At 40.4% G+C, this 288,358-nt stretch overlaps 10 protein-coding genes and 1 long non-coding RNA gene across 23 annotated transcripts; 6 read left to right on the forward strand and 5 right to left on the reverse strand.

The window, feature by feature from the left end:
- Nucleotides 1-84,817: 84,817 nt before the first annotated feature.
- cdcp2 (CUB domain containing protein 2) lies at nucleotides 84,818-87,962 on the forward strand. Its single transcript, XM_056421548.1, has 6 exons — nucleotides 84,818-84,884; nucleotides 85,090-85,437; nucleotides 85,648-85,989; nucleotides 86,825-87,178; nucleotides 87,338-87,516; nucleotides 87,657-87,962. Exons 1-6 carry the CDS (start codon nucleotides 84,818-84,820, stop codon nucleotides 87,960-87,962), a joined length of 1,596 nt encoding a protein of 531 aa, XP_056277523.1.
- A 58-nt stretch (nucleotides 87,963-88,020) lies between these two features.
- Nucleotides 88,021-90,829, reverse strand: tceanc2 (transcription elongation factor A (SII) N-terminal and central domain containing 2). Its single transcript, XM_056421229.1, has 4 exons — nucleotides 89,560-90,829; nucleotides 89,329-89,470; nucleotides 88,765-88,958; nucleotides 88,021-88,509 (listed from the first exon to the last, which is right to left on the reverse strand). Exons 1-4 carry the CDS (start codon nucleotides 89,656-89,658, stop codon nucleotides 88,321-88,323), a joined length of 624 nt encoding a protein of 207 aa, XP_056277204.1. The 5' UTR covers nucleotides 89,659-90,829; the 3' UTR covers nucleotides 88,021-88,320.
- Nucleotides 90,830-90,924: 95 nt separating this feature from the next.
- Nucleotides 90,925-93,842, forward strand: tmem59 (transmembrane protein 59). Of its 2 annotated transcripts, none has more exons than XM_056421227.1 (8): nucleotides 90,925-91,132; nucleotides 91,358-91,463; nucleotides 91,566-91,660; nucleotides 91,807-91,959; nucleotides 92,077-92,149; nucleotides 92,648-92,768; nucleotides 92,867-92,984; nucleotides 93,130-93,842. In XM_056421227.1, exons 1-8 carry the CDS (start codon nucleotides 90,977-90,979, stop codon nucleotides 93,280-93,282), a joined length of 975 nt encoding a protein of 324 aa, XP_056277202.1. In that variant the 5' UTR covers nucleotides 90,925-90,976; the 3' UTR covers nucleotides 93,283-93,842. The 2 variants fall into 2 exon arrangements, with proteins under 2 accessions (XP_056277202.1, XP_056277203.1); XM_056421228.1 differs by having other exon boundaries at nucleotides 92,107-92,149.
- A 1,140-nt stretch (nucleotides 93,843-94,982) lies between these two features.
- lrrc42 (leucine rich repeat containing 42) lies at nucleotides 94,983-97,202 on the reverse strand. The gene is made up of 7 exons (XM_056421226.1): nucleotides 96,516-97,202; nucleotides 96,311-96,442; nucleotides 96,101-96,222; nucleotides 95,908-95,993; nucleotides 95,713-95,826; nucleotides 95,493-95,577; nucleotides 94,983-95,416 (listed from the first exon to the last, which is right to left on the reverse strand). The coding sequence occupies exons 1-7, from the start codon at nucleotides 96,902-96,904 to the stop codon at nucleotides 95,133-95,135; spliced, it is 1,212 nt and encodes a 403-aa protein (XP_056277201.1). The 5' UTR covers nucleotides 96,905-97,202; the 3' UTR covers nucleotides 94,983-95,132.
- A 1,167-nt stretch (nucleotides 97,203-98,369) lies between these two features.
- On the forward strand, nucleotides 98,370-102,824 carry yipf1 (Yip1 domain family, member 1). Its single transcript, XM_056420858.1, has 10 exons — nucleotides 98,370-98,479; nucleotides 98,783-98,895; nucleotides 99,074-99,231; nucleotides 99,340-99,420; nucleotides 99,555-99,642; nucleotides 99,852-99,968; nucleotides 100,074-100,240; nucleotides 100,862-101,044; nucleotides 101,694-101,799; nucleotides 102,108-102,824. Exons 2-10 carry the CDS (start codon nucleotides 98,862-98,864, stop codon nucleotides 102,125-102,127), a joined length of 954 nt encoding a protein of 317 aa, XP_056276833.1. The 5' UTR covers nucleotides 98,370-98,479; nucleotides 98,783-98,861; the 3' UTR covers nucleotides 102,128-102,824.
- Nucleotides 102,825-103,366: 542 nt separating this feature from the next.
- zgc:113691 (uncharacterized protein LOC503529 homolog) lies at nucleotides 103,367-104,866 on the forward strand. The gene has a single exon (XM_056421426.1). The coding sequence runs from the start codon at nucleotides 103,696-103,698 to the stop codon at nucleotides 104,452-104,454; it is 759 nt and encodes a 252-aa protein (XP_056277401.1). The 5' UTR covers nucleotides 103,367-103,695; the 3' UTR covers nucleotides 104,455-104,866.
- Nucleotides 104,865-112,704, forward strand: ndc1 (NDC1 transmembrane nucleoporin). 3 transcript variants are annotated; one of them, XM_056421423.1, is made up of 18 exons: nucleotides 104,865-104,986; nucleotides 106,125-106,245; nucleotides 106,332-106,433; nucleotides 106,870-107,044; nucleotides 107,126-107,261; nucleotides 107,628-107,736; nucleotides 107,905-107,956; nucleotides 108,056-108,188; nucleotides 108,598-108,690; nucleotides 108,777-108,858; nucleotides 108,938-109,099; nucleotides 109,180-109,440; nucleotides 109,744-109,856; nucleotides 110,345-110,395; nucleotides 110,966-111,029; nucleotides 111,128-111,228; nucleotides 111,648-111,808; nucleotides 111,913-112,704. In XM_056421423.1, exons 1-18 carry the CDS (start codon nucleotides 104,948-104,950, stop codon nucleotides 111,974-111,976), a joined length of 2,019 nt encoding a protein of 672 aa, XP_056277398.1. In that variant the 5' UTR covers nucleotides 104,865-104,947; the 3' UTR covers nucleotides 111,977-112,704. The 3 variants fall into 3 exon arrangements, with proteins under 3 accessions (XP_056277398.1, XP_056277399.1, XP_056277400.1); XM_056421424.1 differs by lacking the exon at nucleotides 110,345-110,395; XM_056421425.1 differs by lacking the exons at nucleotides 110,345-110,395; nucleotides 111,913-112,704 and having other exon boundaries at nucleotides 109,725-109,856; nucleotides 111,648-111,786.
- A 1,674-nt stretch (nucleotides 112,705-114,378) lies between these two features.
- LOC130198301 (uncharacterized) lies at nucleotides 114,379-116,066 on the reverse strand. The gene is made up of 2 exons (XR_008832618.1): nucleotides 115,824-116,066; nucleotides 114,379-114,966 (listed from the first exon to the last, which is right to left on the reverse strand). It is a non-coding gene; the product is annotated as an uncharacterized LOC130198301 (long non-coding RNA).
- An 84-nt stretch (nucleotides 116,067-116,150) lies between these two features.
- Nucleotides 116,151-125,185, reverse strand: dcaf8 (DDB1 and CUL4 associated factor 8). 4 transcript variants are annotated; one of them, XM_056421460.1, is made up of 13 exons: nucleotides 125,024-125,185; nucleotides 124,385-124,459; nucleotides 124,184-124,279; nucleotides 122,524-123,167; nucleotides 122,222-122,362; nucleotides 121,563-121,657; nucleotides 121,182-121,292; nucleotides 120,918-121,048; nucleotides 120,406-120,513; nucleotides 120,018-120,148; nucleotides 119,607-119,726; nucleotides 119,308-119,424; nucleotides 116,151-118,018 (listed from the first exon to the last, which is right to left on the reverse strand). In XM_056421460.1, the coding sequence occupies exons 2-13, from the start codon at nucleotides 124,419-124,421 to the stop codon at nucleotides 117,911-117,913; spliced, it is 1,839 nt and encodes a 612-aa protein (XP_056277435.1). In that variant the 5' UTR covers nucleotides 124,422-124,459; nucleotides 125,024-125,185; the 3' UTR covers nucleotides 116,151-117,910. The 4 variants fall into 4 exon arrangements, with proteins under 4 accessions (XP_056277435.1, XP_056277434.1, XP_056277436.1 ...); XM_056421459.1 differs by having other exon boundaries at nucleotides 124,184-124,282; XM_056421461.1 differs by lacking the exon at nucleotides 125,024-125,185 and adding an exon at nucleotides 124,951-124,976.
- Nucleotides 125,186-127,634: 2,449 nt separating this feature from the next.
- LOC130198187 (guanine nucleotide exchange factor VAV3-like) lies at nucleotides 127,635-170,500 on the forward strand. 6 transcript variants are annotated; one of them, XM_056421323.1, is made up of 28 exons: nucleotides 127,635-127,956; nucleotides 131,122-131,238; nucleotides 135,564-135,622; nucleotides 136,052-136,117; nucleotides 136,696-136,813; nucleotides 137,615-137,704; nucleotides 138,021-138,089; nucleotides 138,179-138,282; nucleotides 138,832-138,931; nucleotides 139,277-139,372; nucleotides 141,332-141,400; nucleotides 143,416-143,502; nucleotides 144,038-144,123; nucleotides 144,400-144,532; nucleotides 146,679-146,788; nucleotides 148,486-148,587; nucleotides 149,044-149,135; nucleotides 149,923-149,945; nucleotides 151,166-151,190; nucleotides 153,794-153,924; nucleotides 156,500-156,565; nucleotides 156,815-156,849; nucleotides 156,997-157,113; nucleotides 161,201-161,288; nucleotides 161,764-161,893; nucleotides 167,256-167,309; nucleotides 168,861-169,009; nucleotides 169,540-170,500. In XM_056421323.1, the coding sequence occupies exons 1-28, from the start codon at nucleotides 127,753-127,755 to the stop codon at nucleotides 169,579-169,581; spliced, it is 2,562 nt and encodes an 853-aa protein (XP_056277298.1). In that variant the 5' UTR covers nucleotides 127,635-127,752; the 3' UTR covers nucleotides 169,582-170,500. The 6 variants fall into 6 exon arrangements, 5 of the variants coding, with proteins under 5 accessions (XP_056277298.1, XP_056277299.1, XP_056277300.1 ...); XM_056421324.1 differs by having other exon boundaries at nucleotides 137,618-137,704; XM_056421326.1 differs by lacking the exon at nucleotides 127,635-127,956 and adding an exon at nucleotides 130,285-130,345.
- Nucleotides 170,501-189,161: 18,661 nt separating this feature from the next.
- LOC130198648 (netrin-G1-like) lies at nucleotides 189,162-239,647 on the reverse strand. Of its 2 annotated transcripts, XM_056421882.1 has the most exons (6): nucleotides 239,393-239,647; nucleotides 217,046-217,689; nucleotides 202,535-202,707; nucleotides 198,209-198,235; nucleotides 196,974-197,018; nucleotides 189,162-191,033 (listed from the first exon to the last, which is right to left on the reverse strand). In XM_056421882.1, exons 1-6 carry the CDS (start codon nucleotides 239,636-239,638, stop codon nucleotides 190,795-190,797), a joined length of 1,374 nt encoding a protein of 457 aa, XP_056277857.1. In that variant the 5' UTR covers nucleotides 239,639-239,647; the 3' UTR covers nucleotides 189,162-190,794. The 2 variants fall into 2 exon arrangements, with proteins under 2 accessions (XP_056277857.1, XP_056277856.1); XM_056421881.1 differs by lacking the exon at nucleotides 196,974-197,018 and having other exon boundaries at nucleotides 239,393-239,643.
- Nucleotides 239,648-288,358: the final 48,711 nt, after the last annotated feature.

Consider the following 288,358-nt stretch of genomic DNA (forward strand, 5'->3'; position numbering starts at 1 on the left):
CACAGGGCAGGATTCCCTCTTAAGGATACCCACTCCTCTTTTATTGAACACTGAGTAGCGTTGACTCTACTATGCCTTTAATCATGATATGTTCCTTCTTTTTTGAGATGTAACTTTATCGTCTTCAACGAGAGTACAGTGTCAGGTTTTTGTGACGGTCTGAGGCTGGACGCAATATAAATAACAAAAAAAGCACTCTTTAATGAGGCAAAACAGTTCACAAACAAACAAGGTCCAAAAGGGGCAGGCAGAGGATCGTCGGTCGAAGCAGGCAGGATCAGATACGACAGGAAAAAGACACGGAACTAGAGACGACAATCCAACAGCAGACAAGGGAAAGACTGACACAATATATAGGGGGGGAAACACAGGTGTACGACATCAGACAGTAACGAGACAAGAGTGGCTGAGGGCAGGTGCAGGGAATTAAACAATTAAGACAGAGAAGACACAGAGGAGACACAGGAGAAACAGAACCGGGTGTTACATACAGGGGATGTACGTGTATATATCTGGGGAGTTTCAGCGTTTCATCTTAATCCCGATGAAATGTACCCAACAGGATCATTTTTCCCCAGTGTGTATGTCTGTGTGTGTGTGTGGGGGGGTCGTGGCTGTGCAGTTTAACTGAGATATGCGACAGTAGCACTGGTTATGGTGGACCATTAGATAAGTGTCCTTGTGCTCCTGGGCTCCTCTCATCACTCTGGTGTGGCTGGCGGTGGCCGTCTGTCCCTGGGCAGTGTGGGAGGTGCAGGTCCCTGCTTGGTTCCATTACTTATGGCTCTGTCAGTCTGACATCAGGTTCCTCCACCTGTGCTATTCTGCCCGCTACGCTGAATGTCAGTAAAATGTGCGGCAAAAGATAACAACAGTCGTTGACAGAAAAATACTGTGTTGCGTCAGGATGATTTGACGCCTATGAGCGGAGACACCGACGTGATGGCAAACGCCGCAACCTTTCCAGTCAAAACAATTATGATTTGGAAACTGTATTTGACTTTTTAAAGATGTCCTAACAACACAAGAGCATTCATATAGCTTTTATTTGATTTGGGGAAGCCTTAAGTGGGTCAACACGCTGACCCAAACAGGCCAGGACCAAGAGGATGATGTGACTAATGGATCGTGATCTGGGGGGTCTCAGGCCTTTGACAAGCGCAGGACTAAGTTTGAGTGATTGTTCTGACCCGCCCATCCATCAGTCACAATGTGACAAGGCAGGGGCTCGCTCTACGGATAGACAACACTGACCTAGAAGGAGGCCGCTATCCCCTCTGGCCTCAGAAGGCATGCAGTCTCAACTCCACCGCTGCCGAGTGAAGTCGTGCTGAGCTCAGGGAATAGGTGTCCCAGCTGGATTGTAATTTGATATTTTTCGAGGGGCTTTGGATGAACGATGCACTCACAACTGAGAGCACATCTTGTATAAAGAATGACACAGGCAGGTAATTTGACAAGCCCAGTGCAAACAAAAGTGACACTGTAAGTTCAGTTAATGTATTCATGTTATAAATGTCTTCTATGAAAACAGCTTTTTAATGTTGACGCATTTATTTACATGATGAATCATGCCACCATCGACTCAGAGAGCTCAGGAAAAGACCCAGTAGTCTGCATTCAAATGAAACAAGGGTTATTAATCAATACCGTATTTTCCCCCCACTAAGTGAAGCGTTAACTACTGCACTATTTCAGGAACAAGGCATTTGAATGAATATTTGATCAAGCTGAAAAAGAATACATGCATGTTTGACAAGTAAAATCCATCACAATTGTGGGTTAATGCAAATGGCATTCATTCTGCTATTAATGAGGGAGGCTTTTCTGTGTGCCAGCAGAGCAATTTTCCACCGAGAATCACATTAACGCGTTGTTTTTTGATACGACGGTGCAACACGCCTTTTGACGTGAACATGTGATTGGAAGAACACCAGGGGACTCGACAGTGTTTCGAGAAAGGGTGTGATGAAAGATAAATGATGAAATAAAGACCCAAATGAAAGCCAGGAAATACTTCAGACTGTGGAGGAACTCCAAGCCCAATTTGCGTTGGCCTGCCATGTTGCCATGGTGATCTTAACATGTGGAGTAGCCGTTCTGTCAATACGCTGGGCATTTATAACTTGGTAATTGTTTGTAGAAAGAGATTGAAGGAGAATGGGTGAATGTTAAATGAGTTGGCTGTGGGTTGTAAGGACCCAGATGGCTGGTGTTTATTAATAAAGGATCAACTGCCAGAGCACATCAAGAGCCCCATCCCTTGAATGGGGAACGACACATAAAGTAGTTTTAAAGGAACTAAAGATGCATTTTCATGTGCCACATACAATATGTGTATTCTATCTTGCCGATTGACTGGGAATATGATTATTGAAAGAACATACATCCGTCTATCCTCAAAGTTTCATTTCATATCATTAGGTTTTTCATGTGTGTTAATTAAGACTGGACATTGAGTTTAAAACGTCCCCAGCGTTTTCTTGCCCTGCCGTTAGATAGTGGTTGTTAGTTTATGACCTTCTATGGACCTAGTGGAGCTGAATGTGGTTATATCTTAACCCTCCTGTTACCTTTCGGGTCAATTTGACCCCATTCAATGTTTAATGTCGGTGTTCTTTGGGGTCAATTTGACCCCAGGCTGTTTTTCACTGTGTCAAACATATAAGAAATATCAACTTTTTAATATATTTAAAGGGCTATTTAGGTAGTCAATAAACAAACATAAAGTACCTCACACTTAAACTTGGGAAACAATATTAATTCTAATAATTTTCTGGAGGTTTTAATTGCTGGGGTCAAATTGACCCCGAGGGTAAAATATGTCAGCAAATGTAAAGGTAACAGGAGGGTTAAAGATGTATGTTAAGTCAGTGCGAAAAGGCAGTTAATTTAACATGTCACTTTAACACACATTACACTTTAACACACACGTACAGTACCCTGTCTACAGCACTGTTATCTGTTTGTGCACTTTATTTGATCTTATACCACTATAAATGTGGTATCTGTTCGCACTATGTTGACTGTTGATTGTTGTTGATTGTTGTTGTTTATTGTCTGTCTAATGTACACACCAGCCGCCAAGTTAAATTCTTTATGTGTCTAACACACATAGAAAATAAATGTTTCTGATTCTGATTAAATAGTGGAAATGCTTAATTTTTTTCAAACTGTAAGGCACAAATGACCATATGTTGATGTGTGTAAATAACAACCCAATTAGACAACACATTTTCAAGAGATATAAATAGTACAAAGAAGGAGTCTTTTATGGAAATACAGTATAAAATACTACCATCGAGTCAGTTTAATTCCTGATCAAATGAAAAAAGTCATGTTTAAAGGCCTGTATGGCAGTTGTTATTTATGTTATGATTCATTCAATATGTATGAGGTGATGAAAATGAAAATGCCAGACTTAGACACACGCCTCTGTGTATGAAGGTAATAGAGCTCTTAGTAAAACCTCCAGTTATTTGTATGAATACGATTGTGTGGGAGTGTGTGTGTGTGTGTTGCGCACACACACTTCACAACACTGATCCAATTGTTTACAGAACATGTTAGAGTTACAAATCATGTCAATGAGTGTAGCCATAATGTGTGATGATGTCATTCCAAAGCCCAGTGAAGTGCAGCGAGTGAACGTGTTTCTTTGACGTGTGCATTCTGTGGTTACGTAGAATAAGACAGCAGATTAGGAATATTATTACATGTGTAGACTGTAATACAACATATGAAATGGAGTCTGGACTTTTTGATGTCTGGAGTTAGGGTTTACTGCTAATCGGCCTTTTCAAGCTGTTAAAGTTGGGGCAATTAGATCGTGCTGAAGAGGACACGCTATGAGAGACGCTATTGTGGATGAGTATTAAAACCGGAGAGGCCTTTTTATTAAGAAACAAACCGCACCTTGAAACATGCCCCTTAAAAGCTTCACAGTCCTCAAGACACATGAAGAGGAGAAATTAGCTGATCGACATTGAATTCACAAGCATTTGTTAGACACTCCCACAATTATACGATACCTTTGAAATAATGTCTGAGATGGATTCAAGCAACTGTCTTTTTAGAAAACAGAATCGTAATATGTAATATTATAATCTATGGTAATATTGCCCAACCAGCACTCAGTCCCCGCAGCCACTTTATCAAATATCATACCACACACCGTGTTTATGAGTGGAACCTTGCCTGTAAACTTCAGGGAAATTAGTGTTCAGAACACCACTAATCTGAATGCATCTTCCCCACAATGAAAGATTTGACTCAGATATTAAGTTAGTGCATAAAGTACTCATGAATCCCAAACACAGGGCACTCAGAAATATTGAAGACACAAAGTTACGCTTGTAACCTGGATTCAACATTCAGCCATATTCTCCCCTCCTGCTCAGTTAGCTTAATCAGGCTTGATGGTACAGTACAGTGGGTCTAAATGTAGTCTCTCCAGGAACATTCCTCTCCTCGTTGTTGCTGTGGGGCGAAGCTTAGGTTTTCAGATCCTCCACGGTCACACGCACACGATGGGAGGCAGTGGAGCTGAAATGCACTCCGATGTCACACTCCTCTTACCGCCTCCCCACCAAACCCTCAGTGCCACACTCCCCGTTTCTTTTTCTCTCCCCCTTTCCTTTATCTCTCCATGGACTGGGATTTTGTGGATCAATTACTCGGGGAAAACCCCGGAGGAAACAAGATTCTGTGTTCAGAGGTTCAATTTCTAAAGTCCACTCTCATACGGATCAGGCACACACATCTCAAATTCAAACTGGATCATTAATGGCAGAAACTTGCAAATTCTCCTTTTTTGACACAGATATAAAAAAAAAACATTTTCAACATGGGTTTTTCACACTGCACTCTGGGGAGGTGTTCTCCTTTTTAATTTGTATCTGTGCCTCTATGAAAATTGCAAAAATATAAAAAGACACTCAAAGGACCCTCAGGCAAACCATTATTATATTTGCCATGATTTGATTTTTAGGCAGAACAAGTAGAAAAGCCATCTCACTACAATACATATTTTATATTTTTAAATATGCCTCTGGGCTATCGACTAACGAGCAGCAGTGGCAGTTGTCATTGTACCTTTAAATTAAATACTTAATAAACAATAACTTGTCTGTTTTCAAAGGAGAATTTTGAGAATTATAATAAATTCTCATTCCTAATAACTCAATAGGTACATTGAACTTCCTGATGATGACAAGTTACTTTTACTTTACGCAGACCAATACTATCCATATGTCTAAAATCTGTGTGGATCTGAGCAGACTGCATTAAGCAGACAATGCACGATGATAGATACTTTCTCAGTAGTGTGAGGCATGTCAAACACCATTATGGATATGTTTGTTTGGCATACACAAGAGGATTAGAAGCTGCTTCTGCAAAAGTAATAGTTTCTGCCTCAAATAAAGATGAGAGAAACACCAAGGACCTTCTCGTCTGAAAGATGTGCGTTGACAGAGGAGAGTGAATGGCGAGTTTTCCCAAGAGGAATACAAAGTACAGCGGGACAAGTCGTGGCCCTTTAGTTGTCATGGTTACATAAGCAAAACTCAATCCCAGTCCCATCACAATGGGTCATAATTCAACAAAGTGATGAACAAATATAATCAAGGGAGGAAGAAATATTCTGATGTCAACGGTACCCAGAGTACCTGGAGATGTAAATTAAGGAGACCAAAGATACATTTCAAACCTTACATCAGATGAAAATACTCACACCAAACTGAAAGGCTGAAACTAGTCTATACAATGGAAATGACACATACGGTATGACAGCTGTGAAGATGGAGGGTTTTCAACACAGAATAGTTGACTACCTGATGAACATTTTGGAATAAACTTGGCGTACTTCAAAATCAAAGAAAAGGCTTACATTTATTAATCAGAGCACTTAGAGAACACATCTGAGATCAGAGCACTAGATATGCAATCAGCCAATAACGGTAGTCTTTATACTATTTGTCAACCTACGTGGATCAATGAGTCAGAAGTCGGTCGACGTGGTCAATCCAATTTGACTTTGTGAATACTTAGTACAACAACACTGTAATCCATCTGTTAGGCGTGTCTCGGACTGATATTGTAAGCCTTAATTAAATGACATGCACAAGTACAAGTAAAGATTTATATGGTAAAAATATATGTACATTTTTAAATCAAATGCATTTTGAGAGTCAAATGAAAAGGTGAGAATGTATCTATTAAGAATAGACAACAATAAGGGGATCCTCCCACAACAAGCAGCCATCCCTGACCCACCATCTTAATGTCCGGTACCCTGTTCATGTTACACCTTTTTGCTGTCTGCAAAGGGAAGAAATATCAGATGCCATTGCCGGAAATTTGCTGTAATAGTCTTTTTCCCAGAGAGGAAAATAAGAAGAAGTAGCAGTATTCTTTGAGCTTTAACGACGAATAAAAGGTATTTTGGTGAGGAATCTTTCATGTAAATAAAATGGTGTTTGTTTACAATGAGAACTGCACAGGGTACCTTTACAGATCCCTTTGAAAAATGTGACACTTGAGTGGTATGATTACAAATAAATCCAAATTCTGTTGTTTTTATAAGCTGGGGTATTATCATTATTTGTTTTTCATTTCGAAAAAATAACCAAGAAGGGGGACTGATTATTTTGCTTTCCAAGCAAACCTCACGAGGTTTTATAATTTATATAGAGAGGTTATTCATTATAATGAGGTTCTTGAAATATTAAATCAGGTTTGTTTTTTCCCAAAGACTCAATATGCCGTCAGCATGGAGTTTTGGTATGAAAACATTTAATTATACGCTTTTTAAAATTCTATTTCGCAACCAATTAGGCTAACCTACTACTCTTGAATGCAAATTTGAAACAATGTGTCATTAAACAGTTTAATTATAATTTTTAGGGGGTCAAAAGGCCAACGCTCGTGATCTCACAGTGAATATAAATACCAACAAAGGCGCTTATCAATGATAAATGTATGCATGAATGACTTAATTGCTAATTTCCTCTCTGGAAACTACATTTCATCCTGGTGTACTGAATGTTTTTGACAGAAAACAATTGATTATTTACAAAAACATGCTCCCAACCTAACCCTCCCACACACACCCATGTGGTTTCGTCTCGGGATGTTTCTCTGCTATTAGACCAAATAAGTTATGTTCTATTGTATGATACAGCCTCCGGCAGGCTGCTAGTCATGGTTATTGATCAACACTCACCTCCATAATTGCTTTACCGTCTATTTAATTTGCCGTTAAGCTCCTCATTAATTACCATGTTTTTCATGTGGGCATAGCTATTAATCTCTTACTATTTGATCGGTTTAATATGCCTCATGGAGTAGTCTTGACGTCTTCTAAAGTTATCAGAACACATTTGGAAGTCCACTGACTTGTTCTTTAAATGACAATGGACAAGAGGAGGAGGCAAAAATAAAAAAAGTTGTTTATATTTGGAGAAAAACGAGAGAATACTTTCAATTAAGAGAAAATCCTGGAAAAAAATGCTTCAATGTTTTTCTGTGAAATGTAATTTACAGAGTCACAAGCATCTAAAATGTAGATTTTCTTTGAGATGTTTGACACTTGAAGGAAGAGGAATATTTACAAAAATGAGTCTGGTCTCTGTCCAACCTTTCTCTTGCCAAATCTGAAAGCATCTACACACCCTTTTGAAAACTAATCTTGAGTGCCACGGTGAAAATTGACTTTCATACTCAATCTCCCCAGCAATCAATCTTACCGTGGCCGGGTGGAGCCGTTACTATGAAGAAAGAAACATTTCAATTTCTCTCTTCGACTCTTAGTGGCACCCAGCCATGTGGTAGCCTTGGCACTGGATGGAACCATTATGAATGGGCGACAGGGTCTTGTAGAAATAGAGGAATACAATAATTCATCTGAGCCCCCTCAAACAAGCAGATGAGAAAACAGATCTTTGGGGTGGCCGTGGCCGTGGGAGGACAAACGATGTTTGTCCTTGAACTGCTTTTTGTTACCGGGAACTGTTTAGGAAATAATTTAAAATGTTGCCGGTTTGAATGAATGACTCTGTATACTGCATATTATGCATGTGGTGTTATTGCATTTCTTGCTTTATAACAAATAATACCTCACTGTTAAGCATCTCTCATTTCTGATTTGTGATGCCTCCAAGCACCAGAACCCACCACCGCCAAAAGAAAATCAACAAATGTGATGAGAAAGTCATGCTAACCTGAGCGCTGACAGCAGCTTTTGTGATAAGTTACTCAGTTAATATTTTCTGCAAAAGGAAGAGATATGTTTATCAGAGGAAAAGGCTGGAATATTTTACAGATGCAATTCACTTTGAGACTCACTGTTATGTTTCAGAGCGTTCCACTTATTTTCATTTAAAGCATGTCAGCTCACAGAGGGAGATAAATGGATATTTTTTAGTAATAGCGGGGTGCCAAATGAAAAGAAATGGTGCTAGATAGCCTGCCCTCTAAATACAGATGACAGTTTTTTATGTAAATCATATTAATTTACCTCAAGCAAAAACAGCAAACAATTAGCTGGTTCCAGTTTCTTAAATATGATAATTGTTCTCAGTTGTGTCGCATGATTGAGTTGTTGACTGTTGGTCTGACAGAATACTAAGTCTAAATGGACTCAAGGACAATTTTTGAAACCTTTGTCATTTCATGGATAAAATGAGCCATCAATCGACCATTAATTGCATCATAAAGTTATTTCATAATAGTAAAAATATTCCGTACTGGAAATATTCCAAATCAACAATGATAATGTGCACCAGAGGCTTTAACAAGGAATTGCTGTTTAAGTCCAAACTGTCAGCTATACTGTCGGCTATCGTTGGTGATAGGCAAAATGTCAATAAAAGAGAGAGAGAGAGAGAGAAAACTGCTTCCAGTAGATCCATCTCAGAGGAGTGACACAAATCAATGGGTGAGATGCTTATCACGAGTGTGTTAATAATTCATTGCCAGTACATGGCAGGTGTATAATTGATCAAGGGGCGATAAGTTGTGGTGATAAATATTTCAATGGGAGGCTAAAAGTGAAAGAAAGAGCCCTCAACTGTCAACAGACCCCGAGCGTTCTCAACACGAGACACTGGTCTCATTGGGGCGCCCCAATTGGGCGGTCATTTTCTCTGAATGCCTGTGTGCTGATAGCGGTCCCAGAGATGATGGAGACGGCTCCCATGGTGAAGATCAGAGGGCTGGAACATGCACAGGCTAGCTAACAGCGCATTGTTCAGGTCTATGGATCAACTCTGACATCACAAGGGCCAGACCCTTGGAATTGGTTTGGCTGGGGGGGGGGGGGGGGGGGGGGACACAATCAGGTAAGAGATATAGCAGTCACTTGTGAGGTAATGACGGATTGTGACTCTCTACTACTCACTGAATGTATTGTCTGTTCTGTGGAGGGAATTAAAAACATGTAACGTACGGGCATCCAACCTCTGGGATCTAACGAGGCCATACTGAGGTAGAAACCCAAATACTGAAGCCACTTGCAAATGTTGCAGTGCCATGCTGTCTCCTATCTCCTCCAGTCTTGCAACATTATCACGGTACTATAAAAGGCCACTTTTCCTCGACATTTATGAGCACAGTCACCTTAGTCAATCCAACACCAGATTGTCAGCCCTGGATTTAATATGGATAATAGTTATTCCCAAAGGTTGAAAGCTTCTATCCTCTTTCATTTATTACTGATGGAATGATTGTTTGTGGTCAGCAGGAGTGCGCTTGGTTGCACCCTAACCACACAAAACAATTATGTCAGAGAGTACCGGAGTCGCTGAAACAAGGTGAGGAGCTCCAGCAAACACAAGATCGTCAGGGGGCTTCAGTTAAAATGTATAAACTGCGCTGCATCAAATAGCATAACAAGGGACAAGGGACCTATATTCAGTATGGAACTATCAAATCACAGCTGATACATGATCCTATTAATAAAATCAGTATCAGCAGATTCTGCACCAATAGCAGAGCGGAACACATTGTCTCGTTAAGCTTTAATATATCGTTTTAAGCAAGACCTTCATTATTTAGATCAGGCTCAAATATTAAGGAGCATCTGTTCTATACAAATATTGACTAAATAGCAATCTCTTCCTAAATTACTGCTGTTTTTTATTAAAGTTGTACAAATACATCTCAAAGCAAAGTCAGATGGTGCTTTGAACAGAGTAAATGGGAGCAATAAATACAGTTTACAAGAAGCTGAACCACTGAATTGAACACAATGTAAAATGTATCAAACAGTTAACGCATAAACGATCTTTTCAGCACAGGACTTGCACAACATCTCTATTTGTTGGTTTTGACTGTACTTCATTGTTACTAATTAAATTAAATACATGGAACAACTCATTATAGGTAATTATTTGTCATTAAACAGGGAACTGTGCGAGAAACAAATGAAAAAATAGTCTTTGAAAGCCTGTGTTTTATGTGGTAGTACATAAATATGCATTTGATTGAATTCAATATTACACTTTTATACATCGCTGAAAGCCATCAACAACTCGTGAATATTCCTCAGAGTACATCACCAATGAACAGAATTTAATTAATAAAGTTGTTTCTGAAGTTTCCAATGTGATTAATTCACACTTAACGCAACAGGGGAAATTGTAGCAATGCAACTCCAGATGAAATATTTTACTGAGGCAAGAAAGAGAAACAAAACAGTCAATTTGTAAGTAAGTCTTCATTTTGTAAAATAAATTGTATTTTTCTTTTTCCCCAAATGAAACTAAACTCTTCATATTAGCCTTGATGTGAGACCTAATATACAGAACCATGCTGAAACTAATCCTTCATTGTTACTGGATTTACAAAGAAGCTGCTTTTGTTATGCTATGAGCGTTGTGGAGGACCCAAACGCACGCAACACAGTAGCTTCAGTATTCAATTCAGGATCTTATTAACCTGAAGTCACAAAACCAAAAAAACAACAAACAAACAAATCTCAACACGGGGGAACTGGCAGTCTCACTCCAACGTCGGGAGGGCAACTCCACCGAGCCTGTGGAGTCGGGAGGAAACTCAACCGAGCCTGTACGCTGCTGATGAACAACTGGTCTTGCACGACCTGACAGTGAGCCAGAGAAAGACATGGTCCCTATAACCACTGCTGGTGATTGCGAACTCAACACAGCTGGTCCAATGGAAGCGGGCGTGGCAGTGGGCGGAAACCGGGGGTGGATACTATAGACAGACAACACCACACAGACAGAAGGGAAACAAGACAGGGAATCACACACTAGGAGCAGACAGGAACCCTAACAGTACCCCCCCCTCAACGGGAGCCTCTTGGCGAACTACCAGGTCTAACGGGGTTCCGGTGATAGGCAGTTATGAGGCCTGGATCTAAGATTCGGGAACGGGGAACCCAGCACCGCTCCTCCGGACCATAACCCTCCCAGTCAACCAGGTACTGATACCCCCTACCACGGCGACGGACCTCCAGGAGGCGATTGACCAGAGAGAGGTATCCCCTCGATGAGCCGGGGGGGTGGAGGGGGGTCTGGCGGTGGATTAAGGGGGCTAGAGACAACGGGCTTGAGGATGGAAACATGAAAAACGGGGTGAACCCTCATGGAACGTGGCAATTGAAGTTTCACCGAGACAGGGTTGATGATGGAGATGATGGGAAAAGGGCCGACATATCTGGGGGAGAGCTTCTTGCACTCAGTGCGAAGGGAATGTCCATGGTCGAAAGCCAAACCGATTGCCCGACCTGGTAGGTGGGAGCTGGAACTCGATGTCGATCCGCCACTCTCTTATTTTGCTCAGCTGTGCGAAGCAGGCGGCCCGAGCCACTTTCCACATGCGCCTACAGGCGGGCATTGCTCAAAACGGATGGGACCGCAACCTCGACCTCCTGGCTCGGGAACAGGGGGGGCTGATAGCCTAAAGAGGCCTCGAAAGGGGATAGCCCGGTGGCGGTGGAGGAGTGGGAATTGTGGGCGACGACCCAAGGGAGATGACGACTCCATGAGGAGGGACTGGTGGCGATCACGCACCTAAGGATGGCCTCGAGCTCCTGGTTCATCCTCTCCGTCTGGCCATTAGTCTGGGGATGGAATCCTGAAGAGAGACTGGCCGTGGCGCGAGAGTGTGGCAGAAAGCCTTCCAAAGCTGGGAAGAGAACTGCGGTCCGCGGTCCGAAACTATGTCCGCCGGGATGCCATGAAGTCTGACTACATGCTGGACCAGTAAATCGGCGGTCTCGCAGGCTGAAGGAAGCTTGGGCAGGGGAATGAAATGAGCCGCTTTCGAAAACCGATCCACCACCGTCAGGATGACCGTATTCCCATCAGACGGGGGGAAACCAGTAACAAAATCTACCGCGATGTGCGACCACGGTCGATGAGGCACAGGAAGTGGTCGTAGTAACCCCACGGGTGGTCGATGTGAAGTCTTGTTGCGGGCGCACGTCGTGCATGCCAGCACGTATGCACGGGCGTCCCCCTCGAGAGACGGCCACCAAAATGAACGGCGGAGCCAACTTATCATCCGACGGATGCCAGGGTGACCAGAGAGACGGGACTCGTGGGCCCACCGCAGGACTTGGGACCGGACAGCCAGAGGAACAAACAGGCGGTTCAGGGGGCCCCCTCCGGGGTCAGGTTGAGTGTGCTGAGCCTCGCGTACCACCCTCTCGATCTCCCAGGTAACCGCACCAAGCATGCATGAGGCGGGTAAGATGGTGTCGGGAGTGGATTCCCCCTCCTCCGGGGCAAACTGACGGGAGAGTGCGTCTGGCTTGGTGTTCTTGTGCCCTGGCCGGAAGGTGATAGTGAATTTAAACGGTGAAGAACAACGCCCAGGGCCTGGCGGAATTGAGGCGTCTCCGACTGGATATACTCAGGTTCCGTGATCGGTCCAGACTATGAAGGAAGCACCGATCCTCCAGCCAGTGCCTCCACTCCTCCAAGGCCAACTTGACTGCCAACAGTTCACGGTTGCCACGTCATAATTCCTCTCCGCCGGGACAGTCTACGAAAAAAGCACAAGGATGGAGCTTGGGTCGGAAGCTGACCGCTGGGAAAGTACAGCTCCGACTCCGGTGTCGGCGTCCACCTCGACGACAAATTGGCGAGTCTCGTCCGGTGGACCAGGATCGGGCCAGACGAACCGCTCCTTGAGGCCACGAAAAGCCCTGTCGGCCTCTGGGGTCCACGAAAACGGCACCTTGGAGGAGGTGAGTCGTGTCAATGGTTCTGCCGCTCGGCTGTAGTCCCGGATGAAACGCCGGTAAAAATTTGCGAACCCCAGAAACTGCTGGAGCTTCTTTCTGGAGGCAGGCACCGGCCAATCCGTTACTGCCTTAACCTTCGCGGGGTCCTTCCTAACTTGACCCTCCTCAATGAAGATTCCCAGGAACTGTACAGAAGTGACGTGGAACTCACATTTCTCCGCCTTAACGAAGAGTTTATTCTCCAACAGTCGTTGCAGGACCAGGCGGACATGGTTAGTGTGCTCCTGGGGATTCGGGGAGAAAATGAGAATGTCGTCAATGTACACAAACACAAAACGGTTAAGGAAATCGCGGAGGACGTCGTTCACCAGGGTCTGGAAAACGGCAGGAGCGTTAGTCAACCCGAACGGCATTACCAGGTATTCAAAGTGTCCCAGGGGTGTATTAAAGGCCGTCTTCCATTCATCACCCTCACGAATTCGGACCAGGTGATACGCTACGTGGAGGTCCAGCTTAGTGAAAACCTTGGCACCTGCTAAGGACTCACAAACAGAGGAGATTAGTGGTAAAGGATATTTATTCCTGATGGTGATCTGATTCAGACCTCGGTAATCAATGCAGGGACGGAGGCTCTTATCCTTCTTGGAAACAAAAAAGAAACCCGCTCCCACAGGTGAAGATGAAGGGCGTATGATTCCCGCAGCAACTGACTCTGTAATGTACCTCTCCATAGACTCACGTTCTGGCCGGGAGAGATTAAATAGCCGGCTAGTGGGAAGTGGAGCACCCGGGAGCAGGTTGATGGCACAATCATAGGGACGATGAGGAGGAAGTGAAAGGGCCTCCTTGCTGAATGCCTCTCCCAAATCTGCATATTCTCGGGGCACTGCCGCGTCTCTTGAAACGGTGTCCGGTCTGCTGGGCGAAGAAACCTGATGAGGCACAGCAGATCTGAGGCAGCGTGAGTGACAGGCGGAACTCCAGCCGGTGATCCTGCCCCGAGCCCAGTCGATCTGAGGATTATGGGCCCTGAGCCAGGGAAGTCCCAGGACCAAAGGTGTCAGGGGGGACGGAAACACGCAAAAACGGGTCGTCTCACTGTGATTGCCGGACACGTGCAGGGTAATTGGCTGAGTCCAGTGCGTTATCTCCGCCAGTGAACTACCAGCCAGTGCGTTCACCCGCAAAGTGCACTCTAGTGCCTCGACAGGAATTCCTTGGCTCTTAATAAACCCAGTGTCCAAAAAGTTCTGTTCAGCCCCAGAATCAATCAGAGCCAACAGTTGCACTGGCCCAGATGACAAATGCAGGGTGACGGGAAACAGTGCTTGAGGCCCAGAATGGGGAATTCTCCTGGTGTTATCGCTCGCCAGCACCCCCACTCTTACTGGCGAGCTCTCTCCTTTGGCCGAAACGAGCAAACGGTCATGCGGTGACCCGTGGTTCCTCTCCCGACGGCGTTCCCGCATACGGTTATCCAACCTGACTGTGAGGGTGATGAGCTCCTCGAAAGAGTCTGGCTCCTCCCGGACGGCGAGTTCATCCTCAGAAGATCCGACAGACTGCAGCGGTATATTCCCTTCAGCGCCTCACTGTCCCAGCCTGACTCCGTGGCCAGAATCTGGAACTCCACGGAATATTCCGCTACACTGGAGGAACCCTGGCGAAGACTGAGAAGTCGCTGAACAACGTCCCGGGTGTACACCGGGTGATCAAATACCCTCTTGAATTCCTCCACGAAGCGCTCGTAGGCGACCCGAGCTGAGCGTCTGTGGAGCCATGCCTCAGCCCAGACCAGCGCCCTGTCGCGAAGTAACGCCACCATATACGCCACCTTCGCATTGTCCGATGCGTACATGCGGGGCTGCTGACCGAAAACAAATCCACACTGGAGCATGAACCCTCTGCAACCTCCGGATGCTCCACCATAGGGCACGGGTGAAGGAACAAAAGACTCATGGGTGCTGGACAACTCCCCGTCATCCGAGATCGGCTCTGCTCGAGGTGAACGGCGCCGTGTGAACTCCTGTAACAGGCCTCCTATCTCCGTCATCTGGGTCCCGAAAGTTCGCTGGGACGTCAGTAGGTCCTCCAATACCTGGTGGTGTCGGCCGAGGAGGACACCTTGAGAGCTAACCGCCCTCTGCAGATGATCCGCAGAAAGTGAAGCTGCTGCTGCGGCTGGGTCCGTCATTATGGTCAGGTCGTTCTGTTATGCTATGAGCGTTGTGGAGGACCCAAACGCACGCAACACAGTAGCTTCAGTATTCAATTCAGGATCTTATTAACCTGAAGTCACAAAACCAAAAAAACAACAAACAAACAAATCTCAACACGGGGGAACTGGCAGTCTCACTCCAACGTCGGGAGGGCAACTCCACCGAGCCTGTGGAGTCGGGAGGGAAACTCAACCGAGCCTGTACGCTGCTGATGAACAACTGGTCTTACCGGAACGACCTGACAGTGAGCCAGAGAAAGACATGGTCCCTATAACCACTGCTGGTGATTACCCGAACTCAACACAGCTGGTCCAATGGAAGCGGGCGTGGCAGTGGGCGGAAACCGGGGGTGGATACTATAGACAGACAACACCACACAGACAGAAGGGAAACAAGACAGGGAATCACACACTAGGAGCAGACAGGAACCCTAACAGCTTTACCCTTTAACAGGAGCATTCATCATCGTATGCATCATCCTTCATGAATTAAACAAACATAATACAAACACCCCTAATTAGGACCCAGAATAACCATAGATTGAACCTTAACGTCTACTTATGCTCTTTTTTTAACAGAATACATTAACAATATTCAGCTTTATTTAGCTTTAATTCTCTTAAGCAGATGGGACGTCACATGAAAGAGCAGAGGGGATTCTTTTCACTGGGAGACAAACAAAGCTTGAGAAATAATAAAAGATGCTACACAAGCAGAGTTACCTTATTCAGTTCATGCTTTGTCAAAAAGAAAATCTGGCTGGTTATAAAAGCACAGGAAGAGAAAAAGCTGTTTTTACAAACAAAATATATATCTCGTCTGCACAGGCTTTTTTAATGGTTGCTGGGACTCTTGCATCATCTTTTTTGTGAGGTTTTGGATTTCTTCCGAAAAGTCAAGGTCACCTACATATGATAAACACAAAACTCCTTTAAATTGTGAGAGGAAAATGTTCATCTTTTACTGACACATCTGTTATATTTAGACTGTACCCTATGAAGTCTGTATTACCCGGTGACGTCAACAAAGTCTCGTTATCCAAATGACATATCAAGAGTGTAAAATGCCTCGAAATACATCGGCTAGAGGATGACTGCGGAAGAAGAGGAAAACCGTGGGAATCAACGACAGTATATAATCCTTTCTGAAACATTGCCTCAAATAAAACTTGATGGCAAACAATTAAAATGAAGATGTGATCACTTCCATATATTCCTAGCTCTCAATGCGTGATCATCGTTTGGATAAAAGGGAACCCTGCACAGCTCTCAGATACCACAGGATGCATTTAATATTCTAATCTGTGGAGTTGAGCAACAAGGCTGAAGATATTTGACTGTCCTTCTTTCTCTGCTCACATTTTAATGCCTCCCCCCCCCCCCCCCCACACACACACACACACTGCGTCATAGAGGATTAAACTATAATGTGAATTCTTTATTCTCCCTTTCGTAAATTCCACTCAATTATCCCTAACCTGGGCAAATCTTTTATGTTATCATATAATTGAGTGATCATAACTCAGCTGGAAGACACAGATGGAGATTGGGAAGTCCCTGACCTTAGCTGATGCCTATTGACATAGCTCCCTTTTTAAGATTGAATTATGGCTTTGCCATATGTGCCTTGAATCCTATTTTCTAGAGCCATGGGCCATATGTTAATTGAGGATTTTAATTAAATATCTCCAACTTTATAAAGACTTTAAATGACGACTTGCTGTGCAGCTACAGGCAGAGTAATACTTATTTGACTGCTGTTGGTTGGATATCTGAACCACTGGTATCCCTCTGGGCTGGAGAATCAATATCGATCTAATGGGGGCACGTAACATGAGAATATTGGGCAATTATCAGTGAAGGGATATGATTAGTATCATCGTTTTTTAACCTATCAGCTTTCAGCAGAAGCAAATCTGGCATCTTCTTGAATATTAAATAGAAAAATTAATTTGACTCAGGGACCATATCTCACCCTCTCTGCCTCTGGATTTGATGTTGTTATTAAAATGTGAGAGCATGGCATCTCACGCAGCTCTCATATTAAAGTGTAACATCCGAACATTGTTATCATTGTCACGCCGGTTAAATAAATACATATTGGAACTAGAACGGGCACTCGGTAGCGCGCATACCTTCACATATCACAAGATTGGGCATTGAATTATGAACATGTTGGCATTAGTTGCATGCCAATTGGATAAAAATTGACCGTGCTATGGTAAAAAGAAGATGTTGACCTTTTCATGACCTTGACCATGACCTTTGACCCGGTCGATCCCAAAATCTAATCAAATGGTCCCCGGATAATAACCAATCATCCCACCAAATGACATGCGATTCGGTTTAATACTTTTTTACTTATGCGAATAACACGCATACAAATAAATAAATAAATACACGGCGATCAAAACATTACCTTCCGCATTTTCAATAACATCTCTCTATTTTTTCAACATGAATACATAAAAGAAACTAGAAAAGTGCACTCAATAGACTACAGATCTCCCCAGGTGTGTCGGCAGCGGCCGCTGCTGGACTGCGTGCTAAAGGAAAACAACCAGTGCTGCAAAGCGCCGTCAAGAAGACTTCATTCAGATATTTAAAAAAAAAACAAGCGGTGATATTACGCTACAAAAGCAATAGGCTAGTAGTTGTCATACAATACACTTTATGTGACTGTGCCAAACACACTGGTGAACTCACCAAGCCTGCTTAGCGAGGCTCAGTCGTGTGTGCACTGCTCGATCTGTTAGCTGTTAGCCAAACACACTGTTTCCGCCCTACTTTGTCTCTGGCAGCAGCGGCTATGGAGGTCAGCGATGCACTCGGCTGTGTGATCAGCAGCAGCCCCTACTGGCCAAGGGCCGCGTCAGGGTGGCGGGTGAAGAGTCAGCAGGCAGTCAATGGCCGTATGAAACAGGCACATAAAAGGTGTTGTGAGAAAATGTGTATACACCACGAGAGGGCATGCAGCCATAACTGGAGGCCCAAAATATGACGCGGTTTGCTGCAGCAGAAGGAGAGATTAGCCGTGGACAGACACAGAGGTCACGCATAACCTCTCCCCAGCCTTATATTACAAACATATAGTGGCATGACAACAACAATACATTTTACAGTTGGTGAAAGTTAATACAAGACACATGTATTGTGTACACAGAAACCATACAAGCTATTGTAATGTAAATGATGCTCATAATGAGAAAAAACATGTTAATACTATACTTTGAATTTTATATAAACATCTTGGAAAACATAAGTGGAAAGCATTCCCAAGCCAGGTTACCCTGAAGCATGTTCCAGAAGCATCAACTCGACGACATGGTCTTCTTTCATGGATACCGTTTGCTCGTCATGGATGTGTTGACGCGAGCTTGGAAGCTGTTATGGTATCTTCCATTTTAGAACTTCTCATTCATGTTAGCGTTAAGCGTTTAAGTACATTGTATTCTTTACATCGGAAATACTCGTTTGACAAACCAAACTATTAGGATTTTTGATACAGTTGAAAGCTTAGAACAAGCTATTACAGGAAATTGAGTTGGGATTGTTTCATCAAACTGAGTATAACTTCAAACCAAATGGAGATCAAATAAAATGCAACCAATTAAACACTTACGAATGCAGATTATGGGCACATAATTTATTTTGAAATGAATGCAAATACACATGCAGTTACAGTTATAGCATTAGCTGTAGTCGCTTATGTGTCTGCCGGGCTCTGAAACTGGATTAACTAGAACGGGCACTCGGTAGAGCGCATACCTTCGCATATCACAAGATTGGGCATTGAATTATGAACATGTTGGCATTAGTTGCATGCCAATTGGATAAAAATTGACCGTGCTATGGTAAAAATAAGATTTTGACCTTTCCATGACCTTGACCTTGACCTTTGACCCGATTGATCTCAAAATCGAATCAAATGGTCCCCGGATAATAACCAATCATCCCACCAGATTTCATGCGATTCAAGAAGATTTTGACCTTTTCATGACCTTGACCTTTGACCCGATCGATCCCAAAATCTAATCAAATGGTCCCCGGATAATAGATAGATAGATAGATAGATAGATAGATGTATACTTTATTACCTATGTTATTAATTACGTTATTAATAACCAATCATCCCACCAAATTTCATGCGATTCGGTTTAAAACTTTTTTTGTTATGCGAGGAACACGCATACAAATAAATAAATACACGGCGATCAAAACATAACCTTCCGCATTTTCAATGCGAAGGTAATGAGGCTAACAGTCAGTCGGAATGCAATACATACATGTCAAAAACAACATGACCTTGCAGACGACCAACATTATAGTGCACCGATGAAATAAAAAGAAGCGGGGGTATCCATAAACCTTGCACTCGCCTTCGCAATGCGGTTGGCTACCTAAACATATAAAGGGCCACCTATTTTGTGTGCTCTCATAAACCTCTCGCTGACATTCCCCTCGTGGATGACATCCAAGCAGACAATCTCACTCGGTGCCTCTGGATCCTGTTGGGCTAAGATGACTGATAACTATCTCCAATTTCCACAGGCCTTCTCAGATCTTTCCTGAGATTGGCCATGATTGGATAAGTGGTGGAGAATATGATCAACAGTCTCTCTTTACCAATAATGCTTTTCAGTGAAATAAAGGTATCGTAGGTATTACCTATCCACTGTGATAAACCTTGGCCATAAAAGGTTCTCTCATCGGGTAATTAATCTTGCAGAGGGTGGTTACATTTCATACCGGGCAGAACCCACTGCGATTACCGACATCAGCAGTTTGGCAGAGGCTCTTTTGCTGTCTTTGTCAAATATGGGAGCTGAGTCCGGTGAAATAAAAAAAGGAAACTGACAATGTCCAATGGAGGAATATAGATAATCCATTGTTTTTGCTGACCCAGAGGCTTCGACTGTTTTCAACAGAAGAACAAACACATTTTCACTATTTTCCTCTCAGACAGTCATTGAACATCATGCTGGAAATGAAGCTGTGCTCTGCTCCAGAGATCTTTGCAGTTGCCTTTCATTCATTATTCACTGTGGTTATAAAAGTGTAAACTGACTGCTCTTTGCCAAAAACAATCTCCTCACCAGCTTTCACACACTCGCACTTATTCCTTCACCTCTCTCTTTCACCTCTTCAACTGTTTACTCTGAGGAAGCTTCTGCACCACACAGTGTTCGAAGTGACAGGTTTTCTATGTGTCATATCTCTGGAGGTGTCTGGTGCCACTTGAACGTTCACACCCTCTCTCAATGTCACAGCTTCCAGCTACGGGACGAGCCAACAGGCCACAGCAAATATTGTCCTTGTGTTTATTTATTTTTTGTGTCACCCCCATGCCGCCCTGAACCGCGGGGCGCACTGTTGAGCTACGGGGAAAAACAAAGTCACGTCTCTGACCTACCTACTACCATACCTACTACTGTATGAAAGACATGAAAAATATCACTATTTCACCGTTAGATCATCCAATTAGAGTCGAGACTTTGTTACATGATATTCATAGTTTTATTTCTTTGTGTTTTTTTTGTATTATTATGCTAGGCTGTACATTTATTTTTTCTTCTCGGATGTATGTGTGAAGCACTTTGTGAGTATTATTTAGAAAATTGCTGTATAAAGAAATATTATTTACATTTTCCAATTTATTTTAATTTATTTAATTTAATTTATTTAACCAGGAAATGCCTCATTGAGATTAAAAATCTCCTTTACAAGAGTGTCCTGGCCAAGACAGCAGCAGTAGCACGTCACACAAAGTTCCATACAATACAACATAAAACAGTGACAGACAACATATAAAACGAAAAACAAAATCACAGCATGAATAAAACCAAAACTAAGACTCAAGTCAACACGACCCAGCTTACACAGGAGCACATACCTCCGTCATATAAAACATCTACAGCTAGATGAATTTCCCTCCAATATTTTCAATCTATTTTTAAAAACACCTAAGGAGACCGGTTCCCGGAGACCCAGGTCTGTCTGCAATATTGATATACACAACAATATGGCATCTCGCATGCAAAAATATGGAAACTGATTTGCATACAGGTCAAATTCGGGGGTCGGCTGTAGCTCATGGGGGAGAGCGGTCGTTCCGTAAGCACAAGGTACCCGCGTCGAACCCCGCCCCCCCCCCCATAGTTGCATGTCCATATCTTTAAAAAAAAAATGAAATCCCCATCCAGCCAATGTGTTTATGTTTTGTCAACAATCTACCAATATTTCATCATCGATCAGATATATTGATCTGTATCTAGATATATTTCGACAGTGTGCCAATACCAAGCACTAGACACTGACCGCATGATGGGTTATTTTGCCATGATGTGACAAATCCACATTATTTATAGGTTATTTCGAATAGTAATGATACATTTCTGTGTTTCTGCTATCTGTTGGATTCATTCGGTCACTCAAGGCTGCCGACCATTAACCCTTGTGTTGCCTTAGGGTCATTTTGACCCGAATCAATATTACACCCTCCCCCCTTTAGGATTAATTTGACCCCATTCAATGTTTAATGTCGGTGTTCTTTCGGTAGTCAACAAACAAACATAAAGTGCCTCACACTTAAACTTGGAAAACAATATTAATTATAATAATTTTCTGGAGGTTTTAATTGCTGGCGTCAAATTGAACCCAAAGGGTAAAATATGTTAGTAAATATAAAGGTAACAGGAGGGTGAAACATTGAATCGGGTCAAAATGACCCATAGGCGGGGGGAGGGTGTAATATTGATTCGGGTCAAAATGACCCTAAGGCAACACAAGGGTTAACGGCCTCATGGTTACCGAACATAACAATGAATTTAAATACTTCCATGCTATAAAGTAATTTGGGGGAAAAAAGTGAACACTCGTACAAACGAGCTGAAGACATAGAATCCATATCCAGAGAGGGAAAGTCGGGGTGTATATCATTATCATCAAAAATCCAGTTATAGCCAGGCTGTTCCACTTTTCTGCAGTACATCAGAAAAAAACTATTTGCAAATAACTTGATTAACTAGTTTTGTTTGAGATTGTTTTATATCCAGTCCACTCTTACCTAACATAATGAATAATTGTGTTCAGGCATTAAAGAACAAAAAGCAGTTGTGGACTCAAGTGAGTGATGGTAAAGTGAGGAAAAGGGAAAGATAACAAATAGAGGAAACTAATTGTAGCGACAGCGCTAAAAGGGTGGCAACAAAGCTTATGGTGGGGTTGGAGATAATGCACAGCGGACCCCTCATTCCAGATAATACAACACACCATTGGACCGGCTTTCCACAGAGGGGAATCCATCAATCCCCCTCCATCAATTATTAATTTCGCTCACCCTCTCTCTCCAGTAGTTACAAGACAAAAGCTTTCAGCTGGAATTGCAGCTGAAATAGGAGAAAAGCTCTTCCGCTCAGTCAGACAGAAGGTGTAGACGTTCCCCAGTAACACGCTCAATATAGAGAGATTTTACCCGAATAGACAACTGTTTATGAAGTTCATAACATGAAATTAAAATATATGCAACTTTAACAAATTGCATACAATAACTGAAAGATCAATATACCCTGTAGCTTTACATCAGCAAGAGAAGCCAAGAGCTTAGAATTGTAAAGCCCATGCAAATCTCTCAGAACAGATCATTAGATAAAGCCCACAGTGGGCAATGGGGTGGATACTATTCATGAGTGATGACTTCTTATGCCTATTATGAGAAGTCTGAAAAGCATAGATTTATGTTACTGTATGCGTCACACCAATCAACAGTAGATCAAGATCCACATCCCTATGTAAGCGTTGCATGTCAAATATATACAATATGCTCATATTTGATTTCCCTTCATTCTCAGCTGGGGTCGTTTATGGAGACTCGATGGGTGGGGTTGATCCCGTTACTGTAGATGTAATTAAGACAGTCTTGCTGGATCTGTAATCCTTAATTATTTGCCAGTGAACGAGATGATACTCGTTTATGGGAGAGCTGTTGAGTCCAATCAGAGGATAAAGAAATCGCTAATAATCAGTTCGGGAACATATAGTTCATTCCTAATTAAATTGGCATTTCAGACAAAAATAAATTAATCCATATAAACTTATTTCATATGGGAGAACTTTCTGGAGGTTATTCAAGGTCAGTGTCTTCCAGGAATGTGCCATGCCTTTAATTGCTTTCATGGGCTTAACTGGCCTTTGAATTAAGACCCCCTCATTAAAGCTGATAGAAGATCTTTGAAAGGACTGTTTACTCTGCAGCAGGTACAACAAGCCATGGTGGCTTCCTGCTGACTGGACAATAAGGAAAAAGGGCAAAGGTTGAAATCCAAAGCAATAACAGATAAATCAATATCGCATCAGCCCGCCATAACTGTCCAGTAATACAACCTTATCACCAGTAAAGACCATCAATACTGGACCGTTCAGCAAAACTGAGGAGGAACTATGACGGCAAGGCAACGATTATTTTCATAATCAATTAATCTACCCGTAATTTTGCAATCATTTTGTCCAAACCCCGATGATATTCAGTTTACTTTCATGAACGACAAAGTAATTGATCAAAATGTTCACATTTGAGAAGCTGGACCCAGTTTTCTAAGGAGGCCTACCAAAGCAAGGCTAGAATGAAAAGACCAGACAAAATGCTTTTCTATCTCAATGTGAGAATCCTAGCAACAAGTTCTGCACTTAAGCCGCCTCTCTGCGGACGGGAGGCTGTTAATTCTGCCGTTTACATTCGTTGAGGAACATTAATCCCCGTAGATGTACAAGCAGTAGCCTTCACTTGTGGTTTGTCCTTTATGTGACAATAAATGTACCCACCATACACATTACGTATCGCCCTTGATGGGACATAAAGAAAAAACTGAACGATTTGTAATTTTCTTTTTTATTTAATGTAGTTTGGATTTTAAAATGGCTTAACCAGCTCTGGATGGACAGATCTCTTCTCTACAGCCTGACCTTGTGGATACAAGGTTTAAAAATGTACTGTACACTCGCCTCAGATGTACGAAGGGTGGATTTCAAGACTCAACAACACATCTTCTGGATCCAGGTTAGAGGATCACACTTTCCTTAGACCCCCACACACTTCAATTAGGGACCTCCACAGGCTTCTCCGAGCAGAGTGCTGAGTTTCTCTTCAAATCCACATGATCAAAATGTATGATTAATGCTTGCTGTCTATCCCAGCTAAGGCTAATCATCCAAAGATTCAAGAAGCCATTAATACCTCTCCGACTGCAGGATTGGAAGGCTGCTTTAAGCACCAATTTATGAGACCTGATACAGCGATCTTTGCACTCCATTGCAGCACGGAAAGGATTCTATTAGAGATGCACCGATACCGATACCCGTCTGATACGGACTTAAACGGCTGGATTGAGTAACAGGGACTATATGCCGATCTGGTATGAAATACCATTATTTTAATGAACAATTTGTTTTTCACTACATTCATATATACACATTTTGGTTGGTTAGATTTCAAGTTACAAAGTTAGAAACGCAATTTTTCAGTCAAGATTGACAGAAAATAATGATCCTCCTCACTTCCGCCCTGTGAGGCGTACAGCCCATTAATTAAACGCCGTTATCGGATTGGTACTTGATCTCGGCCGATACCAAATCCAAGGTATCGGTATCTGGACTGAAAAAGTGATTTATTATGAACACAGCCAGCGACATTAAAGGTAATGGACCCTACAGCATCTTTGAAGCTATATGAATACATCAATGGCAAATCGTCATACGTGTATCTGACTGAAATGTGACGTTTTGGAAGCATCACCATCTCCCAACAGTGGCCACATTTGGCACAGAAAATTATGAAGTAAAAAGATGCTGTTCGTTAGTGTTGAGTTACAGCTCTGAAGGATCTGTGATTACAGTCCTCATTTTGCACTGGGGGCCTCAAGCTTCATATCAATTGGTGGAAGAACAGCATGGCCTTCGGAACACTTCAACGAATCACCCATCTGTGGCCATTGTCTACCAGAACCATATGTGACTGTGATGTCTGTGTCTTATAATGAGGATGAAGATAAGTAGCATTTGATTACTTCCTCACAAACTGCACAGTGTGAAGTACTGTATGTGCCCGAGCACTTGCAGATCATTTCTGTGGAAAGATCCATAAATTAAAGCCCCACTCAACAGAAAATATTCAGAAACTGAAATTGTGAATTTTGATGCCGGGAATTCATTACTGCGATCTTTGTTCCATCGTGTATCTGGAATACTGACACAGACAGAACAAGAAATTCCCTTCCACAATCTACAGAAGCGATTAGATCACTTGATATCGTCGTTCCTCTGCTTCTATTTTCTCCACCTTCCCCCAGGGAATACAAAACCGTAATGGTTTTCAAGAAATATTATCGACCTGGCCTGATGCCTTTGCCGTGTAGATGAGGCACAACTTAAAAACGTTAAAGTGCTGTATTTGACAGCAGTTTGGGGTTTTATATATATTTCAGACACAACCCCGCAAAACATATTTTCTAAGGAGCTTTCTGATGACTAGTGTCATACAATTTCCTTTATTGATTCTATATTTGGAGTTCATAGATAACTGTGATTTGATACTTTAAAGGCATTACTATAAACTTAAACTAGAATGAAAAATAGGTGATATATGGTACATAATGGAATTAAATGGGTGAGTGGAAACTACCTTAAAAGTAACCTAAAACACTTTAAAGTCGGATTACTATGATGCTTTGTGATACTTCAGAGTGTTGGGGAACAATGAGTATAACTGGTACATTTCCACCATTTAAAATGTGTTACACTCGTTTTTAATTAAATGACAAAATGGCAATTATCACCCTGCATCTTTACAGCTTTTTAGGCTCACTTAGCATAGTGTGGGTTTAAAAGCCTGTGAATGCACATGGATAGTCTCAACAACGTTGTGTCTGGTTACAGAAATCAAAGCTCAGGACTTGCTTGTGAGGAACATCGAGCATTCATCAAGCTGAAGAACACATGGAGGCTACCAAACACAGCTTAACTGTTGCACTTAACATTTGTAAAATGGGCAAAAATACAACTTAATACAAATAAAAGAAGACAACTACAGTATATTTCAATAGGTTACTAAAAGATCAAATGTGTGTCTGCCAGCTTATTGATTGGTTTGTTTTGGTTCCAAGTGGAACATAACTACAGCAACATAAATGTATGCATCTTAATATATCTAAAGATAGTGATGTGATTTTAAATGAGATGTCACTAATCCTGTTACACGCTGATACTAAATGGTCTAAAATATGGAGACAAATTTTGGGCTATATGTAATCAAGCAGTTACAACTTTAAGACATTTTAAAATATATGTATGAATAGATTTAAAAAAGAAACATCATCAACAAATTGTTCAGCTGGATTATACTTTTATACAATTCTAGATGACACTAATTTCCCCTAGTTTACCAGCGTCTCTTGACCTCACGACTAGGATACTGAAATTGTTATGAGTAAGACTTGATCATGGAGCTCTTTGTTATATCTCTTGTGTCAGTGGTTACTGAGCTTGATTAACATTGGGAAGTGTACTTGAAGACATTCTGATGTGATTTGTACTCCACTTAGCGCCCTGCTACATAAAGAGGTCTGTGCACTTGGATCGCCTGTTGGGGCCGAGAGAGACAATTACATCAAAAGGAATCAAGATGTTACTGTACTTCCTACATGTTAGACGTCTCTAGCATTATGAACTCCATTCACACGCTTGCATGATGTCCAACTAAATATGATGTACATTGCATTTTCTCAAACATAATTCCTATTGAAAGCATTATAAGGCGGGCCTGCAACAAACAATGGATGTGACTGAGAGCTAAAAGGCTTTTCTTCATCACTGGAAGCCCTACTGATGGAACAAATCTCCATTTTCTTCTCAATCTGATGATAGAAAAATCTCCTGTTGTCACTGTCAAGCTCAGAGGATACCCATTAGGGATATCCATTATGGCCTGTTTTCATTTATTTTAGACGATGCTTTTATCTGGAGAGACCTAACAGTCCGGGCACAAAGAGCGATGTCATTGAAAGGCTCACAAGACACTAAGTATAGGGGCAAAAGTGACATGTACTCTTAAAGTATCATAAATGCATTACTTATCTACAATCAGTTTGAGCACACACTGCCATCAATCGCATTGTTCTTCTTCCATGGAAATGGCCAATGAATTGATTTCCATGGAGCAATCAAACATTGGTCTTTTCAGCAGCCACAAAGGTGACACGATGGCAGATTAGTCTTTGTTTAGGACCATCACAGTGTGAAATTAAGTGCTGTTATTGCATGCTACAGCATATATTGTTGTTTATGCCTGTTAACCTCTGTTAGCTTATCAGGGCATCATAAATAATTACATTTTCAACAGATGCTTTAATAGTATAGTAGCATGAATATTCAAGAACTGAAATTGCACACTGTAATTAGTTAGTGCAACATATTACAAATGAGCACTGACTGACCAGATGATCTGTAGAAAACAGAACAAGATATGTTTTCTACCTTATGGTAATGACATACTGTATGCAGCAATAAACAACATTCAAAGTGTGCTTTACTTTGTTCTGTGAGCTGTGATCAATGACAGAAAAAAGAAAGAAGTTGAGATAATTTTGAGATGAAAAAACTGGATCAAAGCAGGCGCTGCAGATCTTTTGGAAACTTCACACTCTCATTATGTTGTAAATAATCACAGCAGCAGCTAAAGAGGCAGTTTGTGTCCATGCAAGCCTGGCACATCACATCCTTTTCATCTGGGGACTTCATAACGTCTCCTGCAATGATGAAGAAGGATACAAGATGGTTTGTGAGTGCACATTGAGGCCTCTTTAGCTCAGCTGGTGAAGCTGTATTCATCAAATAAAGCTGTCATAGCAAAAGAAAAAAATTCAAATGAATTGAAAAAGAAAGGTGCACCATATGCTGCACGGGGATGGCAAAATAGACTCCAAAATCTCGCCCTTCAACCATTGCCAGTGTCACTCCTCCCGTTACACATATGGGTACAAAATGTATGTTTTTTGGAGTATAAAGGGACATTTCTTATCCATGAACACTTCATCAAAGAAGGCGTTAAAGCCTTGAGACTAAAATCAATGAGATTCTTGGAAATGTTCATGTAAAAGCAACAGTTTTAATCAAATAAACGTCTCTTATTTTAACGACTCAAGCTTGAGGTATAATGTTAGAATGTGCTCACCTTTGATTTTCTTGCTTTCGTGGTCCTCGAATGTAAGAGCGAACTGAGCGAACTGAGTTTTCATCTCACACCGACACTACTTGAAAAGGTCTGCAGTCGAATAGAGGGGATAATTACGATCTATTGGGCTGTGAACACTGGGAGAAAAGACAACTCTTTAGGTCCTCAAGATATATGTGTGTGTGTGCATATATACACTGTATATATAAATACATACATATTCACACATACATGTACACATACATACATATACATATACATACACACACATATATCAACTTGGGCCAGTTGATGCAGAGATTGAACCGCTGATCCTGATTGAAAGACAGACCTGATAATCACTGACCCATATATATATATATATATATGTATATATATACACACTTATATGTGTGTATATATATATATATATGTATATACGCACACGAGTATATAATGTATAGCCACACACATATATACAGTATACTGTATATATTATATATATATATATGTATACACACATATATATATACATACAAATACATACAAATACATACATATATACAGGACTGTCTCAGAAAATTAGAATATTGTGATGAAGTTCTTTATTTTCTGTAATGCAATTAAAAAAACAAAAATGTCATGCATTCTGGATTCATTACAAATCAACTGAAATATTGCAAGCCTTTTATTCTGATTTATTGCTGATTATGGTTTACAGCTTAAGAAAACTCAAATATCCTATCTCTAAATATTAGAATATCATGAAAAAGTATACTAGTAGGGTATTAAACAAATCACTTGAATTGTCTAATTAACTCGAAACACCTGCAAGGGTTTCCTGAGCCTTGACAAACACTCAGCTGTTATAAATCTTTTTTTTTACTTGGTCTGAGGAAATATTAAAATTTTATGAGATAGGATTTTAGAGTTTTCTTAAGCTGTAAGCCATAATCAGCAATATTAAAAGAATAAAAGGCTTGCAATATTTCAGTTGATTTGTAATGAATCCAGAATGCATGACATTTTTGTTTTTTTAATTGCATTACAGAAAATAAAGAACTGTATCACAATATTCTAATTTTCTGAGACAGTCCTGTACATACACATACATACATGTATATATGTACAATATATATAATGTGACAAATAGAGTACATATTGTGCATATTGGGTATGTTTAGTCAACGAAACAACAATAACCCACAATGGTCTTATCCCAAAAGTAGCGTTACACACATGTTCGCACACATAAGAATGGTGTTACAAATAGTTTTTCTAAGCTGCATGAGCATACATGTTCCACAATGAGAACATGTTGCACAGTCACAGCTCCTTTCAAAGCAATTCCGTATGTTCCAGGGTCTTAAAACACAAATACAAAAAGATAACTCATATTCTAAAGTATGTTGTGGGGTCAGTGAATGTCTTGTTGAAATATAAGTTTCAGACACCCCTTCTGTGAACCCGTTGCAGGTTTGTTCCAATCCCATCATAAAAAGCCTTGTTTGTATTTGTCGACGGCTTCTGCCACTACTGATTGGCCAGAGCCACAGAAACCTCACTGAGTGCACTGTGCGACTCGTCGGCAACAACACGGTGAGACTCACTCAGTCAGAAAAGGCACCTGAAAATGAGATGCGAGACACTCAAGTAGAAGGCACTACAAGTAAAAGGATCAGTGTTGTGGAGACAACAGAGCTGCCTCACATCGAGAAAAAGGAAAGAAAAACACACTGAAATGGATAAAGAAACATGGAGGAGAAAACCTCACAGCCCTCTGAAGACTTTTGGCAACCCACAGAGAAATAATACATCAAAATGAAAATAATGTCCATATATATATATATATATATATATATATATACACATACAGCACACATCCAGACACACATTAAAATGTGAATGTGTGTAAGATGAATTCTGCAGTCTTGACGAGTACCATTCCCCATAAATCAAACATACATCAATGCTTAGGTCTATGTGTAATGTTTAGTTCATGCTTTATTTCATGCAGTTGCATGTTTTACTAGTGTCAGGCACGTGGCAGGGTGGAGAACCAATATCTGTGACAGAGATGTCTGTCATAACTGTCACAGTCGTACACACATGCACACTCAGTCCAAATAGAAATACCCAAAATATCATCTAGGCGTGGTTACATCTCACAGTAGAAAGTCTATGTATTCATTTTTCAAAGAGACACTCTAATGTGACTGGCCATTCAAGCATTGATAACATTTTAATGGACGCTCCAGCTTGAAGCAGTGAAGTGCAAAATGTCAGCGGCCCGAACTTAACGACATATTCTATTTCAAAGGTCTAAAGGTACAATACTGAGTCACAACTTGAGGAGTAAAGTAAACTAAAGCTTTCAAGGACCATTGAGGTAAGAAAAGAAAAATGAAAAGACAAATGAACATCTAATCACCAAGCTTAAATTTCTGTACGCCCATGATGTTGACCCGAAGCCAGACCTTTGTACAATGCGATACATCTAGCCATTTGAAAAGCATTGTTACCTTCGCATTGAAAATGCGGAAGGTTATGTTTTGATCGCCGTGTATTTATTTATTTATTTGTATGCGTGTTCCTCGCATAACAAAAAAAGTTTTTAACCGAATCGCATGAAATTTTGGTGGAAAGGTCAACATCTTCTTTTTACCATAGCACGGTCAATTTGTATTCAATTGGCATGCAACTAATGCCAACATGTTCATAATTCAATACCCAATCTTGTGATATGCGAAGGTATGCGCTCTACCGAGTGCCCATTCTAGTTTTAAATTGTCCAACAAAAACTTGCAAGCACTGGGGTACTTACAGCAATTAAAAATAATAAACCAATGGGGGAAAAAACTAAATTCTCAAGAATATAGCAGGAATATTCATATTTGCATTGACATTAACGCGTTATGAGAATAATCAGCTCTCACAGACTACAGTCACTCTAACTTAAAGTGTGCATGTGTAAAAGAAGATAGGTATGACTTTAGGAAAGACTGGCCGTCAGTGCATTAGCACTTAATACACTTAGGGTCACTTACTTGATTAGCCCCGCCCACTTTACAACCAGCCTAACAGAGGTTACTGTAAATTGAAGTGGGGAAATACAGTATTTCTAAAAAACAAACCAATTGCGCTCCTCTATCTATAGAAAGTTTCACAGTTTAAAGATAATGTCCAGAGAGCATAGGATAGTGTTTGTGAGCACACAATCAAGGAAAGAACAAAGCTGGGGGGAAAAAACATTAACAGAAAATCAAATAAAAGTCAATAGTCTTTGTCGTGTGGGCTTAAGTGTCTTTAAGTCATTAAAAAGACAAGGCAGATAACTCTATAAATGCAACCCCATCAAAGTTAACTTTTCAGAAGGAATTTACACCCACGCGGCAGCTCTCCTTTTTTCAGCCATCCATCTTTTCTTCTTTCCCAGTTGTGATATATTTCAACATGATGCGCACACAGCTGACACACGAGCTGTAGCTGGAAGATTAACATCAAAGGGTTCTATACATCTTCAAGGATCCCTTTTTGTTTGGGAGGAGAAAACAAAAACAGCCGGCTCGTCCCACTGTTACCAGCAAGTGTCCGTTCCACAACATGCAGAGTCTATGTCTTCAATGAATTCTTCCCGGTAGCGGCGGCGTCTGGTCTCCACGCAGCGCCGACACCGTGTCTAGATGAAAGATGTGTTTTGATGAGGGCTGCGTGAGAATTTAATGAAGCAAGATGGCAGTGAGCGCGAAGCTCTGGACGCCTATTGATATGAGATGTTTTAAGGGGATTCCTCTTTCTTTACTTTGAAGTATTGGGTGCCTTTTGTACATGTATAGCAAACAGTAGTTCAAGATTTGTTTTTCAAAGAACTGCAGTGTTGTGGAGGTGCCTGCGACCATGACTTCCACCATTTCAGAGCCATCATTTGACCTAAAAAAACACACCACATATAACAATGACATAAAAAAAATTCTTTGTCAGATAACACCGTCGCACCTCAGCGAAATCCCCCGATTCATCTTCGGTTGAAAAGCGAGCCGGATTCAAAGGCACGCCTCGGGCAGCACACATCTGAAGGCAAAGAAAATGAGCTTCTCCAGCTCTCGCCTTTGATAATGGGACACCCCACTTTAAGCCTTGGTTCCTTACTATCCTATTTATTAGTTGCTTTATAAGATCCTGCAAAGAGCAAGAATCCTCCTCAGGGGTGAATATGTGTGTTGAATGGAGTAATATCTTTTTCTAATGTGCTTTCCATTCAGTTTCCCGCAGTCTTCTCGACATCCCCTCTAAATGTTTCTGTCTGTACGCAGGCATCCTCTCTAGCATTCCAGTAACAGGTCTCTGAGAGGTCAATCAACAGTAATGAGGCAATAATGTGGTTTACTCCAACCCTAATTAGATTTCATTTAGCCAATGGGCTCTCACATGTCCCATATAAGAGGCTAAACTATGCATATCTTTTACTGTGTGTTTCTCTTCACTTGGACTCAAAGTGGTTCTCACAGAGGCCGCAGTAACACCCACCCATCAAAGATACAATCGCTTGCCTTTTCAGTCTGCATCAGCGTGTTCAAGTTACTGTGAATGTTCACAAATCCCTCTGGTCGATACTCTCGAACATCCAATTACATGCCTCCTCCTGGTTTTTACTCGGAAATCAGATGTTAACAGTCAGATATTGAATATTAAATGAATACAAATGACGGCTACAGGAAGATGTTGACGTCGTCACAAATTCCATAAAGATTAGTGTTGATGCAGTGGCTTTAAAACATTTATATTTGTACAGAATTTGCAAGCTATACTGACCCAAACTGTGTGTAAGGAAGAAGCACAAAAGTAATTAATATTAAGACAAAAGGTGTGAATCCCATTTATAACTGGAGCATTGTTCCAACCGGAACCAAAAGCCCCGTTCTGGTGGTTTGATTCAAATAAATGAAGAAGTAGGGAGAGAAGTGGTGCTTTAATAGCAAACTCAATCAGATGAAATATTACACACTCAAATCTTAAGTGGCCTTTGAGGTCAATTGACTGGCTGCTGAGTCGAAACCTGGCAGGGGGGGGGGGGGGGTCCATATTTCACACGCCATTCCACCACACGGAGCTAATAAGTTATCACACGCGGGGAGAATCGCTTAGCGCCGACCCTGTAGCCCTCAGAGGCGCCGTAGCACAGCCTGCATCCGTCACGTAACAGAGCAGGAAGGAGGACGTTTTCATGGCAATTTGTACCACACAAACTCAGTTATAGGGAATTATGTGGGGACTTGGGGGATTTTTTTTTTTTTTTTTAAGGAATACAGATATTTAACCAATTTCAATCCGATCTTAATATCTCATTTGGGGCTCATAGCATTAGCAGGAAATGACATGGTTTGGGTTCATAAAGTGAACATTTCACCAAAAGTCGATGCTGCAGATCAACCATTTCCTTTATTGTTGATAAGTTGAGACTTAACTCTCTTGGCGTGATTCCCTCCTAACAGATGAAAGGGCAATTTCCATGTTAAGTGGATTGGTTTCCACAATTGTGTCTGCAGAGGCAGAATATCTATATGTGCACACATGTGAGCGAGGGGCTTTTCGACAACTCAGATTTGATAAGGTTCTGCAGCAGCTTCCATCGATTGGATTTCCCTCTCTCCTATTGCAATTCTTTTCACTGCACTGTGTTTAAACATAGATCCAACAATTGCATTATTCTAACCGCATTACGAGATAATAGAAGACTGTGATCCATATGTATTGTTCATTAAAATACATATGTATGTTTTGTTCAGAATATCCTCTGGAAGAAAACTGATTTCTTGGCACATCTGTGCATAATTGGATTCTTGTCATACGAAAAATGTTCAGATGAATGCCACATCCTCTCCATGCTCTCCACGGTGACAGGAAAACGAAGAATATCAATTAATTTCCTATTAAGGTTTTCCATCTGCTCTTGCAAAGTCATAAAAGTATTAACATTCCTGGATGTGGCAAGTGGAAAAAAGAAAAGGCTCTTAGTTTTGGCGGAAGTACAAAGGAGAGGAGGCGAGAGGAGCTAAGAATGAGACGTTTGCAGCATTAAAAAGATCCACTGTTAAACGCAAGGGCCACGTTTTGTCTTTTTTTCGACTCACGAAGCATCTCCCGTTGAGAACCAGAGGGCTGTTTTTTCTTTTACTCATTACAGAAACATTCAAAGGTGAAGAAGGGTTGGCCTTAATCTTAAACTTGGACTTTATCCTATTTCGCAGTGATGCAAGTTAGTCTGCTTGCTGCCCAGCTCTTCCTAAGGGACGCTGAGTTTTCTTTCTCTCCTACTCTGGATCCGGTGAGAATAGCTGTAATCCCAACTGTGCGGCCGATATTCTCCGTAACCATCCCATGGGGCCGTAACGAACAGCACCAGCCTCCCAAATCCCATAACAGATGTCAGGGGAAACAAACTATTCACTCACACTGACAGGTTTATCTTTCTTGATCGCAACCTGTCAAAAAAAGCCAATACTTCATGGTTCGAGCATGAGTTGTTGTCTAACTGCTCTCCAAGTTAAATTTGTAATGATGATGGAATTCCCTTAAGGCAGTGAGTCAGCATCCCAAATGGACAGGCTCCTAATTAATGTGTATATGGTGTTTAAATGGTTTCTTTTATAGAGCAATATAACATTATTATCATTATTTATGATGTTTTTTTCATCTCGAAATGATCTTCGTGTTCATAATTAGAGGTATGCATCAGAATATGGCACATTTCGAAGTGAACGCAGTCTCACTTTTGACCTTTGAACTTTGGGCTCAGGAGGCCCTTGTTGACAAAGTCTTTCGTCTCTCGAGCTTCTGACACAAAGAGCATAATTCATACACCGTGAGCCTCCAGCCATCCAATCAGTGTTCAGAGCCGATGCTACTCTGCTTCATACACACTGCCTTACTGGACTATTACAGGAATATTGTTATAGAGCAGAAACAGATGAATCTGAAGGGCAGATATATCCCGTTCATTTGTTTGTCAATGTAGAAATCACCCTTTGGGAAGCATTAGTTACGACAGCATGAGCTTGGCTTGCTCCGACTTTTTATCTCTTACGCGTTGATATCAGGAAGTTGGTAATATATTCCAGAGCTTTCCTGGTGCTCCTCATTTGCATTCTGCATTTAATTAGAAAGAAGTCATCACTCAATACAGGCCGCTCTGCTGATCCAGACTCATAACAAGCAACGTGTTGAGCATAAAACATGATTATTGTGGCTCGTCATGAATGTGCTCCTCCAGTTTATTCCATGCACTCAATTAACTTCAGCACTTCAGGCATGAGCATTCTGTAAATAATACTTTTTTAAATTGTTCGACTGACATGAATTTTCAGAGACTGCATATCAAGATTAACAGGAGGCAGATGTGTTTTCTTGTTTAGGGTGTGGGTTGAAACAAACACAGTATAATTGCATTAGATGTAGCAAATTCGGACGTGCAGCAGCATTAATATGCATCGTTGGTCATGTAGCCGGGATGGAAAGCTCATAAATGTTGATTGTTAAGATGGAAGTTCTTAACAAAACAATAAAATAAGAAAAGGAAATGAGGACTTCTAAGAGCATCTTAAGAACCACGCTTAAGATTACTCGATCAGCCATTTGTGTTGATGTGAGGCACAGTTCAACTATTCCATGTAGAAACAAGTTTTTTGTTGTTTCTCTGCACAGTAGAAGACAACGATTGTTCAGTCTCAGATTTAGTTCAACCTAGTTTTGACCTGAAACAAACTGCACTGTTCTGAGCCTTTTGCTTTGTCAAATGATGGAATATTCTAAAGACAATAAGAAGATTGAGTTGTGCGATAGAATCATAACTGGTACCAAAACCAGGACAGATGTGAAGATAAAACAAAAGAACCGCTAAGAATCAGAGCTACATAAAACTAGAGAAAAAAAGCTGGTAAACTGTGCAAAGATTTATCAGATAACTGTTAAGGAGTCGGAACAGCCTCAGTAAATGGATAGTTCAAACTCAATTCCCCATCATCATATTGCCACAGGTACAAATAAATATCCTGCTTCTGAAAAGAATGTGCAGGATATGAGCTTAACCCTTGTGTTGCCTTTGGGTCATTTTGACCCGATTCAATATTTAACCCTCCTGTTGCCTTCGGGTCAATTTGACCCGATTCAATGTTTAATGTCGGTGTTCTTTCGGGAGTCAACAAACAAACATAAAGTACCTCACACTTAAACTTGGAAAACAATATTAATTCTAATAATTTTCTGGAGATTTTAATAGCTGGGGTCATATTGACCTCAAGGGTAAAATATGTTAGAAAATATAAAGGTAACAGGAGGGTTAAACATTGAATCGGGTCAAAATGACCCGAAGGCAACAGGAGGGTTAAACATTGAATCGGGTCAAAATGACCCGAAGGCAACAGGAGGGTTAAACAGAAGCACTCTGGTGAGTAGAATAAAACTAAATGTAATCAATGTTTTTACAAAGGCTCAGCAGAGTATTAAAGACAGTCGTTGCATTCTTCTTAATACAGATATCTCTGTCGTGCAAAAAAATAAGCTTCTGTGCGTTGTTGACTGCGAAAATCTGGTCGAGTTGAACACACCCTGAGCACAGAATAACAAAGATAAAGTGGCCATCAGAAGCTGTGGCATATAATTGTCAGGTGATGGACGGCCACTGGAGACGGCCGTCAGATGAAGCATGAATCTCACCTCAAACAACCTGTCAACAACTTCTCCACCCTGCGAGTGAGTCACTCTAATGCACTGTTGACATTCTAACACACTCTGTATGGGGTGTGCTGAGCTTTCTGTTCAAAATTGATATCAGTATTTAATCCATGATTTAAGGATTGTTAATCTTCATTAATGTTGCTCTTGCTGGATTTACAGGTCGAGCACACCAGTTGGACAACAACCTGCAAATGTGTTTTCGGCTGGTATTATCCATCTGCTGCATTTATATACGGGGACATTTAATGGTGCTTGACATTCATTTCAGCATGCTTGCAAAAGTTTGACAGATGCTATTTATCTATGCAAAATAAAATCTCCCCCAGTGTTAAGGGAGAAAACAAAAGTCTGTAATACATGTGATTTAAAAGAAGGAGGCTATTTACTGTCGGTCCAATAACCTTAAGTGAAGAACACGACTGTTGTATATGTCATAGTTCAAGAGTTTCCACTTTGAGGGCAATGAACTGTGTCACGACGGGATTAGGGTGGACACAAATGCTCAGGAGACAGATAATTCAAATAAATCTTCTTTCCTGAAAGTGTCTTCAAGATCGGAACAGACAGAACAATCAAACTATGGAATGCTGGAGGGCTTGGTCGGAAAAACACAAGACAATCTGACAGAGGACAAGTGGAAGTGAGGGAGCTAAATAGTGAGGGACTAATGAGGGGATGGGCTGCAGGTGAGAAGGGCGTGAGGACCAGGTGAAGGGAATGAGGGACTAACGAGATGGGAAGCAGGATCTGGAATGACATGATAGTTCGTGAGAGGATGAAAACAACTACTACAAAAAGAAAGGTGTGGAGCTAAACTGTTACAGAACTGCATGTTTAACACATTGGTGTGAGAATGTTTTGTCGTATGCAATCACCCTAGAGACAAAAACACACCTGTATCCTAAGAATTACATTTAAATATAATGTGGGATGTTTTTGCCTATAATGTGTTTGGGAGACCATATTTTCTGCATGGATTCTGTGAAATCTGTTCTGGCTAAAGTATTTTGTTGTCTTGTATTGTTCCAATGTTTCTGTCCTCTACCTTGTATGTGTTTATTCAGTTAGAGAAAGGAAATATTATAGTTTAGAATATGCATGTTAAAAACATTCACTTCAAAAAAACATTATCCAGGGTGGCATTACCACCATACAACTTAGTATAATATAAATCATATTTTATGACAACATGGGAATTTATTATCCAGTAGGATGAATGTTATTTGTTTCCTGGAGACTGTTGGATTACAACTAAAATATGTTAAACTGAATACTCTGCTCATATATCCCTCATTTCACCGGATAGCTGGATAAGCCACCACAGCCCATTATTTTTAATTGGCCCCACTGTCTTAGTGCGTTGGACATACAGAAGAGGTTCTGTAGAGTTGTCTCTAACTCGTGGACCAACCTCCAACTCTGCAGAGAGAAATGAATGTTTACTGTCCTAAATTAATGCAAATGTGTTGGAGTAGCACTGTTCTGCTATCCAAAACATCAGATGTGCCTTGAATGCACTTTGGAGAATAATTATCTTGGAAGAAAAACATTTCTCCACCAATAGTGGCCTCGCTAGACTAGAAGCCACACGACACAAAGCACATGCAGCAAAGAAAATGCCGTAAAAAAACTCATGTTGTTACGTTCTTATCATTCTCCAATTACAAATAAAACCAACATCTAAAAAAGTAGCATCTCTCTCTCTCTCTCTTGCATACGGATGCATTAGTTATTTTTCCATTACGGTTGCATTTGCATGTTAAACTAAACTCTTCGCTGCAGGCAAAGAGGACACTAAAAATTATTCTTGAATTTTGTGGGCGGGTAGTCCAGAAAACTGTACTCACAGTGCCACATAGATCAGATCCTATTTAACAGTAATTTCGACATAGTGCAGTTTTTATTTAATGCATATACTGTCACGACTCAAAAACAGGACCCAAAAGCACAACTCCAAAGTTCAGGGCAATCAAAAGAGTTTATAAAAACAGAAAATCACAGCTATGCTGGAAAAAGACGAACAAAGTACAAAACAAAATCACAACTATGCTGGAAAAGTAAACCAGGACAAAAGACTACACTATCAATCAAGAGCGATCAGGACGAGACAAGAGACAAGACGATCTGACACAAGACACAGGTAGACACAGGCTTAAAATACATGAGGAAATGGGGAACAGGTGGACACAATCAGGGGTGGAGCAGACAATCACACTAACGAGGAAACACCGGGGAAGGAAATAAAGTTTCTGAAATGAGAGAGGACAGTTACTACAAAATAAAAGCGGACATGGAAAACAGGACTTAAACCTAAAACTTAACACAACCGACGAGACATGACATACAGGACTGTCTCAGAAAATTAGAATATTGTGATAAAATTCTTTATTTTCTGTAATGCAATTAAAAAAACAAAAATGTCATGCATTCTAGATTCATTACAAATCAACTGAAATATTGCAAGCCTTTTATTCTTTTAATATTGCTGATTATGGCTTACAGCTTAAGAAAACTCTAAAATCCTATCTCATACAATTTGAATATTTCCTCAGACCAAGTAAAAAAAAAGATTTATAACAGCAAAACAAAATCAAACATTTGAAAATGTGTTTCCAGGTGTTTCGAGTTAATTAGACGATTCAAGTGATTTGTTTAATACCCTACTAGTATACTTTTTCATGATATTCTAATATTTAGAGATAGGATATTTGAGTTTTCTTAAGCTGTAAGCCATAATCAGCAATATTAAAAGAATAAAAGGCTTGCAATATTTCAGTTGATTTGTAATGAATCCAGAATGCATGACATTTTTGTTTTTTTAATTGCATTACAGAAAATAAAGAACTTTATCACTATATTCTAATTTTCTGAGACAGTCCTGTATACTTGTTTCAATATTTTCAACCCCATACATAATAAGGGGCTTTTTACAATGATTATATATTTTTTTCTCCCAGTCCATAAAATCGTATTGGAGAATTCCTCATTCCTTCCATTATTAGCATCACTGCATTTGCTCAGATTATACGGATCCTCATATGAGTGTTTAAAGTCTTCTTGGTTTTTCATTTTCATAAAAATGACCCTCCCTTTCCGTGAAGACAGCCGTCTAAATTGGAAAGCGCCTCATTCTGGTTTCAAACTTCCATTCAGCTGAAAAGGAACGGGAAGGGAATTAATTTGCGGGGAGTGAATGGGTTTTGACAGGAGGCCATTCTACCCGTCAGTGTCAGTGTTATCCTGGCTGAGCAATAATGCAATAGGGAAAACAATCAAACGGCGAGCTGCAAAACATCTGACCTAAGATTCTCATTTGATATAGAATATAATTGCTTTGTTCAGACGACTTACACTGGCCTCTGTGTTCTGCAGATTTCTTAAAATCGGTTAAAGCCAGAAGCATGGTTATTTTAATGCTGCCTTTCTTCTGCGAGATCAGTCGGGATGTCTCCTACATTGAGTGATGGTCTCTTTGAAACACCCGGATAAACCTTCATCCCCAGATTGTTTCCCACTTCTCTCTGGCTTCACTCTTTCACGGTAACCCGAGCATTTTATAGAAGCGGAGGAACGGAGTGCATGCCATTTAGTTTCTGCAGTGAGTGTTCATGTTGTTTTCCACTTTCTTCATGGAACAACCCAACTAATTGCCATAATAATGCTGCATCAGCACATCCGTTGATGGGTTGATCACACGGTACAGAGACGTCTGCATTATGATGTAACATGGTGATGTGTCTTTCCACTCTTTGACAGTGCAGTAAGTGGCTTAACATGAATTAGCGACAGCTATAATTTACCGGCAGTGACATTGGTCCTTTTATGCAACAGTCAACGGCAACTATGAACGAGAATACTGCTAATAATATTCATATTTCAAGATTGCTAATAGAAAATAATGAGGAGGGATATATGTTTATTATGAGATTGATTGGCAGGATATGTACCAGGAACCAGATCCATATTTAACCGGCTAATGGAGCCTAACCCAACTGCAGTATGTTTACTCCTTATTTTAGCTATTTATCGCTAAAATATATTCTTTCTCAAACATTACAGAAATGTGAGCATGTATTTTCTTCGTATGCTTTTCTAAAATATACATTATGTATGCATATATTGGATTGGATTCGATGTATTGTCATTGCTAGAGTACGGGTACAGATATATACAGGTATATAAAATATACATGGATAAAAAATACATACATTATGTATTAGTGACTTCTCAACTTCTTTATAATTGACACCCTTGAAACAATTACGTTTTCACTGTGTTTAGTTTTCATTAAACACGCACATTTAATGCAACATACATTTCCATGGATCAAAAGCACAGCAGAAACAGTCGGTCTAAAAGTGGATTATATATATTCAGTACCGCACCAGTCTCTCTCGGACCCCAGCATTTCCTCTCTTAATCCAATCATGTTACAATTACAAAAAACAAAGATGAAGTTAGGGAGCGACAGAAAAAGAGCACTCTAAATACAAACTTAGTTTTATGGCGCCATTTTTGATGGAAGAGTTGATGAGCTTTGTTATTTAAGCATTTACAGGAGCCAAGACAATTTGGTCAGGGCTGAGTGAAGTACATGGAAACTATCATGAATGTGTGTATGACCATCCCCCAGAAGAGATGAACAAAATCACTAAAAGATGCAAAAGCACAAGGACTGGCTAATTATAAAATTGAAAGTAAACTGAATTATTTCACAATGTTTGAATTGCCAGATGGCTCTGAGCACCCCTGATGGAAAACAAAGCTTTATCTTCGAGGATGCAGAGATCATTTACTGCTTCACATTGTTGTCTTAACGGCAGTCGAAACCATTAACTTCTACTTAATTTAATTATTTTCAAGGAAAGGTTATATTACATTCTTTAAAAAATTAATCGTTACCTTTTTATGGGACCCCGTAGACGCTAGATAGATGCTTTGGTCACAGGAAATGTTCTTTGACAGAATAACTGAGAATTAATTCAAATGAGTTTTTAGTGGACATTTCTGCTGGAGGCCAAAATATTTCTAGTCCAGGTGCTCATCGGTGTATATAATGTAATCCTGACTATCCAATAACTTAGTGAGACAGCCTCATCTGACGTCGGCGTGGAAACATTTAGGGTCAAGGGTCATCATTAAGTTAAGGTGAGGCCAGCGTGAGGGTGGCTTGTTCAGCTACGAAAAACACGTCGCTATAATTAGGGTAAGACTGTGGTTTTGGATGAATATTGAAAAAGCCAACATATCTTATGTTGTGCTTAAATCCGCATTGACTTTTTCAATATTTAAGCATAACCAAGTGCCTAAAGTTGTCTAAATGTAACCACAAAGACATCGATATTGCAGATGAAATGAATGAATAACCTGAGAGTTCATATTTTTGATACATACATTCTTGACGTAAATGTTGAGATATAAATGTTGACAAAATAATTTATTTTACATAACACACTTGCTGACAAAAATTACTTTTTAAAAATCATTTCATGAAGAAAAAAAAAAAAGGAAGTCTTAACAACGGAGCAATCAATTTTTTATCACAAATATTTGCTAATCCATTACCTGCTAATCAACTAATTGTATTAGTGCAACATAATTGAATACTCAATGATTATAATAAAGATATATCTTCCAGATGATAATTTAAATGTGCACTGTAAGTGAGGTTATATTACAGTGAACATGAATAATATGCATCCTTGTATTGTGTAACAACATAAGTTGTGTATTAATATTTGGAACAATGGCGCCGAGCAAAGTTCGTTGATTGTTATTGTACTTGACAAATAGAGTTATACTGACGCTAATTATTCTGGATGGGAGCCCAGTTTTTGAGGCTGATATATTTTGCCAAAACGTGTGAAGGTCTACGGCCCGGTTGTACAACTGTGAGCCATTATTCCTCACAAATTAAGTCTCGAAAGACAGGAAGACTGGTTTATGTGCCCGAGGCCTCTCGTTGACCTGAATCATCAAATCACCCTGCTACAACAACAACAACGATACACCGTGTGTGTCTTTGTGTGTCTCTGTGTGTGTGTGTGTGTGTGTTGCTTAAAAAGGAGCCTTGGGTTGAACCGAATGTAGGTCAGTAATCACGGTGAGCTCAGTTGAGCAACACTGTTAATCTGTATGTCGCTGTTTATCTGCTGTTGTCTATATATGGACGTCGCTTCATCGCACCTGAAGGCACAACAATTACTCTTCTGCTTTTTAAATTGGGTCATTAAGCAGAACAGGATAGTGTGTAATATTTCTCCAGATTTACATGCAACTGTCATCATAGCAGTGACAGACGTCGTCACATTACTGTACAATTTAAAAACAGGCACATCCGGAGGTGTATCCGTTGCTAGTTTTGACAGCAGCATCACTAATTAGACAAATTATATGACTTCATTAGTTTTATATGACAGCACCTTTCAAAAGCGACAATGGCTAATCAGGTTTAGATCACATCTCTGACAGTTCACCGTTCACTCACCTACCCTCCTCCCGCCCCCTTTTGTCTTTGACATCACCTCTTTAAAGATTCATAAACCGGGGCAATTTACATCAAAGTTAAAGCATCTGATTAGCCGTATTACAACCCACTCTGACCGACGTGAGCCCTGCAGTGAGCATCGGCCAAGGTTACATCCGAGGCATGTGCTCAACAGTACGCGATGGGGCCCTCCGTGACGCCAGGCGGAGAAGAGATTAGGAGTTTCTTTGAGGACAAAGCCATTTTACACTATTTTAAAGTCTCTTTGACCTTTGCGACTTCCTTAATTATTGAGTATATGAGGGCCGTTTCATAGCAATATTATGGTGACACGCATAACACAGAACTAATCGATTTGAGTACTTCTATTCATGACAGTCAGCATGAATAATGACATATTGTGGTCATGCTCTCCACAATACACACAAAAGCTATTTTGTTCTTTTGGTTTGCTTGTTTACTTAAATAAGTGACCATGATGCAATGCTGGCGCAACTCAAATGTTTTCATGCACATAACAAGACAAACATATTGCAATTCACTCTGGGTTATGAAGTCAAAATGTGCATTTACATAATAACATTCAAATGTTACATAGCATTGCTGAATAATGTGCTCGTATAAGGACATTATAATGAATGTGTGTTTCCAAGGAAACTTAATTGCTCACAGAGTGGTCTCATTATAGCAGCAACAGCACTTTGCACAAGTCGACCGGAGCACGTGAACTGAAGGTGGCTGCAAGGAATGCAATGAAAATCTAAATCTCTTTAAGTTTTATAGTCATTTTCCATTTCTCCATTCTCTGTGAAAGTCACGTCATACAGTCCCTTCGCACGGTGCAGGCTCGTCTGTCATTTTCAAAAATACTTTAAACGTGAGGTGTGTGCTGATGAATTTCGCAGAGGACCCCGAAGCCAACTCCTGCCCAGGCAACATCCCCAAGGCTAGGCAGACGTGCATCAAGACTTATAATAACTGCCTCAGCTTGTTTCCCCAGACATGCCAGCAGCGGTGCACACCATGTTCTACTTGGTTTAAGAGAAAGAAAGCCTCTGCAGGCCAATACAGACCTCTTTCATAAAAGACACAGAAATATCTCTCAGGTAAGGCAAGGCCCTGAGGCATTCCTGCGTGGATGTGCTGAGAAGGGAAATAGCCATGTTTGACTGTAGGTTACGCATTTAACAGCTTTATCAGGGCAACACAAGAATTTTTTGTGGGTGATGCAATAAAACTCTTACATGAAATAATATAAATCACTCGGGACAGCAACTGAATAAAACTTTTATTTTTAAACCCTGGTTTAAAATGATATGACATTTACAACTAATATTGCATTTTCAAGCCACCGGACTTCAACAAGGGCAAATCAAGCACCAATGTGTCCGTCATCTCCATTACCTACACTAATGCGGGCTATTATGTGCAAGGGGGGTACATTGGAAGGGAGGTGTGCTTATGGGAGACCTAGGTGGCACCATTGCAGTAACGGTGACATTTTGTTGTTTGCTTTGCAGGATGGAGCAAGAGGTGAAGAAGAAAGCCATATGGTGGGTATTTATCAGCCGATGGCTGCCAGAGTGATTGAATGTGAGCTGAAGGTGAAGCTGCAGACAGCTGAGAGGGTGAGCATGGCCTGAAGCCTGGGTCTAGTACCAGGTTGTTCATCATCTCCCTTAAAGGAAGGTCAACAGTCCAATGAATCACACTCACCACCAAACTTACAGCTTGTTCTCCGTCAGCTTTACTGCATTTCGCTGCAGTTTTGAGTGTTCACCTAAAACCAAATGCACTCCCTGTGTGTCTGCATGAGATTTTGTTGAAAGAGATATGAGAAAAGAAAAAAGATAGCAAGCATTTTTTATTCTAATGAGAATTCTCAAACGTGATCAGCTGCTGACGTTACTGAATCCATATTGAGCAATTGCTTAATTGGTGTTATGAAATAGACATAATGGAAAGGACAATAGCCATTCATATCAGATCAGCTGCAGAACCATAAAGCCTGTTCTAGGGTTTGCCCTGATGTTACCAGAACATGTGGTTCAATGGAGTTGTACTCTTCATCATGGCCAAAGGGCTACAACCCATTCAGCTGGGCGCTCCACTGGGAAACCTGCAAATCCCAAGGAGCATTACTTTTTTATACACTTACTTTTTCCCCAATCACTAAAACCTCCCAAAACACATGGGAACAACATACACTAGAGACAGGGATTTGGCACGCACGGTCTACTTGGTGAAAAAAAATGTGGCAACGACACTTGTGTTTAAAAAGTAATCCTCCTCTCTGAAATCAGAGCACGTGAAAGGAGAAATATTTGTTTTGAAACGTTTTCTCTCAGGCAGACACGAGCATCTTCCACCTTGGTTCAAATTATGAAAAATACGGAAGATAATTTCCATTTTGACTGACTCATCCTATTGTTGAGAGCACCCCGGGCAGATCTAAGCATCCCTGGGGGTCCGTGTATGAAGTGCATCCCGTAAGTTGCTGCAGAGCCAGCAGTTTCACACCAACAAAAGGTTTAGAGCTGGACAGATTCCACAAAGACAAGTGAGGAGCATGTACAACACTAACACAAGGGGAAATCACCCAATCTAGTTGAAATAATTGAGTTTTTCCAAAAATAAATCTCCACAAGACCCTAGTCTCCAGTTAGCGGGAAGAAAAAAAAAGTAAAGAAATTCAATACAAAAAAACCCCACTAAAGCGAACCTTAGCAGAAAACTTCCTTCCAATCACGTCGTTGTAAACGACGTTGGCTTTTGATATGAAGAGACATACTTTAAAGAACAAAATAGCTCCGATTGTGTTCCCATAAAGGCATGTTGAAACACGGATACTAGTTTAGTGTGTTTGTCCAGGATGGAAATGTCCAAGGGAGCAAAAAGCTTGTCAAACAGAAATGAACATGACAATTGTTGCCTGTCAAACCCACCTCAACCCCTATTGTTGCTTCTCCACTCACCATTTGTACGCAATCCAGTAAACGTAGGATTGTCATGAAATGAAAATATTATTCTAAAAACAGGACGCGTTGATATGGAGCGCCATCATTTTCATTTCACTTGGTATGATCACATACTATCACAGTTCCACTAAAGGCTGGTTTCATAGCAGGTGGTAAATACTTCAGCACCCCTCTCGAGCAGCTCAGCCGTCGACCCCTGAGGGGGCAACAAGACGACTCACACTTTTTAAGTATCGCACATATACACTGCACTTTATCTGGCACGCCTCGTGGTGTTGACACCAACATAGCTCCTCCGCTTCCTCTGTGACTAAAGTACAAATAATGCAGGGATAAAATATGCGGTTACTGTTCAAGTAAATGTTAGAAGTGGCAATACGTGTCGTTCAAGGGACCTTGAATATGGTAGGCCCTATGCATCATCTCCTGCAAATCAGAAGCATTCAGCCAATAATACGAGGAGTGGTACGGTAGGGGAGGAGAATAAGGCCTGATAATCACAGTAAATATTGGAATACTCGTAGCAGGGTTGGCTTGCAGCGTTAACAACATGACTCTGTGTTTCCACTGGGTAACAGAAGGAACGGGATCAGGAAGGCGAGCAACGGTAGTCGCGAATGGATTCTTGCAGACATGAAGGGAGAAGAAGAAGACGGAGAGAAGACAGGCGCCTTTGTAGCAGCGTATCCGTGTGCTGGTGCGAAGCTCCGGACATCCAACGCTTCAGTGTCAGCATCCTCGCTATACTTTGTCAAGAAATCAAACTCGGAACACGAGCAACACGTAAACGTGACTGCCGACAAAAAAAAAGACGACATTGCATCCATGAAAACGGGAAGCTCTTCCCACAGCTTGCTGTCAAGTTTGGTCGGTCGGAGGTGCGCAGCAGATGAACGCACTCCAGCACAAGTGTCAGCTGCGCTCACACAGAAGCCTGCAGCGGACTTTCTAAACCCGAATCTGAGAAGGCATGCAAAGAGTACTGTGTGGCGCTTGAACGTCTTCATCCAGTGAAAGATGCCAAGGAGAGGAAGCCGAGAATGAATCCTTCTGTAGCTCAGAGCTGAGCGGCATCAGGAGGTGGGAGTTAACAGACTTAAAGAGAGCAAAGGAAAGCAAAGTGCGAAATAGGGCCAATAAGTGGCATATTCAGCTCTGGGTCCGGGTGTCTCTCCAGATGTCTGTCTCTTGTGTTTCTACAGCCGTTGGATCTGGAAATAAATGTTTTACCCACAGTGGAGATTAGGATATTGTGAAGGTTCTGGGTGTTTTTTTTTACTTTTTTGGGGGCACTCAGATAGACATGGTGCAAACAACGGCAGAAGATATTTTAGGAAAATTACTTGTGGCTGTGTTCAATCAACAAAGAATTGAATTGATAGCCAATTAAGTCAATTCAAATGCAAAACGATGCTAGTTTCAGCTTTGCACATGTTATGAACTGTTTCTTTGTCTCTGTTTTGTATTTTTGGAATGATAGTTGGACAAAAAAGGCAATTTAAAGTGTTGTTTTTCTGATGTTCAAGATCTATTGAATAGTTCTATTAATAATTGATGAATACCAGACTACTGTTTACACCTTTTTACATTATGACCTTGTCTTTTTTCCAAGCCTGGGATGTGTTGAGTTTTGCCCAGAATACATTTTTAAATGCTGCGAGGCCTTGACAGAAAATGTGTTTCGCCCTTTGCAACAGAAAAACTGTCAAAGTAAATGTAAAAGTAAGTAAAAGTAAAACTTGTAAGATCACCATCTTCCCTTCAAAAATATACAAACAGATGATTTTGTTTTCTATGTTCTAAGATGACGATCAGCCCCCATATCTCTTCCCAAACATGTACCTTTGAGATAACATCAAATGAAAAAAAGTTATGTCACAGTTGACCAAGGTCCTGGTGCAATGTTTTTACCACTTTGCAGAGTCAATGATTCAAAGTATTCAGACAGTTTTGGTGACCTATTAGATGCTGGTAAGTTGTCCTCAATACAGAGGCTATGGAGTGTAACATGTTTGGTGCTTCCTGCCTAAATACTGAGCGATGTTCTAGGGATCAGTGCTTTGTTCCACAGAAAGGAAATCACTCTCTTCACTCGGTTGGTTATATGCAGAGTCTCTGTCTCTCCTCCTCACACAGGCTCCCACAGGCTAACTGGCAGGTTATTGATTCCCAACCTCCTATTGTGTAACATAGTGAAACTGACATCTAACTCACAGCACAGAACATGCAGAAGTTGCTGTTAATCGTAAGAGAAAGTGATGAGGGTGAGCTCTTCGTCCCTGCACTGATTACCAGGAACAATACAGTACAGTTTGTTACGTTTCTTCTATCTGTTTGTAAAAAGCACTGCATGTGCTAGCACCAGATCTACGGACCAATCTCTGCACTTAAGTCTGACTGAGCATGTTCCACAGCAGAACAGTATGCTGAGTGTATCTGTCAAATCTTACCCATCCACTGATAATTTCATTATTTTTGTGTATCTCGAATGACTAATCATTTATCTGGAGATTTTTTAATATTATTGTTTTGACTTTTATTTGACATGAACATCACAGTGGCATTACAATTGTCACATACATGTATGCACAAGCACTAGAAGCACTGTTAAGTGTTTAGTTTTTTACTTTTATCGTAAATGGTTTTCTATTTGACATGCATATTAGAGCTAGACTGTTAAATTGGCTAGATATGCCGAATAATTAAATAATACATTGTCACCATTACATAGTTTGTAAGAGCACTTTGAAATTCAATTTTCTGTACACAACAAGGTCACAGTTCTCAAAAGCGAGGATCCTCTTCTATGTTTGTTATGTGATTATGAAGAGAGAGAAAAGTATCATTATCAAGCTCGAAAATATTGCTTGCCTCAAACACAGAATTGGAAGGGCTATAAGGCATGCTGAACTTTTACATGCTTTTTAAATGATTTATTTCCTTTTTGGGCAATTGTTTTATTTATCCGATCGCATTTTTCCTTCTTTAAAATTCTCTGTAAAAGCACTTTGGCCAACATGTCTGCTCAATGGCAAGACATTTAAAGTGAAATGTGCCTGTGTTTACTGACCAGCTTATGGTTGGTTTAAATGGACGTGCTACCAAGATAGACAGGAGGACTGAATCGCATGATGAAGGGTACGACCCAGACAACACTGGATTATACAACCAGAATCAGGTGCAATGAACGAGCCGTGTGCTGCTGTATGGGCCATCCACGCTATGGGCAGCGGCTACCAGCCACATCAAACACAATGTGGTATAATTCAAGCAGAAGTGAAAATAGAAAAATATTCAAGGAGGACTCAGTGTTCCTGTGCCAGGATAATGTCAGGTACACAGTGGATACCTTTTCATGCCATACGTTCTTTCACTCATTCGAATAAGCATAGAGACGCTTAAGGGTGACAGCATGCATATTTAAGTTGCAGTCGGAAATGTCACCCTTGGCAGCCCGCCCTGTATATATATACAGTATATATATATATATATATATATTCACACGGGGAAGGCACGCTTCCACACGTCTGTATTTTTGTTTCATGCTTGGATCAGCCGGCACCAGCATAGCAGTACAATGGTGAATGTTAGAGGAACATTGCATCGCGGATTTTACATGCAGGGTCACCCGTGGTTGTTGGAACGGCACACTTGCTTGAAAGCATTTAAATAGCCGTGCATTTATGTATAGAAAAAGAAGAGTCGGTGCCCGTTTGAAGAAGAAAAAGGCAGTGGAGAAGTAATTCAGCTACTACATCAGACCGCTTATAAAAACGCAGCCTTAAAATAAGCCAAGCATCCATTGGTTCACGAGCAGGGCAGATTTATAGGGCGCAGTTGAAGAGATTTATTTTGAAAAGGTAAATATTCAACTTTTAGAAGAAAAAAAAAATGTTGGTGAGACAGTAAATCACATTATGAGTTACTGATGAAGTTGAGCACAATCCATCCTTAGCTTCAAGAATAGTAAATGTTTCTGACTAAAATCATCTGGGTTTCTAATCGCAACATTTCTTTTCCAAAATGTTGCATTTCAAAGTGACAACACTTGATTTCCCTCAGTTCTACTCGGTAGTGAGGCCTAAATAAGGACTGTGAGAGTCCAAAAAGAATCATCTCCCTCATGCATGTGTGGGTGAATTAGTTGATTATCGGTCTAAGCATTTAAATTTCCGCCTGTCGGAAATTTAACCTGGCCTCAGGGTCTATGCCTACAATTACCCAACACACATAGGGTGGCTACAAGAACACATGGGTCACAGAGCACAGACACAGTGTAGACAACTGGAGCCTACCACTGAAACCAGTCCTGGAGTGGAATGGGACTGCAGGTGATATATTGCCCCCTAGTGGTTTGTTTGCTCATAGCAGGGACTTCCAAGATGAATCAAGTTGAGCTGAAAGGCAAAAAGCATTCAACAATTAAGGACTAAAGCACACCACGACAGATCATCTGCATTTCATTGAATAACTGTTAATTTAGTATCACTACCAATGCATTTACACTAAATAGCCAACACAACACACCTCATAAACGCACACTCCGAACATGATTGCTTTCTATGCAGGGCAACCGAGACAAAAAAGGAACATGACAATTGATAATAAATCCAATTAGATGCAAATGAAACACATGAAACCATACGCACAGGAGGAGGTAGAGGAGTTTCTCCTTCTGTGCAGCTGTTCAGGTGCTGTGTCAACAGCATGCTAAGGCTGAATCCCTTCCAGAAGCGACTCTGCAGAAATATCCAGAGACGAGTGGGGAGTCACCGGCACTGGGGCTGACTGGCACACTGGGATGATTTCATTATGAGATCTTAATAATGGTTTGTAGACGGAAAGATGAAACGTATCCTTCACTCTCGTCCTGTGGTATCAAGTTGACGATGGTACAACGAGGGTATGTTTTTCTTTCTATACCCTGAATATTCTGACTAGATTTTAAGATGTCAGTTGTATCGGTGGCATTTATTTCAGCACACATTCTTTTTGTTCAAACGGCATGGGAAAAGACCAACAAAAATAGAGTTCAATGGATGTGTGTCTGGGGGAGATGAAGCTGAGTGGCATGTGCAAAGTCCTCCCAAAATATAACAATGAAATAAAGGGTATTCATACAAATTTGACAACAAAATAAAGCAAACAAAAATAACAAACACAGTTAACGGATACAAAAAGGAACAAACACATCGATTCAGTCTCTTTAATAGAAGAAGCTGTAGAAAATAAAAACTACATGGATCTATTGTCTAATTTGTTGTTGTTGTTGTTGTTGCTGCTTAAGTCATTTAAAAAAGCGATTCGGTGTATTAGTCACTTTTTATTTATAAAAAAGCAATAACAAAAAACAGAACATTGTTAAGGCGGACGTACTTGTCCAATCTAATTAGAGTGTAGCAGGAAACCAACCCAGTGTATCACAGTCCCGTGAAGCCATCCATTGTGTTGCTAAGTTACATTTCTCATCATCTGAGCATCAACACAATTACAAGTGACAATTGTCGCGATCCCCTGGAAACTCTAAGATCGGCTGATAATTTGATGCTTCTTTTCAAGCGAAGAACGAACGCCATGGTAACATCGGGTATAATTGCTCTGTGTCTCATGTTGAGGATCCATTAATGCTGGCTGCCTCTGCTGTCACTGCGTTGATGGGTTCACTCTGTCATCACACGGCCGTTTCCCATTCAGTACCGAGACCAGCCACACAGGCAGTAATTGGAAACACAAGCGGTCCTTGTGGCACCGTTAGCGGTTTCATTGGCAAACACAAAAAACTCGGTCTGAAGACTCGGGCGACACAATGCGAGGCTTCACGCTTTAAGCATCCTTTGCTTATCAAGTATCGAAACCTGAAGTGAAATAGTTCACAGGAACCTCTGGTACCAGAAATTATGAGGCTTCCTCAGTATAGAGGGAGCAATTGAATAAAAATAGGTTCTTCAGAGTCCTTTAGTTTAACGGCTGTTTGTGTAATGTAGCATGAATAGTACAAATTGCTACAGAGGCCTGTCGCTTATCCTCTTTGTATTCTGCTGGTGCTCCTCTGAGCACTCAATGTCCTTTAACACATATTCTCTTACACAGTAAATGGTGAACAACCTCACTCTCATGTCCCCTATTCATTCTCCAAATAAATTCACTTTACATTTGGCTTCAAAATGGCTGTTTTTTGTGTGTGTCAAATATCAGCCCCAGCAGAACCAATTAAGCTTGTTTGAAGCTCAAATACATGTCGGCTCTGGACCGGCGAGACACATTGTTACGTGGAACAAGAAAAACATGGTTGAAACATTTTTATGAAGAGTGAATCCGATTAATGACAAAAATTGACAGGAACACATACAGTACACGTACAATGAGAGAGAGAGAGAGGGGGGGGGAGAGGGGGAGAGAGAGAGAGAGAGAGAGGCTGAGCAGGAGGCAAATAAAGGAATGTAGCCGTTAAGTGGCAGCCAGGTGAAAGGTCACACTGACATGCTTGGCATGCTGAAACAAGCGTGAAAAGTGATAGATGGCTTCTATTCACAGTTCTTTGCTTCGTGACTTCAACACTTTCCATTCGTTTACACAAACAGGGTCACGTCTTCTTTTCTCGAAGCACAAATGCTATTAAATGAAAAGCTGTATGTTTCTTATCGACAACGAATCCCATGAAAAGACCGAAACCAACGATGAGTAACTATGTGTAGCTTGTTATTCCTCCGTGCCACGGACCTCCACTGTTGCCAAAAAAGACGAAGAGTAACAAGTACAACGTAAACCAACTCTGGTAACTACACACAAAGTACAGCTGAGGTATAAACCAAAAGGATCACACAAATAGGCTTGACCTGAGGAGTCTGAAGTTATTTAGATTCATCCGGAGCTGAACATGATGAATGTCGGGACAATCATGGCAATCCATCAGAGGAGTTGATACCGGTGTGGCTAAATACTATATCAAGCCAAACTGCTAACTGGGTTGTTCCTATATTATGAAGATGAACATGGGCACTAAAGTTTATTTTACACGGTCCAGCTGCTGTAAATAATCGCCATAAAGCATCAAATAAATGAATGCACAGTTGAAAATGGTCCTCAAAAATGTACTTTTACTGGTGATCTGGAGGGCCCCGGGGACTTATGAAGTACCTGAGCCTACAATATATTTACAACCCGGTTTTAAAGATTTATGACTTGTGTTACATTAATGTGGAACATCTTCGTTCATTTTCGATTTCTAGGGGGAGTTATCAAGGGTCAAAAGCAAAAATTCCTCTGGATGCTATAAGCTGGAACCTACAACCAATTAGAGCCATGAAACCCGTGACATTTCTGCTGACTGACCGAGCGTGCAGAGATGAGCTGTGTTGGAGCAGCATCACTATTTGTGTGAATGAGTGTTGGTTGCTCCAAGGAGTGTTCCCCCCCCCCCCCCCCTTCAGAATGTGAGGATAAACGGTGTTTTTACCTTCCTGGGACCTGGACCAATCTGCAAGCTCGTGTTTTATTTGCTCAGGCGGATGCATTTGCGACTTGGTCTGGCTACACGATTGCAGCTTCAACAGAATTCCATATCAGCTGCTGTCATCTTGTTTTTTGTTTTTTTTTAATGCTCTCTAGTCATTGATTTAGTCATTGTCTCGAACACATATTAGATTAACAATTCTGATCATATCTCAAGTTGCTGGAAATCATGACGAGATGTTTTATTGACACATCTGCCAGCGCAAATAAAACCTGAACTGGTTCCCAGGCCAGAGCAGAACAGGCTCGGTAGGAAAGTAAAAATAAACCACAACTAACACAATGTTGCAATGTTCCTTAACCCTCCTGTTACCTTAGGGACACATTGACCCCATTCAATGTTGTTACCTTTATATTTACTGACATATTTTACCCGTGGGGTCAATTTGACTTTATGTTTGTTTGTTGACTACCTAAATAGCGCTTTAAATATATAAAAAAGTTGATATTTCTTATATGTTTGACACAGTGAAAAACAGCCTGGGGTCAAATTGACCCCAAAGAACACCGACATTAAACATTGAATGGGGTCAAATTGACCCTAAAGGTAACAGGAGGGTTAAACATTGAATGGGGTCAAATTGACCCGTAGGTAACGAGAGGGTTAAAGAATAACACAAGCCGTATAACTAGAAATATTCAACGTAAAACATGTTATCTTTGATAATCCTGAATGCTGAGTAAGAATTTAATCAGAGATAAAGACCCTTTTTAAATTCTTCCAGGAAATATGCTGAGGTTGTGTGTTCTTTTTCAGCTATGCTTAAAGCTTTACTTTGAATAACACCCACACAGAGACTCGAATACTTAATTTTCCTATCTGCCAGTATAACGAGAGTCGGAATCGAAAAAACATTGAGAGCACAGAAGTGCCTCTGTGCTCTCAATGTATATCAATATTAGAGAAAACCCCAAAACGTGCACAACATAAAACAGCTGTCCGGCAGGATCAAGTGGAATTACATGATGTGCTCAACAGAATGCATCTCCTGTGGATACAAATCTGCTGCTGTGAAAATGTGCAGGGGAAAGGAAAAACAATCCAATTTCTGCGAGCTGTTTAGGATAACCTCTGATTCTGTGATCCCCTCAATATCCAGAATGAAAAAAATGCAAATGAAAAAAGAAAGAATAATAAATAGAGCACGATAAGCAGGTAAAATTGCTGATAAAGAGAAAATGCTTACAGAGACTAATGTGCTTGGCTGCCGGCCAGTTGTTTTGTACGGCGCCGTCTCATCCCTTCGGATGACCATTTGCTCCTGTGATTGATGCGTGAGAGCATCGGCAGCCGGAGTTTACTCTGAATGTTGAAGGAAAGAAGAATGGAAGCAGTGAAACAGGGCAGCAGCTGGACAAAAGTATGATTCACAATTCCCAGCTCCTCCCGGAAAGCCTGGGCTGATGGACTGCTGACGAGTGGTGGATGTTGTGGCGGATGAGTGGAGGACTGAGAGAACCCACTGAGAGGTCAATGGTTCTGCGCTGACCTGTGAAGAACTCCATTAAACCTCGATCACATCTCTGACTCGCTCCTTTATTCCAACTGGTGCAGGCGGCCAATACTGAGCAGTAACACAATCGTTGTTGCCAACTGGACGACAGTCCTGATTCAATCGCAAGCCTGCACCAAAATATATAACGCGGTCGTCTCTTGCTTCCAGCAAAGGTTTGCAAGCACTTTGACTGCAATATTGCTCAAAATGTGATGGCATGTCGGCCAATAATTCTCCACTCCATAGCATCCCAAAACGTAAAAAATACAACGCCTCAGTCAGAAAAACCCTTTGACAGCAGATCCACTCGAGTGTCGGCTGATTTATATGGCTGCCTCGTCACTTTGGATGAAACGAGAAAAGGGGAGAACATAGTTGATTGTACTCACTTTCATAACACCTTTGTCTGATGTTGAGAGGAGCAATCTGTTTTTGCTGAAGCTTCGCTTTCGTCGCCGCCATTACCGTCAAACAATTACATGCCTGATTGTCTTTGCTTTGCTCTTACACAGAAGACCCACTGCAATTCTTTAAGATCTTACACCTGACTGAAATGCTTTCCAGAATATAGCTGCTAATTTCCATTCTTCCATTTAGATGAAGGAAGACTATATAAAAACCTGCAGGGAATGCAAAATATTTTAAGTGAAACAGCTTTTATTTCCTTTTGAGGTACAGAGTGTGTCCTCACACTGGGGCAGAGATGAAAGAAGTGTGTGTCGATCCTTGAAAGAAAAAAATAACAATACAGCACTTCAAAGATGTGTAGGTAAAAGTATTGACATTCTTACTTTAGTTAAATTTACTTCAGAATCAGTTGCGGAAGTATTCTTCACACAGAGATGTATCACAATGTGGGAATACTATTGTTGATCAATTAGAAATGTATTTATATACTCAAAAAAGAAAAAGGTCAGGATTACTCGGAAGTTCAAATAAGTGTAATGAAGGTTATTTTCGGTTAAAAGTTCAAAAAAATAATAATAATATGAAAGCGACTATTCTAGCAAAAAAGTACAAAATACTTTTTATTGGATGTCTTTTCCATGGTGAGTTTCTAAATGCGCGTACAATGCTTGTACATGTTAAGATAGAGTTGGGCGACCGCCTACAGTGGTGGCCTCCTTCAGGACGCCGATTTTATAAATCCTGAGTCATTTAAATACAACAATGCATCATGTTTTATTAATCTTAAATCTCAAAACACAAGTATCCTGCAAAGTAAGCTGCACAATATTCCTCCAATGTTGACGTGTGTGTCGTATATACAAACACATACATGTACGTGTGTCATCATATTGTATATATGATCAATATCTTGAGAAAGCAAATGTATGTAAAAATCATATCAACTATGTTCTACTACTATGCATTACTTTAGGAAAATCTGTTGTGAATTAAACGGTTACAATTTTCTTAGAATCCTTTCACGGTATGCAATATTTTCATGAAAATCTATGCCGAATATTATCCCATTATTGCCCAGCCCTTTCCAATCCCCAAAATATAATTCTGTGATATCATAATCCCATTTAGACGTGGAAGCCCTCAGGCCAATGTGACCAATGTCTGTTTAAAAGCTATGAGCCACACAACAACAACAACAACAACAACGACAACAACAGGTATTGATCCTTTTCTGGCATGGTAAGAACACAGACTCCTCTTGAGAATAAAGCCATACAACACAGGGCAACTCTAACTGTACTCACAAATCACCATTCGCCACGAGCATCTCTTTCTCAACCTTTCCCAATAGGAAATTAATGAAAGTGAAAGTATCAGAGTCTCTCCAGCTTCCCGGTGTGACATAACAGTGATTCATGGCGTTTTATTTGGTCATAGGGAGATGAGCCCGTAGTAAGGAATGAGCCTAAGGAGAGCTTGGTCCTCATCATTAATCTCATGAAACTGAGCCACAGAGATACGCAGAGTTAGCCTATCAACAACTCAAAAGAAGACATCCATTCTGTTACACTTTGTGGAGCTCACCTAAGAAAAATGCAGATTGCTTCAAAGTAATTATACGGTTCCAGCATGCTATTATCTGGTCCTCTAGGAACAAATGAGAAAACACAACTACCATAACAAATAAAAACTTGAAAGATGGATAACGGGCGGAGGACATATCAGATTTAATTAGGATTCAGAGCATTTAATGAAAATATGGATGACGGTAAATAGTGCCACGACTGAAAGGGATGAGGCAGTGAGCTGTCGTATAGCTGCCGCAGAAATGGTGCTCGTGGTTTATTTCACGAGGCAATGGATACCACCATCATTACACACCGTATAGCTTCTTTTGGTGAAACAGCTATCGAAGGAAATCATGAGAAATCACACACAAGACTGTGACAACTTTCTTAAAGCTATCAGACAAGAGCATCAGTCGCGGGTTTCCCCTCATTCATTTTCAGTGAGCGAGACTCGAAACCTTTGAAGAACTTTTGAAGAATTCTCGAGGTGGTGCATAGGAGGTTTCAGTCTCAGGAAAGTCTGCATTTCTGGCATAACTCCCAATCCACCCTGACAGCTGTTATCAGTTGTTTCAATTCATTCATTTCTATTTGTTGTCTCGGTACAACCCCGTTATAGGTCTTGGACTGTGCAGCTCAATAAAAGTTACCCTTCGAGTGTTTTGATTTGATGTTTTCAAAGTGGGACCTGTTGGAAATTGTTACTTTACTTTTCAAATGTGAAATATAATATCTGAGACTTCCTTGTGATAATCACAGGCATAATATAGTGCTTACTTTATTCAATAGCAGCCCTTGTGAATTATGCCTTAAAGTGAGAAAAGCAATCATTTTTCATGCAAACGTTATCTTTTGATGGCTGCTAAGTTGCATTTATGATATGTGAACCATTTTCTACAGGCACTGTAGCTTATAGTGTTGCCCACAGCAGTTAATGGCTTAAAAATATCCAATTTACAATCGCAGTATTACATGGCCCTATGTTTAAAAAAAAGATGTGAACTGTAATTTCGCTTTTTATGCTCCCATAGCCGTGGCATGTATTTGCATTTCGGAATTACCGTTATATAACAGTTTTCTGATGGAGCATAAGGGATTCCCAGGAGAAGTGCATGCATATACTCAAGGTGGTGTGGTGGACACGCACCAGTGACAGTACACATGAACATTTCCTGTTCAAATAAAAGCTTATTGAAAGTAACAGAAACAAAGGATTAAGGATAGAGGAGAGGAAATATACGCAATATGATGGTAAACACTGGATATTGTTTTTTCTTAAGGAACAATTCAGCTCGACTGGCAGCCAGCAACGGCTAAATTATAGGAATTAGAAATGATAAGCCTTTTAGCAGAGCAGAATTTTACCGTCATTTATCTTATCAGCCCTGTAGCTTGATATATTGACTGAAAAACGTTGGGAAAAACTGAGGCATAGATAGTAGAATAAAGACTAACTAGAACAGGGGTGGGAGTGGGACGAAAGCTCAAGTTGGTAATTGACAATATCAAATATGTCTTAAACGTTACTGCTCTTCAATTTATTCCAGTACCAAGTTGTTTCTAGAAAAGTGACATTGTCCAAAAATCATTAATAATCACCGAAACGTCTCTTGTAATTCAACAACTGGAAACATGTAGTAACTGTAGTTGAACCAAATGTCATTCTAATTGTTAGGATGAGAAGAAAATACCATGGACTCGTATCTGCACCACGGCTGGTGAAGATGAGGCATTTGCTGGGCTCAGATTGTCTAAACTATATTCAAGGTGTTTTTGCAGGAACCTCTAAACACGCAGGTTGATGTTCTGAAAGGCGCTAATGCTCGTACGCACGTGGTGTCGGATGCACGGAGAAATCAACAACGTTTTGTTTTCTTAAATAAATCCCAGGATCATTTGCCCGTAATTACTGTTTCACAACACTGAATGATTGCTTGAGTTTAATTTATTTCAAAGCATTCTAGCTTCAGTGCCTTCAGTTTTCATTTCCCCCTGAACAGAGCTACAGTGCATCTGTCACGAGTTTTGTTTTCGTCCACTTTGGTCTGCATTGGGGATTAACAGGGAATTAAGGTGGAGAAAGATGAGCTCAGGGTGGAAATTGGTACAATTACGTTCATCTTTTCAGAGGATGCCCTCAGTGAAACTTTCTCCATGGGGAATGAATGTGATGTTTGAGCATCTTACCTGTTTAATAAGCAATTTAATCACTTCCTCCCAAGTTTCAACACTCCTAAAAAGATACAAGCGGTTGATTTATATTAACACGCTGTGCTTCCATTGCAGACTGAATAGGAGCCATGAGCCGTTGTGTGTGTCTGCTTTAATTCATTTGTTGTAAATAAAATGAGACAGGGCTATTGACAGTACCTCAATAAAGCTTTACTCAGACTATCAGTATCATATATTAAAATAGCTGACACGTAAAAACAAGGTGAATCAACTTTTTAATCCATGGTATCAATATGAATCCATCATGTTTTTATTCATTAATTTCTTCAGTTGTATTTGTGATTCACAAACTTTTTATATAAGTGGCTTGAAAAGCTTAACATTCAAACCAGGATCCAACAAAAATAAATAAAATCCCCTCTCAAGGTCAATGGTGCATTTTCAAAAAGCCTAATTGAGAATTTGATCGAGGCGCTCTAAGGGTTGGACAAAGTGCTCCTGTGAATATTAAAGATGAGCTATCAGGATTTGATCAGAAGTAATGAAAAACGGTGGCCTACTTTGAGGTCACTTCCTTCTTTACCACCAAACCGTGCAGCAGACACGCTTCTCTGGAAAGGTTTGTATTCTATACAACCGCCAGATTTGTTTTTAACCCTTGTGTTGCCTTAGGGTCATTTTGACCCGAATCAACATTACACCCTCCCCCCTTTATTAATTTTTTCCCCCCAATGTTTTTTAATGTGTGTTCTTTCGGTACAAACACAAAAACAACAAGTGCCTCACACACTTAAACTTGGAAAACAATATTAATCTATTAATTTTTCTTTGGCATCAAATTGAACCCAAAGGGTAAAATATGTTAGTAAATATAAAGGTAACAGGAGGGTGAAACATTGAATCGGTCAAAAATGACCAAAAAAAGGGGAGGGTGTAATATTGATTCGGGTCAAAATGACCCTAAGGCAACACAAGGGTTAAGCACAGCAAACACATCGGGAGCTTCCATATCAGCAGAGATGAAAATACATTAAATATATGTATATATATATATATATATATATAATTAATACATTAATATCACCATTTATAAATAACTTTTTGTGAGCACAAAGGCATTCGGAGTTTGTTGCTTCGTCAAAAGCAGTAGATTTCTTGCGATATGACTAGTACATGACTTTTACATTTAGGCAAACAGTGACAACTTTGACCAGCAGAAGCTATATTACAGATACGATACGAGAGCAACGATGCTGCAGCGCGGCACGGCAGCCTGTTTTCAGGGAAACCAACGCTTTGCTACTCGGCTCTGATTCAAGGCAGACGCCATTGAATATTTCATTGCAGCTTCGAAATGAACTTGCGTTGTGAGTGGCTTTGATGTCAAAGTGGCGTTTCAGCCGGTGGGGGCTTGTTTGACAGGCAGCAATCACACGGAGACGAAAAACAACCTAAAGTCGAGCGGGAGAAATGTGCCCCCCCCCCCCCCCACTCCCCCTCCACAAGCTGAGTGTAATGATTAGCTTTCTAGCAGGATTCTCCCAAGGCAAGTGATTACGACACGCTCTGCAAACTATGACACCTCTTACCTGGAGCCCAAACAAAGACAGCATCCCAAAATATTTCTCGAGACGAGTTTGAGCAGAATTTTTTTTTGGGCCCTCTGCCTGCAAGAGTTTGTTTATTATTCAGGTTGAGAACTTGGGGGCGAAATCGGTTTTGCTAATGAAAATGACTTCCTGCCACAAAGAGTTGCTGTTTTGTTTTCTCCTGCTCGGTGTTCGAGTTGGAGGAGAGAGGTGCTGAGCATGAATCATTTTTCTCAGTGTTCCGTTCTGTTTTGCTCCTTCCCCAAGTTGTGAACAGCGCTAAGCTTGAGAGGAATAACCTAAAATGGAGGAACACTTCAATGTCGCCCGTTCCTCCTCTCCTCCACGAGTGATTATACAATTGATTTTTTTTTCCCACCAGTGGTTCACGCTACAGGAGCAGTAATAACAATTTATCTTGGCTCCTTGTTCCATTACAGCAGAGCTGCAGTGAAACCAGAGGGAGAGTGCAATGTTGTATGATTTATGGAGGCTATTTGACCTGTGCTTATTAGAGGGATCGACCCAACGTGATGCAGACTTCGGAAATAGACTATGAGCTTTGCAGTGTGATGGGAGCAGGGCTTTTGGACGAGATGGAATGTGTGTCCCAGCTGATTGAAAAAAACACAACACCAAGTGTGAACAGAGATGTTGAAATATATACAAGTTCTGCTGCCACATTTCAACACTCTACGTGTTACCGTCTGATTTGAATCCACTTTGGAGGTCAACAGGGAGAAAGACTCAGCCTCAATCCCTTCAGACTGCCATTCATAGGATTTAAGAATATAACTTCTACAGCATCACCAGTGTCTCACACTTTACAGCCCCAGTTGTCGGGTATAATTTAGCGTGGATGAAGATGAATAGGTGAGTGATAAGTGAGATGATTACCACTATGTGTCCTCACCCTGCTCCTTTCTTTGGTTCGAGTGATGCCTGCTGTGGCTCTGAGGGGCCCCTGGTTCCTCCTCATTTATTGGCGTTCATGGAGCAGTTTAGGCACGGTGGCTACCTCCCTGCCTCCCTCCACCGGACCCTCCATGTCTCTCTCTTGTGGCTCGTGATAATATTTAACTGCTGACCTTATCTTCTACCACCCCCACCCCCCTCATCTTCTCTCCGCCAGCTGAAGGGGAGCATATTAATGTCTAACACAGCTCTACATGTAGCATGCTAATCCATCTGTGGCCTTGGCTGATTAAAGATGAATATCGGTGGGATCGTAAACAGACATGCCCCGGGCAGCTTCACCGATGACTCCATCTGCACAGGATCATGTAAACGGTTGCACTCCAAGCAGCAATAACACAGATCCCGGGGCAAGATTAATAAATCAAAAGGGCCCCCACTTCAGAGCAAGCAAAGAATCTGACAACTTTTATGGTTAAGTATGTAAACCATCGACTTCTCATGTGTACATGAAAATAAATCTCCCACGCCACCACAATTTGACACAATGTTCCTGAATGAAGTAGCACATGTTTTGCTGTTTACATGTCACACCCAACCGATCAATCAGAAATGAACGGAAGAGGTCAAAAAGGCAACAAAGACGGAATCATGTATTGTCATAAATAACTCAACTTTGAGAAATGGGATGTCTGATGGGAGAGCTCAATATAGGAGCACAGCATATAGCAGTTATGTGAGAGTAAATTTGAAAAGAAAACAAGCAATAAATCTCCTATTCAATTTAATCTCATAGCAACATGTACTATGATTATAACCTGAGCAAACCATTGCAGCTAGCTGGTCAATATAATGTAGCTAAAAGCGGAACCCTTATCCCTCAATATTATAATCATAATTGTGTGTATGTTATCCTTAAAAGAAGTGCTATAATTATGTCGAGAAAAGCCTTATATTTTTTTTTCCAGAGCAGTCGTATAGGTGTTTCTTTCTATGCTGTTACAAGTGTCTTCTTCAGCTGACTGAGATCAAATGTTCATGCCGCCTTCAGCTGATCGATAGTGGACCCCATGAGAGTTGAGTCCTTTCTCTGTAGGCAGAGTTGTCACCGTCAGCTGGACGAGGAGCACACCCTTGAAAAAGAAACGATAATGTTCGTCGTCATGCTGCACAAAATACCTTGAAAAACAACAGAAGTGGGTGAACACTTAACAACGTTGGATAAGTGGTGGTTTACTTTACTTTGTAAATATCATCAGAGGCAATCATAATCTGTGTAGTGCCAGGAGGGAGAGCACAGTGCTCTGCTAGCATCATATCTGGTGTAGTTCTCTTTTCAGATGAGCCTCGGGTTGACTACGCAGGAGAACCGTTTACTCAGCGAGACTGCTGATGAATCTGGGGAGTGATTTTCCATCACCCATATCACTAGTTTTGGCCCACGCCTTCCCAACCAATCGCGAAGCACAATGAACCTGAGGAGCAAACCTCAGTCGTCATGCTCTGAATACTGTGCCTAATAATTAAATACTGCATGGCATTGATGTAGTTGTTTCAGTGGTGTAAAGCAAGCAAGATACACCACGAACATGAGTCATGCTTATTAAACAAGGATGCCTGTGTAAAAAGTCTTTAGGCTCGACATTTGCTTTCAAAATATGTTTTTTTTTCTCTACAAATTTTGCAAATAATCTGTAAGGAGTAGTTACTTAAACAAGGGTGAAACATTTTGACTGACATCTCAAAGCAAGCACAGATGCTGCAGTTTGGGATTTCTCTCAAAGAAACTCATAAGCAGTTTCTCACCACAAACTGCAATTGCTGATTTTGGAGAGATCGAATGGTAAAGAAACGAGAATGTCCCTGATGAAGTCCTGACCCTTTTGTTTCTTCTTTTTTTCTTCTTTTTACAGCTAGCCATAACATACACATGTATGATCCTCACATCATGTTTCTGTGTGCAGTAACATTCACAAGATTGACTTTATCTGCCAAAGGATAATACATAACTTGTCATTTTTAATTTCTGTAGGAACACTGCACATGTATCAACCTTGGAAAGCACTGTACATGTGGTAAAGTTTTTCCAACATGTGTTCATTGTCATCAGCAGTTTCTTTCCAGAATGTTAAAATGAGTCTACCTGCAAGGATGACGAGTCTCACATTTTAATTGCCGTAAAATGAGCAGATAGGGATGCAGAATTTCACTCAAAGGCCAGTCAAGTAAGCAACATTTGTAAGCTTTACTTTTTAAACAAAATGGTAGTTTAGCTTACTTCAAGTTATACTTGCTTGATCTTCTACTTTAAATTAAAGTAGAAGATTAAAGTCTTTAATCTACATGTACCATCATTTAATGAATAACATCGTGCTGTATGTATGAGAGATGACTTGGAACTTCAGCGATTGAGACCAAAAATCCATGTTGACTGATAGATGCAAGGTCGTTTTCTAATAGATTTCTCGTGAACTTCTTTTTGTGAGCAGAGAAGTCGCCCCCTGCTGTGACTGTCATGTTGTCTCATCTGTGATTGGTGCATTCTTATTGAGGAAGATGGCTTTGTGGCTCCCCATCTCGTGTACAGACGAACTGTGCGCCTCCAAAACGGTACTTCCACTCCTTTACTATGTCGTCTCCATTAATCTAAAAGCAGTTCCCCTCCAGATACCAGCTGGCATCTGGAACATGCCCTTCTGTTGATGTTGGCAACCAAACCAGCAGGCTTTTGCTGGTAATTAGCCTCTCCACCACTAGGCCAATGAGCAGCATCTATGGCACAGCATTTACAAACTCAGATTAACAGATCACACTGGGCCATTTACATTTTATATTTCAGACCCTTCATTGCCACACACACACACACACGTAAAAACACCAGATGCCAATATCTTCAGCCTCAGTTTGAGAGAAAAGTAAAGGGAGCATCACATCAGCATAAATCGGGTTTAATATGCATGACTGTCACTTCAAAGATTATCAAACAAATTAGAAAATTCTTCAAGTGTTCACAACTGTTGGAATGAGTCACAGATAATCCACTTTGCTGTTTATATTTTTCTTAGCCACTCAACAGCATTTCTCATGCTTATGTAACTTGAATGGGGTGATTATACAGGGCAGAAGCTGCAAGACGCACAAGGACAGGAACATATATAGAAATTAAAAGAGAGGAGACGAGCAAAAAGTGAACACAGACAAAAGTCTAGACATCTTTGGTCAAAGGCCAATAATCAAAACACTTTCCCAGCCAAAAAAATCATTATTATCGCCTTAGGGTTGAAAATAGTTTCTTGAGACATCTTGTTGTTTGCCCCTCGATCAGTCGCCACAAGTGATCTAGTTAAAGGTCAATTCAATGCTGTGACACCTGTCAGGGCACAAACACTGAGCACTGAAGCAATACGTTGGTTAATCTTCAAATCCATTGTTGTTTCTGACAAACCATATTAAATGTTTATGTTATTTACATTAATAAAATACAGAGAAAGGCTTCAACACCTCTTCACATTTAAGAAACTGGAACGAGCAAATGATTGGGTCCTGAGACAAAGGATGTGTTATAGATTGTAAAGCCCTCTGGGGGAAATTTGGGTTTAGTGGTTTTGGGCTGTAAAAAATAAATTGAATTGAAATGCCATTTTTACTTCATAAAAATAAACAATCATATTTGGCAATGGACTAATTGTTTCAGCATTATATGAAAATGAAACAATAAAGAAAACAAAAAAGCCAAATATTCACATTCTTCATCTTCTCAAATGTTCCAATTTGGTGTATTTTTATGTTTTATTTTATTGTAATTTTTAGATTTGTTTGAGTTTTTTTACATTTTAATGACAAAACAATGAACCAGTGAATAAAAAACAACGACTGATCATCATCATTAGTTGAGCTAAATAGAACTAATCCATTACAGGCAGTGGGAGTCCGAAGAGCAGAAAGCCTTTGAAAGATGGGTTCCCATGAACATGTGTAGCTGGGAATATAACGGAGTGGGAGAAGTAATTGCTGATCCCTTAATCAATAACCGTTAACCTCTTACCCTGATGCTCCAATAAAGCCTCTCACTCTACTGTACAACACAGACCTGCAGGAATGGTTGTGGGTGCACATGATTTTAACCACTTTCCCCTCGCTGCTCCTGTGGCCAACTTCCCTGATTAAATGTGTACTGTATGAACATGAAGATTAGTTAACACCGTTAACTAATGATCTATCTAAGAACCGTAGGCCCCATCAAGCAGTCATAAAGTTAAATAAATCACAATGAAATGAGATTTTAACATGTTGCCATTCATTTCCATAAGCCATGCCTTTACTCCCCTCCCATGCCGCCTCAGTGTCTCAGTGGGGTTGTAGAAAGTGGGGCTCGCGCAGGACTGGAACACATTCACAGCTCCATTTTCATTTAGTATCATTAGAAATTCAATTCCCAGCAAATTACTTTTTAGAATTTTTCACAGCAGTCCCTTAAGATGTTCTCGCATGACCCATTTTAGTCTCAGGCAGCACAGGCTTCTCTTCATCACTAACGTTCACAATGCACGCATGCACATGTCTAAAATCCCCCGGTCCCCTTGTTCTTGTTGAAGTGTGGGGGTTTTCAGGCCGCTTGCTTGGACTGCTGGGGGTCACTGCAGGGCAAACTGGCCATTTGTTCTAAAGGTCCCAGGGTGCTTCGGAGTATTGTCGCAGAAGGGTATTTTCAGCTTGTACATAATGGCGTCCGCTACCTGTGTAACTGTTGCAAATATGCCTCCATGCTCCGACATAAAAAGAGAATATTAACAATGACACTGCAGACATTTTCTTGCAGTCCAGGTGATACCCATTGCACTGTGATTTTACATTTCTCTGAAATAGCGTAATCCGGTTTATACTGAGGTTCATTCATCGGGATCACAGGGTGATTTTCATCGGTGTATCACTATAAATTCCTTTCTGGTTCTGTTGATCGCCGACTTCAGGTGCAAACACACCGTATATCAACAGCTAAGCACAGCGAGAGTATGCTCTGTGATCAGCCCCATCTGTTAGAAGGCCAATGACGATCACAGCAGATCTGTCTCGGCTCCCCTTCGGAGATAAGTAGAAAGTGGGTACAGCTGACACTTGTAACTTTAAGCGTGAAATGAACACACTTACTTCTCTGTCTGTGCAAACAAGGCTTAATAAAAGTGATGGGCTTTCGATCTTTTTTTAATTTCCTGCTTCATTGAGCATCCTATGGACGCAAGAGACCACCTATCTGCTGGAAATGCCCCTACAAAGTGACATCACATGTCCAGTGAAATGTGTAGAAATAGTGATTTCGCACAAGAGGATTTGGAACACTGACCGAAAGCAAATTAAATCATACCATAAAAGCAGAAATGGGCTATCAGCTAAAAGGAAAGTTGACTAGTAGGACCTCTGAGGAAAGATCGAACACTACAGGACATTAAGTGAGTGATGATTCCAACTGAAATCGCTCTGTTCAGGTCAATGGCACTATCACCCTTTGAAAGTTTAGGCCTAATGGAGCTAATAAATGCTCCACTATAGAGTTTATGAGGCGTACATCCTTGAAGTGAAGTCCACTGCCCCCAAGTTGATCCTAAACATCATCAGTTGAGCGCCTGCTGACTCTGACAGGTGGTCCTGTGTTGGTGACCCCTCCTGCTCTTCCCTCGACGCCGTCAGTCACAGTGACAAAGGTGACATTAGGAGCAGATCCTGCCACGATAGAAAGGACATCTGCACAGCATGAACATCTCTGAATCGCCTCTCCCTAAAACAGACGGCCAGATACACACTTTGAGTGAGTACACACACGTATCTCTCTCGTTGGAAAACACACACAGCATTAATTTATGAGAACAATGTGCCCTCAGGAGATAATAGTTTGTACTTGATGAAGTAATAAAAACGTACCACAAGTGGGAAACCGCAACCGCCTCAAATAATCCTTTGTGACTTGAAAAATAATTCCAGTTTATTGCAACTGACCTTTTGTCTTGTAGATTTGGCTCACATTTCTATCAGTGATAATAACATTGCACTCAATAAAATGTGTAATGAGTAAGGCCCAGGCGTTATCGCTGAGGCTGCAATTAACGACCAGTTTAATTTCTCCGTAAATTTTGTCGTGATCTCTTGAAATATCTTTTCGATTAATCGTCTCTAAAATGCTGGCTCATCTTCAAATAATTTCTTTAATCCAACAAACAATGCAAAACCAAAACATCATTAATTGCTATGAAGTAAGATTAACAAATGGCAGGAATTGTTTTTGCTTAAAACGGAAAAAAATAGCTGCGTATGATTCTTTTCATTGATCTATTAAACATCTCTAAGATCCGACAGGGCAAGACACATGAACAGTCGAATGACCAGCCAGGCTGTAACCACGGGAAGGTTTCGACATATTATAGAAACCACAGTTAGCGTCGCTTGTTACTGCTAGCCTTGTTTTTCCTTTTGTATACATTTGTTATGACCTGGGGATTTTTCTTTAAACAAAAACTAGCCCCATCTGCTGACATGTGTATGTTTCTTACTCTCTCAAACTGCTTCCCAGCGGTGTGATCGTGTTCCTACATCTCGGACACTACGTTGAGAAATGATGGCAAAAAACTGCAAAAACTACAAAAATAAACACCCACAATGTAATAAACCTGAAATGATCCATTAAAGTCTGAGGAGCGCTGCAGCCACGGAGAAACAGAAATAGTGCACTCCCGTCAAGATGGATTGTGAACATGGTGAATCTTTTCACAGCCTCGCTCTGAAAATAACGGCGTGCTTTGAGGAGAAGTGAATCGGCTGATGTGTCGGAACGCTCAACAAGAGATACTGAGCGAGTCTGCGCCACAGAACAATATGGTCTCCCCAGAGTGACACTGCAGACAAGACAACAGCAATCACTTCCTCCCTCTTGTTCATCCCGTCAGCTCAAGATTTGAAAACATGCGGTGGGCTGTAATGGATGTCTTGTCATCGTTGTCTGTGCTAATTGATACAGAATCTGTGGGTAGATAAGTCCATTTGGTCTGGCGGGGCTTTTAGCTCCCGTTAATGCACCAAGCTATTTGTCTGAGCAATGCGCTCGTCGAAATATAGCCTCTCACTCAAGAGAGAAAGTGTGTTGCTTCAGTCGTGGTCCGCGAAGAAGATTCTCCTTGAAAACACCTCACGGCTTCCTCGCTTTGGGGATTTCGTGACACGTGTTGTCCCCACATTGCCAGAGGGGATACAAACCCAGAACAGTTCTGGTGGGTTTTTGCCCCAGGTCAGAAATGCCAGATTTTGTAGTTGTTTCATCTTCAAAGGACAAATGGGTCCCATTAAATAGTGCTCAGCCTGACGGTAATGTTACATTTTTCAACATATTTCATCAAAGCATTTGATTGATACAGCTAGACTCATTTCGGCAGTTCAGATTAGAGATGATGGGAAGCAATGAGTGGAGTCCTAAAGGGAATTATTCCCCCATCATGTAGAAAAACACCACAATTAATAAATAATAGATGGTGTCATGCATAAAAGATAATAATAGTTAGAATATTCCAGACGTCCGATGTTTGTCGAGCACAAATAATAAAATCCGGCTGATTCTTTTCTATGAATATTTTATAAGACTTGAGTGTCAATTATTCATGTTTATTGTAATGACGTTTTGACACAACAGACTGGACACAGTGTCTGGAGTTCTTTCAGGGTTTCATGAAGTTAAAAACAAAGACATTAAAACGAATATCTTCAGAGCCGTGGGGACATTGCCCAAAACCTCTATGATAATGTCAAGATGTAGCATATTTTAATGTATTTCATGGAATATATGATATGATATTCCTTTTTTCGTCCCACAGTGGGGAAAATTTCGTCAACATGCAATAGCCACATTCATTTGTATACTCGTGTGATTTAAATACTCATTATTATTGAGTATTTCATGAGTATTTAGAACTTAAATTGTAGAAGTTTCCATGTGCTTGTTATTATACATTTAGATATTGTAACTGTGTTGCACAGTATCTAAATGTATGATTCCATAGAAAGACAATATATTAATTATTAACATTACATAATATCCTCGGTAGAAACAAATTGCTGGGTTTGAGCTGAGTGCCACAAAATGAGGAAAGTCTGGAAACATTGAAAGAACTAATATGACATTGATGGTTTTGTTTTTTCCCTTGGATTTGTTGACATTAACAAATAGAGAATAAAGCCAGTCTTACCCCTTAAGGACCTGCACATCAACTCCTAAACCCAGATGATCAGAACAAATCACATACTAAAAAGGCAAATGCTGTCATTAGAAAGGGGCTGACAAATAGGAATGGGGTTCATGACACCCTTATTGTCACGTTTTATTCACCAATACATACAATTCTGCCATTTTATGTCACAATGTAGCAACAAAGAATCAGCTGAGAATACGCTGGCAAACCGAGGATATCCAGACAAGTTGTCCTGGTGGGGAGTCAATGAAATGTATATGTATAATATAGAGAAACGTCATCCACACATAAGCGAAAATACATTTCCATATTCCATTTCTGGGGGAAAACCACATTTGAATGAGGAAGGGACATGTGGAGCATAAGATGTCGAGCAGGGAATGGAATAATCTAAGATCAGTGACCAAACAACCTTTCGAAAATAATAAAGTGACTGGAGTTGTAGGTAGGCAGGGAGGGAGAGAGACACGCCAGATTTTATCACACACGGGCAAAGGCATATTAATCATAGTCCGGGAACACATGAGCACAACGGTAAGGAAAGAACTCGGGAAAGGTTAATGTGTGGAAACGGGTGTAATAATGTGCGGCTTTGGAATACTAAAATGGTACATTCAATATGCAGCAAAGCAATCACTGCCGTTTCTGACATGTCATTGTACATCATGCAATGCCACGCATATACTGCTGCCAAAAAATATATATATAAAGAAAAAAATGTACACCATCTGCCAAACGGCATGAATTTAACAATAAAAAAAGAATTGTTTATGCGTCGGAAGCTCAGCCGGTTAAGGCTGTCAGTTTGAATCTGAGTGAGCCGCTCCTGCATGTCATCTGGTTTCTCTCATATTTCCTGCATCTCATGTATAGAAAATAATCTCAAACACTTGATCATCAATAACCCACACTTAAATAATAAGTAATAATCCCGCACAAAAATCTCCTTCGGAACAGAGAGAAGACAACGCGTTAACTATTTCCATTCCTATTTCTGACTCAGTTATGACCTTGTAATGACAATAAAGAGCCACAGTGGAAGTAACAAAGCAACGCTGGCGCAAAGTAAATCCAAACTTGAATGATTTGGCGCAGCTTCTTTTTGACAGTCCAGTGGGCTGCAAGCTTAACATCTCCGTTTCAAATGCAAAATCAAAGAGACGGTGGAGTCATCAGCAGGCTTCAGAGCCGGCGATCTTCCTCATTGTCTCGCGGCGTGGCGGTTCTGGCAGCTGGCCCTGGTGCTCACGGAGCCATTGCTTCCCGCTAATGAATGCAGACAACAATTCAAAGGCTATATTGAGATATAGCAACATTCTTCAAGCATACACTTTTCAAGCTGTCTAATTTCGCTGACACACACACACAGCATTAAAAAGAGACGGAGACAGGTGACACAGTGAAACCAAAGCAGTGTCTGATCTCATAATCGAACCAATTTTCCGCTTTTCCTTTTAATAGCAACTTCTATTTAATTTCCATGTCATAAAGGATGTTTCACACATTGGAGCTCCATTCAGGCTGATCAGTGGGCTTTCTTATTTCATTTGAAATATTAAAACTAGATTCACTTTGATGTTGTTTAAGTTTGGATCATAAGGGGACTGGACTGCGACTGCCACCGTTCATACAATGGCTGCTTAAATCTTTGCAATCAAGCAGCACGGTTGCAGCATTTCAACCGACACACGGAGATCAAATGTAACCACTTAGCAGCTCTGAAGCATCTCAATCAGGGAAGCTTGTGAAGTCTGTCAGTCAGGGAGCAGAACCGTTCTGCATGAAATAACTTAGACTTCACATTCATTCAAGAAACACAGCATTATCGAAACCGGTTTGTTTTCCAAAACACATCATACAGAGTCATGGTACATTTGCAAACAAGTTCCTGAAAATTAAATCATTTGAGAAACATTTGCTGAGCTCACCATCAGTGCAGACCTGAGCCTCACAAGATCAGCATTGCAATGTCCCGTTTCTTCAGTGACAATCTGTTGTAATAAGCGTGTCGCTGGATCAGAACAACAATCCTAGCCTTCCAACACAGTATTGCGCAACATCAATCAGGACTGTGGATTCTAATGGAGCTTCAGAGGTCATCAGAGAAGGGCAGCGGACTGATAGATGAGGGAACATGGCACAAACAACTCTGTGTACACACAGAAATACACAAACAGACTCCCATCAGTCTGCATGGAACAACGATAATGTCTTATGAGCGGCATTGAAAATCTACCCGCAAGCACTGAGATCCAGAGATATGGACAGCACAGGAGTAATACAATGTGAGATAGAACATGCAATATCTTCTCGCTGTTTTATTAGACTGAAAACATTCTTTCGGAGTGAGACTTTTTAATTAGACCCCTATTAATCACAGTAATTGACCATTTTGCATCCCAGGAGCGTCACTGGGCAATAGCTGTTAACCTTCTGTCTCTATCGCTGCTGTCGTCCCCCGAACTATTAATATACTTATGGGCATCATTTCCAAATGACTCCTGGGAAGAATATCCATTGGTTCTCTGTACGGGGTTGATTAGCTCCAACTTCTCATTCATGCGAGGTGGATTATTCCGAGTGTACTTTGAATTGGTTTCTCCGACAAACACACTCTTTGTTTTGCCGTGCATGCAAAGCAAGTATCTCATCGTGGCGGTTGGGGCTTGATTACGCTCAGCTGTGGAGGGGTGTGGGGGAAGTGGCTCAGGGAACAGGTGCTGGGAAGAGGCCTAATTGGCCTCAGCTGTAAGGATTAGGGGTGAATGTGTCTATGCACTATGAATGGGACCGGCAGAGCAGAGGATAAAGAAAGTATCTTTCCAAACGTTACACTACATGTGCTCGTTCCTTGGTGTTGGTCAGAGATGTCAGGACTCGTCCTGGAGAGGCTTCGGTTGTGACGTCACATCAGCAGAGTCCTCGATCACCGCCGCTCCGCCCGCCGTCTCCCTCCTCGGACTTAGTAAAGAGTAAGCGAGTAAAGAGTAAGCGAGTAAAGAGTCCCGCTCGGTGTCGGCGATGCTGACGTCGACATCCAGCAACGGCGGTTTGATTTATATGTGTTGTTGATTTATTGGACAAATGGCCACGACACTAGTGATGTGTCCTTTCGTGTCGAGGCTTCGAAGCGTGTGTCGAGTAATCAAGGACGATTATACAGAGAATAAATAAAGAGAAGCCGTGAGCTGACCGACACGTCTGATCTCCCGACTCGGTTTGTTAACATGTTATAAGTGCACACACAAATCCAGAACGCTTGGTTCCTTATGTGTGTGTGGTGTGTGTGTTTATATATATATATATATACATATATATGTGTGTGTGTGTGTATATATATATATACACCACATCTAATATCAAAGGCAGAAATGTCAGAAATAATGAGCTTGCTCTGTGTTTGTACCACATTGTTTTGTCAGGATACTGCAGCATTATGTAAACTGTTCCGATGTCACACCCCCGGCATGGCCTATGTCAAGTACTGGTGAAATTGGTTTTCATATTGTTGTGCAATGCAAGACTTCACATGATTTGCAACTACATATCGTGTGAATGTTGAATGAGAGGTGCACTGTGGTTGTAATGCGTGCATACAGCTGGTGCCTCCAACAGACCAGGAAATGACCGGTACACTCGGCCATCTGTGGGGAAGTAACGAGCCGCTTCAGACCCAAAAGGGTCAACAGCGTGGAGGAAATGGATTTCATACAGAAAGAATGCAATACGCTGAAAGACCATGTTGCACACGGACCGTGTTGGTTATGTGCCTTCAGGGTAGCTTCAAAGAAGAAAATGTCATGTCACTTCTGTTGACATGGCAACGACATATTGAATATTTGACCTTGAGTCACAGGTTTCCAGTATGCTGCATTGTACCTGCTAACTCGGCAGGATCCTGGCAATTATCAAGCAGAAAACACACCTTGGTCATGGCCCTTATAAGCAGTGCCCTAAGGATATGGGTTGTTCATGGACACTATTTCCTTCTTTGCTCCTGATAGACAAGCGACATAACCCATACGGCCGCGAGAGTACTTCCTCACTTATACGTGAACATATTTTGTTTTTGTACATCTGCTGAAATGACCAGTGCTTCAGTTTTTCTTGGAGGACAGTCTCAGTATGTTAAACTGACAGATTCCAAGATTCACTTCAAAAGATCTTTTAAATGTGACAAGTGATATAACAAGTCTTTTTTTCTTGTTATTCACCGTCATCCTATTTGTCATCGAGTAGCTGAGCAGCTTGTGTCACTGATTATTGTCCTCATCTACTTCTTCATTCCATCCCTTTAATTACCGTGTGAATATTGATGTAAGATCATAGCCAGAGCAATGCTCTGACATAGCTGATGTATTATGAGTCAGATGTTTAGTACCCAGTGAGCAAAGGGTACTAAAACAGCCTAATCAAGGACTCTTGCTAAGGGCCATAATTGTTCTCTGCTTATGTGCGAGGGTGCTCTCCCCCACCCCCTGCCTTGATTTTCCGTTATCTGGAGTATTTACACGACGCGAGTGATTAATTAAAATGCTGTCTCATTTTGCTCAAATCAACCCCGCCATCTAGACCCCTCAGTTGGAATTGATTTATAGAGCTCAGCTTTTGATTCTATACATTTGTGTGTTTGTTCTATGAAAGGCTGAGATATAGAAAATATATTATCGTGAAGCACAAACACTTCATTTGTCACGGATTGAAGTACATCTCAAACTGTGCCTTTTAAAATTAATTTGCACAATTAGCAAAGCTATACAGCATCAGCAAATACTAGAACTGTGTTGAGTGTGTGTGGCTATTAAAAGGCTTTTAAATTAATTTGAGCAGGGTATCGGACTCCGACCTTGTGGTTTTTTTGGGGGGTTGAACACCTCTCATTTCCTTTACAACAGATTATGCCTCAAAGAAAAACTAGTTTCAGACAGAGCCAGTTGCAAAGTTTAATCCATCACTCCCCATACATGCACACCAGCAGCAGAGATTTAGGAAGTGATGATAATAAACAAAAAAATGCTTTAGATACAATGTTGAGTCACAAGGCATTTACAGCAAAGGAAATGAGTAAAAACAATGGCAGCAACCTTTCTCAACGGATATATAAATGTTAATATACAATAGAAGGCTGTTGTGTTAACACAGTAAAGAAAACGCAGCCCCTTCATGTCCTTCGCTGAGAACACTGCATTGACAGAGGCCACATGCAAAATGCTTCAGCAGAAAAACATAACGTCGCCTTGAAAAAATAAAGTGCCATCATCTGGCAACTCTCGGCCAAGCTACACTCCTGGTGAACTACTTTGAAATCTGCATTGGGTAATTCTAATGTTTATCATGCAGTAGATGCAACAGAAGGGATCCAGCGACTGTCACCAGGACAAATTTTCGAGTTACAAAATCTTTCCACATCGTCGCACAAACTGCTGTGCTGTGGGGTTTTTTTTGCATCTAAGCCTCACAAATCTATTACTCAGACGAACCTTCCTGGATCATATTTCATCGTCTCACAGCTACCTGCAGCAACATGCTGCTTTCCCTCTGAACGTCCATCACTTCCACTCTGCGGCAGAACTATCATCTTGGACATGTCACACAAATTCAGAGATGGGAGGAAACTATGTCTTCTATGAAAGGTTACGTAGCATTGATAAGCAGCATGATCAAAATTGTGACAACCCAGCCTATGTGTGTTACAAAAGCTTCCCATGAAGCCAATATGAGAGGGAAGTAGTTATTTGAAGAGGCCGTGTTAAAGGCATCAATAATGTTTGCATTCCAACAGCCTCTATTCCTATGGACGCAGGTGTATAATATAGCAATAGGACAACAACTTGCACAACCTATTCAAGTTATTCTTCATCTCCTCACAACACTTCATGACACATGCCAGACCAAAAAAAACAAAAAAGCGTAGCCACTGGAAGGAAAGTTGGCAACGTTGCAGGCTGCACTCAACAACAACAACACTTTATGACTCAAGATGTATTTGTAAGCGTCAAGCTCTTACCTTTGCTTGATAGACGACCATCAATTATTTCTTCACAAAGCTGTCTGAAAAGGACATTATTGAAGAGTTAGCACATGAGTAGCTCAATCACTAAAGTAGGATTTAGTAAACAATAGCAGGCAGTGTTTTGACAACTCGACCCTTCAATAAAAAATGTTGGCCACTTGAGGGCAACAGAAACAAGTTGAAATATCACCTTTGTTTCATTGGACGCGTCCTGCAGGTGTGGAAAAAAACATTAATGTGGGTCTTGCTTCTGTCTAGCTGGCGAATACAAGACCAACTCCTGAGGGACATGCATAGCTCTTTATAGCTGCTATGTTACGTGCTCCACGTTATTAACGAGCTTGGCTAGCGGCTTTGCTCGCCCGGTCTTCGAGGCAACATTCCGGCCGGGAAGGAAACCGAAACCATTAAAGTTACAGGTGAGGCAGCTAAACAGTCGGCTGGAACTCTGTGAGAGAGTTCCTCTTTATATCGTAATGGTTTGCAAAGACCTGCGTGACGGTTTGCATTTCGCTCGCGCGTTATGCATGTAACCGCGTGTCTTATTTTCTATAATTTCGCGTGTGACAGACCACATGTGCTAGCTTTAAGCGCTGCCAATTCCCAGGCGACCTAAACTCACAACTGTACCTGAACACACCATGTCTCGATAATTAAAGTCTAGATAAGCGATGCAGAGTGACCAATTCCACTTTAATACTCGTTTTTCCCCATTGTCATTTAATGCTTGTATTGTAAATAATATATACAACATATGTTTGAACTATTATTGCTCTTAAAGAACCCACTCGTCGCAAAAGATGTGTTACATTTATGTTGTGGAGAGTAAGTCACGTGAAGGCAGCAGCACAGGAATTCAGGCCTAAAGTGAGACAGATCATTTGGCTCAGCTCAGCTGTAAAACGTCTCTTTATTTGTTTTTTATAATTCCACGACATTGTATTTAATGTAATTATAGTCTACTCATCCTTATAATTTTCAGAATACCATCATTTCACATGATGCATATACATAGATGAGTCATTCCTAGCATTAATGAGATAAGATGCACAGTATAATGCAAAATAAACCAAGAATTTTTCCTAATTTTCTTCTATTTAATCTGAATGATGGCTTGTTAAAGTATAAGAAAAAGTTTTGTCAAGCTCAGGATATTATGTTTAAATAATTGTGACCATGAATTTAAATGCAAGATGACAAATGGAATATTTGAGTGGTGTTATCAACAGACATTGTTCAAGAGTTAGATGAAAAGTGTCCGCACCACGGAGACAGCTCTTTGGCTTGGCATCAAGAGACTCCAGGATGTGCGCTGCTCTGCTGAATGAATACATCGCCTACACACAAATTATACTAATTACATGTTATATGTTGCTTTTTGGCAGATGAAATATACTTGCTTATTTACCACGGTGTCACACAACCAATGTGTCATATTAATATTTAACAAAATATTTTTTTAAATGCATTATTTCGATAAAATACTACTATTGAGAGGCACAATGTGACAGCCCATAAAGTTCAACCAGTATTTGTTGTAAGTAATATCATTGTTTAATTGGAATGTGGCCGCATGTTTTAGTAAATTAATTTTGTCAAATCATTCCCTGCAAAGGACTACAAAGACATGGGTCATATTTGTTCATTTCATTTAATTATTATAAAAAGAAACACAGGTAAGAAGTGGAATACAACAACATATTTAATTAAGAACAAATCCTTAATTAGGGTTCATTTAATTAATGGTGTCAAAATGTTATATTATATATTATTTAATTACATTTCATTTTACCAAGAATACTAACAAGAATTATTATAATTAACAATAACAGCCCACCCGCCCCGCATCCCCCAGGCCCTGACAAATACGTATACTCCAAACTTCAACCATAAAAGTCCACCCAATACAATATTCATGAACATATTCAACAGTTAATACATATGTAGTACCAACATTCTCCATCTATACATCAACCGATCTATTCCATTAGCCAGCAACCCAGTTGCTTCTCTAAGAAACTCCAAATAGAATGCTTTTACTTTTGCTTTGCATTCAGCAGGTAATCTGTTGCTCACTTTTCTTTCAAATGTCAACAGCGCTCCATCTGGTCTTTGACCTCGCTTTTTTGAAAAGCCAAGAATTTTCTGTGCATCCCTCTGCAGCCTGTATTTCTCGATAATCTTTCCTATTGTTGTTTTAGCAATTATTTGTTTCTCTCGTTCCTTCCGGGTGTTTTTGTATTTATTTCTGATGTCTTCAATTATGGCTTCCTGCAATAACAATCTTTTTCTAATTGTGTCCTTAACTATTTGATTGCAAGCAGGTAATTCACCCTAGACCGAGGATTTGTTCTCCCAGCCAAACGCTGGTCTCTCTTTTGTATTTGTACATTTTTCTAATTCTCTCTTCAATGTGGCCTCCAGTTTTTCAATCTGGTTCTGGAGCCTCCTTCTCCCCTTCTGACATTGTTCCGTCCAACAACGTATTGCCTATAACACAAAAAAAAGTTTATTGTCACAATTTACAATCACTGAAACACAAAATGGTTTGCTTTATCATGTAAGATAATTCAAATCCAGATACACACAATCTGCAAATCATTTAACCCATAACTTTATTCTAACCTTGAGGGCCCTTGTTGTGCTGCATTGTCTCGACTTGAGGTGGAGTGGTCATTACGCTGGCTCTTGCTTTATCCCTAAGCTTTTTCTTCTTTTCTTGCCACTTCTTTCTCTGTTCTCTCCTTTCTCTTTCACTGAGGTCTGACACTTTCTTTTTTTTCCCTTCTTCTCTGTCTTTCTTCCACTTTGCCTTCTCTTTATCCAGGTACTGCTTCCTTCTTTCATTGTCTGAATCCCTTCGTGCCCTGTAGCGTCGCTGCTTTTCTGCATTAGACAACGCTGCCATTTCCTGATAAATACATTCATACCATTAGATATCATATAATTTAATATATATATATATATATATATATATAATGTAATATATATATATATATATATATAACATATATGCATATTAAACAAACAATACATAACAGCACATGCTGGAAATAGTTAATCATCTAGCCTTTTAACAACCCCTTACTGTATGTCCACCCTGTTACTGTGAAACATAGTAACAGGGTGGACGGTAACAGGGTGGACATTGTATGCTAAACTTGGCTATTGCTACATGTCTGATGATGATCAAGCTAGCACTTGTGACATCAGAGAAAGATATTTGATAGCTTTATTCACATTTTTTCTAAATGTAAACATTTTGATCAGTTTCACAAAAATGAGCATAACAGGGTGGACATGTTATGCTTTACCGCAACAGTTAAGTTAGTAAAAAACATTAAAAAATTGTTGAAGGAAGAGTGCATACTTACTCTGCTTCTTGAAGATGATTTTCCCGCCTAAAATGTATCCTTCTTCTTGAGTCATACAAATAGTAGCATAGTAAAGGGCGTGTCCAGAGGGATTCAAATCACAGTAACAGGGGGACATTAAAACAGGGACACACACTTTTTAAAAACTTTAATCAATAAAATGAATTACCATTTTATTCTGTATTTTGTGATGAATATCAATAAAAGGGTTACATAACAGTGACACAAATGTAGAATTTGTTTGTATTTGTTTGATTTCTTTGTTTATATCCGTTAGAGAAGTTGAGCAAACATGATTTGGGACACAGCAATTTGGCCTACTTGTGCTAAAATCAGAGTAATTATTTAGCATTTTGAATATCCTGGGAAAATAACATTGATGTTTTATAGTAGAGGGGAATAAACATGTAAAACCAAGCTTTTAAAAATAAGCATTTGACCTTTTACATGCAAAATATATGATATAATGTGTTGGGGACCTAAATGGCACTGAATGCTAGGAATGACCCAGATGTCATATTAATGAGATAAGATGCACAGTATAATGCAAACGTGTAGATAAACCAAGATGGAGGGTCCTATTTTCTCCTACTTAAAGTCAAGCTGCAGGTGTGAACCTCAGCGGTAACAAACAGTCGTGACAGGAGCCATTTCTCACTGTGGGTACTCTTATTTTTTATTACATTAAAATGCAAATACTGTAACTCTTTTACATGAATTTAAATGCAAGATGACAAATGGAATATTTGAGTGGTGTTGATACTCAAAGGATCAACAGGAGATACATTGTTCAAGAGTTAGATGAGAAGGTCCGTACCACGGGAGACAGCTCTTTTGGCTTGGCATCAAGAGACTCCAGGATGTCGCTGCTCCTGCTGAATGAATACATCGCCTACCCGAACACAAATTATACTAATTACATGTTATATGTTGCTTTTTGGCTTTTTGAGATTGGAAATATACTTGCTTATTTACCACGGTTGGCACACAACCAATGTGTCATATTAATCATATTTCTGACTCATCTGATACCTTTTACAAGGGGCGTCGTTAGGCCTATTTTAGGGGGCTTCAAAATAGTTATAGTTTTCCTATTTGTAAAATGTTTAATGATTTCGATAAAATAGGCCAAACTTCATTGAGAGAATATCTTTGCTCCAGCTGTGACAGCCCATAAAGTTTACATGCAGTATATGTTGTAAGTAATATCATTGTATACAGTGCAATGTTGTTAAAAAAAAGAAGTTCCAATTAAGAGCTAAATCCTGTTACGCCGCCGAGCTCTGACTTCAGTGTCTCATTATTTGCATTTTACTTGGTTTCTGTGGTCATTTTCTGTGCTGCTTTTCGTACATTTTCACATTATATGCAATTACATTTTTGTAATAGCAAAAACAGCCAGCAACATAACACATTTCATCTCATTTCATGTAATTTAGCAGAATGAAGGTATAGAAGTGGAGGTGTTCATGGGAAGTTGATTCTTTCTCCCTTCTGTCGCATAACCCAGATAACAGATTTTATTGCCCTCGTAACTATAGAGGGAGGCTTACCTCATTATGGTCCATAATCCAATCTGTGAGCTCCCTGAATTGGAGGTGCAATGGCATATCAATAGTGTCCTTGGTAGAAAGAGAGAGGGTGGAAATGTAACAAAGTGGTGCTGAGAAAACGTTTGTAAATTCAATGTGAGGGAGAGAAAAAAAGTCAACATTTCTGGCTGTAAATGAGCCCCAGCTGGGAATACAAGGTACAACCTTGTAGCAATGTTTCCTCTGTATACATTCAGTTGGGATGGTCCACTTCGGCATACATATTGCCACCGATGCTCGAGAAATTAAATCGTGATGTTGAATGCTGTGTTTAATTTAGCCTTTAGTTCAAACTGCTCTCAAAGGCGGAGGAAACTGCTCGAAAAAATATGGAGCAAACACCATCATACATCTAAACAGCGTAAATTGATTGAGGGTTATCCTTAGGCTCTATCTGCAGAAGCACACCACCCATTAAACAATATTAAATGACAAATCATGCTAATTAGGACACTGTATCACCCTGAATTCATGGAGATGCTCTGCCCTGCTGCAAGTTGTCAGAAACAATAACTTGTTATTTTCCTGTGACATATATGTTGATGTGTTCATCTCATTTCCCCCTGACAGTCAAGAGCTTGAGGGAGCATTCACCAGAGTGAGCCGTGGCCCACAGTTCCTCTGTAGCCGTAGAAGAATAACAGTCACACAATCGGCCTTGAGCTAAAAAAAAGATGTTTTGTAAACGGATTAAGTTTTATAAAAATGTCTCCAACTAAACACAAATATCAAGATTTGTTTCATCTGTGTTCTTGCTATTTGCATCGAAATATGCCAAAAGTCATTGCTGTCAAGTGCCCCGCCCACAACAACACTCACAGATAGAAACACTCCTCTGCCAACCACACGTTGGTAATATTATATAACTAGAACAAAACCACATGTTGGTAATATTATTATATAGACGAAAACCACACATTGGTAATATTATATAACTTGAACAAAACCACATGTTGGTAATATTATTATATAGACGAACACCACACGTTGGTAATATTATATAACTTGAACAAAACCACATGTTGGTAATATAATTATATAGACGAAAACCACACGTTGGTAATATTATTATATATCTGGACCAAAACATTCAATTCAGCTGGAATTTTCAAACTTATTTGTTTACATTTTGTTTTCATTTTTGTTTAATATTTACTTGCTAATAGGTGATTTAATTGCTCTAAACAAACGATATCTTTGTGAATCACATTTCAGCACCACACAATTGAACGATGACAAGCTTTCACAGAGGACAGAACTCAAATCCAAAGGCAAGGCGGTTACCGACTTTAGTTCCATGAACTGCTGAGTGAAGAACACTTGACTGATTGTGATCATATTCTTATTTATTTCAGCATAGAGCTCTGCGTGCCTTTTCAAAGCCAGTGGTGATTCTCAGTGTGTTTCCATAGTGTAACAGCACCATCTCCAGGTCTCTGTGGGTACCGGAGCCGTCAGAAATACACTCCATGAACCGTCACAGCATCGCTGGAATAGCAAACATTTATTGGCAGAACAGGATTTTATGAGGGTGCTTCATCTCCCTGTCTGTTGTACGCCGAGTGAGGATTGCTTACATGTGTCTGCACTGTTCAGTTGTAAGACCAAGCCAAACCAGGAGGAATGAGTCGGAGGGGCTTCAACAGAAATTGAAGGGTAAACAAAATGTGCATTAAAAAAGCTTGCATCTTTGAGAGGGATGACCTTGCGATGAACAGTGACTTATACTGTATATTATTCAATTAGTTTGTAATAAAAAACTTGAAATAAGGAATGAATCATGACGTATTGCTTTTTTAGATAAAATAACAAAACAGTGTAGTGGGCACAATTCTGTAAGACTATATTTAAAGTCAACTTTATTTCATAAAACCTTTTGCTTGACTACATTTATTGCAAGTAGGTACTTTACAGACAAAAAGAATATGTGTGTGTGTGCAAAACTTATTACGGGCTAATTAGATGCACTGTTAGAAACGTCTCCGCGGTAACAGAAACAGCAGTGACGGGAAGGATTTCTTTGAGCAGGTGTTTTTTATTTTTTTAATTACATTAGAATGCAAATGATGTAACACTTGTAAACATTTAAATGTAAGAGGACTAATTATGATTGAATATTAGAAGGGTGTTGATACTTAGAGGAGCAGTGTGAGCAGTGTGTTCTAGGCATATACCCACGATCTTAGGTCCAATAAATGTCTAGACTTTACGGTGCCACCTGAGCGAACTCAGAGGTGAAAAAGGAGTCTATTTTATTTTAGTCCATATCGTCCTGTGATGGTTTTCAGGCTAGACTCAATCAAGAGTCCCTCATCTCTTCAACCACTTAAAACTAAAAGTTAACAGAGCATTAAACTACAAACTCTTTCTACAACAACACTTTACAATTTTGTCATGTCTTCTGTTAATTCGAGGAATTACACTTTTACTCTAATTTGTTGCTGCTTTTGTGTTGTACATAATAAACAACTCACTTGGCCTTTATCCGCATTGGTTGTACCTGGTTAACTTAAAGGATTCATTAAAATGAGATATTTTCCTTTAGTTTCTCTTATTAATCTAGACACATCGAACAAAACATTACATTTCTTCATAGACTTACATTCCTTTTCAAAGTTAAGATGTGGATGTCTTTGTTTTGTGCTTAAGCTGCTTTCACACAAGAGAAGCAAAGTCTGCCCAGTCTCCCTTAGTCCACGACATCATAGTTCTGGCTTCTTTTCTCCCTCACATCGCTCTAAAGAAGCCATTTATATGAGTGACAAATGTGATACTCGTCCTCTCTTTCTTCCCGTCTCTTTTATCAACTCCCCTTGCAGCTGGTGGTCAGTATGTGCGTGGGACCGTCATTAAAAATGTATGCGATCTCTCCAAACAGTGTCCTGACATGCCACTCATGCTCATTGGATATCAGACATTAAAATTTAGCGAAGAGGGCTCAGCGTGGCCGGCGTAGGTATCGGGTTCCTCATTCAGGCAGTGAATGAATTTTTCAAAGTCCTTTTACCTCTCCGGGTATCACTGCTGATGTCTCGAGGCTGTGCACTCTGACACTGCCGTTGTTTGTCTCTGCTGGTATGGTCGCTATGGCGTGACAGAGGCCGAATCAACAATAACAACATGAGTCTCAGGGTGGCTATACTGACTCATTTACTACTGCTTGTTGACGAGGCGGATTCTAAAAAAGGTGAGTTGCTATGATCTTGATGGAGCAATGTTTATATTGGATGGAATTACCTCGCAGGGTAATATATATGCAGAAAGGTTGGGCCACAATTTTTCAATGTCAGCTTGTGATGCACTTCTAAGGGGGTTTATCAGGTTGCGAGAAATAAAAGTCAAATAAATAAGTAAGCATGGAAAGAGTCATGAATCTTTATTGTCATTGCAAGGTGTCAAATGTGGAGGAATCCTCTCTGCGCCATCTGGCAATATCTCCAGTCCAAACTTCCCGGGCCGGTATCCCTACGACATTGACTGCTCCTGGCTTATTGTTGTGGCCGAGGGCTCCTCCGTCCTCCTGACCTTTCACCACTTTGAGCTGGAGTACCATGCCCACTGTGCTTACGACTACATCAAGATCTACAATGGCGTACCGGAGGATGAGGGGAACCTCCTTGGGACATTTTGTGGTGACATCTCCCCTCCACAGTTCACCTCTTCCTGGAATGTCATGTCCATCCTCTTCCATTCAGACCACCATGTGGCCTACAGGGGCTTCAGTGTTGGCTACAGGAAAGGTAACTCGTGATATTTCATGCAATATGACGGGGATCAGTGGGATTTATTTCTGATAATACCCTAATTCCTGGCTTTTAGAAACATCCCTTAAATGTTGACCTTAACTAGCAAGAAGGCGTGGCATACCAAAACAATAAACAGAGGCTAAATGATCCCATCAGCAAATGATCATGCTCACATTGACAAAGTTCTGCTTCTGTTCTTTCTAGATATGTGCGGTGGAGTCTTAACTGGCCTATCGGGTGTAATCTCCAGTCCAGGCTACCCTCAGGAGTACAGCAACAATGCTGACTGCTCTTGGGCCATCCACGTGTCTGACACCAGCGTGGTCACTTTGGTCTTCTTGGACTTTCAACTGGAAAACAACGAGGGATGTAATTTTGACTTTGTTGCCCTATTCGATGGCCCGACAGTCACCCATCGCCACTTGGGTAAATACTGCGGGGCAGACAAACCCCCCAACGTCGTCACCACATCCAACCAACTTCTGGTGATCTTCAAGTCCGACTTCAACATTGGTGGACGTGGGTTCAAGGCCTACTATTACTCAGGTTGGAAAGTTTGATGTGACCGGTTGCATTACAAATGTATACTTCTCACACCAGTATGCAAAAGTCCTTTTAAGGAATATCAGTATTTGACCCCCACTGTCTTGTTTTTTGGTTTAATTGTAAATGAAAAAAGGACAACGTGATTTCCTATTACTGTGCCAGGCACTCTGCTTTGCAGAAAGCAACATTCACAGAAATCCTATTTATTTGCCCTTTCAGAAGAAAAGAGGGCGAGAAACACATAACACATAACAGGGGATGTTTTAAACAAGGCAGACCTAAAGACCTCGAACATGACCTGGAAAAGATCCTGACATCCGATTAAATAAAAATGAACCACACCTCTGCTACAATATAAAGCATTATCTCTGAATAGAGCAGAGTTCATCAGTGCAACAGTCTCACACCCTCCCCAGCATGAACGAGTAAAAGTCCTTGGGTGTTCTTGCCCAGACGTAAATCAAATCGAAACACGACAGACAGTTGATCACAGACTGTCCCCATTTCACCTTGTCCAGCAAAAAACAATTGGCAAGGGGGGGGATGCTTCTTTTTTGCAAAGAGTTCCATGAGTTATACCCTCACAATTTAGAGTGGTATTGATAAAACTCTCAGGCAGAAAATAAATGAGCATTTCTTTCCTAAATTGGGGAACTATTTCTTAAAGTTGAAAGAAGTAATCTTGTTTTGGCAACAATAATACATCTATATACAGAAACTTCAATTTTTTTTGGAGAGTCACTCATATCAAACGAATGCAACATCCTAAAGCGATACTCACTCACTGAATCTAATATAAATAAAGTTGACACGCATATCAACTGTACTTTGACAGGTGAATGCCAGCAGGTCCTGTCAGCTGTGAGCGATAACTTCACCAGCCCTTTTTTCCCAAACATCTACCCAAACAACGTCAACTGCCACTGGAGCATCACTCTCGCAGACGGGTACCGCATCAAACTGTTTTTCCCCGTCATGGACTTGGAAGAGCGCAACAGTCTGTCGGACCAGTGTGAGTACGACTCTGTTGCAGTTTATGACGGGGACAGTCAGACAGACACCCTGCTGGGCCGATGGTGTGGCAGCGAGCAATCTCCCTTTCTCGTCTCAAAGGGCAACGCGTTGCTGGTGGTCCTCAGCACAGACAGAAATGAGGCTCATAGAGGGTTCTCTGCTTCTTATCTTGGAGGTAAATGTTCCCTGTGCTGTTACTTCTACTGTTGGTGCTGTAGGTTCAACTCATTCACCCCTTTTTAAAAATGCTCCACATTTATCTCGACAAACTCTTTCCCACGTCATAAAAATAAATAATATGTGTGCTGTGTCCTCCTCCCCCCTTCAATCCAAGTGGTACCTGTAAACGTGAGCTGCACGAGATCAGAATTCACCATCTTGATACCACAGAAGTCCTTACCTCAGCTGGGCCGTGAGAGCATCTACCTGGGAGACCCGACCTGCGCAGCCCAGTTGACAGCCACCTCATATAAGATACTTGCTCAGTTCCTCAACTGTGGTACTGCTGGCCAGGTGACTATCAGTCTCAGAGCACTTACTGGCCCATCATACAAGTCCATGACTCACCATACTTTAGCTGTCAAACGAGTTGATTTGTGACGGACATTTGCGACTTGCTTCTATTTATACTGTTTACATCTGCTCCCTTGCAGAAACACGGGAACATCACAGTGCTGGTAAACAAGCTCTACATTGATTTCTCTGACGGGAAGCAGCAAAACGTGCAGGAATATAGAGTGCAGTGTGACGCCCTGCGGAAGATAGCATCGGTGTCCATCGTTTCGGCAGAGGAGCGACGCCTCGAGGAGCAGGCCAAGCAAACGGACAGTGGCAGCATTGACGACGCAGAGCGTCCGGAAGCTGTGCCTCATGACCTGAGTGACATCGTCTTCATTAGCATCTGTGTTTTGGCTGTTATTCTCATGGTGGTAGCTATTGTTTGGCTGGTGCTTCTTTAGAAATATATGGACACTTATACATATGGTCTGAACAAAGGATTCGAAAGCTTACGCCGTCTTATTTTCAATCATATTTTATATAAAAATGTTCACCAACAGTATAAAAACACATCAACAAACAAAAAACTGATTGATTCCAGTACAAAAGGGATGACATGATCATTACCACCAACAATAAAGTACTTCTTTATCCATGCATGTATAAATAAATTGTGAGGCTGCTAATGTGCCACAAAGTGTAACACATATTTTATATCTCCTTTACAGAAAATAAAGAAAACGTTTTCTAAAATATGGAATGTGTCTGGATCAAGAGAACCATGACAGATTTAAATTAAAACAACCAGAAGTCTACCAGTTATTTCTTGTATTTAGAAACCAGCTGGTTGACTGATATGGTGTTGTCCTTCACTTGAGTTCGAGTATCAGGGTTGTGTCTGAAGGCAAACACCAGCGCTCGAACAGTTCGTCTGTATGAAATGCTGACGAGTCGGGAGCTCTGGTGAAACACTTCTCTCTCAATGTTGTCGATAAGAACACAATCCTCCTGGAGGGTGGATAAGAACAGAACAAGAACACATACATAAGCAAACAGTTATAGAAAAAGATGTCGGGAATAGCAGCAAACATACTGTATCTTGTAGTAACAAGTGACAGGAGTAACAATATCTTTACTAGTTGAATGTATGTAGGATTCTCCATTTTATAGTTCCAAAATATCCCATCCAAGGTTATGTCACATCTAAATTAGAGTTGGGATAAACATAATGAGACATTACATCTCTGAGACGCTCGTTCTCACCTTGACCTCCAGGGTCTCAGACATTAGTCTTCTTGCGTTGCTCCGGATTCCTTCAGATTTTTTGTCGGAGCGCACTTCAATAGCCGGCTTATTGGAATTCTCCTCAATGAATGTCCTCCAGTCAGTGTAAACCTTTGCAGCCGTTGAACTCACCTTAGGGTCCAGATGCTTCCGCATTTTGTTGACCATGTGACCTTAGAAGAGAGGGATGTTTTCATAATGCAATAAAATAATTTGAGTAGTGTGAATCTGATGAAGGGCCTGTCATTGACAAGGTTTATTTGTATAGCTGTTTGCTCTTTTGAGTAATAATGCTGCTGTAACAATACAGTGAAAGACAACTCAGGACTTGACACCATGATGCGTGTTCAACCTACAAACTGTCCATTAAACTGGATTGAGTTACAGCCTAAGCAGAGACTTAAAATTAAAACAAATATATATCAGGTTGTATGACGTCACAGCACGTTTCTGCTTTCCACATCTGCAGGGCAGTCTACACAGCGATATGCATAAGCATTGCATTTAAAATGCCATCTAAACATGAGGTTTTCCTCACTGTACCTATTTTCGTGGACTTGAGCACCTCCCTGGATGGGATCTTCTTGCTCAGCTCCGTCAAGGCGGTCAGCAGGTTGTCCTCGCTCTGTCCTGGCAGCTCCAGGATGGACTTGTAGCGCATGATGTCCTCAATCACAACCACCCTCTGGAACCAACCAAACACCACAGGCCGACTTCAGGACACGTGTCACAGAATAACGCGCACATTGCCTGTCTTGATGTGTGCCAGCTCACCCGCAAAGATTCAATAGTTGCTTGTTTGTAAACCTTTTCGGTGCTTTTTGGTTTCACAGGTGTTTCCCTCTTGGGAAGCCGCACTACAAACGTGTCCATCCTCAAACACAGAGCAGCAAGCTACTGAACTATAGCTCGTGATTACACGGTTAACACTGGGTTCAATAAAAGGGAAATTGTTTGCTAATAACGAAGTTCAGATCAGAAGGTGCAGTGACCATCAGTGCTAAGTTAGCTTGCTGGTTAACTCTAGCTAGATAATATGACCTCCGTATAAAATACTAAGTATTAAAGTCATTGCTAGCTTGGTTCCAATCATCCGTCCATCCTCCGCTGCCCACGAGTTGATTGATAGCTGCCTTTATGATCACAACGGTGACAAATCTGTTTGGTAAAGCCAATGGCTATCGTAAACAGTAGGGACTGATGTTGCCTTTAGGTGCTGTCGGAAATAACAGTGCCGAACGAACAAGGTGGGAAATAAATAAATTGTTAGGAGCGGTGTACATATACTGTAGTGACGTAAATTAGCATTAATCAAAACAATAAATACAGCAACATTAATACAAAATAATACATTACGGAATGATTCACCACCCCTTTATTATGATAACATTGTATTATTCTTACCGTGAAAGACATTATTTATATGAGTTTATTTTGGACATGAATTAAATCGGTCGATCTCCTCATTCTTTTCTAAAAGTCTGTCTTTAATTAACTGTGCAATTTTTAACCTGTGACGCTATTTGTTGATGTCCCTTCTTAAAACAATGTTATTGAGTAAAATAATGACACACTTCTGGAGAGTAAACCAGTGGAATAGAATTGTGTCAGTATCCGATTTGAGAAATGATGGATTTCTAATTAAAATGCAGTAGTTTGTATTTATGTATACTTAAACTGTTAGTGTCTTACCTATCTTTCGTTAGTCAGTGACAAGCACACATATAGTGTACTCAACCAAGTACAATTATATTATGCATTGTCCTGCAGCAGAACGTATTTCTGTACGGCTTGACAAATCACAGCGTAATTAAACAAGCATAAGACTAAATAATAAATGAACTATAAATACCATGTAACTCAAATGACTATGCATAATATTGAAGTGAGGCAACTTAAGAAACTAAAAAGGACCCTAAACGTGATCACAACTTATTTTCAAGCGGGTCTAACCTGCTCAACATAATGTCTAACAAAAACAGTTTCCTTCCAAGAAAACAAAAATATATTTCTACACTGGTTATCCTTTGCCTGTCTAACACATTTTAATCCAATAGTTTACGAGGAGTACTTAAATGCATCAACTTTATGATAACGACAGTCTCGCGTGAGTCAAAGTTCCCGCGAGATAACAGCCCGATTAAAGAGGAGGAAGAAGAGCTTGTTGTTTGTTTAGGTTTTCGCTGACAAAATGGGTTCCCGGTTCCTCTTTGTCTGTACGTGGGGACTGTGCGTCCTCTTCGCGGCCACATCGGCATCTGGAGATGTGTTCGACAGCGTCTTGGGAAACACACAATCTTGCCACAAGTCATGTGAAATGACATACAGTTTGCACACGTACCCACGGGTGAGTAACGCAGTGACTCCTCTCGACGAGCAAAGTGATGTTTGCTAGCGTCGGCTAACGTGTTGGTGTCCTGGCGAAGCAAACGTGGCAACGTCTTAGTACAATGACATGTTGTTTGGGAAGGAGAGCATGCATGTTGAACGCGAGTCGTATTTAACTGTTGCTGTTGTTGTTGTTGTTGTTGTCTGTCGAGGCGATCAATTGGTCCTGTGGTTTGTTTTGTAGGAGGAGGAACTCTATGCATGTCAGCGAGGCTGTCGTCTATTCTCCATTTGCCAGTTTGTCCGTGACAGCGACGATCTGAATCAGACGAAATCCGAGTGTGAATCCAGTAAGCTGCGCACCGAGCCGTCGACCTGTTTACTCTGCGCACGTTATCTGTGTGATCCAGTGTTAACCTACGTTATCTCTCTCCACCTCCACACTTCCGCAGCCTGCCGTGAAGCCTATTCCCACTCCGATGAGCAGTATGCCTGCAACCTGGGCTGCCAGAATCAGCTCCCATTTGCTGAGCATCGGCTTGAGCAGGTAATACCACCTGGTTGGTACACACTCGGGCCTTAACGGCCACGTAAAGTATGTAACAATGACTCAGCAGTTTGTGTACACATCTCAAATAAAGAACCGTGCACTGACTCGGTATTGCTCGTTGTTGTTGTTGTTTTCTCTCTCAGTTGGAGGCCATGATGCCGAGGATTCACCTGCTGCACCCGCTGACTCTGGTCAGAGGCTTATGGGAGGATGTGATGAGTCAGGCCCACAGCTTCATCACCTCCACGTGGACGTTCTACCTCCAGGCTGATGATGGCAAAGTTGTCATTTTCCAGGTATTTTACTGAGTAGGGCGGAGGAAAACCAGGCGATCTGAGCCCACATGCAAACATCCTGTTACTGTCCTAATGTAGAACAATGTAAACAATATGGCTCTGTCTTCTGTTTATAAGACTGAACCACAAGTCAGGTTTTTCTCTCAGTTTGAAGTGGAAAAGGATGTTGCAGAGGAGCCGCAGAAGAGCTGTAAGTCCTCCACTCAGTTTTCTTCCAATACAACAATTAAAGTGTATTTACAAGTGTTGCCTGTATAGTCGGAAACTAGATTTTTTTGTGTTCCTCTGTGCAATAGACCTCTGTAGTCGTCCCATAAAATACATCAGTACTGGAACAAGAAGGGTAAAGCTGGTAGTCCTATTGAGACAAAATGTCTTTTAACGACAGGGATAACAGAGGCACATTTTTTAATCTGAAAAGGCGAGCTTGAGAAATGAGTGCAAAACCCCGGCTGACTAATCTCGGCGTGAAGTGGGACACGGCCCTGATCCAACATGGGAACGGTTGTGCGGGGAGGGGGATTCCTCTGGTCCCTGAAGTGCCACACAGAGGACAGTGCAAGAGACGGTTTTAAGGAAAAAATAGATGGATTCCAGCTTCTTTTTTTAATTTTTATCAAAAGGAAAATAATATAATAATATTGCATCCGTGTGCATGTCAATAACATTTTCATTTCTCATTTTGAAGTTCCCGGATTGAGCCCAGTTTACAAAGAATATCATCGCACTTTGATCCAGGAGAGGGACAGAGACATGACCGGGGACCGTAGCTATGCCGATGATTACAATCTCTTCAACTGTCTCTCCAGGTTGGCAACGCCTTCATCCGCATTGTCAACTCGATTCGCAGAGCGTACCGTGAACAGAACCAGTCCAGCAGGTCTTATAATTGCACAATCCTTCTCAGGAACCCTTGGCTCCCAGGGTGGATCCTCACCACAACTCTGATCCTGTCTGTGCTGGTCCTGATCTGGATCTGCTGTGCCACGGTGGCAACGGCTGTCGACCAGTATGTACCTGCTGAGGTATGTTCTGTGCTCCTCCCCATAAAGTTGATTATTATAGTTGTATTCAAGGTTATTATCTTTACTTTTGAGTATTTATGTTGACAATATCAAAGACAGAAACATATTGAAATAACTTCCTCTTTTCTCCCCTTCCCTCATTCAGAAATTGAGCATCTATGGAGACAGGGAGAACGTGAAGGACCAGAAACTGACTCCGTACCCAGCATCCTCCCTGCTGATCATTACCTCCAAAGGGTCAGAGGAAGAGGCCGGGCCACTCCCTTCCAAAGTCAGCCTGAGCCAGTCCGACATCTAGAAGCCAAAGCCGTAGCAGAGGAGGGATTTCCTCTTTTATGAATCCGATGTTGGTTGATTTTTATCCTCTTGCACAACACCTGGGCTTCTCTTTAGCTAAACAGGAGTAACTACTTGCAGAAGATTTTGTATAACTGATGTAATGTCTCGTCTTCCTTTGACGCTTTTAGAATTTGGATTGATGAAAAGGATTTATTTCCTGTATAATTGAGGCATTAAAGTAATTGGCAGTGTAATGTTTTGGGATTTTTCTTCACTTTCAATGTGTGCATTAGCTCTGTGTGCTTATATAATTGAATAATGGTTAAATGAAATGTTTATGATTTGCAGTGATTTTTTTTCTTCTTTTCCTTAACCAAGCTCTCTTTTGTGTGTCAGATTGTGCTAATACTGCAGACTCTGTACATTCTCATGTTTCTACTGCAGTGATTTACATGTTGAATTTTACAATAAAATCTGACGTTCCTTATCTCAGTTAATATTGACAGGACACGCAGTAGTTTTTTTTTTTGCTTCACTATTGTCTGTTCATCAGAAATAAATACAATGGAGTGCAGTTGGTTTTGTATTGTTGGTGTCATTTTCTTTCACAATATACTGTAGTAACGTGAAGTCTGTCTGTAAAAACATTTTCAATTAGAATGTCGCTGTTGAGTTTCAGTAACCAGTGCAACTGTTTTCATAGGCAGAACTTAAACAGGATATTGTGTTTCCTGTGACGATGCTGTGAAAGTCTTAATTCCCCAATATTGCATTTGTGGGCATAGCACTTCCTCATCAAAAACAAGTTCTGCAGGATTTTTAAAGCTATATTGTTCACATTATTTAAACTAAAGGCAGCCAATTGTTTATGCACGACTGCAGACAATAGCAACAGTTTTCCTATGATGAAAGTGACTTCTCTCATCTTTGTATAAAGGGGAATTGTGTCAAAAGGATTGCATGTTCAGAAATCAATCACAACTTGCTTCATATTAGAATTGGAAAAAGGATTGTGTAATCTGTAGAAACGGCTTCCCCTGAGCTTGTTTATTGCGACTGTGCGATGACCTTAATGAGTGCTGCTGTGAGGGGACATGTCGGAGAGGCAGAAATTACCAAAAAGTAAGAAAAATGAAATGGCTGAAATATCTTTTCCTCACACTCTGTGCTATGTACAGCGTTCTCGCACTGGAGTGCTCCCCGGCCTCCAGGTTTGCTGTGTACTAATTTGATTTGCAGCAGAACTGCTCAGCAATACACATCAAAGTCTGTTTACAGGGCTTGGGGAACGCTATTGCATATGAAAAACAAGCGTCTGCCTTTTGTGGCTTTAGAGGGAGGAGTGCAAAGTGTGATAAATCGCCTCGAGTTATAACACTTGCGTCAGCGGAATATAAATTTGAAAACAAAAAATTACAAATCTGGTCATGTGAGGGCGAGAACTGAACTTAACCAGCCCTCTGGCAAATGACTCGCATGAATCTCTCCTCAAAGCGCTATAGTTGCATTGTGGGTAAGATTGGTGTCAAGTTTTGCCGTGAAAAAAAAGAAAGTGGAATAAAAGATCAAAAAACTTTAACTACCCATTGTGTGTTCAACAATAACATGAATTATATTAACAGTAATGTAGAAGTATGAAACACATAAAAACAAAACGTACTACAAATCATTGATTGAATCTCAAAACAGTAAAATGTCAGGCAAAGAAGTAGTCATATAAATAATACTAAACTTTATTCATAAAAATGTACGCCACCTGTGCATAAGGTGTTTGCAGTTCACCAGCGTGAATCAGCAACCATTGTTCTTTTGAGGCGGAATGTTTCCGGCTAAACACGCTCCGCTCGGCGTGCTGCGCGGCCGGGTTCATCAATAGCTGTTCATCAAGTCAATGTCCTCCGCAGAAAGAGTTGATGAGGACAAACGTTTTGTTGGAGGACTTCGATTTGCACCGTCACACTTTTCCGACCGATGCTGCCTTTTCTTGATATTGTGCAGGGAAGGCGTCTCTTGATGAATTATCGTGGAAGGATTCTGTTTCTCTGGTCTGTGATCTTTGTCTGCGGGTCTGAAGAAATGCAGTCTCTCCGGCTCGCTCTCACAAACCAAAGGGGCTGCATTCAGGACTTCTCTGACAAACTTCTGCCTGCCAACTGGAGAACAAAAACACGTTTAAGATCCATCTGCCATAATATAGCATCTTAAAATGTGAACGCGAAATGATCTTACAAAAGTGAAGGGCTGATGTTTTGGATTCATCCATTTTCCTCTGCTTGGGCATTTGTGAGCTATTTGTTTCCCACTGGTTCACAACCTGGAGAATGAAACAGTGCATTTATTTATGGGATGTAAAACAGCACTATATCTGCAACATTTAGCCCAAATTAAATTACATCGCTTGTATTAAAGAAACATATGTCTGCTATTATAATAGTCTAAAAACATGTACCTGCTCGGCCCAACCTTCTGTTTTACATCTTGAGTGATCAAAGTTGTCCAGAGGGATCTCAGAATAAATGAGCCCCAACAGGTCCCATATGGTCGTCTTCAATGCAGAGCCAAGCTGGGAGATATGAAATGCATTTAAACGTCACCACCACAATAAACTGCAGCCAAGTGTTACACACAACCATTAGCCTTCTACCTTCAAACTGGTCCCAGATGCATCCAGATGTTGAAGTTTGGGGAGGCATGCGAGGTATCGTAGAGCCCTCACTGAGATGGGGTTATCTGTACAAGAAACAGAATATTGGATGTCCATTTCGATATTCTATAATTTGGAGGTGGCGATACTTTGCACTGCCACTAAAATATGACAGCTGATATTGATCACGAACGGGAAATGTCAAGTAACTGGAGACGGTCCAGTCCTTTCCTCAGCATCCGGATAGGTGAGGTCAATCTTTGTAGGCCGACGTCCGACAGGCCGTTACCACCAATAAAAAGCTGGATTAGGTTGCTGGACGAGAACGGCAGATGCGTTAGTAACATTGGTCTTTATAACACTCCACATCACGCCATTGAGACTCCGAAATCAGTTATATTACCTGGACAACGAGCTGGACGTTAGATGCTGGAATATCTCATGGTCGTCGCCCAGTCTGCAGCCAAACAGGTCTAAAGACTTCAAACTGTGAAATGTTTTAATTTCCTCCATCCTCTCGTGCAAGAGTGGAAACCTGCAGAAATGAAGGGACACGAGAATGCCATTGCTCGTCTCTGGCAGGTAAAACAAGGGAGGCTGTAACTCACCTGTTTCTCAGACAGAGGGAGCCGAGCACCATCTCCCCGTAGGCGTCGCCGAACAGCTGCAGGGCTTTTGGAGAAACGTCTGCGTTTAAAAACACACGGTTCTCCTCCGCTGCTGCAAACAGCCGGTCTCCTATCTGCTCGGGGAAGCCCACCAGAGAGTCCACGTGGTGGATGTTGTCGGCCACGAACAGCAGCGTGGTGTCAAAGAGAGATTTGGTGGTGTATCGCAGACTTCCCTCGGCGTTGTAGGTGAATATGAAGTGCTCTTTCCGCAGCACAAACGGATTCGTCCTTCTGCACGAGGACACTGGCTTCGGCTGTGCCAGGACGATGTCACTGACACGACGGAGGTTGCCTCTTTCTCGGACATAAATGGCGCTATTGTCCATGGTCAGCACTTTGTTCTTCCCCCGTGAGAAGGACGCAACTCTTTAGACGGCTGAAGCGTTCACCAAAACAAACTCACAAGAACGTTAGCTCGCTCGTTAGCTAATCCATGGTCGTTGACTGAGCTCAAGACGAAAGGACTCCTAAATAAAATACTTAAAATATATATATATTTTTGCTGTTATCGTTTCTCATTTTAATTCACTTATGACGCAATATTATGAATCACTTGCGCGTTTGTAGAAGTTGTCCTTGTTGTAGCCAGAGCCGTCTCATCGCTTCACTAATTCTTCTTCCACTCCTGTTTCACTGCCTCTTCTTCTGTGAGGTTTATTGGCGGTTGGCAAACAACTATGTGGTGCATTACCGCCACCTACTGGTATGGAGTGTGAATCAGAATGTCTTGTTCTTGCATTATTAAAACAACAAAATAAAACAATATAAATAAAAATATTTAAAAATAATAATATATATATGTATGTATTTGTATGGATAATATATATATACATATAATACATATATATAATACTATATTATTATAATATATGAATGTTTGTATATATATATATATATAAATTCAAAAAAATAGACGAAGAAAAGAAAATCGTCTATTTCTGTCTTTCCTCCATTGCTTCTGTCACTTTTCCTTTAACCTCTTTTTAATAACGCTTTTGGTTTCTGATTTACTGAAATTGACTGCAACATTTGTGCAAAATTAAAAAGAGTTATTTTTGACTCACGGTTAACATGAGCGAACCACATCAGGGAAATAGAGAACACATGCAAAAAGGTAATAAATGTGATGCCATTTGTTCACTATTAAAAACAATAGATGTGGCCTTGGAAAAAAGCTAGACAGACTAAACTTAGCCTCCTCATTCTTTCTCTCTTTCTTTCTTTCTTTCTTTCTTTCAATCAAGTTATTTCAAGTTACACCAGACAAAACAACAATGAATAAATAAAAATTACATAACAGCATAACAACCAACTATACCAACAATCAGATAAGTATACAATAATAATAATAATAATAATAATAAAATAATTTTAAAAACACAAAAATAAATCGAACATAAATTATCATCCTCCATACTCACTATAGCCATTCCTTCACAGAGTCACTTGGGTCCCAATATTGCAACGCCTCTTCGTATGGTTTCGGCATAGTCCTCGCCAATAAAATAAAGACAGATCGGAGAGGGAAATATTATGAATGGACTGAAGAAAAACTTTAGTGATGAATGCTGGAAGATAGTGTTGGAATATTTATAGGCGACACGATTAATGAGTAGAATCTGAGAGATTAATTTTGCTTTTATTGTTATGTTTGTTTTTCGTTTAAAAAAAAAAAAGATTTATTTTCAATATATATTATACATATTATATATAGTATACACTCCAGATTAGAGGGTGGCGGTAATGCACCCGAAAGCTGTTTGCCAACCGCCATAAAAAGCAACAGAAGAAGAAAAAGAAGATGACGCGACTCTTCTTATTATACGGCTCAGGCTGGTATGTCCTGTTCCAACAACCAGACTGCAATGACATGATTTGTATGGGTTTTGGTATATTATTTGGTAAGTATGCATTGTTTAATATTTTTTAAACTCTGCCCTGCCTTTTAAATGGCACTGCGACTCTCAGTCCTTAAGTTACGTCAGGCAGTCAGCTAACGTTAGTGAATGCACCATTAGACAGCTAAGCTAATGTTTGTTGTTGATGAGTTGTCAAGTAGTTATGCTAGCTAGTTGGGCTTGGCTAACTTGAGCTAACATTTTCCTGTATTGCTCATCATTTACTACGTATTCGTTTAAAACTAAAATAAGGGGAGGTAATAATCATCCCTAGAATTGTAACATGTTGATTTATGTCCTTATTAGCTTACCCAAAGTAAGTTGTCATTAACTTGGCCATACGTCACTGTGAGGCGGTACCCGGAGAGTGAATCCGTGTCAACAAATGGCGTCGACAAATGACCCATTCCAATTTCAAGGTGAGTGTCCTCCACAGTTTTTTTGGTTTGGTAATGGAATAAAGCTGCTCCATTGGTGTTTTGCTTCAATTTGACTAAACGCACACATTCTGCAATTCTTGGTAGAATAAATGCAAAGTTCAACTATAAAAACTATCAAAGTTTTGGATTCATGTTTTCAATTTATCCATCCTATTAGAATTTGAAGAAGCTGGCAATCTGTTGGAAGCCAACAGAAATGCGACCACCATTACGATTGAAGATGACATTACCAAACCTGAGAAGCAGAGACAAGCTGCTGGTTTCTTATCTGATCGCGATGACGAGGACATACTTGCCAGTGATGACAAGACAGAGGTCAGCACAGGACTAACACTATACCCTTTTTTCACGCATTTCCGTTTGCAATTAAATGTTGTTTTCTTTGATTCATTTGACCTTTCTCTATGTTTTCTTCATCTCAAGCTTCTCTCTGGGCAAAAGAAAAGTGTCCCCTTCTGGACATTTGAGTACTACCAAAGACTTTTTGACGTCGAGACCCATCACGTAATATATATACAACTTATTTTAAGCACTTTTTAACAATTGCTACATTTTGTCTTGTAATATGAAGGGACGTCACAACAAATGTAGCTTTGATTACCTTAACACGTGAAACGATTATCAACATTTCTTTTCAGGTGAAGGAAAGAATCATCGGTTCAGTGCTGCCATGGCCTGGAAAGAATTTCATTCATCTCTACCTTCGTAGAAATCCTGATCTTTATGGTACGAACACAAACATGAGTGTCCTAATAAGAGGTGTCAGACATTTTTTGGGAACATATTTTAGAAAATTGTTTCCTTGTTCTGTAGCTTAAGTTCAAATATTTTCAAACTATATTTTACAAATACAGTTTTAATATTTTTAACGGATTGTGTTTTTAAAAAATTTTTGTAACAAACTGAAGTCCAAATGTCTTTATGTGTGCTTTCAGGACCATTCTGGATTTGCACAACCCTCGTGTTTGCTATTGCCATTAGTGGAAACATATCCAACTTTCTGGTGCACTTGGGCAAACCAAACTACAAGTACACCCCAGAGTTTCAAAAAGGTAAGCTCTGTTATTGCTTGTTGTTTATTGCTCACTTGTGCATGTTGAATGTAAGAGGAGACTTAAAATGTTGCTTGAATACTCTTATTTTGCTGTGTTTCCCAGTGACGATAGCTGCAACAGCGATCTTCAGCTATGCGTGGTTTGTGCCCCTTGCCCTGTGGGGTTTCCTGCTGTGGAGAAACAACAAGATCATGAACTTAGTGTCATACTCCTTCATGGAGATCGTCTGTGTCTATGGATATTCCCTTTCAATTTACATTCCAGCAGTGGTAAGTCCTACAATATATATGTCAGCCCATTGGTTCCAATTGAAGACGTCAAATAAAAAAAGATGGCCAACATAATTATAGTTTAATTTTTCAAAAGGTTCAGTAATTCTCTAGAGCAAACAATACATTTATTGATTAATATTTTCATTTATGGATAAATACACATTTGGTGCACTAATTAATACTTAATGACAGCACGACAGTGTGTGTGTGTGTGTGTGATTGTGTACAATGACAATAGTACTCAGTAGGATCAATTATTTGTTGGATTTCATCTTCTCGTATTTTTTTATATCAAAATATATATAATATAACCAAACTTATCTACAACATGGTTATAACATTCACCTCTGTAAATTGTAATATTTGTATCTTTAATATCTTTTGCACACAGCATGTGATACAGTTCAGAATGTACCTTTTTACATTGTTAATAGAACCCTTATAATGATTACATAGAGCCGAAGACAAAACGTTGTGACCTTTCATTACAAATCTTTACAGTTGATTAATACTTATTTCCCCTACTATCACAAATCATTTTGAGCATTCAATGTGTCTTAATAACTCTCATAAAATGAAACCCATATTATTTAATGCCCTGTTGTTTCCTTCCATAAGGTTCTATGGATTCTCCCGTATGAATGGCTGAGGTGGTGCACCATAGTGGTGGCTCTCTGCCTCTCTGGCTCAGTTCTGGTGATGACTTTCTGGCCTGCAGTCAGGGAGGACCACCCTAAAGTTATTATAGGAATCATGTCGGCCATTGTTGTGCTCAACGCCCTGCTTGCGGTTGGCTGTAAGGTAATTGTGCTCTATGATGTTGCTTTTTCATAACTTTACTCTGAGGATTCATTCAAGATTTGGGAGGTTTGGAAAATAAATCAGTTTGAAGAAATAAGATTGAACCGGCTTTGGCAAACTACATCTTTGTTAATCCATTTGATTCCAGCTGCCTGTCCATCTTAGTGTAGATATGATTGACCCACCCTTTTCCCTCAAAGATCTCAGTAGCATGACTAAGCTTTGACACAACTTGTCTGTCAATCACTTAACACAGCACAGACTTTTGTTTATTTTTTTTGTCTCTCCATGACTTTATTTGATCGTGTCAAGTTAACTTTCTCTGGGTAGACTCTACATTGGAAACAGTGACTGCATTGCCTCACTGGTGTGAGAGCGGTCTGTTTGTGGAATACTGTCAGACTCACGTAGGTATCATATGTCTGGTCACATTCATGTAATTAGTAATTAAGTAAGCCGGATGGTTTAACGGTTGGCCAAGAGGAATGGATGTCAAGAATGTGTATTCTCCAGAGAACATTTCTTGCACTCTTACTAATAGACATATCAACTGTAGTTCTTAAAGGCTCAGTAGTCTCTCTTAATATTGTATATATATTTTTTGCTAGGTTGTTTTACTCTCCTTTTCTTTTTTTTCTTTTTTTTCTAGACTTATTTCTTCAGCAAACCCGAAAAGGAACCACAAGTGGACAATTCTGTTGCAAGAGAGATAACAAAGCACCCTCTACGACATGAACACCTTTCTTTTACTAAAGGTAACCAAGAGTGACCCAGGCGCTTTTTAAGCCATTTCCCATTGTACACATGCACAAATAACCTGATACACACAAGTCTTATTCCTCAACCCTGTACATTCTCTGAACTGGTTTAAATCTGCATTCTCTTGTAGCAGGAATAGTGACCTCCTACCTCAGTAGCAGCTCTACATTGTTGGCCTATTTTTATGGGCTTACGTTTTGTTTATTTGTGTCCTGCTACAACAGAACACTTGACACCGGACTTCCTTTACCGTATTTCAACTTCCCAAAGCAAGTGTTATTCTTTTTTTATTTTTTTATTGCAGGTTCTCCGGTTGCCTTATGAGAGGGAATTGGGTTGCTGTGGTAATGAAGTCACGGGCCGTCTGGATTTCACCTGCACTCGGACATTCTGGCTCAAGACCGTGGAACCCAGTGTGCGCTCTTGGTACAACTTCATGACCTCTGAAAATGAACACTGGTACCAACTATATTATTTCTAATGGGATGGATTCTAAGTTTCCTGAAAGATTAAAGAGGTATGGTTTACACAGCTGATGTGATCTTTTGTAGTATAGTAGCTTTCTGCTTTATGGTTCTAATTGTTGAAATGTTTAGACAAACAGTCTGTGGAGAAATGTTTGTAGCATCAAAGGCATTTTGTATATGCATTTCTTTTCTATTCAGTTAATGGGGACTTCTTAGTGTACAAAATATTCCATATGAACGGCACAACAATTATCTGTGTTGTTAACATTTTTAAGGTTCAGACTTATGTATAAGTAAAGTCATTGTATTTTCCTCTAACTGATTTAACCGCAAGTGCCCACAACTAATGCCAAAGACCCATTTTAAATGTCCAAGGTATTTACAACTTGGGAAACTTTTTTTAATGAATAATTACCAAGTAGTTGATCAAATGTATAAAATTGAATATATGTTAGTTCTCAATGAGTGTTTCATTGGAAGAAAATAAAAAATGGTCTTTGTGAGACCCACATTTATTAATGAAACCATCAATAATAAAGGTGTTATCACAATGATTTAAAGTCAATCCAGAGCCTATGTTCAAGCACAAAGGAAACTATGAACAGATAAGTTGCATACTGTCTTTACACATTAAAGAAGTAAGTAGCTAAGTGCGGCTAATTGTTTATAATGCAGCCCTGAGGTGTGTTTATCTTTATATGTTTCTTACATGTTCTTGATTCAGAGTCAAGTGTCTTGATAGTCACATCATATAAATGCTTAATATGTAATTTATTTCAGTAAACTCAATGTTTTTAGGTAGGACGACCTTAAACCACCCAGCTCCCAGACGTGTCTGCAACGTGATTTTTTTTTTTCTCAACCAGCTCAAATTTTTCAACATTTTAAATATTTATTAGAGCTCATTTGGACTTTCAAAGATAGCATCTAACTTTTAGAGTGGACATTTGGCTGGTGGTTTGGTTTTTTCCGGCTCATCCATCTTGACTGGTTGAGCCAACTGATAGAATCTACTGTGTCACTGTTGGGATGCACGGCTCAACTGTAGCTTATGAGTGTAAAGCCTCTTTCTACAGGCACACAGTGTGGTCAGCACCGTACACACAGGGCTCCTCTGTTAAGTGTGTTTCATAACAGCATTGATTCACAAGGGCAAGTTCTCAGATGATTTAACAAAATAGAAGGAAACAAAATTGTCACTTGAAACGGTGTCACAGGGATGGTGGCGCCCTAATTAATGGTCATTCTAGCCCCAGCTTTGAGTTACACAGGCGCTGCCTGTCAAACAGATAGCCCTGTTGGAGGAATGTCTCTGGCCTCAGTCCGAGGCATGTGGCTGCTTGTGGGGTGGATTTACCGACATAATGCTCAAGGACTATTTGAATAACTTGTGAGTAAAAATATTTAAGAAACTCTTACCTTAGGATGGCCACTTCAAATGGGAAAGGTGAAAAGGTGTCCAAATTTGAGACATTGAAACTTTTGGAGAAATGCAGTAAGGAAAGAGATGATGCCATGCACAGAGAAAGTGTTCTAAGAGAGAAACTCAGACAGAATGAGTCGAAGATCCGTGCCACGGACGCTGTAAGACAGAAACTGAAGTCCTTGACTTTGGAAAACAAGGAGCTGAGGAAACAAGTGAAGGCTCTTCGTACTGAGATTGGACTTGAACGCAGCCCTGACTTCAGTGGAAAGACCACAAAGGACATAATCGATGACCTGCAAGAAAAGGACCGTGAGTGCAGGTCCCTGGTGGAGAAGACTGGGCAACTGAATCTGACCATTGATGTTTTGACTTCAGAGGTGACAAATATGGTCACCTCTAAAACACTTTTAGAGGATAAGTTGCAATCACTGCAGCAAAATCTCAAGGATATGACACATAATCAACGCCGCTTGCTGAAGTTGTGGGACGACAAGAAGGTCCAAAGGGAGCAGCTTGCCCTCCCTGCAATTGCCATGAAACCTGTACAGAAACCATTCGTCCACAAAGCGGTTCAAACTGAGATGTCTGTCAATTCATCCCAAAAGCTTCCAGTCAATGCTTTTGAGACCAAGCCATTCTCTCGGGACCAAGACAAACCCGTTTTGGATAGTTTTCCAACCTATGGAAATGGCTATCATGACAAGAAAGCATTCATGCACGATGAAACAAAAGGAATAAATAAATACTCGACTCATTGACTGATATTGACTAACAATCTGCATTCAGAAAGTAAAGCTGAGATATAGCTAATAAATGTGTAAATAACAACAAGATGAGATACTATTCAATTAATGTTACTTCTGGCTTTTTGGTTCGTTGTGTAATTTGATTCTCTGACATTATTTCATTATTTGTGTCAATCTAACTTTATAGATCAACATTGAACTGAAGCAGCTTTTTGAAAGTTATTGTTTTGTGAGCTTATTCGGTTTAATCAAGCGTGCATTGATTGACTGGACTGCCTGACTGATATTTATACAAATATTTGTGTTGTTGTTAAAGTTCATTAACCATAATTCGGTTGGATGTGATACTGCCACCTGGCAGGAACACGGGCAACTTTTTATCGGGGTCCTTCAAGGGTCCTTTGAATGCATGTGGCGCGATATGGAAAACGGTGGAAAATAGTTTGACAGCAGGAGAGCCGAAGAGATTATTGTCGCTGTTTGGTTCTCCGTTTATCCAAGCAAGATGTTTTCTACTGAGCAAAGTTGTTGGTTTATCCGCAAGGTAAGTCTTTACACTGAATTCTTCTGTTTGTTTTAAAGAATACGTTTTGCTAGCGTAGCGTGCTCAAGTAGCCTCACTAGTTCAACGGTCAGTTAGCGTCGCTAATATATCTTTAAAATACAAAACAACAAGCTAAAGAACCCGACATATGCAATTTAGAAATAAAGGTGTGCACAATGTATGAGCAAATGACGTTGCTACCTTTTATACAGGAACAAATAACCTGAGCAAGGAAAAACTAAAAAGGATTATCAAGAGCGGATTAATTATAAATAAATAAATATACACTTTTTTTTTACGTTAACGTTAGGTTTTTAAAAATATGAGTTGGTTAACAAGAGGCGATTAAAATATGTATACACTTGTACATTACTGTATATTTGTTTACATTACTATTTGAAATAATTGTGAGGCTTGTTTAGAAAGAAATGAGCCAAATCGAGAATAAAACAATATAAGTAGTGGTGTCTGTTCGTCTTTCGTTACTTAGCGCAATGATCAAATTAATAAAACCAAACAAGTCAACATGCAGTCATTTTTGTCAATACATCTTGTGCATTTTCACCATACCTGAGTCTGGGTGACAAAAATGCAGCTTATCAATAGTTTATATTTCAGAAGAACAGAACAATAACATTTAACAAAACCTCCCGGGCCACAGATAATAATTACTTTCATTAGGACACACTCGGCCTCTACTTTCTTGATTAGTTAAGCATGTTACATGTCGGGAAATGGTAACTGTCCTTCGCTTACATGTAAACATTTACTTATTGGATACACAAATATAATCGGGTCAAAAAATGTTTTTAGACTTTCAGAAACAGGATATTTTGACAAATAATGTTTTAGTTTCCCTTCATGATTGAGTGTTGAACATTAACTAATCATGATAGATTAAACTTCCTTTTTTCCCCATTTCATTTCACCCAAGCTTACATCTCAGAGCTTTTGAATAATCAATGTTGGAACATGATTTTAAAGATAAAAGAGATCATCAATCTTCTAAAAATCAAGAGACTTTTGGAATTCCCTAATATATATAAAGCTGTTTTACAACATATTGACAACTAAGAATCAGAATATGTTGTCGTTTAGCCCCTGCTCTGTAATAATAATGACTTACTGCTCGTTTCAGGTTGTTTGCTGGAGAGCGGTGGCCAGTATTGCTTGGGCTGTTCTGTTGTTGCTACCCATCACAGCAATTTTTGTAATCCTCAGCAGGTTCAGTCTGCTCCACCCCATTCAGACGTCATCAGGTCAGTCACCACGTTCAATGTGAATTTTGACTCGTAGTCAATCTGAAGTTGTGTGAATCTCACTGTGGACTGTTTTGTCCATGCAGAATGCCTGTCCTTCTTAACATGTGCAAGTGCCATCTTCTCATTGATCCTGATGTGTGGAGTGATCATCATGGTGGGGTTCCTGAACTTGGAGTATTATACAGGTGGGTGGCAGATAACTGCAGATGTAAATTTATTAGGTTTTCACTTGATCTAAGCAAAGATGCATTAGATCATCAGTTCAGACTCAGAGTTTATGTATGTATATGATGATGCATCATATTATGTATGACGTATTTCGCAATACAATCTGGAAGCACAAACGGCAAAAAGGCGGACATGCCCCCCAATTCTTCATAACCCAGCAAATACGGAATGGTATGCTTGATGATGGTAAATTAAAGGTATTTATTATAATGAAGTAAAGAAATAGCTACAATTGGGAAGTGTGTCAGTCAGTAACATCATAAATGTGTGAGCGTGATGAAGATTGGGGTGTCAGCTAAAACAAAAGAAGATCAAAACAAGTCAAAAGCAGGCAGACTCTGGCAGGGATGAACCTTGGTTGTAACTTTTTTTTTCTTTTCTTTGTCTCTTCAGTCATCCCAACTATTGCATGCTCAAAAATGGCCCTGTTGGGTCAGCTGCTCCACCCTCGTCAGTTTGTGAACTCCCTGGCCCACTGCATCATGGGAATAATCGTTGCTTGGTGCTGTGCCGGCACTATCGGGGGCAGATATGAGACGATCGGCTCCCCTTGCACACAGGGTGATGGGTAAGCAGCTATCATGTACAACTCATCATGTTGAGCGTTACGTACTTCATCCACAGTCTAATGCCCTCTATTTGTTTTCAGCACTGACAGTTCCCCTCAGATGTGTCTGAATGAATATCACCTCATCCTTCTGTTGGCTGGAGCCTTTGTTGGATTCTCTCACAGTCTGCTTGGTGTTATCTCCAACATTAACTATGTCTCTTTTCACACTGTTCAGGTATGTGACACGAGTTTGCTCATTTATCTGACTGATGATGATGCAACAATTTAAGTTCTGTTTTTGCCTGAATGGCTCAAACAACGACTTTCTTGCATACATCCGTGCTTACTTTTGAGTTTAAATAAAGTGTGTTATGCGATGACCTTACACCTATTGGTGTCTGGTGAGGGGGGGGGGGGGTCTAGCCAATTGTGAGTTGTAACAATTCAATAAAATAATACATCAGTTGCAGACAAACATTGTTTAAAGACTGCCTTTCGGTTTCATTTAGGATTTTTTTAAAAACCAACAATGCAATAACCGCCGTCTTTTTTTTAATGGTTGATGATACGTGTTGATCTTAATACTGTTATTTCCCCCCAGCAATACAAATACCTTCGTTTTAAAGGATCCCTATCTTTTGTGGTGAAGTGCAGCGCTGCTCAAGCACTTTACTCGGTCAGGAACTACATTGTTGTGTATTTCTTTTTGGGTAAGTGATCTTTGTCTATAAATTAAACTTTAATATCACAGAGCTCTCATAAGAAACTGCGATAGGAGTTGAAACTTGCATGATTTCTCTCAAAGTATCTTTCTCAACATGCTTTTATTTGTTGTACCTGAGCTCTTTTTTTATTTAGTTCTTTCAATTTATTAACAGGATATATTCCAAAAGCATGGATTTGTAAAACACTAAATCTTCATTTGAACAGGTTAGTGATCAAGTAAATTTTATTTGTATAGCGTAAAATCATATATGGCCTTATAATATGGCCTGAATTACTGTATTCATGTCTGATCTCCACCTCCAGCTCTGTTCACCCTCTGGACAGCATAGCTGGACTGCTGGACCTCTCCCTGCTTTACCACCAGTGGATCAGTGCCGGCTTCCTTCTCTTCACATGGAACATCACACTGCTGCTTTTTAGGATATTTGTCACTGAGGTATGTGAATCAATAACAGACTAAATGTATACAATACCTAATATTGCAAAACCTAAGGTCTCACTGTGCTGCTGAAGTGTTTTGTTGATCAACATTTTATTTCCCATTCTTGAGCACATCCAAAGGCCAGCTGGCTGTGCTGATCACCAAATGATTGTTTGGACTGGGCCCAGTTCTGACGATCTCATTTTACTTTAATTTGACCAGTTTCTGAATCTAATTGGTTTAAAAGTATAGTGTTTTGTTGCAGAGAGATGACTTATGAATTATTTAGAGACACTAGGGGGCAATGTTGTCATTACTTTGAGTTCTCACGTCTCCGAAGAGCACCAGACCAGTTAAATGTACACTAAAAGGAGAGTGACTTTTAAGGTAATATGGCATCTAATGCGTTTCCTATTCTATGCAGGTGTACAGTTTTCCTGTGCAGTCATCTTTTACGGAGGAAGCCCATCAGTGTCTCCCTAAAGTTCTTACAGACAAGCAACCAATGATACTGAAGGTGGATAACATGCATGATTTCCCTCGTCATTGTGCTTCCTGCTAATCGCACATGGGTGTTGTAACATGTTGTTCCCCAAATGTTAGTTCCTCGCTCTGCAGGACGTTGCTCTGCTGTCTCAACAGTCCCCATCAAGACGCTGTGAGGTCTTCAGTCTGAGTCAGCCAGGTCTGTTTTGTTGTCTACATAGACAAGTGGTCCTACACTTGACACAATAAGCTTACAACAAAATATATTTTTTTCCCAGGTGGCCATCCTCACAACTGGAATGCCATCAGTAAGGAGTGTCTGTCTCTGCTGACTGATCTGACCCAGAGACTCGTAGCATACCATGACACTGTAGCAACCAATGGCAGGGCCAAGTCGCTGTCTACTGGGAGTGATAGGAAGACTTCCTCTGAGACGTCATGTATGCTGCTATAAAACATAAAATCATGTCATTTCTTTTGCACGGTTTCCTTTATCTTTTCATATTTTTCTATCTTAAAGTTACCTCAACCCCAGAAGATCTGATGAGCCCGAGGCCCACTTTACTGCTGAGAACTCCAGCTTCTGTCTTTGCACGCTCCTTTGTTGGCAACCCGCACAGCCCTCTGACGGCCCCATTCACTCCTGACCTGGACAGCCCTTTTTCTTCTCCTGCCCTGCGCCGTCTCACTGCCCCTTTAGACCAATGCTCGCCGTGGTTTGGAATGGTGCAAAGCCCACACATCATGAGGAGAGCCCCAAAGCTCTGGTCCACCCCCACAGGTGAGAGGACGAATGGAAGACTTCGGGTCACTACGATCAAACAGACACTTAAAGGTCCATTTTTAGCCAGTAAATGACAAGTTTACTATATGATCTGGGTTTTTTTCTAGAGCTCTAAAAATAATTTAAAGTTAATTGTGAGGTGTATTTTGTACCTTTTCTATATTCTGTATGTATTTCCCTCAAATGATTGAACATTGCTGACATGATGTCAACTTATAGGTCAGGGTATCATTGCGTAAATTTAGTAGCAGAGTTTTTTTTGCCTATTCCCACTTTTTTAGTGACCATCTCTCTGTGCAGATTCAGAGGTCAACGGCAGTCCCCCGGCATCCCCAGCCTCAGTTCCCAGTCCCAAGCAGGAGTCGTTCAAACCAAGTCGCCTGGCGCTGTTCCTTCAGAACAGAAAAGAACAGGTACGTCAGTCTTGTTGTAACAACACAGGATGACAATATACAATAGATTGACTTCAGGCTTTTTATACTTGACATTTATTAACATTGGACAAACAATACTTGACTTACAGCCGTCTTGTCAGATCTTTTATTTTTTTAATTTCCAAAACCAATCTGACGTGATTTCTGCAGTGATTGGCCAGCAAGTGCACAGATTTTAAAATCGACAAAGCCAATCACCTCTGTGCTGACAGAGGGATGAGACGGAAGGAGTATGAACAAAATGAAGAACCTAACTAACCTACTTACTGATGAGTACCTCTGCTCTATACTGTAGCCGCCACATCATCGGCTTTGGTTCTGATGGTGTGTTCCTCCGTCTGTGTCATAGTTTGTTTGCCCACTGTTAAGTCTATAAAGTCTGTAAAGTAAATATATCTAGATTTGTGTTCCATTTCTTTATGTAGTTTTGAAAGCAAAACAACTTTTTACTTAATTGTCCCATTCAGGTTAAAAATTTCTTGGCAAAACGCGTGCTGATAATGTATTTGTTTAACAAGGTAAGGGTGTGTGGCATGTGCATGCTGTCTTGGTGAGAGACCGAGGGGCTCCCTGCATGCTCCCATCTGACACAGGAGACTTTCATTTAGTTTTAGTAGATCTAACAACCTCACCCTCAAATAATCACTAATTTAACTTCTTGTGCACACATTACTAATATAGCTCTTTTCCAGTCACCTAGTGTTTACCATATAATGTTACTAATTACTTAAAGTTTGATTTAAGGAGTTGGGTAACCCACTTGTCTTGCAAGTCACTTGAGGACTATAAAACCAGTGTTTGTACCAATCAAATGTTGAATAATCATGTCCTAGTTCTATCAGGACAGGAGTGTGAGCTGCTGGTGAGTTTTCTGACTGACGTTGCACTATTTCCTATTAGTAGAAACTAGTTTAGTCTGCTTTGCTTCCTGAGGTGCACATATCTTCTTTTGATGATCACACATGCATGTTGCAATGTAGTCTCATTAAAACCTGCCCAATCTAACAACTTCCTGATTCACCCGTCTACTATATATGCATTTGTCTGTTCAGTAGAAAGCTCGTATAAGTTAACGTTGTCTCTTGCAGCTTCCAGAAGCCTCCAGTCAAGCTCTGTTTGCAGACAGCCAGGCTCACATCTGGGCTTTAGAAGGTGGGAAGAGATGTTGGACTTTATTTTCATTTGATATGGGTGTCACCTGTTCTTTTTAATCCAACATGTATATTATTATGTTGTCTAATCTCCTCCAGGGCTGTCTTACCTTGTGCAAGCCTCCTTCTCAGAAGACCAGTTTGGTGTTGTACAGACTACATTACCCAGTATTCTCGGTTGCATGCTGGTCTTACAAGAGGTACCGGAGCCACCCTGAGACCACACATCGGCATAGCAACAATGACTTACAAACAATTACCTGCCATCACATTTGCTAGCCCAGCCGTATTGTACCGAGTGTGGGGAAAGACTTTAGTACAAACCTCGTGATGAACGTTGTGCCTTAAAGACACGCACACATTTGTGGAGTGCTTTGTGCTTGCTAAGAAGGAAAATGAGAAAAGTTAAAGGGGCGATTTCATCTGAATTCATCTTTCCTTTATCTACATGGCATAAACTGAGTCAGCCAGATAAGTGAGAATTTCTCTATCTTTGCTAAATGTCTTGTTTTTTAACATTCACTCTGTTGATGCAAGTCAGGCTCAATTTAAAAGTGCTACATTTTTGTGTACATATTGACCCCTGACAGCAGTTGCTTCCTGTCCTACTTGTTTTCAGGCAGTAGATCGACACTTCAAGCTGCCTCACGCCTCCAGTAAACCCGTCCGGTCGGCCAGCGGCATGGGAGACTCCGCCTACAAGACACTGCGCTTTGCTCTCAGGGCCACTCTCAAGACTGCCATCTACAGGATAACAACCACTTTTGGAAATCACTTAAAGTAAGACCTGTCATTCAATTGTACTATCTTCATTGTCCTAAAAATAATATAATGCGTATTGGTCATCTAAAAAAAAAAAAATCTATCTTTTTTTAAATCCTCAGTGCTGTTCAGATGTCTGCAGAGCACCGGAAAAGATTGCAGCAGTTTCTGGAGTACAAGGAATAACACCACTGACGCTCTTGTGTTGTCAGATTCTTCTCGTGATGTGTGTGTGTGTGCGTGCATATTAGCAGAATTGAGGCAACAAGTGAAAGCCCATGACAGTGCCTCTTTTAATATGTATGTCTGCACCATGTCAGTGCGGATTGTATCCGATAGGCTAGATCACATCTCCACCATGCGCGCGGCGCGGGCTTCCTGCCCACCTGACGCACTGAAACAGGTTGGAAGCCCAACTGTGTTTGAGAGATTTAAACTAGCTCACTGTATCGATGAGCAACTCGTCCCAAAGACATTTGCTTTATTTGTATTACCATGAAGTCGTATCGAGTCATAATAATTATCATATAATAATAATCATATTTTACTTTCATAAATTGGGATGAGTTGTAAAGGGTTATTTGCGCTACATTGGTTCTAAATCATGTACATGTTCTTTTGGTCTCACACTCCATCGGCTGTCTTATGGAATCGCCATCGTTGCGATTTCAAAGCATTTAGTATTTTTGCGTGAGGAGTAAGACGGATGAGATGTCAGTGATGAGAAAGAAGCCGTGTCCTCGAGTGTCACAAAGTGTCTGAAATGTGTTCTGGAAATACATATATTTTTTTTTACAACTGGTTTTGTTCTAAACACCAGCCTGGAGAACGAGTTTACTGTTATCTGTGCGAATCAGTTCAGGTTCTCCAACTATAAAATGCACCAGTCAGACGCGACTGTTTGTACATGTCAACTATTTGTGTTCGTCAGTTTTGTTCATGTTAAAAAAAGGTCTCTTTCACGTCAGATCAAGGATGGAGATTTGGTGTGACTGATAACAAGTGTGGGGAATATGCTTTGATTGTCACCGCCAACGAGTACCGAGTTTAAATTCCCACTCAAGAGACCTGTTGAATATAAACATTGTCAAGATCATGGCAGGTTTCTTTTCTTGCCTGAAACGAGCTGGTCTTGACTTCTGTAGACGGATCAAGTTTTAATGGGGAAGAACATGAGAAGCTCTTGTCGAGAGGTACTGAAGTGGTCCCTGGTTGCACACTGGGAACAGCTCGAAGAAAAAAGGTGCTTGAAACATCCATTAATACAAAAAGCCTTTTCTTCCACAGACTTGAATCTTTGATGGAATGGCACAGGTGCTATTTTATTCAGATGTCCCCGGGGGCTTTGACAGTGAGCCAGCATGCACAGCACCAGAAGTACCTCCAGGAAATTCAGCCATCATTAATTGTATTTTTCGACAACTGTTTTCCTGCCAAAACATCCTGCCAAAATAATTATTTTATATGTTGCATATGTTTGACAAATGTATTATAGGGCAAATTAATTTGAAAGCAAAGTTGTCCATTGACGTTAGTATAACAGGAGGTATCGCCATAATGCCATTTACAGAAAAGTCCTAATTGTAGCCAAGATTTGGGCTAGTCGTGCGTTTGAGCTTTAACTACACAGGGATGGTCCGACGAAAGATGCTAGTAAGTTGCATCATGGGAAACGTAGGATCTGGTGTTTTTGGGGTTGAGGTTATTTTAGACTGCTGCACAGATGTTGACTTTTCTGAAGTGCAGTAATAAATCACTTTCATTATCCCTTATGCTGTCAAACTGGTGATCAGTCTCCACAGATAACAGCATAAGACCTCTTCTGAGAATCAATATGGCTGTGTCTACTACCGCGCACTTCACGAAGTACACTGCAATGCAGTGCACTGAATTGCTGATAAGTGCTGTCTCAAATGGAACACTTACGTTAACCACTTGGCGGAAGTGACGGACGCAAATCTGTTCACGGCACCCGCGAAATTAAGCCGGGAGTGACGTATGCAAATCTGCTTGCGATACCCTAACCCTTAAACTGACAAAATTAATGTACTTCTTGCCCTCTTGTTGTCCCTTGTTTACCCCTCTCTCCACCCCATGTGGAAACTGCGATACCTCCACAATCGCGGCAGGAGCCTCCGCCTTCTGGCTGAAGTCGAGATGGTATATGTAAATTTAATTGTGTGATTTTGCCTTACCTTCACAGCATAGCTTCATGTAGTAGTTGCAATTAAATTCTCCTAGCTAGGTATGCTAAATTCTCAATTATCTTTGTCAGAAGTAGCCTTCTTCTTTGCAATCCACATACACACCATATGGAAATAAAACATGACAAATCTGTACATGCTTGTCCCTAGATTCCAATTAGTTTTAAGAATTATCCACTGAAATGATAGGCATCATCTGCTTGAATTCACACAGTAATAGGCCTACTTTGACTGACTGTACTTTTATACACATCTCTGATGTAGTTAAGTTGACCCTGATACAGGAATCAATGAGCAATTGAACACACAGGCATATTAATTATTGTTACAAACATGCATCAATTCTAATATAAATCAGAAAACGCAATAAAAGACTACAAAACCTCAATGACAACATTTTATTGAAAAAATGACATATTAATATAATCTTCCCTTCCCCTCCCCACACACTACAGCAGCCACCCAGTCGGCGCTGCCGTATCAATGTTGCAATGCCACTGCTGGCGTTGTATTGTGATGGCCACAGTGACATGAGGGTGGACTTCAGGCTCACCGAGAGTCATTCAACGCCCTCATGGCTGTGCTGGGCACTGACTGTGACCACGGTTGGGGCCCGAGATCTCCTGTCTAGTTTTTATTTTTTGACTTGCCAGCACCACCTCCTATCGGGTGGTGGCCAGGGCCTTCGACAGGCCCCGGGCCACCGTTCACCGGCTGGTGCACAGGATGAGTGGGCAGATCGCTGCGCTCCTGTCCACTGTTGTCCGCCACCCTCCAGGAGAGGAACTCCCACGGCTAGGTGCCCGCTTCACCCGTCTAGCTGGGTCGGCAGCCTTCAGCAGAGTGGTGGGGGCTATTGATGGCGGTCCATCTTCTTAAAGGCCCTGGAGGTGGATGTGAGGTGCCAGAGGTCATTGGAGCCAGATGTCGGGAGGGCAGCAGAGGACCAGCCAGCACCTCCAGGAAACGTCTCTGGGGCAGAAAACAGAAATAGGATAGCCATTCAGTGCTCTGTCCCAGACCACGATTACATTTAAAATAATACATACATACACGACATTAAAAAAACAACACACAACGATGATTGAAAGCTACAATTATTTCTAGAAGGACAAGCTTAGATAGCTATCGTAACGGTATTAATTATCGGGCGGCGTGTGGGCAAACGTTCGCGGTGTCATGTTAACCCGTTATTAAACTGAGCATATCCATTGTTAATCCATTATTAAAATTGCTATTTCGATTGTTTAACAGAACAGCCGTTGTTTAACACTGTCCGATGACTGACATAGCTATCTGTCGTCGGACTTGCCGCTGGCTGGAGCAAGCGCCTGGAGCCGACCTGCCCCCGCTCGTCAAGCGAAGAGTGTCTGATAAAAGTGCACCTTCGTCGGACTGGCAAGAGGACCGGGTGGTGGATTACCCAGATAGTTTATCATAACTGCCATGCAGATCCAATGGCATCTAATGCTACCTAATTAATCTTTTCTTCTTCTTTTGTATTACTGTACTGTCATGTGTGAAGTGATGTGTGCTTTCCATTTCACTCTGCTTGCATTCTTAAATTACATCAACCTGCCAAGGGACTACAGATGGAAACTAGCCTCCCGGCTATAATCTGGCATATTTACATGTACATTGTACTGTCAATCAATATGCACTGTCCCTTATTCTCTAAATAAATAAAATAAAATAAAAATAACTGTCGGTATATATCATATACATCGTTAACTCCACCAACTACTCATGTCGCTGGCTTTAATCTGAGAATGGCACGTTAGTGGTACATCGTAATACCAGTACAATGTGTAATTACCGCTGATACTTACATGTACTGTAGCTTCGTGGTCTACCGCTTGTGCTGTCCGCCATTGTTTTAGAAATAAAATGAAAAGCTGGCGAAAGGGCTCCTCCTCTTCCGCTACGTCGCCAAGATGGCGGCCGCTTAGGGCGAGTAGTGTCCATCGTTTTACACTACATTTTTTGCCCGTTTGCAGTGCACCATCCGGGTACTTTCAGTGCACTGAATTCTGCTGGTTTTGTCAGTGTGGCGCACTTGAGCACTTCGAGCACTGAAAGTCAGTGCTCGAAGTGCTCAAGTGCGCGGTAGTAGACACAGCCTATGTTACATCAAAACACAGAATGAGACCATGAAATCACATCAAGAGCACTGTCTTTGTTTATTGCACAAATTGTACATATTTCCAACTTAACTGGTATTATGCAATATTTAGGCAGTGGTGGACAAAACAAATAGTTCAATGCCTTATGTGTACAAGATGCCAAAAACTGCCAGTGGGAAAATCTGGATATAACTGTCTCAAATGACTGAAGATCTAGAAAGGAAACCTTTTCTTTTCTTGAACAAGAAAGCGAATAACTACTTTAATACTCGACAGCTATTCAGCTCATACCAGAAGGATGTCGTCCTTAAAAAGGAAAACCTGAAGAAAAGTGGTGCCTCAAGTACTTTGTCCTCATATAGAATATAAACCTCTGCATCAATACCAATTAAATGTTTTGACATCTTAGTTTTTTTTCTTATTGAAGTCAAACCGCATTTGCTAAAGTTGTTTTTACAGTTTTAATATATATATATGTACATATAAATTCAACTAACTAGAGTTCTCATAGAAAATGAGAAAAGCTGGATTTTATCGCTCTCACAACAAATGACTGGCAAGCATATTGACCTCCCCCTCATTCCTCCTCTGAGTTGTGGAGTTCAAATGTTTGTTTGAAAGACCTCCTTCAGCAATTGATTTAAGACCGTTGACATCATAGAAGCATTTTCAGGAACCACATGGTTATTACTCCAATCTCAATGAGCACATCGGCAGTGTTAACATTGGATTGGGTGTTCCCCACCAGGCCCCCACCTCATTCATTATCCTATGCACATGCTGAACACCAGTCAAGACTTCCTGTCAAAGATGGAGAATCGGGGAAGAGGAAGGAGGAGGGAGAGGAAAAGCTGCTGCAAGCAAAAATCCCTCTTTTTCTCTCAGTCAAAGAAATGCTTAAGTGCAAAATATCTCCCCCCTCCACCAAAAAAAAATAAAATCAATAACAATTAACTAAACTTCACTGAGGTCTCCAATGAAGGATACAACAGCTCTTCCCCCAAAATCACACACCCAGTGCACATTTTGTCCGTCTCAAACTAAAGCGTCCCTGATTCAAAGTGCACTCAGTAGTGAGGGGGAGGGTGATGGAAAGAAGAGGGGCGGGACTAGCTTGAGGGCAGCGTGTCGGGTGATGCAGCATGTAGGGATTTAGTAGTCTTCGGAGAGAAAACGTGTGAAAAATGCAACTAGCTGCACAAGTTCAGGCCAAGAAATAAGTATGAGACTGGGGCGATGCAGGGAGGGGACACGGGTTTCCCTCTGCGAGTTCAAATCTTAAAGGAAGTCACATTGAGGGGATGGTATGATGGTGTGATTCTAAGCCCTTACTCCCTATATCAACACAGAGAGCTCAAGAGGTGCGTCACTAAGAGAGGGGAATAGTGTGCTGGTGATGTGTAGCGTCCTACAGGGTGCTGGTTGCCATACACAGACACACACAGTCCATTGTTCTGGGGCTAGACAGCGCATCGAGATAATGTACGCACAAGCACTCACTAAACCTCTTTGTACAATCGAAGGGGAAAAAAATCTGGATTCTGGAAGTGTGTATGCAGTGTGTAGTCGTCATTTGCACACACGCAACTGATGGAAAACCAGCCGTAAAGCTCCGTCACTGCTTCAGAAGTATGTGTCATTTAGTGTGAGTTTGTATGCGTGTAAAAAGAAAACAAAAACAAGTCTGTGGCTCGTCAGTGTTTGAGTTTGCCAGTGTGTCAATTGTGCATATGTGCATCAATTCAAGGGCAATACAATGTATGTATGTGTGTGTATGTATGTATGTGTGTTGCTCAAGAGGACATGCACTGAACGTGGTCTGGACCTCCTTCCTCTTCTTCAGAGGAATCTGGAGAGCTCCAGGAATCGTCCGTGTCCGTGTCTGCTCCCTCTCGGCGGGCCTGCATCGAGACACAGAAGGAGAGTTAGAATGAGACTCTTTTTGGGCCGAAAGGGTCGTCCCAAAAGACCCAATAATAGACTGTAATCCAAGAGTAATACCAACTGCATCCTACAGTACATACTATTTAACCCTCCTGTGCCCTTTCGTCAATTTGACCCATTCAAATGTGGTGTTCTTTCTTCAACACAAACAAACACAAAGTAAGTACCTCAAACAAAAAAAAAATTAAATTTTAATTCTTTCTTCTTTTTTTTAAATTTTGGGGGGTCATATTGACCTCAAAAAAAAAATATGTTAGTAAATATAAAGGTAACAGGCGGGTTAAACATTGAATCGGGTCAAATTGACCCGAAGGCAACACAAGGGTTAAGGGGCATTCCATCAATATAGTACTTCCTTTCCAAAAAATCAGAGGACTCGCAAAACGCAGATAAAAACATAAAAGAAAAATAATCAAACATATTTTGATCTTTAGACAAACTCTGGATCCTAACATTTCCTATGTTTAACAAATATGATATATACACTACTGTTCAAAAGTTTGGAGTCACCCAGACAATGTTGTGTTTTCCATGAAAACTCACTTTTATTCTTCAAATCAATTGTAAAATGAATAGAAAATATAGTCAAGACATTGACATGCTTAGAAATCATATTTTTTATTTAAAATAAGAATTTTGTTCTTCGAACTTCTAGCTCGAAGGAAGGCCAGATTTATAGCTTCTCTCAACGGCATAACTGTTTTCAGCTGTGCTAACGTAATTGCACCATAATAACCCTACATTAGTCTTCCCAGGCAAACAATGTAGATGGGCCTCTATACACCTATGTAGAGATTTCATTTAAAATAAGACGTTTCCACCTACAATAGTAATTTACCACATTAACAATGTATAGAGTGTATTTCTAATTAATTTATTGTTATCTTGATTTTAAAAAAACAATGCTTTTCTTTGAAAAATAAGGACATTTCTAATAGTTTTCTTTTTTTTAAGTGACCCCAAACTTTTGAACAGTAATATATATAGATATATATATATATAGTTTTGGTTTGTTACCATCTGTTAGGTAAATGCTCACTTCTTCTTTTAAACTCCAAACCCAAAAGCATTCAATTCAGTTTATTTTGTATAGCCCATTCTCACAAATGATAAATTTGCCTCAGAGGGCTTTACAATCCGTACACATTGACATCCCTGTCCCAGGACCTCACGTCGGATCAGGAAAAACTCAAAACTCAAAGCATAATGAACCAACGTCTGTTTGTTGAAGGGTTTGAGAGCTCACCCTCTGCGGCCGCCTGTTCCTCATGTGTCTCATCAGGAACCACAGCAGCTGGGTGTCGTACTGGTCACCGTGGCGCACACTGTCTTTATCGCGCTCCCGCTTGTTTTTCTTCATCACCTTGACAAACACAACACACAGGTGTGAATATGGCGAACAAGAGCACGCACACAGAAGCAAACATATGTCCTTGATACATATTCCAGTACTTTTTAAGACTTCTCATTAAACTGGATTGGTTATATATCTGTCAGGCGACCTTTACTGGTAACCAAACCTAACAATAAAAGTGAACAGACTACCTCTTTAAGGCCCTTGAGCCCCGTGGGGCTTTCAGCCGTGGGGGCCCACAGTTTGATGTCGTGGTCCAACCCACTGGTGGCCAGACCTGGAAGGTGGGGATGTGGCTCCAAACAGTTCACCTGGAGTCGTCGACGGTAGAGAAAATTACGGAGATGACACATTGAAGATGGCCGACGATTTAAAAAGAATATTGTGAAGACCGATGTCTCGAGAGCAACAAGCAAAACTCGACTGTGAAAGAAAAACACAAACGGTACAGAGTCAAAGTTGATCTTATCTAAACCAAATATCAAAACTATTTTTCCACAACGGAATACAAACAGAGAAATAAACACGACGGCAAAGAGATTACAGAAGCACTAATGATCAATAAATGCAGCCCATCCTATCTGAAGTCATCTTTGACTCACCACTCCTCCCCGGTCTCCCTCCATAAACTGGACGATGCGAGCAGAGTACTTGTCCCACAGATAGATGTGTCCGCAGTCACTTCCACTGACCACGAACTCACTGCACGGCCCATAGAAGTTCACCCCCTTCACTGTGACAAAGAGGTGAAGATGAGGGTCCATGATACAGCGTCAGTATGTGTGAGAACCACGATCTCTTTGCCCTCCGACTGGATACTTTAAGAAAAAAGAACTCCACTGACTTATATAGTTATATGACAACAGCAAAATGACCCGTCATCATCCGATACGGTGCTCGTGAAGCTGGGCGATGGCTGATACGTTATATTTATAAAACTGTGGGTACATGCAAAGTGCACTACTTCATTACTGTAATAAATAAAAACACCTGTTGCATTATTGCGGTGTCCCTTGTATCTCCTGCGGTAGTCTGCCCCGTCACTGTGGTTGGAGTCGAACAGGTAGATGTCCTCATCGTTGTAAGTGACCAGGAGCTCTGAGGACAAACGGGTCAAACAGGCTGTTGTTCATTCTCTTTAGTGCCAGCAAGGCAGAAGATGGTCTGAAGAAATATGCAGGCAGTTCAGCTGAGTTTTCTAAGTCATTAAACGAGATTTGATTGGACCTTAGTTAAGTTCTGAAATTGGCTCTAAATCCGACCCGACTGGTGTTCTGCAAAGATGAGAGCACACGCATGCTTTTTGGGATAGACTGCCCTCTGTGTGCCTGGTATTGCTTTGTGGTTGCATCAGGAAGGCGAACTAGGGCAAACGTTTCGGTGTTTTAAGACATTGAAACAAGCATGTAGGATTCAGAATTGTCCATAATTCTCAAATCGGTTCATAACAAAAAGTGTAAATGTCAAATGGAAAGTTTTCAGTACTTTTAAACGTGTTTTACCTGTGCCATTGTGGCTGTACACGAGGCAGGTGATGTTGGTTTTGGACTCGCTGGACACCAGATGTGAGGGACAAAACTTTTTCAGCACACCATTGTTATCGTTCTCATTGATCTTCCTCTGGTCATAAATCCTAAAGAAGGCGAGGAAGTGAGTCCAGAAAAGAAAAAGGGATTCAGAAGTGACATCTCAAAGATTGTGAGCAACAATTTCCATTATTACGAGACTATTTTCATTGGATGCATGAATAACAACTTGCTTCGTACCTCACATACTGGTCTCTTCCGCCCACAGCAAAGTGTTGTGTCTTTGCTGGGTTGACAAAGATGGTGTACAGGCCCACTTTTTTATCACCCTCCTTTACTACCACCAGTTTACTGCCACACAAATTTAAAAAAAGACAGAAAAACAGGAATATTTATAATTAATAACATGATTTTAAAATCATTACGGTGTATGGCAAACGCAGGAAAACTGGCAAAAGGGAAGGTATTAAAAAGTGAACGTCAACAACACTGAACTAAAGACAGGGTATTGCACAACAACACTACAAACTACTGCCTAAACAGGACAGAGTTGCATCAACACCCGCGTATCGTCTTGTAGTTTCTGATAGTTGATTGAACTTTAATAATAGTATCACTCACTTGGCCGGACGGTCCAGACGCAGGTCAATACCAAACACCACGGCATCCTCTCCAGCAGACAGGAAGGAGCAGGGGGAATCTGGCTCCAGGGCAAGCTACAACAAAAATAGGTAGAAAGTAAAATCATAGCCGAGCGATTGCTTGCCTCAACCATCCAGTCAAGGAGCAGTGTACTTCCAGTTCTGACAACTTCATTATTTTTATCATATTAGACGTTTGTGTGAAAGTGGGATCACTTGTATAGAAATTCCTTAGTTATGGCCCAAAAAATGTTTTGTGAGGTTACAGTAACCTTTGAACACCACATTATAATGAGTTCCTCCTGGAGTCAGAGTGGAGGTGTGTGCCAGATGAAATCAAATTCCTTTCAGGGCAAATTCTCAAAAATGCATCATCTCTTCATGAGATGATGCATTTATGAGACTGGGACAGATGTTAGGTCACAGTGACCTTGACCGACACAATCTAATCAGTTCATTCTTCGGTCCAAGTCGAGGTTTGAGCAAAATTGGAAAAACATCTCATTCACAAGAACGGGACAGGCAAACCCCAAAAACAATCGCCCCATAAAAACACACATGTGAGAGACTGTACTTCATAATAAATAAATAAATGTAATAAGCACAGCTGCAACGTACACACACAGTCCAGACACTCACCTTGTGTGCCGCCCCTTTGTGCTGCGCGACCCGCTTGGTGTTCTTGCATCGCTGTGTGGCCGACAGCTCAGCCACTCGGATCTGACCGTCTCGAGCGCACATGGCCAGCGTGGAGTCTCCGCTGTGAGGCAGGAACTTTGCCTGTGTACATTACGGGCAGGGAGAAGCGAAGAAGTCTCTGACCACAATAATCACTTTGATTAGCCACTGACTCCCTTTCAAAGTTGAGAATTGACGATAGATCAGTATGACGCTATCGCTGAACCTTATTGTTCCAACGAAGGTGTTTTACTTCCCCTTACCTGAAAGACGTTGCTCTTGTGGCCGCTGTCAAACTCCATCTCGACGCGGCGGACAGCCCAGTCCCAGATCACCACTCGCAGGTCATCGCTGCCTGAAGCCAGGCGGGTGCCCGAGGGGTTGAAGTGCAACGTGTTGACGCAGCCCTTGTGCTTCTCGAGCCGGCCCTGGAGCTCCAGCCGCTGCACGAGGCCACGGGATCCACACACACGCTTCACAAACTGGTGAGAGTCCCTGCCGAGCTCCCGGGAGCGCAGTGACGGGATCGCCTGCCACGGGGGCCCACGGAGGTCAGAGAGCTCTGCTCCCAGCCAGGCCTCAATCTCCTCACCATCGTCGTCTTCATCATCATCATCTTTCTGTTCTTCTTCTTCGTCGTCGTCTTCATCCGAGCTGGTGGAGTGATTGGTGCCGCCGCCAGGTCTGTTTCTCTTTCTAGCAGCCCTTTTCCCGCCATCTTTAACCTTTGCTCTCTCCTGTCTGCCTCCCTCACTCTCTCTTTCACCATCCTCAGTCAGTGAGTAATGCCCGCTGCCATCCATGCTGTCTGTGTCCTCTTCCTCCTCTCCCTCCTGGTTTCGACCAATCTCTCCATCCACATCTGGCATTGGCTTGTCTCCAGATGCCTCTCCTGTGTCTTTGGGAGCTACAGAAGTTCAGTAAAACAGAGTCATGGAGAATGTTTACACACGGCTGTCTCACTGGGAGATCAACTACTACTGTAAACTGTACCAACGTTTCCTTGTGTATGTATATACATATATATATATGTATATACATACATATAGATATTGTATTGTGTATTTTATTCAGTCAATCAAATCAAATACAATACAATATTATCCTATATAATATACAAAAGAGAAAGACTGAAAAGGTATAGGTAGAAGCAAAAAATGCTTATAAATTCCTATCCTAAATTGAAATCAAAATAAATCAGAAAATTAATATAAAATAAAGAAGAAAATAAAACAACAAAAAACAATAAAAATATAAAACAAAATATATTTATATATACTACCACATACATCTTCCATATTAATACATTTTTAATTAAATTTATAACTCTCAAGAATTGTTTTATAAATAATTCCCGTGAAAACCAAAAAGGAGTTCACCATTCTTACATCCATTTCAACATTATTCCATAATTGGACTCCTACAACAGAAATACATCTTCTTTCAATCCCTTTTTTAGCCTTTTGTACCGTGAACTTACAAACAACTCTCAAATCATATTTACACTCATGTATTGAAAATAAACTTTGTACACAGTCTGGCAGTGACTTCGCTTTAGCTCTGTACATTGTCTGCATTATTTTAAAATAAACCAAATCATTAAATTTCATAACACGTGATCTGTAAAATAAAGGGGTTGTGTGCTCATAGTAGCCGACATTATTCATGATGCGTATCGCACGTTTTTGTAACACAACTGTTGAATTTAAAAATGTTTTATAGGTCGAACCCCACACTTCCACACAATAAGTTAGATATGGATATATATATATATATATATATATACAAATACACATACATATATATATACACACATACATATATATATAGTTTTAAATTTGAACATTAAAATGCAGATTATAAGTTTGTTTTTACCAAATCAAAGTTAGCAGCATGCGATTTTGAAGAAATTAAAGGGGTTACCATCTTGAGAAGAAGACTGTGTTTGTCCCTCTTTGCTGCCAGAGGCATCTGTCTCCTTGTGTTGATCTTCTTCTGTCTCTTTTTCTTCAGAGCCACCTGCTAAAATCGAACATGCCTACTCGTTAACTGTACGTTGAGCAGGAAAGTTCGACAGTTATGGTCAGCATTAATACATCCAGCTATGTTTTATTTCCACTTTACCGTCAAGCGCAGTGGATTTCTCATCGGTCTCAGCCATTACGTCTCCTTTGTCCTTCGTCGACCTGAGGGGAGAGCCTTGGAACAGGAGAAAAACCAAAACATTTAGCTTGTTTATTGAGCAAAACAATTACAAAACAAGGGCTCGAATTGAGATGACAGAAAACGCGTGTGTGCATCAGTAACCGACAACATCGGGTGCACTCAACTCACTGAGCGCCGCACTGAGCGCCGCGGGGCACTCGTTAGCCCCGTAGCCCCCAAACTAACAGCTCACAGTTAATGTTACCCTCCGTCGGTCGTGAGATAAACTATCTTAACTTACTCGCCCGGTCGCGGTCTCACAGGCCCGACTAATGCCGTGTTTTGCTTTGTGAAGCTTGAGCGCGTCGTGTGCGGTGCTCGACTAGCCGACACTGTTGCCCCTGTGAGCTCAACGTTAGCCAGCCTGCGGAAGGCGAACCGACATTGAAGCTGAATATGTTTTGCTCAACAAGCGAACAGTTGGTCACACCGCCGACAGGCAGCTAGCGTCGCTTGTCGTGGCTAACTAGCATAGCTCGCGTTACCTCTACTCGAAGGCCCGACGAGGCGTACTTCTTAGTTTAGTCCTGATCTATAGTGCAGATTTATTTTCTCCACCTGTCTACTTTGCAGTTGAGTTAACTTGGATGCCTCGGCTCGGAGTTGTTTGGCCGTCGATACACGACATTAGGAATGCGTGCTTACAGCGGTGTTGTTGTTGTAAAATACAGTCAGTAAAGAAAGCTAACTGCGTTCACACAAGGTTGACTGCTCTGTTTATGTTTTGACGGTTCGCTTTATTTTTTGGGGGCTCCATTTCCGGTGTCGTGCTCGATTCGTTTTTTCCCTACCGGAAGTTGATAAAGAAGACGCGCAAGGCAAAAATAATAATAAAGATAATATTACTACTACTAGCGTTACTACTACTACTACTACTACTACTACTAATAATAATAATAATAGATATCAATAAATACAATAGATCACCTAATTGTTTAACGCTAACTCTATGTATCAAGTGTGGAGTTTAAATTGTGACAAATTTAAATTAACTGAAAAAATTCCCCATTAATTAATATTTTAATTCGTCATTTTTTATTTTATTTTTCTTAATGAATCATTTTCATCATTTTTTTCTTCTTGAATATGGCTCAGCAGCCTGGGGGACTTTGTCCCATTCTCTGATCAATAGTGTAAATAATTATGTTCTTTAAAGTGACGATGCCTTCTCATCGTCTTCAGGACAGGGCAGTGTGATTATGCAATACAATCGGCTTTGTTAAGACAACCTGCTTTAGATTTCTTAGCCACTTGGGCTGTAAACCATAGATAGACATATTTTACTTTCTAGTTTTTTTCTTCTTTTTCTAAGCAACCACATTAGTCCTTTTATTTCTACAAAAAATGCATTCAATTCAATTTTCAATTCAGTTTATTTTGTATAGCCCAATATCACACATTACAAATGTGCCTCAGAGGGCTTAACAATCAATACACATACGACATCCCTGTCCCAGGAACTCAAATCAGATCAGGAAAAACTCCCAAAAAATAGAAAAAAAAACCACAGGGAAAAACGTAAGAAATCTTCAGCAGAGTAACAAAGGAGGACCCCCTCTCCCCAGATGGACAGATGCAATGGATGTCATGTATACAGAAGGAAACATTACAGAGTTACAATACATTCAATATGACAGAGTGTATGAAGGCATGGACCACAATCCAGACCTCCATGAGGTATAGCTTTCAATAAATTTGCCTCAATTTGTTGTGTTACTTTAGAATGTGTTTTCCCTATGGCCATATTTACCTGCAAGGGACGCTCAGAGTTGGAGCAGCTGGGCTGCTGTGTAATGTGTCTATCTTCAATGAAAATGTTCTACCTTTTATTAATAATGTCCAATTAACCAGTTATTATCCAACCTAAGCTTCAGAACAACTGTATTCTTAAATCTGACAAGAGATTTGATGTTGGTTTTGAATAGTGTCAGGAGTCTTATGTTTTTCACCCATTGTTATCTCTCTAATAGAGTGTTGCTGTGATGTGAATATGGGTTGTTGTCCTCAATTTATTTTCATGGATAATATCTGATACTGTGTCAGTCCATCGGGCGGGTATTTCAATTGTATTTTAGTGATTTTTTGTATTTAAGTAAAACATGGATAGTTTACTTAAGTAAAGGAAGTACTTGTAAGTAGAAGTTTATGAGCCAGCTTATTGTCTGAGGAAACATCTGGCTCCCTCACTCAGTGTAAAACTAGATGGGATCTCCCTTCCTTCCTTTGTTTATGTCATGGGCTTAATGACAGTGATATACCATGCAAGGAGGATGTCCTTCTTCCTGTTTCAGTTAGATCCCTTAATTCTTAACTATCTAACTTATAGAAACATAAACTATACACACCTCAAATAACTCATAGTCACCTTTCAAAGCTGCTCCGGAATGTCAGCTGAGAGTGCACATGGGGACAGGATTACTTTGTCACACACATTTTTCCATGGAATAAAAAGAGAGACACTTTGTAGATGAGTAATACATTAACTGCAGGAATCTTTAGTCTTTCAGTCGAACAACAAAACACAAACTAGCTGCCAACCATTTTAATATATCTGTTGATAAAGTAATTCATCAAGCACATCTTCAGCTGATGATTTGATCTTTTTATTATTGCAATACATTTGCTGTTTAGGTGTTTTTTGGAACATCTGACGGGCATATCTTCAGTTTATTGAACAATCATTCACACATAATTGAAATAATAATACATATTTACTGACCAAGAAATAACCATTAGTTTGAGCTATATATATAAAATGAAAGCAACATCAATGTGAACTGATCCAATGACTGCCAACAGCTGGAGGAGCTTCGTGTAAAGTTTAAAAACGATATCAAGCCATGCACATTTTAACCTTGAAATGAAGTTGACCCTTTGCATGAATATCAAACGTGGAAATAATCAGCGTGGATAAAAGACCTTCTGATCATGTCCAAACACATTAGAAGTTCCACAAAGACCGGGTTGTACAGGTCTGGTTTCAGGGACGATTCATTTCAGAAGAAGGGGAAACACAATGTTTTGTTTGCGACCACCTCTGAGGAAATCTCCCAGAAGAAGGAAGGGGGAAGTTCAGACGTGCGGAGAGGGCTTCGCTCAGCCTGCGCCACGCCGCGCTCATAAACCGCAGCAGCTCTCCGCGTCCTCCAGACGCGAAGCTGGAGTTTGGCGAGACGAGCGGACGGCGCGGAGGCGGCTCTCATGCCGTAAGCGCAGGCCGATAGTCGGGGGGCAAGGTTTTGTTTCATTTGGCATTAACTTGCTGTTTTTCACCGCTCTCCGACAACATGGAGGACTGGAGGCATTGCGCGATGTGGCTGATCAGCTGCAACGTGCTGCCCGCCAACCACCGGGTGACTGCGGACACGGCGCAGGTGTTCGACCTGGCGCAAACCCTGCGGGACGGGGTGCTGCTCTGCCAACTGCTGAACAACTTGAGACCTCACACTATCAACCTGAAGGAGATCAATCTGAGGCCACAGATGTCACAGGTAGACGAATCATTTCGGCGCAACTGTTGGGCGTAACGTGTGCAGAGGAAATGCTAAACTGCGGATATATTCAACATATTTTAAGCCTTATTCAAGGGGTCTTAAAAGTTTGATAGCCTATGGTATGTGAGGTGACTTTTCCTTTTTACTCTATTAAAATAGTGAGGATTTTCAGATCAAAAGAAAGCGTTTGATAATTTCCCATCTGTCACTCATATGTTCAAGTCATGAATTTGGGAACATAGAGCCATCCATTTGTGTCTGTGTCACACTGACATTTGGACATGTCGATTGATCAGTCTGCTTCATATGAAGGTGCTTAGTCCCAAGTGACTCAATGTGGACCCCTTTGTATGTGTCCTTTATAAAGATCTTACTATTTTTTGATTTACTGAGGTATAGCGCGATATGTCCCTTAGCCTGTGCAACCCAGACGATCCAAGGCTTGACCTCTCGTTAATTATTCCTTCTGTCACTGGAGAGGCCTGATAAAATCCGGGCTTTGATCCACCCATTTGTTCGGGAACTTTTACTATGTGTGCAGCAACTCATAGTTTGCTTCCATCTGAGTTTGAAGCCATGTGCAGTTAGCTATTAGGAGACATTGTGATTTCTTACACTTATGAACCAATGCTCAAAAGGATGTCTATCTCTATGTTATCTTAATGATTGAATATCGGTTTAATATAACAAATAAACACATTTAATCTTAATGTGACAAAAAACATACTTTACTCGATATAATTGAGACCGATGTTTGTCGGAATATGTCTTCCTAAACTAAACTTAAACTCCCTGATGATTGTCCTGTAATATGTCCCTATACAAACACAACTTCCTGTTCACAGAGTCAAATTACATTTAGTCAAAATTGCAGGTGATTAAATCTTCATCAGGACTTATTTGGAGGATGATACATATGACAACTATCTAGTCAGACTCTGAACACTCTCCAATATCGTGGCTTCTTAATAAGGTCAAAGGACCCATTCGTAAAAAAACAAAGATCATATGAAGCACACACACCAAACGTTTTAGTGCACTTCACAAGGTTAGTTTTTCAGACGTTAGATTTTTAAGTTTTAGTTGTTATCAGAAATGTATGATTGTAATGCTGCATCTGAACAGATTTTTTGAAGATCATTTAAGCAAAGAAACTATATTGGATGTTACCGTTGACGAACTGCCATAAATAAATGAAGACATCTAGTCAAACTGACCAATTTTCTTTTGAAAATCTTTGCTTTTGTATATAAAAGCCAGTTCCCGAGCAGATACTGCTTACAAACTGCATTGTTGTGTATGCGCTCTGTCCGCGCACATCCACTCTAAACTAGGGCATAATGTGCGGAACAATAAAGAGCCAAACCCTGCAGCTGTAGGCCGTCTGAATAGGTTTGAGAAAGGCATGTGTGTCAGTGGGCTCCAGATTCTAAATGGCCCTTATATTGTGCCCAGTTGACCTACGATCTTGGAAATCGAAACAAGGCCATAAAGGTAATGGACTAGTGGAGAGAGTGCATCTACTGTAGTGAAAATGTGCTCATAAGTAATGTTTATACCATATTGTATGTTTGGCCTGGCTGCAAATGCTAAACTTGGAGTGTGAAAGTAAAATTCTTATTTATAAATTATAAATAATTTGGCTCTGAATGTCATGTTTGTCTTTGTTATTCATTCTTTCATAGAGAAAGTGGAATAAAAGGAATATTAAAAAAAAAAATTTCAAGAGAGAATTTCTCATCAGACATCAGCGCTGTTATAATCATCAATATGAGCGCAAGATGATGAATAATGTCATAAATTACAAAATAACAGCTTGATAGTGCAATATCAAATTAAACAGGTTCAAGAGTAAACGCAGCATCAATCAACTAATTAACCCCTTTTGAAAATAGGCATTCCAAGGAATACCTGCAATTTTATTTTATTCAACTGGGCTGCGACTAGGAGTGGTGCGACGCCATCATGTTCATGCACTTCCTGTGCAGACAAAGGGCCCCTGGGGGGGTTTGTGGAGTGATTACAGGCGTCTCCTTGATGAGCTGCTGTGATAAGAAAGGAGCCTATCTAGCATCAAGAATCAACTCAGGCTCTAGTTTAGTCATCGCTTAATAATGTGCAAAAGGGAAAATGATGTTTATGTTTACTGGGTGTTAGATTTTCAGTGGCCCACGTTTGAATTCGTGGCGCACATTGTCTTTATGATTGTTCTTGTACACAGGAGACACAGATCCTCATAGGAAGTGACACCAGAGAGCTCATGTTTTGTGGTTCCTTTTTTTCACTGTGCAGCTTTATGTTTTCACTTTCAGTTTGCTGTGTGGCGGTCACCTTCACCTTTATTAAGGCAGCTTCAAGTTCTCTGGGCTCGCATTAAAGTGTTGATGTGAGTTTATTCAGGTTAAACAGACTTAAATGGTTGGTTCTTTCAAATTACAATAAACAAATACTTTCAACTTCTGTTAGTAATCAGATGGAGCTAGTTCTATCAAGATGCTGCAATTATGTTGCTCTTTTGTGGCGTGAAAGACATTCAAACATATAGAGAAAATGTAACTGTTACTCTGGTTTCTGATTAATAAGGCCAGCTGTAAACTACTTTGAATGAAAACTGATCTGGGACACTGTTTCTGTGAAGAAATGTCAATTATGCAAAGTATTATTGCATTGGTAAATCTGAGACATGATTTTGGTTTGCCCTTTTATTTTCCACCTGTTTCAGGTGAATAATGTATAACAATGCCTTTCATTCTCCTGAGCAGCAAAACGAAACAATTATAGGTTGTAAAAACAAAAATTATCTGCATGGCTGGGTACGACTAAAATGTGCTTTTTTTCCTTTTCTTTTTATGGTTTGGAGGGACTGACCATATGTTATTTAAAAATCCAATGAACATTTTCAATTCAATTCAATTCAGTTTATTTGTATAGCCCAATTTCACAAATTACAAATTTGTCTCGGAGTGCTTTACAATCTGTACACATAGACATCCCTGCCCCAAAACCTCGCATTGGATCAGGAAAAACTCCCTAATAACCCTTCAGGGGGAAAATCATCTGTCCCTCAGATGATTCTAGCAAATAGAAAATGGCACATATTTATATAAGTGCTATACAGAGACAAGAGATACTAAATGCTGTGTTATTTTTTGCCCTCTGCAGTTCCTGTGCTTGAAGAACATTCGTACCTTTCTGACTTCTTGCTTTGAGGTGTTTGGGATGAAGAAAAAGGACTTATTTGAATGCTTCGACCTCTTTGATGTTCGAGACTTTGGAAAGGTAATACCCTCATCCATGTTTTTACGTATGAAAATGTTCTTCAACAATTCACATATTTCTTCTCTTCTGGTCTTTTCTGTTCTCCTCGACTATCTACCTAACTTGTCAAATTGGAAATTTAAAAGTTATAAAAGTAGTCATAAAAGTAGTTATAAAAGTAGTCAACATTTTCCAGATATAACACCTGACTTTTACTAGCGGTTAAACAGGGAAATGAGTTTGAGTGAGCGCATTAGTTGTCCGTTTAATAATCAATAGTTCATTTTACAGTATTTTTCTATTTTTATGAGGTTTTAGTTAAAAACAATCGGACACATTGTGTTAAAAGAAGTGTGTTATAGTTTGCAAAACAGCTATTTCACTTTGTGTTGTCAAAACTCATTAGATAAAGTAGGATTTATTTCATCATAGTACATCACCTGATTGTTCTGCAGCTGCAGTTCCTCAGTAGTGACACACAAAAACAGCTGTATTCAGAAAAGTATTTTTTCTTGAGAAAAAAATTCTTGAAACAATTTGATGAAATCTTTATTACAACTAATCTCATCATTTAAAAACTACATCTGAACATTGTAAACAATGGATGCATGGCGTGTGCATGCATGTGAGTTTAAATATGTCACCTATGGCCTGGTCTTGTATTTTTTGATGCACTACTGGGATCAGGAGTCAACTTTGATTTGTTGTGGGAGCTGGTTCCAGGAGTGTAAACATTGTGACCAGGTCAGTGGGGTTGAAGTGCGCTCCAGTCCTCAGTGGACTCTCCAGCATCTGTCCATCATTTCACTGGTTCAGTGCATTCAGTTGGTAACTTTACCTCGGAGCAGTATAAATTGCCTGAGCATCTCTGGGTTATCTATGGGAAAATATAGTATGAATGTATTAATCTTTGCATTCATATACGGAATATTTGTTTATTCAGTATATCTGATAAAAGAGGTCTATGCAGTAATGCTGCTATTAAAATAGAGAATAATAAGTCTGTAAAAGTGTTAATATCATTACAAAAAGCTTAATCTGGCTAAACTACATCCCCTTATGTTCAACATTTTCTTTTCAGAACTAAATATTTTGTCAGCGCAGATGTTTCATCTATTTTTTTATAATTCATACAGTAGTAGTAATTGGTTTGGGAACTCCACATTTTGATTAAAATAATAATAATCCAGGCAAAATGTATAGGGATCCTTTAGTCGGGCATATTATCCATGATTATAATTCTTAATTTACTGAAAGGAATAGACAGGGGTCATTGATTCTCTCTGTAAGTGTGAGGGATTGCATATTTAGCTTTGCGTGCAGTTTCCCACACAGACTCTTTTCTTTCAGTTCAGTTTGTTGTGTTCTACAGAAGCTTCTAGTTAATCTGGCTCCTGATAATCCCGCATGGGAGGTGCTGCCTGCAAATATGTACAGTACATACAAACTGGGCTGCATCATCTCAGTCATGTTCAAGAGCTGTCCATCAAACAAACAAGCTCCCGGAGGGGAAAGATTGTTTCTCATCATAACCTGTTTTTAGTTAAAAAATACGGGAGCCTGCAGGTTTGCCGATTGGGTTGGATTGGCTCCAGGAAGGGTTGTACAGCCGAACAAGAAATCCTCAATCTCTTCCCTATTTTCCAAAAAAACATCAAAAAGAGAACATCTCAAATCTCAGCCAGTCTAATCCTCCCGGGTTGAGAGGTGCCAACTCTGCGCGTAGCGTGAGCATTAGTCCACTGCATATCCAATGAGAGCTCTCTAACCTACATTCCCCTGCTGAGCTACTACCGGCTTCCCCCCCGAACAGCCACGCTGACTGCAGTGAGCAGCCTGGAGGCCGGACATGTGCTTATTTCTTTTCTCAACGTAACAAGATGTCAATCTTCACTGTGAAAGCCAAATGTTTGCTTCCTGAATTCAAGTGAATAGAGAAAATGATATTGACGTTTTGGTTTTCTTCTGAAGAAAAGCGATTTCATGTTTTGGTAATTACGCTTATTTACTTCTTTATGTAAGATAAAGATGTCTGTGTCTTAAATATGAAGCTACAAGCAGAGGGGTGATTATCGTAGTTTAGATTGAAGACTGGAAACAGTGAGTCTGGCTGTCTGAAAGATACACAATCCAAATATCTTCTGAAGCTCAAAAAATATTGCTCAGTTTTTGTACGGATTAATCAAACAGGACACCTTTTAGAAACATTTAATTCAATTAATTGAAACCCAATGAGCCTTACATATCATTTATTATTAATATGTGTCAGTACTTCTATTTGTATAATTTAGCTAAACATAACCGTCAGGCATGACAATTTGATTAATGACATGATGTTTCAACTTTCCTTACAATTTTTTCATGGTGCTTTGGGGAATTAAGAGACACTTCGTAAAGAGGCCGCACTATCATTAAACGTATAAGTAAAATGATCTCACACCGGAAGAGAAGGTGAAGGGCAGACAGGCTGTGAGAGCTAAGCCCTTTCATGAGAAGAGTTTCTTGAAACTTCTTCCTGCCAACTAAAGTGATGATTGATTGATATCAAATTATTAGGTTTATCTGGGCATCATTTGTAAATTCCTTACTCGCTTTGACGAAGAGATTCCAGGATGTTCGTGTCTTTGGGAGAGGTTCCCGCTTAATTACAGTTCACAACTTGACCTCGATAAGTTTCCTGGTCTCCCTCTGGTGGGTCTTCTCCCCGTCACCCATGCATCATTACATCTGACAGTTGCACCTGTGCCCCATATATAAACTGCCTGCCACACAAATCCACACCGCCACTCGTGGTCAACCTGAGATAGGCTCCACATTCAAACATATAATACACAGACATAACTACAAACATAATAAGAATAATTATTATTATAGCACAGATTCAAATCAGTTCTGCTCCCCAGTTTCATTTTAGGCACAAACATGTACAACTCATGTATATAAACTGGCTGTTTGTTTTTAAAGCTGTACTTGTTCTCATGCAAATTGTAATGTGTTTATTTACTTTAAATGTTCTAATTTTGATGATATTTTATATTGGCGATGGAAGCAGCATGTAAGGGTTTCAGCATATTGGTTTATTGGTGTAGTGGAGTTGTAGCCGAGCTCCGGTACAGATCTGTTGATTAGACTTCTCACTTCTCTCTCATACACAAACACCTCCACCACCACACACACAACCACACGCACACACACAATTTGCATGACCCGGCTCCTAGGCCCTGACGAATACAGCGCAGACACAGCAGTTGATTGTAAAGTAGAGTGTTTATTTAACCTAAGAAAGAAATAGTTAACGTGATGGAGTGTGGCAGTCAGTAACATCAGTAGTGTCAAGGTGGATGCGTGTGTGATGGAGGGTAGGTGTTGTCAGCCAAACCAAAGGAAACCAAAACCAAAGTAACTGTCAGCAAGGTTCTGCGACCACTCCACCCATGACGGAGAGAAACCTCCGCCCAGCAACGCGAGAGCTCAAGGCTTTCATGCCCTCCCTCTTCTCGGAAGAGGAAAAGGCGGAGGCCTGACCATTTCCTGCAGACCATGCGTGTCTCTCTCTGCTTCTCTGGCTGCTGTGCCTCTCATTCCACTTTTATTATACTGGGATGAAAACAATCTAATTATAATCAAAAATATAATAATTTAAATGACACTAATAATATAATTGATACTCATAGAACAAAATGAAAGTTTATTATAATTAAGGGCACGACCACTTTAAGTAACATGTGGGTGCTGTATCGGGTCTCTAGCTGCTCGCTCTGCTACGTCATCAGGGCCCGCCTCAGCACCATCGATGATGCACATCTTTGCATGTTTTTGATTGGTTACTGCCAAGCTGGCGACAGGCAGAGGGCCGCCACCCACTTTGAGCTTCACAACGGCCCTTCAGAGATTACGTCCATATTTTATTCTATTATGTACAAGCACTACAAACGTTGTCACATAACATTGGAGTCAGTTTTTTCCACTACCACAACAAATATGGAATTATAAAATGAGATACCGCGAGGTCCCCAGATGGATGGAAGTGGCAATGTTGCGGTTCTTTCATGTCTTTCATAGTCGTGTTGCTCCCCGTTGAGATATTGGTTGTTGCCGTTTCAGCAGATGGATTCTAAATAGTTTTATGGTCTTACACATGTTTTCAATGCTGTGGCCAGTTGGTCGCTAAGCCGCTGCTGATGTGTTGCTGCCGGAGTGCTTATCGCATTTATGTACGAAGAGATTAATTTGAGATGTATTTATTACAATAATTCCTGATACATGATACTAGCAGAGCATTCTTCAAATCCCCTTTCCCACTCTTTCTCTGTGCCTGTATTAATTAAAAAAATTTTTTTTACCAGGTTATGGAAACACTATCCAAGCTCTCCTTCACACCAATTGCACAGCAAGGACTAATCAAGTAAGTTACCCAATATTAAAAAAACAAATAGCAAAAACATTTTTTTGGTCTTATTTTTAGCAATTAAACAAATAAGTATGCCTTGAGAGACAGCACATATATAAATGAGGATGTTATTTATCAGCCTGAGTTTTATTTAGCATTTTAATATTCTATGTATTTTTAATATTATCTTTGCATCTTTAAGAATTGTTTGGCATCCACTGAATGGAAATAACATTTCATTTTGTGGACTTGTCCTAACTAGTTGTTACCAATTTGTGTCCCGTTCTACCTTAGAAAAGCATATTAGACTGTTCTGGATGCTTAAAACACATTTGAATACATTGACAGTTAGTTTCCTGCCAAAGTAACTGTCTGGTAGTATTTTCTTCATTGTGATCTTTCTGTTAAACACTGAGCCTCACACTGCTTTGCTGTCATTTCCAGGCCATTTCCCACAGAGGAAAGCCTCAAAGACGAGGACATTTACAATAATCTGGAAGACTTGATTGAGTATGTATGAGGCTCCTCTCTGCGGGGCCGTTATTGGTGTTGATAGAACGTGATTATTTAGCTCTGTGGCAGAATCATTATCCGTGCTCTCCAGGGGTCCCACATATTTTGGTAAAAGGCTTGGCTCCGGTTCTCTGTTACTGTCAGAGGGAACGAATGAGTAATGCTGCATGTTTTTGCTGACTTCTTGCATACCACCCACATCAATCATATTTGGTTGACAGAGACCAATAAGAGCAAACACATATGAGTAAAACAAGTCCAATATTTGTAATATTTTCATGTCACATTAGAGTTATATTCATAGCACATTATCTTTGAATGCTCATTAACTAGTACATGCAGTCATTATGATGAGTTAATGAATATGAGGAAAAGAACAGCACACCACTATTTGTAATCACATATAGACATTTGTATATATCTGTGTATAAATGTATTTTTTAACATGACATCAATGCCATTATTCACAAATTGTTTCTCCATGGCTTTTCACAATGCAATAAGTTATACATAAATATATATATATATATATATTATATATGTATATAAAATATGTGTGTGTTCGTGTGTGATAGTGAGAATGCCCCCGAGGATGAGGATGACCTGTATGCAGCGGTCTACGGGCTGGAAGAAGACTACGCAGGGGAAGAGATCTATGAAGACCTCATGAGGAATGAGCAGCTTCCCCCTTCGGTACCGCAAGGAGTCACCCTCACACACACACACACACACACACACACACACACACACACACACACACACACACACACACACACACACACACACACACACACACACACACACACACACACACACACACACACACCTGCTTCACAGGGTACACTTTGGCGGACTATAAGCCCACAATATCCTAATTGCTAATATGCCAACATAAACTGCTCACCTGGTACAAATGTGTGAATGAAATCCTCTTCTGGAACTCAACATCAGGATATCTTTAAATACGGAGACTCATAACTGAAATAAAAGTATCAATTTATTAATGTAAAAAATACTTTGTTACAGGTAAAAGTCCGGTATGCAATTGTACTTCAAAATTCTACTTGATGAGTGTACAGATGTATGATTAGCAAAATGGGCTATGAGACGCCGAGGGGTGTGACAAAGCAGCTGTTGATACAGACACCTCTCACACTTCTAGTAGGTCATAAGTGATGAGTAAAAGGGATTACTTTTTTTCCCGGAAAAATTCCCTGTTATGCGATGTGGGCCATTCATCTATTCAGATTGCTGTTTGATGCACAAAGGAGGAAGTGTGGATGTGCTGTTTTAAAAATGGTGTCGTTTATAAATAATCAGTTTGACAAGAAGAGGGAAAAAAACGTATCTGTGTTTCAAACCTTTAGTGATGTCATCTGAATGCAGATGTTTCATTTCAGGATTCTGAATGCAATCTCCAGTGTCTGCAGATAAGCAAAAGGAAAGAAAGTAGTGTTTAGGCCACATGTTCTAAAACGTGCGTCTTTCTCGAAGCAGGCCGAGGTGGACGTCCGGAGCTGCTGCCTCTCAGAGATCAAACAGACGGAGGAGAAATACACTGAGACCCTGGAATCCATCGAGAAGGTTCATTAACATCTTATTGTTCTATCGAGCACTGAGATTATGTTGTGACATTAAACACACATGGTTTTCTTTATTTCAAATGCATTAAAAATCGTTTCTTAATGTCATTTAAATGAGACATTTCAAGAAAGTCCCAGTTATCATTTCCCTTAGCTTGGCCTGCTATGACCCTGTTATCTGACTATCTAATGAGATTTCTTTTTTTTACAATTTCATATGGTTCACTGGTTCCAGTAAAAAACAAATCAGGGATTTAAGAATCTGAGGAGAGGCGCTGTGATGTTTCATTCAGGTGTTCAATTGTTTCTCTCTCCAGTATTTCCTGAACCCTCTCAGGAAATTCTTCTCCGCGGCTGAAATTGACAAAGTCTTTGTCAATATTCCAGTAAGTCCGACAAGTTTCCCTTCTTGTCACATGACATGGAAATAAAATATTTATATCCAGATACTGATGCCTTTTTTTCTCTCATGCAGGAACTAGTTAAAGTTCACAAGAGCCTGATGGTCGACGTGCAGGACTCCATCTTAAACAAAAATGCCTTAAATCTCTACCAGATTTTCATCAGCTACAAAGAGAGGTAATGATGAAAACATACATCTACATTTCTGGTTACATTGCAATGTCACAATGTTCTGTCAATACATTGGAAGACAGAGTCTTGCAACACTACGACCGACAAGACGACTTCATTTACACCAGACATTTTCACTCGTGTATCCATTCTGCTGCACAACAGCAGTTCTCCATTTGCCAGTTATACATTTTGATTATAACATGCAGGAACATGTTGCTATGTGTGAGTTAAAAAAAGGTTCAGATTTAATGCAGTTTTGTCTTTTTTAGTTCTCTATAAATTCCAGGGTTATGCTGAAATTACAGAACATGATACACATGAGATCAAGGAGGATTCTCTTCTCAGACATGTCATGGTGTAATCTACATGATGCAACCGATTCTTTTGAGAGAATCACTCGATACCATCTTTATCACGAGCAACGTGATTGCAACATATTACAAGTTACACTTTCTAATTTTGACTGAGCACAAGATTCCGAACTGGCTCTCTACACACACTGGCTGTACTTCCACTCATCAATGGCTTCTGTGTCTCTCCTCTGCATTGTAGGCTGCTCATTTATGGGATGTACTGCAGTCAGGTGGAGATCGCTATTGCTGTGTTAGACCTCATTTGCAAAGAGAAAGAGGATGTCCGTGTAAAGCTCGAGGTGAGACACCTGAATAATGCACATGTACGGCGGCCCCTAGGGTTAATTCCGGGCCCTACCCATATATTACATCACATCATTTATTGCATCTTGTTCCATGCAGCTTTAAGAAACTTGAAAATCGTTGCTACTATAAATCAATAAAAATAGCTAATTGTATTTCATATTAAATTTAAGTAACTGTAAGATAAAAAATGTTGGTTTAAAATGTGTGTTATCTCATATCTTTATGAACTATGAGCTTGGTATGTGCTCTATAACACAGAATAAGATACAACAATATCATCTGTATAGTGATGCTTGTCACTCATGCTGTTGTAAACATGAGTCTTGTGTTTGTTGCAGGAATGCTCAAAGAGAGCCAACAATGGCAAGTTTACACTGAGGGACCTGCTGGTGGTCCCGATGCAGAGAGTCCTCAAGTACCACCTACTTCTTCAGGTAGGGAGGTCCGACTACACTCATTTAAAGTAAGAGTCCGCTCAGGGTTTAAAGTATATCAGTGTATTTCAGAGATCAGTCCTCCCTGACGAGATAAAGGTGTGTTAATCACTGAAAACCCCTGAGGGCTATTTCACAAAAGCAGTATTAAGATATCCGGTATAATAGAATAAGCAAGGCATAACTTGTCAGTGCATCCTGGCTGTATACCTTTCAAGTTGGCCAAGCCAGGTTTAGGAGGTGACTAGGTGACTAGTTTAAGCCAGGTTTAAGTTATTTGGATACATGTGCGTTCACGTCTTTCTTCAAAATCACAGATATTTGTAAAATCTGTTGTTGAATGCATTCAAACGTGCAGCCTTCTTTAAGGATATCGCATACATGCCAATTATATATATTTTTTCTATGAAAGACATTAAGTTTCACTTGACTTTTATTAATGTTATCTCAGATGATTCAAAGTGGATGATGTTCTTCTTTCAGTAAAGAAGTGGCCACTTGAGGGCGACATTCTCCACAACTTTGTGGAGAAGGAAAAAGAAAGACTAGTCATTTAGGCAAAATGCATTTTTTTCTGATGTCAAATCGCTCAAATGTGTCGAAATACATTTGAGCTGGCAACATTTTCTTCAAACAAGTGCCTTTTAAAGGGGAAGCCGTGGAGTCTGTCACCTGATTGTAAAATACATTTACACGTGAATTACACAAAATTATCATTACATGACATATTGACTGTACACAATTTTATCTTTTTCATACATTTGACTACCTACTGTGTGACCCGTCTCCCCTGGTTAGTCTGAATCGGAGGTGAGACCACAGCTGACAGGGCAGACGAGGACAGCGACTGGGCAGCAGTTTTAACCTGTTGTGGAGGGTAAAGGCCTCCGTGGTAACTGGTGGTGATTCTGGTGTCCTCATCCGCCCCCTAAGGAGGGACTTTGGCAAGATAGAAAAGGAAGAGGAAAGGGTCAAATAAAGTGAGAGTGGATACTGCAAAGCACGTAAGCTGCACTGTAGCACTGTCAAGGAATAATTCATCTCTCCATTCTCTAACGTAATAAGACAGGTACTGAAACATGCCTAAAAGGATTGCCCCCACCTTTTAATATTAGATATCATATATAATATACATATTGATATTGTAATGTTATTAAGTCTTGGGTAATATAATTCTCTGCTACAATTTTGGCAGCATGTCCTTAACAGCAAGCATCGGTCTAGAATTATGTACCCCCCCCCCCCTCCCCCAGAAGCAACATACTGTCTGTAAAATGGAGGAACAGGTGCCACAGGTAGAAAAAATAAACTGCCACAGCATTATGTTAAGATATGCATTATTTTATCTCGACACCGTGCCTCTGTGAAAGTTACTCTCCCAGCAGTAACTACCATGAGTTGATTAATAAAAACAGATGTGACAGGTGCGTGAAGAAGAATCTAGATAGTTTATTTAAATGTAAAATTAGCTAAACCAAACTGTGAGAAATATCACAAGTGTTTTCTAGATTATATTTCACATATACACTGTTTCCCTCTGAGATGTAGTGGAGTAGAAGAATAAAGTATCAGAAAACGTAAATACTCAGTTAAAGTACAAGTACATTATATTTGTACTTACTTAGGTATAAGTGCAATACTTGAGTAATTGCACTTTGTTTCATTCCAGCACCTCTCTTATGATATACAGCTGAACGATCGGTCTCTGTCTTAATCTTTTATGGTGTTAATTGAAGCATATTTGTCAATATTCACCACAGAATACACCTTAAGATTCATTTAAGAGAATTACTAGAGCTTGAAAAGGCTCCTTCATTTGTTGTGAAAACTACATGGTAGCGTTAAATAGTAATCTAAATGAAATTAAATCAATAACCCAACCACTCGTGCTGATGTGTGTGAGTGTGAGTTTTGTGTGTGAACACGGTCTATCCTTTCCTTTCTGTCCTCCTCCAACAGGAACTAGTCAAACACACTCACGATGCTGCAGACAAGAGCAACTTGAAGATTGCTCTTGATGCCATGAAAGTAAGTGCCGAGCTTATGGTAAATGGTCTGTAATCATTTCAGCTTGTTACCAATAGCAGGAAGATTTAGTGGAAACAGTTTGTCTGCCATTCAACTATCAACATTTATTAGATGACAAAAGAAAATTACTCATGGTTCTCTGCTCAAAGTGGGTGTGAATTGATTCCACTTTCTCTTTAACATCACTCTCGTAAACGCTTCCCTTTTCCAGTCCTTTCGGTAACCAGAGCCTTGAATGCTTGATTTATACTTAGAATATGTACACGGTGTGCATGCTCAGCTCACAGATAAAAAAAACACCCTGCCGACAACATAAACATACTTTAATTCACATTAACATATATCTGTATGTTAAACTAGCAGCTGCTGAAGTTAGCTTAGCATTAATATTGGAAACTGAGAAACGGCATCAGTAGGTTGCCTACCAGCACCCCTAAAACTTAGTAATAAACACGTTATATCTGTTATTATCTGTACTAAATAAAGTGTAAAATGATGGTTTTAAGTGGTCGACAGTAACTGGTTTTGACTCTTTGGTTGGAGCAGTCTTTGTGCTTGCGGTGTCCTGGCTCCAGCTCCACCATAATAATAATAATAATAATTCATTATATTTGTAAAGCGCTTTTCAATGACCCAAAGACGCTGACAGAAAATGCAAAGCAAAAGAACAGACAAGAATGGGCAACATATAGAGACAAAATAGAACAGAACAACAAAACACAGTAGTCAGGGAAAAATAGAAGCAAAGCGGAGGGGGGGGGGGGGGGGTTGGGGAAAGGAGGTGGTTAAGGGTAGGGGAGATCATACGCTCGGGAGAAGAGGTAGGTTTTAAGGCGGGATTTGAAGGTGGTAAGTGAAGGTGAGTCTCTGACAGGCTGGGGGAGGGAGTTCCAGAGACGAGGTGCAACTCGAGAGAAGGCTCGATCACCAAAGTGTTTGAGTTTGGACGGAGGAACAATGAGGGGGGGAGTGGACGAGGATCGGAGGGTTAGGGTAGGGCGATGGAGAAGAAGGAGGTCAGTCAGGTAAGGGGGGGCCAGGCAGTGAAGTGCTTTGTAGGTGAGGAGGAGCACTTTAAAGTTGATGCGGTCTTTGATGGGGAGCCAGTGGAGAGATTGGAGGACAGGAGTGATATGATCACTGAACCGGGTGGTAGTGAGCAGGCGGGCGGCAGAGTTCTGTACCATCTGTAGTCGATGGAGGGAGCGGGAAGTGATGCCCGTGAGGAGGGAGTTGCAGTAGTCCAGGCGGGAGGAGACAAAGGCGTGAATGAGGCATTCAGCGGCAGTGGGAGAGAGGCAGTGTCTGATTTTGGCAATGTTGCGGAGATGGAAGTAGGAGGTCTTAATAATGGAGCTAACATGAGGGTCGAATGAGAGGGTGGGGTCCAGAATGAAGCCAAGGTTGCGAGCCAGGAGGGAGGGGGTGATGGTTGTGTCGTCAATGGTAAGAGCGATGGGTCCGGTCTTGTTGAGAGTTGATTTAGTGCCAATGAGGAGAAGTTCAGTTTTATCACAGTTAAGTTTGAGGAAGTTATGGGTCAGCCAGGTTTTTATTGCGGATATACAGGTTTCAATGTGGGAGAGGGGTGGGTTCTTTGTGGATTTTGTGTTTATGTAAATCTGTGTATCATCGGCATAACAGTGAAAGTCCAGGTTGAAGGTGCGAATAATTTGGCCAAGGGGGAGTATGTAGCAGATGAAAAGCAGGGGGCCAAGGACTGAACCTTGGGTGACCCCCTGCGTGACAGAGGAAAGGGTGGAGGTATGACCATTGAGGGAGATGAACTGTTTTCTGTCGGTGAGGTAGGAGGTGAACCAGTCCAGTGCAGTGCCCTCAACACCCAGTCATATCAGAGTGCTATTGATCTTCTCATCTAACTCTCAGCAAGAAAGCAAATAAGTGTACTTTAGATAAGTGTATTTCCCAAACTGAGCAAACTATTCCTCTCAATGTACAGAACAGAATGCTGTGTGTTAAATGTGTGTGTGTGTGTGTGTGTGTGTGTTGCCCAGGACCTGGCTCAGTTCGTCAACGAGGTGAAGAGAGATAATGAGACACTGAGGGAGATCGACCAGTACCAGAGGTCTATTGAAAACCTGGTAAATTAAAATATCTTTCTATCAGCAGCTGTTCGTGTAAACCTTTTACACGGTGCAAATTATCCTTTTGTTTCAACATTTCTTGGTATAAGCTTCTCGATTGATTTTTAAAAACATTTTATCTTAATTTATGATCTATCTTTAAGTTTTAGACTGCTGGCCTGACAAAAATATCATTTGAATAAGTCACATTAAGCTCTGCCACATTTGAATGGCCATTTTCCTGACATTTTATGGAAAACAATACATTTAGAAAAGAATCAGCACATTCTTTATTAATGAACTTAATAGTTGCAGCAGCAGCTTAATAACCCATTTTTACTGTGATTAAAATATTTAGTTAAAGATTTAATTTTTCTGTTAGAGATTATCTACAAATGTGGCTAGAGATGTGTCCCTTGTGACACCTCAACACATTTGAACTATTTTACTCTTTGCATTTGACCTATCAATGCATTTAATTCAAATGCATTTGTTTTATACATAATTCATTTTTATTTTAAGATATTCTAACTCTCTCTTATTTTACTTTTAGAATCAGCCTCTAATCAGCTATGGCCGACCAAAAGGTGACGGAGAGGTGCGCATGGTCTCCAGTGTTGACAAGAGGAAACAGGACAGGTTGTTCCACTTCAACTTCAGTGTCCTTAAAAAGGAATTTGGATAGCAGACACTAAATGTCTGATGAAGGTCACTTTAGTGAAACGCAGCTGTTGAATGCATTTACCATAATTGATGTCAGTGTGCAAGAGCAAACTTTTATATACTGTATCTATATATATATATATATATATATATATAATTGTATATCTATATATCTATACATCTATATATAGCTATTTATATATATATATAGAAATATATAACTATATAACTTTATGTCTTCTTATTTTACAGACACATATTTCTTTTTGATGTGGCTGTCATCGTTTGCAAGAGAAGAGGAGACAACTATGAGATGAAGGACATACTTGATCTCAACAACTTCAAGATCACAAACAACCCTACCACCGACAGAGAGGGTAAAAAGGTCAGTTGCTTGCTTAACACAACATACTTCAATACTCATAATTACACAGATGCCATCTTTGTATATTCATATTTATGCACATTACATCGCATTGAATACAAACTGTTTATCTACCTCACATTTGTATTTGTGTTATGGCTCATATCAGTAAACTGCACCACTAATGTACGGAAACGTATTCCCAATCCGTTTGGCTGCAGATTTCATCGCTAAAATAAATGTCGGCCGCTTCATGGGAGTAATCTAGAATGATGTTCTCTCCCTTTTCTGGCAGAGGGTCATTCACCCACACAGTTTATACAGTATGCTATTTTTCGCCTTGAGGGAACGTATCGTAGTGGAGGGGACTCGTTGGTGTCTTGTTGATGTAGGCCCACAGATGGTGTCTTCTCACTGCGGTGCTGATTGCTAATGTGAAACTGACAGTTTGCCAGAATGGGATGGTTCTGTGGGATTTTTTTTTTATCAAAGGGACTCCATTCTCATTCTTATTTACTCTATTGTGCAATCACGATGTGTGCGTTTGTGTGTTGTCTGTCTGTGTGGGACACGTGGTTGGCAGTGATTGGTCTTTAACAAGCCTGGTCATGGTCTTCATGGGTTTTGGGGGTTCATGTATTTGTTTGGCATTATTCAAGGTGGTCTTTAGCACTATTTTGAAATCAATAACATGTAATGACACAAACAGTGTAATTTTGCCTGTCATTATTTTTGTCCCATCTACCTTCCAATGTTTTGCTCCACAACAGTAAACAGACATGTGCCACAGAAAAAGACACATCTCCACAGACATAGAGATACTGTGTAACTACATTTAAGTAGTATAAGCTACATTCACCTTTAACACACACTCACAAACACACACATACACCGCAGGACAGAGATGCTAATATCAGGTGATGAATGTGTGCAGTCCTCCAAGGCTGCTCATAGCTATATATCATTTTCTGCTAAATGAAACTTCAGAGTGTGAATGGGGTGCCACTGAGCACCCACACAGTCATCAATGATTTAACACTCTGCAGAGCTCTAAAACTCTCAGGGCCTCGCAAGGCTGGCCAATCACTGCCGGGTAAACCCGACCACTTTTCCTGTTCTTGAAATAATTATGATGACACAACAAGCTGCAACCGATTTGGGTGGCAAAAACTGAAAAGTTTGGGAATTGATTGAAAATTGTTCTTAAATACGTAAAGCATTAAGTGCTGCAGTGGTAGTAAATATTTGGTGGCCAGCGGTTGAAGAACCTGCTGGGCTATGAAAGTGTTTAAAGAGAAAACAAGCCGTCAATTGTTATTTTCTACACCCAGGATTTTGTAAGATTTATAAATAACAATAGGTGAAGGACTTTTGCAACTATTTTTTGGATAGTATTTCTATATTTAGGATATATTTGGAAAATAAACTACAACAGCGTCTTTGGTTTAAATCCTCTTTGGGCCGAACTCTGCACTGCACATGTTTGACTGTACCTTTACATTCACTTACCGGCGGCTAATGGTTACATTAGTTTCACTTCCCAGTTACTGGATCATATTAACAGTAAATTAATGTGAAATGACAACTGTTACCCCAAAGTAATTATGACAGTATATTACTGTGATTTAGCAGTGTGCTCCTGTAGAATTACTATATTTAACTGAAGATGTAAATTAGCTGAAGTTACGCTCTGGTACATCACATGGTGACATTCATGTTTTAACTGTACATGGTCCCCTTCAAAAAGATAATAATACAAATTAACTATGATTTCACAGTTGACGCCAAATTACTGTAATTTAGCACTATGCTGCTGTCAAATTAAAGCGTAATTTATATTTAATTTCTATTGCTGCTGCTCTAAAAAAACTAAAAACAAACAGCTGCCAAATTCATTCTTAGTTAGTCTGTGAGCCTGCTGTTACAAATAAATCGTAACATCCTACCATGGGTATCTTTAATTTATGATATGAATAAAAACAAAAACAAACAAAAAATACAGACAGTCTAGTTTATTGCTGCCCTGAGCGATCGTGCCACCCACCATTTAGAAGTGTACATTGTGAGATAATTGTGTTCATGTTGCCGGGGAAGTTTCCCATTTTTGAAACAAATGTGCATATGCCTTCATGAGAATTCACTAACAGTTTGACTCCTGCCTCCACAGTGGTGCTACGGGTTCTACGTGACTCACCAGCAGGGCCACGCAGGCTTTGAGTTCTTTTTTAAGACCAGAGAACTGAAGAAGAAGTGGCTGGATCAGTTTGAAATGGCCATGTAAGTATGCCAACACAGGGACACCACAGTCAGGACACTTTGTAGACAATGCAGAAGACCAGTGTGTGTATCACAGGGAAACATAACTGCAATTGTATGCGCACGTTTGATGTTTATTTGTATTTGTTTGAATGCATGTTATATCGAGGCCAGGAGAGTTATTGACTCTGTCATGTGGACTGTTTGATCAGGTCTTAGCTGTAATCAAACACACACACACACCCACACACACACACACACACACACACACACACACACACACACACACACACACACACACACACACACACACACACACACACACAATTCCAAAGAGCTGCAGAACTACAAAGAAGTTACTGCTTCGATTATTCTTCAAATCAGTGCTTGATGGAGGTATATCATATTATTATTTTGTAAGAGTGGGAGGTTTTTTTCAGGCAGACATCCTTTGTTATGTTTATTCAGTAGTATACAATGTTGTTTTGACATATGCAGATTTACTGAACAAATGCTTTGTGTTTGGGGTGGATGTGTATGAACACAATATTCCTGATTTGCATAGTGATTCGATTATGGCCTTCTCAAAAACATTTTCACTTCTCAGAGTTTCCGGATTATACTCGATACATGCACTGTAGCGAAACACTATAGTGTGTCGGGATGTACATCAATGTGCATTTAAAGTGCTTCTTCATCTCTTCTTGAACTGAAAGACATCAGACATGAACCCATAAGCCCACCTGACATTTGCTCAAACGTCAAGCGTCATTTCCAAAACTAAAAAAAACTAAAAAACATTTCCAATCCTTTTTTCTTGAAACATTTATTTTTGCACAAATACAGGGTTGTTGTGCCTTTGTGTATTGGGCAATGAGACCAGAAGTGGTCCATTCAGAAAGTGACAAGTGTACCTGTACCCAGGATTTGGGCTTCCGATGAAGGACTCACTCATGGCAGCACTCAGGCAGTACTTATGTCGCAGAATGGTGTATTCAACGTTTGTCCATGTTCCAGAAAGGCTGCTTATTTCTGCTACGCATGTTGCCCCTCTCACATTCGAACACATGCAACTGATTCAAGCCCTCTTCATTTACAAGTACACGTGTGCTGGAGGTGAAATTGATTTAGTTTTAGCCAGAAGTAGGAAGGAATGGGCAGGAGTAAAGACATGAATCAGCAAAGATATTTTTTTCAGTTGATAAAGGAATGATTGAACATGTTTTGTATTTTGAGAAAACACCACTGAGACACACTGACATCATACGACTTTGGTCTTGACTGAAATATCTCAACACATTTGGATGGGTTGCCATACAATTTTGTATAGACACTGATGGTCTCCAGAGGATGAATCTTAATGACGTTGGTGATCCCTTGACTGCTCCACTCCACTGTGACGTTGACATTTGTGGTTTTGAGCCCCTGAATTGTCATTTGTCCAATACTTGAACAAATTACATCCCCTTTAGCCGCAGCTGTACGTTGTGTTTAATGATAATAATAGAACATGTTAGCATGCTAACGCACTAAACTAAGATTGTCTTAATGATTAACATTGTACCTGCGTATCATCAGCATGTTATCCTTGTCATTGTGAGCATATTAATGTGCTGAAGTTATTATTTAGCTCAAAGCACAGTTATGCCTATTTGCAGCTTTAGACTCTTGTTTTCATTTAATGTTCATTTAACCTTTTGTTGTTACTTTTTCTCTAGATCAAATATTCGACCGGAGAAAGCCAACCACAACACCCACCAGTTCATGATGCACACCTTTGAAAGGATCACTTCCTGTAGTTTCTGTCACCTGTTGCTCAGGTAATATTCATACATCATGATCAGACTCTTTTGGATAATTATGTAGAGCTGATAAAGTACCTGTTGACCTGAAAAAGGGTGAACATCAACAGTAACTTTGTTCATGGATGACATATCATCATGTTATTGCACTTTTGTTTTTGCATATTGGAGTATTAAAGGAACACGTGTTAGCCTTTCATCAGGCTATTTTTAAAATGCAGCCTCTCAACAACTGAAAATGGCTTATTATCACTGGGATTTAACTGAAATAACCAGGGACTTCAGATTGTTAGCTGTCTCAGTTTTCAGCAGACAGTATCAGTTTTATGGTTTTGGAAAGCTGATGGACATTTTCCTGTGCCATTTGTTTTCTTATCTTGACTGCGACAGAAACCTAATCATTCAAAATGTCAAGGTATTTCTCGTAAGGACGCTGTTATACATGAAATATACCCTGTGTTTTATTGTGTCAAGGGGTATCTTTAACCAGGGTTACCTTTGTCTGAAATGTGGGCTGGGGGCTCATAAGGAGTGTCTGGGTCGACTGGAAATCTGTGGGAAGACAGGTGAGATGGAAACCTTCTAAACTGATTGTGTGTACCTTTGTTGCAATAACTTAGTGTGAAAACATATGGCATCATTTCCATGATATTTACTGTGTATATTTATATCCCTCAGAGAACATATCCTAACTTTTTGGTGACCTTTCTTATAGCTCCACCTTCAGGCCTCAATTTATACTTGTAGGCCAAAATATCAAAATCTAAAAGGCAGATTTCCATGAAATTATCACATTTATGCTCCCTAAAGGAGGACCTCTTTGCATTTTGGGCCCTCCATGAGCTTTCCTCGAGCACCACACATATGCCAGATTGCCAACCTTCTACATACTCTATGTATCAGTTGGAGTACTTGTGAATTTGTTGAATATTTAAAAATATGTATCTCTCTGGAAGAGATGATCTTCCTCACTTTGCCACCCACAGGTACACATTCCCTCCTTTATTTCCCTCTCAAGGTAAAATAACATTATTTTATGAGAAAAACTGCAAATAACGGATGATGTTCAGCATTTAAAACTAAAGTATGCCATAAATATATTTAGCAGTTCCATTATACACGTGTCGATCTTTAGGCCTTTGTTATAAGTGTGGGGCATCGTCCTGATTACACAGACAGCAGCAGGCAGCTCAGGCCTTTGACAAGCCTTCTCAGCAGAAGCACGGTGGTCTTTATGCATTCTGAGGCGTGATGAGGACCAGCAGAGGTTGACAGTTGAGGTTGTAAGTCAGGAAGCCACCACACACTCATATTGTATTCTTCTCACTGTGTCTGTCTCTCACCTGACTGCAGATTCAGCCAAGCCAAAACTCAAGGTAAGTCCTGGACTGCTTCTCCTCTTTGACTGAGACACAAACATAGTGAAGCATAACATAGCAGATAAGGTAATGACACACATGAGGAGTTCTGATTGGCCAGACTCCTGTCAACACACAGCAGTCAGACAATGATATCTCCTGCCTTGTCTTTCAATGCAATCAATAATGTATCTTTAGCCGGAGCGAGTGTTTTCAAATAAATGTGCTCCAGAATGTTTTATTTACTGCATCTCTTGACAAATTTACCCCATTTCAATACTATTAAGGTGGTAAATTGAAGCCAGATTGTAGAAACTATGTGTGTGAGGAATCATTATATGACACGTTTGAACGTCAAACTGCTTTCTGCATTCTGGGGAATTTTTCTGCACCAAATTCTGATGGAAATGTCGACATTTATTTGGGAAACGACAGGGGATAGGTACAAATTCTTTAATATAGTGGAACGGCTCTTAAGCCTTCTGTATTGCTTACATATATTTATTCTCCTGTAAAAACACGGATGTTAGCATGATTCCGCCCTCTCTTGTGTCTTTTGTTTGGGGAAGTAAAGTTTTTAAATTTGACTGGACTTACATTTTTTATCTTGATAATAACATCATAATATTAGAAAATATTATCATTCTAACACACACAGCTGAACCTCTGTGACCTCATCGCTGGCTCTGGCACTGAATGACATCCTAATAAAACTACCAACTATAAGCAAACATCTTAAAAGTCTATACTGCATATTCATTTTCCTTTGGCACATATAAAAGCTCCACAGATATCACCTGTCAGAAAATGATTAGGTTTTTTTTTAACGTTTAAAACCCTTGATGAAAAAAACGAGATCTCATACTTTTCTTCGTTTCTTCCGTTAGTGACAGTTAATCTGAAAAGTAAACACTAGGATACCCAGATGAGTTGGCGAAAAAAATTATGCTAATTGTTTAAAAGACAAATAAAAAAAAAATCCCCCTAAAAGACAAAATGCTAAGAAACAGAACTCCTACGGTTTACTCGGGATGTCTGTCTTTTACTTTTAAAATGATTAGACCACACAACTAAATAGTAGAACACTCACCGATGAATGTGTAAAGTTCTTCAGGTCGGACTGAACCTGCACAAGGAGTCAGAATGTCCTCTCTATATCATCTTTCTTTCTCCATAACTCTTTCTGCCTTCCTTGTTTTATTTATTTTTTCTTGCTGACATTTGTTCTCCATCCACAGGAAAACACGCCGCCACCAGACCCAGGTCAGTACGGCTTGACCACTTGACCTTTTTTCACTTGTGTGGACCTGCTAAGGGCTTTACGTGGTTCCTCTCAAGCTGATTTCATCTTGGCCCAAATCAAATCTGTAACACAAAGGATGAAAAGGAGACCGTTTTTTTGGAAGGACAGAGTGAGACCTGGAGTAGATGGATGGATGAGCTAACCCTCAGATGTTATCATACCCCTCCCCCCTCGCATTTGTGATTAAATAGTACTCACCCCGCCAAACAAAAAAAGAAAAGCAGTGACATGTGACATGAATCTCTCCTGCTCACACACAGGGTTCCAAGGAGTAAATGATCAACAACTGTTTCTTTTTGACAAATATATTTGAGTAACACATGAATAATATGATTCAGAAGGAGTCCTTATCCGATGCACAACAAAAAGCCCTTTTCTTACCTCATGTCGTAATGCTGAAACCCAAGACGGCATTGAAATGAATTGGAGTGGGTGGAATCATTATGAGGACCACGGTAGGAGAGATACTGGTAGAAAAGCTCTTCTGGCAGTCTATACTTCTTGGCCTCAACCGCTGAGCTGTGCCTTTGTGGTAAATACATTTCCATAAAGGGCTTTATGAGAAAGACAGCCACAGCCGTGCTTATTGTTCTGATTAAAAACATGAATGTTAGATATTCAATTCTTCCGAGGTCACCCTCAGCCAGTAGGTTCCTCGGGCTGGTTTGCAGGGGAGCCATGGCTTGCAAGGAGATGTGCCTGAGGGGGCTAGATGTGTGAGTCTGTGGAGAGTAAGTGGCTGTGTCCTTTATGTTGGCAGGGCTGTTTAGTCTTCGCCTCAGCCGGGTGCTTGTGGCTGTGTTTGTCTGCTATGCTAAAGAAAGATTGGAGCTGTAACATACAGGAAACAAAGAGATTAATTTCCTGCAAGTGTAAATCACTGCTTTTTTAGGATGGTGCCATTCTCGTGGTTTAGACATGTGGGCATGTTGTAGATCAGTTGTGCTGAAACATTTAGGACAATGACAGTTTGGGATTTAGCTTTGTTCACTGCTCGATTGGTGCAGAAAAATAAATTAATAATAATAATCAGACACAATTGTCTCACTCTCCTCTACTGATATTTAATCTGGCAGATATATATATATTAGGGCTATCAATCGATTAAAAAAAATTAACTAATTAATCGCACATGTTGAAATTGCGATTAATTAATCGCGATTAATCGCGCTTAAAAGTGTTTTCCTTCTTTTTAAAGACAAAACTTCACACAGAGCTGTGTTTTCAAAGAGGCTCCTACATATAAAGTGCCAGCGAGGTATTTAATATCGTGGATGATAAATTGTTTCTTCAGTGAAACATCAGATTAGTAAAAAAAAAAAAGTATATTGAGACCCCATTGGTTCTGTCATCTTTAACATTGAACAACAGCAGAACCAGTGGCCTTGGTAACTGACTGACATTCACATATGTCACGTTAACCCTCTGGAGGCTGGGGGCATTTTATACATTTTACAAAATAAATTAAATTCACCGTTTAAAGTCTTTCGCATGTGACACACCCCCACGTGTTATACATCAAACATTCCAGAACAATCTCAGCTCTGAAATGAGGCTCATTGACCTCGCGCCGTGTTCTCTGGTTCTCTGACTGACAGGCTGCTAAATGAGCCGCACCTGTGAGGTGGGAGGTCCTTTGTGATTTACTGAGTGTTCATTGGTTGTTTTTACCGAAACGGATTGACAAATCATGGTGAAGGTTTCGTGTGATGAGTTCTTTCCGCGCCGCGTCACCCGACGCGTCGCCCCTTCGTTCCTCTGTGTATCAGAGGGGGAGACGGGAGGAAGGAGAGCAGGAGGAAACCCGACTGATTCATCCACGAGTTAAACTGATTTCTGCTCCTTATTTTCGCGGAGAAATAATTGTTTTAAAAACGGAAACAGTGTCAAACCGTACTGCCGCGGTTTAAAAAAAAAAAAAAAAAAGTTGCGTTAATTGCGTTAAAATATTTTAGTGCGTTAACGCGGCCAAATTAATCGCATAGATTAACGCGTTAACGCTGACAGCCCTAATATATATATATATAGATATATCCCATGCTTTGGCACATCACTGCTGTCAATCCAATCCAATGCCGTTGGGATGGAGAATTTTGTTTATCGTGCTCAGAGCGCTGATAGAAGTGTCAGGACACTGTGATATTGCTGTGGTCATTGAGAAGAAGGTCAGAAATAAAATGAAAAGCACAGATATTGTTTTGCACATCGGCTAGGGTGAGGTTACACTTGGTTCTATTCAGAGTAAGAGGTCCCTGGAAACTTGAAAGCATGAGAATTACAATTTTAGTTAATAACATCAAGTTTACCTCCCCGTGTATACAGAATACTTTGAATCTGAGCTTTTTTCAACATAGGGCTTTTTGATTCAAATGCCTATTACTTACTCAATCAGTGGTCCCTTTGTCCTTATATCATACATGGTTGCAGTATTTTAGATGTATTCCCTAAAAGTAATGCATCTGGCTACACTCTTGCTCCTGCTATATGTTCCTCTTTAGAAAGACTCTCTGATAAATGTTTAAAAGTGTGAGTTTAAATGTTCTTGTATTCCCTGTCTCTTTAGGTTTACCCAGGATGGTTGTGATCAGAGACTACGGAGGCATCCCCTGTCCCCAGTGTGGGCCCCCACTAAGCATTCATGCGGGGGATGTCATTGAACTGATGTTTGCCGACCTGCACAGCTCCTGGTGGCAGGTGCGTGTCACTCAGCTCATCTTGGGTTTTATCTCGACATCTGTGACTCCATGAAAAAATAACATGTTACGGCTCATCGGCTTGGCTTGGTGCACGCACCGACTCTGCAGTGTCGTGGCTTTGAAGCCACGCTGCGTGTCACCTCTGCTCTCTTACTTGTGGATATCCCACCATCTGCAAAAGCTTCAAATTGTTGTAATGGGGTGACATCAACAATTTATCTCCCTTTGGCCATTATCGTTAATAAATTACAAATGATGTTGTTTCATCATATTCTGTGTCCTGTCAGGTGAGCCATTAATTTTGTATTATTATGAGGTCAGGGTTTGTTAGAAATATCAGTCGAAGATCTCTATGAACTCTTCAGAACCACAGTTGCATTAATAATAGGGTGTATGTCGTTTCTTTCACTCCTCAGATTGAATCATAGCCTACAACAGATGATCTAACCAATTAGTGGCTTTAGTTGATTAATTGAGTGCCACACTGAGACAATAAAACAGCAGACTCTGGAGCCTCTGGAGGATGTTTTAATGGTTGGTGCACAGCCTCATGTACAGGCACATTTAGCAACCATCTCATGAGGTCAGCCAAAGGTTGACAGCGTTTGACCTTATCTACTTTTGAAAGGATGGTCGATTTATCTGGGGTCTTGCGGCAGCCTCCCTAGCTGTTTCTCACTCTGCTTTACGGTGGCAATAAAGCCTCATCCTCCAGTTGGTGCTGCTCAATTCAGACTGCAGTCTTTGCCAACGGCACGGCTGGGAGTTGGCGGTTTGCCTGATTTCCTATGCTCCATGTTTCTCTCTGTTGTGACAGAGCACAAGGTGGAAGGTGAAGACATGAATGCGAGGAGACTTCTCGTAAGCCGATAGAACGGCTAGCAGAAAGGCATGCTGCAGACCTGATGGCACTGCTTTGTTTGTGACCATGGCAACTAGGCTGGGAGGAGATAATTGAAGGAATTAAATGATAATACACATTTGTGTCAATAACTGTCCAGTGCATAATTATAATGCAATGAGGCTATCCACCAAAACAACGTTTTCTTTTTTCAAACCCCTTTTGTTGGGCTTTGCATGGTAGGGATTGCAATGATATCAATAACACAGGTGCAAGGCAATGTGAAAGTGTTCTCCAAACCACAAATGACACTGTATCAATCATGATAAAATGTTGTTAAATATATTTATGTTTTGGAGTGTTCTTCACATTCACATTTCCGCAATTTTTTTTTAGCAGTGACAGCTGGTGGCAGTAATGAGCGTAACAATGGAGGGTGCAGTAATATAAAATGATTAAGAAGACTCAAATTTCAGAAACAATAAAAGTTTCAACTCATGTAAAAAGAAAGAAGAACCATCTCAACCAGTTTGTTTGGTCACACATTGCCTTTTGCTGGAAAAAAGGGAATCCAAAGAAAACCCTGGTTGTTTATAATGAAACCTCCACAGGGTCCCTTTAATCTTCAGCATCCCCTGTGGCGCCAGAGGATGGAATTACAGTACATTGAGGATTCATATCCCCTGTTACCTAGAAGGCAATTATCCCCCATCACACTGGCAGAACAATACAATCAATCACCGTAATTTCATTTGATCCTTTAGCTGCTGCCTATTTATGCCAACAGAGTAATAAGTTTAATTTAGATCATACGCTTATCGAAGGCATAACAAATAGAGAGGGGCTCTCAAAAAACCTTTGATGAAATGAATGGAATTGATGGAATGAATCATAGAGATGGGTAAAGATTCGCTTTCCAATCTAGTTACTGCCGGGGCTTGCACGGTCCCAAAAAGCATTTGATACACATAATAAAGAGGAGTGAGGAGGAGAGCATAAACAGGGCAGGAAGCTGAATGAGGAGCTTCACATGCCCTCAACACTTACTGTCTTCTCAGATTGACTCAATGGACTTCAAATTGACCTCAAACTCTTAACTGGTAACTCAAATTATCTTGAGCTCAATATTGATAAGTATTTATGTTTATATATATATTTATATTTATAGATATGTTTATATATATATTTTAAATTATATATATATATATATATATGTACTGCATACATATGCATGTCTTCAAGATGTACGTGAAAGAGAATTAAAGTTATCAAATAAACTGAAGATTTATTAATCTATGTAAGTTTGTATGACAGTCACGTAGTTTGTTTTACCAATGTGTCGTGTAAACTACATGATGTTTGTTGAAGGAATTAATGAATTTCATATAAAGCTTGTGTTGTGCTTGAGCCAAGTAGCTAAAATACAATTGTTAGTCTTTAGTGCAAGCCACAGAGCTCACGCTGTTTGGATATTCAAAGACCCGAATAAGATCCATTATTTAGTGTTAAACAAGGCTCTTGTTTTGATGCAGTACAAATCTAACTGCCGGCGGAGTTTGAACCATAATTAACTTGGGTTGGAAATTAGATGTACTGCTTGTTGTGTACTAATTGCTGAGGATTTATTGAAGTGAGTAGGGGCGGAGAGGAGAGGAGAGAAAGAGAGAGAAAGAGAAAGGTGAATTTTCTCCCAGACAAATGTAATGCGATTAACAGCCAGTTGCTGTTGCAGGGAAAAATTCTGGCGACAAGCAAGATTGGCTTCTTTCCAAGTGATGCTGTGAGGCCTTGCCCGTGTGTAAGTGTGTTTATTTTTTTGGAATCAATAAGACACATTTAGTGTGATTACAATGCATTTGGTGGATAATAGCTTCTATTGATGTCCTGGCAAAGAAATGTAGTGCTTTTCAATTGCACTTTATCTCTGGAGAAGAGTGATTTTAGCCATTAGATGTGGCTTGAATATCACATAACCACAAATGACCTCCACCCTTTGTGTATTGAATTCCTAAAAATGCAAAATAACCAACATTTGTTTCCATGCCAGGTTCCAAAACCTGTCGATTACTCTGCTCATCTCTGGTAAGCGCTGAAAACAAATGTCCGTAGACTGTTAACTATAACTACAAGTCATTTTCACTCTTTATTGATTGAATTAAGTGTTCTCATCCTCATATTCAGAAGGATTGATTGCAGTGTAAGGGCAGAAGTTGTTTATGGGTGGTTCAGGTTTGCAGGTCCTATGGAGAGATACCAGGCGGAGGTGGAGCTTCTGGACCGAGAAAACGGAACCTATCTGGTTCGCCACAGGAGTAAAGAGTGCACCGAATACGCCATTAGTATAAAGTAAGTGACATGATGGCTTGTTTCTATTTATTTCCAATCAAAATATACAATTTCACTCCCTGCAGTTTACTAATAATGGCAGAATAAACAAAACACACATAGTCAGCAGCAGTCTGGTGGGCCACAAACCCCTTATTCTGAGAGGCGAGAAGCGAGTGGCGAGAATCGTTCAAACAAACACAATGCCCACCTGCAAACAATAGTTCAGCACAGCAGTGTTGTGGTGGGTGAAAACAAGCAGCTCATCAAATGGTAAAAGTGGATGGGCCGCAGCAGAAGGAGGTCATGCTATGTTCCACTCATGCCAATGAAAAAGTTATGGGGACTTTATTATTATGAAGTATGGATGAAAGTTTGTCTGGTCTGATGGATCATAGTTGCTGATAAAATGAATGTAGATGGCGGGGGAGACAATTGGGTTTCAAAGCGTTGTTTCAAATTGTAAAAATACACATTTTCTCACTCACTGTATAGTCTTATCAAGCAAAGAGTTTTGGCCACATTTGAGATTTAGTTCAGCCTCTTCTAAAATATACTGCTGTTCGTTAGACTTGGGGCGCCTGCATTGCAATGCTTTGCAGTAACCATGTTATGTCATTCATCATTCTGAAAGTTAGTTACAGGTTGAGATATGGCATTTGGGATTGTAAAAGAAAGGTGCAATGAGTCAGAAAATACCCATTTAACTCACATGTGACCTAAAATAGAATTGCATTCGACATTCAATGTCTTTGTCACCAAAATATCATGGTTATATGAAGCCTTGGGCATATCAGCAGCTGCTTATAACATTTTAGTTTTTATTTCTCTTCTTATTCAGTACCTTAGCAGTTCACTATTATGGGTATTGTGCACCAACACCAACATTATACTCCAGCTGTCGCTTAAGTTGAGCTGAGTTTGCATATTGTAAACACCTGGAGAGGGACGGTTTAACCCTCCTGTTACCTTAGGGTCAATTTGTCCCCATTCAATGTTTAATGTCGGTGTTCTTTCGGGTCAATTTGACCCCAGGCTGTTTTTCACTGTGTCAAACATATAAGAAATATAAACTTTTTTATATATTTAAAGGGCTATTTAGGTAGTCAACAAACAAACATAAAGTACCACACACTTAAACTTGGAAAACAATATTAATTCTAATAATTTTCTGGAGGTTTTAATTGCTGGGGTCAAAATGACCCCAAGGGTAAAATATGTCAGTAAATATAAAGGTAACAGGAGGGTTAAACATTGAATGGGGTCAAATTGACCCTAAGGTAACAGGTGTGTATTATTTGTATTATTTTGGTGGTCAAAGGTGAAAACCATCTGCATTTAATGACTGATTTACAAGATAGAAATGCAGTTGTTGTTTATATGTCCAGTTATTATTTGTCCTGGATAATTCCCAAAGCTCACTGTGAACAGTTTTCATTGGAACTACATAGTACAGAATAAAACTGTTAACAGTGAGGTATATTTAAAAAAAAAAAAAAATCTCAGCATCAAACCTGAATTTCTGCTTTAGCTACAGGTAGATATGTATATTCCTTTACCTGGGCAAAGAAAAGCAAAACTTTCTCCATGGCTAGACACGCAAGGTAATTTAGAATATGCTTTTCTAATTTGAGTATGTACCCTGTGTCATCGGCACACAGTTTGTTTGAACCTACATCTTCCCTAAACATTGTTGAGGTTCATTTGAGTTTACCCTGATGGTTGGCTCAGTCTATGCATTTCAGTTGAAGAGGTGGAATTGGATGAACTTTTTTTTCTATCTATCTTTTGTCCGTCTCTTCTGCCCAGATATTTCTTGAAGGAGAGCCAGATAGCTTTGCATCTCACTATTTGCTGCTCTTTGGCTATCAGTCTTAGAAATGTATTTCAAAAGATGGCAAGTAATGCATTTGAATTTAAGATAAAACAGCCATCCCTTTTGGCCTCAATAAATGGCTGCTTTATCTGCATGTTGGAGTGCCTTTTAAAAAACAGCACTGGCCATTTAACCAGCGAATATCTTTCAGGCTCCATCAAAGCTTGTTCAGTCTTAGAAAAAAGGACTATCTAGTCCCCCCGACCTGACATGACAGCGCCAAGAGATTATAGCGATTGAGGGTGCACTATGAAATAGTGTTTGGATGTTAAGACTATTTAGCCAGTGACACACCATTCCAGCCCATTTTGTTTGGTGGACTCATACCGTCCCTCATTCAACACTTTGATATACAGGGCCGGTTTCTGAACACACCAATCCTAATTGCCTGTCTCACTGCTTAAGATCGTTATCAGAATGGCCGTTTGAGATAATGGAGCTTTATATGAGAGCTGCTACTAATCAACTGGAACTGTCTGGTGTCACTAGACACTGTCTCGTGTGTGTGTTTGTGTGTGTGTGTGTTGAATGAAGTTTGTGTGTGTATGAGTGTGCAGCCTTGGGAGCCTATCGGAGGAAGAAGGACATACTCACCAAAAAGGACTCATCTGTCTCCATGTGTTATGCACTATAACTCAACACACATCAACAATGTATTACTCGCCATATATTCATAATGTATCTGGGAATTTGCTACATTTTCTTGTCATGCGCTATACACTGCGTCGGAAGATTTACAATGCGGATCTATTTTCAGTGTAACTTGCATAGCACCACATGGGATGTAATTTACAGCCCTGTGCTTTCTATTGGCTTGGCTGCACACGCCCATTGAAGCCGGCAGTGTATGTGTCCTGAACAGTGTGTGTGTATTGTCAAGGTTAGTCTGCAATATTATTCAACACAGTAGCTTTCCTGAGCTACTAATCTCACATGACATGATTAATTGATCATTTCATTATTTTATTTAGCCTAGAGCATACGATCTCACATACTCTATCATACATTTTACAGTTATTTGCGATACATATTTCTGTGTTGGATTAAATGAGCACACTAAAAGCTTATTGTAGGTAAAGTGAGCTTGGTACAACATTGGACATAAGAACATTAACATAGAAAGAAATTAAAGAAAATAAGAAGAAGAACATTCCTCTTTTTCAAAGCAGACATTTGGAGACTAACCACAGGTTACAGAAAACACACAGATTTAATTAAGAAGGGCTGCATTCCATTTATATTTCTACGCCCTGCCACTGTGTGTCCTGGCTCACCCTCGGGGCTTAGTAATACACCCAAATTGAAAAAAGCTATCGTTAATTATGTAAAATGTTCTTGTGCTTTTCTGACGATTTGTCAAAATGTTTGTTGTGAAAAAGACCACATATTAATGATGGTAATTAAATGAAAACATCTTTTTTGTGATCTTAGGGAGCATCATTCATATATTTTTCTGTCCAATGGTCATTCTTCAATAGATTGGCAGATATTACATCCAACAGAAATTCCCACCTCCAAGTTCAGATGGAACGCACCAGTAAGTGGTTATCCACGCCTGATGCTGGTCAGCCAATCACTAATAGATGGAACAGTTTGTCCACACGACTCAAATGTTTGGCAAAGAAACCTTAATTGGCTTGAAATCATGATTTTTTTTATTTTACAAAATAAATTGTTGCTGTTGATTTGGGGGACTTTCTTTCTTTTCTTTTGTGGGGAATTTAAAACAATAACACATTCTTAGTTTAGCTTCAAACTGCATTATTTAAGAGCTGAGTGGGGGACCAGAAAAAATAATATGTTTATCATCAATACTTTTTCAATATGATTTGTGTCTTACATTTCTTGCGTTTCTTGTTAATGACTTGATACCTTTAGCCTCTAATGCCTCTTCTTAATACATTGCAAATTAAACAAAGAAGAAACACATCTGTTATACCCATTTGACCTGTGATGAAAGCTCACAATCAGACACTAGTATACAGTATTAATTCATCATCCAGGGTAAGACTCAGTAATCCTTTGATGCTTCTATTATTATATGATTTGAGTGTATTGGCTCTGATTTCCACAGCAGGGAAAACCTGAGGTGCTCTTGTCAAACAAAGTTGCTCGGCGTGGTAACCGGCAGTCAGCTGGGACAGACCTTCGTGACGGTGCGCCACAGAGACTGGATTGATGTGGAAGCATGTATAGTTGATTAGCAGCCCATGTCTTATTCACCCTCCACAGGTTCAACGATAAAGTCAAGCACATTAAGATTCTGACCAAGGATGGCTGCTTTTACATCGCTGAGAGTCGGCTGTTCAGGACTGTGCTGGTAAAGGTTTTACATTTGTATGGACGTAAACTACTGCAGCATTATTGATAATAATCATTTTGACATGACATAATTTTTGCAGCAATCCGGAGATAACGCAGGCTGCATATTGTACGATGGTTAGATCTGTCGACTTGTGGTTTATTTCTACATTTGTGTACACACTCACAAAGCTACGAGCAGATGTTTTAAGCAACTGCCTGTCTCTCAGTCGCTGATAATAGCTGGTTTCCAGTATTGAACTTGAAATGGCCAGATATAAAGATTAATAGCAGTTAGTTGCCCTTCTCAGAAACACTTCTTCAGTAATGACACCTGATGTATTATCATGATGAAACAAGCTGTTCTTCCTCAGCCAACCTGCCCACACATTTTTGGTTTAATTTCTGTCCATTTGTACACAAATCCATCTATATTCACACTGGATTATCATTGTTCAGGGCATGTTATGTTTTATTGTGCTTGTTTCACACAGGATTTGGTGGAATACTACAAGCAGCATTCATTGAAGGAGGGTTTCAGCAGTCTTGACACCACTCTGCAGGTTCCCTATAGAGCACTCTCCAATGGAAGCGTACCCAAAGCCATTACCAGGTCTGGCTCTGGTGAGTCTGCTTCACAAACATTCACATTTCCTTCCCTGAGACGGTGTATGACACATGCTACCGGATCAGATCTTGAGCCCGTTACAATTGAAAGTAATTCTAAGCTTTTGTTGAGACCTATTTGGGCTACAGTTTTGCTATAACTCTCCAGTTCAGATCAAGTAAAGTAAGTGTTTTCTCCTTTGGAAGTACTCTTGCTTGTAAAGCTTCTATCTGACCAAAACACTCAATGAAAATATATATTTCCAGTTTATCAAATAGAAGGAAAAGAACAAACTAAAGAAAGAGCCTGCTATATTGTGTTACTATAGAGCAGCTGATGTACGATACTGACTTCTCAGAACTGTAGAAAAATGTCCCACCTTACATTAAATAGTCATGATGGCAGAGCTTTTCCTTAGCACTGTATAATGAGCTTCCAGGACTCCCAGAGGAACAGTGTTGTAGGAAAGTCAGTAGCAGTTTTCCTTCTTAAGTCATCAACTTGGGTTGAACTAGACGAAGAATGTTTGCCATTGCTTTCTCAAACTAGTAATTTGTGCTTACTGTAGTTTAGTTCAGTGATATAAGATATCAAACATAACAAATATATATGTATATATATTGTCAAACTATTCTCATAAATTAGATTTATAATGAATATGTTTGTGTGCTGTATTGCAGTTCTCATTTATTCCAAAATGTAATTTATTGTCATCTATCATGTTTCTCTTCATTCATGGCAAATGATAAATTCCAAAGTGTTTGTGATTTACACCGTCAAATGATTCATTGCTGTCAATGTACATTAAAATTAAACATTTCTGACCAGTTGTCATGGAATTGTAGATGTTACCATTTCCTATTTTTAAATAACAAAATAAAATACAATAATGATTAAATATAACACAATAAATAGACCCAAAAAGGAATTATGTAATTTCGGTGGAGGTAGATTTTTGCTAAATCTGAACTTGATTCAAACAAGATAATCCAATTGTACAGAAAATACATTCATTTTTATTAAATAGTAAAAGAAACAAGTGATTTAACCAGTACTGACGCCGTGTGTCATTATTTTAGGTTGTCTGATTGATGCTATCTGCATATTATGTGGCAGACCCCCTGCATCTGGGTCAAACTCACATTCGATGTTATCTGGAAACACTTTCAGAATCCAATATGAGAAGCTCTGACAGAGTCAAAATTAAAGATGCACTCAGCAGTGTACTGCTAGAGTAATGCCACTGTGTTTAAGAAGTAATTATTGACTATAAGAGGAAAAGCAACATCCTTGATATCATCCTGCCGGCATTAACAGGCATGAATAAATGCACACGTATACTTAAATTCAACAAGTTCCTGCGTTATTATTGGTCCTCTGAGACAGAAGCAGATGCTCATTCACTCTGAGGAGGCATAGAATAGAATAGAATATACACTTTTATTAATCCCCAAGGGGAAATTAGTTCTCTGCATTTAACCCATCCTTAGTTATTAAGGAGCAGTGGGCTGCGGTGAAGCGCCCGGGAAGCAACTGGGGGGCCAGCTGCCTTGCTCAGGACACTTTCGAAACTGCTGGGGAGGCGAGGAGAACCCACAACCACACCCCTGTTGCATTGCCTCCTCAAAATGTGAAGGAGAAAGGTCTTGTTGAAGAAGTAGAGGAACAGAGGAAGATGCCGTTTAGGAATTGAGATTCTGAAAGAGAGACAGAGAACAGAGGTGTAAATGAGTGAAAGTGTGTTAAAAGAAAACGGTGTAAGAAAGGGAAAGAGTGAGATAAATCGGAGGTAGGGAGATAGTAAAGAAAATGAAAGAGGTAGAAATGGAGGTTACAAGGGAAAAGAAAATAGTCCCATTTAGGAAAGGCCCATCTGTGGCTTTTTGTCGAAGAGTTAATGGGTTATTTTCAACTAACCAAGGGTAAGATGAGAAGATTGATAGCAATCTCTATCTGTTCAGTAAATACAGAGCAACCTGTCCTATGTTAGCTTCGTGTAAAGACTGGAAACAGGAGGGAACAGTTAGCCTAGTTCTTTACCTCTAAAGCTCACAAAGATAATACTTTATCTCATTTATTTACGACAATGTATAGGATGACAAGTATTTCTTGGCTACGTCCATAGACCAAAGTTTTTATGGTAAACTCAGGAATCACCTCCTGGTTCTAGTGTCATATTTATAAGGTACAAACACAAGAGTGGTATCAATCAGTCATATTTCCAAAAATGTTGAACCATTTCTTTAAAAATGTGGCCAAACAGTCGGACAACATTATGAGAGATACAATACAAGCCCACTTGTAGATGATATCTAGCTGGTGCAGTCTTCTTTAAATTGCAATGCATTCCACATATACTTCCACCTTGAGTGAAAGTGTTTTTCCTAAACCTGATGAAATATGCAAAAACAGATGACGTGTTGATACAAGTGTGAATGGAGGTGAAGGAGAAACAGAGGGCTACAAATGGTAAGGGTGAGAGAAACAGAAGACAAAGGAGGGAGTGAGTGAGAAAGTGTGTGAAAGAAACAGAAAGGAGCCTCGGCAGAGAGGTCCCCGTTAGGGCCCGGTGCCCCGGGCAACTAGGAGCCTGCTCCTCCAAACGTCACACTCCGCATGCCACTCAGCTCCGAGATGGCTTCACAATCTTCCTGACAGGACATGACATTTCACTTGGGCTGGCGGCGGAGAAAGCGGTGTGACAGCCGCCCGCCGCTGACACACACCTGGGGGATACCCCTGGTCCAACTGAGGGACTTGCGGCTGTTTCCACAAAACTGTGGAAAGTTTGCAAATATAAATATGATCTGATGTAAAAGAGCAGAAAGCAGCTGGAGGTAAACTGGCTTAATTTAAAAAGAGGCGTACTTGGAAACAACCACAGCCGGCGCAGCAGAGGCAAGCCGGCGAACGGCGGAACAAAGTCAAAGTTAGCCTTTTGTGTCTGTTCGGATGTGGAATTCTGCTGCATCCTTGTCCCTCTGCCTCCTTCGGCAGAATCGGTCTCCCAGCGCATCAAGCTTCAAAGCAGCTCTGAAAGAGGGGTGTTTGTGTATCGCTGCCATTCTACCTTCTGTGAGAAAGGCTTGACAGATCCTCAATGCATTCTGGGATAGATTATTATTGCCTTAAGTTGTCTACCCCCATAGACAGACTCAGTGTGGGCACCACGTTCTCTGTCTGGTAAACAGCTTCCGTGGAAAGACAGATGTCATGCCAAAACAACAACAAAAACACACACACACACACACACACAATGGTTTGAATCCCAAAACAGACACTTCATAGCAAAGAAAACAATGCCAGGCTGAGCAAACGATCACAAGATGCAGAACTATTGAAAAACCCTCAAAACTTTGGAGTCATTTGTTTAGAGGAATCAAAACCAGCGTCTTTAATCTAGTCCGGCTGATTGCTTTCCATCTGTGTACGTGTGTGAATGTCATGGGTTGGAAAAAAATCTCTCACAATTTGTAGTAAAAAATTCCGTTGTCTTAAATGAATGAAAATAAGTGAATACGATGCGAAATCAGCCAAAATAAGATTTAAAAAATGCTGGACATTTAGAAAAAAGGACCATCAGCTGTCGTATCCACTGCTGGTTTGTGGTTGTATGTTCGGTACATGTTTATTTACACATGCACACACACAGTACCTACATACATCACTTTGTCGATACTGTGCATACTTCCAGCAGGTATGTGCACCGTTGTTTGATTGCCTTCTGCTCAGACACAGTTGACATGTACTGGCTTCCATTTACTTATCCCAGTGGGGGACAGAAAGAAGTCATGGAGCCACATAGTTCTGATGACAGCAGGTGGTTGTCTGAGTGTGAGCGTCTTCTGGCTCAATGCGATTTCATATGGAAGCAGAAGTAATTGGCTCTGCGGCGTGGATTGCCTTGTGAGGGCGCCGGGCTGTGCCCAAACGTATACTTACTCACATACGGCTGCTTTTGTTCGCTCAAAAGGTTGTTATAGCTGTGTAGTGCAGTATGATCAGGGGAAAGATTATAGAGGCTACACCACTATAGCCAAAGGGATGTAGACAGTTGAACACCTGATATCCAAAACCATGGGCATCAACATGCTGCTACATAATGCTAACATTCCCATCTCTTCTGGGGAGACTCTCCACAAGATTTAGAAACCTGGCTGCAGGGTTTTTGCTCCCATTCACTTAGTATTTTCTCAAATAAACGATGTATAGATGTTACGACAAGAGTCATTCCTTTCAATCGCCACCAATGCCCCACTAGAAGTGTGAATCAGTGTCTCTACAGAGACCCTCTGCTAGACCTTCTTCTGGTTTGGCTACGTTTGGGATGTTTTTCGGTTTCATTGTCATGTTGAGAAAGGAAAGGGCCCTTTCTCCGAACTGTTACCAAAATGGTTGGAAGTGCATTTTTGCTGCAATCCATTGAAAGTCGGCTCTAAATGCGTCTACTCTGTAAAACATAAAACAGCGAAATAATATTTGTGTTGCAACTCTCTGAGGATCACGAGTATCTACAGAGGACATACATTTATTATCACAGCGACGAGAAACAAAGTTAACATTTAAATTAACTTGAGAATCCTATGAGGAAATATTTCAGAAAATATAATTCAAGACATTTCAAGGATCTGCTATAACCCTTAAGAGAAGGAGAAAAGTGAACTACATCAGATTCTCGTAATGAAGTAATCAATATAATAGCAATGGAATTGACAGCAACAATTTTGTTCCAGTATGTTTCACAACACAAACTCTACATAAAACACAACTTAAAGCAAAGAATTCTGAAAAGATAATTCACTGTGCGCCATCATGTTGTTGTAACTTTAGGTGTGTTTATGCCACACAAAACTCGGGCTAGATAAATCTTGCCTGAGTTTCCCACTTGTAAGTCTTGATGACGTACCTCTGCACTATTCCGTGTCAGAGTCCCGAGTATCGAATGTGTTATATTGTCTGAAAATATCATGTCATGTTGTAGTATTAGGACTTTAATTGAACCTTTGAAAGTCCAAATAATGAAAAACGACACCAGACCAAAGTATGTGAACATTAGAATACTTTTGGACACATAAAGTAAGTTAAGTTTGTATGTTTACTACTCAATACCCACCTCCTATTGGTCAGTATTGAACATTGTCTGATGCTTCCACTATTTTTGTCCTCCTTTCTCTCTTCTCTCCTACCCTTACTTATTTTTTGCTTATTTTTCGCCAACTTTTCCGCTCTCTCTCTCTCTTTCTCTTTTACCCGTTTTTCATACTCTCTTTCTGTCAAACTTTTATTTACTTTGCTTATGTTCTCTCTTCTCCCACTATGGCCTGAACCCCCCGCCCCCCCTCCTTGAATCCACCCATCACTCGTTCTGTTTCTCTGTAGTTCCTCTTGGCGGCTGCAGCTTTGTTCCTCCCTCCTCCTCGCCTTTCTGGTCAGGTACAGGTTCATCTTTTCTCTTTGTCTCTCCCTTTTTGTATGCCCACATTTCCAGGTTTCAAAATGTCTTGTTTTTCCTGTCTCTGTTGTAGTCTAATGATTCCGTTTTTTGTCATATTGCACGGACCGTACGAGTTGCCATATGGGGGGAAAGTCATTCACGTCAGCCTCTTGTCAATCCAAATTGGAAATATTGTGAATATCTGAGAGCTCTGATGTCACCCACTATGTGAAAATAACAAAGCCACCTATCCTGGCATTTACATTTGACTTAAATTCATCAATTATCATGATCACTTTAGCAAATTAAAAGTGGTCATATACTTTAGTTTGTTCACTTTTTTTATTACCACAACAAATATGCATAAACAAAATAAAAATGGCAAATTTAAACTGTACATTTTTAAATAGGTGCAACTATAAAGCTAACAATGTCAGTAAATACTCCAACATTGGACTAGTGGGCGTTCTTCTCATTTTTACAGCGTACAGGATTTTCAGCACAATAGTCCATGAGGATATCTTTGTCCGCGTCTGCCTCTGTGTGCATACGCATATACATGCATGCATGTCTGTGTGGGCTTGAGCTTCTGTGTTGGCATGATGTGGCCTGTGTGTATTTGAGGGAGAAGGTGTATTCCTTTCATCCAGCATATCTTCCCAGCTGTGTCACCTGCTGTAGTTTTCACAGATAAGGTAAACAAACCGAGGCACACCTGTGCCCCCGAGTGATATATGTGTAAAAATAACCTTGTACAACCTGATAAGTGCTGTGTTGCCTTTAATGGGATCAGTACATGACTATGATAACCCATGACCTGTCTAATCTACAGTGCATTTGTCACTGCCAAGCTGGGCAGCTCTCTATATTTCTCCCTCATCAATGACTGGTTTTGCTTTCACACTCAGTATGAATCCGGCCCTGGAGTCACGGTTCTTTGCTTCCTTACGATCCTCAAGAGATAGTCATAGTCAATTTACTGTGGACCTATAAGAAATGTGCTTTATGTCACTGTGACGTTAACCTTGGAAAAACTACAAACATGCAAAGTAATATAATGGTAATATACTTTCTGAAGGTAAAGAAACAAAGTTTCCTTGAGCTGAGTTTGCCCCGTAATATTCCTTGGAGTCCCAAAAAGCTTATTTGTATTTTGTTGGTAGTTTGGTATTGACCTTGACATTTTACTTGTCAAAGTTGTATACAAATGTTAAAATAAACTCAGTTTGAGGAAAAGTTTCCAGTTAGTCAGCATCAGCCTTATCCTTCCCCTAAGGTGGCTAACCAAAGAGCATCTATAAACTGTACTTTTAGATTAGATTCAGATTAGACTGTTGTATTGAGCTTGTCTCTTTGATTTTGTGAATGTCCTAGTTATTGGTTATTGGTGGACCAATGAGAGGGGAGAGCTGTATAATCCCAGCCCCCGAGACAATATAGTTCTCATCCATTTGTCGTTAAAAAGTTCACTACACTGAGATATTCTCAAAATCTTTGTGAAATTATGTGAAGATTTTTCTCAAAAATGAGACAAGATGTCTCTGTCTCAGTGTTTTCTCCCAGGCTGGTGGGTGTTGCAGTTGCACGTTATGACTTCTGCTCCAGAGACACACGGGAGCTCTCCCTGCTGCAAGGAGACATGATCAGGATCTACACCAAAATGTCCAATGGGTGGTGGAAGGGCGAGATCGACGGCAGGGTAGGTCTGCTGTCGGATCCTGTCACTGTTCAAATTGTATTTATTTGATCTGCACTTTGGTGTTTTGTGGCATCTGTGCTCTTACCAAATACAGTAGTAGCTATTGTAGAATTTATTTACACATGTATTCCATGTAATCATGCTGTGTGGTGTCATATTGTTCTTCTGTTAGTTAATTTTTTTTAAAGTGATTAATTTCTACAGTCTTAGAGCTAAAAGCAAGGGTTGGTTATGTTCTTTAATTAAATTTTTTGTTGCCATATTTGATGAAATTTTCATTACATCCAGACGGCAATCAATATTTCAAATGTTCTTTGTTACATTGATTGAGAGAATTTTGAAGGAGTGGTTTTGGTGGAGCTAGTGCTGTTGGCTACTTCTCTTGGAAAAGTTTTAACACTCGGCTTGGTTTATTTGTTTTACTGTACTCTTACTGTTTTCTCAAGATTACCAACCTGACATGACAAATATATGTCCTGCCCAATATATGTGATGCTCCCTGAACTGTATCCTGTTTTGTTGCCTCTCAGATGGGCTGGTTCCCTTCAACCTACGTGGAAGAGGAGGAATGACTTTGTGGGATGAACGACTATTCAGCGTCCATTCGAAGCCGATCTCCTCCGGCGACTGCCATGCTGCTCGGCCGCTCTCTGTGCCCTGCAAATCTGATCTCTTTGATGAAAACCCAAAGACTCAAGACTAAAGAGGAAGCGGCGATACCCTCAAACACCTCCTCCTGCCCTCTGACAGACTCTCACACAGAACAGATGTCAAATTACAGATTCCAGGAGCGTCAAGCCATATCTCGCCTCCACGTGGCCCGTCTGCCCCCGCGGCACCATGGGAAGAGCGCGTGCCGTACCCTGATAACCCTACACCCACCCTTTCTGCTCACCTTGTCTTATTATTGATGACTCCATTGGCTGGTGTGAGACTCACCTTCACTGTCATCGTGTTTCAATACCAGGAAGGCTCAGTCACCCAACTGGAACACAGATCCTGCTGACAGCGCACCAACCAGGTACCGCTCCAAATGGAAACGCAAGAGCTGAGGAGCTTTGACCGTGGTTGGAACATGGCCCTCTCGGCTGTTCAGGTGTTTGTACTCAACTTTCTGTCGAAGACTTTTATTTTTAACAGTTTCAATCACTGGACGGATTTAAACTACGTGATATTTAAATACAATCGCTGAAACGATTCAACGCTGTTTGAACAAGAGGGTTTCAGTTCCACAGCGCGACGGATGGATCTGTCATGCGGTGTGTTTGCAACTTAATGACTATTAGTCTTGTGGAGCCAGAAGTGATTTGGTCATATCATTACAGAACAAGACATCTTCAGCCAAAGTAGTTGTGAAATAATGTTGTGGAACGTGTTTGACTCCATCGATGATAAAGATGTATCTCCAAGCTTTGATTCCTATCTTGTTATCATTTCTTCACCAGTTCAACTTTTAGAAGCTTTCTCCACAGTAAAAATGTAAAAAACCAATGCATACTCTTCATTCTTCCATTGTTCTTTCCAACTCAAATGTAGAGCAATAGTTTAACACTTTGCAATTCACATATGTGCTCTCTTTGCAAAAGTTTGATAGCACTGTCTTTTCAACATGTAGCTTATAAAGACATAAAGCAGGGGGACTACTAGCCTGGATCTGTATGAAGGTAACACAATGCTACCAGCACCTTTACAGCTAACACATTACAATGTTAGTTCAATACATTGAACAACTAAAGTGTTGATTTTATTTGGGATTATTTGGGACAATTTCAGTGACTTCCTGGAGACTTTCTGGCAACCTCACAGCAAATTCCAAGACTCCAGGAATGATTGATATTTAGAGGTGACGGTAGGTCTGGATGCTAAACTCAACCAGGGATGTAAGCTATTTATTACATTTTCTCTTGTTCCTGTAACACAAGTTGGGTGTATTGTGCACTGTTTAAAAACAATAGTATACATATATTATTGTATATATATATATATATATTATATATCGGTCCTTCTGTGTGGAGTTTGCATGTTCTCCCCGTGGCAGCGTGGGTTCCCTCCGGCTTCCTCCTGCAGTCCAAAGACATGCAGGTTAATTGAACTCTAAATTGCCCATAGGTGTGAATGTGAGCATGAATGGTTGTCTGTCTCTATGTGAGCTCTGAGATGGACTGGTGACCTGTCCAGGGTGAACCCTGCCTTCGCCCATTGTCAGCTGTAATCGGCTACAGCGACCCGCGACCCTAAACAAAAGGATAAGCGGTTCGGATAATGGAATGGAATTTATATACTGTATATATATATATATATATATAATTTAGAATGATTCAATATATATATATATATAAATATAATAATTCTAAATTAGTTTTATTTATTTTAAGTATTGTACTTTACTACATTTCTAGTAGCATCCCGTACAGAGTGAAAACCAATGAATCCATTAGCTGAGCAGTTTGAGAAAGGTGCAGAATGATTCATTAGGGTTTAGTAGGATTGTACCTCTGTTAATGAAAATTATTGGAAAAAATGTTGCTTCTTACTTAATTAATCCCCACCCGGTCAGCACGCTAAGTGACCAAAATGCAACACATCTTCAGACAGCGGTGCTTGTGGAGTGCAGTGAGGCTATGCACTGAAATAGGTGACTGTATTGATTGCCTAATCGCTGTAGACAAGGAGATGTCTCTAGGAAAAGAGCTTGTTATGGTCACAAGGGCTCTGTGGTGTGATGAGTACATGTTGACCTGCTCATGCACTGTATTTAATTTAATGTTGTTATAAATAATGGGTATTTGCTACAGCTATAGCCTACATGTCTGTCATCACTGACTTTCCAACCATAACCACATTTTGGAATTGTAATGCAGTTTCCTTAGCTAGCCTACTTTTTTTTATTTGAGTAAAATATCTAGTGAAAGTGCTTGTCTAATCTTACTTGAGTAAAATATTCTAATACGTTCCATCTCCGAACAAACTAACTGGCTGATGTCTGTAGCTCCGTATTTCATGGACAAACACATCTTATTGAACTCTGCCAAGAAGGCACTACAAATACAGGTGGCCTCATTATTACTGTTAGTGAATAGAATCAACCATCAAAAGGAAGAAGGAACACACACTTGGATGATATTTCACATCGATCCTATTTAATGGCACTTAAAGGAAAATGAGGCTCAGTTCTAATGTTTGGCTTCACACATGTGAAATCACCAGAGTAAACATATCCACAAAGGCAATAACCAAGCCAAATACTTATGTAAAGGGCATGTGTGTGGGGTAGATTGTCTAATTGGCGTTATAGGTCAATACTTTACTGTGTGCTGCATCATCTTTTGACCATTCACTGGAGTAATTCAATACAATTCAGTTTATTTTGTTGAGCCCAAAATCACAACTTACAAATCTGCCTCAGAGGGCTTTACAATCAGTGCACATACGACATCCCTGTCCCAGGTCCTCACATCGGATCAGGAACAAAAGGGAAGAAAACTTCAGGAGAGCAACAGAGGAGGATCCCTCTCCAGGATGGACTGAAGCAATAGATGGCATGTCTACAGAAGGAAGCGTTACAGAGTTACAGCACATTCAATGAATAAATGTATGAATAATGAGTAGTAGGCATGGACCATGATCCAGACCTCCACTATCCATTAAACAGAAGTTTGAGCCGGGCCCTTGAGGCAGGAGGCACAAAGAAGCTTCAGACACAACCAGCTCCAATGGACCCTATGAGGCGATAAGGAACAAAGACACCGGGGGAGAAGTAGAGTTAATATTGTGCGATGGAGAGACGTGAATTTGTCTATAAGGAGAGAGAGAAGAGGAGAGAGGTGCTCAGTGTATCCTAAAACGTCCCCCAGCAGCCTATACGCCTAAATCAGCATACTTGGGGGCTGGACCAGGTGAACCTGATTCAGCCCGAACTATAAGCTCTATTTAAGAGGAAAGTTTTTTTTAAGTCTACTCTTAAATGTGGTGACTGTGTCTGCCTTCCGGACTGAAGGTGGAAGCGGGTTCCATAAAAGAGGAGCTTGATAACTGAAGGCTCTGGCTCCGATCCTACTTTTTAAGACCACAAGTAGACCCGCATTTAGTGATCGCAGCTCTCTAGTGGGGCAATATGGTACTACATGTTCCGTAAGATATGATGGTGCATCGTCAAGGCTTTGTAGGCAATGAGAAGAATTTGAAAATGTGATTCTTGATTCTTGCAGAGCCGATGCAGAGCGTAACCAGAGAGACATTTTACATTCCACAGATTTTGCCTTCACCTCAACTCTTTTCTTTTTTTTGTGGGGGGGCTTTCAGAATGAATGATTCAAGTGTGATGTAACAGCTGTTCACTGTAGAGTAAGGTAGCACAAGGGCGTTAAGTGAAACCGTTTTCCTTCAAACGTTAACATCCTGCTATTCATGTGTGTGACATCAATATGTAATAACAGCGTACTCTTTGAATGGTATTTCGAAAATGTGCTTGGCTATTTCCCCTCAGACCCATGTTACATTGCAGGAGCAAAGGCTTTGTGCTCGCATCTCAAATCATAGTTGTGTCTGTCAGAGTTGTTGAGATGCAGTGGAGAGCTGGCACCGCTCAAATGATGGTGAAACAATCAGAACAGAATTGATAACCACCAGAAAGCAGTTGTGGTACAAGAAAATGTAAACTCTATGAAGCGCTTTTTTTACTTTTTAAAATGTTTACGATTAAAATGGGAAACTGACACCCCCTTTCACCACAATTCTGACACATTTCACTAATTAAAACGCTACACCACCAATGCTTACATATGCAATAGTCTGTAACTTAGAGGAAGAGTGGGTGATCAACTCATCGGATTATCGACGGTTTGATTCCTGGCTCCTTGCGTCCTCATGTTGAAGTGTCCTTGTGCAAGATACTGATCAAATTACTACCCGAGGTAGTGCCATTGGTCTGTGAGTGAGCATGACTGTGCCTTAGTTTAGACAAAGGGCCATGCAGGTGGAGCTCTCACATTCATCTCTCATTAGTCAGGCGACGGGAAAAAAAAAATGTTTTTCAATCTGCGTGTAATAATTTCTGCTTTTGTGAATCAAGTCTTGAGGCTTTTCTCGCTGATCCTCTTCTGTTGCTTGAGAACAGCTCAACTAAAATTGGGTAGCAGTTCCAATCTCACCTCATGCCAGAAGTAATTTTCGATCTGAAAGAGGTAAGAGTTTTTGATGGATTTGTTTCATGCATTAGTTCCTCTCTTATCTCATGCTGAAATACAGAATATTAGTTAGAGGTGTGGCAATGAACATGTTTTAAAACAGCACGTTTCATTACACATAAGCCATAACCATAAGCCTTGGAGAATAGTAATGATAATCTTGCAAATAGAGCGTTAAAGTAGTCTAACCCCCTTGAGATGCATACATGATCAGTTTTTGAGAAGGCAGTTTGAAATACGAATGCTCTAAATTTTAACATTGAGTTTTTCTGGTGATATTGGGAATGTGAATTCCAAAATTAGGATCGGTAATCAAAATAATGCCACGGTCTCTGATTGGCTCCCCTGTGTTTTTAGAGACAACAATGCCAAGTGTGAATTCTTTTCTTTAGGCCTGTTTCTGTATTTTTCGTATTTCCATTAACAGTGTGAAGTGAGAATTTAAATTCTACAATCGTGATTTGTCCTGATCAGTTTGGAGGGAATTTTCACACCTGTTGAGGATTAAATAAACTCACCAGCAGTAATAGAGCTTTATCAAAATCTGGTTTGATTAGATTGGAACTAACATGCAATTTGTTCTCGGCCTGTTCATTTTCTACCTGTGAGGCGAGACTACTGACTACTTGGATCCTGCTAAGTATCTTCTTTAAACTAGTTTTATCTGCTAAAGTTACTGTTGTATTTGTTGTCTAAAGCTGCTAGATTGTTAGTCTGTCCTGTTTTAAGGAGTTGTTTTGGTAGAGAGGTGTGTCCTGTGTTCCGACACCTGAATCTTCACTGATTGGACGAGCGATCGTCACCTGGTTTCTATTGAGTGTCATTTGAATACCAAAAGCCAAGGCGCGGTGTCCATGCGGCTGTAGGTAAGTGGCACTAACTTGGGCTCATAACCGGTGGGGTTTTCGCGTCAGCTGTAGCGTAAGCGTGACTCATCGGACGAAAGACTGAGGACAAAGACATAGGAGTCTTCCGTTGGAGTCTTCGGGTGGCTGAGTATTTCCCCATTTTTTTAATATGTGTGTCTTTTCCATACTTGTGCGTATCTCTACTCGTAGTTACTATAGGACTCGCTCATTCATGTACCGGAACCCCTCCTCTGTTATCCTTCCTACCCGTTCTACTCACACCCAGCACCTGGTCACAGGAGGCCTCTGGAACTGTCAGTCAGCCAACCGCAAGGCCGACTTCATCTCTGGCTTTGCTGTGGAGCAGTCGCTTGACTTCCTGGCTCTCACTGAGACCTGGATCACAGCAGACAACACGTCTACCCGGCTGCTCTCTCCTCTGCCTTCTCCTTTAGCCACACACCCAGACCCTCTGGTCGGGTGGAGGTATGTTTACTCATCTCACCCACATGGTGTTTCTGTCCCTACCCGCTTCCACTCTTTATCCCACTGACTTTTGAGTTTCATGCGGTGACCGTTACTCATCCGGTTCAACTTCACATTGTTGTTCTCACCGTCCCCTGGTTCTTTGGGAGATTTCTTGGGCGAGCTAGGGCTCCTATCGAACTTCAGAACACGGCCCCCCGCTCATCCTTCTGGGTGACTTTAACATCCAGACAGAGAAGTCATGTGATCTCTTACTCTTACTGTCTTCCTTTAACCTCTCACTCAGTCCCTCCCCTCCTACTCACAAAGCCGGCAACCACCTTGACTACATTTTCACAAGAAACTGCTCTACCTCTAACCTCACTGTGACTCCTCTCCATGTCTCTGACCACTTCTTCATCTCTTACTCTCTCGCTCTCTGGTACTGACAACCCACCCATATCTACAGACTCTGCACCTGTACGCCGCAACATTCGCACCCTCTGCCCCTCCTCTCTGGCCTCCTCTGTCCTATCTGCTCTCCCCTCAACTGACTGCTTCTCACTCATGCATCCTAACTCTGCCGCAGACACTCTCCTCTCTTCCCTGTCTTCATCTCTTGATTCTCTTTGTCCTTTTAAGACACGACCGTTCGAAATCCTCTCCGGCTCCGTGGTTGTCGGACTCGGCTCGGTGCGCAGAGAGCCACCCTGCGGCGGGGAAAGAAAATGGCGAAATCGAATCAAGCGGAAGACTTGCTCTTCTATCAATCTCCTCTCCTCTTTCTCTTCCTCTATCTCTGCAGCCAAAAGCTCGTTCTACCTGACCAAAATTCAGTCTTCCTTCTCTAACTCCAAAACTCTTCTCTATCTTTTCCAACCTCCTTGATCCCCCTGTCCCCCTCCTCCTTCCACCCTTTTGCCGAGCCACTTTGTCGACTACTTTACAAACAAGATAGACGACATACGCCCTCCTTTACAAATCCATCTTCTATCACCTCACCAACACTAACTTCTTCATCCCCTCCCCTCTTCCTCTTTCACCTTGTCTCCCAATCAAGTTCTTAGCTTGGTGACCTCCGCCCGACCGACCACCTGCGCCTTGACCCCGTCCGTCTCCCATTCTCCAGGCTATTGCTCCTGACCTTCTGACCTTCCTCACCCATCTTATTAACAGCTCCCTCTCAACTGGCTGTTTCCTAACTCTCTGAAGGAGGCGAGAGTCAACCCTCTCCTGAAGAAACCCACGCTCGGCCGCTGAGTCAGCAACTACAGACCGGTCTCTCTTCTTCCTTTCTCTCCAAAACTCTGGAGCGAGCTATCTTGAGCCAAGTGTCCTCCTATCTCCACAGTAACAACCTTCTTGACCCTCACCAGTCTGGATTCAAGGCCGGCCACTCGACAGAGACGGCCCTCCTTGCTGTCTCTGAGCAGCTTCACACTGCTAGAGCAGCCTCTCTCCTCTGTCCTTATCCTTCTCGACCTTTCTGCAGCATTTGACACCGTGAACCACCAGATCCTGATCTCTTCTCTTCAGGACCTGGGGATCTCAGGCACTGCACTCGCTCTTTTCTCTTCCTACCTTAAAGACCGCACCTACCGGGTAACTTGGAGAGGATCTGTGTCTGATCCTTGTCCTCTCACTACTGGGGTTCCTCAAGGCTCCGTCTGGGTCCCTCCTCTTCTCTCTGTACACAAATTCTCTCGGCTCTGTCATTCGCTCGCATGGCTTCTCCTAGCATAGCTATGGTGATGACACCCAACTGATCTTCTCGTTTCCACCGTCCGAACACAGGTGGCGGCACGAATCTCTGCCTGTCTGACTGACATCTCTCAGTGGATGTCTGCTCACCACCTGAAGATCAACCCTGACAAGACTGAGCTACTATTCCTTCCAGGAAAGGCTCCCCACCCACGACCTGACTATCACCTTCAACAGCTCTGTGTTGGCCCCTACCCGACTGCCAGGAACCTCGGGTGACACTCGACAGTCAACTCTCCCTGACGGCCAACATCGCTGCGACGTCCTGTAGGTACATGCTGCACAACATCAGGAGAATACGCCTCTTCTTACTCAGAAGGCGGCGCAGGTTCTGATCCAGGCTCTGGTCATTTCACGCCGACTACTGCAACTCCCTCCTGGCTGGTCTACCTGCTAAGGCCATCTGACCCCTGCAGCTCATCCAGAATGCAGCAGCTCGACTGGTCTTCAGCCTCCCGAAATTCACCCACACCACTCCGCTCCTCCGCCTCTCCACTGGTTACCGTGGCTGCTCGCATCCGCTTCAAAACACTGGTCCTGGCGCATCGCGCTCTAGAGGATCGGGCCCCGCTACATCCGGGATATGGTCACACCGCACCTCGCATACCCCGCACGTTGCCCCTGCAACAGCCAATCGACTTGTGACTACTGCACCTCGAGCTAATCACTCGAAATCCAGACTGTTTGCTGTCCTGGCTCCTCAGTGGTGGAACGAGCTCCCCACTGACATCAGGACAGCAGAAAGTCTCTACATCTTCCGTCGGAGACTGAAAACACACCTTTTCCGACTATATCTGGATTAAAACACAGATTAGCACTTCAGTGGCACTTAGATAGCACTTACTTATGGTACTTTTGTAGTTCGACTATGTTGAGGAAATGTTACTTCCTGTATTCTTGTTGTTCTTAGTTTGTACTCTAGGTTGAAATGCACTTATTGTAAGTCGCTTTGGATAAAAGCGTCTGCTAAATGACATGTAATGTAATGTAATGACAGCATTGTTTGACTAGAAGCTGTTTTTTCTTCTTCTTCAGACTGCCAAAGATAACTTCTATCCAGCTTCACCTACAACGTCAGCAAGTATTTTTGTGTTGTCATAATATTCTCCATCTGATAGAAAGTGTGTTGGAATACAGCTAAGAATCCTTTGAGCCATTTATATTCTTAGTTTGACAATTTATGTTTTTGTTCCTGCAGTGTTCTGCTGCTCTGGACCTGGTTTGTTCATCAGTGCAGCTCGACATGTGTTACCTTTTGCTCCGTAGCCTCTCTAATGACCAAGCTCAGCAGAGGGAGGGCTCTGCTGCGCTAACAGTAAACCTCTCGCCACAAAGAGGCAGAAAGAATGGCTCCCTTTAAACCCTTCCTCTCTTTAATCTGCCTGTTCCTGTCTTAGTCAAAGCGATGAAAGACAACGACAGAGAAGTTGGACAGCATCCAGAGAGAGAGAGAGAGAGATGTCAGCTAATGATGCTGAGAGAGAGAGAGAGAGAGAGAGAGAGAGAGAGGTACAAGGTTGCATGGAGTATATAAAGGGCAGGGAGGAAGAGGATGGTGTGTAGGGGTTTGTGTGTGGATGTGAGAGGGAGAGACAAAAGGCAGACAGACAGAGGGGAGGAAGCCATGCATCATCTTCATCTGTCTGAATGATCTCCTTAACCCCGAGCCTTTGCCAGTCAGCCCCTCTGGATCTCTATTTGGGGTTTAAACAGGGATTTAGCAGAAGCTGAAGCTCCCCTCAAATACGGTGAGCTCCCAGTTCCTCTGAAAAGAGCTCGGCTCTCCAAAAGACTTTATCTCGAGGATTTATATTCAACTGCTGACTTGTGACCATCAACCTTTATAAAATCATAAAACTACAACTTCAGAGAAGAATGTATAGAGTAAATATATCCCATAGAAGCTGTTGTAGCTGACACTTACTATTTAATTGCCATATGGTGCGATTAAAATTAGGATTTGACTTGAAGGGAGACTTAACCGAATAAAAATCTGCAGAACCTTTCAGATTCATCTCATCTCGCATTTCCTGCTGCCGTCATCGGTCCAAGTGGATTTATTTTAACCATGAAGACAATCTTTTGTTTAAAGTGTTAACCCAATCCTAGTCAAGCTTTTGTTCAAAGAGGAGAGATTATTTGGAAATGTATACAGTATTACTTTAGATGGCAACATTTTTAGACTCCATCATCATGAAGCGCCTTCATACAATTCAAACTTCTAAAGATTCCTTCAGGGCTCTGGTGGTTGGGTGTGTCTGGTGTGCAGAGGATCACCAAGATATTTCAAGCGCAGCATCCAATGATGGATTGGCTCATGGAATTTAGGAAGAATGATGAGAGAATAATGAGAGAATGTTTAAATGAGAGGAGCTCTGTAAAGCTGGAACATAAGGTTGTATGTGGCTGAAAAAGCAGAAATTCAATTAGAGAAAAGATCTTTCTCGCTGAACTCCAAAGCATCATTAGCTGACACATCTCAACTGTATATCAGCAATATGGGTGGAAGATCAGATCATTTTTTGGAAAAGTCTTATGAGTCATTCTGGAACCAGCTGGGTTTTTATTTGGAATGAGAGCTTTCATCTAGTGCAACCAGCAGGTCGAATGCATCAAAAACACAGTGAAGCATATTGGCATCTGCTCCATGCCTTGGCACGCTATTTGGAATATGAAACACCTGAGAAACCTTCCCTGAGCCACCATCACAACCAGGTTGGGGGGCGACTGTCGGTCAGTGGTTAGCAGGTCTCTATTTCAATCAGGGGGGTTGCCGGTCCGATCCCCGCCCCAGTCGATGTTTCCTTGAGCAAGACACTTAACCCTGAAATGCTCCCTGTAGCTGTGTCTACGGTGTATGAATGTAACATCGTAAGTCGCTTTGGAACATTTCATGTTCTCCAATACTTTGGTTTACAGTATAAATATCTGCAAAGATGTGTTTAGTAAATATTAGCAAGCTAAAACAATAAACTAATATGGTTCACATTACTTGATATCTGCATTCTGGCATGCTGCTTTTAGCGCTGTGGTCTTCTCATTAATAGAAATACAATACAAATAATAATGTCCAAGAATTGAAATGAGTTTATCTCGAGAAAGAAAAGAAATGAGGGTGAGAAGGTATGGACGAGACCTCCCTCCTCGCCTGGATAGTGTTGCTAAGTCGCTGTGAGAGCTCAATCAGTGCTACCCGGCAATTAAGATCTCACAGATCAAAGCAGTCTAAATGAGCTGATCCTCAGTGGGCCGCTGCTCTCTTCTCCTCCGTCTATCTCTCCATTACCCTGGTTACTTCCTTAAGACTCGTGGCTCCATGGGCTGACTGCGCTTTGATGCTTGACAGCAGCGGGTCTGCTAAATGTAAAATGGCGAATAAATGCGCATTAATGGGTAACACTTTCATATCCTTTTTGCCAATTTGCACAGTCTGGGGAGCATGTTTTTAAAGGTCTTAAGACATAATTGGTGATCATGAATCTTTAGCTCCTCGGTCTGATGCCCACATGCAGCGCAGCGGAGAGCAGAAGTCTTAAACACAAACTTATGAATAGCAAATCGCCAGAAAGGCATCGTTTGCACAACATTTTATGACGAGCATTACTCATACATCCAGCATTAAAGCTTGGTGCAACAAGCCCCTTGTGAGTGTGGCGAGGTGGAACCAGCTCTGGCGTGAAGCCGAGTGACAGCTTTAAGGTCAATCGTTGTTCAAAGGAGCGTGACGCCGCTAGCTTCTTAGCAGCTCGGCCATTATCATAGAAAAAGCAGAGCATCTGCCTGTGACTCCCGTGGACAGGTTTAACGAGGTGGCGCCGCTCGTCATGGGGGCCGCTTTGGCAGGTCCTGTTGGTCTCTCGCCCCTCCTGCTGCGTCTCGCTCCCCCCTCGGTCTCCCTCTGTTTCTCCATTCCCTTCCAGGTTTTGCCAAACAGGAGCGGCCTCTTTCCATCAGGGAACCATTGTTTCATGGTGGACTTCTGGGATGTAGGCTTCTGTCTCCCCTCCTTTTATATGTTGCCACTTTAACTTGATTCTCTTTGTTTTCGTGTGCCCGTCCTCTGCCTCTAAACTCCCGCTCCTTGTGTCCCCGTCAGTCTGTATTTCTGACTATCTTTTCCGTGTGTGTCGTTCTTCTCGAACTGCCTCCTTGTACCAGCTCTTTGCTTTAGGATTGTCTGCCACCACTACCACCTGTGCCTCTCTTTCTTCTAATACACGAGACAACAGTCCTTAGATGAACCAATACCATAGCCAACACTGGTTTGCGACAAATGTGGAACAAATACTCTTTGTAAAAGTACCATTCTTGTAAAATATTGTCAGAATGTAGCAGATTTGCAGCAATAATGGTAATTATCTACATTTTTTATTTTATTTTGAGATATCCCTTTCTGCTGCCTCCCTGTGACTCACATGGGTGACTCACAGGAAATGGTCCCTATGAAAACGGCGTTATGAACTGGACTACCTGCTGACATAATCTGTGAAGGTAAGCATTCTGTCTGCTGCACTTTGACAACTTCCTCTGTTGCCTTCGGTGCTGCATCATTTGACTCGTGTCCTCCTGCAGTCACTGACATACATACATAACAATGGGTGCACGTATTCTATTTTGATGTGCGTCTGTGTTTGCTGCCCTAAAAAAAATAATTCTACACTTATGTGTTGCACTTATTTTTTCGCTTAACAACCACAATTCACTTTCACCAAGATTGTTTTTTTATTGCAGCTTGCTGTTTACATTTTGATTTAGTACAATGTTAAGTACAACTTACTCGAGTCTAAACTGAAATACTGCTGGTACTCAGGGTGCGGCCCTTTAAAGAAAAACTAACTTGTCTGATGCCTACTTTTAAATATATTGTCATGCAAAAAAAACAACGAAATGTAAAAGTTTGTCGATTTCTAGGAGTCAACCTGTCGAGAAATTGATATCAGTCTCTGTGTGCAGTTTTTATTTATACATTCTATAGGTATGCCATTTTTGTCTACGATGCAAACCAGGGACCAACACAAACCCCACATCCCTCTAAGCATGCGGAGAAAAAAACGAGGATAAACCGTTTTCATCCAAGCTCTGAGAACTCTGGAACAGACTGTGAATGGTATCTTTTATTTATGGACGGTACCGGCGTGATACATGAATAATTTCTTCAACAGGGTGTCGAGGTCTTGCATTGCCAATCCCTGTTGTGGCTGATTTGCAATTTAGGTGTGGCACTGAAGGCCAGAAGTGCTGGATTTGGCATTGAGGAAAAAAAAGACAAGAGCTGTGGTCGTGTGTGACACTGAATAGGATTACCATCTGCATCCGAAGAGCCGATTGCTGCTCTAGATTGTATTGAAATGAGGGGACATCAGATTGGTCTATGGTCGTGACAAGAATGCAGATTTTTTAAAATAGTTTTCGCTCAGTGCCTCTAAACATTCCTGCTGAAAGAGATCTATGCATTACAGATAAATAATTGAAATTCCAGATTTTTTGCATTAATTGACGTAGAGATTATTTGACATGAACCCACATCGAGTTCATCCCACCCTACAAAAGGTTTATGGTAGAATTCCTCACCGATAAAAGGAATGTTTAAAACAAAATAGATGACCTGTACCTTATGGAAAAAATAGCAAGACTGACGCAGAAGTTCTGACACTTTTGTTGCCATTGTAATATTTTTCTGAATCGAAATGCAATATATTTTGACTTTACTTAAAAAATTAAAAATGTCATATATATATTTCTTTAAATAAAAAATAGCAGACGAAGAAAGAAATGGTCAAATCACATGATTCATAATGAATCACCCTATTTCTTCTGGTATTCTCAGATGCATTGTGCTTTCATGTTGACTAGAAGGTGTGTTGCCGCTGTCCTTGGTATTGGAACACAACGGACACAATTTCTGTATTGTATATATTGACCTCTGCCTAGTTGAAGCATCGAATATGGTCCAATATTCCTCACTTAACCTTCAAAATCTGGACAGCCTTACATCTTTCTTGAGCTAATGGTTGATGGCGTGAAAGCATTGCTTCCTGCTTAGTCATTTCCAAGAACTCTGAAAGAGCAGTGGGGAGAAAGAAAGGTATTTCCATTATGTCCCATCAGAGGCAGCTTAACCTCCTCTTTGTTCAGCCTATTGATTCTAGTGTACTCTGGCTCTGTGTGCCAAGTCAGTGAACCACCCACTAGCTGTCCTTGCGACGTCAGTGATGTGAATAGGAGTTTGATAAAGCCACAGATGTCATGCTGCTCTCACCCCTCCATAACTGCCATTACTGATGTGTTGCCACATAAATGTAGTCGATACAATTTCTTCCACTGTAGCCGACACATTGATTAAGATGGAGAGATGTTGGTGAGTTATTGTGCCTGTATGTACAAATACAAGCCAATCAGGTGCACTGTGGCATTATGTTAGTGCATCAGGTGGTCTCACATGTAACCTCTTTTTACTTTATACAATCTAATATGATTAAATCCATATGTTCGTTTTCATTATTTCTAGTTATGTCCTTATATACAACAATATGAAAACTGTTGGACAGTGGTGTGGTGGTGGCTGGGGACTTTAATAGGGCAAACCTAAAAAAAGTCATGCCGAACTTTCACCAGCACATTACGTGTGCTACCAGAGGGGAAAGAACGTTGGACCACTGCTATACGCCATTCAAGAGAGGCTACAAGGCTGTCTCTCTCCCTCCGTTCGGCAAATCAGACCATGCCGCCATTTTTCTGCTTCCGGAAAAGATCGCGCTGAAGCGGTAGTGAGGGAACGAAAGCGGTGGTCTGACCAATCAGAGGCTGAGCTACAGGGCGCTCTGCGTGTCGACTGACGGGACATGATCCAATCCAGTTCCAGTGACGTCAGCGGTTTCTTGAGTAGCAATGAGCCTCATAGCGGACACCATCGTCCCCACGGTAAAAGTTAGGGTCTTTCCTAACCAAAAGCCGTGGGTTGATAGATCCATCCGTGAAGCTGTGAACGCCCGTGCTGCTGCTAATAACGGTCTTGTATATCAACATGGACGCACAAGGCAGCGCCGTGCTGCTGCTATATCTCCGGTTGTTGTGTCCGGCATGGGGACGAGTACAGGCGGTCTATGGACTGAGGAGGGCGGTGAAGGAGGCCAAGAGGAGTGGAATCACAGATGGAGCAGCGCGACACACGCCTATGGCAGGGGGCAGGGCCGGACTATCACAGACTACCAGAGCAGACCCGCTAATGGTGAGTGCCGACGCATCCCTAGCGCGACCTGAACTCATTTTATGCACGGTTTGAGGCTAGCAACAGCAGCGCTCGGCCCGGGCAACAACACAACAAAGCGTGGCGGTGAGTTCGTCGAGAGATCACACAGCGCTGCTCGCCCGCTAACAACACACCGTTAGCGTGCGGCGTGTGAGTTCTACCGCTGAGGATGACTCTCTGTGACCGAGCACAGTGTGAGGAGGGCTCTGTTGAGGTGAACACCAGGAAAGCTGCAGGTCCAGATGGCATATCTGGGCGGTACTGAAGACTGCTGGGCGGTACTGAACCAGCTAGCTCCAGTGTTCACCACAATATTCAACCTCTCCTGGCTGAGTCCGTGGTCCCGCCTGCTTCAAGAGATCCACTATTGTCCCTGTGCCCAAGAATGCTTCTCCAGCATGTATGAATGACTACCGGTGGCCCTCACCTCGGTGGTCATGAAATGCTGAGAGGCTGATAAAGGACTACATCTGCGCCTTCCTCCCTTCCTCCATGGACCCGCTGCAGTTGCTTATCGCCCAAACAGATCCACGGATGATGCTGTCTCCCAGGTACTGCACACCACACTCTCTCATCTGGACAGCCAGAGGGGGCTATGTGAGACTGCTGTTCATTGATTATAGTTCAGCTTTCAACACCATAGTCCCTCCAGACTGGCGGCAAGCTGATTGAGCTGGGACTGAACACCCCTGTGTGCTTGGATCCTGGACTTCCTGACCGCCAGGCCACAGGTGGTCAGGGTGGGCAGACACACCTCCAATCCTCACCCTGAACACAGGATCCCCCAGGGTTGCGTCCTCAGCCCCTACTGTACTCCCTGTACACACATGACTGTGTGGCCAGGTTCAGCTCAACACCATCATCAAGTTTGCGGATGACACAGTGGTGGTGGGCCTGATCTCCGACAACGGCGAAGGCCTACCTGGAGGAAGTTGCTGATCTGTCACTCTGGTGCCAGGACAACAGCCTCATCATGAATGTCACCAAAACTAAGGAGCTGATTGTGGACTTTAGGAGGTACAACAACAGAGGACGTACTCACCACTGGGGATTAACGACTACTGTGGAGAGGGTGAGCGGCATAAAACCTGGGAGTCCACATCACCGAGGATCTGACATGGTCAACAGACACTCTGGTGAGAAAGGCAAGGCAGCGCCTACCACCTCAGGCAGCTGAGGAAATTTAAAGTTTCCCAGAGGATCCTTCAGTCCTTCTACTCTGGAGCTGTAGAGAGCGTCCTGACAGGAAGCATCACAGCCTGGTTTGGCAACTGCTCCGCTCAGGACAGGAAGGCTCTGCAGAGTGTAGTGGCTCGGAACGACTATTTGAACCAACTCCCACCCTGCAGGACTTGTACACCAGGAGGTGCAGAACCAGAGCCGGCAGGATCATGAAGGATCCTCACCACCCCAACAACAGACTGTTTCAGCTGCTGCGGTCAGGCAGGCGCCTCCGTAGTCACGCTGCAAGAACAGAGAGACTGAGACGGAGTTTCTTTCCTCAGGCCATCAGGACTGTGAACTCCGACCTCACCAGGACCCACATAGACCCACACAACTGCCCTCTTAGGCCACACACACACACACACACACACACACACACACACACTTACTGTAAATATTGTGTTGTTTTTATTGTAAATAGTGTGTACTTGTTGCTTGCACATTCCTGAGCATTGTGCCACTTTCATTTCACTGCACACCCTGTGTGTGTATGTGACAAATAAAACATCTTGAATCTTGAATCTTGAATCAGTGTTCATATAAGGTGATAGATGTGATGATATGATAAAGGTGGATACATTCTAACAGTCATGGAAATTCAACCCTGTGTCAATGATTTAGCCATGTTGATTATCTTTGCTTTTCCGCACCTCCTTTAATAAAAGCTTTCTGTATCTCACGGGAAGAAATCTGAAATTGATTACTGATTTGCGCATATGCGAGTTATTGAGTGAGTTATGTCGCTTTAAGGCCCAGTCACAGCTGCATTTTAAACTGAATTTTTTTTTCCGTTGAGCTTGCTAACTGACAGGTAACGCTGGCAGCTTGCTAGTGGGGAGAGCTTTTCCCCCTCTTCAAGGACTCTTAATTTAATTAAATATGGTATAATTATGAGAACCAAATGCCAGCAGGTACTTCACCAACCAGTGTAGAAAAAATGTAATGAAGTTTACAGAGACAAACATGTGATGCTCCGACTTTAAACTGTGACTTTCCATATGATGCAATACTAGTGGCGGGTCAAGGACGACTTATTGTTAGAAACTCAGTACGATATTTATGAGAAGTATATAGACCTGGACTCTGAGTTGTACATCACTATATATCTTCTGAACATGATTTACAGGAGCTGAAGCATTTCATAACCTTTTATTTGAAAACAACCACAGAAAGAAATAGGAATCAGGATTTGCGTTCCTATTTTTAGCATCAGCGTCAATAATATTCAAATGGTTTGGAAGAATGCATGCACTTATTCCTTCTGTTGACTGGCTGAACAATGTAACTTCCTGTCCCTGAGCATCACTAAATTGTGTTTCGAGGTCTCCTGCTGGGCATTTGAAAGAGTCATTGATGAGCCCGATATGGATATTGGATTACTAATAAACTAAGTGCTCCAGTCGTGTTGCTGAGCCTTTCTTTCCTCGATACTGAATACCTCTTGTCTTATGTAATGCCACTTTCTGTTGGTGCCACGACTGCTGACAGTGGCAGAACACAAGGACTGCTCTGCTTGTGTCTAGAAATGTCCTCATAATACCCCCGTCTTCGAAGTGAAAGCAGGAAGGACAAGGCGTTGCTTTCACACGAAACAGTGGGGAACAGAACCAGTGAACAAAATCCTCAGGTCTTTTCTTTCTGCACAGAATTCCAACCCCTGAAAAACAATCTTCATGCTGCACTCCAAAATTGTACCGAAGAAACATAATTATAAAATGTTATATTTATATATGATACTATGAGAAAATAAATATGTTCAATAAAAAAAGTTGGATTTGCCACAACTTTTGCTGTCACTAAATTTGGATGTGGAAGAAGCAACGGTTGTTTTGCATATTTCCATGCCCGTACTAAAAAGCGGGCCACCCAGAGGAATTATGTCCTTTATTTGTTCTCCGTGGCTATGAATGTCAGTGTTGTCGATGTGTTGCTCTAGACGCAGAGCAATGGATTAAATTCAGTTGATCGTCAACCTTTTGTGCCAAAATCTTAATTTAAGTGATGGCGACCAGGGTTTATCCATAACACTTTTTTGTGCTAATGGCTAAATGCAGTGTCATAAAACACACATTTTACTGCAGGAACATGTCATAAAGGTAATTGTCTTTCCTACACAGACTCTGGCCCTTAAGCAGTGCTCTAAAGCTCTGTTTCCTCCAACTGTCACCACAAACCGTCTCGAGAGGGCTACTTCACATTCAGCAGAGCCAATTCAGAGACAAGAACCTTGAACAAAACTATTCAATCACAGAAGGCGATATAATTGTTACTGTACTTTGGGCCAGAGCATAGCGTAGTGAGCAATTGACCTTTCACAAAGCCCCTGTGGCCTTTAGTTACTGTCTGTACGACTATCACGTTTTACTCTTTGTTGTGGCACGTATGCTGTCTACAGTGATAATGAAAACAATAGGTTATGACTGGTGGTCATAAGCAGGCATCTCTTACAGGAACAAAGGCTCTTATATATAATTAATTGTGTGAAAAAAGTCTGCATCTTCACCAGTTCATGACCGACGCAGAGGACTTGAACATAACAGCATTGTCCTTGTATTCTCTAGTGTCGAGCTAGTTAGTTGGCCTGCTTGTATTACAAGTGTGACGAGCTCTTAAGTGAACCTCGCCTTCATGCATGTAGATATAGTCGTGTTTTGGATTGGCTTCCACATCGTGAATGGGCTATCGTAAACGCATCCTTTTTTCCCCCCTTCTTTTTTTGGTGCAACCTCTATCCGCACAAAGTGGAACAATTTAATCGCCGGCTCCTCCTCTCCGTATGCCAAGGTGTCCTTAAGCGAGACGATGAACCCCGAGATGCTCCACAAGGGCTTCACAGCTGCCAATGATCCGAAATGCTTTGGGTGGGTTAAATGCAGAAGTCACATTTCATGTATTGGAGCCTATGTGGAAATTAAATAAAGTGTAAGTATGCCTTAGAGCAATGCTCGGTTAGTCAGCTGGCCAGACAGCTAATGTTTGCTGCAGTTAACAAAGTGTGAAATCCACTCCTTAGACTTTTTTTTCTTGTTTCTCTTGTTTACAAAGGCTATTAAAATCGTACACAGGCACTCTCATCCAGCCCAATGCTCACCACTTCAACGTGTGGGGAAATGATCACAGTTGCTTTTTGTCATTTCCCAGCAGATTTATGCTGGTTTTAAAGGCTGCTTAACAGTAAAGTAATTACTTTTCTGAACTGATTCTCATTGTGTTAATATTTTGTAAAGGCACCAACGGCCAACCCAACAATGTTGTTGCAATAGGGATATAGAGGTGTTTGGTCAACAATCTGCTCTGCTAAATACATTACACCCATTACTCTCCTGTAGTTTCACACTCTGTATTAACTCATTTCAAATTGCTCCTCTTAAATTCCAAAAGTTGCTTTCTGTCAAAAAAGGCATTTGTCACTCTTTTCATAGACAGTGTCATTTAATGAGAGGCACTTACAGTAGACTCTAACACAATTAGGTGTTTTATGACAACCTTGGTAAGGAAATGAATCTCTCAAATGAAATTGGTCTCCGTGATCAGTATGTCACCCGGTGGGAAGCGACTTCATTTCGATTCATTGACCCTTCATGAATTAAAGCTCATTTCCTGAACGTGTCGCTTCTCCGAGGCTCCCGCAGCAGGATGCAGGCTTTCAACCGTACCAGCTCAGAAAACTTCCCCTCTTTCCATTTGATTCAAGGATTAGATTTGATTACAGATTTGAGCTGGACAACCTTTGCGGCAGCCGTGCAATCTCTTTTTCTTCCAAGTCTTCTTGTTAAATTTACATAAAGCAGATGGGATTCCGGCTTGAGATTCTTCTGATTCTCCCATGTTTTATAAGCACAAGGATAGTTACAACACGTTAGGAAAGAAAAACAACTGTAGTTGTACAACTAGGAATTCATTTGTTGACTGATATATTGCTATCAGCAACTGTTGTTTCAGTGAATAGGTCAACGATTGGTATTTAGAGCTTTCATAATCCCTTTAAAATGACATTGAGCTATTGTCATCGGCTTGTACGTATCTACAAACAATACACTGTTTCACGCCACACATCTGGTCTCAAATGTTACGACTTAATAAAATGACTACTGTTCAACAACAAGACAAAGACATGTTTTTCTTTTTCCCTTTGGTGGAAGTGTATTGTGTAAGTGTGTACTGTAAACATAGTTTGGACAGCAGCTCTCAAATGAAGAGAACCATGTGCCGCACAAGCAAAAAAATGATACAACCAAACTCTTTGTGTACTCAGAGTCCACATCAAGGACAGGTCGGCAGCAATAGAAAACAAGTAATACATCTTTTTGTTCTGCTTAGTCATGAAAATATCTGTTTTATACAAAAATTAAATACAGTTACAGTATGTTACAACTTGTGAGCTCAAGCGTGACTACAAAGCATCCGAAAAAGAAAAGGTATTCGATTGGTTCTTGTCAAGGGGCTTGATAATATTGATAATAATAATACATGTGCAGCATTTGGCAAAACCAGACACCCTTTCAGCAAAGTAAATTCACCAGAGTCACCAAAGCACAGGGAGGAGAAGGTGAAGGGAAGAGTGAGGAGAAGAGAGAAGAAGGAGGCAAGTAAGGAAGGAGGCAGTGAGGAAAGATGTTTTAAGATGTCCCTCGTCCACATTGTTATTTTTTAATAAGTTCAGATGATACTTAGAAATCATGTGTCTAGTGTTGTACAGGTTGCTCTCAGAGTGTTGGTAGCTCTGTCTGAGTCTCCAGTTTGCCGTTAATAAAGTATCAGCCGATGACATAATCACAAAGGGAGGGCTCCGACCGCTTCCTCTGAGACATTATAGGACAGCAGTGACTTCACCAAGCCTTTCAGAAATCCATCTAGCATTCAGTACAGTCGATCAGCGCACACTCTGTCTTCCACTACTGTGGCCTTTGATATACAAAAGAGTTACTTATATTATATGCTGAGCACATTATCCACACATCCTTTGTCCTTTATGTCCTTAAGGTTGAGAGTTCAGTCTCAACATCGGTGGTCTGAGGGTTTTGGTTGAGGATGAGAGGCCGTTCGGGTCTCTCAGCAGAGGGAAACAATCAATAGCGGGAGCACTACAAGGGTAAGAGCGAGCTGGCGGCTGATAGCGGGGTGATGGACGGAGGCCCGTCCTGACAATTGGTCACCGCACTCCCCGGGGCCCTGGCAGCGAGCTCTCTCGCACAGGACGCCCGTGAAGCCGGGGGAACAATGGCAACGCTGATGGTGGTGGCAAGAACCGCCGTTCTGACAGCGCAGCATCGCGTTGTCACACACCCGAGCTGTGGAGACAAAGCAAAAAGAGCGAGGGAGACAGGAAGGGGGTGATTAATAGATCACTCAGGGATAGGGCTGCAGAGAACATAAAAAAAGGCAAGTTCACAGGGCACAAGCTGCCTCTTCTTGTCCTGTCTGCTTCGTTCGGTGTCCTTAGAGCACAGCTGATACATTAGGAAGGGTGCTGCCAAGGACTTTAGTGGAGAAGTGGGCAGAGGACGAGGAGACAGAGAACCAGGGCACATGTACTGTGTGAATAGTAGAATGCAGCCCGCAGCCTGTGACGACCCTTTCCGTGGATGATTGTTCATTACAAAAGAATACAGACAGACGCTTTATGGATTTGTGGTTCATTTTAGGAGCACCGAGGGGACTTATGCTCGAATAATCCAGGCAAAACAAAAGAGCAAACAAAGCATGACAGTGAGGAGGTGAAAATAATGATTAGTGAATCAAAGGATGCTGGAGTATGGTGAAACGGCCCCCTTGTGCAGGTCAGGGGAATAGAATGTGTGTTCCCTCTGGCACAATGACACTCAGAGAACAGACAGAGGAGAAGACATGGGACTGATACCTGGCTCCACCTCCTCCACCACTACCTTTTGATATGCAAATAAGCATTATTAGTGATTCACCAATTGTTGTTGCAATATTATCTGTGGTTTACAAGCAATTCAATTCCTGTTAGGGGAAAAGTCTGTACAATCCAGGACTGCATTGTTCTCGTGGCCACCACACATTTCTTTATTTTCATTCTTGATTGCTTCGGACGACATAAGCCAATTTTCACATTTACAGACAAAAACTCACGACTCAATTATTCCAGGAAGCCTGTGGCGGGCAGAGGTGAAATCCTGGAAGAGGCAATATTTGCCAAGCGATTTCAGTGTAATTGGATATCTATACTTGGATAAATACTAATCACATTTGGGGTTTTCTGTAATGTGGCTCATTCATCAGCATAAACGCAACAAATAGCCTCATCATTGCTCCTGCCAAAACAGATTAAAAAGGCATTGGCATTACATTTAACTTATATAAGATCCCCTTCACACAGACACTACTGCTGGTATGTGCTTTAAATGGAAAGTCCACCTGTTTTTACCATCAACATGGGAGTTTCAATAATTCTCTGAAGTGCGTTAAGTACTCTTTTAGTAAACACACTTGCCTCGTCTGCCTCTACTTTCAGAATCCCTGAGAGATTTGGTATGACTGCCGTGCTGTGTTAAACTGTTTGTATGTTGTTGTTGTTGTATGATAGAGTTCTCCCAAAAGTAATGAGTCCGGCAAGAAGCCACAGCTCTTTGATTCAGAGACTGACAAGAAAACCTGATGTTTACAATTGATGTTTTAGATAGATTACATAATTTTTCTTTACATGTGTGGTCAATTTAAAGGGTAAATCAATACTGAATAACAAAAAGAATAATGCAATTTTATAATGATAATTTTCATAATGAGAGGGAGTCCAGACAAAGTGGTTAAATTATAATTCTGATATTATTGGATGTATTCGTGGCTGGCATGCCATCGCTCTCCGTCATGACCACTGACCGTTTCTATACTGTAGATTTAGCACAAAGCACAATATTTCGAGTACAAATTTAGTGACGCAAGGCATGATTTAATAATCAAAGTTGCTATAATTGATATATTTTATAATAGCAAAAGTTTAAATTACAATATGTGCAATGAACATATAAACAACTGTTTGCATGATCAATTTAAATTGTGAAGATATATCAGCAATGTGTCCATATGTTTACATTGATCCCAAATGGCCAAAAATGAGTTATTGCTGGTTTGATAATACTTTAATTGTAATGATTTTAATCAAGCCTAATCCAAAACACTACATGCAATATAAGCTTAAAGTAAAACTACAACATTGCCATTTGTATATCAATTACTCACCCTGTGTTATCTTGAATTCTTGAAAACACTTATTTCCCCACATACCTTCACACAAATGAAGAATCAAAATAAAGAAGAAAGGTCTCGATGGAGTGAAGTAAACGGGTGCCTGAACATCAATTTACAAAATTCTCACAACTCGTACAGGAGCCAATAATATAAGTCTCATTCAACCCGTCATATGCTCACTTCTTCCTAAACACATCCATTTGAACTAAAACCTTCCTATTTAAAACTTTACACTTATAGTAGAACACCTGTGCAAGAGTGGGCCTGTTTATTCAGAAGAGTTTTGAACATTAAGGTTTTACCAAACAATTATTTCATTCAGTGTGGAGGCATTCGAGAAAAACATTGTTTTTTTTTGAAGAAATTGAAAGGAACGCAGTGTGAGTAATTGACAAACAAATGGTCATTTTGTGGGTGAAGTGAAAACACCTGCTCTCTGTGTTTTGGTCAAAACTGCCAAGGGATCAACCGAGTCTCCATTGTCCAGTCCACACATCAACTTTGTTTCCTGTGGCCAAAGGATAATCTCTGTGTCCTCCAGCAGACCCCCAGGACCAGTGTCCTTCTAAAAGCATCTGCAGCCCAATTAGTTGGCAGACGCCGAGGCTTAAGCCTGCAGTGTCTTTGTGGAGCCACAGGGCCCTGCTGCCATGACACATCAGTCCATTATTCTGTGTCACTCAGAACAAACTTACATACAAACTTGATAAAACTTAATAATACAATTACATTTAAACCTTTAAATTCAGAAATTAAATCTAAAATATGAAAACTATTGAATGAAAAAGCCAAATGTGTAGAGGGAAATGGAAAGAATGTTTAAGGGCATTTAATCTATTTCGTGTTGTACTTTATCACACAATAGGAAAGATCAGGATTAGAGTGCTCCTTTTAATAATACCTTCCGAAAATACAACATCAAAAAATGTTTTCTTCAAATAACTATCTTTATATAGGGGTGTCAATAAACTTGCGTTGTTTGACACGCAGGCTGTGACAGTGCTTGGCAGAAAGTGAGAAAGCAGCAATTTGAGTCCAGGCTAAGCACTGAAGGACTCTCCCTGGGACATACGAGCACCTCGCACCTCCAGCAGATGTGCGACATTTTAGCAGTATAACTGTTATGACAGATCTATCCTTGGGGCTCGGTGTTGCACGAAGCTACATAAAGAAAATTCAACACAGCAACAACACAACAGTGATGGACCAAGAGCCGAATTATATTTCATATTGCTGCTTGTGTGACTAGAAACAAAATGACATTGAAAGGTCAGTTTATTCGAATGTGATTTTGTCTTGTCGTGCTGCGCCACATTTTGTTTCACACTACATACTGGATTATGTTGGGAATTAGAGCTACTATTTAATCTACGACTGATATATTGGACATGCACATGGCTTTTTTAAGCAGTCTGTTCGAAAAAAAGTCATACTCAACTTGTTTTTCCCTGCGAACACTTTTGTTAAATGACAGGGGGCCATGGGCCAGTTAATAAACCGTACAGACATTGAGGGATATAAGGCCATACCTCTGTCGGGGGTCCCTTATCCATTTTATTCATAAACAAGCTCTATTAGACTATTTTGATGTGGTTCTTTTTGCACTCTGCCAAAACAAAGTAGCAAAGAAAATTAGAATAAATCATATTGTGATTCAATTTATTATTCATTGTAAACTAGAAAATGGTAAGCAGGGCCACCCAGCTACCGATTTGCTATTCATCCATAAATTGAGTATCACTGTCATAATCATAAACAGGCAGTTCTTTAATCCTCTTTTTTCCGCGAACTCTTGATGTCCCCAGTACTCTACGATTTAAGTTAATGAGATGACAGTGTTCTGTGGAAGATCTATTCCATATGTTACAGCAATGAGTTCTGAATATCCAGTCTTTTGTGTGTAATTGCACACCAACGTCTAATAGGATAAAATGATAAAGTGATGACATTTAGGACAGACGTGGATGTTAATTGCAACTTGAGTAGTTGGCGGAGGCATGCAACTTTAATTCTATTTTCAAGAAAAGCATCGCCATTTAATTACATAGAGGGAAAAATATGGTAGTTATTTATACTATGTTCGTTCACAGTGATTAAATTTAATATTTAGAAAAATACTATATAACTATAGATTCACGAGGGCAATTAACGATAACCGGAGACAGTTTTCAGACACAGGATCTGCTAATTATAGGCTTTGAGATATAATTGTATTGCTTCTATTACATTGGATCAATGGATTTTTTTCCATGGTGTCAGAGTAAGCTGAAACCCTCAGTCAGCCATGCCTTCCCGTTATCAGATTAACATGAAGGCTTCATCATTAGTCAAATCTTAAGGCTCTGAAGTTCAATATAAGTTGGCAGCTGCAGAGCAGCACTTGACAGTGGCAGTGATACTATTCTGCGTCTGAAGATAGGAAGTGCCTGATTTTACTTTCATTCAAGTCCTGTTTTGGTAAATGCTTGTCAAGTCAGAATGGGAAGATAAGAAAGTGCCATTGAATAGTTAAACAAGTTAAAGTATTTCTTTCCTGCTGAGAGTTGGAGAAGATTGGTACCAAACTCATGCAACAATGTTAAGCCACCACCAGCTGTCTGTCAGTTTAGCGCAGTCGAAGCCGGCAAAATATGCCTACCAGCACAAACACAGCTCACAAATGTACGTGTTGAATATTGTTTGTTAAATCAGGACAAAAACTTAAATGAAAAAATGAGACGCTGTGGTTTAATGGGAAGCTACATGGTATTACTATTTATTAGAAAACAGCAGGCGGATGCAGTGAGTTCCTGAAGACTCCGCTGGTTCTTCATGGTTGTTTTGTTGTTGTCGAGAACACATTTCTTAATAAGGTTTAGAGTTGCTGGCTGGCATATAAGAAAAGATTACATGATAAGATCATTTAAAAATACAGAATATCCATTATTTATGTCCACACTGGTTCGCTAATGTAATGATTTTTGTATCTTTATTTTTACATCATCAAATCAATCAAGCAAAAGAAAAGTCGAATCATTCTTTGCCTCCAGCTCCACAAATATGAGCATCTATCTCTTTTCTTGGTTTTTATATAATTGTAGACTGTTAGTCAAACAAAAGAAATACACCAACATTGACTGTTGGAAATTCAAAGCGCATTTTAAGTTAAATGCTAAATAACTAAGTAACTATTTATTTCAAGTTTATTTCAGAGACACAGCTGTTGCAGTATAAACTGTCACCTATTTTTGCTGTTGTGGGTCATTCAGAATCAGAAGTGCAGAATGGACAAAATGGGGTACATGTAAAAGCTTGATACTGCCAGATTGATACTGTGTTGTGACACTTATATTGAAATGATGCAGATTACACAGAAAAGAAGATTTTTTTGTAATTCACTCCAGTGCAGTAATCCGTTTCCTTTCACCTCTGACTGCAGCTAAGACTAAGATTATTTTCATAGGTGCACATCGTTCCCAGCTTTATAAATCCAGAGAGGAAAAGGAAACACCCTGTCTCGATCCTGAAAGTCCTCTTTAATTGTTTTTCTCTGCTGGCTGTGAAAGCAGTGGTGCAGATGCAACTTAACTCTCACTACACAGGATATCTGGGTTTGAGGATTAGCCGAAGATAGCTCAAGATCAATCTACATAAACCCCCCTGAAGCCTCTTCTCTCCTTCCCTCTCCCCCTCTATCCTCTTTTCTCCTTGTGAACATGGCATAGAGGGTGCACCCCCAGAGAGCATTCTTAGTAATTAAAAAGAGGGCATGATCAAAGGGGTTAGGAGGCTGTGGACTTGGTGATCATGAGGCATGTGGTCCATTCCCTATCGTATTCTCACAACAGAAAGTCTGCCTTGTAAGGACCAGCGTGTGTTTGTGTGCATGCAGGATGAAAGCGTCTCGGCTTTGGGGAAACAACCTATTTGCAAATTCTACATTACACTTTTTCTTTTGTGCTAATTGCCAATCAATAAGCAGTCAGTACTTTCTATGTATTGATAGTGTCATGCTGAAGTTACAAAGCCTATAAGCCTACCTTGGTTACGATTTGCAACACCAAGAGATGAAGCATTTGCTCGATCTGTGTAAAGATGGGAAAGGTTATATATTACACTGAGTTGTCATATTGTTCATGCTGTTATGTAGTTAAAGCACAGGGACAGCATGCATATATGTTTTATATAAATATATATTTTTACAGTAATCTGAGTTATCTGGGCTGGTTTGCCTCAGAAATATTGGAGAGTTTCTGCCAAGTATTTTGGGGTAGGACATTGTGTGCATGCAGCTTAAATGAGTGAATCTTCCACAAGACAAAGGCAGACATGTATTATGGTCGCTGCTTTTGTTATCCAGTATGAGCGGTCGCCTTCAGGCATCAACATGCTTACGGATGCATGGTGGGAGCCATGTCTTAATGAAAATGTTTTTCTTTTCTCTGGCTTTGGGCTTTTGTCTTTCTGTTAAAGCCAACTTGGAGCAAATATTCTAGTGTAGAATGGAGAGAATATGTATAGAGCCTGCTGATTCACTGACACATGCAGTCAAGTGAGTCATTAAATCTTAAATCATTGTTTTAAGTTTTCACTCATTAACTACTTATTGTTCCCGTTATATTACTGCTGACCATTTTGCAAAGAATGCTAGAGAGTGTTATGGTATTTCCTCTCTTAAAACAACGGATACCTGGAAAGTGGAAAACATCTCAGGGATTGAGTGTTTTACATTGGCTAATTTCCATTAACTTCTGTACGATATAAAGATGCACACATAGTTTCCAAAGCTCCATGGTCATTCAGTTACCTACTCATGGAATTTAATGCTACATGGAAATTTATGAGAAAATCAGCCATTCATCTTCCAGAAAGGCAGGTAAACATTTCCAAAATATCAAACGATTTAGCACGGTTAACAGGAATGTATGTATGAGTATAAGTACATATGATTTGTTATAAAATACACATTGTTTTTTTAAAGTGTTTTGTCTCTTTCTATGGGATAAGAACATTTTACTAGTTTGTTTTATATTTAAAGTCTTCCAGGGATAATGTTCACTATTAAAACTGCATTGGAGAAGCTATGTTTTGAACCATGCAAAGATTTACTTCCATTCATAAAAACGTAGGATATTAAGAAGTAATTCTACATCAAAACCTTGAAAAACATATTGATGAATGATAATGGCATTAATGGACAGAACAAAGGGTTAGTTATCACGAGAGAGAAAGACATTAGTCAGCATGCCAATTAAAAAATGCTTGATCAACTTACGCTCTGGTCCATGATTGCTGGGGATACCTGTGAAAGGAGCAAAGAAGCAGTGTTTTATGAAAGCATGGACTCATGTAGTGCAACTCTTCAAACTTTACTGCAAGATAAATTGTTTTTTTCTTGAATTATGCAAAGCCCACCAACACTTATCAAATTGATCTCCTCTGTGTCCACTGATTACCGGCGGCCCACGGCTCTGCAGAAAACAACTGCATGATCCAACACCCGCCGACTTCTGATGATAATAACAGGTCTTCCAATATCAAAATGTCAACAGAATCAAAAATCTAGATTCAGAAAAAGTCTTTTCATCAGCATTGCCTCAAATACAGGACTGTCTCAGAAAATTAGAATATTGTGATAAAGTTCTTTATTTTCTGTAATGCAATTAAAAAAACAAAAATGTCATGCATTCTGGATTCATTACAAATCAACTGAAATATTGCAAGCCTTTTATTCTTTTAATATTGCTGATTATGGCTTACAGCTTAAGAAAACTCTAAAATCCTATCTCATAAAATGTTAATATTTCCTCAGACCAAGTAAAAAAAAAGATTTATAACAGCTGAGTGTTTGTCAAGGCTCAGGAAACCCTTGCAGGTGTTTCGAGTTAATTAGACAATTCAAGTGATTTGTTTAATACCCTACTAGTATACTTTTTCATGATATTCTAATATTTAGAGATAGGATATTTGAGTTTTCTTAAGCTGTAAGCCATAATCAGCAATATTAAAAGAATAATCAGTTGATTTGTAATGAATCCAGAATGCATGACATTTTTGTTTTTTTAATTGCATTACAGAAAATAAAGAACTTCATCACAATATTCTAATTTTCTGAGACAGTCCTGTATACTTCTATTCAACAGTTTGCTTTCCTTATCTAATATTAGCTTTCAACAAATGTCATTTTCTGTATTTTTGAATGAACAAACCTTTGAATCAAACGAGTCATACAGCATCCTCAAATAATTAATCAAGTCTTTTATCTGCTTGTCAGTTTAGTGTTATTAGCAGTTTATGGGAAACGGTGATAAAACCAATCAAAGAAGCGGAAGATTAGCAAAAATGCTTTGGAACATTTGCCTATGATTGATTGTTAATTGAAGACAATATGCTAAAAAGAGTAATTACATTTCCAAGCACTGAAATTGAAAGTCTGTGAGCTAGCGTTGGCGTTGGCAACCCTGTTGCAGGCTTTGTCTGAAAGCCTTTGTGCTATCAGTATCTGGCTGTGGATTCACCATCTTTGTGTTGCGTTAATGTAATCGGCAGGGAAATCCTACCCCACAATTAGCGCAACTTCTGATAATTTTCTCGTGCTTTATCACTTTGGCATTCTGTGATTATGTTTCAGGGGGGGTTTGTATTTTTTTCATTCCCAGCTTAGGCTGTCAGACAGCAGGAAAAGCACAGATCTTATGCTGCTATCTGCAAGAAAGCAAGCAAATTGCAATTCCTAACTAATGGTTGTTCTGTGTGAGAAATGGAGGGCGAGCAGTATTGCCCTTTGAAGCCAAAGCACATGCTACAGTCTGATCAAACTCTCAGCCCCAACCCCTCTTAACTTGCAAACCTGCTTTTGAACACAAGATGAGTTGACGCTTTCTGCAAAGTAGACTGTCAACATTATTCTTCAAGTGATTCCTCTTCTGTTCTCGAGGCTACTTAGAGATTTATTTTCTCCTCCTTTTTGGGAAGCCTTGGATTTGAATCACTCTCAGTCACTCTGCTGCTGACAGCTATGGCCCTTAACAATGCATAGCTCCATTTTGGGCTCTAATTTATCAGATGAAGGGTCATGTATGTCCATATATCTGCACGGGCAGGGATATGAATATGTAATAGACCTCGCCATGTTCCTACATGTGTGATAAATTACTTCCACGATTAAAGAGGAAGACTTGATGACAGATGAAAGCGATTAGACTATAATTACATTTAGCACGTTCAGCATATTTGTCTTGATAGGAGGCCTGTATGTTTATTATCCTCAAAGCAAATATGAGCTTCACATAAGGGATACAGGCATGTTACGAGGCCTGGGCTTTATTTATTAGAAATAAGAATAATTCAAGACTAAAGTGTGTTCATTCAACACCTGGGGGAACAATATTGTTACGTCACTTGCATGTGCAACATTATTGCATTTTATGCCACTGCCAAACAAGTGCTAATATTGCTTTTGAGATGGCTAGACCTTGGTTTCATCAGTTCAGCGCAGATGCGGCCAAGTGTTGGAAATTTTAATAACGGCCTGTCAATCTCACAGTGAACACCACATTGCAGGGAGACTCATAACAGAAGAGGTTGAGGGGTAAATGCAGCAATATCTCCTGAGAGTTCACAGACGTTCCCAAAAACAAACCTCCATTCACAATCAAATGTGTTTCACACCCACACAGCTTTGTGCACAAACATGCATACACAACCACATACTCATAATACACATACGACTCGTACACATGACGAATACTCTAATTCATCATCAACAAATAGTCCATATAACTTAGTTACTGACTCTACAAACATATACATCAAATAAGTGGCTCAACATCACATTTCTGTACAAATCTAATTGGAGCACCATGTATGAGAATTCAAGTCAGACAATCAAACTGAGCAATAACAAAAAAAAAATGCTGCCAATCCCAGCAGACCGCTGCCATCAGAGCTTCTGACTGAATGCTAAATCAGTGTGAACGGAGGAACAGAGGGCTAGATCTTCCACCATCTGGCCTCGCCGGGCCATCCACCACCACATCCCTGAGTGGCTGTATTAGATTGATTGAGGCAATGAGCCTCCTGCCTCTGGCACGGGATTTGATGAATGTGACTTAACTCCCATTCAAGATTATAGTGGACATAATGCAAAGGATCCCCGTCTGCCCCACAACCTCCATGTGAACAGGCTGACAAATATCAAGCATGACGTCACTTTAAGTAAATTCAATGCCAATGTATTGAAAGGAAGTTATGTTCACTTACTGAATAACTAAAACACACTATGACTTATCAATGATTAAGTCCATAATAAACAACGTCCTCAACAAGTGCCCATATCTAAATAACAGGATTGGTAATTTGTCATCACTGTCTTTTGAAAAGGACTCATCAGGGATTTCTGATCGGCCACCTATATGGTTCAAGTATAGGTTACATTTAGACAACTAAAACGACCTGTTTAACAAAATAGTGTTAGCTGAAGGTTTGCTCTCAAGCCTTTTTCGGAGCTTTCAACTGTATTTTACCGTCTTACTGAAAACCCTGTGCCTGCTCAAGGATGGGCTTGGGCTTTGGGTGCGATGAGATGAAAGGGGTCAAAAATGATCAACGAGGAGTCAGTGGATGGCCAGACGGCTGAGCTAAATGCAGACGCACTTCAACAGTCACAAGCTGTGCGTTTGGTGCTATCGAGCTTACAGCTAGGTCTGTACAGTTGGTAAATTGGCTGTTTTTGGGCATATATGCAAATGGTCCATTCGTCACATCCATGCAAATGATGCAAGGCAGATATTTATTTCACTTTGTCTGAACTGACTTAAAGACATTTTAAGAGAAGAATGATTTCCCATTAGTTTCATCTTTGCTTCTGAGCTGCTAGAGACGAAAGACATATAAGAAACGAGAAGAAAAGAGGGAGTTTGACGCCAAGTTGCCAAAGTTGTTTTCATGCCTCCGTGCCAGCGACAGCAGTGGCCGGAGGCGTTATGCTGTCAGGTTGTCAGTCTGTCCCATTCTCATGAACGAGATTCGGACAAAAACATCCACTTGGACTCAAAGAGGAACTGATTAGAATTTCGGAGTAAAAGGTCAAGGTCACTGTGACCTCATGTCTATCTCATTTTTGTGAGCGCAAAACCCGAGGAATGAGAGATTTTCTGAAAACATTTGACACAGACCTTATAAACTGATTAAAATGTGCCGGTCAAAGGTCGCTTTTGGAAACGCATTTTTGGAAATAATTTAACAATACACAAATGTTTAATTGGGTAAAACGATGGTTGGAGGAAGCATACAACCGTGAGGCAGTTATTCTAGATATATATTTATACTTCCATTTTGTGCTGGAGGAAGACTTCTAAGTCCACCACCAGAAGAGAAAACATATTTGGGAGTATCTGATTAGAAAAAGAAAAGAAAAAAAACATTCAGAGAGGCGCACCCCAGAAGTAAAGAGTGCAACTTAAAAGGAACAATGTTTTATTGTTGCATTAGATACCAGTGTTTGCTGTAGCCAGACTGGAAATAGTACATTAGTACCAGCACCAACAGTCTTTATGGCCACTCGTTATCTTCCAAACATAAGACATACTGATATACTTACATATATTTGCTGTTCCCTTGGGGATAGGGAGGTAGGAGCCCACACTCCAGGCTCTTCCGTGGTAGTGCCTCTTACAGCGGCTGCAGTCTGGCCCTGTGGTGTTGTGCTCACACTCACAGCCCAGCTTCCCCTTGTCAAACACACAGCTGTTGGCATGCAGGTTACACTTGCACCTGAGAAATAAAGATAACAACAAAAGACAGACAACGTGAATAGGCATCATTCTGCTGCCATTGAATCAATACCATCTGGACAGAATACATAAAGTCTGCCCTTGTGTGCATCTGTGCCTTTCTAATTTGAATTGAAATCCTGGTGGGTTATCCGACTTGGATCTTGCCTCCACTAAGCTTAATTATTTTCTCCTTTAAAAAAGAAAGAAAAACAAGTCCTCATTTATCGTTGCCTCCGTGGAGAGAGCGGCAATGCAAATAAGTCACTTTTGCCTCCGAGAGCGAAATAAAAGGCACTCTGTAGGATTCGCTAATTGAGCACAAAACCGGGATCTGATGGAGAGATGATGGCACAAAGAGAAGCCGTGGAGCCTGAGAATTCTCTTTTCCTTCTTTTTCTTCAAAGTCACTTTGTTATTCGGCAAGGGAGCCTTCAGGCAGGAAACCCGACCGGTCGACAGAGCTGGTTTATTAGACAGAACTGTGGCAGAGCTGACAGACGCTGCCGACTGGAGACGGCTTGCAACACTCAACCGAATAAACCCCCTCTTCTGACCGCAGAGAACAAGCTTCCTCGTATTTCAAGGCATGTAAAAAAAAAAACGAAAAAAAAAAAACGAAGTCCGTTTTAGTCTCACTTGTGTGTTTGTACCAACTAGGGAGCAGAGCAGGGTGTACATTACCTTTTTTTTTTTTTATTGTAGTGAGAGTTGTGTTTCCTCCCATCTCTGTCAGAGGCAAAACAGGCCGTGTTTGTTGTCACATGAGATATTACAGTTTCATATCCCACGATTGTAGAAATAAACTATAATTCTCCGTTTTTGATTTTACTCCTAAGAGAGTAAAAGCTTACAACTAGGGACCCCAGATTCTTGGGAGATTTGGGGGTGAATACAGAATCAGTTGGAGGGAGGGCCACCATCAAGGGGGGGGGGGAGGATCTGATATACTACCTATCTCCAGGGGTTTGTGCGGCTCATGGTTTCACATCATGTCGATGTTTTCTTCCAATCGAGACTGAGGAGCCGGGTATCTGCTAGTTGCCTTCATTCTCAAGTGAACATGAGACAGAGAAACGAGGGCAGCAGTCAGAAAAACATCCATTCTAATTGACTTCCTGGCCTTACTTTGACATCTCGCATTAATGATAGATAACTGCAGGAAACGAGGGAAATTGTAGCCTGTTCTGTACAGCTGATAAGCAGCAGTAAAAGGTCGGTAAATAGGGCCTATACAACGATGTCTGGTAACATCCTCTCATTGGTAATACTTTATTTGAACCCCTCTATTTAGCATTTATTAATATCGTACACACATGTTAAATATGTATATCACTTTGATACACTATTTGGTTGTTAAAATGTAAAAAATGACCTATTGAAAGGTGCTTGATTAGGGTATGAATTGTTCACACATATGAATATTTAAATGTATCTGAATGGAAGATATTCTTTAACAGCATAGTGTATAATTTATGCATTCACAAACAGTGTTTTTGCAACCATATATTCATACTGTATAAACTTAAAACACTTTTTTGTGAAAGGTTCATATAAAACTAAGATACAGTATTTCAAACTTATATTATTCATGAACTATTTATACATTAATTATGGCTATGTAAAGTAAAAATGGTTATTGAATATATTCAGTCATTAACAGAAGTGTCAAAGAGCACAGTCATTAGTAACACCACCATCAATGTATAAAAACCTCATTGCAATTTTTGAAGTGTTACTAAATTATTTTTAATGTTTGGGATCTCTCAAAGTACTCAAAATTCAAAAAAAATTTAATTGATCATGCAGGAATGTACATTTACTTTAGATGACCATGGGAACCTTTCATTTTAAACCAGAAAAAAGTAATTGTCATTTCAACGTATCCTCATACAACGGTTCATATGATATCTAATAGAAAGTGTATCCTCATTTTATGTGCATTTTCCTACAAAAGCCAGAAACATACCTACATTTCTACTCAGTACATGCATACATTATTTCCAAAGTAAATTTCCATCTTTACAGGAAGCAATTCAGTTAGGTTTAGGCAACAAAACTACTTGGGTTTAGGAAAATATCGCCGTCTGGGTTCCTGGTCTTTCCTCAGGTTAAGTGCTTTCTCACAGCATTAGCAGCCACAATGGATGTGAGTGAATACCAGGTAACATTCACAGCAACTAAATGCTACTGCCTCTTACCTGGCATTCCCCATAGCCCCTAACTTTTTAATCAATTAAAGTCCCTGCTCCATAAAATTAATGACTGGGTGTAGCACTTCTGCCATGCAGACAGCGGCTGCTCCCTCAAGTCAAGAGCGATGAGATTTGACCTTCCACTTAATTAAAAACCAGCAAAACCTGGATCATCGAGCCCAACCGCTGGCGGTGCACGTAGTTCACTCAGGGGAGCTCTGCGATGTGATGCTTTTGCCGCTGGCATTGTCATATTAAAGTCAGAGTCACCAGTTTGGGCCACAAGAGACACCCCCTATATGTACAGATTTTCAACAGGGATTTTTTGGAAGACACATTTCATAACATTTTAATGACCATTTATTTATTATTATTTATTGTGCAGCACAATAGCCATCAGTCTTATCCATTAGAAAGTCAAGTAATCCCCCCTTTGGAGACACTGGAGATCATCAGGCGTCTTTGTGGGCAGATAGCCTTGAATTCATCTGCAGGGTTAAATTATATTCTGGATGAGGAGGAAGATACATGCATCTTCTTTTTGAATTTGAATGGACCAACATTTTTTACATTAATCAGTGTAGACGTGGGACTGTTTTCATGACCTTATAATTTCCTCACATTAAAAAAATACGCTGTCCCTGGTGAATAATGTGATATAGACTCAGGACTAAAATTGCAGCCTGTGCTTGGGCGTGGTTGATGTAACAAAGAGCAAATCTCGACTGTGAAGTAAAATTGTGGCGAGCTGCTCGTATACGTTGATATTGTGAAGCAGACAGCAGCTCCGTGTTTGCTGCCTAACCTTGGCTTCTCCCGGCTGCTTGGCACTCTGTTGGCAGGCTCACGATGTCTAACATCGCCCTTCTTCCTCGTGACAGCTTTCTACTGTAGCATCTCTGATTCGAGACAAAAGAGGAGCACAGAACTTGTTAAATGAGAACCACGGAGAAGAAGAGCTGAACCGACAGGTTTCGGAAACTTTCATTGTCTCACATAGGCTAAGAAAAAAATAAATGTTCACCAAGAAAAATTACATTAAAGCCACTGATTTCAAGTGACATTTTCGGTTATTACTCTAAATGTAATTTTCTGCTCTTAGTCGCATTTATAGTAATACAAACATTGATTTGCATTTTTGCGAGTGACAATCTTTGTATAGCATACAGCTCTGACGTAATGGTTGAGAACATGAAGGGCACGAGATAACTTCCATTTCCTGCATTGACTCTCAGACAAAGGCACAAAGACGCAAATACATTACAGTGAACTCGGTGTCAAGCCATAGAAATGTTTGAATAGGGAGAAATCATGTCTCTAAAATACATAATGTGTTGAAAAAGAGCTGATAAAGAACATAGCAGAATTAAAAAAAGTGATGTCATGTTAACCGGTGACATTATTGTTTGCAAATCTGCATGAAAAATGTCGGGATTGATTTGGCTTTAAAACCTATAACAAGGTGGATTGATTTGAGCAGATACCTTCCTACAGATATTATTGAATGCCCTACAAGCCCACTCACACAGGTGTTGCTTATTTGCCTAATTAGAGCCGGCCTGGGCGTGCACAGGCTGTGCTTGATTGACGTCTCTCCACCCGATATTTGCGCATGCCTTTTTCACATGAAACATTTTGACACGTCACAGTAGGAAGCGCTCGGGTGTTAAATATAAGTTAATGACGGCTTCGTTGTGTCAGGGGACCCGTCGATGGAACGGAGCCATCCTTAATGTTATGATCAATACCTGTGCATTTTCATTACGTCGAGACCTCTTGGTGTATGGTAACCTTTCATAATTCTCTGCAGGGGTGTTGCGATAGACTGACATTGACGATAACTATATTTAAAATAATGATGATATGTTAATAATGCAGAAATATCGAAATCACGCTTGTGTACAGTTATGGTTACAGACACTATATCCACCTCTATATACACTTGTGTTTTGAGTGAAATTAATTTGCCAAAAAAGAAACAAAGTGCACAATATACAAAGGTAGAGATCTATCACTATCAATTAAAAGAAAAAAATAAGATTTCCTGTAACAGTTCTCTGCCTGCGCAAATCTATTCAAAGATTTCATGAAAAAAAAGTGTTGCAACTGTTGCAAATATGAATAGTTTGGATGCCAAAATATTTGCAGGCAGTATCTAGCACCCTCCTCCCCCCCTGATGTTTAACTGCATTTACAATCGCATCTCTCTACCTTTTAAAACAATAACAATAGTGCCAGAAGCTCCTGCAAAAATAACTTTTCTAAATGCGAACATTAATCATTGATAATTTAATAAATGAGCTTAACCAGTATTTTCAGACTGGAAAATCCCTTTTGTGTCTTCTTTTCCTTTAGAGATTAACCCATGACCGCCACTCTGAAGACTGACGGAGCAAACCAGTCTCCCTCAGCTCCATACCTCACCATGGTCAGAGCTTGTAATGCGCCTCCATGCTGTATAAATACACACTGAGGTTTGCGAAAACTTTCCTCGACAAGACACTTTGAGAGCCTCACATCCTGCCTTGTGATAGCTCTGACATATATGGAGAGATGGAGGCTGTTGAGGGGAAACGTTGGCCTTGCTGAAAGTTTTAGATGAATGTCAATGTGTTAGTTACCTGGATAAAACAGAATAGCCTGCCAGCACCTTACAGGGAAAGAGAGGCTGTTTGATGTATTTTACACAAGCGAAGGCGAATGCTGTGATACATGCCGGCTACACAGGGACCAAAATGGGAGAATCTCATTTGAAAATGTGGAAGTTGTTCCTGTTACGACATGTGATTCAGTCTCTTACTGTGTTGCCTCTCAGAGGATCTGGGAAAAGAGACTTAAATCCTTTCTGTTGGCGACTGCCTGCTATTGAGATACATTTGGCGTTATTCACTCATACTGAATCTTGCTCTGCACTGTTATTGTTATCCTATTTTTTAATATGTTTATTTAATTATTGCTTATTTGTGTCCTCTGTCTATTTGATTATTAACAATAACCCTTTTTGTTCATTTAAAAGCTTTTTCCATCGTTGTTTTTGTCTCAATGTATTTCAAATTGAATACCTTGACAAGCAAATTCAATTTTCAGCATTTTCACAAAAATGTTGTATTGTGTGGTTAAAGCTCAAACGTGGATACGGTTTTTAAACAGTATTTGGAAGTTAATGTTTGGGAATGACATTCACTGAGAATACAATACAATATATTAACTGAATGAATGGAATATGAATGTCGGGGGGACTAATGACCTCACCCTTCAATGAATCTTGTCATTGAAAGGTAAATAAAAAAGAAATACTGGATACTTTCAATTGGGAACACATGTTCAACGTTATCTTGTTTGTGTTGCTATGTTTACTTTAATTTAACTTGCTTAATATGATCTCAAAATAAATATGGAGGCAAAACAGTTAAATGTTTAAAAAAATGCCCTTAAGGTGAAAACAACTTTTGGTTCATTATGGGGAATTAAATGTAATCTTATCCAGTTTAAATTAACAAGCACAAGGTCGAAGCTGAAGTGTTTACATCCAGACTGTCTTTAGACAACTCAGTTGCAGGGACAAGGAAAACAATAACAAAACATTGATTTCATGGCATATCCAGCTATTGTAAAGAGTTTGTCATTGTTCCTTTACATTGACTCCTTTTGAATTCCGGATGGCATTGAAGTCTTCCACAAGGAGACGGTGGGAGTCACAGAGTCACCTCATTACACCAGGCTGTGTCACCGTGAAATTGAAGAGTCCGATTAGGCTTGTTTTCGTCTGTGTGCTGTGGCCAATTTAGTCATTCTTCGGGGTGTAATGTAATACATCTCAAGCAAATTGTTTGCGTCCCCCGTCGAAATATAAAGTAGCTACGCTAGGGCTCTCCAAATTGTTGGAGAATTATTAAGAATGGATCACAAGTTAATTCGCCCTGCTTCAATTTTCTGCTGAGGCAAAATGAAATTCAAATTCACGTGGCTTGGGCTAGTGCCACTGAAAGCCTGTGATTTGTTTCAATGACAGGGCCTATTATTGAGGTTGTGCATTGATGTAGACATACAGTATGGTAATGTCCACCCACCTCAGCCCTAGGAGGCCCGTCTCATTCATGTGATGTAAGCCACTGAGACAAGGATGAAGCCGTGAAGAAATCAGCAATGGGAAGACATATTAATATGTAAATCAGAGCCTGTGTGTGTGTGTGTGTGTGTGTGTGTGTGTTCTGTGTGTATAGAAGCATGCACGGGGGGTAAACTGCATGCATTCCCTATAGTGTGAAGGTTGAAAGTACAAATAGAACAAAAAGGTGCTTTTAGAAAAGTGGTGTTAATATTTGAATGTAATGAAAGAAAGAAAAGTAACATTGCACACCAGCACATATGAAGGTAAACATACACAATTTGAACTCATGAACCCACAACAACCTTGTCTGTGCCACTGCTAGTCCAGCTTGCTCCTACAAGAAGTACAGCAAAAGGGCATGTTGATGATTTTACTACTCATGGCTGCTGGCCCGCCAGAGACAGCTTATGTGGATGTACTTTTTCTCCATATATTATTTACAAAGAAAGCCTGGGCCTTAATGAGCACTAATTAAACACTGGAGACGGGAGATGACTGGCAGAAAACACTGCAGCATGTGACAGACATCTGGTGGAAGATAAGATAGCAGGCATTGGCAGAGCCAGGTAGAGCCTTACGGTGGTAGTGGAGTAACGCTGGGGCTCGTGTGACCCTGCACTTGAACCTGACTCTCAAACTCTGTCAATCAAGCTGGCTACAGCTGTCATGGTTCACAGGGCACGGCCATGGAGGTGTGTGTGTGTGTGGCTAGATAAGTATGTTTTGAGAGCAAATTTCTCGCCTGTAAGTAAATTAATTGTTTCGTTTTGCTTATGAAATTATGATTTGTTGCTGCACATCAAAGACCGTTGCTCTCAAAATAAAAAGCATTTGCCCTCTAAAAAAACTCTACGCTCTCAACACGAAAAGCTACGAATTAAGTTTGGACGTCGTGGTTACATGCACGCAGAAAGTGGGGCTGCATGTCAACACAGCAGCCCTCCATGTTGTTCTTTAAAAAAAGAGACTCCACGACTGTGTGCTGCTACATTTAAAATACTTTTGACAAAACCGAGCAATGTTAGGTCAACTTACCTCCATGTCCTCCTCGCCGTAACCTCCCGCCAGCATAGCGAGCCAAGAGCAAGTCAAACCCACCAATAGAAACTCCTCGCTCATTCAGCATACGTCCCACTACGTCCAAACTCAAATCGCAGCTTTTTATTTTTAGTTTTTTTTTTTAGAGCAAATATTTTTAATTTCTCCAAAAGGCAGAAACAGTGGATTTTGGTTGAAGCACCTTTTCACTGTGAAAGTACTTTATAAAAAAGTATAAAAACACAAACTTGGTGTGTGAAAGTGGATGCTCTGCTGTTGAGATTTATAAAATAATGAGTACTGAGCGAAAAATCTAAGACATATTCCATCAACCGGCTCAGTAACATCCTTTATGCAAACACTCCAGAAGAGTATTGATCTATTTCCTCCTGCTGCATCCTGTCCTACCGTATGCATTTACAAGCTGTAGAGAAAGAGGGTGAGAGATATACAACCAAAGTAAGCAAGGCTACTTCTTCAGGTTAGGAGATAGATGAGGGAGGGGAATGTCCTGGCACATTGCAGTACAGTTTGAATTTCCATATATGCAACCGTTGGAAGGCATATTGTAGATATCCTCCGGGTTTAGATCATGTCGGGTGTGAAGCCTGTCCTGTGAATGATCTGTGGGGGAGCTGCATTTTGCTCTTTTTTTAAAGTGTGGGTTTCGGTTCCTTCATGAGTTCACGATTCCCACCGAGAGAGGAGGATGCAGAGTTTGTCTATAGCTTAAGGGGAACATTGGGGAGCATACAATATTAGTAAAATATTTCATATCTTATCTGAAACAGTTTTCTCTTTGAAATTAGATTTAGTTTTATATCTGTCAGCATAGCTGGTCCAAAGGGAAGACATCATTTCTCTTTTTAATTTCACAATTTATATATATATAATTTATATATATATATATATATATATATAATTTATATATATATATATATATATATAAAAAAATAAAAAAATAAAAGTAGTGTAGTAATTGTGTGACCCTGGAAAAGGGAGGTAAGAAAGAAAATAGAGAGAACCGGTTTGGGTAAAATAGAGAATGACAAAGGAGGGATGAGAGAAATAGCACATTAGCACTTATGGATTAGCTGCCTCTCATTCCCAGGCCCCGCTGCAGCCCTGCAGATGTGCAGCTCTGACCGCGCAGCCAGCCGGTAGCGGTCATGTCTTAATTAACGAGTAGACACCTGATCAATAAGTGAAGAACGATGGAGAGGGAGACGTGAAAGGTGGAACAGCGTGCTCGGTTCAAGGTTTTTGTTTTCTGTTGATGTGGAACAACTTTTAGAAATCAATAGCGTGGCTATCCGCGCCACACACAACCTTCGACTCAGGATAGGCAAAAACTAATTCCCCATCTGCCTTTTTCTCACGTCTTCTTTTACCCATTACTTTTCTATCATTCAAGACCATTGTACAAGAAGATTGGTCACAGTATTTTCGGTGCAATGTGGTACTGAACCAGAGACAATTTTACAAACTTGTGCTCTGTTACAGTTCTTTGATTATTCAAAGAGAAATCTACTCTGGTTTCTTTTATGTTGTCATGTGTGGTATTTCATTCATGTTTCTTGCAATGGCTTTCAAGAGCCTACTGGTAACGAGCCTCAATCATTTAAGATGTGTACACTTTTTTATTTACTTCCACACATTTGTAGTTTTGGGTGGATTCATTGCATTACCGCCATACAAAATGTGTTCCAGTAGTATGTGAGCGTGTTATGCACTGTATGGTTAAGATTGAGATTAAGGTTAAGTGGAATTCTTGATATATTGTTGATTGAGGGGTTTAATTGAAGTTTGTATCGTTCTCCTTACTGATGACACTGTCGGAGCAGCGGATGGATGTGACATACGTGATCACTCACCGTATTTCTGTTGCGTCATGTGCTGTGAAAGAGTGTGGGTGTCAGCGAGCAGGTTTGCAGTGCAAGACTTTGCTGTATGTGTGTTCCTATAAAGGAGAAGAAAAAGCGTGGCGGTTCACAGACTCCACCCCCCTGACCTTAATCGCTTAACGTTGTATTAGACGACATAAAGGGTTTACCACTTCCTTCTGAATCGGACGTAAATCATGTGGTGCAGACTCATCTAGTATGTAATTCCTCTTCCCTCTTTCAATCTTTTACTTGTGATGTTATGACTTGCTGCAGGTGTTCTGCAATGCAACTCTATTCTATCTGGAAGTATTTATGGGGGACAAAAAATGAACATCCTTGAGAAAAAAAGTGACAAATCAATCCTCAAAAAAAGTGTTTTTGCGAGTTGCTAATTTTTCTTCTGAAGTTTCCCAAATTAAATGACACGTTTTCATATTCTCTTTTTCTCTTTAGTATTTTTTTTAATTTCTTTATCTAAGAGTGAAATGACGAAAACTCATTCACAGATCATTATGAAAACATAATTTTACATTTCTAAAGAAAGGCGGTATCTACCCATTCAGAGCTGTGACAGTCATGACTATAAACCTGGCACTACACACAATCGTCAGCGTATGAGTGTAAGTTAATCAGCGTTTGTGGACTATTCTGGGAACTCTGGGACAGGATTGTCATTCTGTGATAAGGCTTTCACATTTGGGTTTAGCCAGCAGGCTGCTGAGTCTGGTGGGAACTCTAATAAGTCTCTCCACCCGTCTCTATCACCCTCTTTCAAGTGAGTTACGGATCCACCTCTGGACAAAAATCGTATGTTTATATTCTTTTCTTTCTCACTGCAAACTTTTTGTGGAAAATTGAATTTGATGCCATGGGGGAGGATGGAAATTGGGCAAAATAGCTTATTTTCCTTCCATCCAACCTTTTACTTTGTCTAATAAATGGCAAAATAAGATGTCTGTAGGAGATGCTATTCTGTGCTTGAAAACAAGCCTTGCGATGCAGAACTCATCAATTCATGTTTACAGTGGGAGTTTGAATATTGAATACTGTGTCTGACTGCCGAACATCTATATCCCTCTGATAGGGTTGAAATGCGAGCTTCACTCTTCATCATTATGAAAAACGTGTGGTGTGTGATCAAAAAAATCAAACATCATGAAGTGTATTCAGATGTTTTGCCTGTTATGACAGCTCATCTTCAGTGATGGATTTGTTCGAACCAGCAGTCAAAGATCATTAAAACATACTCGAGTTGAAAATGTGTGTTATTTAAAGCATAAACTGTAGCTTGCTCAAAATGAAAACCCTCAACCACAAATCTGCTCATTATTAAACAGGGCATGTCTACATTTGGAACCACAGCCAGGCAATTCGGAATGCCTCCACATTTCACTGATGTGTCTCTGATGATTACCATTTAATCAGCTGCAAATGCTCTTAATTACAAGATTAGTCTCCTACCAATTAGCCAATGTGCTAATAGTTCTAATCTGCCATTGAAGTCGACTGAATTCTAATTAGGGACTAACTGTTTCAATTCACCGAGGGCCCATCTGATGGGTCATTACCAACCTAGTTATCCTCATATAAACCAACTGCAGCAGGCAACACAGGTCCCATTTGCAGAGCAGCTGTAGAGCCTTTATGACCCTTGTGTGGGTCATTTTCGTGGATCATGAAATGACAATGTTTTCATTCCTGGACAATCACAGAGGTATTCGGTATACTGATGAGTATATTATACGTTGCAGAGGAGGTCTGTTTAATTGGAATGAAAATGTAGGTAAAATTGGAAACATTAAAACAAAATAATGTGGGGAGGGAGGAATAAGGTAAATGAAAACACTTTCTCTTCAAAGAATCACTAATCCATTTTTTAAATACTCGTTTCACAATGGACACAACTAGTATGTGTGATGTACGGGAATGCTTTTCGTAAAAAAAAACACAAATCACCAAACTCAACGGTCCCGCTCGGCTCTACAATCATTCTGGTTTCAGGCCATAAAATCTGATATCCGACTGTACACTACCTGCTCAGCACTAACTGGCAGACAGACAACGTTACTGATTATCTTGTGCACTTTGTGAAGCAAGGGGCTCTATCGTTAAAATGTGGCCTGAAATACAGATCACGTTTTCTTTCATCATTCGTCCAGAATAACTCCCTTAACTCTGGACATTTCCCTTAAAGAGCCTTTAAATCATCATATAATGAGCAATGCAACTTGAAATTGACTTTAGCTTCAGTCACACGTACATCCCAGTAAGTATTTCCACGTCAGGGAGACCAGTACAGCTGCCCGTTTCTATAGCTAATGGTAAAGTATCTGAACATAATGGATATTAGACTTGTTGACATAAAGGAGACGGACATGCTCATATGTGAGGTTCATACTTGTATTTTGTTTTTTTAAACTTTAAATTCTTTAATGTTCAAACACATATGTGTGTTCTCATTCTGTCTAGCTGAATATATCTGTCTGAAACGCTCCTTTTAATATGCTTGAAAAAAGAGCCCAAAAATATGCTGCACCTTTCCAAAAGAAGTTATCAAGCCGTGGATGGAGATACTCATATGGGGTTGCGGTAAATCCTAATGAGCCTACATGTGACAGAAAGGGGAGCCAAGTCTGAAAGGCTCATTAAATCATATATTTTCTGATTTTGAAAGACCACAACTGACTGGATTGTCTTATTCTACAGGTTGTGTGTTGTAGGCACTCCAGATACCCAATTGTATGTGCACTGGAAAAGTGAGTTTTTCATGATATGTCCTCGTTAAATTCTGCTTCACTTAGGGCTCCACACTGGAGTTGTTCAGACAATAACAACTTCACTTTCATATTGCTATGTTGTTCGTGTATCGTATCCTTACTGTTTTTTCTCTGCTGTACTTTCTGTCACCGGTATTGTGTGAAGTGAAAGAATAAACCAAACTGGTTTAAATTGGGCAAGAACAAAACAAAAACAAAAAACACATTTCATCATATGCCTGTTAACAACTGTAGCAGCTGGCTGGTGGACATGGCAATCTGAAATGTGTGTTTGCATTGTCCGCGGACATATCTGGAGGTGTAATACATCTTAGAAAAGTGAATTGATAACAATAATTAACCTTGTGTCACTAAGTTAACTATCTGTAGTGAAAACGTTTCAGAAAGTCGTAGAAATAAGAAAAGAAAATATTTATGTTGTGATTTATTAAAGTGACAGTCCAGTTCTCCAGCATGAATGTGCTACCTGACCTGATAATTTGAATATCATGTGAAGGGTTATGAGATGTCTGAGGAATATTAATGTGTGTGTAATAAAAAATGCAGTGAGACGTGCATTTAAACTCTCCTCTTTACCTCGGAAATCTCAGCCCTCTGTCCTTGTCAAGTTTGGATTATAATAAGTAATTTAGGAGAGAGTTCACCATCTGCTCAGGTGGCTATTTTTTCCTAATTCAGTTTAATTTTTGAAACAGAATTTTGGGCCAACGAAACACTTTAGCTGCTCTGTCTCTAAAAGTGCAAATTGTGCAAGACTTGTGCGAGACATCGTTATTAAAATGCAATCACAGTCTCAGACTTGGAAGAATGTTTCTGCCGAGTCCGTAAGGGCTTACGGGCTGTCCCATTATCAATTGTTGGACATTTTGAGCTCTTCATGCACACTTTCAGTAACTCTGCATTTCTTAAGACTTCACTCTAGGAAATGACCCACAATTCAAAGATTGGTGATTGTTAAACAGAATTTTACCTGAGGAAACCTGGAAGTTAAAAGATAAATGAAATAATGTTGGAGGACTGCACATTGATGGTCAGCATATCAAATTACACCAACACACCACCTTAACATTAAAGATTAAAGTATAACACATAAAACACAGGAAATCAAAAGAATGCAAGTATAGACTATAATACACACATGTTTTATTCATCAACCATTTTCTTTTAGTAGTGCTTATTGAAGAGTATTGTTTTGACAAAAACAATTACATTTATTATTTTACAATTATATTCTTGTAAGGCTGTCCTGGAACCCTTAATTGCATGTACCAGGTTTTGGCATTGTAAAGTGCTTTCTTACAAATTATTAAATCAATTTGAGCCCCTGCAGCCTCTTACACAAGTAACATCTGTTGAGCTCATGAGGGTTCAGGGCTCAAGAACTTTGAGGAGACATTGGGATTTGGCTATTTAGGCCAACTCCAAGAGGGTGAGTGTTACACAAAAGACAGAAAAAGTAGGCTGGTCTATGGCCGAGCTGGTGCTATGCACCACGGAGAGGCCACAGTCTGTCGGCTTTCATCCCAGCTGATCGCCTCAGCAGGGGGTGTCACTGACTTCTACTTGAAGTCGTGTTAATCAGTGTGTGGCGTCTTTGTAGGGAATACAAATCTACAAACTGTAAATTCTATCAATCCATCCATAACATCCGTCGATATGGATCTGGCTCTTTCCAATGCTGAGGACTTTAGGCAATTAAGGGGTTGATACAGTTCCTCATCACAGAACTCCTACTAAAAAGTAATTCCTTTGACAAAGGCCAGTTTTAGTCTGAGAGAATTCCACATGTGTATAATTCCAAGTGTATAATGCATGGCCCTGCTGAGACTCTGCCCACTCCTCCTCTCTACCTCCATCTGCCTGATGGACCGTGGAGGTCTCAATCATGGAATATGCCTAGTACCAACTATTCATACACTCTGTCATATTCATTGATTGTGTTCGTACTGTGTTTTAATTTGTGTATAATGATTGCTTCTGTACACATGACATCTATTGCACCTGTCCATCCTGGAGAGGGATCCTCCTCTGTTGCTCTCCTGAAGGTTTCTTCCCTTTTTTCCCTGTGAAGGGTTGTGTGGGAGTTTTTCCTGATCCGATGTGAGGTTTTGGGACAGGGATGTCTATGTGTACAGATTGTAAAGCACTCTGAGACAAATTTGTAATTTGTGAAAATGGGCCATACAAATAAATTGAATTGAATTAAAAAAGTACCAATCTACAAACTGAAGCGGCATTTTAAAGAGTTCTTAAGCACCCAAAAGATATGATAGTTAAATCAGAATAAAAAAAAGAAAAGACAAAACTAGTAAGAAATACAAGTGGGTCTTACCTGCCCTGCACTTTGATGTCAGATATGGCGTAGAAGTATCTGGAGAGGTTATTCTCATCCACCATGGTGGCTCCGGTGGCTGGCTTCAGCAGCTTAATCCTCAGATCAGTGATGGTGAAGAAGTCCCTCAGGTTCTTGGTGGTATCCAGCTGGCCATACAGCGAGGCCATGTTGTGAAGCCGAGGCCCGGCAAAGAGGGCAAAGCGATCCTTGATCTCAAAACGTACCGTCTTGTCGTTCTTCCACACATAGCCTCGGGAGTAGTCCTCAGTGCAGATGATATCCAGCAGGGTGCGCTGGGTGAGCTCGTTGGCCGTCTTGGGTTCCATGGTGAACGCGTCCAGGCAGTCGGTTGCATAGAACTGGTACGGGGTCCAGGTCCTGCCGTAGTCGAGGGATTTTTCCAGGACCATCTGCTCCGGTCGGCCTGACTCGAAGGTCAGTACGATGTCGTCAGTCAGCTCGATGGTTTTGTTCCACGACAGCGTGAGGTTGACCTGGAGGGGCTTTGGGTATTTCTTCCATGAGCTGGACTGCCAAAACGTTGTGGGGTTGCGACCCTCAAAGTCAAACATCAACTCTGGAGGATGAGCCAGCTCCTTCGTGGTGGCGTCACATTCGTTGTTGCACATATAAGGATTCTCCTGTAAAGAAAACAGCACACGTCAGGGTCTACACTATCGGTGTAATATGTAGCATGGTGAAATTCTTTGAAAATAAACTAGTTTTCAAATGTTTTAACTATATATTATCGAAGTGCAATGGCCAAGATTAAGGAGTAATTAGATAAATTAAATCTCAAATTTGGGGTGGAATTCAGGGACACTTCTTTTTTGCCTCATTTTTAATTATATAAAAAAAACATTGCATTGTATTTGTTGAACTCTGGTAGATTCAGTACTGCTTGTCTTATTAAAAAAAAGTATCAATCACCAAACATTTATTTGATGTAAAAATATAATGTATATATATTAGTGGAGCAACGGATCATAAAACTAACGTTTCGGATCACAGATCAGATTAGCACAAAAGAAAAAATGGAACAAATATTACTTTTCTGATGTTTTTTTGTGTGATGATAATACTAATAGCGGATCATTCATGGGCTGCTTAGAGCTACTGTAAACAAGTCATAATTCCCTCTAATATCTATTTATGTTGTTGTGAAAAAATGTCCTTCAAACAACACTATATTTTACGAGAATACATGTGAACATATCATGATGACGTTAGAATTGACCTCTGCCTTTCATCGAGCAGAGCCTGAACGCATCATAATGTAACTGAAAGGAACCTTCACTCGTTGTCCATTAGCCACTTTACTAGCTCTCCTCAGGTCAATGAAAACACAGATTGGTTTGGCAATGTACCATGTTACATTGGCCAACAGAAAGTATACATGCCGATGTCCTGATCACATATTTGATGCAATGTTTGTAAAACTTAATTTCACACTGTGATGGTTAAGGTTTAACAAATCCAAAAGTTACATTAATTATACCAGGTATTCATTGTGTTTTGTGTTCGACTGCTTGCCTTTCCTGTTGGCTCCTTATGATTATGTCAGAGTCCAGCTCTCCCTGCTCGCTGAGGAGTAGGTCGCACTACAGGAAACTAACTAATGAAAGTTTCATTAATGGTGGTGAACAAGATCTGAAATCAAGGCCAAATATCTGAAATAATAACCATTTTATCGTTGTGCAGAAAGTGTTTTTTCCAGTAAAAATTATTATGAGTGAAAGAGTGGACAGACTGCACTCTTAACTAAAAATGTGGAAAAAAGGTTGTTAAATATTTATTTTGGCATACAATATTCACAGGAAAAGTGGAATCCTAGAAGACGTGTTAATTATCAGGCTGCTTGCCGTCCCACCCTCACGATTACAAACCCCAAAGCATCTCCCAGGTCAGCTGTACGTCGCCTCGGCTGGTCATTTGCCTCTTTGGCTCATCGGCCTCTCATGATTCCACGTCATGCTCAATTGCACTTCACTCACGTTCAGGCTAACTTGTATTTTATAATCTGAGCGAGCAATGTTGTCTCTAGAGCTGCAGGAGATAGTGACCCTCTTGTTACGATGACACCATGGATCCCACATTACTGCTCAGGGTCATTCCAGCCTGCACTGCCACCCAAATTGCCAGTGTAATTGATATTCCTGCGTGGTCTTTCAGCTGAGATGGGAATGGAATCCCGATGAGTGTTTCTTATGAAACACGCAAAAGGACATGCATTTTTCAAGGACCCGTGTCTGCTCGATGGACATCCACCGAGTCGAGATGTTTCTGTGCGTTTGTGTTTGTTTGTGAGAGGGTTAGAGAGCTCTGAATGTGTTTGCTTGCTGCATATATTCCTATTTGAGTGAGTGAATGGTGAGAGAGAGAGAGAGAGAGAAAGGGGGAGGGAGAGAAAGAGAGAGAGCTGAAACGGAGCCAGAGAGCACAAGACACACTGCAATTGACATTCCTCTCACCTCTGCTCCAGGAACAATGAGGTTAAGTGCAGATGAGATTCAGATCAACTGTAAAGCGGTTCGATAATCAGCAATCATCCGACACTCTACACGCAAAATTATCTAAAGGTGAGAAGAGTGCTATCTGCAACATTACTCGCTTATCTCTCCGGTATTGCAGTGCATTCAACGGAGACTGCCTCTTTGTCGGGTGAAGATCACTGGCAGGAATACTGATAAGCAGACGCCATTATGTTTTATTATTTGGAAAAAGGCCTCTTTTTGTCTTTGTCGTTTGTTGATAATAAATAAAATATGTTTTCTGCTTCACAGTTTCTTGTTGTTGTATGACTTCCCTCTTTTTAGATACAGATCTTCTCGGCCCGTTTTTATTTCCTGCGGGACTCCGATACGCTATCAGCGCCTCGGCTACAGCAGAAGCGATCACTAAGGGTTGAACTAAAACAAGACTGAGGGATTGTGGGTCACTAGACCTGCTCAGATGACTCAAAGGAGCATTGCATGATCCAATTAGGAGGGAAATAAAGTGTTACGCTGCTAAGACAGAGTGAGAGCATAACAGAGAGTGGGATGTCGAGAGAATATAAAACAAGTACACCGTTTGTGTTTCTTTGAAGGAAGCATTCTCCTCTCACGCTAATGCACACCCACTCAGAGCCACATGAAGCTGAAAGCAGAAACTCATAAAGAGAGATCTGAAAGAGAGCGTTGAGGGGTTGAAGAAAGAACGTTTGCTGCCTGAGTTTGAACACGGGAACAATCGATTATATCACTCCCAGAAATAACCGTTCCAAAGAACCCCCCCCAAACAAATTATTAACCAGGATTGTTCTGGGTTGCCCATCACACTAAGGGTTCTCCTATGAAGACATTTCAAAGAACACGATGTGGTTCTAGTTTGCACATTTTATTTCTTAGAGTGAACCAGTGTCAGCTGTTTGCCATGATGTGTGATGAGACTTCTTTTATTCCCCACTTGTGCTTGGTCTGCCTGGAGGTCTCAGAGCCCACACCTCGACCGTACATGGAGAGCAACAGAGGCAAAGAGACGCGGACCGCATACAAGTGAGTGATTTTGCTGTTGTCATTCAAGGGCATGAATTTCCCTTTAGAGTTATTTTATTTGTTGTGACGGTGAGGTTTGAGGAAGCAGCGCTGTGGCGTATTCCGAAATGGGAGCCTTATTCCCAGACACCATGAAGAACCCAGACCGCAGCGTCCGAAGCTAATGGGGAAAAAACTATTTCTTGCCTAAAGAGTGAGAAAAGAGAGAAATGTGCTGTTCAGAGACCTGTGAAATACAAGTCATACATTCAATCGCTAATCATTCTCTCGTTGCCTGCCTCTTCTTCAGGAAAGCGATCATTCTAACTGTCCACATATGGGAGCCGGCAGAGGAAAAACCTTTCAGAAAAGCTTCTTTCATCATAAATAGAACTCAATAATGCGAAGACACTTTCAATTTAACATTAAGTGACATGTACAGTATTTACTTCCCAAAAGTGCCCCCTGTATCGGAATGCTTTCAAACGAGATGTGAATGGTAAAGGCAGAATGATTGAAAGGAAGCAAAGGTTAAGACCTTTTCATTGGATTTCCCGTGGTGCTTATTTAACAACAAAAACAATGCCTTATGACGATCAATACCTTCTGTGGCCATTTAAGACCCAGGGCTTCAGTATTCTGCCGCGGGGCAGCTATTGAAAAACAATAAGCATTCTCAGCTTGATCATGGCTGTGGAAGAGCGAAATAGTCTGCAGAGAATTAGAAAGAAACTAGACTTTTGTACCAAAATGAGATATCGACCAATTGAACAATGTGAGTACAGAAGAATTGCTCCCATGAAAATATAATTTAGCATGGCTTATATTTCAAGTTAAAGGTTATATTTCAATTTGAATTGAATGTGTTGATTGTTTAATTTGAATATTGAGAGATACATTTATTTATTTGTTTATATTTATTCAATGTTTGAAATATTGTAAATCTGTGTTTTGATGAAAGTACCATATCACAGAATATTCAGTATATATCTAACTGTATGATATTATCTGTATGGCATATGATTATTATGCCCGGCAACTTTATTTAGTTATTATGTTTTCTAATATAAATCCCACACAATATGTTAATAAATGGGTTCATCTCCAATGCATCTGGATATTGTCACGAGGAGTCCCACACAGAGGGGCTTTCTCCAGTCTTAGAAACTAACCCTGAGGATGTAATGCTGATGTAAACTCAACCTGAGCTCCACATTTATAACAAAGGCTATGATACAAACTGGTATCGTATGATCTATCTTTCTATCTTTTCTATTACACCTGCCACCACTCCAATATATTTTAGTTTTTAACACCGCACAATCATGCTCCATATTCTTCTCTATTTCTATCGGCTATATTATCTGTCCAGGGGCAGTGGCTTAGTGCAGGAGTCCTGAGCAGCAAGTCTGGGGCATGGTCACATCGAATGATGTCCTGATCTCTGCAGCCTATACGGTCAATCCAATATGAGGGCGTCACACAGGAACACGGAACAAGAGAGAGGGTGAGACCGAGACTTGAGCTGGGAATGTGCATCCAAATGTCATTCACCGGAAATATAAAGCATGCATCACATTCCGGCTGTCAGATTGTCACGAAAGCTCAGTGGAGGTTTAGATGTAATTGTTTTCAATAACTTCATGGTTTCCATTATAATAATGAATAAACTGTGACTGATCAATCAACACAACCAGAATATATCTGTTGCACATTGATTATATCAAGAGAATCTTTGAGATATTGGAAACATGAACTAAAGGAATAACAATTTATGTTTTCTCTCGTAAATGGGCTGCACTGACGGCACACAACCTCCACATTTTTGCATATATATATATATACTGTATATATATATATTTACACAACATACAAAACCCCCTGCAAACACTAAACCTGCACACACACACGCACGCACAAGAGGATGTGGTATGAAGCAGATGTTTAATTGAGTGATATAAGGCCTGTGAGACTGACATGGCTCAACCTCTCGTTGATGCGACTTTTGACACGAGATGTGGCTCGGGAGATAAATCCTCTGGCCAACGATGGCCCCAGTTGAAGGATGTGTGCAGGCAATCTAACCAATCAGTTTAGTTGACAGATTCCTGGACTTGAAGCTCAGCTCACAGATTGAACTCCACACAGTTGTCCACTCAAGCCCTCTCTTTTATGGCGAGCTTGTTATTTCACCATTGTGACATTTTCAAGTTTGATATGTTCTTACTGCTTTGTTTCTCTGTGAATGACTTTGAGACTCACATTGTTGCTCTGTAAATGCTTTAAAAAAATAATTTATCTTGACTTTACTGGGCTAGTAGGAACCAAGAGGGTCCCCACAGCATATAGAGACGTCCTATACATTAATAAGCAGTTCTGTCAGAAGCCACACTACTTGAAAGGTATAATGAGAACAATTATATGGCGCAGTTTGTCGGCAATCATAACTGTCAATCAGCTTATGACTCATTACATTTTGATAAATTCTTTATTTGCCAGAGTTTCCACGAACCTTCTCGCCGAAATAAAATCGACATATATACTAACTGCACTTCTGCATTAATACTTATTGATACTCTGCATGCAGACACGCATGCACAGAGGATTATGTGTTTGTTTAAGATTAAAATGAATGGCAGGGCCCTTCCAATGCACTGTGTTTTTTCAGGAATCTGAAGTTGATGATGATAACAATGAAAACCGACTGTACATTCATCCTCTCACTCTTTATTCTCCATTACTCTTTTTCCTGATGAAGTTATTACACCTCTGTAGCCTTGCATAAATCGAATTTTCTTACCAACCAAATGCGGTAGTAATACAATTTTACATTACAAAACATAAACACTAGATACAATTCTGGAAATAAAAAGTGCGGTCAGACAATGTGAAAGGTTGAGCACAAGCCAAACGTTTACGCACATTATCTAAACCACTTCTTCTTGAGATATAGCCAAGAGTGAAAGCACCCAATCGATTACAACCTCATCGGGCACCGGAGCTCAAGTCATTTCCCAGTTCACAGTTATAAGTTGATCCAAGTTTGGTATTACTGATATTACTGATTAATGATTTGTTCACATAAATGTGGTTATTTATTACTTTCCCCTTGTCTGGTATTCCATTAGATTGATAGATAGATGGATACTTTATTATTCCCGAGGGAAATTTAGGTCATCCAGTAGCTTATACACTTAACTTAACTCACAAACATACATACACAAATCACAGTAGAATCACAGTAGAAAAACAATACACATAGGGAGAACATGTTCACAGGGAGTAGGGTGTATACAGATATTCTACAGATATTACAGTGTGCAAAGTGATATAAATAGTCCAGTCTGTGCAATGGGCTAGTATAGCCAGTAAAAAGAGTAAAAAGATTAAAAGATGGACAGTGGGATGGAAAAATAAAGAGCTGAGAAGAGGAGGGGAGACCGAGGTAGACTCATGCAGAGAAGTCCATCTCCCTCCCCCTCCCATTCTGCGTGGCGTTGTAAATTTGTATTGCCCTGGGGACAAAGGACTTCCTCAGCCTGTCCGATGAGCATGACAGTGACAGGAGTCTGCCACTGAAAATGCTTCTCTGTCCGTTAATTAATGTTGCAGCCATGAAGTCGGGCTGTAACAGCTCCAGACCAGTTTGTGGAAACGCACCCACTTCGAATTTCATTTTTTTGTGCTTAAAATTCACTCGACAACGGAATGAAAACACGGCTCATGTGAAACCTACAGTAATATAACATCGAGTGACCTGTGTGTACTTTACTTCTTTGTGCTGAGGCCCTTCCTGGCTGCAGAGCCTCTGTGGCTGCGAGAGAAGTCATTCCCACTGGACCCGAGGTGTTGCTGGATTAATCAGCCCATCATCCTGCTCGGCCTTACACCTCCTAACTTGCCGCATAACACCTGCAGACCTGTCGCTGGCTCAAACCCCCTCTATCACACCTCCGGATGCCCATCCTCATTCATGGGGTGCATCAGAGGAGAATTTGACAAATGACAGCTTGGTGATATCACTCGCCTGTGCTTCAGTGTTCAGGGAGTTGATCCGGGACAACACAAATGAAGTTTATTGGAGCTGAAGCACCACAAACCCATTTTAAGACCACAATAAAATCTCAACCTTTGAACAGTGCAACAAAAGCAAGCTCTCTATGCCCTGCACTCACACACAACTGAGGACGATACGCTTGTTGTGAGATACAGAAGCCAGGCCAAAAAAAGATGATATCAAGGTAGATCTCTTTGGGCTTTTTAGAAGAGGGAATGCTCAAGTGTACAGCAAACACAGGGGCTGGGTGTTGATCCTTTCAGGGCTCGGTATAATCCCTGACGGAAGAGACAGCTGAGATGAGCCATGGTGAGATATTGGGAGAGTTGGAGCTTTGGCAGAAACTCAATAGAGCTTTAATGACCTGCAGTCAGAGCCAGCAGTGGCTCACAACAGAGCCAGGCTTTTCATTCTTCTGACCTTCAAAGGAATGAAGGTCAGGGGGATAGCTCAGCTGACCTGTGAGTGCACCCTCATATCACATCTGTGGTTCAAGGGTTATGCACGTCCGAGACCTGGCAACAGATATTGCCAAATCAATATCGAGCCTCTACAAGCTAAAGGCATTATTGTGTATGTTTCTACCATTCTATGCAACCATTGGCTTACATTCATTTCTGTAGAGTATGAAAATAAATTAGCCCAAAGTCGCTTGAGTAATGTAAAGAAGCTGGCTGTTCTCATACACTGTTACTAGCAATGAAAAGTAAAGCACGAGAATTGAAATATAACCTACGAAATCAATTTGTATGTATTCACGTAATCATAAACCAGTTCAGGTTAGCATAAAAAATATAAAAATGGTCAAAAAACGACTTGCAGCCGCCTCTGTTTGTGTCCTTTGTAAAAACCAAAAGTCGACGTTTACTGATTTTGTCACGTAACTTTCGTACTTAAGTAACGACACTTTCATAGGCATGCGCCACCGGAACACTGATCGCTTATGTTGCTGGACATTGATAGGAAAGCGCACAAAAAAGTCCACACTTTTATTGTTGTTTAGGGTACGTGCTATACCCTTTCTTAGAATATGAGATCTTGGATACATTGAACTTTTCAAGCCTCTGAAAAACTAAAACAATCGAAACAAAACTTTTTTTAAACTACTCAAAAACAGCCGTAAAATTGTTTCACAGACATGTCAGTGCTAAAGAGGTCAGTATAGACCAACTTTTAAACTTTGACCCTGTTGCGATGTATCTTGTGTGTCAGTAGTGCGATAGCAGTAACTGCTTTCAGCGCCGATATCTGATAAAAACACAAACTTCTCCCGATGCTCGTGTTTTGATATGCCACATCCAAAGCACTCTGCCTTTTGGAACGCAGCCCTCGCCAAAGCAGTCCCTTTAAGGACTCCAGTACAGCCAGTCTGGGCTTTTGAAGTGGGCTGCTTTGCAAATCAGCCGCGCCGCCATCCAGCCTTGATTGGGATTCACAGGACGTGAGTAGACGAGGGGAAACACACTCCAGATTATTAACACCTGGCCTCATTATCGGTCCCACTCGGGTAAATTTACACCGCTTTATTATCATGGGGTAGAGTGGTGGACTTTCATGTGTGTGTGAAAGCCATGTTAATATGTGTATTTATCATTTCTGTGTATTTGTGTTTATCTGCTTATGAGCATATCTGCATATTTCCCTTTGTATTAGTGTGTGTGTGTGTGTGTGTGTGTGGCTGCGCGTGTGAGCTTGGGTATGTTTGGGATTAGATACCCTCTGATGTCAGGATTCAATAAAACGCTTTAACATTGCTATAATAAGAGGATGTTTAATTCTCCTTTCTTCATCTCTCCCTCTCTTTGCGGCGCTCTGTATTCCAAAGTAGCTTCTGGATGAAATGGTTTCCTGCTTGTGTGGTCAAATATTATCTCTCTCTCTTGTCAAGATACTTTAGAGAGAATACTTAACACGGGCAGCTATGTGTGTAAAATAATCACATCAGATGAATTCATCTCTTTTGATCCTGTAGAGATGGAGCATGGCACTAACAATGCCAGGGTTGTAGTTGTGTGTCTCATTATTGGCTTTATCTTGTGATAACGATGGCCTCCCCCATTTCAGACGTATTACGGTAATGTTTTTGATGTGCTGGTACCGCACAGTTTTTTAGTATGTCGTCGAACATAATGGCTGTGAAAAAGTTCCCTCCAAACCTTTTCACATGCCTGGATTTCCTGCATTTCCTACAGCAGTGACTGTCATCAGGCTGAGTCAGCCCAGCTGGTGGTTAGATTATTTAATTTATTTGTAAGATAATAAGATATGAAATGGATTTTCCTTCACTAGGTTTGTGTCCATGTCTGTGCAGTGTGTATTAACCTCGGTGATGTTTGCTTATTGGGAATTTACTTTTTTTGTACTTCATTGTGGTCGTTGGCAATCTTGGCTGAAGAGGTCGTCCCTCTTTATGTAATCGGTTAGAAATGGTTGGTTCGTAAAGTTGTGTTGGAACAGATGGAAGAGTTTCTCACCATAAAATATTGCTGGCATTCAAATGTTTGTTATGTTGCTGTTAGGACCATGCTTCAGTGGGATTACCCTCACTGGTTTGCCTAACTCCTGTGCAGTGGTCTAGTCCAATTAGGCTGCAGCCAGGGGGGGCAGATAAATGCAACGGACTCGTTCGAGATGAGTCAGGCCTTTGCAGAATCCATCACTGGAGACCGCTGCATAATGCATGACAGTTAGATATGCGTCTGACTTGATGACTGTCTTTATGCACACGTGAGCAACAAGATCGAGGCGGCCACCGTTTTTAGAGCCAGGCGATGCAGTCGTTCTCCACAGACTGCAAGACCCAGGGCATTATGGGAATCGCCTGGCTGCCCCCTAATCAAAGAGCTGATTGAAATGAAAATGTTCGCTGTAATTGTAATAATTAATGCTAAATTATAGCCCATTAGTCTAATTATCTGGTAACAAACACATTGTGGGTGGTTGATATCAAGAATACAAGTAATTTATATACTTATATATAGTATTATACTTGTTTACATGTACTGTAAGGAACATAATCGGGTGTTTGGTTTCATTTCAGCTCGGTGTGAGTCGTTACTGTCTGGTTTGACAGATAGGTCATTCAAATGACCAGCAGTCCGCTCACTTGTCGCTTCTTTCGGGAAATGCAGTGATTCAAACTAAGTAAAAGTAGAAGAGCTTTGAGTAAGGGAAAGGCTGCTCGCCGCATTGACAAATTCATCCAGTGTAACACGCCACAGAGATCCAGGGAGTGGCCAGTCTTAGAGCTGCAATGTGAAAACCTTGTCTGTGTAGATCACAGCACACGTGTAATGCGTAAATGATGCAGAGATATAAAAGTCTGAGGATGCATTTAAATCAGAAGGCCAGTTAAAATTCACATCTCTAGTTTATTGCCTCATTTAACATGCAATGTGTTTGTCACAAGCTCAATTTAAATGTTACAATTAATGTTCTTATAATTACGGCTAGTTTAGTACCCTTTGTATGACACAATACTAGCCTTCAGATACATTGTATGTTCATATATAAAGTGTGTGTGTTATATTTACTCGTATTTATTACCTATTAACTATTTACAGATTGTTGTCAAATGTGAAAGCCTTATTTTTTTGTTGATGTAAATGGCAAAGTCCTTAGTATAGGAAGCTGACCTTTGCTTAGCAAGCAGACTCCTGAGTACTAAATCCTGATTGTCATTGATCACAAGTGTAATGATATATTATGCAGCACAGCCTGAATTACACACACCCAACTTTCTTGATTCTTCTTTTTTGCTCTTATGCCAAACAGAAAATGAAAGTTTAATCCATTTGTTACCCCTGAATGCCTCCGTCCTAACAAATGAAAAAATTCTAAAATCATTTCATTATTGATTTTGAATCTTGCATATAAGCAGCTTTAAAATACATCAGTCTGCCGCTGAGGGATTCTAAGTGCTCTCTCGGTCAGAAGAAAATCAGAGGACACACTTTTACAATGAGATTCAGGGGTCATCGCAGAGAAATTGATAGAAAACTGGGATGAAATTGAGAAAGCGAAAGAAAGAGCAAGAGATGGCGAGAGTGAAATTGCGGCATTGTTCATCAGTGTGTTAGCTCATAGTGTGTCAACTCGTCCTCCATCTTTTCAAACTGCATAGTTATGAGAGACTTTTATTAATTTGAAAGGCCAAAGTGAGGAATAAAGCATTACTGAAATGTCACCCGTTCACTGAGCACGATGAAATCCCACCAGTCTCTTTTGTAAACGGGTATTCTTCCCATCTGCACTTTCATCCCTCCTCTCGGAACTACAGCTCCGTCTCTTTAGGTCTTTCTCAGAGATCGATACGGCTTGACAACATGGTGACTGGGTTTCCTGAGGGGATGTGGGTCACAACAGTTGCCTGTCATCTGGCCATTATTGCTCCATTTCGACTCTTGCCTCTTCGACTGGGCTCATGATAAAAATTAAAAAAATGAATACAAAAATATCAAAAATCTGCCAGGCTTGACCTTTTCATAAAAACACGGCCAGTGATCCGACTTCTCTGGAAGTCTCGAGGGAACACAGTGCAAAGTTGATGTGCTGCACACATTACAGTAACACCGTCAGGCATAGTTCAACAGTTTGTGAAATACGCTTAGTTGCTTTCTTTCCAAGATTAGGATGAGATCAATCTCTTGGCTGAGTGTAAAGTATAGCACTGGAGCTGGGATGAACTAGCTTAGTTTAGCATAATGACTGGAAACGGGGGAAAGGAAATAACTTGGCTCTGTCCAAAGATATCCTTCCATTTCTTTTATTAGCCTTTCTGAACATATATAATGTGTTCCTGTGGTTTAACCTCCATATTCTCAGATAAATTAGCCTCTACTGCTTCACTTCCTATCTAAAAACAAAAGCTTTGTGATTTCAAAATAGTAGTAAAAGGATTTATTTTAGTAACATACATGTCTAAACTAACTGCGGCCCAACTACAAATGTGTTGAGTTGTGATGTTTGACCTTGTGTTCGTTCAATTGTCTTAAACAAAAAAACTAAAACAGAAGCTCTAAATATTACACATTTAAAGAACTACCATCATAGATTCATAAGGTGAACCAAACAACAGACTACTGAGTCAAATAATGGTCCAAGACTGGATTTCTTTTCTTTCTTTCTTTTTTTCACTTCATCAATATTCAGTGAAACAAGACGAGAGTCTATGAGACAAGTAGACAAGACCAAACCGAGCTCGGGTGACATGACAGGATTAACACTGCAGGGCAACACATGAGTTGGTACAGTGTGAAAGAGAGAGAGCAAAGGTTTGGTCCTTGTGTCGGGCGAGTGTATTAGAGAAAGGGCCGTGTCGTCTATTGTGAGATTCTCTTGTTAAGTGCATGCAAATATAGAGGGGTTATTAATACCTATACTTCTTATACTAATTATGATAATACAATAATAAATAATATTTATAGTAGTAATGCCATTACTAACTAACCATAATAATAATAACAACAACAACAACATATATTATGATAATGTTACAAATAATAGTAATAATTATATAATTATATTGTTACAAAAGTAATCAGAGAGAAAATGGGGAATGAATAAGTGGTTGAGGGTTGATTAGTGATATTCCAGTTCCATATGTAAGTACACTTCATTTAAAATAAGTACAATATTTATTTGGTTTGTTTTATTAATATATATAGAAATATTTTTTTTATAGACCAGCTATGTGGTTCTTTTCATTAATAAAATGTCGATGTGAGTTCGACAGCGTTTTTTGTACTTCTGGATCAAGCAACTTCTGCTTTCACTTTGGAGCTCTACTGCTGGAGAAGCACTCAATTATTCCAATATAAATCACTAGATGTCAATTCTACATCTCTGCTCAGGTCTGGTTTCAACTCTGCTTCTGCTTCAAGCCTTGGCTCCAGCTAAGATAGTTAATCTATCAGAAACATTTTGACGTGTAAATATAAGAAGAAAACATTGTTTTAAGAAAGTGATATCTGTGTCATGAAATATGTTTTGCAAAACAGTCACATGCCATCCTTAATAGACGGTGAAAAAGACGAGTTTCTGTCTGTTTTCAGACCCTTAAATGTCACTATGTAACACTTGGCCAGGGCAGGAGACACGACATATGTGTGTTACCCAACTGTATCCTCATCAGTATCGTATTCTAGCTTGTGTTTTACATTCAGGAAGAGGTTCTGCTGTGCTTCATGTAGGCGAATGTGTCCTTTTAAAAAAAGCCTGTCGTTTTAACACAGCTGCATTGCCACCAACACAGACTTTGAGTTTGAAGCTTTCAAAGTGTTCCTCTCCCATGAGAGAACTGCTTGATGGCTTGACACTTCTCAGTCTGGCCAAAATGATAGGCCGCGTTGCGTGAGAGGAAGTCCTTCACATGCGCATACACTTTGAAGAAAAAAACCTTTGACAGATGAGTTTTTTCCGGGCAGCAGCAGAAAGCCAGCCCGTCAAATCGCTTTGGAGTAATTAAATTACTGTGTCTTTTACAAGAATCCCATTCAGCTTGTCAGGCATAACATGATGCTGAATGGATGTACACACATTGAGGGCTGGGGGGAAGTATTCATTTCAATGGTGAAGGAATTCCCTTTTATTTAAATACAGTAAATTCAGTGTGGACAGTCTTTTTACCCACTTATTTATTTATTGATAAGGTAGCAGAGCTGAGATGTACATGGCAAAACTGGATAGGCAGGAAGCCCTCTGAGCTCACGGGTCACCACATCAGCGTAATCAGTGGGAAAGAACTTCATCCAAAGCTCTCCAAAAACGATGGTCTTGCTGCTATTGAGACAAGCTGAAATAGCAGATAGTTGATTGTGTACTGAGGTGTAAGACAAAGATGCTGATTCCCCAATGAAACATTTATGCTTGCCTTTGCTTTTGCCAAAAATGCGTTGGCATGTGAGTCGACAACACATTATTTAGATGTGGCTGGGACGACTGGATGAAAGGAAGCTGAGTCACAGCGTGGCGTAACAGGATCTCCTTTGAATCATTCCCAAATAGCATCTTATCTCCTGCAATTTGGGTCCCCGAGGGGGAAATGCTAATGAAATTCAACTTTGTCATCCTGTTTCAAAATTCTAACCTAAAGGGGGGAACATTTATTTTTATTTTTATGGAAGACCACTTTTTTTCTTCTTCCACAGGGAGTAAACAAATTGAACCGACCGAAAGAGTTCTCTAAAGGTCGGTCTCTCAGATAAAACAATATGACATCACTTTGAAGTGAGCAATTACAGACCGAGTGCTTTGGTGAAATGAGCATACAAGGTTCATTTTTGTATCGGGTACCTCATGGCAAGTGAAGCAACCATAAGAGAGAATCGGTATTTAAAAATATTACAATATTCAATAAAATATACAATATTCACAAGAATATGCTCTGAAACTGTGAGGAAAAATAAATTGACGTTGGTTTTATCATTCCATAATGAAAAGATGTGTTCCGTTATCTTTGCCTCACTTGAACTAAATGTGTCTCGATCCCAGCTGCGTTTAATGGAAATATATGTAGCACGTTTTATTGCATCATATCAAAGTGAGCAAACATAACATCCAATTTCAAAAGGGGTTGACAGTCGGCCCCGCAGCTCGGTTCAATCACAAGTCGGTGAAAGTTGCAAATACAATATACAACTGTACAATCTGTTTCACAGCATGAACTATTCGTGAACAAAATATTATAGGCATTCAAGAATTTTAATAGGTAAAATAATCCTGTATATTAATTTGTATTGGTAAAAGGAAACCAGCTGTTATTTGTGCTAAGTATGCGATTATATTCCTACATATTCCTGCATTAAATATTCCAAACTGGCTTTTCAAGTACTATGACTACTTATAAATGCATATAGGGGCTCCAGTTAAGACGGGAGACATGCATTCAATCGTTAAGCTGTTCAGAAAGTCTCTGTAGTCGAACCACAAAGCCCATCACTTCCTTTTGTATACTCGTGCATAATTCATCTGTATTTGTATTTACAACCCTCTAATAATTACCATGTCACAGATCCCAGGGAAGTATGCCAACATCTCTCTATCTGTCAGGTGCTCGCCTCATATGAAGCATCCTCCCTCCACATGTCAAAACAAGGCATTGATATTTTGCATCAGCTGACAGAAAACAAGGGACAGGGAAATTAAAAAGCCAGGAGACAAAAAGAGGTGGCAGGCGAGTAAAAGAAAAAATGATAACTCCCCCTTCACCCCCCGCTCCCCCCTTCTGGAGCCAGGAGACATGTTGCATGTCCTCCTGGTGTCTTGGTACGCAGTGGTGCGGTATTGATGTGCGGGGCAGGGCCAATTGAGAACACAGTCAAGGGCACAGAGTTGACAGGAAGCTAAACGCTCCAACTGTTTCCTGTCCCCAAACAAATAAAAGAAGGAAGGGTGTAGGGCTCATATAGATGGAGTTTCTGGTATGACCTCTGACCTGCTCCAACATTCAAACAACTAGAGATGCTCAGACTGGGTTGGCACAGATATGTCAGAAGTCACTTCCTATCATATATAATAACTGTTTGCTATTTTATTTAAGTCTCAGAATTCAGTATGTGCTATAAAATGCCCTTTAAAAGGTCCACAACTAAATGGAAACAAGTGTACAGTATACTACCTTCTGCTAATGTAACATATATTGTGTTGAATACACACTATAACTATATGCTGAATATCCTAAAAAATAGGACTCATTAAAACACTTCTCGCTGGGTTGCTAATCCAAATCAACTTCTCTCTGCTCGTAATTTTGCCACCACAATTGTAGGTTGGGTAACACTGCACCTTTCAGTGATGACACAGAATGATGATGATTCTCACTACAGACTAAATTACATACCGTATATGTTATAGTCCGTAGTGTATGAGTGAAAAGGGACTGTTTAGGGGCATTTCTATTGTCTCAAAAACAGATGAGTTGGCTAGTTGGATTTGAAGGTTATTAAAGTTCACTTTTAGTATAGTAGTAAACCTGTATCATAAAAGTTCATGTGACCAGTTTGCAATAGCAAATATATTTGATAGGATATTCAATCACACAGCATTTAAAGGTTGTGTTGCCATTTCTGATTTTTTTGGACAGGTAGCTTGGAGGCAGGGAGAGAGAGAGGGGTTGACGTACGTACACCAAAGGCCCTGGACCTCTACAGTAAGGACTCAGCTTTGATATGTAGTTTGTGCGCTGCACCCGTTGAGCTACGGGGTGCTCGACATTTATAAATTAAACATGTCTGCAAGTATACCAAGTATAGTAGAAAAGCAGAACACAACAAAGTCTAACTATTAACATGACACCTATTATGAGCAAACAGTTGCCCATATACACATCCAGCTGACAGCAACACACATTTCCTGTTGTGTTCCTGACTATGCAATGAATTTAAGTCTAATATTCACTCTCCCCTTTGCTCCACTAACTCCAGAAGGAACCAACACGCTAAACCTCTCGTAAAGTAAACCTCAACAATGAGCTGGACGATGCTTTAAGACTTCATAGAGCTGAGAGAAACCTCAAAGTGGGTTCATCACAACAAATAACCACTTTCTGTACGCTGTACCAAATGTCAATTTGTACACTGTCGCACGTTCGTACAAGTCGGAAACAATCCTGGGCAGCATATCAATCTCAGGAATCTAATTCTACAAATATTATACTATGAATATTAGTGTGGGCTAATGTTTATCTGCAAATGTGAGGAAATACCAGGTTTAAAATTAATTAATAAAAATAATAATAACACTTTCACATTACCAGTAGTCATTTATCCATTTTTGATATAAAGACATTTTTGGGGGAGCTTAAAGGTTAGGGAGAGATTGTGTACTTGGGTAATGTTAAAAGTCAACAATGACTAGTCGCACACTCAGGAATGCTTTTACATTTTCAGTATTTAACCTTAACCCCAATATTTTCCAAAGCGTACCTGATGTATGTCTTTTTGCCTTAAATATGGGATATCATTTATATCGTGATACACAATTAAGTTGTCTAAATTGATAGTAACCACACATTTCTCAAAGAAATCTCATCTTTTTGCTCCAACAGTCTTCGTTAAATGAGAGGATACTCTTTGTCAAGCGTTTGCTTAACACAGTGGTGTACAACACTATGTGGTTATTTCATATAAACTATTTATATATAGATATATGTCTATATCAATATATGAAGGGCCTATATTGTGGTAGAGGATCTTTGCCAAACTGCCCAGATTTGATGTGGGAAGTGCGATAAGAACTTTTGTGTCCGGTTATACTTCCTGAAAACTGCCAGTGAACTATATCCAGGCAGCAATTACGTTTCCCCCCAAATGTAAATGTCAGAAAAATATTTTGTTGGAGATAGATTTGAGACACTGGCCATTCAGCAGACTCACTATTTCTGGCAACGACCTCCCACTGAATGAAGCAACGGTTCCTTTCCTTCTCTTGTCTCTAATCAATTTAAGTCTATTACGGAAAATTCTTGTGAGCATGTCAGACGAAGATTAAAAGTTCACAATGACCCGGCATTGCCAGCAAAGATAAGTCTGCTGCATTGACTGTCAATAACGTGGCAGTCTCCGAGCAGCTTAGTGGGAGCTCTCGTCTCGTCTTCCTCCCTAAGCTTGAGAGGAGGCCGTGTGGTGAACTGGCAGCCTGCAACTCCTTTCATCCATTCTATAAAGTTCAGATGAATTACACGAATCTACCCAGTTAGACTCTGAGTTTCTGGAATAAGCACCATTACTAATTCTGTCTCTCAAATGTTTATACAATTGCCAACGTAACGCGGAGGAATCAGCAGCATGGCTGCAGATACGGTGGAGCGTGTGAGCCGATGACTCCCGACTCATTTAGATCTCCTGCCAGATCACTGTACATGTTGTTGGAGAACAGAGTGTCTCTCAAATGTGGATTTTTTTTCTCCCTGCCACGTTTCAAACCACTGGGTGAAAAGTTCTCTAATGAGCCGGGTACTAATCCAAACACTACTCCACCGTGGCGGTCTCTGTTAGAAATGCTTGTCAGGGTGGCCTGCTTAACAAAACAGAATGTATTTACCCAGCCGATTCAGATTGAGAAAATGTTAAGACGCTGCGGCAGCCATCTGCCAAACGCTTATTTACATGTTGTGGGATAAACACGCCCATGCCCATTTATTTGGCAATCACAAAGGATTTGGTTTAACTGAATTGCATAGAGTATGTAGTAGCAAACCTCGTCTATCTCAAAGATAGACGAGGTTTGCTACTTTTGTGAATTGCCATTAAATCCACCAAAGCCAACCTGATTTGGATTTGAGAGGCGAAGGGCTGAAATGAAATGCACTCTTATGTTTGTTAACCCAATCAGAAATGATTATGGGGGTTTGGTTCAGCAGGCGATCCTTGCATTAACAGCTATTGTGTGTGTGATGTGATAGTGTGTTAATTGAGACCATTCAGAAGGGTCTAATTGGATCATTTGTGATAATTTGTTATCATTAAAATACTGAATTTGAAGAAAAAAATGTCAACACAATGTATGTCATAGAAATATTACACAAATCAGGAAAAGTAATGACAATTATGCTAGCCTTTCTCTTAAATTAGGGTATATCTATTAAATTGTCTAACTTGCACATTTCCTCAAAGACCCGACCAATGTTGTTGAGTGATAGTGAGTGACAACGCCACAGGAGAACAGCCTTAATACCAACACACTTTGAAGAACCCCTGAAGGCCTGCAGCTAAAAATATAAACAGGGCTAACTCCCTGAAGCTGAACACCTGTCCTAGACAATGTTTATTCTGGACTGCTTTATGACTTGTCCTAAAGACTCTAGAGAAAACACAGACCTGGTATTGGATTAAAAGCCAAAAGGGTTTCTTTACTATTTAATCCAAAAATATAAACAACCTCAAACCTTAATGTATAAAACATCCACTCTTGAATGATGAATGCACTTTAGATGAACGAAAGAGTGTGTCATAACTATATTCAGCAGAGCTTATTTTAAAAGAAAAAACAAAAAACCTCCTCGAGCAACAGAGATGGGAATCATAAGCACGAGCCGGAGAGAAGGGACGTGGAACGAGCCATCCTGGACTCTTTGACCATCCGCTATGAGGGAAACCAACTCCTGGGGAAAGTGATTAGACCAGGCTCACTGCTGGCAACTTGGTGATGGACTAAAAGAGCTCATTTGCATGCTGCTCTCATCTCCAACAGACTCTCAGGAAGCACCGTTGGATAAGGTCACCAGTGTCAGTCTGCCTTTGTGCCAGCTGAAATGTAAACAGATCAAACGCACAACAGACGCTTAAGCGAGTGCTGGAGGAGCCGGTGTATTTGATCATCTGGACAATGATGACCTCAGACTTATGTCAAAGGTGATCCTGGCATCCAGACAGTCGGATAGAGAGACGTCAGAACGATCGGGTAACCATAACCTTTTAGTCAAGGCAAGTCAATGAAAATGTTAAATTCTATCCAACAGGAACACTAATCTTATTATATAATATAGTCTAATAGTCTAATTATGGCAGGTGGGTAACCTTTGTCCAAAACACAAATAGTGCAATTGGAATTAAGAATTGTTTAGACTATAATGTAAAATGCGCTTTTAAAATTATTAATCAAATCTAATTTTGCCGGTTCCAGGAGGTGAGATTATTTTGTCCAACAGTTTGAAAGAAATTGTCAAACATTGGCAACGCTGACACCTAATAGAGAATGTTTATCATGTTCCTTATCTTATTTAAGTATATAACATGTTAACACAGCTAAATACACGTCTGGTTTTGTGAATTTCAAGCTGTTCACAGTGAAACGTTGAGGAGTGATACTCGTTACCCAGAGAGGTCGGAATGAGACATCTTTTTTTTAAACGTTATGTTTCTATGTAAAGACCTGGGGGACAACATTAGCAGAGTATGTGAGAACATCATTAAGTAGCATGAGCATTGCTATGACACAGTAGCTACTGAAGGTACACTGAATGTCTCCACATGCTGCTTTCGCTTTTTACTGAGTGTGAACAGTGAATAAAGACCTACCCGGCTTTACAGGAACACTGTAGTCGCCTCACTTCATTGTCTTCTGTTGTGACTGCCAGTTGATGTGGTTCAATTAAATGTCATTAGATAATGTTTATGGAGAGTGTGCAGTTATTGACAGTGTTGGATCCATGATTGCTCTGACAGCTTGACACAAGCAATGGTTAAGCAAGCATTACTCAATAAATAACTGAGCTACAATAGTGGTGAGTAATATGGTTTAAGTATTTACGAGTCATATTTGTATCTATAGATGTATACATTCAATATTTGAATTTTGGAACAATAATTATACACCAAATTCTGATAAGGAAATTGAAAAAAAGAAAAAGTCAGATTGAAATGACAAATTATAAAAATAATGAAAGGATTGTGTATGCAGTATACTGAATATGTAATTATAATTCCAATGAATCCAGGACAAAGCTGTGATAAAGCATCTTTAACCACCAACAGTGTATGCCATTTGACTCCCTATGTCTCTATTTTGCTCTTTATATTCTCTGCGTTATGTTAATGTTGCATATTTAGGATAATCAACTGGGCTGATGGAGATTTCAGTGTTCAGTTGGATATAAAGCTTCACAGAACGTCACACACGACTGGCGGCCGGTTCCTTTTTCATCCTACAGTGGCATTAAATGTCCCAATGCCATCTGGAGCTACGAGGATAAAAACTCTCGTTTTTAAGATGCCCATTTTAATTGGCAAATATTTATTCCAGGAGCTCTCTGCGGGCACACACACAGCTTTTAACGAAGCACGTTAAAGCCCATGGGCTCTCGCTGGTACTTTGAATGTGATTCTAAGCAAATGCAACCTGGGATTGAACTGTTGATTAGGACGAATAGAACCACAACGCTGAACATTGAAGTGGTAGTGCATAATAAAGTAGATACAAAATAAATAATTGAAATAAAGTAATAATAAATGTAAAAAAATATATTATCATTATTATTAATTATTATGAACATTTAAAATTATAAGTAAAAAATAAATTATTAAATGAAGTAATAAAGTATATAATAAAAAATAAAGTAGTGCATAATAACCCATATCCGTACAATGTGTGTGTTTGTGTGTGTGTGTGTGTGTGTGTATGTCCAGTATGTGCACTCATGTACAATGCATGCATGCCTGTGTGTACTCATGAATGTCGTACTGGTTGGCAAAATCCAATATCATAATATTATTATTGCAGTTTGCTGCATATTTTAGGAGCAGGACAAAGGAACAACACGCTGCGTTTTGCCAGAGAGTGCAACATCTTTCAGATGTTTTCTCCCATCTCTAAAATTATCCTGTCGTGGCTCCATAGAATTTACAAAAAATGTGTATACACACAAGACATTTGAGACATTTTGCTCAGAGGAACCTCAATACTATCACAAATATGACTTCACATTTATCTCAGTTAGACCAGATGGATGAGCTCAGAAAAGTGATGTCATTGTTCTTCATTCTCTGTGACCTGTTGCGTGTGTGCACTGTACGTCATCATGCATGCGTGTGCATGTATCTCTACACCTGCTTCTCCAAGATGTGTGCATATATTGACTCGTGACTGTGCTGCTGCTGCTGCATGTTGGCACTTAGCACTTCTAATGCATGAGACCAGGTGTGCAAACGCATCTCTGCTGCAGTGGCAGCATGTTGCCTTGTATACACTGCTCTCCATCCCTGACCCAGTACGCTGTGTGATCCTGCCTACGGCCTCATTTGTCTCCATCACAGGACAGGCGAGGTTACGACTCACCAAAGCGCAGTACGTTTCAGGCGGATCTCCACACGTGATATTTGGGGGGTCGAGGGCCACTCGCAGGTACTTTGTCATGTCGTTGGCTTCTGGCTGACAGGCCATGTAGTCCCACGCCAGGCCCTCCTCTGTATAGATCTGGGACTTGCACACGTCATAGTGTCCCCAGGCCGCCGGGTAATGTTGCATGGCATGTGACATGCTGGCGCACACCGCTTGCAGAGTGAACAATACAGGCCAAATCATCGCTGGTCTCGTTCTGTGTGGTTTCCGTGGAACTTCTTATTTTTGTCTTTTATAGCTGCTACTGCGTCACAAAAAGGACAATATCTCTGAGAATGTTCTAATTTAACTGCAGCTTTGAGCGGTGCAACAGCGCTTTTGGGAACTGTGGCATCATGTCGCTACTTTTGTGTGGAGCAGCTTTAGGCAACGATGAGCTACCATTCGGTTGTTTTGTATTTGATTGCCGTCACTTCGTCCAGGCTGATGAGATGTGTCAGGAGGGGATCTTCTTCACAAGTGTTGGGCGTTGATGAAAGGGTCAACCAATGGTCAGCTGTGACGTGCAGAGGGGAGTGACACTCCTCATAAGTCAGTCGCTGTCAGATGTCGTAGCTTGATCTCGTGCCAATTGTGGTTTTTGCAGCATCCTAAAAGAAAAGAGAAAAAAACAGTTTGATGAAAAAACATTTGAAACACTTTTATCTCTACTGTAATATTAACAGACATTCCACATGGTTTAAGGGCACTCAGGTGGATAAGCTGTGCGTCGCACTACCAACTACTTCACACACATACGTAGTGTGTACACACATATATAAATTACAAAGCAGTCCACTGTTTATACGTATCCCTTAATAATAACCTTGCCACAATCACTGTATACTATTCAAATTGAGCTGGTTCCACAAACCCTAATCTCCATTTGATTTTCACAGAAAAAGGCTTATTTCCATCTGTCAGGTCACACCATTTAAATCATTGCTTTTTCCGATTCTCTTGCTCCTTTATACTCAAATGTAGAGTTGCGTATGCACCACTGCCTTCAGAGGCATTTGGGAAATATTAAAGTAAAATTGGAAGACAGAAATGGTCTATTTGAGGGATAGTTGGTTTCTCTGAGCTTTCACAAGCCATCAGTCAGATGGCCATACTCATCAGTTAATGGAGCCTGGCAGCAATCAGTGGAGACCCAAACGGTCCCAGGTATAACGTGTGTGCGGTAGTGGAGACAATAAAATGTAGCGGCTATATTCAGCTGCATGCCAGAGAGCAATGACGATGTAAATAGGAGTTAAGTTACTGTTGACTGTCAATGTTCTGAGATGGTCTTAAGTCCATGTTTCCATAAGTGAAAAATTGACTTTCGCACTGAGGGCACAATTTCAACAAGCATGTAGCGTTATCCTCTTTAAATTCCCATTACAGGTTTGCAATGTCACATCGCATTTATACCGCAGATTCAGACTTAAAAAAACCCCAGCTGGTGCATGCAGTTGAGCCAGTAACTTTCCAGTGAACAGCTTTACTCTCTACTCTCGAGGCTAAAGCTGTGACCGACAGTCACTGCTGAAGTAAAAAGTTTGAGGTAATATGTGGTTCGCCACTTTTGCAGTTTTTATCACAAGATTATCTGGTCGAATCAAATTAAAGAACAAAAGGAGATCAAGATTAACGAGTGAAAGAAAGATACAGATCAGATTTTGGAAAAATAAATTCCTCCAAATGAGTTGTTAGGCTCACTCATGCAGGTTTCTGTGCTCCCTGCTGGTTTATGTCAGCATTATAATTCAGTATTTTAACTTGGCCATCTTGTCTGGCACTGAACATCTTGACCACATCTAAGGCAACTACTGCTTCCCTCCTAACTTAATGCCCATTTTACAAAATCACTACAGGCTTGAATATATCCCAACTGTAATGACAGATGTTCATCTAAGCCAGAAAAGTCATCTGCACTGCCATTCAGGCTCGGCACACTCTTCAAAGGCAGCCATGTCGGGAGGTATGGATGGCAGGCTTCATTTTACAGACCTCTGCTGGGACTGAGAGGAAGAAACTGGTTGGGAAAAACCCATACACTTTAAATGTGCTCATGTCAATCAACAAGACTCTGAAGAAAAGGCCAATTACACATTTTACAATGTGTGGAGCAAAATTCAGAAACTTGAATGTCAGTTCCAGATCAGAGATGTGTAATGGGATGGACCCTTCCCAACTCCCATGGCCATACACATGCACTCACACACACACCTAGACGTACCCTCTTTCTTAATACTGATGTTGACTTTCATTATAGTCAATTATAGTCAAATTAGCTGCCATCTGCCGTGTCATAGGGGGGCGCTTATCTTATTTTTATTTAATAGGGAACATTCCTAGCTAGTAAGCGGCAGCAAATAGAGCTGACCATGGGGATATTGGATTTAAATCCATAGGCACTTGGAGTAATGAAATTTCTAGAAATAAAAGAAGGTGACAGGATGCCCAATGAACCTCCACTGGTAGATAGCATTCCACTTTAGAGCATAAGTAATGTGAAAGGAAAGAGAATATAGCGTATGATATAAAAACAGTATTGCACACAATAGATTTCTGCATAGAACAAGTGTCCTGGCAGTATCTAAAAAGCTGATATATCACCAGAAACTATAGGGGTCAAAACATCAAACAAACAACAGCAAGTATGTTGTTAAAATCACAATGTGAAACTATAAATGTAATATACAGCCACATTAGGATCGTCTACACTTGCTTAGCCTGCACCTGCATCTGTATCTCGTACCCAATGGCACTCAGAATAAAAGGAGAAGTATAGGAATGTCATAATTTTACTGAGAAAAATATGAGGTCAGATTCTATGTTAAATGCCATCAATATTTGAGCAGCTCTCCGTATGCAGGGAGAGAGAGTCTAGAGCTTAGAGTGACCACCTCCCCCTCCCCCTCCCCCCACCTCTCTTCTCCTCCACTTGTTTTCGAAGCCTCTGAAACACCCCCTTGTGTCCGCTTGCATTCCATCCCCTGGGCAGCTCAAGCATGGCAGAGTGTTTTAAAAGTCGGCAGGCAACCGTGCCCTGTGGCTTATATTGGTTACAAACTCCCAGCCAGTCTCTTCAAAACCATGACTGATGTGTTCCATTCATTTTATAGTAATCCTGCTAAAGTGTGGCTATGTTCTCTGTCTGAGTGTGGCTTTCTGATCGCCTCTTAGCTCCCATGCAGGGCAAAGTGGAATTGAGCTGTCCATGGTGCTGAAATATGGGACACTACAACTACTCTTATGCTCTACATTAGACAACCAGTGCCTTAAACATTGATCTCTATGATTTCAAGAGGACACTTTTATTGATTTCAGAGTTTAAAAAAATGTTTAAAGCCCTTGACAGTCTAAACAGATGTTCCTTATGTGGTTTATCCTGCAACAATTGCCATTTTGTTTCTGTATCAGCACCTGGTCAGGACTTTGGATGTGCACAGATACAATACCGCCTCGTTGCGGTTATTGATTTTGCTGATTTCCAACCAGTAACTTGTGATCGGCAGCCAGTTAGAGCAGACTGATGCATTGTGGCTGGCTGATGAGCGCTACAATAAACGGGTTAATGCTTCCAATGTGCCAAGAACCAGCCCTTCCATACGAGTCCCAGTGGGATCAACTGGCAAGCAGCATGTCTGGCATGTATTTGTCTTCTTATTGTATTTCACTCCTTCGTTCTCTCTCTCTCTACGGGGCTCTCATTCAGTCTCTCCGTCCTGCGTTCTCTCGTCAAAGACTCCATTTCTTTGTCTCCTAACAGCATCTTTGCTGCACTATGCCTTCAAACATTAAATATAGGAAGTAACGTAGAAGGGCTGCGTAGACTTTTACTTTATATACAACAAGGAGTGACTGCGCTTTCATGCAAATATCTTTCTCCCTGAGTAGATACGGTGGAGACAATGCGAGGGTCCCCTCGGTGTGGAGCCCTGCCAGAGAGCCAGCCTGCCTGCACTGCCACACATGAAGTCTGATGCCATGCATTATTCAAAGTTCTTCTCACGTGCAGAAATACAGTTGCATTTCGCAAACATCTTAAAATCCAGGACATTCATGCAATCAGATAAACAAGACAGGGATCAAGGGACAAGTCCAGTCATCTTATATTTTGTCAGATCATACACATTTGAAATCAAGATGCAAAGGAAGCAACCATGTGTCACAACTTAGACACTTAGAAGCTGTGCTCAGTATGTTCTGGGTCAGATTTTGCGCAGAGGCACACCTAGATATGACTTTACTGACCTGCTGCTCAACAGGTTAAAGACGCATTCATTTAATTTAAGAAACGACTGAGGATAATTGAGATCTTTAGATGAGGTGTTTACAATGAAAATCAAGATCTACAAGCATTGCAACAAACAAAGAACACCATCTCAATGCAATCAAACTTTTTTAGAGAGGAAAGTGGTGAAGCACTGTGGAATGGGTTTATTCTAGGCTCATTCCTTATTCACGCATTCCCCCTCAAACCTGATAACAGTTAAGGTTCCGCCCATGAAACGGCCCACCGTAATTACCGTGTAATTACCCATTTAGTTGCGAATCATCATCATACACGTAACGGTATGCAACCTGAATGCTCAAAGCGCAACAGTACTCACAGTTAAATGCGCTTCTGCGGCGAGCTGCTCATGCAACAAGTTCAGCCAGGGTTGTTGCTGAGATATTTTTAACAAGTGGATCAATAAAGGAGATTGTATGCGCAGAAAGCGCGCATTCACATGGAGAGCACACTGTTTTCTCTTTCTTTCAACTTTTCTTCCAGTTTTCACGTCCCACTAATGCAACCACTTTCTTCCAATCAAAGTCCGTGGTTTAGACCTTTTCTTTCGCGCTTACAAACGCCGCCGAGAATCGACCGGTGTCCACGCGAGCTGTGTGGCTTTACGCAGCGCGGCTCTTGGCGCAGCATTCATCGGAATGGCGCACGAGAAATACTTCAAGTAGCCGCTCAGACACAGTCGCAAATTCACTAAAGTCCATCAACGCGCATTAAAACATCCCGTTGGAGAGCAGCTCTTGGAGTTGTTTGGAGAGATGTCCTAGCCCAGCCGACTTGTGGAAGAGAGAGGAAAGGATAGATAGCGATCTTCCTAAAATGGAGCCACTATGTCCAGTTACATACGGCCGCTCCGCCGGGTCCTAAAGATAATGCCGACTGCATTGTATCCCAACTTCGATAGATGCTTTACGCATTTGTTAAAATTAAGGAACTGCGAAAAACGTTCAGCCTTCCCTGGAGTCGTGTATTCTAATGGGAGATTCAGCCTCCAGATCTTTAAACAACTGATTTGATCTAGCTGTGATGCTTTTGTAAACCCCCGAGCATTATGTTTCTCCCTTCTGTTCCAGTAAAAAAAGAAAAAGAAGAAGCCTGATAGAAATCCATTCGTGAACAGAGAGACCTCTGCGGTTGCACTAAAGTGGAGTCTTATATTTAAAGTGGCCCGATAATTACTTGGCGACGGGCTGCATCGCTTTTCACGGCATTGTCCAACAACTCCAGCAGCCGCACGCCTCCACGGACTGCTGTTCAAACATTGTCGACAACAGCATCCGGTAATATACCACAACCATCACTCGTGATAAGGTGTATCACAGACACCTGCCACCGTGCAAATCAGATCTATGAGTAATGCCTTTTAATATCACATTTTAAGAGCCACTAACATGATGTGGAGAGTAAATCCACCGAAACTTAAGTGGCAAGTCTTCGGGGCAGAAATTCAAAGTACAACACAATAAGAATTCAGCCTAAATGGCAGGAGTTGGATCCTTGAAGAAATATGAATGAAAATAACTACATGAAAATGCAACATGACTTTGATTATCTGTCTAAAAAGCCGACCCGAGGTCATAGACGCGTATCATCTCCACTCCGACACCGCTTCAGGGCTCGATGCTTTCCGAAAAAGAAAATGTAATCTTACCTTCCATTCTAAGAATGTATAGGGTTGACGCTGCGTGTGCAAAAAAAGAGGGAAAAGGAAAAAGGTGCAAAAAAAACCCCTCTTTTGGCCGGAGTTGTTGGAATTATTCGGCAGAGCTGCAAGAATAACTACAGTCAGGTGCGTCTCGCGGGCTCCCTTGGCGAGGAGTCCTAGATGTCACACTCTCGACGACAGGGTGCCAGCTGCACGGCAAACAGCCGCGGTGACAGGTCGCTCTGAACACGCATCTTAATTGTGGTGTAATGCCAACTGGTGGAGAATGCACGATAAGAACAACAGCGCCCATCTGAAGGTCACCTCCGTAATCGAGTGGACCGTATCCCTTGTCGGTGCAATAAAGGCTCACAACTAAGTTGTAGACTCGGTGTTATATGTCTTATATTCTCCATTCATATGTTTTAGAGCTGTGTAAAATGTTTGTGTTTCTTTTAAAGACGGGGCATTTTTTCGGTTGTTGTTTGTAAAACAAAAGAAATGCAAAGTTAATCCTCTTGAAAGCTCAGTTTTCTTACATTCTATTGTTTCCATTGTCTGAAGTGATACTTGCATGCAGGTGCAGTGCCCTCTTCAGCTCTTGCGCCCTATAGGCAACTTCATCACATGCTAAAGTGGATTTTTTGTGAACATAGTAACTTATTATTAATTTAAAATGATCATTGAAATCACTTTGTACCATTTGTTTAGAAAATGAGTTAGTGATATATATAATTTGGGGACCTAATGGCTTCCTCCTTTCCCTCTATCCTCCTTTTTTGTCCCATTTAGTCATTCAGTTGTCCTTTTTTCCTCCTTTATTTACATCCATTTCTCTTCATAATCTAAGAACACAACCGTTGGAATGAACCATCTCGTTTCAAGGGGTCTGTTTGACCTTCTTTTCTTTTATTCCATCTCATTTTTAGAAATCTGAATATATAATTTTCCAAGCTCTGTTTTTAGATCTTCATCCCTCTTTCTGCAGAATGCATCTAAGCAGCTAAGTGTTTAAAATGCCCCAAATAGAACCACAGCCTGTATTGATTTCTGGCAAATTAATATGCAATGAAAGAGTTGTAATCCCATTAAAAAGTGACAAAGCCATTTCTGTTCTGATAAAAGCAGATTTTGGTCAGGACCGGACCTGAATGACAACAAACCTCTCATCCCCACTGAGGTAAAGTGGCTCACATTGAATCAGAGGGTTCAGCCTTTGCTTGGAGCGACTGCTGCTCTTGACATTTTCATTAAATCATTCCTCCTGGAAATACTACCATGCCGCTGTGACAGTCGCACAGCACTGTGCTCAGTCTTTTTCATTATAAGTAGTGGAGAGATTGATTGGCGGATAGATAGATATGTACATGCCAAATTCTACAAAAGTTGACATTGTCCACATGTTCTCGGTGTTCATGCGTTAATAATTTGTCTTTATTTGTTAGTAAGCATTAAACAGACAATACATCTAAGGGGGGTGGAAGTGTCATTAGTTTTGCTGTCATAAACCAAAGTATGAGACCAATGAAAATTCTGACGTGATGATGGCACTAGATGAAAAGTCTGATGAACTCCAAAGTGATTATAACTACATTTACACCACATCTCATTCCAAAAGCTTTTGATCATTTCACTCAAAACCACAAATCAAACAAATCTCATGGTGGCCTAAGAAGAAAATTCAGAGGACCACCAATGTCAGAAGGAATCATCCTCTGGGGTCCTTAAATGCCTGATTAAAATGTAATGGCAATCAATGTAACAGATGACGTGTTATTTCAGTCTGGACCAAAGTGGTGGACCAATGACTTACTGACATTGCCCTCCCTATCGCCATGCCACGAGCTTGCCTACATATAAATGGCCATGGCCCAAATGTATAAAGAAACATCCACATGATAAATTCAAACAATCCCAAAGGCATTGCGGGTTTCTGTCTTTGCTTTCCCTATTTCCATTCCATAAACAGTAGAACAACAAGTATTGGACCACAGTAAACATGCAGAGAAGGACGGTTCCCCTCACTCCCCCGCAGCCCCCCACGGGTCAGAGGCTGCAGGGTCATCTGAATGAATCCACAAAGCCTGCTTGAAATCACATCAGACAGTCAGGAATTCCTCCATAGCTGCTCCATGTATTTTTCAGCAGCGTGATACGGTGCACAATGAAGATCCAGAGGTGGAGTCTGCCCTCTCACCCTCAGCATGTCCTCTCCCTCGACGCCACGAGAGCTCGCGCTGACAGAGATGGAGGGTTGGCTGTTTGATGCAGCTCTCGAGGGTCTATTGATAGTTTCAAAGTGGAGTCCACCTGCCACTGCTTTAATCATCCGTGACCCCAGCTGCGTGCTGGAAGATCGCACAGGGGGACGGGATTGGCCGCCCTGTGCGTGTTTGTGCGTTTGTGTGCGAGTAGTCGAGAGAAAGAGAACAAGTAGAAGGAGAGACGGCTGTAGAGAACGGGTGAAGAGACTGAAAGACTTAAGATAGGGAGAACGAACGAGTCCGTCCGGCCACTTCTCAACCCTGTTGTTGCCATCATGTGAGATTTTTAACTGCATGATGGAAGTTTGAAATGACACTATTTTTATAATTTTTTTCTTTCTCATGAAGCATTTGTATCTGCTTTAAATGTATTATTAGTGTATTCAATCAGATTTGTCTCCAGAGGTGGAGCAGAGTGAATCAGCATGCAGGCACAGCTTATGGTTGCCGAATTAATTACATTTATTCCAAAGCCTTTCTTACGGCCAAGGTTGTAATTATGGCATGCAATTAGAGGGGGTATGAATATTAGATCACTTCCAAATTCCCAGTGAAAGTAAAAAAATCTAAATAAAAAAAAGTTACATTTTGTTTTTAGGTAGGCTATGGGTGATTTACATAAAGATCTTAGAGTGCTCCAGGCTTTAATTAAAGCAAAATTCACATACCGGTGACAAACATCACTCACTTATTGTAGAGATTGTGTGAGAAGGCGCTTAATTGTTTACCTGATTGCGTCACCAGAAGTCTCCCGATAATTGGAATGAAACGTCACCTTTTAATGCGAGAAGTCGAGCAACCGCGTGGTGGCATATGACAGTGTATCTTTTTGCCAAGTGAGGCGTAGTTGTGAATTTGAGTTGGTTGTTACCACACATAAAAGTATCTGTGTTCAAGGAATATGTGACATTTTTTTGGAGAGTATTCCAATGCCACCTTAGAACAGGAAGTGATCAGGGTAAGGAAGGAGGTGGGAGTCGAAAAACACCCTTTGAAATTAATTCAAGCACTGCAATGTGTGCGTGTGTGTGTGTGTGTGTGTGCGTGGGTGTGTTTGCATGCCGGGGAAAGTAAGGCTGATTTGAGACCCTAAGCCTAAAATGTATTCATTAAGTTGGTTTGTAAACGTCCTTATGAACATCTATGGTGAAATAATAAAAAGTACTGCAAATACTTCTCTGTCTTCATATCCTCACCTCTATTAGTTACCAGTCCAATCAGCTAATTGTGTTACCATAACACAATTCTGCCAAACGTAGCACACATAGCTCCTCCGAAATCACCTATGAATCCAGTATTGTACTGTATCGACTTTTCCCAGTAAACTTTCACCTGGTGTTGGACTCGGAATCTGTAAACCTCAGTGAGACCCACATTCAGCTGAATAAAACTTACATTATTGCATAGTACAGTAATCAGTTAGTGTCAACATAGAAACTAGAACAACACAGATATTGGATGAAAGAAACATTTTCGTTGTCGACTACCGTGGTGAAAAAACTCTTTTTGACAAGCTCACACAAAGACGAAATAACTTTTCTTCCAGGTGGCATCAGCCAATTAAATGACACAAGAACTAGGGTTTGAGGCATGAACGAGATGTTCTAGGTGAGGTACCACCTTTAGCAGACATGCAATAGAGTTGTGATGTGCCGTGAAACAATTGTGACAATTGCACTTCGTTGAGAGAATACTGAATACAGAGTAGACTGTTTTAAACAAAGTGAAAAAAGGTGATGATAGTACTTAATAGGAGTACTCATGTACCTCTGCGCCGAAGGGGAGAGACATGGGTCCTTCTATACTTAAATCGGTGTTCCAACACTGATGACATTTCCAGTCCATACACATCAACCCCCTATCCCAATGCAGTAGTCGTAGCTGGGCTTTGTTACAGAGAAGAGAAAGGAATTACAAAGGAAGGAGCCATTGATAGAACCAAATCCAATTAGTAAACAAAGTCAGAGTAAAATGGAATATTGAGTAGAGTATTCACTCCTGAAACACTTTAGATAATTTATGGGGATGCATTTTGTTATTGGTGCGCATCATCACAAGTACTGCGATCTAGAATGCTACACAAGGCTGCACTTTTCGCACTCCTGGAATCGTGAATACAAAATGGTGTTGCTTGTTGAGTGGGTGGCACACTTCCTTGCCAGGTATCACAGAGGCAATGTGTGGCACCTCAGCTGCACCAGAACCAGGGCATGTAAGCAGCTTGAGAGAAGCGGGCAACATGCCAACCTCTCTGGGAGCTGGGCTTTATTTCCCTACATGACACTCGTCATTTGTAACCGTAATAAAAAATCAGTTCATCAGCAGCCCTCCCTAATATTTGGGACAAGATAAAAATGTCCTTTTAAGATAAAGGCTGAAATAACCACTCTAATGAGGTGATAAATGGACTATTCCCCTCTATAGGCCAATTGACAGATCACGTCCTGTCCTTTTACTTCAATAGACAAATGATATGATGCTATTGAGTTTAATTGCGACAGTATCTCCCGTCGATGGCTCATAGGCTTATTCAAATTTTCAAGACGGCGTGATTTAGAAATATTGCATTCATAGTGACAAAGTCAAAGTACTTAGGTTGTAAAAAAAAAAGAAGCTTAAAGGTAAGGAAACGAATCATTGATGTTTTGGAGGTGAACAATAACATCCCATTAGATAATAGACTGAAGGAGTTGTTGTGTTTCTTTGGTTTCGATAGCTCGAAGTTTTGATTCTCATATCTACAAACACATGTGAGCCTCTTGACATTTATTAGGTACGGCATGCCAAAAAGTCCACATATTCCCTGAGGTTATTGAGCGTTGTCTTGACAATTTTAGACTTGTAATGTGGTGCAGAGGAGAGCTGAGATTTCTTTGCACGATTTCTGGTGGATTGGCATGCTGACAAACACTCTGCAGGCTACAGTACGGTGGGTTTATATTTCAGATTGCAAATGTGTAATAGCTGACATAACATAATTAGTTAATTGCTCTGTGGCTTGATCATTACCAAGATGACATTTGGTGTGGTTTAAAGCCTCATTTACTGTGGAACTGTGGCATCATTTGTTGGAGCCAATTGCAAAATGTATTAAATCACATCTCTTTGTCAGAGGGAGAGAAAAAAGAATGAGTCATCAGAATGAATTGGACAAAGACAGAAACACTTGGCTCACCATTCATGTCTTGAAGCTTTTCAGTAGTTGTGTGACCACTAGTCTACTTCCCAGAAGGCAGACTTAGATGGAATATATCCCAGAATCAATTATCTATGAATTGGATTGTATTACAGAGAGCAATAGCACTGAATACCTACCATAGAGGCACTCAGGAGACAGTCAACACAGTGTATACCAACCAATACTGGGCACATGACATCTTAACATGGTTTAGCACAAGCAACCGTTGCCACTGTCATTAATAACAATGTCCCAGCAGCCATTCACTGTTCTTTGTTGCTGTTCCATGCGTCTCTGTATTCGGCAGGCAGTGCTGTGTGGGTGTTGTCTCATAGACATGAAATTATTAATGGAGAGGGGTTTTCTTGTGTTTTTCCTTATTAATCATCGGACTGGCGATTAATTAAGCCTGCACGAAGCGTGTTACTCTCATACATCATGCTATTTGTGTCTGTCATGTTCTGAGCGGTTCATTATTTCCAACATGGACCATTGGCAGACGACAAGGTAGTCATTGACCTCTACCTAATCTGCTTTTGATTGAGGGTAACGCATTTGGATGGGGAGACCGATTGCTAATGTGTAGGTGCACTTAGAGAATATTGATTCAGAGTGCTACTCGCATTAAGTATAGACTGTAAAATAAAGTCCACTATCTTGCTTTGTGTGTGTGAGTTTGTAAATTCTTGGCTAAGCATTTACTCACCCATGTCTAATCCACTTTTCATTGAGGTTAACCTGCTGGGATGTTAAAAACCACAGGGACTTGTGCTGCTCATAAACTGAACTGCTGAAGCTGCTGTAGTATCAGGAGGAGAGAGATCGCATCTTCAAAAACTCCAGCCAGTTTAGAGAATAACAAGCCTCTCGCTCCAACTGGCTCCCTAAACTGCACACATTTCACATTGAAACTAGAATTGTAGAGGAATTGACTTGTTTTGAGGTTATTATCCATCTGGTTTTTAGCCACTAAACATGGGAAGATAATACTTCTTAATACATGTGAACCAAGAAACATCACCAACTGCACGTTACATAGTGGTCAGGAATTACCCAGCATGATTTCTGCAGCCTGGGGGACGGAGGCCAGACAACCTTCGATGTCAAGTCGATTCTCAGAGCGAATCCATCAATCCAGTTGAGTTTGAGGTGAGACCAGAGGGGTGAGATTAGTGCGTTAGCGAGGTATGTTGAGTTTTCAATGTCACAAAGGTGGATCTCTTTTAACCTGTCTAGATGGCCATGACAACTTACTGTAGACCTAACCTGGTGCAGACCAGTTGTTGTTGTTTCTGAGTTTCTGATTTAAACGGCTTAAAATCGTCTTTCAGGGATTAAGTTATGCATGGAAACTTGTTGAGCCGTAATGTTACGATAGTTATTCCACAGAACGAAGCCGAATAATTACAGTAGAACAAACCGTATGCTCTTTTTGCATACTTTTACCATAAATGTCATGAGTGTAAAATCTTGTGAAAAATACTGTTTTGCTCTCTTCTATTTAGGGGCAGCTTTATTATCATTAATCAGAGTGAACTTGTCTATGACATGCGGTAAATTCCTTCATACCATAATGTTAGCACATCTTGATTTATTATAAATGGATCTACTGAAACAGGTTTAAAGTTTAAGAGCAGAATGTTTAGCAGCGATAATAATTTGCAGGAACAGTGTTGCTTTTTGGTGAAAAAAAAATGAAGATTTAAAGGAGGAAGTAGCGTTAATGCGATCAATCCGTCTTGGAAGAGTCGGATGATGAGCCAAACGCCTCCTTTTATAGGAAAGTGCTTAAAGCCTGAAGATCAAAACCTGGGTTAACAAAAACAGTTCATGACCACTGTCATGGTTTTGGGCTTTTTTAAGCCGGAACCTGTTGAATTTGCTTTGTGAAAACCCCCTCAGCTCACAACAATTCCGATTATGAGACATCAGATAAGTTCAGACAAAGTTTTTATGAAGCTTCAGCGGATTAGGTTAGTCAAATCAAGTAAACTCTTTTCAAAGTTACCGTCTTTTTAGTATGAAATTCCCTTTTTTTAAAGCATTCCCTGATATTAAATAGATAATCTAATTTAATTTACTTCCATCAAATGACTTTGGATGTAAATTGCATGATATATATTGTAAGTTATGAGAAAAGATAAAATAAACCCCTGTTTAAAAATGTGGCTGGAATAAAATGCAGGACATAAAGACAAATAGTTTAACATATGAGTTTTATCCTGCTGAATGTTTGGGTATATGGCAATATTTAGTATAATATTTTCAATAAGATGATACAAAACTAATATTTTGCTAAACTGTACATACATCTGGTATCGCTGTATGAGGCCATTGTGGATTAGCACCTTACCTTTATGTCAATATTTTCTTTTTAATTTATTTTGACATCAATATGATGAAATATCTGGGTTTGCCAGGTATTTAATTCACTGGATTGGTCAAAAATAAGAAAAATATTGAATGATTATTTTATCTGTGTTGGATTTTTTAATTACTCTTTGCGTCAATGTACTATTTTAAGATATCTATTACAATTTAAATATAAAATAACATACAGTGTTTTATCCAGAACCATTTTTTAATAAATGATGACTGCCTAATGACTTATTAGAAAGAAATAAGCGTATGAGCTTTTATTAATGACTCTGTGAACCAATGGTTTATTAGAAAGTTTATACTCATTGCATTACTCATTTATACATGTGACCAATAATTATTTAAGTATGTATTTTCAACATATATTACTGCATCTGTTTGATTACGTTCAGCTATTCATGTTCATGCTGCAGTCAGAGAACAGTTGGTTTTTCTTTTCTTCCGGTATTTACAGGCTTGACGAGCCTCCAGCTATTTCATCAGAAACCCAGGTGATTAAAAGTGGAGGGGAAGCACATTGTCGGATAGTTGGAATGTCTCAGCCACAAGTTTTTTGGAGCATTGCTTGAGCAGACTTTTATGCGGAAGATAACTGTCATCACATATTTTTTATGCCAATCTTATCTCTCCCCAAAAACAAGATATTTTTGGAGATAGAGCTACTGTAGTTTACAGGCTCACGTAGCCATCTGTGGAGTTCTCTGTTCTCCCTCTATACTACACCTAGTATGGTACCTTTATGTATTCCCTCCACACAAACAGACACAGACCAACACACACACACACACACACACATATTCAAACACAAATACAAATATTTGTAAATCATGCTCTGAGTAGATTTTGCTCCTTGAGGTAACCTTTCTCATTCTGAGAATCTGCAAAGCAGGCTGTCTTCCTTTGGGTGTGTGTTGGGTGGGCAGTGGGAGCCTGTGTTGTTTATTATGAGGCAAACCAGCAGCAAGTGAAATGCAAACAGCCCCTCACACAAAGAGCGAAGCAATCAAACACAGTCCCCATATATTTAGTGACACCTCATGACACCTCTTTTCATTTTAAACATAAAACATTGCATCCTCCCATGCCAAGTGTCTCGGAGAGGACAACAAACGAGAAGCTTCACAATTGGGAGTCCTCAGGGAGCGTGCCAGCAAATATCACCCACATGTTAGTTTAAAAGTGTTGCAGCTGATTGATCAGAAAAAAAAGTAGTGCGAAGGAATCATGATAAACATTTCTCCAGATGAACAAGGACACTTCTATCTCCACCCTCATCTTGAGGAAGAAACAAAACGTCACATCAGCGCTTAAATATCCAGCCGCTCCTGGTTATAGACCCATCTAATGATCTCATATTACAATGCAAATAGCAGGTATTCATTACCATCCACCGCTGGATCTTCTTTGTTGGATGGGATTAACGTTAGTCTCAGAATCTGAAGAGTGCCTGATAGACAGACTTAATGATGATGTTTATGTTATAGTTCATGAATAAAGCATGAAGGCAAAGTGTTTGGGTGTATAGAACAGGCTTTCTGCAGAACACAGGGATGGGTTGCGAGACGTGTTGGAGGGTGGATGGGCGGGAAAGGGGTGTTGAGAGATGGAGGGCGGTGTAGAGGCCACAGGGTCTGCGGGCCAGGGTCTGCAGAGAAATCCTCATTTCTTCTTCACTATGGAATCCAGCGAAGGCTCTCAAATATTAAATGCCAAGCAATCACCTGCAGTTTTTCCTTTTCTCTTTCTATTCAATAATTGAGGCCAGCCGTTGAAGCTGTGATATTTCTTTGTGTGTAGAGAGCTGCATAACAGAATGGTACAATGCATGTTTACAAAAGCAACACACGCACTAACCAGCCAATGTGTCAATGTAGTTACGAGAACATTGATTCTGATGAATGACTAACGAACTTAAATTGCTCCTCTACTGGGTTCTTTCTGTATCATGAACACTTCTCAAGGAGCTGGCAAGCAGGGCTGTAGTTTCCAAAACATTTTTTTGATAGCTAGAATTATAATTTCTAATGAATTCCACCTGGAGACATGGCCACGGCTCAGCAATAGCCGCATTTGTGTATATTCTATCTAACTTAACCCTCCTGTTATGTTCGTTTCTTACATACAGCCGTGATGCTCCCGGGTCAATTTGACCCGGTTAATGTTAAATCACCCAAAAGTGGTCAGAAAACAAGAAATCCTAATAACTATAGTTTGTACCTCATTACAAACACAATTACTCACAATTCAATCAGTTTTTAGTGGAATTGAGTTATTCACCTCTCCATCGATCAGAGTTTAATCAGGAGAACTCACTCGTTTTAATGAAAAATACATGTTCAAACAATTTTGTAGGTACATTGAAAACATCTATATTTAAATTCCTCCTGGAGACATATGGCCACGGCCCAGCAATAGCCGCATTTGTGTATATTCTAAATACTAAATTAATGAATTGCAGGCTTCAAAATACATTCAGTGAATCTAAACCAATGCACCTTTTTTTGTCAAATTCAGCAAATATAACAACCTTTGATCTTGTCATTCCCAGAATTAACTTCAATCCCCAAAATGGATTTGGGTATTTCTCTGGAGTCCCAGTGTTGGCCTCATTCAATGATCAAAAGAGCTCTCTCTTCCTGTCTGGGACAGATCTGGAATTAAATGGCTATCTTTGATGACTCACTTAGCAAAATTACAACCCTGTCTAAAGATTATCATCCCCGCTGTTTTATTTTTTTGCCCCTCGATCTGAGGTTTGGTCCGTTAAAAGTCTTAGTTTTAGATGTCAATTAAAAATCAGAGCTTTATCTGCACTCACAAGATAATGAGACTTTTTGGTAACACTTTATAATAACTGCATGCTATGAAGCATTTGTTAAGAATGAGTAAACACTTAATTCATCATTTATAAAGCATTGTTCGACACTTTATATAGGATGCATTCACAATTTGTAAAATTAAGTATAATATATTGCTTCATAGCGTGCAGTTATTACAAAGTGGTACCGACTTTTCTTTTGAATCGTAATTATTGTGTTTTATTAATCAGATAGCGAGGGAAAAAAAGAGGAAAAAAAAGAGTCCTTCATGCTGTTTGCCAGTCAGATGAAAGAATATATTTGGTTCAGAAACATGGTCACATATGTAGGTTATGAAAATGAATTAAACATATTTTACAATATGTCCCCAAGATGGCTGTATTTAAATGAAAGCAAGAGTTATCGTTTTAAATATTGAAGACCTCAATACCCAGAAGTCTAAAGGAGGAGTATGTTCTTATGATTCATGTTTTAAGTTTTCTCTGGAGAGAGAACTCACGACAGCTTAAGAAACTCGTTGACATTTTTCTCTGCGTATTTTTTTGACACTTTCATTCTTATTATTATTAAATGACCCAAACAAAGGAATTTTGTGAAATGTGCGTATTTGCTTTCTTGCTTTTGGTGAGACAAGAGCATCAACACCACTCTCACGTATATGTGTTGAGTACAGAGCTGGAGCCAGAACAATATGCGGCTTCAGTGTCTCCTCAGGAGAGAAGGGATGTGGTTTGATTTAGCTGTTTTCTGTTTTTAGGAGCATTTACTGTATTACATCTATAGTTTAACAGAGCACACTTGCAAATGAACCCTTGTGCATTCAGTCATTTCCTTTATCCTCAAATGATTTTAAATGAGTTATTTAAACAGTTTCTCGTGGATACTGCCGAGAAAATAACTGACCTGGGAGGTTTGATGCAACTGAAACAGTGAATGTCATTTATATGAAGGTCAAAGATGTAAGGATTTCTATCCATACCCCCGGCGAAGCTGCAGACAATGTAAAGTACTCTCTCTTGCCAGTGCCGGGACGAGAGGGCCAACATATGGAAATTAGCTTTCTTCCGGCTTTACTTCTTCTAATCTCCTGGGAAGGCTTGAATAAGTGTTTGGCAAACCAGAGGGAATAGCATGTACAACAAGTGAGTGCTAAGAAGAAAAGAAAACACGGCTTTCCTTGAAAGATATTTTTTTTCCTACCAAGCGCAGTGGTTCTGGTTCAGTCCAATCAGCGTCCTGTGAGGAGCTACTTGCCATTATTGAGGGCTTGGTTTAGATGGCTGTATGATGACAATGTTTCTAAGCAACAATGTCGACTAAAAAGATTGGCGAACTGGAGGGAAATTAGTTTTCGCTCTTCTCCCGACTTCAAGTGGCAAGAGTTTGATTGACGGAGGGTTCATCCAAAAACATGCCAGGCATTCTTCTCAAAGTGCCTCCTCTTATACGTACTTGCTTCTCAGATGGTTCCATCAGGTTCGCACGGCTAACATGCAGTATCAATCTGGACGAATACAATATGTAAACCGTGTGCTGTGTTTGTGCAAGTGAGTCACAAGTTGCATTTGCCAAAAAAAAAATTGTCCAAAATGTCGTCTAATTGGTATCAAATTCAGTTTTATATCATGAATATTTGTACAGTTTTGTCATATGATAAGATAATACCCAATCAGATGTTATTAAGCATGCCTTTATAGTAATATTCTTTGATAAAAGACAATGAATAAATCTCCTTGACTTGCTGACAATACCCTTGATTTACACCCACTGACACGAGGACCACCCTTTTTTATTCAGTACATCAAACCTCAATAAAAGAAAAGTCAGCAACATCGCCTGTAATAGTTCAGTCTGTCCATTTCCCCTCTCACTGTTTCCTAGATGTGTACTTTAAAGTTAATCCCAATTCGAAGGGCAATTGTTGAATGTGGCGCCCTAGTAAAAGGCTATAAAGCCTTGGTGATGGTGCTAACAAGGCCCAACGGGGCACTATTAGGGTGCATTTAAAATGTCGGTGTCGTGTCATTGTGTAGCCTGACAGCTGTGAATGGCAGAGACAGAGAGGTCATAACAAAGAATTTCATCCGCTCTCCGGCGTGGGGCGAGCGGAGACATGTGCACCTCTGTCAAAGCAATTCAGCGCTCGACTGACAGATAACTGATACCTGGGCTTTAGAAGAGATGAGAAACGAGAGCAAGTCTAGGGCATTCTAATCCCTTTGGAAAGGTTTTCCATCTGTCACAAACGGTGGTGACCGGGCTCGGGTAATTTCCCCACAGGATTTACAAAGAACATAAAAAGAGTCATGTAATATTCCCTCAATCTCAGATAGCCTGGTGGGTAGACAGTAGCGGCACTACCAGGTACGGAGGGATGGACTGAATTGCCCTTGTTATGTTAAATGAAAAGCCGGGGTGTACGTTTGCATGGCTTGTTTGGCATCTGAGGACCACGGGGGTAGATAACAACGATTTCAGACAATTTAGAAACCGCTGAAGTTTGAATTGATTGACAGCAGTCTAGCTCCATAATAACAAAGAAATTCATCATGGTGTCTTCATGTAGGATGCCATTGCTTATTGTGTGAATAAAGGCCATGTTATTTTAACTCCCCCTTTTCTAAACCCTGTATCCCTACAAAATAAATGTATATACACGTAATTTGCAACACCAAATAGGTTTTAAAGGAAATGTAATGTAGACCAGATTGCATTTTCTGTTAACATAATGAAGACATGTTAATTATATCAGTCGAAAATGTAAAATAATGAATTTGTCTTCTGCCCAAATAGGCCTTCCGATCTTACAAGATTTTAGCAGCGTTATTAAACTGTTTAAGACTTTAACACTGGCAGCACTTGATGAGTATTAGGGAAAGCAGCACAACTTCATAAGGAAAATAATTTAGTACAAGAAGAGAGGGTTGCCTCTTTATATCTTTACTTACTCCCGGACAAAGATCTCGAAACTTCACAATGTCTCTTTTCAAAACCATCACTCCCCCCAATCTGCCTGATCTGACTCGGTGCTCAGCGCATCACCATGGAGGAGGCACCAGTGTTATTGTGGCTGCCCCTCCCTCAATGACAACCCACAACTTACTCTCTTTTCCTCAATGGATGACGGAGACGATGGTGGCACATGGTGATGAGAATCTCTAACCTCCTGATTGATAAAGGCATGGACAGCAATCAGTTCCTTTTAAGAAAATAAGCGACCGTAAATTATCTAAATATTCTAATATTACACAAAGTAGATGATGCCTTACAAATGACCGCAACATTGTTCCTCTGATAAGGTCATTGCTGACAGTGTGCAGGAAATGAACTTTTTCTTCGTGAGAGAAAACGAGTTGATTGGCAGAATGTCATCGCAGCGGTGATCTGCAGCAGCATTCTGGATATTAGGATGTAGATGCAGACAAATCGGCTGCGGGGTCAGGGGTCACCAGGGCTCATTAACCTTGACAGCTTCTGTCTTCTATAATTGGATACTGCATCATAAATGGTGTTGTTCCACAGAAGGAAAAAGACACAGATCTGGCAAAGGATTTGCCTGCGGGTGATATTAATGGTCCTTTGCTCTCTTTTGTGTAAAGAGATCCACACAATAGGCAGTTTAACTTTTTTAACACGGCTTCTAGAATATGAAACAAACAAACAGTGTTTAAGTCTGTATATTCTCTACGGCACGGCATCTATTTATTAGATCGCTGTGTAATTTGCACTACTTTGGAAACCTCTATGTAATTTATTGTAGTTTGGAAAGTCTTTGTAGTGTGCACATTAGTTCACTAAGCGTGTTTTATTACACACATTGTCCATGTACATATTGGAAGTAATGATTACAAATGACACTTAAAGCCTCTTGGTGTCCTTTGCTTAGCACCAGGAAGAGACCGTCTGTGAGACTGTGGTTTGTCTTTTGAGATGTTGTTGTACTTTGAACACCGGCCTATTCTGCTTCCCACCGCCTACTGCTTGGCAGCTAGGATCGCTGGTGGGTGGCATTTGGTTGATGTGGAAGAGACCTGTGGACCAAGAAGAGACCTGTGGGTGTGAGAGGCAGATGCCTGGGCCTCCACTGCTGCACGCCGAGTCAAAACGTGTGTGATGTACTGCAGAGAGGCAGAACTACGTGGGAGGTGGCACATTTCCCTGATGGTTGGTGTCAGGCACAGTACGCTCTGCTCTGGGGATGGACCTGTGGGCTTGTGTCTTTTACGATGTGGGGCACCGACACCACGGGTGTCATCTGGGTTGCCCGCCGTTTGCTGCATGGCGGAAGGAAAATGTGTGAATATTCTGGTAGACTTCCTGTAAAGTGACAGTTATTGAGCTGTGTGCTTGAGGCAAAACATCGCTGCCCTCTTGCCCTCTGCTGAGCAGCACTTTGGGTTTACAGCATTGATGTATTACTGTAAGAGTTAGGTAATCCGCTACAGCCCAAAAAGCACTATATGCACACATTGTTGAATTCCTTCGAAACAAAGAAAAGAAAACAGGACACCGACTTATTATTATATGATTATTAATTATAGACCACCGATTGAAACCTTGAGCTTGGCATGTTGTTTTGCAACCAGAAGTGACATAAGAGGATGGCGTACAACCGAATGCTGAATAAAACATTTGTCGAAATTGTATTTTGAATGAGCTATAACTGACATGTCCGGAACTGATGCTCGAGGGCTATCTAGAGTGTCAGAGATTGACATGGACATGGGTTGTTTTTTAAACGGGTTGGAAGCCAAAATATGTGGATCTATGGGAACGCAAATTAACACACATTTTAAATTATATTTTTTACAAACTTTCCAAGAATCAATGAATGGTTCATTGTACTTTGTTGAGCCTAAACAAATATTTAAATAAATAACACTTTTAGTATATGGGCCACAACTAAACTAAATGGCTTGTAAACCAGTGCTCTAGAGTGTTAGCTTTATGTGTCCCGTTTAAAATATATACAGGACTGTCTCAGAAAATTAGAATATTGTGATAAAGTTCTTTATTTTCTGTAAATTTAAATAAAAAAAAAAATGTCATGCATTCTTCATTCATTATCAATCAACTGAAATATTGCCTTTTTTTTTTCTTTAATATTGCTGATTATGACAACAAGAAAACTCAAATATCCTATCTCTAAATATTAGAATATCATGAAAAAGTATACTAGTAGGGTATTAAACAAATCACTTGAATTGTCTAATTAACTCGAAACTCCTGCAAGGGTTTCCTGAGCCTTGACAAACACTCAGCTGTTATAAATCTTTTTTTACTTGGTCTGAGGAAATATTCAAATTTTATGAGATAGGATTTTAGAGTTTTCTTGTAGGTAGCCGTGTCAGTATTACAGCACGGGGTACATTACAGTTCATGTGTCAGAATGAATATTGTGCACTTGAAAGCAATTTTTCGAGTCAGAGCTCGCTACGGGCCCTTAGCTTTTCCACGACTCCTCTAGCTCAAGATAAAAAGAGCCAGTTCTCATGCATATGCTTGAGGCTGTGCTCATTCACATTGGCTGAACGGGCACATGCACATTCTCAGAACACTGAGTATAGTGAAGACACAAGGTTGAAGAGGCAGAGCAGCACCTGAGTTCAATGTACCATGATTTCAGAAAGTAGGGGTCAATCTTTTTGTGTGTTCTCCGTGTGTTTGCATGTGTGCTATTTGTGCCTCTCCATATTCTAAAGATATACATGTCCGGTCAAGTGGAGAAGGTTTGAACTTGTGTGTGTATTTTAACACCTGTGATGAACTGTCCAGGGTGTCTCCATATGTTCTGCCCAATGTATCCCGGCATATGTTCAAGCCTGTGGACTCTTATAAGATAATTGAGTGGCCTTGAAAAAAGATGTTAGCCCGAAATTATTTATTTTCTTTCAAAAATAACACATTATGATTTCAAGGTTCTAATACAAAAATCAATTAAAATAAAGTCTGCGCTGATTAAATTGATCAAACGTTATTTCAGTCTTACCTGTTCACTCCGTCTTTCCTCTGCTAAACAGGTAAATATGGCGCAGAATAGTAATGAGAGCAACGGTGCATGGCCTTGAAATCATTCCTGTCTGATAGTCACCCTCGAGACACAGTTGAACAGTTCAGCGCTGAACCAGAGCGGAGCAGCGTGAATGAATATGCACTTTGACTGGGTGAGTAGAAACCATAACCCCCTCAGCCGGGTTGTCTGACAGCCTCCTGCTGTTCACCACTTGACTTGTGGCAGCCTACAACGTTTTTTTAAATTTTTATTATGGATGGAATTTTTTGGTGGATCACAAGCTAAACCACTCTAGAATGAGATGAGCAAAACCTTTTTGGGGGGATTACGTTAAGGCCACTCAGACCCCTTGACTGCTTTATTATTAAGGCAACTGACAGGAAGGCGATTAGTACAGACTGTACACTATAAACCGTGGACAAATATTTTTGGGAAATCTAAATTGTTTTGGATTAGGCAATACAGCAGGGGGGAAATGATTTAAGGGAGCAGGTCTTTCAGCACATACGACAAGTGAGTCTTCTATTAAGCTACATTTGAGAAAAAAAAATGTTGTTTCTGTAATGTGACGTGCATTATCAAGTTATAAGTAAGTGGGGTGTAATGTTGAGATACTGGGGATGTCATGGGTTGGAGGACAGGGAAAGTTTTGCAAATAATTTCTAAATCCCACCTCCCACCCATATCATCCTGCAAATGACTACCATTAACAACAAGTAGGACGGACAGTAAATAGGGTTGCGTGGGCAGGGTTAACCCGTAAGCGTACACTGTAGAAGCCAACATGGCTTTCATTGACATCTATCATTGTCCCAATGCAGCCAATCAGTACCCATTGTATTTGTTCTTTGTATTGTTTTGCCATGTATTTACATGAGCAATATTATAATTAATACACATTTCTTGAAAGAGAAAACAAATCCAAAATTAAAAGTAGATGAACATGTGAGAGCTTTTCCGTTTTGAGTGTCAAAATCGGATTAAACTCTGCGTAGAGCGAAAGAGGAAGGTCAGTTAATTCGCCTAATCACCGTTCCTTTTGGAACCTTGAATCGTCAATTTCTTTATTTTAATGTTTTATGTTAGGATTTAAGACCAGGATCTTGATAAATAAAATAAAATAAATTAAAATGTTCTTATGACATATACTTGATTTATACCTAATAAAATATTTGTGAATAATAAATGCATCATAATAAAATAACTCAATATAACACTTCCTCAAAGCTCTGCTCACGCGATCAAGTTCTTAATAAACCCACTTTTCTTTCTACAAAAATAAAATCCCTTGCAGTAAAGAGAAGTTGAGTCACTGTAATGCACTGCACTGTATGGCCTGTCACAATGAACAGCAGCTCAGTGGAGCGAGAGGAGAGGAGACCAGAGGGGCATGTAGAAGGAAGGGCTGGGGCTAAGTGTTATGTGGAGACAGGCTGTGACCTCGTGGGAAAGGTACACACCATCTCAGTTCATGAATTGGCGCCAGATGGGAACTGGCAAGTGGCAAAACTTTAGAGAATTGAACGGACACGCTATGCCGAGGCAGGCCCTCGAGCAAGGCCAGTAGATGTGTCGCTGAGTCACCAAGTTGAGCTCCGTCAGTCTGTGATTTCACTTCACCTGAGTGTTGATGGGAGCTCTCTCCGGCCATTGGGCCCAGCAGCCAAACACTGAGTCCCAATCAAGGTGCTGATGAGAAAATCATTGCACGACTTAAGTAATAAATATCACTTATGTAGGGAAGGGAGTGGGATAACGCTCTTGCCCCTGTGCTCATCTCCCACTTTTTAATGAGATTATTTCAAGGTCCCATTACCCCAATGACTCTTTCTGGCCTTCCTTAACTTTTACTAATTCACACCATCTATTGTTATCACCTGAAAGTTGGGAGGCTATTATCACCAGAGGGCTCAGCAGGAGCGCAGCATGTGAGTTACCTTCTGGCTGTCTTTGGAGAAATGAGACTTCAATGGCCACAGAAAAGGTTGTGAGGACAAATTGTGAATTTTTAGATTTTAGGGAAATGAAGTGACCAAAGACGAGACAGAAATTCAGATAATATGCAAATGCTGCATGCAAAAAGAAAACATCACCTACATCGCAGCAGTCCACCTCTCCATAAAAGGTGGTACCTGTGTTTTGTACCGTGATGATTATTCGTTCAGATATCCATCTTCTTGTTGAATATTGTGAAACACACAAGCATTCTCACTTAGCATGGTTTAATACGTGCACTCTGCAATTTACAAAGACCGATCGGCCTGTCAGGTCCCTGTTGTCCTTGTTTACAATTCCGATAAAGTCTGTTCTAAAAAGAGTGTGCACACTGGAAGCTATTAGTTTCTTACTTGGAATCAACATTATAAGCAATTTAGCATCTTGGCACATGTTTCCCACTCTGCAGTAGCTCAATCAATCTGCAAGCTCAGATAAATGATGAGAATTACTGTTTGCATGCCTCCATGCTGGCGACAGCTGTGGCCGGAGGGCAGAATGTTATCGGGCTGTCTGTCCAGTCCATTCTTGTGAATGCGATATCTTAGGACCACCGAGATGGAATTTCTGCAAAAACAAAACGTCCACTTGGCTTCAAGGATGAAATTATTCGATTTTGTTGGTCTGTGGTCAAGGTTACTGTGATCTCATAAAACATATTTTTGGCCATAACTCAATTTGTACGGCACTCAAAGCGGACAATTCCTTCGAGCCTTTATATAATTTAATTGGTTGAGTTTTATGAAAATTAAATACACTACAGTTATCAGAAACGGGCATATTAGATATTGGGAGCAAAATAATTGTGCCAGGCTGTAAACATGTTTATTTCTGCTGTAAGATGCGGATCTCGGGGCATTTTCCAGCTTTTTGAGCCAGTCTGAAGTGACCATTTGAGGAACGGCTGTTTTTTGCACTGTATAATTGATTTTTTCTGATATTTATTTTCACAGTGTACATTTTTCTTCAGAGGAAATACATCTTAGCCTCAATACATTTTTAATAAAAATCACTGTGCTAGAGCAATTGAGCAACTTCAAGTTGGGTATAACACATCTCTTAGAGGAACGTTGAACATATTTCTATCATTTTAAATGGTACATACTGTATATATATGTCACATTGACAGAGAGGCTTTTTATTGGAAAGGTAATAGGATCGTTTGAGTAATAACAAACGGCGAGATATAAATGACACTTAAAGCACATTTGTTTGTGTCTCACTAACTCTCTATCCTTCCATCTGCCAGCATCTTTCAGCATGTGTGCTGCTCTCTCACCACCTCCAGTCTGTGTTGGAGTGTGCCTGTGTGTGTACGCATGTGTTCGCTGTCTGACTCCATAAGCCAGGGGAGTCGAGGGACTTGTCAGAAGGTGGTTGCCCTGGTTTCCTTCACACAAAAAAGATGAGCATCTCTTGCACAACCCATGAGGTTTGTGCAGGAGATGCAACCTGCTTGATTGTAGCCCAAAACCAGTGAAATTCACTACCAAAGCCACACAAAATAGATACGATCCGATCTGAATAGATCACCACTGTCTTTTTTTGTTGCGTACGTTCATCTGTGACTTGTCAGACTTGATATGATGGGAAGCAGCCATTGTGACAGTAGATTAAAACTCTTCCACACACTCAACTCAGCTTCAGCGAGGCAGTTGCTTCTGGGTGGTCCCACCTGAAATCTTTCCGCCAACTGATGGATTTTGCATATCACAAGCATAGCCTCCTTCCTTGGCCTCCGCTAAATGAATTAGGGAGGCCTGAGTAGCTACATTTTTAGCTTCATGCACTAGATGCACATTATGCTGAGCCGTTGAAAGCCTAAATACCTGATGGGCCTCGCCGTGACCGTTTGCCTGCCATCAAGAGCCCGCAGAGAGGCCGGAGAGGAAGAGAGACTGCACAGGATGGAGAGAGAGAGCACACAGGAGAGAGTGGCTGATGACAGCAAAATCAATTAATTGAATGAGTGGACAACTCTCGTGCGGATTGAGTTGCACGGCTGTGATAAAACAAAGTGCACATTATGTTATAAAATGAGCAAAAAATGAGTTAAGCTCCTAGAAGCCGAGCCATGATAGGGACTGCATTTACTACTTCACGTCTTTTATCGCTGCAGGACGCTCCCCGTGTTCGCTGCAGCTCAGACAGACGCAGAGGCACCAGAAGACGCCTTTGCTTTTCCTCCCAGGAGACTCACATTCTCCATCAATATTTAAGTTTGTTTATGTTTAGCTGTTCCACTTCATTGACCATGCTCAGGCTACTTTACTTTTTCTTTCCTTATCTTTGTTGTCATAAAGCAGCAGCTCAGATGTGTGTGTTGTTCTTTGCAGAACTCTTATTTATATAATAGCTGTACTGTGCTGCTGAAATATAGACTCAAGGTTTTCTTCTGATCTCTTGAACAGTGATTCCATAAATACTAACAACACATGAATTCCTGTTGCTTCTCACACACGCACGCACACCGTGACTGTCACCATTATCAACAGCATTATTTACCTCTGCCAGGCAATGTTATCCCGACCAACATTCAGTTTCGTGCTTACTCAGCTAAACACCAGTCAAGGGTGTGTGACAACCCTATAACTCTCGGAAGAACCTCGCTGGTTTGTTGCCAGCTGTATCTGCGATCGAGATAGGGCAAGATAACGCAATCACAGGTGCACTGCATCAGTCTCTGCTGGTGTCAATGGGATTACCTGTCCTGTGTAGCCCGATCTGTGGAGAGGGAGGGTTGAAGCAAAGGAGCTGGGGAAATAGGTCAAGCACACCGATAAGGGCAGATGTTCTTTTAACGATGTCTTTACAGTCTCTGGGGAACCAAGTACATTTCTACTTCTATGAAAAGGAGAAAGTTCATTTTAAAATCATTGCCGCGATTCAAGGGGTTATCTTTAATAACTGTTTGGTTAAAGTGAAACGACAAATGTTACTCCATGTCCAAGCATCATACTTAATGGCATTAAGAAGACGCACCCAACAGCACCTTTGTCCTCTCTTTCTTAAACACACAGTCCAAAATAAATGAAAATTACCTATACATTTTATGTTATGCCTCAGAGATGTATTTCTTCCTCTAGTGCTTAGAGACCATGACAAATAGACAGATCCTAAAGCTCTTACCTGGATCCAGATAAGAGTAGTGCAAAGTTTGGATAACGATCTCATCTCTGAGACTGATACTGAGAGAACAGCACATAACAGAAGAGAAGCTGAGGAAGATGGAATGAACATTCACAAACTGAGTAGTATAGAAAATGCTTTATATTGAAGTGCCGGGAGATTCTAGTTGTATGTTGCTTCAGCAAACCCTGGTCTGGCCCTTCAAATGTGAATTGGGTGTTGCACATCTTTCATACCACTCGAGTGCGAGGCACAGTAACGTGACATTAAGTGGAAGTGAGGCAATATGCGTCATTATTCTCCCAAAACATTCTGCTGCAGGCTACATACAACTGCTAACTTCGAATAAGCTTACTGTACTCATGTTGTTGATGCTACATGTGTATCATTTTTACAGAAACTTTACTGAAAAACATTTCAACATTTGTGTATGTTGCATCATAACAGTAGACCTGGGGTCGATTTTAAAATCGGAAAGCAAAACACTAAAGGCTCACAAAGTTGTCTGACTATTAACCAAACTGTAGCCTGCAGGCGGCCATAACATGTATCCACAGGCTAACTCGCACAGAGTGTACTGCCTAACTCTGGGATATGAACAAATCAGACGAGCCCCTGAGCGGTCTCCCCTGTATCCTTTGGTGTGTGGGCAAATATGAGTAGTTTCTAGAAGGCAACCCACAAGACCTGAAAACTCACGTGACTCGCGCCCTGTTGACTAGGGCCGCCGATATGAAGAAAATCAAATACCACAATATTTTTTCAATCGATATTTCAACTAAATTATAGGGTTGACCATTGATGCTTAAACACTTAGACAATCGAATTGTTTTATAAATAATCATCAGTAATGTGGAAATAATGAAGTGGGTGACAGAAAACAACACATCGGTTAGAGCAGTCTTTACCAATTCAGAAAATGACATTTTCGGGAGCCCTGATGATATCCTAAACCCTCATGTTTCAGTAGGGCTTTTTAATAAACTTTCCTCTACAATAATAGTGATATGTAGGATTTCTTCTTAACTTGGAGCATTCCATCTTAATGAGACAAATTCTCAGGTGTAGCCAGATAGATGATGTAATTGTGATGAAAGGCAAAGTGGCCACGTCTTGTGTCTCTGCACTTACAATGAATATGTCGACCCCTCTGTCTTCTTGGGAAGCAGCTTTGACCTCGGTGACGGCTTTTGCATTTGGCATCCTTTTGACTTTCCTCCAATGCCGACATGAAATAGAATCCAGATACTTTGAAGTGAGGTGTCAAAACACAAGTCCTAGCGTGCTAGTGAATAAATTATGAGAGTACCTCTGTGGTCAAATGTTTTATTCTTCAAGGTTTGTTTGGAAGTTCAAAAGACATACTGTATTGTTCACTTGGCTTTCACTTGAAATGGTATGATGGCATACCATTTAAATATTAGAACTATAATAACAAGAATGTACTTTCTGAAGGTTCTGAGTTGTTCCAGTTCCAGAAAGAGAGATTTATCTTCCATCCTACTGTTTTAATAATTTGAGATTTATTTTTTGACCCTTTAAAGGGGACCGAACTTTAGGTTGGGAACCGCTGAACTAAATGAGCTTTCTGTGTATTGAGTAGTGAAAACCAGCTCCCCCTGGTTCAGCTCAATGCATCCTCATACAATCTTTCCAATGGTTTCTTATCTAAAGTTATTCCTCATTTTGCGTGCGTTGACCTCCGATAACGTGGATTACATTAATGGGCATTACATTTTTAATCAATATAAATACTTAGAGTATTTGTCACAAGAAGCGAGGAAAAGGACAGGACTTAATGTGAATAACAAAAAAGTCTTTACTGAAGCAAAAGGTTCCAAAAAGCAAATAAGTCCAAAAACAGGCAGGCAGAGAATCAGATGTCAGGGCAGGCAGGGTCAGAACAGGCAGGTCAGAAATACACAGGAGTAACGCTAGAGAGCTTGGCACAAAAAACACGAGGCACAAGGAGAACAAGGACAACAGAACTACAGACAAAAATCTCGTAGGAGACAATGGAAAGACTGGCACAATATATGGGGGAAACAGGTGTACGGCATGAGACACTAACGAGACAAGCGTGGCTGAGGGCAGGTGCAGGGAATGAAACAATCAAGGAGACGACAGTGGCTGAGGGCAGGTGAAGGGAATTAGCAATCAATGAGACAGAAAAGAAACAGAGGAGACAACAGGGCGTTACAGTATTAGAGCCAACCTGATCAGCTACCACATTAAACATTCTTACACTTTGTATTTCATACAATATATGAAATTCAATAAAGTAAACAAGTACTATTACTTTTAATACTTAAAAAAAACATTTTGCGATACTAATGTTTTTTTTCAAGGATCGTAGTACACCGATTTCGTTATTCTAAATATATATTTTGTGATGCTGATCTACAACTGCAGAGTTATGAGTGAATAAATCATCCTAAATGAGGGACAGCTGCTACATAGATTAATTAATTCCACTCACACATATACTGTTTAGCTTTATGGAGGCGTCATAAACCAACTTCAACACATCAGTGACGGGAATATTCCCACCTGATAACATCACTAAGATACAGTGTGCTCTGTGTTTTGCTTTAAAATCCAACTCAGCTTTCAATACAAGCACTCATTCATAAATAGCATAAGGGAGTGGTTATTTCCATCTGTTTCTGTAAAAAGAAAAAAGTTACAACACTCTTCATGCAGCTCATTGTATTTATTTTAAACAAGCCATCATGATATTGTATGGCAGCTTAGCTTGCCAACATCTAATTGTCTATTTCCCCAATGTCACTGGGTGGTGCTTATTCGCCACAACCTCCCGTCTCATCGTCTCAACATTCCCATCCCGCCCCCTCATTAAGTGAATCACTTCATGAGATGCTCTAATGGTTCCTACAAATTGTTTATGGGGCAATTTAAATTGTGTGTCAGGAATCCTAATTAAAACTCTTGGCCTACAAACGAGTAATTATACGTTTGGCTAAATATACATGTGAATGGTCTTGAAGATAAATCAGTGCATCACTGGGATGTTGGTCTTGTTGGGAAATACAGGAACTGAAATGCAAGCTATTGGATTTACTGTAATTGTGATCCATACTCTTACTATGAGAATAATTGAAATGTTGATAGATTTGCAACTTAATGAAACCGGTCTAAATGGCTTTTTTGGGGGGATATAGTCAGCATTTTATTTTTAGGTTTAGTTAAATATACTCTATTTTCATTGTGTTGTCTTGGCAAAGAGCAAATATTGACCCACTTTGGGTTGGAGTGTTACCTTGGCTGCAGTACTATCATATATCTTCCTTCAATAAGAGGGTCTCTCCTTGGAAATCTCACATATTGTTTCTATTCACACAGGAATACTCACCTCTGACAGATAAAGGAGTCTTTCTCTATTGAGGTCAAGCACACTTTAGGTGGAATAAAGTCACAATGAGGCTGTAAACTGAATTATTCTTCCATTTGTCAAAGGATTTACAGTATATATTTTTGGATTATATTGAACATGCTGATTATATCCTTTAACTAAGATGCATGAATGATTAAGTTTGAACAATTGCTGGGTGTGATCAAGTATGTAGCAACACAAATGGTCACACTGGCACGTTACATCGTTATGGGTATTATGACGATATAGATTTGACAAGGGTGAGCATTTTGGTACATCAGATGGCACCAGCCTTCCGTGGGCTTGCATGGACGTTTTCATCAGTGGCGCATCAGACATCCTGAGACTGTGTCAAACTGAAATATCAATGCGGCAGAGCCTGAATGATTTATGTATTTGTCATTTGTCATTTGTTGAAACAAGGTGTCAACATTTTAGTTCCATTGCACTAGTCGAGCTTGTAGAGACAAAGAGGTAAAGATGGAGTAATGCCCTTGAAGAGAATAGCAAAAGTCAAACAGGCAATGTGTCGCGTCTTTCAAGTATTTTGTCGTGAAGGTGCAACGGTACAGTAGTAGACAATCACCTTGTGACTCATTTGTGAACACCTTTTATTCCATGATCTCGCACTGCGCACTTGTATATTGTCAAAGCGAGAGGACACAAAAGCAATTGCTGCTTTAGGAGAACTTATCTCAGTTGCTTTTAGAAATACCCACCCACGGTAGAAAAGCAATGTCAACTACTTTCATCCACTTTGACTTTGATAAAGAATTAAATGATCATCTGCATAGTTCCGTCTTTGACAATTACCGTTGGACGACGCTGCTGAGTGAATACTGCTGTTTGTGAATATATCTATTTGTCACTCAGATTGGAAATGGCTGTGCCCCACCCATCCCTGCTGGCACTCACATACAGTGCTGCTGAATGCACATGTGTAGTGTGTACATCCTACCAAACTGAATTTGTTTGAAAAATTAGGAACACATTAAACTCAAAGAGGAAAACCAGAAATAGTTATAAGAACATGTTAATGACAAATAGGGTTCACATGAAGCGGCAACCTCTGGGTCTGAAAAGTGAAGCCAATGAAGCGAAAGTGCTTTAAACCGGTATTCTTTCTTATAGCCAGCCGGGGGTGACTCCTCTAGATGCAAAATTATTTCTGATTGTTTTAGAATCAGCTTAATTGGTCATGTATGCATAAGCAATAGAAGTCTATGAGACCCTACCTCTCACTTGATTTATCACACATAAACAATGTAAACATGAGTTGATGGTCTCAATCGATGGTTTCAAGTCATCTGTATTACAGCATGATGATCATTTAGTAAATTAAAAGATGGTGATGGCCATGCCAAACTCAAAGCTTAAAAATTGCAGCCCCCAAACCAATGGGTGGCGTCATGGCGATCATGTTAATTTCTTCTACACAGTCTCAAATTGAGGAAGCTTCTTTTACAATGGCTGTCATTCCATTGTGTCCATGAAACACTCAAAATGGTGACTTATAAGACTGAATAAGATGGAAACCATCAATGTCAAGCTCTCCATGAACTCCTACTGAGAGGGATTACTTCAGTTAAAGTCAATACAGACCTCAAATCAAATACGACATAGGGTTTCATCCTTGCTCATGTGACATTTCATGCATGCAAAAACCTTGCAAGAATGTACTGTATTCACAAAGCTCAATCTTGCATATGCTCACCTACACCTACACAAGTTGTTTGTGGAAGCTTGGCCTCATCCTGTCAGTGCAGGGCTGACAGACAGCCTTTTGCTGTGTTTGTCAAAGGAAGTAGTCCAGTATAGACTTGAGGGATTCACTACCTGAACACTGAACAGGGGAAGAAATAAGGTGAGAGAGAAGGACAGACAGAGAGACGGAGAGAGAGTGACAGACACAGAAACAAGAGACCAGGAAGGAGAGGGAGGGAGAGAGAGGGGGGAGGGCATTGAGTGTATGTATGGTTGTTGTGGAGTGGGTTTAAAGTGCCCCAGACCAAACCACGTGTGAAGATGGCAGGGCCTGAGAACTCCCTGCTGCTTGGGTACAAGACAAAACAACAAGCCTGAATGTATAAACCTTAACACCCTGTCCGTCTTTGTAAATGCATGAGCAATACCCAAAGCCCAGTTTGACATTTCACAAACTCAGTTTTAGAAAGAGCACTTTGAAATTGTGGTTCACATGGAGTTACTGCTGCTTTGAGATACCCGAGATTAAACTCAAAAATCTTGCTGAATTTTACACTGGAAATGAGAACTGACCATCTGCTAAAGCTCTTCCCCAAACGGCGATTGTCCAATCATAGCAACCGTAACTAGGCACAGCACACCCGTCAAGCGTTGGATTTCTCCACAGGGCTGTTGTAAGATATCAAAATCACATGAGTGGAAGTGTATGAAACTGTGTTTGCTCTCATGTAAGCTGCCATTGTTGTGAATGCGGGCGTTGCGTAAAATCTATGCCAAATCGAAAAATTCAGATCATAAAATCTGATATCCACAGCTGATCGATCAACGCCTGGGTTACCAACGAAGTGGAAGCAGGTCATCCATGTGGCGACCCCAAACAGGAACAGCCGGAAGAAGGGGGAAAATAAAATTGCATGATTTGTATTTTAAAATAACTCTTCTGGAAATATAAACAAAAATAATGTAAGAGTCAGTTAGAAACAACATGTTCAACCAACTCCCATGAGCTAGTGTCAATTAGCTGGCTAGATACAGCTAATTAACTCTACTCACGATTGACATTATTTTAGACAGCAAAATCGGCGGTAAGCTCCGAGAAAGAAGACACCTGAATTTGTCTTACTCTCTCTTTAATACAAAACCCCTTGTTTTTAGAAAAAAAAGTACTCTATTTCAAGAGATAAAACTATTTCTGTAAACTAACTGCATGTGTGCAGAAGAACAAGTTTGACCGTAATTAAGGGGTAGGGCTTAGAAAACTGTCAACTATGTCAAGGATTTAAGGAACTGACATTCCAATGGCTAATTCAGATGCAGACCGAACATTGTAAATTACATCCTGCAGCACTGTACGTTAATCTCTCAACATACAATATCAGAGCACTGATAGAACATTTTCCAAATCTGAGACGGGACAGAGTGACAAGATACTTTCAAAAGTCAAAAGGCTAAGGGCAAAGGAAATGACTCCAGCACAATGGTCGTCTGCTCAATGTTTAATTATTGCTGATGAAAGGGACATCTTGTGGGTCGGACATCAGAGAGGCGGATTAGTGAAAGTGATTTCCTTGTCCTGGGTTGTTTGACAAAGTCTGTCTGTAATCCTCTTGAAAAGTGTGCCGACTTGGTTTTTCCTGACTGTTGGCTTTCTTCTGAGCTGAAGATGGCACACAGAAAAAAACATGTCTACTTAAGACATAGAAAAGAGATCCAAGCCAGGCACACTTACACTACAGAGGGTATGCATGTTTTTAAATTCATGAGTTTATTTTCAGAATGAGATAAAAAGATAAGTGTGACCTAAATTTAAAAAAAAAAATCAAGTTTATTACGTTCGAAAGTTAAGCCCACCACCTTTATAGTGTTATATTGGATTAAAACGTGTCAAATTCAATTAATAATGTATGAAAGAATAGAATACAAATGTATCATCTTTATCTTTATTATCCTGATGATGAAAAATCATTAACTTGAATAGAAAAGCCAGCTCATTTTATGCAAAACATTTTGTTACTGTTAAACGTAATGATAAGGGCAGCAATCTCTGAAGTGTGGACAATATATGCACAACTGCACTTGGTTATTTTCTTTCAGGCCCTAAAATAATGCAAATTATTCCAATGTGCTGATGATCATTATTAAATGAATGTTTAATGCAGCACTTAAGCTCTGATGCTTTCCTTTCCACAATCATTTATGCATGAATATTATTAGCAAAGACATGTTTTTGTAATTCTTCCCAAATACTTCTTTCATTATTTACAATATATTCAGATGTATTACGGCTTACATACTTTTTTTTAAAGAAAAGAAATTAGCTGAAATTGGTCTAATTCAAGTCTAATTTTAATATCTTTTTTTTTGCCGGTGTTTCATCCAGTTCCATGACCATCCAAGTGGCTCCAAAGACATTAGGATGTAATAAAACAAACCAACATTTGGCAAACAGTCACCATTTGAATAAGGCTGGATTCTAAAGACGGAGCATGCTGAAAGCGGTGAGATCCTGACTGCCGGAGGCTATCACAGAGGAAAGATTTACCCCCTATAGACCTTTTGACAGAGTGAAGAAAACACTTTATGACCTTTCCACATTCACATGTGCATCGCAAACCTCAAAATAGATGGATGGATGGATATTGCTTCCTCTGTGAAGTCGCTGTCGAAGTGTGTTTCAGTGAGATCACGACTCCCTCCAAGTATTTTGTTCTCATGATGACCTCACACTCTAACCTCACTGTGAGTGGGACAAGTGAAAAAACAATGTTCCTACACTGATCAATACAGTATCATATTGTATGACTGATATCCTACAGGCAGTACCATCGCCATGGCGAGCACACGTTGGGTAGAAAAAGTCAAAATAAACTATTAGGAATCTTTCAGCCATGGTCACCAGAGGTGTTCATTTTGGATAATAAAGATACAGTTGTCTGACGGTGTTTGTTTTCCTTCTTTTTTTCCCCCTTTTTTTAATTGTCATATTTATTAGGCAGATGACTGCAAATGGGGGCATGGTTTGTAGGGGGAAAAAGCAAAATGATTGGGAAAGGTACATTATATAATTGGACTTCCTCTGGTCTCTAGTAAAGTCTGACACACAACATGCCCGTCCTCCAACCCACCCTTCGAACCTTTATTTCTGCCAGGCGATACAAAACATTGGACCTAAATTGGACCAGGCTTCTGTTCCCCTCAGTCAAATGTTTCCTCATGCACTTTTTTGTCCATCCCAAATTAGGCCCCATGTTTTCTCGCCATCATCCTTGGCCCATATTAAAATCTGTCCATTACTTTTTAGATATTGCGCTGGTAAAATACAATAACAGACAGACATTAGTCTAAACCTTAAACCTGCACCACCCGTAAACATTTGTCTACTTCAACCATGTCCACGACTCTTTCTCCTGAAGTCTGAAGAAAAGTATCAGACTTTTGCTTCCTACATTGAGTTGAGTAGCTATCTGTGCTACAAGAGTTGTAGTATTTAGAAACATTCAACATTGCACTTCTCTGTGCAGCTGCAGCTAGGAATATTAGCCAAAACTATAGTGAAACTAACTCAAATGACTTGATAGCTATGCAGAACCTTTATGGATGATCAGTAGAATGGATTTATCATTAACTTTGGATATGAAATAAATCCTGATACACATCACACACATAACATGCAAACCCAATCCCACTTCCCTCAAATTATATTAACAATCTTGTTGCCTTCAATAGAAATGTATCTACACAATTTTCAAAAACTCTCCAAATGATATTAATACACCTGCCATGATAAGGACCTGATGTACAGTATGTGTACATTTATTTGAAATGAAGGTGGATTACTGCTTTAATCTCCACACTGGATTAAGATGCCAGAGACAGTCTGGGCAAATCCATAGTTCTCTATTCACAGAGGAGTGCTGGCCCCTCCGCATATGTATAATCTGTTTAGTATGCCCAGGCAGGTCCAGTGTCTCTCCTTCAGAGGCTCATCCCCTTTCTCTCCATCTATTGAATTGTAATAGGATATTTAAATTTTAAGAATGATGTTACACATTAGGGAGTGAAGAAACAATTCCTTATGGGGGCCATTACTCCACAGACTAATGGGGTAACACCCTGCTGAGATAAACTTATACACCGTCGTGTTATCTGGTGATAAATGTTTTTTTTTTGTCATTGTGGGTTTCACATGCGAAGTGATCCGCAAATCACTTTTAAACAATAGGGAATAACTCTTGCATGACTCTACACCTGTAAAAATGCCTTATTCTCTTACCTTTCTCAACATTATAGATACATTTTTACATCCATACAAACTACTGTATTACACCTAATTTAGGATCAAAACAGCAACAAGATTAATAAAATTAAAAAATATATTTTTAAATCCATTTGCAGACATAAAAGCCTGGCACGGTTTGCTGGAACGCTCCAGTAATTACTTCTATCGATGCTGAATACATTCTTGTAAAAAGATTTTTCAAAAATCCCAAAAGGTCTCTTGGATGAAAAAAAGGCTGATTTTCCATGTTCATGTTACAGGTCATCACCTTTCTAATGATCCACCCTTGAAGGAAGGTTCTGTACTACAACCTTTGTAACATTTGTGTTTGTAAATCCTTTGTTTCACAAAATAAATATACTGAACATGCACCTGGTAAGCAAGCGTGGTGACCCTTCAACTTATCACCTTTCATCGAGCAATGACATCATTGGGTGATGGAAAAACTACACTGAGTTTAGTAAGTTTGGTCCATTTTTCCCCTGTTTGAAACATTAGTAGATCATATACTGTATAATAAAGTGGCCATACATGGTCAGTACCGCTTTAAAAGCACGTAGAATTTGTTTGCTTAAGACATACAAATAGTTAAAGTAATACTCATTAGTAGAGAAGCAGGTCGGTAGTCCAGCACAGGCTGTATTTCAAGTGCAGGTGACAGGTACTTGCATCAGCTACTTCTGACTTGGCTCCAGACGTCTCCTCACGCTCCGCTGCCACAAGGACAGATATAGGAGAACATTCCTGCCGACGGCTATGAGGCTCTACAACAGATCACCTCTTGCCAGATCATAGTGCAATAACTACAACAATAACTGAATACTTACACTATGTTGATCTACACTTCACACATCTCATTTGTTTGCACTACACACATACACACACATTTCATTTGCTCTGCACTCATACACACACTTTGCTTTTTGCACTCTGTCTATATTTAATATTTTTTGTATTTGATCTGTCAGTGTTGTTGTGTGTTGTGTATGCATGTGTGTTGTATATTTACATATATATTTTGTTTTGTATTTTACTTTTATTTTACTTGTATACTTCTATATCTTTCATCCCTGTTTCTTATATTTTGTGTTTTGTTTTTATTCTTGTGTGTTGCTGCTACTGTCACGACAAATTTCCCCTTGGGGATTAATAAAGTATATATCTATCTATCTATCTATCTTGTGTACGTTGTTTAATATGCACCTGTTGGGCACTCTGTAATCTAGTTTTGTTTATTTATTAATATATATTTATTTGCTTAGAGCGGTCATGCATAGCCTACACCCACTGGACAGTGAATGTGTTTCCAGCAGGTGGAGGTTGTGTGTGGTATAATACACTATCCTGAAAAACAAATGGAAACAATAGAATAAAAAAGGCAAACTCTGGGCTTTTATGAGATAAATCACCTAAAATATAGATTTTCGACTTTGGTGAAACTTCTAAAGTAAACCAGCTTTTTTTCATTCGTCTCGAATAATCCACTTTAATCCTTTTGTAGAGCTCCTCTCCCTCGAGCGGTGATTCCATTACCGTAGACAAATATATGATCAAACATACGATGTTGTGAAGAAAATAACTTTTTTAATTGAATTTGAATAATGTTCAGATTGCCTGAGTGTGCTGACAAAAAGCTTATATTTATGTGTGATGACATCCAGCTGATCCAGCTTAAAGACGGTGGTGTCAACGGCGTCACTCTTCAATCATACAGCAGCACAGGGCCATTTGGGGTAATGGACAGTATATGGCACTGGCATATGAACCTCCACATAGTTGCTCTATCTCTGCTGGATGTGTAAATGGGCAACCCTTTGCCTTAACACTTTTATAAAGTGATAACTTGCCTTTATCATCTTTATAGCTTGTTCTGCTACTCACAAGAGGGAACACATTTCTTTGTACGCCTGTAGATATACAGTGGTTTTACTTGTGTAACCTCAATCATTCCTTGAATTGACCAGGCTTAAGTGTCAGAAGCAGAAATTGAAAGACTCAAACACATTTGAGGTAAACATCTTTATTTTGAGCGTTCTGCAATTTCTGTCCAAAAATAGTCATATTTGAAACCATGCGTCATTGTAGTGGCCATTTGTCGAATAAATCAAAAAGAAACATACATCAAATTGCCACTGACGCACCATGTTTGTGGTTTACTCAGCCAAAATGTATGTAATGGATGCGGTCCATCAGGACAAAGACCTCCCGCCACACCAAAAGTTTTTTCCCGTCGGCAGTTGGGCTCATCAATGGAGCCCGGGTCCCCCACTGACTGACTCTGTCATCCCCAGGACTACCTCCGCTTCTTCCTCCTTCCTCTCTCCCCTCCTCCTTCTTCTTCTTCTTCTTCTTCTTCTTCTTCTTCTTCTTCTTCTTCTTCTTCTTCTTCTTCTTCTTCTTCTTCTTCTTCTTCTTCTTCTTCTTCCCTCCTGGAGGCCTCCTCCCTCCTCCTTCTTCTTCCCCCCTGGAGGCCTCCTCCACACACATGCCACTTTAACATGCACTTTAACTTAAACACACGTCACTTGAAACACACACCTAAACACTTTAACGTTATTTGTTGTCCGAGCACTTTATCTTTATCTTTATCTTATCTTATACTTAAGTTCACTGTTGCTGTCGCGTTGATTGTTGTTTGTCATGTCTAAATGTTGCACCTTTCGCCAAAAAAAAATCCTCGTTTGTGTAAACATTCCTGGCAATAAAACGGTTTCTGATTCTGAATCTGAAAAGAAAGCATTGTCCATTCAGGATTCCATTTTTCTGATAATTTTACTTAAAAAAACCCAGCAAACAATCAAAAGAACAAAGGAACTCCTAATGCTGCCTCTCCTGCGCTGGTAAAAAAACATAGGCCTACCCAGGTGCATGCTGGTCCTGTACCTGCCTACGCCTACATATAATCACAGCGCAGGTGCCCACAGCGTTACCCAATTAACGAACAAATGAACAGTCAAAAGAAAAAATATATCTAGACGACAACAAATTAAAAACTATCAAAAGAAAAAGCTATTCTAATATATCAAAACATCTAACCAAAAAAAGTAAACAAGCTCCTACAGTCATTTTTGCACTGTGTCATTTATAGGAGACAACTTAAGGATCAGACTGAGAATGATTATATTTGTTGGACTCTTTCAAAGCAGCATTGATACATGGACTAAACCAACTCTTCATGGGGTGAGTGGTCAGAATCTGCTTTAGTGGTGAAACAAGTTACAATGCGTAGAAGGCTATAATTATCACTGCAGATAAGCAGATGTGCATTCAGGATTGAAGCAATATTTTAATTTTTCTCTCCCCTGAGTCAACATCAAACTATATTCTATTTTTGTGTTTTAAGTTATCTTAATCTTTTTTACCTGGGGTTATTTTTTTAGTTTCTGTATTTCTTTAGGGAATAGACTAAGGCATAATGCTAGGTAGAATATGAGGACATGTGTGTTCTTGCAGTTTACTGTAGCAACAATGCAAACCCCTTAAATTAAGTATAACTGTAACCTCACGATGAATGTCGCAAATAAAAAAAATGTCAATCAAGTTTAAAATGTAATGTGCTTTCTATTCGACTCTCCACCCCACACAGTTGAGTCACTGGCAGGTTGTTAAAATGTATCATTTATACATTCAGAGTTCAACAATCTTCACATCTCTATCGCTCAAAATATGTCACAACCAAAACATCAGGGAGCCTCCTTCACATCCATCTCCCACACAGGAGTCAACCGAACTGCAGGGAAGCTTTGTAACATTGTCAATGTGTGAGAGACAGAAACATAATTTTTCATTGGAATGAGGCACCATGATAAATGAGTGTATGAAAGATAAACCATCTTTTGTAAAGGGATCTAAAAGGTTTGGAGAAAAACCGCCGTTCTGCGATATAGCAGGAAACATTTGTGCCTGTGTGTTGACTCGTAAGGTTCAAATATAACAGCCAATGCACTCAGACTAGATGGAGTCAACTGTGCAGCAGCAACACAGCTTTATGTCTGCAGCCTTAAGTGTATAATTCAAAGATGCTGCAAAATAAATATGCAGCAAAATATTAATAATTTGGGGTGTTTAACAAAAGGTGTCATACAAACGGGGACATTTGACAATCTTTAACCCCCTTTGTATTGTCTTGTTGCAATGTGGAAGGAGTGTACAAATGAACAGTGTGGCTTCCCACCATGTAACACATGCATTGTGGGGGGGATACATTGAGCGCGTTGTTTTGCATCATCTACAATCCACATAATATATAAAATTACATGAACTTTTAATAATATTAAACATTTTACTTGTAAACAGACACTGTTTAGTTAATATTTAGTTCATAGTTATATAAAAAGTCAGAAAGACCACTTATAGTGGGCGGCAGGAGAGGCGATTGGTCAAACACAGGACTTTCACTCAGGAGGACAACGTGTGTGTCCTGTGTAGTTGTATTGAAGTAAAGTGTGTATTATCTCTACTTATGTTAAATGTTTTATGTAAGTATTTTACTTTTATGTACTCCCTTTATGTACAGCCCAATCATGATGTTCTTCCCAAACCGAACTAAATGGTTTTGTGGCCTCAACCTAACTGCAACTGTTACCATTGTGTTGTTTGTTAACCACAACCATTTCTAATAGACAACACAATTACACAGAAAAAAAAGTTTCACAATGATAACCCCTTGGCTTAAAATTATCTTTGAAAAGCTTCAAATGCATATGAAACGCGGAATGTCCTTAAAAGTAATTTATCGGCCTTCTTCTCGTGAGACCAGGCGTGCAATGTGTGATTGTAAGACTGGGTTTTTTAACTAAAGCTAAAAATCTTTTCATACTGAATGATAAATTCAGAAATCACTGTACATTTTCAAAGATAACAATTCTTCTTTACTGTATGTTTATTAATAAATAAATACATGTAAATTTGTAGTTGGTAGCTATTACTTTACAAAAGGTAGATACTAAAACCAATGCTGTAAGGAGACTAGTGGTATTTTAGATTGTGTTCACATTATTAACCAAATTACTGGTTTGACAATGAAATACAAACCAGGAAGTCATGATAGAGAAGCAGTTTGTTACCAATTGACATCAACAAGATTGTGTTCTTCTCCAAGTGGTTCAACATGTGAAAGTATATGGACAGATCTCCTTCTCATAATATTGAGCACAGTTTAAAATAATTTTTTCTCCAGCATTTGCGCTATCCACAGATAAGAAGGTGGATAGGAACGAGAATTGTGTTCACTATTTGCTAGACTCTCAACATCTTGATAATGATTGACAGCCATAAACACCTACATACATACAATGGAATTCAAAGGGGTTCATTTGCAGCGACAACAAGATGGTTTTTGACAATTTCCCAGCTGCTCACTGTGGGAAACTTTCTAGAGATAATGATCCTCTCTGACAGATTTGGTGCAATCAAACTTGTTTCCGCAGGTTCTTTTTCATTGCGCATACTCCACCATAACAAGGACATTTCCAAAGCTAAGAAGTGAGACGTGTGCAATTATAGTAAAAAACTTGTGTGTCCAAGAGTAAGTTTAAGATGTTGATAACGTGAATGGATTGCCATTAGTTTGTGAAATTAGTGAAGTGCTTCTGAAAGAGGCTCTGCGTTGAAATGTCAGGCGGGTCTCCTAAAAATGACATTCCCGTACAACACAATTGCATTTTCAACTGTTTCCCAGTTTATATTTGTTTTGGACGGTTTAGAAATATGTTTCTAAAGATAGACTTTGACTGATCAGCCAAAAGTTACTCGTTTAAATGTACATCAAAACTTAAATAACACAACAATCTAAACCTAACCAATTGGTTTGTTGCGGTTTTCTTTTTGAGTTATAACCATGTGTTTAAAGCATAACATTATTGAGAATGCAGTTATGTTGTATGGTAACCATAATTTTATACAAGAACATTTCTTTTTTCTAACAAGTTACCCCCAAACTATATCAGAGTTAAGGATAACATTGTGATTTATCTCCATTTGGATTTATTTGTATGTTTTGTCAATGATCAGCTGCAGACAGATGAAGCTGGAATGTTTGAAGTTGTCCAGAGGAAGAGAGAAACCCAGACAAGGAGAGATAAAAAGAGACAGAATGACAGATGGAGTAAGAGACACCAGTGATTCATAGAGCCTTGTGATCGCGAGGAGGAAAAAAGAGTACCTCGATCTCACCCCAGAACAGTGGTATTGTTGTTCTCTTGTTCATTATTCCAGCTACATGTGGTCCGCATTTTGATGTGATGTGGTCTAAATGTTTGAACTAGTGAACCTCACATCTCAACAACAAAAAGGCAGTGGCATGGAATCTCACCGGATAGATTATCTTGTCCAGCCAATAACTGGAAAAAGAGCTATGTTTGCTGAGTGCATGTTGAGGTTATTGTGCCATTTTATTGCATTGACGACAATCTAAAAATACAATGGTCAATTCAGTATTATCTGAGGTGCAAATAAATACAAAGAAAGAGCACAATATACTCTCACTCTGTAACAATTTACTGATACTTCACATTCCTTAGCGACTTTAATATTGCTGTGTAATTGCAGGATAGCTCTTCACTCTAATCCAACTGAGTCTTAAGATTGCAATCCTTTTCCATACGCAGGCCAGGCCAATCGACAGCACGATTGATTTCCTGATTAATGTCCTGGCCCACCAACCAGCATTGAAGCCTGGAGACATAATTTCCTTGTGAGCATGATCAATAGCTGCATCAACATAAATAAATGCTCAAAGAAAAGACATTTAGTTTGGTTAGGGCACCGAGGCCAAATAAACAAAGCGTTTGCAGGTTCATGGAATTAAGTCACAGAGTGCATGCTGGGAAAATAAAACGAAAAGATAACAATGCAGAAGACAGAAACGATTGACTGCAAACAATAAGGCATTCCAAGTTTGTAAGTTATGCGAAATGCTCTAACACAAGCATTTGTTTTAAAGAAAAGACACCAAAGCAGTCGGGTGCAAAGGGAACAAAAGAAGTGCAATCTTGACCTGCGTGTAACATTTGCTGGTGCTTGCCGTGCTACGCGGAGAGAGGGAAGTGTTCTCGGTGCTGGACTGCTGACCTCTCAAATGCTTGTCTCTACACGATGAGCAGAGATAAAATATGTAGAAGTCGTCTAATTTTAGCTCCTAGCTCTTCCATCATCACTTTCTAAGTTTTGTGCTTAACCCTTGTGTTGCCTTCGGGTCAATTTGACCCGATTCAATGTTTCACCCTCCTGTCGCCTTCGGGTCAATATGATCCGATTCAATGTTTAACCCTCCTGTTACCTTTATATTTACTAACATATTTTACCCTTGAGGTCAATATGACCCCAGCTATTAAAATCTCCAGAAAATTATTAGAATTAATATTGTTTTCTAAGTTTAAGTGTGAGGTACTTTATGTTTGTTTGTTGACTCCCGAAAGAACACCGACATTAAACATTGAATCGGGTCAAATTGACCCGAAGGCGACAGGAGGGTTAAATATTGAATCGGGTCAAAATGACCCGAAGGCAACACAAGGGTTAAAAAAACGATCTCTTGGACTCATCATTATCTCCTGAGCATATCACAGGGGTAATGTCTAAGACAGAAATGCGGTTGGCGACTTTGGCCTGAAAAGGTTCCATCAACGTCACAAAACCAGAGAGAGAACATATAATGTAACATACAGAGAAGAAACATTTCTGAAATCACAATCTCATTGCATTTGGACTTGGATATGTTGGACTTGGATATGCATCTTTGTTTTCTCAAATGCACACGGATTTCCAAATGTTCACTAAATGCTCCCAACATGAAAAGTTCCACTATCATTTGTTGTCGCAGTCCCTGGTGTCGTAAAGCAACCCAAAACAAAAGCTGTGATTCATTTGTAGTACGCCCAGGACCAGTGTTGGTTCCAGCCTCTGATGACTTTGAGAGAATAATTAAAGTGTGGGCTGAGTGTTGCTTGGGGATATTTTACATGCAGTCGAAGGGATGGGACGGCGAAGCGGCCAGAGATATTGATTACTGCTGGGATTACAGCACCATGAGCATCGCTCTCAGTCCAACAATGTAATCATCAGCTTCTACTTATAATGCGCAGGTCGCCTCAGCCTCACTGGGGGAGGGAAGGAGAGCGGCAGAGGGAACCGTGCAAGTGGACCCAGAGCAGATGGATAATGTTTCATCTGCCATTGTCCTTCAGCTCTTGATGAATTTAAGGTTGAAATGTGCAGACTGGGAATTTGAAGAAGCTCTAAAGGAGCGGTGTCACACAGGAATCACTATGGATATCAGTGTCTGGTGTGTATTAATCGTCAAAAAAAATCTTTAGGAAATAATGGTTTTGTCTAACACCTGCTCTGTTAAATGAATTACATCCATTCCCGTGGAATGAGGCGGCATTCTTCCCGGAGTTTAAACCGATTGTTTCTCCTTTGCTCAGTGACTGTCACCATAGCTGCTGGCTCTAGATTGGATTCAGGAAAAGCGTTGATGGAAGTTGGCAGATGCTTTTATTAAAAACAGCTCCTGTTTGAGAGTTTAATCTGCAAAATGCATGACAGTGCTGAGCCAGCAGTTTTACCTTACTTTTTGACAAACATTCTTCACAAAACTATCAACTTCCTCAATGAGAGCTGAATATATTCATACCCAGATATCTATCAAACATTTATTTTAAGATGCTCTAAAAGTGCAACCTCCTATTTATCCCTCTCCACCTTCAGCATTGCATCAGTGATTTTATTTTTCATTACTGTGATGCATTTCTTGTGGATCTTGTTGTGTAGAAGGCATCCGTGAATGCTTCATCCTTGTCAGATTTATTTTCTTATATAACAGGTAATAGAGATTCACAAATAAAACAAAAGCAGAGGATGTTCTCATACTGCACCTTAAAATGTTAATCTATGTGACTTTACCCATTTTGATGGAGAGCTTTTTATTACAGAAATGTATGTACATTTTAACATTAATATGATGTAGAGCAAATGTAAATGCATGCGAATAAAAGGAAAATATTTTAACTTTTAGATATCTTCATGAAACTTTCCCAGTTGATTATTCACATGAACACTTTTTTGTATAACAATTTCCCTGTAATGTTATGTTTAAATATACACATTCTGGATACAGCCAGATTTAAAATTCTAGTAACATTTTCTCAGCATGTTAGAGTCAATGTGTTTACAGAGGGAATAATCAATATCTATCCACTCCATTTAAAAAAGAAAAACAAGTTTTGTTAGTTGTATAAATCAGCCGATGAATAATATATGAACAAACACCTCTTCGAAAACCTTCAGAACATTGATAGGGATACAGCTGGAAGTTTAGTGTATGTAACTGAGCTGGAGAGTATGAGAAAACCTCATTTTAAGAAAACAGCCTTTGAAAATATATATCGTAAAATCCTATACATTTTCCTATACAGGTTAAGAGGGTGAACACACCATTTTATTTATTTTTTTACTTGTATAAAGTATCTTTAATAGATTTTTAAGGACTCCACCTCCTTGAAGTTAAACATCACATTTGTCAATGTACAGACAGAAAATTCCGTTATAAATATTTAACATTATTGTGGACGAGGCACAGTCAGCTTAGTAATTGTTCTTTGTTTGAATGCACTTGCACTTTGAAGAAGAAGTGCTCTCAAGACGGTCAAGGGTATTTCTTGGAGTTCTTTGAGGCGCCGTCGCCCTGGGGCGTCCCTTGAAACAACTTCCCATCTGAGGCAGAGAAGCCGGGGCATCTGAAGGATGCGGGCCAGGTGACATCATGGGATTCCGGTCTTCTCCTTGCAAAGTGTCACACTGTCTGGCAAACTTTCCAGCCATTACTTGACATGTATGCTTTTATTAATGTGACTGCTACTGCAGTGGAAGGCTTAGTTGTAGTATGCGAGCTTACCTGTGCTTTTATGATATCTGCTCATGTAAATGGCCCTCTGTTTGCATTTAATCTGTATAAACAGCAAAGCAGCACATTACTCTCTTATTTGAACTCATTACATTGATGAAAACAGAGTTTGTATCCTCTATTCAGGGGTGTTTGTGTGTTGCATGCTGGTCCATATTAACTGATTCATCACCATATGGTACTTACCAGTTGGTTTGACATCATCGAGGAGAGACAGCAATCCATGGTGTCCATACTCAATTGAGTCATGCCTGGTGGTGGTGAGGGTAGTGGGGATCTGGACCTGATCCTGGATAATGACACCATCCAGACTCATATGGGGAAAAGTGGAGCTACTTTCCCTCAGGGCAGTGGGAGGGGAGGGAGATAAGCATCCTCTCGGAGGCTTCCATCTGACTGAATATATGACCGAGGAAACTGTGGATGATACTCAAGAGGTTTTTAGATACACAAAGAGACTAAAGGCCCCTAATGCAATTAAGAATGTCATGCAAAGACAGAGATGTTGCTCTTATGTGCCTGTTAAATTAATATGGATAGACACATTTAGTTAGCAAAATGTGTGTGTCTCTCAACTTCCTCAAATAGAGAACAAAAATAAGCTCCTCAAAACAAAACACAAATTATATCTGAAGTACAGCTGGAATGTAAGCTGCGGTATATGTGTTGGGTCACCCCTTACAGAAGCCAGTCAGTGAGATAACACCGTTTGTTTAAATGCAGCCTGGTCAAAAGGATAAACTCAAATCAAACGGAACTGAATTGCCACCTCAGTCTCCACCGTTTGTGTGTTTGCGCTGGCAGCAGAAAACACAACTGGCACAATATTGACAATCATCAAACACAGATGTTCAAACCCATGCAAAGGTATTGCTGCTTATTTGGTTGTGGTCCAATGTGCAGAACTAGATAAGAAAACCAAAGAATGAAAATGATGATCAGTCATATGTTCAAAAACAAGAGTTACGTTTTCAACAGGCGCTCGTAAAATACAATAAGTTTCCTATTGCGAAGCATCCCTGTTTAGAAGGTTGAATCAACTAAGTGTTAACAATAGGTTACATTGCAATCTGTGATGAATTAGCTCCTTAACACAACATAATGAATCAGCTGGTTGTGAAAGTGAGCACAGTATCCACTTCATGCTTGATTTTAATCATGAAAGACAGATAAAGGAGGAGTGTGAAGGACTTTGTTTAGGGAAAAGAGCGACTGCGGGGCTTCTCTGAGGTGGCACTTCTCATTGAAGGAATAGAGAGAGATAACCTAGGGGCCTGCAGATAAGTGAATATAAAGACCTCAATAAAGCCTGAGCCAGGAGAGAAGGAAGACACAGCCGAGTATTAGTCCATCCATCATTTCCTTCACCCGATCACAGAGTATAAAAATATACCACTCATCTAATATGCCTAGTTCTCTCTATCTTTGTCATCAGTGGCTTCAGATAACAAGTAGAGGCGGATGCTTCGTGACTATAGGCGGTGGGCAGGATGGGTTGACTACTGGAGGGTCTTATCCTCAAGTATTGAAGGAAGATACCTTTTTTTTCGATGATTTAATAAAAAGCTGTGGGTCACACAAGCCAATACAAAATATTAGAGGAAAAAAAAGTGTAGAAGTGTGTCTTGTCTAACAATGGCTGAATTCTGAAGAAAGAGATGTATTCAGAGAATTTACATTTATTTTACCTACACTTTGAGGAAAAGCAACAGATCCAAAATCCCTCATGAAACAGAGGTGACATAATGTAAAATGAAGGAATAAGTCATTTAATAACATAAGAGCAAACAAGTCTAACTTGTAATTACATCGACATGAAGTCTTATATTAGTTAACAGTTCATATTCAGCTGTTGTGCATCAAAGTGGCACTGGAAATATTGTAATTATAAAACGTAGCACAAACTCTTTGGGGAAAATGTCTCGGAAACATTATGATG

The sequence above is a fragment of the Pseudoliparis swirei genome, chromosome 8, assembly GCF_029220125.1.
Source record: "Pseudoliparis swirei isolate HS2019 ecotype Mariana Trench chromosome 8, NWPU_hadal_v1, whole genome shotgun sequence".
NCBI lineage: Eukaryota > Metazoa > Chordata > Actinopteri > Perciformes > Liparidae > Pseudoliparis > Pseudoliparis swirei.

Excerpts from the sequence above, each read along its gene's own strand:
- yipf1 (XM_056420858.1), top strand. The coding sequence starts at position 98,862 with ATGGCGTCGACAAATGACCCATTCCAATTTCAAG. Across the intron at positions 99,969-100,073 it reads CACCCCAGAGTTTCAAAAAG|TGACGATAGCTGCAACAGCG; the intron begins GTAAGCTCTGTT and ends TGTGTTTCCCAG. Across the intron at positions 100,241-100,861 it reads CAATTTACATTCCAGCAGTG|GTTCTATGGATTCTCCCGTA; the intron begins GTAAGTCCTACA and ends TCCTTCCATAAG.
- LOC130198187 (XM_056421323.1), top strand. The coding sequence starts at position 127,753 with ATGGAGGACTGGAGGCATTGCGCGATGTGGCTGATCAGCTGCAACGTG. Across the intron at positions 141,401-143,415 it reads TTGCTCTTGATGCCATGAAA|GACCTGGCTCAGTTCGTCAA; the intron begins GTAAGTGCCGAG and ends TGTGTTGCCCAG. Across the intron at positions 156,850-156,996 it reads GATTACTCTGCTCATCTCTG|GTTTGCAGGTCCTATGGAGA; the intron begins GTAAGCGCTGAA and ends TGGGTGGTTCAG.
- LOC130198648 (XM_056421882.1), bottom strand. The coding sequence starts at position 239,638 with ATGATTTGGCCTGTATTGTTCACTCTGCAAGCGGTGTGCGCCAGCATG. Across the intron at positions 198,236-202,534 it reads CAAGGGAACAGCAAATATAT|GTATCCCCAGCAATCATGGA; the intron begins GTAAGTATATCA and ends CTCCTTTCACAG. Across the intron at positions 197,019-198,208 it reads CAGCAATCATGGACCAGAGC|ATCGAGCAAATGCTTCATCT; the intron begins GTAAGTTGATCA and ends ATCTTTACACAG.
- tmem59 (XM_056421227.1), top strand. The coding sequence starts at position 90,977 with ATGGGTTCCCGGTTCCTCTTTGTCTGTACGTGGGGACTGTGCGTCCTC. Across the intron at positions 91,661-91,806 it reads CTGAGCATCGGCTTGAGCAG|TTGGAGGCCATGATGCCGAG; the intron begins GTAATACCACCT and ends TTTCTCTCTCAG. Across the intron at positions 92,769-92,866 it reads CTCTTCAACTGTCTCTCCAG|GAACCCTTGGCTCCCAGGGT; the intron begins GTTGGCAACGCC and ends AATCCTTCTCAG.
- tceanc2 (XM_056421229.1), bottom strand. The coding sequence starts at position 89,658 with ATGGACACGTTTGTAGTGCGGCTTCCCAAGAGGGAAACACCTGTGAAA. Across the intron at positions 89,471-89,559 it reads CAACTATTGAATCTTTGCGG|AGGGTGGTTGTGATTGAGGA; the intron begins GTGAGCTGGCAC and ends GGTTGGTTCCAG. Across the intron at positions 88,959-89,328 it reads GCTCAAGTCCACGAAAATAG|GTCACATGGTCAACAAAATG; the intron begins GTACAGTGAGGA and ends CTCTCTTCTAAG.
- zgc:113691 (XM_056421426.1), top strand. The coding sequence starts at position 103,696 with ATGGCCACTTCAAATGGGAAAGGTGAAAAGGTGTCCAAATTTGAGACA.
- ndc1 (XM_056421423.1), top strand. The coding sequence starts at position 104,948 with ATGTTTTCTACTGAGCAAAGTTGTTGGTTTATCCGCAAG. Across the intron at positions 106,246-106,331 it reads CCCCATTCAGACGTCATCAG|AATGCCTGTCCTTCTTAACA; the intron begins GTCAGTCACCAC and ends TTGTCCATGCAG. Across the intron at positions 108,859-108,937 it reads CTTCAGTCTGAGTCAGCCAG|GTGGCCATCCTCACAACTGG; the intron begins GTCTGTTTTGTT and ends TTTTTTTCCCAG.
- lrrc42 (XM_056421226.1), bottom strand. The coding sequence starts at position 96,904 with ATGGACAATAGCGCCATTTATGTCCGAGAAAGAGGCAACCTCCGTCGT. Across the intron at positions 96,443-96,515 it reads TCCCTCTGTCTGAGAAACAG|GTTTCCACTCTTGCACGAGA; the intron begins GTGAGTTACAGC and ends TCATTTCTGCAG. Across the intron at positions 96,223-96,310 it reads ACGTCCAGCTCGTTGTCCAG|CAACCTAATCCAGCTTTTTA; the intron begins GTAATATAACTG and ends GTTCTCGTCCAG.
- cdcp2 (XM_056421548.1), top strand. The coding sequence starts at position 84,818 with ATGAGTCTCAGGGTGGCTATACTGACTCATTTACTACTGCTTGTTGAC. Across the intron at positions 85,438-85,647 it reads CAGTGTTGGCTACAGGAAAG|ATATGTGCGGTGGAGTCTTA; the intron begins GTAACTCGTGAT and ends TGTTCTTTCTAG. Across the intron at positions 85,990-86,824 it reads CAAGGCCTACTATTACTCAG|GTGAATGCCAGCAGGTCCTG; the intron begins GTTGGAAAGTTT and ends GTACTTTGACAG.
- dcaf8 (XM_056421459.1), bottom strand. The coding sequence starts at position 124,421 with ATGGCTGAGACCGATGAGAAATCCACTGCGCTTGACG. Across the intron at positions 121,293-121,562 it reads CGTCTGGACCGTCCGGCCAA|TAAACTGGTGGTAGTAAAGG; the intron begins GTGAGTGATACT and ends TTTGTGTGGCAG. Across the intron at positions 121,049-121,181 it reads GGAAGAGACCAGTATGTGAG|GATTTATGACCAGAGGAAGA; the intron begins GTACGAAGCAAG and ends CGCCTTCTTTAG.